This window comes from Gorilla gorilla, chromosome 3, assembly GCF_029281585.2.
Source record: "Gorilla gorilla gorilla isolate KB3781 chromosome 3, NHGRI_mGorGor1-v2.1_pri, whole genome shotgun sequence".
Taxonomy (NCBI): Eukaryota; Metazoa; Chordata; class Mammalia; order Primates; family Hominidae; genus Gorilla; species Gorilla gorilla.
Genome location: NC_073227.2, coordinates 186,270,770 through 186,559,127, shown reverse-complemented (window position 1 = coordinate 186,559,127; position 288,358 = coordinate 186,270,770). Strand labels below are relative to the sequence as shown.

The following is a 288,358-nucleotide window of genomic DNA, read 5'->3' as shown; positions in this document are numbered from 1 at the left end:
ATGTGCCACATTTTCTTAATCCAGTCTATCATTGTTGGACATTTGGGTTGGTTCCAAGTCTTTGCTATTGTCAATAGTGCCACAATAAACATACGTGTGCATGTGTCTTTATAGCAGCATGATTTATAATCCTTTGGGTGTATATCCAGTAATGGGATGGCTGGGTCAAATGGTATTTCTAGTTCTAGATCCCTGAGGAATTGCCACACTGACTTCTACAATGGTTGAACTAGTTTACAGTCCCACTAACAGTGTAAATAAAAGTGTTCCTATTTCTCCACATCCTCTCCAGCACCTGTTGTTTCCTGACTTTTTAATGATCGCCATTCTAACTGGTGTGAGATGATATCTCATTGTGGTTTTGATTTGCATTTCTCTGATGGCCAGTGATGATGAGCATTTTTTCATGCGTCTTTTGGCTGCACACATGTCTTCTTTTGAGAAGTGTCTGTTCATATCCTTCACCCACTTGTTGATGGGGCTGTTTGTTTTTTTCTTATAAATTTGTTTGAGTTCATTGTAGATTCTGGATATTAGCCCTTTGTCAGATTTTAGTAGAGATGGGGTTTCACGGCGTTAATCCAGGATGGTCTCGATCTCCTGACCTTGTGATCCGCCCGCCTCAGCCTCCCAAAGTGTTAGGATTACAGGCGTGAGCCACCGCGCCTGGCCTGTTAGTTTTAATAAAAGAAAACAAATATTTTTAATAGATCAAAATAATAGGAAAGTTTTTATAAAGGAGGTGGTATGAAGATCAGTCTTCAGGGACTAATGAGTGTGAAAATGGAAAATGCAGAGAATTCCAGGTACACCTGGTTTCTCAGAGAAGCCCGGCATTTATCAGGGTGTTAGTAGAGGAAAAGTGGCCTTGAGTTTCTTAATCAAGTTTATGCACAAGTATTTAAGTTAGCAAATGTTTTCAAAGAGAATAATAACTTGATCTGATGTTAAGCTGACATAAGTCAGAGAAAGATGACTTTAATTTTGCCTATATAGAGTGTATATGAGAATTAGAAGTAGAGAGAGAATCACTTTTGAGAAAAACTAAGTTATTGTGAAAATATAGTGAGTGCAACCTCTGTGAGTGAGAAAAAAATTCAGTCTTGAGGAAAAAATCAACATTTAAGGAGAAGTTAAAAAATGATTTGGAGAAGGAAACACAAAAGCATCTCTTGTAAGTGCAAGGAATATATTGCATTCCAGAAAATAGAGGAAAATTTAATATGTTGCTGAGAGGTCAAGGCAGATGAATAGTGAGAAAAAGTATATTGGATTTGGTGTTTAGGATTTATCCATGATTTTAGTAAGTTGGTAGCAAAAGCCAGTTGTAAACTGTTAATACTGTGTAGATGTGAATCAAGGTAAAGAGAGGACTACCTTTTAAGACATTTCATCATCAAGAAGTGTCATTTTTAAGGTAAAGGGACAACAGCATTAGGTATAAGGAAATAAATCAGTATCAAGGAACATATTGAAGTTGTAAAGAAGAGAAAGGGAAAAAGCTGGGGAAAAAAATCCCAAAGGGGTGTTAGTAGAGAATGCCATTAAAAATGAGTGGAGTGGATTAATTTTGGCAAAGAAAAAAGTCTTTTCCCCCTCAGCATAGAAAAGTATCCAGTAAAACTTTATAGACATAGTAAGGGATAGCAAAGTTGAGGGAGTTTACTACATATGATCCAAATTTGCTTGGTCAGATGGGAAATGGGACATCTGCTTAGAATAAAGATCTTGAGTGGGATTGGGTATGTAAGGAAAGTGAAAAGGATTTGTAACAACCATTGTGGAAAAATGATGTAGAGCATTCACAAAGATGGATGAAATTCTTTCCAAGTAGCAGTGTTGCCCATCTGATCTTGCAGAACATGGTTTTGCAGTTCAGGATTGGCACTTTCCCCAGTGGCACTTGGGATTCTGGGACCATGATCAAGAAATAAAACGAATAGGTAGCATGTATGTGGTAATCTATAGTTTATAATATACAGTTACATATTGGAATAAACTGGCAGTTGGAATTAACTAGAATTAGAAATGAACAGGGTGGTAATTATGCTGTACCTTTAGTGAACACCATCTTAAAATTATTGCCTCCAAATGCACAGAGAGGCCAATGAAACCACGCCAAGGGTGTGGGATGAGGAGCTTCAGGGTCATAATGAAGTTCAAGGGCACATTCTGTAGCAAGAGTGTGAAGCGTGTGGGAAGTTAGGATTTTGTGGTCAAAGAGAAAAATTGCATTTTGTTTTACAACATATGCTGTGGAAAACAAAAATCCCCAAAACTTTTATCGGGTTATCTCAGTTCTTGAAAAAAAATAAGCTTTGTTTTCACCATTTATTTCTGCAAATATTTTATCATATATTAAATTATTATATTTAGTTAGGTCTATTGTTAGTCTTTGAAGTGTTAAATATTTTACATTAATCATCTGATATTTTTGGCCTCTCTTTGATCAAATAATTATATCTATAGCTATATCTTTGTCCATGTCCATAGTTAACCTGGCAACTATATCTATCTACATATCTATTTTTGTTTGGTCTTGCACTAAATCTGTACCATTAGCTTATGATAATTGATATTTTATTACATATAAAATTTATATTGGAAATATAGTATGCATTCTTTGTTTCTCTAAATAAAAATGCAAAATCCCTTAACATTTTAGGCCATATTAATCATGCTTGATATGTGTATGTTTATTTTATCTTGGACTTTATTAAATTAAAAAATAATTCTAATGGTTTGTGTTAATTGATTTTTTTATTTTATAGATAGAAGTTATAATAAAAATGATTGTTTTTCTCTCATTTCCAATATTATTTATTTTACTTCTTTTACAACCAATACTTTTATCATTTTTTATTGCGTCTATTTGATTCTTCTCTTTTTTCTTCTTTATTAGTCTTGCTAGCCGTCTATCAATTGTGTTGATAATGTCAAAAAACCAGCTCCTGGGTTCATTGATTTTTTTGAAGAGTTTTTTATGTCTCTATCTCCTTCAGTTCTGCTCTGATCTTAGTTATTTCTTGCCTTCTGCTAGCTTGTGAATGTGTTTGCTCTTGCTTCTCTAGTTCTTTTAATTGTGATGTTAGGGTGTCAATTTTAGATCTTCCCTGCTTTACTCTTGTGAGCATTTAGTGCTATAAATTTCCCTCTACACGCTGCTTTAAATGTGTCCTAGAGATTCTGTTATACTGCCGATCCCACAGAAATACAAACTACCATTAGAGAATACTGTAAACACCTCTATGCAAATAAACTAGAAAATCTAGAAGAAATGGATAAATTCCTCGACACATACACTCTCCCAAGACTAAACCAGGAAGAAGTTGAATCTCTGAGTAGACCAATAACAGGCTCTGAAATTGAGGCAATAATTAATAGCTTACCAACCAAAAAAAGTCCAGGACCAGACAGATTCACAGTCGAATTCTACATGTGGCTTGCCAATTATCCCAGCACCATTTGCGGAATAAGGTGTCCTTTCCCTACTTTGTGTTTTTGTTTGCTTTGTCAAAAATCAGTTGGCCGTAAGTATTTGGCTTTATTTCTGGGATCTCTATTCTGTTTCATTGGGCTATGTGCCTATTTCTATACCAGTATCATGCTGTTTTGGTGACTACAGCCTTATAGTATATGTAGTTCGAAGTTGGGTAATGTGATGCCTCCAGAATTTTTTTTTTTTACTTAGTCTTGCTTTTGCTATGCAGGCTATTTTCTCATTCCATATGAATTTTAGGATTATTTTTTTCTAGCTCTGTGAAGAATGATGGTATTTTGATGGGAACTGCATTGAATTTATAGATTGCTTTTGGCAGTATGGTCATTTTCGCAATACTGATTCTACCCATCCATAGGATGTGTTTCCATTTGTTTGTGTCATCTATGATTTCTTTCAACAGTGTTTTGTGGAGGACTTTTATCTCCTTGGTTATATATATTCTTAATTTTTTTTTTCTGTTGCAGCTATTGTAAAAGGGGTTGTGTTTTGATTTGATTCTCAGCTTGGTCGCTGTTGGTGTATAGCAGTGTTACTGATTTGTGAACATTGATTTTGTATCCTGAAACTTCACTGAATTCATTTATCAATTCTAGGAGCTTTCTGAATGAGTCTTTATGAATTTCTAGGTATACAATCACATCATTGGTGAACAGCAACTATTTGGCTTCCTATTTACTGATTCGGATGCTCTTTCTTTCTCTTGTCTGATTGCTCTGGCTAGGACTTCCAGTACTTTGTTGAATAGAAGTGGTGAAAGTGAGCATCCTTGTCTTGTTCCATTCCTCAGCGGGAATGCTTTCAGCTTTTCTCTGTTCAGTATTATGTTGGCTGTGGCTTTGTCATAGATGGCTTTTATTATCTTAAGGTATGTCCCTTCTATGTCGATTTTGCTGAGGGTTTTAATCGTAAAGTGATGCTGGATTTTGTCAAATGCTTTTTCTGTGTCTATTAAGATGATAATGTGATTTTTTGTTTTTAGTTCTGTTTATGTGGTGTGTCACATTTATTGACTTGCATATGTTAAACCGTCCCTGCATCCCTGGTATGAAACCCACTTGATCATGGTACATTATCTTTTTGATATTCTGTTGGATCGGGTTATCTAGCATTTTCTGGAGGACTTTTGCATCTATGTTCATAAGAGATATTGGTCTGTAGTTTTCTTTTTTGACTATATCCTTTCTCGTTTTGGTATTTCCTGGGTTCATAGAATGACTTAGGGAGGATTCCCTCTTTCTATATCTTGTGGAATAGTGTCAGTAGGATTGGTGCCAATTCTTCTTTGAATGTCTGATAGAATTCAGCTGTGAATCTTTCTGGTCCTGGACTTTTTTTGGGGGGGCATTTTTTTTTTTAACACTTCAATCTCACTGCTTGTTATTGGTCTGTTGAGTGTCTATTTCTTCCTGGCTTAATCTAGGAGGGTAATATATTTCCAGGAATTTGTCCATCACCTCTAGGTTTTCTAGTTTGTGCATGTAAAGGTGTTCATAGTAGCCTTGGATAATCTTTTGCATTTCTGTGGTGTCAGTTGTAATATCTCCCATTTCATTTCTAATTGAACTTATTTGGATCCTCCCTCTTCTTTTCTTGGTTAATCTCACTAATAGTCTGACAATATTGTTTATCTTTTCAAACAACCAGCTTTTTGTTTCATTTATATTTTGTATTTTTTTGCCATTGTTTCAATTTCATTTAGTTCTGTTCTGATCTTGGTTATTTCTTTTCTTCTGCTGGGTTTCGGTTTGGTTTATTTTTGTTTCTCTAGTTCCTTGAGGTGTGACCTTAGATGTCTATTTGTGCTCTTTCAGATTGTTTGATGTAGGCATTTGATGCTATGAACCTTCTTCTTAGCACTGCTTTTGCTGTATCCCAGAGGTTTTGATAGGTTGTATCACTATTATCATTCAGTTCAAAGAATTTTTTAGTTTTTATCTTGATTTCATTGTTGATGCAACAATCATTCAGAAGCAGGTTATTTAGACCAGGCACAGTGGCTCTTGCCTGTAATCCCAGCACTTTGGGAGGCTGGGTGGGCAGATCACCTGAGGTCAGGAGTTTGGGACAAGCCTGGCCAACATGGCGAAACCCTGTCTCTACTAAAAGAAATACAAAAATTAGCCAGGCATTGTGCTGCACACCTGTAACCTCAGCTATTCAGAGTACTGAGAGAGAAGAATCACTTGAACCCAGGAGGCGGAAGTTCCAGTGAGCTGAGATCACACCACTGCACTCTAGCCTGGGAGAGAGGGCGAGACTCCATCTCAAAAAAAAAAAAAGCAGATTATTTAATTTTCATGTATTGCATGGTTTTGAGGATTCCTTTTGGAATTGATTCCCAATTTTATTCTACTGTGGTTTGAGAGAGTACTTGTTATAATTTCGATTTTCATAAATTTATTGAGACTTGTTTCATGGCCTATTACATGGTCTTCTTGGAGAATGTTCCATGTGCTAATGAATAGAATGTATATTCTGCAGTTGTTGGATAGGATGTTCCGTAAATATCTGTTAAGTCCATTTGTTCAAGGGTATTGTTTAAAGCTCATTTTTTCTTTGTTGACTTTCTGTCTTGATGACCTCTTTAGTGCTGCCAGTGGAATATTTAAGTCCCCCACTATTATTTTGTTGCTATCTATCTCATTTCTTAGGTCTGGTAGCAATTGTTTTATAAATTTGAAAGTTCCAGTGTTAGGTGCATATATATTTAAAATTGTGATATTTTCCTGTTGAACTAGTCCTTTTATCATTATGTAATGTCCCTGTTTGTCTTTTTTAACTTCGATGCTCTAAAGTCTGTTTTGTCTGTTATAAGAATAGCTATTCCTGCTTGCTTTTGGTGTCCCTTTGCATAGAATAATTTTTTCTACCCCTTTACCTTAAGTTTATATGAGTCCTCATGTGTCAGGTGAGTCTCTTGAAGACAGCAGATATGTGGTTGGTAAATTCGTATTCATTCTGCAATTCTGTATCTTTTAAGTGGATCATTTAGGCCATTTACATTCAAAGTTAGTATTGAGATGTGAGGTACTATTCTACTCATCATGCTGTTTGTTGCCTGAATACTTTGTGGGGTTTTTTTAAATTGTGTTATTGTTTTATAGGTCCTGTGAGATTTACGCTTTAAGGAGGTTCTATTTTGGTGTATTTTGAGGATTTGTTTCAAGATTTAGAGCTACCTTTCACAGTTCTTGCAGTGTTGGCTTGGTAGTGGCAAATTCTGTCAGCATTTGTTTGTCTGAAAAAAACTGTATCTTTCCTTCATTTATGAAGGTTAGTTTGGCTTGATACAAAACTATTGGCTGATAATTGTTTGGTTTAAGGAGGCTAAAGATAGGACCCCAATCCCTTCTAGCTTGTAGGGTTTCTGCTGAGAAATCTACTGTTAGTCTGATAAGCTTTCCTTTATAGGTTACCTGATGCCTTTCCCTCATAGCTCTTAACAGTCTTTCCTTCATCTGGACTTTAGATAACCTGATGACTATGGGCCTATGTGGTGGCTTTTTGTGATGAATTTCCCAGATGTTCTTTGAGCTTCTTGTATTTGGATGTCTAGATCTCTAGTGAAGCCAGGGAAGTTTTCTTCAAATATGATTTCCAAACTTTTAGATTTCTCTTCTTCCTTGGGAACACCAGTTATTCTTAGGTTTGGTCGTTTAACGTATTCCCAAACATCTTAGAGGCTTTGTTCATTTTTTAATTCTTTTTTCTTTGTCTTTGTTGGATTGAGTTATTTAGAAAGCCTTACCTTTGAGCTCTGAAGTTCTTTCTTCTATGTGTTTGATTCTTTTGCTGAGACTTTCCAGTGTATTTTGCACTTCTCTAATTGTGTCCTTCACTTCCAGAAGTTGTGATTATTTTTATTTATGCTATCTATTTTTCTGGAGATTTTCCCAATCATATTCTGTATCTTTTTTTATTTCTTTAAGTTGGTATTCACCTTTCTCTGGTGCATCCTTGAGTAGCTTAATAATTGACTTTCTGAATTCTTTTTCTGGTAGTTCAGAGATTTCATCTTGGTTTGGATCCATCAGTGGTGAGCTAGTGTGATCTTTCGGGGGACATTAAAGAACCTTGTTTTGTCATATTACCAGAATTGTTTTTCTGGTTCCTTCTCATTTGGGTAGACTATGTCAGAGGGAAGATCCTGGGCTCAAGGACTACTGCTCATTCTTTTGTTCCACATGATGCTCCTTTGATGTGGTGTTCTCCCCCTTCCCCTAGGGATGGGGCCTCCTGAGAGCCGAGCTGCAGTGATTGTTATCACTCTTCTGGATCTAGCCATACAGAAGAGCTATGGGGCTCCAGGCTGGTACTGGGGAATGTCTGCAAAGAGTCCTGTGATATCATCAGGTCTCTCAGCCACAGATACCAGCACCTGCTCCATTGGAGGTAGCAGGGGAGTGAAGTGGACTCTGTGAGAGTCCTTGGTTGTAGCTTTATTTAGTGTGCTTGTTTTTTGTTGGTTGGCCCCCAGCCAGGAGGTGGGGCTTTCAAGAGAGCACCAGCAGCCATAGTGTAGGATGGATGTAAGCTTGCCCTAGGGTTGCCTGGATAAGTGTTAGGGTTTCTCAGATGGTGGGCAGTGCCATGAAACTCTCAACAGATTATGTCCTTTGTCTTTGGCTGCCAGGGTGGGTAGAGAAAAACCATAAGGTGGGGGCAGGGTTAGGCATGTCTGAGCTCAGACTCTCCTTGTGCAGGGCTTGCTGCAGCTGCTGTGGGGGATGAGGGTGTGGCTCTCAGGCCAATGGAGTTATGTTCCCTGGGGGATTATGGCTGCCTTTGTTGTGTTGTACATGGCTCCAGGGAAGTTGGGGAAAGCCAGCAGTGACAGGCCTCACCCAGCTTCCACACAGCCAGAAAGGCCAGTCTCACTCCCGCCATGCCTCCACAACAGCACCAAGTTTATTTCCAGGCAGCCAGTGAACAGGGCTGAGAACATGCCCCAGGCTATGAACCTCCCCACTGAGAAAGCAAGCAGGGCTTTCAGGTTTCATACCTCCCCATCTGCCACAGCTTCTGTGCTTGTATCTGCACTCTCTGTTCGCTGCCTCTCCTGGATTGTGTCAAGGAAAGTTCATGTTTGGTAAAAACTGTTACAAAGTTCAGCTGGAAGTTTCCATCTACCAGTGGTATTTCCAACAAATTGACCCATTTTAAGATAGAACAAGATAATATTGAAAATGAAGCCTGCAACACCAGACCATCCACATTAAATTTGGGAGGAAAAAATTAGTCTTATTTGTCCCCTAATTGAAGAAGACCAACAATTAACAGCACAAACAATACCCAACACTATAGGCATCTCAATTGTTCAGCTTACCCAATTCTGACCAAAAAATTAAATTTGAGCAAACTTTCCAATCAGCAGTTGCCAAAACCATTGCACCCAGAATCAGCTGCCAACAATAGCTGCCATTTCAATAGAAATTTTAAATAAGTGGGATCAACATACTGAAGCATTTCCTCAAATAATTGTAACAGGAGATGACTAATTGCCACATGGCTTTACCAGTATGATCCTGAAGACAAAGCACAATCAAAGCAATGGCTACCAAGAGGTGAAAATGGTCCTGTCCAGCCAAAAACAGATCAATCAGGAGCAAAGATAATGGCAACAGCTTTTCAGATACTCAAGGTATTTTGCTTATTGACTTTCCAGAGAGCCAAAAGACAATAACATTTGCTTATTATGAAAGTGTTTTGAGAAAATTAGTCAAAGCTTCAGCAAAAAAATACCCAGGAAACTTCACCAGGAGTCTTTCTCCACCATGACACTGTTCCTGCTCACTCCCTCATCACACCAAGACAATGTGATGAGAGTTCTGATGACAAATCTTTAAGCATCCACCTTACAATCCTAATTTGGCTTGGCTCCTTCTACCTTTGTTTTCTTAAAACATCTGTAAAAGGTGCCCTTTTTTTTAGTTAATGATATGTGTGTGTGTGTGTGTGTATATATATACACACATATATAAAATATACGTATATGTATATATATGATATACATATGTGTGTGTGTGTGTGTGTGTATATATATGTATATATATATATATATATATATATATATATATATATATAATTTGGGTTATTTAGAAAGCCTTGTCTTTGAGCTCTGAGGTTCTTTCTTCTATCTGTTTATTCTTTTGCTAAGACTTCCCAGTGTATTTTGCATTTCTCTAAGTGTGTCCTTCATTTCCAGAAGTTATGATTATTTTTCATTTATGCTATCTATTTCTATGAGAGTTCTGACAAGAAATCATTAAGCATCCACCTTACAATCCTGATTTGGTTCTTTCTACCTTTGTTTTCTTTCTTAATTTTAAAATATCTGTAAAAGGTGCCCATTTTTTTCAGTTAATAATAGTAATATATTGGGTTATTTAGAAAGCCTGGTCTTTGAGTTCTGAGTCTAAATATTGGGTTATTTAGAAAACCTTGTCTTTGAGCTCTGAAATCAGAGCTGTAGTCTTTTATATATACATACAAACAAAGGTAGAAGTCATTCATATATATATATATATATATTATATATATATATATATTTATGACTACATTGACATGGTTAAATTCCCAGGACTCAGTTATTTAGGGATGGAGAAAATGGCTCTTTAACTTATGTTGAGAAACAAAGTTCATATTTTAATTTAATTTAATTTTATTTTATTTTTTAATTCAATTTTCCTTGAATATTTTGAAGCCTCCTCATATAAAATTCAATTTCCTATCATCTCAAGGTTATAGACAAAGGAATTCAAGGTAAAATAATCAAAAGTGTTATGAAAAACTTTCTTAGGTGGGCAGATAAAGGAAAACCTTACTGAGCAGAATATTACAATTTTACAGGAGTTGGCAGATCATATGCTATTTTATAGTTGTTCTTCCTACTTGTCAATATATTCTAATCAGTTTCTTTGGATTTGACCAATAAGTTTAGCCACTTTTTTTCTTTTAAGAGAGAAGAACTAAGAAGGAGTTATAAAGAGATATAACACTGACATAGGCAGAATTATTGCTTCTTCCTGATACATTTATTTTAATTCAAATTCTTTCAACTGTTATTGTGGTTAAATATGTTTCCATATATTTATTGGCCATTATTATTTATGTGTGTGTGTGTGAGTGTTTATATGTGTGTGTGTGTGTGTGAATTGTCTATCATGAAGTCTTTTTTGATCCCCCACCAAAAGTGATTTAATTTACTTGGAAGTTAAATAGAATTTTTTTTGTACCTCTTTTGACACTTACTACACTTGACTTACTATTTAAAATATTGTCGTGTTTGTCTTATCTTCAGTGTGTGAATTCTTTGTGGTGTGAAATTATTTCTTTAATCTGCATTCCCTTTTTACCTAAGATAACGTAATGTAGCATAAAGTGGAAGCTCATTAAGTATTTCTTGAATTATGCTGAATCATGAGTGGGTAGGGACCTGGTCTCAGATAGCCTCATCTAGTCTTTTCTAAGTCTTTAGGTATTTTTGATTTACTCTGTTTTATGAGTTTAGTAATAGTCCTTGTCTTAAGACAGTATATACATTAAAGAAAAAATTGTCATCATTTTTAATTTTTTGATGTTAAGCACAAGTTTATTTCAGTATAATACATTATTTTCATTTCTGTCTCTTCATAAATATCTGTCCCCTTGCTATCATCATTTCTCTCTCTCTCTAGATTTGTATTTGTCCTTTATCTACATGTTGATGCTGTCTCTTGTGGCAATGACGGTTGTGTTCACCAGCCTGCTTCAAGGGAGGGTCACTGCCAAGCCTTGTCTTCAGCAGTTCCACCTTCCTCCAACTGCATACAAAGCCCAAAGGAACCATTAACGAACACAACTAGTTAAATAAAATTATTATATTAGTTTTAATAACATAACAGATAACAGTATTAACCTCAAGCACACAAACTTAAAGTGGAATCAGGTCGCTGACCCTGCCATTATTCTAAGTATATATAAATAAATGTTGTAATCAAGGGAACATGTGACTAAATAAAGCTAAAAATACTATGCTATTAGAAATGGTGAGGTTAGAATCTGTTTGTTTCTCCATGGCTTAACATCATGATGTCTAGAGAATTCAGTTTTGTCATTGCTACTTATAATCCTTTAATATACTGATAATAAAACAGAATGAAATACTGTGCTCGAATGGATATAAACTAGTCCCATACATCCATGGGTCTGCAACAGCTGAACTTCAGCAGGTAGCAAGAGGACGATATTAACCGGGTTGTGTGAAGTCCTACAAGCCCACACAGAGCTGGTTGCCATGGTGGTGGCTAGAACAAAACTAGCAGCCAAAAGCTCCACAGACAGAGAAGGTCAAAGGATGCCAAGTGGTGCAAAAAAGGCAGCTGAAACAGATCCTTTTCAAGTGGTGAATTGTCTCTGATGATTAGGATCTGGAGTCTGCTATCAGAGATCAGGCAAGCAAATCTCTTGCCAAGAGAATGTAATTTGAACAAGGCCTGTTTCTATTTTTATTACACAAGAGAGCCTGTCATTAAGAAATAATTAGCATTTCTTGCCAGGTGGGCAAATCCATCTCTTTTGAGGCAACATAGGTGCTTTAATATTCTAAATGTAGATTCTCAGACATGCAGAACCCTTCTCTTAAGCCTAGAAGAAACCCAGGGCAGAAATACTTGACTTTCTGAGCAGAAACCTGAAACCCAAAATGTTTATGCATAACTTGTCAGAAATCACAGCTACTAAATAGAAGGATCAGGACAGTAGCTGCTATAGGTCTTCTAATTGCCTGCCCAGGGCTTTTAGGAGTGTACCTTACCTTGTAAATATACCTTCCTAGAGCCTCTCTGGTAGTGGCTATGGGACAAGTTGCCTGGCCCCTGGCTCCCATCATGCCACACCCACACTCACACCTCTACCTCCAAACAATACCCTGACAAGCAAGGCCCCAACCTTTAAAAGACAAAGATTATGCCATTTGCAAGAAACATAGCTAGCATCTAAGAGTCATCGTGACTCCCCAGTATGTGTAAAAAGTTCTGGCTGCACCCAGGGAACAACATGATCTGCTACCCTCTAGAAATACCAAGGACTGTGTGTCATGTTCAAGTTTTTGGTGACTACAAGAGGGCTGTCCTGACAAGCCTCAATAGCACGAGTGGGCTGCATGTCCCTCAAGTGATCTTTCCCCCAAGAGAGAATGTCAAGAGAAAGTTCATCTGTGGCCAGAAATCACCCAACCCAGATTTTTAGGTGCTTTTTTTGAAAGTCCAAAATACTGTCCTCAAGCTAGACCTAAATTCTAATAACCATACCCCTAAAACAGGGCTCTGAGCAGGCAATTGGCTTTTTCCTTGCTGCTTCAATTTAGGAAACTGACTGAGAGGCTTCCTTTCTCAGAGATTTGAAAATTGTCACTACCCTTTGATGCCTGAGATACATTAGAGGCAGCTGATACACATCCCCTTCAAGTGGTGGATGTTCCCTGATGATAGGAATCTGGATGCTGCTATCAGAGATCTGGAACTGTCTGTCTAAAACACTGTATCTAATCAGTAGTCCTGAAATTATTCATTCCTCAAATACTAAAAGAATGCACACTTGGCATAACTTTCTGCTGCTGCTAAGCACTGTGCAGACACCAGAATCCAGGCAGGACAGAGAGCTTACCATCTCCTTCTAGTCATAGATATAAGGATAGTTAGCAAAGCAGTTTGAAGGTTTTATACAAATTCGTTTTAGGTAGAGGCCTGAGGAAGTCAACATTTAGGAATAATTAATATACTGAATTCTGATCTAAGAGAAATATTCTGACAATCTAAGAAACACAATATAATGATCCATCCTTATGTACATTCTTGCCAAACACAAACAAAACTATCAATATTCATCAAAATAGAATTTTTAATTTTTTGTGCTTTTTTTTAAATTGAGCAATTATCGATTTTTTAAAGACCATTCATACGGGTCAGTACTAGTTCAATGGAAACAAGTGTGAGCAACAGGTAAGTGAAGAGATAAAAATTATAAATGAATGAAAAAGCAAACCCTCAGATCAGGCATCCTTTACCTAATAAAGGTTCAAATGGCAGGGACAGACTGGCACTGACAAATGACAATGCTGAAATTACCAACAGTCCCCTTTGAAAACCAAACCTATGGCTTTGAACACTGTGCATTACATTAACAATAAAGATTTCTAAATATTTTTTCAAATATCAACATAAGAAAATGTTGACATATCAAACTGTAGTAATGAATAAAACATAGTATACATGAACTGTACAAATAGTCTTGTCTACTTTGATAATTGTGTTGAAAACATTCAGGTAGTCCAACACAGATATAAGAAGCAGCTAAAATTCCCACTGGGTAACTCTTTTTATTGTATTTATTTTAATACAGGAAAAGGCTACAAATGCCTGCTTCTAATTCTCCCTAAAATTAAAAATTTATGTGAAGATTCAGCAAAAAATAGATAGAAAGGAAAATATGTGTATGTGATTTCTTTAGAAACAAATTCTGATCTAATTTTAGAGATCTGGGGCGTGTATTACTTTAGGAAATGTTTGTTTTTAATATTTACACTTTGTAATTTTTTTCCCCAATCACTAGGATCCTTTAAGTATGTTAGGATAAATGTTTATTTAGCAGATACCTAGAGTACTAAAAGTCTAGAGCACTCCAAAAGATTCTCAGGTATCTTTTGATTGATTTAATTTGTAATTACTGTAGTGGGTTGAATAATGTCTCCCCAAAACTTCTGTCTATTGAGAACTTCAGAAAGTAAGCTTATTTGGAAATAGGGTCTTTGCAGATGTAATTAGTTAAGGATTAACATGAGATAATACTAAATTAGAGTGGGCCCCAAGTCCGATGAAGTGTCTTTATAAGAAACAGAAAAAGGACACACAGACAGATCGAGAAGGCCATATGAGGAGGGAGGAAGAGATTGAAGTTATGCTGCCACAAGCCAAAGAACACTAGTAGCCACCAAGAGCTGCAAGAAACAAAGAAGGACTCTTCCCTACAGCTTTCAAAGGGAAAGTGGCTTTCTGGCTTCCAGAACTGTGAGAGAATAAGTTCCTATTGTTTTAAGCCATGGTTATTGCAATTTGTTATGGCAGCCATAGGAAATAAATGCAATGGGCATAATCCATTCCAGTGTCAAAGTCTTTCTTTGATTAAGTTTAGCCTGTAAGCCGACAAATCTGTTCCCTTTACTATTAGATCTCAATTTAACACATTACTGAATTGGTTGTAAATAATGTGTAACAGTGGTGCTCAAGAATTAATTCTTTTTCCAAAGGTCCTTAAGTTGAGGAAAAGTTAGTTCACTAATAAGATGTACCCTAGATCTTGTTACTTACTGCTATTCTTCATGTTTCCTCCTCTTTAAATACTTTTAAAGTTAATTTTAAAGTTATTTTAAAACTAAAGCTCAAAATTAATTTGCCCAAAATGGCAGACTTAATGAATTAATATTTTTCAAAATACTATGTTTGTTAATCTCAACTTAGCCTTTACATTTTACAAGATGCAATAATCAAATTTTTTTATGTAAATGATATTTCATCTCTTGAAAACAATCAAAGAATAAAGAGCAAGCTCTACACTTGCCATAGGCAAGGTGATCTCAACTGTCACTTTACAGGTTGTACTTGAGGGGGACTTTATTTAATCCCCCCTAATATTTCCTGTGGTGTATAAAATGACTCATTCAGGCTTTGCCATTTCAGCGTTCTTTTCTTGCCCAAGAACCGGTAAAGTCTTGCTTTCCAACTGGGCTTCCTCCAGGCCTCTTGCCCCGTCAGAGTGTCAAGGCCAGCAGGAGTTCAGTATCACTTACCCTTTATTGGATCTTGTTCCTACCAACTGTATTATTCTTTTATTATTATTTTAGGTTGTCACCTAAAGGGCATGTCACTCTTATAGGTAATTCAATGGTTCTAAGCCGCAGTTGCAGGAGCCTTTACGAGAATATCTCTTTAAAAATCACAGGGCTGGTCGGCCGGGCGCAGTGGCTCACGCCTGTAATCCCAGCACTTTAGGAGGCCAAGGCGGGCAGATCACGAGGTCAGGAGTTCGAGACCAGCCTGACCAGCATGGTGAAACCCCGTCTCTACTAAAAATACATAAATTAGCCGGGCGTGGTGGTGTGTGCCTGTAATCCCAGCTACTCAGGGGGCTGAGGCAGGAGAATCGCTTGAAGCTGGGAGACGGAGGTTGCAGTGAGCTGAGATCGTGCCACTGCACTCCAGCCTAGGTGACAGAGTGAGGCTCCATCTCAAAAAAAAAAAAAAAAACATAGGGCTGGTTATAATTTGCTGCCTACAAAAGTCACCAGGCCAGATTACAGGTCCTATGAAAATAAAATCAAAGCAATACTCCTTACCAATTATGTATTAGAATACTTGAAGTCAGACAAATGCTTTGTTCTTTAAAACGGAGACATGTCTAAGTTTTGAGAAGGCACTCATATCATTAGTCTCACATGATGATCTAAAACAGGGAGCTTCTCAGTCATGATTTCTTCAATCTTCTGAGGACAGAAAGTGTGATACTCCTTCCAGAGGGGTAGGGTTTCCTATCACTGAGCCTCTAAGTTCAGGTGGATGAGATCAAATGAATGTGCTGACATGGGCAAGGCCAAGGAAACCCTTAAAAAAAAAATAGCAGCCCCTGCCTTGGGCTCCTGGAACATGCAGTGCAGAACAAAAACGAAAGCACAGGACGCCATGCAGAACGAGTGCTCTCTTCCGCACTACAATCATATCTCCCAGAATCTAAGGATCCATTTTATAAGCAAGAACAACAGTTGGTTCCTGTCCCATAATATGTCAAAGTATGTGCCTGGAAAGATGAAATATCAGCAGAATTAAATGGCACCCCGTGGGTTCCTGATAACTAGCATAAAATATATTTTAATCGCTTGATTTTCCTTCTTCTGTGACTGGTTAGCAATGTAAATTATAACTACATTTTAGGATGTTTATGAGCTCTACTTTATACTGAGTAGAAGTTTGAACTATAACCAAACTCCTTAACGTGGTGTTTAAGATCTTTCATAATTTGATGACTTCTTACAGCTTTAATTCTTTCCCAACTCCTCCCCTTGACTCTTGGCTCCAGCAAATCTGAAGCTCTTTCATATTAGGAAGAGCTGTGCTAAGTGTAAGGTTGCAGCAGTTGGCCAAACACCATTCTTGCCTTCAAGAAATTAACAAGACTTGTAAGTACAGTAACAGTCCCTATACAGGAGCACAGGACACCTAATCTAGTCTTGGAGTAGTAGAAGCCTTTCTAGGGAAAATATCTATAGCAACATCTGAACAATAACCAAGGGTTAGGCAATTGAGGTTGTGTGGACAAATATTCTTTACAGAGAAAACAGCCTGTACAAATTCTTGGCCGTCAGAAGTTCCTTATAAACATCACAAACATGCTTTAGTTTATCCACAGTTTAATTTGTCCATGGTTTCTAAGTGCCAGTTATCGTGGGTGAATTTAAAGTGAGCTCTCAATATGAGTGTTCTCACCTGTATGTTCTCTTAAGTTTGATCAGTTTCCTATGCTTAAACCAGTTCTACGAAAACGAGAAACACGCCTACAGATGTAAGACTGGAATGCTGTAGGTATTATTTTGTGAATTGCTATGCCCCAAGTACAGTATTCTTCCCTAAACAATAATGCCCGGCCCCACATGGCTCTGTTAATTGTTTTATTTCACTCACTTTTCAAATTGTTCTCACTCTTCATTAGATTGAAAGCCTGCGACCTCCATAAATGACCAGTCCTGAAAGCAAACTTAGCTTTGAGCAGCTGTTTCTCTTCTGTAACTTTTTATATTTCACACAGTTCAGCTTCATTGGTCTCCCTGACAATATCCTCATTCAAAATACAGAAGTAAAGCAGAAACAATGTTATCAACCATGCGTGCTAAAACCATGATGTTTCCCCACCTCCATATTGGCCTGACCCTTCTCATTTGTCATACCTTGGCCTCGTCTCAACTTCCTTTAGACATCCCCTATGCAACTGGAAAAATATGTTGGAGGAGAACTTGGCAAAATATGGCCTTTCTTTGGCTAAATATACATGCATAATACACATATATGTTCAGAAAATAAGTAGGCAGAACTAATTTCACATATACCACAGTGGCACCATATCTGGTCTCCATAAATGTCAGTTACGCAGAAGAATGAGCTTGGAGTTGGTCCAGAGTTACTAGAAACTCTTGTATGTTCAATTCTTGGCACTTTCTTTTGACTTGCAACATTATGTTTCACAACTATTTTATCCTTTGTGGCACTCAATTGTCCTCCTCTCTTAACTGGCAATAATGGCTTCCTGGTGTCCATTCTCACATTGTGTCTACTTCCCAATTTCTGTGTATAGTTTACACTGATTTTGATACGTGTTCAATTTAGAGAGAGGAAGGAAATATACGTACATAAGGAAAAAGCACAGCTCTTTCTGGTTTGTAAAACTACTTGATTAAAATCAGGATATGAGGTACATATTATATTGTCCATGTAAGCCAATTTTGATTGCCAAAATCTGATTCGGAAATATGCCCACATTTTTACCCATCACTCGTGGCATTTACTATACACTCCAAAAGATAAAATACCATGTTATAATGCTAGAAGTTTTGCTAGGAAATATCTACATTCTTCAATTTAAATTTTAAAATAAATTTCCTCTGCTAAGAATAAAGACACAAAAACATAAATCAGTAGACTTTTTTTTAGTTCCAACAGTAAATAAATTCTGATTTTAATTACCTTCATTTGCTGCCTGGTTTTTTTAAAAGTAAAAAAATAAATAAATAAATAAAACAATAAAATTAAAACAAAAATCTGTGGCAATGCTTTTCTTCAGAAGAGCTCAAAGAAATCTATAAATACTCCTTCAACCATTTCTGGTATTCTAATTTAAAATGTTCCATCATGCAAGACTTACAAACAATTGTTTCTTACAAAATTACTTCCCGTACAAAGTTTAGTATCAGCTCTTATAAGTCATTTCCTATGATTTCTGAATCATTTGGTGAATAGTTATGCATCTGTGCATAACTGAATGACCTAAATTACTTTAACTTCTGATTCAACATGCCCCTATTTCATTTTTATATTTAGTTCTATTTTCTTCCCAAGTTTCAATGTCAACATAGAGCAAGGATATTCATAAAAAGTCTTTAAACTACAGCTTTATTGTTTACTTCCTCAAATAAATTTTGCATCTTTTCTTCTGCTACATTTCTGGTTTTTTGTCTTCTAAGCCATCTTAAACCTGCAGAGGAATCTCAAGATAGGTTGACTAGTTTGACCTTCTAACAAATGTAGGGATACCTTTTAAAATTCCTTGGCAGGTAATCCAGACTATGAACAGTTCCAGAACAGAGAACTCACTAAATCACAATCAAGCCAATTTCCTATATTCCAAAATCAAGACTTACGTGCAATTCCCTATGCCTGGTGAGAATAACCTACTCCAGGTCTCTGCATGGCTGGGTCTCTAGATATATCCAGTTATTGGCTTACATGTCACATTGTCAGAGAGACTTGCCAATTATTCTCTATTCTCTTACCCATCTTTATTTTTCTTTATAATACTATTACCTGACATTACACTCTAGGTCCACTAATTATGATCATATTAATTATATCATGTCATAGTGTATCATATTATTGGCCAATTACTAAAGGCCACAGAGAATATAAGCTGAAGCTCTAAGAGAGCAGGAACTGAGTTCTGTCATCATTGTATCCCCAGCCCCCAGAAATGCCTGGTATATAGGGAATACCAGGAATATTTGCTGACTGATGGAATGTTGAGCTGAAAGGGGCAACCCTATAACTTTCATCCACTGATCCAAGTTCTGCTTTTTTGGAATCACATAAGAGTGAACGTTCTTCCACATAACAGCCAACACCCAAATATTTGTAAACAGTTTTCAAACCCTTTTCTTTCAGAACTATCAATCATACATACATCAGGCAGTAGAGAGCATTTTCATGAGTATGATATTAAAATACGTTTTTTTTTCACATCAAAGCAAACAACCAGAGAAGTGAACTTAGGGATTATGAGTAGGGGCTTACAGATATTAGAGAAAGTACTGTGATTTGGGGTTAGAAGATGGAACTGGGCAACAGGGAAGGAATCCAGACTGTTGCTGTTTCTCTTATTTAAAGAATGTTATAAAGTGAAAATGAATTGCTAACCCGATACTACAATTCTTTGACAGAGTAATATAAATTTCAACATGTTGAAAGAAGAGCCTCAATGTTAATTTTTTCTTGACAAAAGTTTTCCATTTTACATAGGCAATTAACATCTAACCCTAGTTTCTTTATCTGTAAATTGAGGAGATAGACAAGATTATCTTCAAATTTTCTGACAGCTTTGAAATTATCTTTATAACTAAATTCCACCTAGTGAATAAATAATCCCTTAGGGGACACAGTATTCTGCTGAGATTGGAGATGAGGAGCTAGCTGATGATCTGAGGGACATAAAAGCTCTGGAACTGAATGAGGGACTTGAAAGATAATAATAATAATAAAGAAGATATTAAGCATCCGTGGAGAACCTATTTAGAAGAACAGAATTAGAGTAGACCAACATTTCACAGGTTGGGGTGTTTGCTGATGCTATCTGGACCAGGAGGAGAGGGCACAGAGCGTGTCATGCAAGTGACTTGAGCCTGAGGCCGGGCAAAGCAGAGGCCATGAGATTCTAAGGTAACCATGAGAGTGGTATTCTGGTCATGGGTACATCTTGAGAGAGAAAGTACAGCCAGAAAGAGATTAATGAATTGGTCAGATTGAGAGAAATGAGACAGGGAGAGTAAATGAACATTTTCTTTCAACAAGAACATACATGGCAGGAAGCTAGAATATGCCCTCTAACTGTTTACACTGACAGATGACTATGATGTATGTCTGTTCTTTACTCCTTAACTCTTTCTAATCAGTGCTGACTCTCAAAGTATCTTAAATACTTGTGTATTATAATTATTTCTAAGATCTCGTTCTTCTTTGAGGCATCTTAACTCTTATTCTGCTTTAAAATAATTCTGTATTTGGAAAATTTTCTCTATTTGTATTCAGGTTTCAATGAATGTCATGAAAATGACTAAAATTGGGTTGTTGCATATTATCCTGTATGCTTGGCATGTATAACTCAGCTTTTTAAACATTTTCATATAGCTTTTTTACTGAAGGAAGTATAGTATATTCTCAATAGTCAATGATAATGGAAGAGGAGACTAGTATGGATAAATTAGATACACAAACCTCATTATAGTCAATAGTGTGAAGGTTCTCTTTGACAGATATTTACCAGACTTCCTAGCAGGAGCAAAATTATTTGGTTTTCAGTCTCATTTGATTCCCAGAAAAGCAGGCAATCAGGGCTAGGTAAGGGCTAAGTGTGGATATTCTGCCACAGAGTCTATCCTGTGTTCAGTGACGACATCCACCGGGCTCACCTGTGTGCTGCTCTCTTCCCTCCTGAAAAAGCTCCATCCACTTTCTTTTCCTTCAGAATGTTAGCTGGCACTATTAATCAAGCAGCCTTCAGCACACTCATCAAGTTATTTTTATTTACATTCTTAATTTTCTCTTTAAATTATCTCCGTCTTCTCTGGTTTTTCTTTAGTTTAGTTTGTTTGTTTTTTGAGATGAGGTTTCGCTCTTTTTGCCCAGGCTGGAGTGTAGTGGCGTGATCTTGGCTCACAGCAACCTCCACCTCCCCTGTTCAAGCGACTCTCCTGCCTCAGCCTCCCGAGTAGCTGGAATTACAGGCATGCGCCACCACGCCAGGCTAATTTTGCATTTTTAGTAGAGACGGGGTTTCACCATGTTGGCCAGGCTGGTCTTGAAATCTTGACCGCAGGTAATCCACCTGCCTCAGCCCCCATAAGTGTTAGGATTACAGGCATGAGCCACCTCGCCCAGCCTCCATCTTCTCTTTGGAAAACTGGTCCAGCACTGAGGTCTCAAATTTAACATAGCACCTTTTTTTTCCCTCTCGCCTGTTTCTAAACCTCAAATCCTCTCTGCAGATCTCTACTTTTCATTATCATTTTTCTTTTTCTAAAACAGTGAGCGCTTCTCTAATGACGAGACTGTGGCCCAGGCTTTTTTACCGTTCCTTACTCACAAACACCCACATGAGAGCCCTGTCATCCAAATATTTACTGATGGCAGCCGCAATTCCTTCCTCTTCAAGTTCCCAGTGAGACTTCTTTTCCCCTGCCAACACTATCTTCCACCAGATAAAGTCATTGTTACCTGGAGGAAACTGGTTTCCTGTCTGCAGTTTGCTGAGTCACATCTAGCCATTACTCTGCTATGATCATCCAACTCTTTTTTTTCCTTTTTGCACCACGTACTACATATAGTGCGTCTCCTCATGCAGTTCTGTAAGGCTTCCTTAGCAAAAACTGAATCTCACCTTTTACATCATGGGTCCTTCTTTCAAATTCCCACTGGCCATTTATCTCATCCACATTCTTTCTCCACCTACTCACTCACTCCTTTCCTATTTTCTCCAATTATCTGGGAGCCACATAAGGAAGCATGACTGTCCCAAACTTGCCAGTTTAAAAAATAGATGCCCTGGGCCTGGCGCGGTGGCTCACTCCTGTAATCCCAGCACTTTGGGAGGCCGAGGTAGGAGGATTACCTGAGGTCAGGAGTTCAAGGCCAGCCTGTCCAACCTGGTGAAACCCTATCTCTACTAAAAATACAAAAATTAGCTGGGCATGGTGGTGGGTGCCTATAATCCCAGCTTCTTGGGAGGCTGAGGCAGGAGAGTTGCTCGAACCTGGGAGGCAGAGGTTGCGGAGAACCAAGATCATGCCACTGCACTCCAACACTCCATCTTCTACAACAGAGGGAGACTCCACCAAAAAAAAAAAAAAAAAGCCCTGACAAGGTAGTTAAATTATCTAAAATTATAGACCAGTCAAGTGTTCATATACTCTAGGTAGTGGTGACTCCCTGCAGTCATGAAAGTAACATTGATGTTTTGGAAACAATAACTGTTGGACAACCTCTTGTGAACATGTTTTATTAAGACTTTAGGTGAACAGTGAACACTTGGCTGATTATTTACTATGCCTGCCCCACCAGAGTCTGAAAGTGTAGACAGCATTAGCCCCATTCCAAAGGGTGCAGACCAGAACATAATAAAACTCAATGGCACATTTGCTTGGCTCCTTCAGGCCTTCTCCCCTAGAGCTCAAATATCCAGCCTGCCCCAAGGTCTAGGTGAGTGAGAAGAATCATATTTCTTAGAGCTGCGTGACAGATGCATCTTCCTCATTATTTCATCCTCAACAGGTTTCCTCAGCTTAATGTCCAATTCTCTCTTTTCCAATAAAACATTTTGCAGCAAAGTCAGGAATGAAGCCTAGTATTTCATTTAGAGATATCTCAAATTCTGGCATACCTCAGAGACACTGTGTGTTTGGTTCCAGACCTCTGCAATAAAGTATCACAATAAAAAGAGTCATACAAATATTTTTGTTTCCCAGTGCATATAAAAGCTATAATTACACTATATTGTATGTATTAAGTGTGCAACAGCATTAGGTCTAAAAAAAGCAATGTATATGCCTTAATTAAAAATTACATCATTGCTAAAAAAAATGCTAAGGATCATCTGAGCCTTCAGAGAGTCATAATCTTTTAGTTAGTGGAGGGTCTTGCCTGCCACTGCTGACTGATCAGGGTGGTGGTTGCTGAGGGTTGAGGTGGCTGTGGCAATTTCTTAAAATAAGGCAATAATAAAGTTTGCCACATTGACGGGCTTTCCCTTTCTTGAAAGACTTATCTTGTAGCATGTAATGCTGTTTGATAGCATTTTACCCACAGTAGAACTTTTTTCATTTTTTAATTTAAAGTTCCAGGATACATGTGTAGGATTTTCAGGTTTGTTACATAGGTAAACATGTGCCATGATGGTTTGCTGCATCTATTAAGCCATCACCTAGGTTTTAAGCCCCACATGCACTAGTTATTTATCCTCATCCTCTCCTCCTTCCCTTTCCCCCCAACAGGCCCTAGTGTGCGTTGTTTCCCTCCCTGTGTCCATGTGTTCTCATTGTTCAGCTCCCACTTATAAGTGAGAACATATGGTGTTTAGTTTCCTGTTCCTGCATTAGATTGCTGAGGATAATGACTTCTAGCTCCATCACATTCATGCAAAGGGCATGATCTTGTTCTTTTTTATGGCTGCATAGTATTCCATGGTATATACATACCACATTTTCTTTATCCAGTCTATCATTGATGGACATTTGGGTTGATTCCATGTCTTTGCTTTTGTAAATAGTGCTGTAATAACAATACGTGTGCACGTATCTCTATTAATAGAATGGTTTATATTCCTTTGGGTATATACTCTGTAATGGGAATGCTGGGTCAAATAGTATTTCTGTCACTAGGTCTTTGAAGAATCACCACCTTGTCTTCCACAGTGGTTGAACTAATTTACACTCCCACAAAAGTGTAAAAGTGTTCCTTTTTCTCCACAGCCTCGCCAGTATCTGCTGTTTCTTGACTTCTTAATAATCATCATTTTGACTGGTGTGAGATGGCATCTCATTGTTTTGATTCACATTTCTCTAATGATCAGTGATGTTGAGCCTTTTTTCATATGTTTCTTGGCCGCATGAATGTCTTCTTTTGAGAAGTGTTGTTCATGTCCTTTGCCCACTTTTTAATGTTTCTTTTTCTTGTAAATTTGTTTAAGTTCCTTGTAGATTCTGGATATTAGACCTTCATCAAATGGATAGATTGCAAAAATTTTTTCCCATTCTGTAGGTTGTCTGTTCACTCTGATGATAGTTCCTTTTGTTGTACAGAAGCTCTTTAGTTTAATTAGATCCCATTTGTCAATTTTTGCTTTTTTTGCAGTTGTTTTTTTTTTTTCAAGAAATCTTTGCTTGTACCTATGTCCTGAATGGTATTGCCTAGATTTTCTTCTAGGGTATTTATAGTTTTGGGTTTTACATTTAAGTCTTTAATCCATCTTAATTCTTGTATAAGGTATAAGGAAGGGGTCTGGTTTCAATTTTCTGCATATGGCTAGCCAGTTTTCCCAGTACTATTTATTAAATAGAGAATCCTTTCCTCATTGCTTGTTTTTGTCAGGTTTGTTGAAGATCAGATGGCTGTAGATGTGTAGTCTTATTTCTGAGATCTCTATTCTGTTCTGCTGGTCTATGTGTCTGTTTTTGTACCAGTACTATATTGTTTTGTTATTGTGCCCTGTGGTATAGTTTGAAGTCAGGTAGCATGATGCTTCCAGCTTTGTTCTTTTTGCTTAGGATTGTCTTGGATATATGGTCTCTTTTTTGGTTCAATTTGAATTTTAAAGTAGTTTTTTCTAATTCTGTGAAGAATGTCCATGGTAGTTTAATGGGAATAGCATTGAATCGTGATATTGATTCTTCCTATCCACAAGCATGGAATGTTTTTCCATTTGTTTGTGTCCTCCCTTATTTCCTTAAGAAGTGGTTTGTAGTTCTCCTTGAAGAGGTCCTTCACTGCCCTTGTTAGCTGTATTCCTAGGTATTTTATTCTCTTGGTAGCAATTGTGAATGAGAGCACAACAGAACTTCTTTCAAACTTGAAGTCAATCTTCTCATATCCTGTCATTGCTTTATCAACTAGTTTATGTAATATTCTAACCTCTTTGTTGTCATTTCAACAATGTTGGCGGCATCTTCACAGAGAGTAGTTTCCATCTCAAAAAAAAACACTTTCTTTGCTCACCCATAAGAAGCAACTCTTCTTTCATTCACTCCACTTCTAATTCTAGCTCTTTTGCTATTAAAACCACATCCACAGTTACTTCATCCACTAGTCTTGAACCCCTTAAAGTCATCGATGGATGATGGGATCAATTTCTCCCAAATTCTAACAGGAATGTTCATATTTTGATCTCCTCCCATGAATATCAATTGTTCTTAAGGACATCTGGAATGGTGAATTTTTTCCAGAAGGTCGTCAATTTACTTTGCCCAGATTCAACAAAGGAATCACTATCTGTGACAGCTATAGACTTACAAAATGTATTTCTTAACTAATAAGACATGAAATTTGAAATTACTCCTTGATCTGTGGGCTGCAGAATGGATGTTGTGTTAACAAATGTGAAAACAACATTAATCTTTCTGTATATATCCATAAGAGCTCTTGGATGACCAGGTGCATTGTCAATGAGCAGTAATATTTTGAAAAGAATCTTTGTTTCTAAGCAGTAGGTCTCAAGAGTGGGCTTAAAATATTCAGTGACTATGCTATAAACAGACTTGCTTTCATCCAGGCTTCATTATTTCATTTATAGAGCACAAAGTACTTCAGCATAATTCATTCAACTTGAAGTCACCAGCTGCATTAGCACCTAACAATAGAGTCAACCAGTCCTTTGAAGCTCTGAAGCCAGGTGTTGATTTCTTCTCTCTAGCTATGAAAATCCTAGATGATGTCTTCTTCCAATAGAAGGCCATTTTATCTACATTGAAAATCTGTTGTTTAGTGTAGCGACCTTAATCAATGAGCTTCACTAGATCTTCTAGATAGCTTGCTGCAGCTTCTCCATTAGCACTTGCTGCTTCACTTTGTACTTTTATGTTATGGAGACAGCTTGTTTCCTTAAATCACATGAAGCAACTTCTGCTAGCTTCCAACTTTACTTCTGCAACTTCCTCACTTCTCTCAGCCTTCATAGACTTGAAGAGTTAGGGACTTGCTCTGGGTTAGGCTTTGGCTTAAGAGAATGTTGTGCTGGCTTGATCTTTCATGCAGAGCCCTGAACTTTTTCCATATCAACAAGAAGCCTTTCTTATTATTTGTGTGTTCTCTAGAGGTGCACTCTTAATTTCCTTCAAGAACGTTTTCTATGCAATCACAGCTTGGCTAACTGTTGGCACAAGAGGCCCAGCTTTCAGCCTATTTCAGCTTTTGACCTTCCTTCCCCATTTAATCATTTCTAGCTTTTGATTTAAAGTGGGAGACATGCAACTCTTCCTTTCACTTGAACACATAGAGGCCATTGCAGGATTATTATTTGGTGTAATTTCAATAATGCTGTGTCTCAGGCAATAGGGAGGCCTGAGTACATGGAAAAAGTTGGCAGAAGGGCTACTTGGTGGAGCAGTTGGAACACACACATTCATCAGTTAGGTCTGCCATCTTATATGGGTGTGGTTCATGGCATCCCAGAACAATTAAATAGTAACATCAAAGATCACAGATAGCAGATCACTGTAACATAAAAAATAATAATGAAAAAGTTTGAAATATTGTGATAATTACCAAGACATGATACAGAGACATGAAGTGAGCACTGCCGTTGGAAAAATTGTGCAGATAGACTTGCTCGACACAGGGTTGCCACAAACCTTCAATTTGTAAAAAACACAGTATCTGTGAAGCACAATAAAGTGAGATGTCCCTGTAGGTGGAGAGAGTTTCAGTGTCCTGCCTTGCAAAGCACTGAGCCATGCCTTTTATGGCTCTGCTTTAGATATTCAACTTCACACTCCCTCAGATAAAATGATGAGTGGCAGTCAATGGCATGTTTCTTAAACAAGTCTCAGATATTCTATCTGACAACGCCCCACAATGTCCAGACATAACTTGGGCAAGTTTTAGGACCTGTGATAGAACACAAATTCCTAGGTGAGAACACTTTGATTAGTTTTCTATTGCTGCCCAACAAAGTATCACAAACCTAGTAGCTTAAAACAAGACAGATGTATTATATTATCACAGATTCTGTGGGTCAGGATTCCTGCACATTTCTGTTGCGTCCTGTACTCACAGTCTCATAAAGCTGCAATCAAAATGTCAGCCAGGACTGCACTTTAAGTTTGGCTTAAAGTTCTAAGGCTTAAGTTCTTCTTCCAGGCTCTTTGGTTATTGGCAGAATTTGGTTCCTTTGGCTAAAGGATCGAGGTACTCTCTTTCTTGCTGGCGTCACCTGGAACCTGCTTTTGGTTTCCTGGAGGCCACTCATGGTTTCCTGCATGGCCTCTACAGCATGGCTCGTTGCTTCTTCAAGGCCAGAAGGGCAGCAACTCTCTTGCTGTCTCTCCGTCCATCCTGCTATGATGAGGTCTTCTATACCATAATGTAATCATAGAACTGACAAGTTCATCAGGGGCACAGGTGCCACCAATAATCAAGCAGAGGGGCCTGTACGGGACAGGTACACTTGGTGGGAAGAGGTAATGCCTCAGAGATCATCTCAGAATTCTACCTACCTCAATGGAACCATTAAGCGAAGTTTCTTCCAGAAGAGACACAAGTCATTCATTTTTCTAAGGTTATCACAGTGGACAATTAATTAGATTAAGCAAATCACAAATGCAGCAATCGCTTTTGTCAGTGCACAATTTTTCAACACTGTGAGCCTCGTGGGATGTTCAAATTGGGTGTGAGAGGCCTATAGGAACTGTTGTTCATAAATTGAATGCTATTTTGAAAGTCTTCAAGAGAAAGAAAATTCAATAATTTATGCATGGGCACTAAGTATTTTCATTTTTGGCCTAAACCTGATAAGAATTGAAAAAGCAATTGCCTTAAAGTTTTTGGGCAAGGGGGATTCGTTGTGCTGGTAGCTCTAGCTAAGCTTTGAGGAGAAAATTCAAAAGATAATCCTCCAAATAGTCTAGCACTTTTAAGGCTCTTTGAGTCATGAATTATCAACAGCCTATCATAAAATTTACTAAAATTTTAGGCTAAGCCTGAAAAATTGTGGTGTTTGAAAGAGAGCAAAATCCTAATAGTCCTCCTCACTGGTATTTAAAAGTTCAGGCTAGCAAAGCTTACAACTACTCTATGTATGTGTTGCATACATGGAGAAAAAATGATTAAAATATTCCAGAGAGGCTAGGTGCAGCGGCTCACACCTGTAATCCCAGCACTTTGGGAGGCCAAGATGGGTGGATCACCTGAGGTCAGGAGTTCAAGACCAGCCTGGGCAACATGGTGAAACCCTATCTCTACTAAAACTACAAAAATTAGCCAGGCGTGGTGGTATGTGCCTGTAATCCCAGCTACTCAGGAAGCTGAGGGATCAGAATCACTTGAACCTGGGAGGCGGAGGTTGCAGTGAGCTGAGATCGCACCACTGTACTCCAGCCTGGGCTACAAAGCGAGACTCTGTCTAAAAAATAAATAAATAAATAAAAGCCAGGGAAACATATCCAATTTGCAGTGCTAGGGTCACATTAAGTAAAATGTAGCATTTTTTTGTCTAATTTTTTTTATGTTATTGGATAAAACTTTCCACAAACTGTACTAGATTAAAAGACATTTTCTTCCCACAATATGTGTGTTTTGAGGTTTCAATATGTGTGATTTAAACAGTGCCAGCTAAATCAATTAAAGCAGCAAGCTAATACCTCCCTAGGTTGTGAGATTGTGTACTGTTAAATGGTCATCAGCCTTCCCCAGAGTACTGATGCAAATTCTCTTTCTACCACTGCCAATCCATTCTTACCATTATTTGCTCAGGGAACTCAGTAGGAGCATGATGATTCAACAAAAACCCACCAAGTACTACCAAGAAATGACTCAATGCATCTAATCGATAGATACTGGAGCAGTAGCTTTATCTTTGAAAGTAAAGGCATCACCTTCATATTTCAACCTTAAGTAAAATGCTGCAGGTTTTTATTAGTATTTTCTAGTTTGTGCAGTTTGTACCAATTCAGTTACAGCTGAGAATTCTGGCAGTTTTTCTCCTTGTCTGCTTAGGTTTGGGAGGCTTTTTTGTACCATGGAATCTTTCACCATCAAGCATCTCATTCCATGCAAAGTCTGTAGGGACTCGGGAGCCAGAGATGTTGCTGGCCACAGCTCCATGAAGGACTTGGCTTGCTGGCATTGTTCTTGGCTCTTCAGGAACTTCTCAACAGTGTCCAGGCTTCTCCAGCAGTATCCAGCCCTATCCAGGCCTCCTGAGGGTGTATGCAGCCAGTTTGACTGCTCTTGCTCTGTTCTCAGCATTATTTTATATCTGTAGCTCTTTGGATGGTGGCAGATCCCAAAGTTGAGTTTAGATTGCTCCTGTTGTTTGGTTCTGTGCTAATCCTAAGTACATGTCTTTTATTCTATACCTATACAAATCACAGATTCTGAATCTCTGTCTTGGGATGTGTAATCCATATCCAATGTCAGAGGACATAAAAAATAACATAAGCATATTTTTCTATGCATAAAACTATTCTGGGAAAGCATATTAAAAAACTGCAAATAATTGTTGCCTTTCGCGAGGAACGCCAGAGAATTAAAGATGGAAAAATTATTCTTTTTTATATACTCATTCTATTTGAATGTGTTCTATTCATTTATTTAATGAATATTTGTACATTTAATTTTTTCCATTAAAAAGAAAATGAAATTTAAAAATATTGAATAATCAAAAGGAGTCCAGTGTTGTTTGATTTAAGAGGAAACGAGACAGGTTCACTGATGTACATTTATGACAATTAGGGCCAAAGTGACAAACAACCTCTTCTTCAGCAAGGAGCATTTCTTCATTCAAATAAACTCTTGCCAAATACTCTTCTGAGTGCTATGAAGATTCTAATGAAACACTATGTTTCCATTTTGGGCCTCCAGGAAGCAGAGATGTGACAGGCACATGAACAAATGAGTAGAACATAAAGCAGTTAATGGTTAAATACCAGAGTCTCACTTTGGCACTCAGCGCAGAATTGTTAGCATCACATTCTTATGGGTTGAATTGGTCTACTCCCTCAAAAAAAAAGTTACGTTGGAGTCATAACCCCCGTGACCTCAGAATGTGACCTTAATTGGAGACTGTGGCTCTTTACAGAGTAATCAAGCTAAAATGAGGTGATTGGAGGGGGTCCTTATCCAAAATAATTCATGGCTTTATAAAAGGGGGAATGTGGACATAAGACAGACACACATAGAGGGAAGATAATATGAAGACACAGGGAGAACATAATTTACAAGCCAAGGATGCCTGAAGCCACCAGAAGCTGGGGGAGAAACCTGGAGCAGATTCTTTCTCGCAGCTTTCAAAGGAACTAATGCTACAAACACCTTGATTTTGGACTTCTTTCCCCTAGAACTGTGAGTCAATAAATTTCTGTTCTTTAAGTCACCCAAATTGTGGTATTAATACTTCATTCCAGCAGCCTTTGGAAACTAATACACATACATTTATTTACTATAGTTAAAATGAAAGTGAACCCATCCTTCTCATTCATCCCTAAACTAGACTAGAAAACAGAAAGCTATGTAGGCAAAACTCAGTTATGCTAATTGTAGTTTCCTTTCTCATCAGTGGTTCTCAGCCAGAGGAGATAGGCCACCCAGGGGATATTTGGCAACGTCTGGAGACATTATTGGTTGTCACAGCAGGGGGAGTTGCTACTAGCAACTGGTGGGTCTACAGGCCAGGGTTGCTGTTACACAGCCTACAAGGCACAACTCAGCCCCTCACAGCAAAGTACTCATTGATAAACTCAGTTTCTGATGATATCAGACCAATTTTTTCTTTATACATAATGAACTGCTATTTTCATTCAACAAATAGTTGAGTGCCTACTGTATTTCATGTGTGTGCACATAAAAGGACATTTGTTAAAATATATATTCACTTAAATGTCATGAACAACAAGTGCAATGTGAGACGCCACATGACACAAAAAGTGATTCCTCTGCCAGTGTCATGCTCGTTTGCTTACCGCACCATGCTTATTTAACTAACGTGACGTTCATTATTCTGTTACAGTTTTGCAATTTAAAGTAACATATCACTCCTTCCATGAAATACCTTCTAAATCCTCTGTAATAAATTAGCATGTGTCTGAAGAAAGTAACTGTTCAGAAGCTGGTTTGGGATTTCCTGTTATTGTAAACCTTGTGGGAGGTGACCCAGGCTCAGAGAAAAGAAATTAACAGACAAGCTGCCTGCTACATTCTAACGGACTGGATTGAGACCACATATTTGGTGGTCTCTCTCCTGGTCTCCTGTGCAGTCTTCCTCGTATAGTGTATCTGTCTTCCTAGTTCATAAAGGGATTAAAGCTTTTGTTCATCCTTTTGAAATACTCCACATCCATCTGACATATATTTAAATGGTTTTGCTCTACTGTCAGAAAAAGTTAAATACTGAATCTTTCTTTAGATAACGTGCAAAGTGTTAATAGGGTTTTTTTTCTTTGATGAGTTTAAATTCAAATTTCAAATTGAGATGACTGGTGAAAAGATGTCATGTGGTTTCATATAAATGCCTGATGGTCTTTTATCCACATTAGCCATTGTGTATTTGAATCTGATGGACAGTTTTTCTTAAAAAGAAAAAAGATTGGGTCCTAAATAACCCACAGATCAGAATAAAATGCATTGGCAAATTTGCTCCATGCTGTTAGCGTTTACTCATTTATTTACCATCCAAGTTTATAATATATTTGACTAAGAGGAATCTGTCAACAGCTCCTGCTACCTATGAAAGGGGACCATTTTCTTCCACATAAATGTTTTAGAGCCATTGACCTAATTAATAATAACTCTAAGTTGAAGAGTTTAAATATTAAACTCTTCAAGTTTACAGGGTAATGATTTATTGCAGACAAAAGAAGTTGGGTACTTTTTAAAATTGAAGAACAAACACCTATATTGTATACTACAAAAGTGTTGCATTAACTCAAGATATTATGACCTCATGTCACATTTTTAGTTGAATATTATGCCTTTGGAAGAATGTTATAAGCCATGTGACAAGCGTAAATGGAATGAAGAAATCTTTCAACTCCCAGAGGTAGCAGGTCCAAGTCTTTTTGTTTTATATGTTTTTTATAGTGCTTTCGCTGCAGCTTTGAAATGCTGTAAATAAAAGAAAAGAATAAATTTTAAATGCCACCTAGAAAAACGTTTGTATGTGCCTGCTGTTTACTTATTTGTTTGCTTGTCTCTTGGGAGCATGAGCTCCTCAGGACTCCTGTCAAATACCAGTCTTATTCCCAAAAAAAACAGTGTTTCCTCAGGGAAAATAAGTAAATCCTTTCACCATCACAGAATGAGAAATAAACTAAAGGATGACAGAGATGCATGGAGTGTGTAAGCTTTCATATAAATGCTGTCAGCATAAATTAGGTGTGGTGAGGAATAGAGAAATAGCAGTAGCACCAGAAAGAGTTATGTGCAGGCTTAAACTGAAAAGAGAATGAGAGAATAAAAAGACAACAGTACATAGTGTAAAGCTTGGAAAGGGCAGCCTGCAGGGAAAAGAAATGTGAAAGATTTTATTGTCGTGCAGGACACAGAGCATGAACAGGCTGCAAGAAAAGGAGAGCGCCAAAGAAGAAAGTCAACCAGAAATAAAAAGTACAGGACAAAGGGCTTGTGAATGTCTAAGCATTCACAGCAAAAGCAGCAAAGCCTCGTTAGAGGAACTGGAATTGAATAGAGATTGAATGAACCTGAAAAGGGGTCTGAGCGCACTCTCTAACACAGAAAAGACAACAACAATAGGTGGAGATATACAGGTCACAAAAGCAGCTTTGAAATGCTGGCATCACCAACAGGGTTATTCCCCTAATAATAGTAGGCACAGAACTACTATAAACTCCCTGATGTGAAGAGCTCAATGATGTAAAATGAAACTGAAACCTCTATAATATACTTCTAATGTATTCTTCTATTTAAGTGATGTTCTTATCAGTTTCATTATTGCAGTCAATTTGATTATTGTCAAATTATCCGTTTTCATTAAAGTTGCCATGTAAATCTCTAATTCGTTTAGCATCTAAGGTAGAAGCACTTGAGTGGACTTCTTTGAATAAGTGATAGCAGTGATGACAGATAACGGTGCTACTTTGATTGCTTTACACTGTTAACTACTATTAACAAGGACAGATTAAATATATAGCACCCCAAAACGGTTACATGAAATTGTTTTTAACTTGATAACCTCCCTTCTATGGAAGGTGATAGATCCTCAAGCAGTCAGAGAAATTGAACTGATTTACTTATCCTCACATTACCCTGCTCCAGATTTTCCTTATCTTGTTGATTAGAGTCAGAAATTGCTTAGCGGTGGCTGACAATGCGTATATTATTTCTGGCACAACACAGAACAACATGGAAAAGTTCCACTGAGTTCTTTATGGCCAATGAAAGTATTCTTGGGCAAATATTTTATATTCATGCAGGGCTTGTTTTACAACAGGTATTTATTCAGTCACTCATCTCATATTTATTGAGTTAAAACCTATGATCTGGCAGATACTGAGCAATATTTTCTGCCCACCCAGATCTGGGCTCATATTCTAAATGCAGCTCCTCTAAGGTTCCTAAAACTACAGATTAGCATAATCTATATGCTATTGACATTTAGAGGGAGATGTAATCACTTCTAAATGTGAAGTCCAGTAAGGCATCATGGATGAAACAGAGGTGGAATTGGTTGGAAGTGCCTCAAAAGGCATGTGAAAGAAACTAATGTTTGTGTATTACATGCTGAAATAATGTAATAATCGGAAGTGCAGTATTTAGAAAGAAAATGTTTAGGTAGGAGCCATTCAAGGTTGGCTAGAACGCAGGATACTGTGGGGAAAGCAGAAGAGATAATGCATGGGGATGGGGGGTGGGGAGTGGTTAACAAAAGAGGCCAAGCCCTCCTCAACAGTTTGAATTGTATTTAGCAGGCGATGAAGAGCCAGTGAAAGCTCCTGAGCAAAGGAATGACTTTAGTAGGATACTTTTTAAACAGTATTTTGAATGGACTGGCAAGGACATCTGTAGGTACAAAATCCTACAGACTATTCTAGCAATTCAGATATCAAATTTTATTGGAAATGAGAAGCACACAACTAGTTTAAAAGTTGCTGATGGCAAGAGCATTACTTTTTGTATCCATGGTGCCTAGCATGTTCTGTGAAGACACAATGTTTTGCTAAGTGGTAATCAGAGGGTTAGGAGATGGATCAGGAGCATCCACGGAAAAAATGAAAGCCAAAGGATAATCAGCACCAGGTGCTGTGGCATGGCTAAGAAGAACCAAGCTGGTAGATGGCCAGTGGATTTTATAAGAAGATCACTAGAGACAATGAAGAAAAAAGCAAGGAGTTAGCCAGTGGGTTGAAGGAAGAGGAGAGGCAGGGAGTCTTGACTGCTATTTTAAGAAACTTTAAGGAGAAAGGCAAAGAAAAAAGACACTCTTTGGTATAAGGTAAATAATACATTTTTATAAAGAGCTTTGTATTTCAAAAGAGACACGTACCTGAGAAAGATTTAGGTGATGGGAGAAAACCTAGGGTTCAGAGACAATGAAGGCTCCAGCAAGAGAGCAATTAACTAGATAAAATTAGATAGAAAAAATCCAGTAATGAATGTTTGTTAAGCAATATTATAAACTGGGAAGTATGCTAAGCAATGGAAATATGAAGATGAAAATAAATAGTTTCTGCCCTCACAGAATTTATAATCACAGGGAGAATCAGATAAGATGAACACACAAATATAACACAATACTGGCTTTATTTAAGGCATGTACCAACTGTAGTAAGAGCAAAGGAAAAACCAAAGAGAGTCTGGGGAAGTTATAGAGGTACCAAGAATTATTTTTTTCCTGCTAATTGAATTATTATATTGTTTTTGCAGAATCATCCCCACTCTACCAAATCTGCATGGTTTGGTACAATTGACCATGATCTCCAGCATCATGATAGGCACATGGCCCTGGGCCAGCCAATCAGAGTAACACATCCTTCAGGGACATCCAAGGATGGACATGAGACCCAGGCTAGGCCAAATGAAATCCTCCCCGAAACTTTTAACTCTCAACTATCAGGAAAGAGCCACTCTCTCTTTTAAAGATGATATACCAGAGCCAAGCAAGCCTTGGCTGCTGGAGTCCCTTTGCCAACATAAGGACAGAGCCTGCCTGATAACGCAGTTAACCAAGAGGAATAAAGAGTAGACCAAAGAAGAGGAAGAAATATAATAAAAAGGACAGACTTCCAACAACATTTTTAATATTTCTAAGACCTCCTAAGACTTTGTTCAGCATAATCAGAAGCAACAAGCCCATGCCATTATACTCATTAGTTTGATAAAAATGTGCCAAACACGTGGTCCCTCAGAACCTTGCCTCTTATAAGTATTTGATTAGCAGTACCCAATGGTATTATTTATGTGGTACTATTGCCACATTATGCCATGGAAATCAGTGCTCTCTTTCCTACTGGAAATAGAGTCATTGGCACCTTTAGATCTAGTAAAATTAAAGAACCAATTCCAGAAACCCCACAACCAGTCAGGAAAACTTATCCTTAAGATTCTGTTCTGAATAGAGAACCCAAAAATAACACTACACACCTGCAGCCATCTGATCTTAGACAATCTGACAAAAACAAGAAATGGAGAAAGGATTCCCTGTTTAACAAATGGTGCAAGAGAACTGGCTAGCCATATGCAGAAAAACTGAAACTGGACCCCCTTCCTTATACCATATACAAAAATTAACTCAAGATAGATTAAAGACTTAAATGTAAAAAACAAAACTATAAAACCCTAGAAGAAAATTCAGGCAATACCATTCAGGACACAGGTGTAGGCAACGGTTTCATTACAAAAAACACCAAAAGCAATTGCAACAAAAACAAAAATTGACCAATGGAATCTAATTAAACTAAAGAGCTTCTACACAGCAAAAAAAAAAAAAAAAAAAAAAACTATCATCAGAGTGAACAGACAACCTACCAAATGGGAGAAAATTTTTGCAATCTATCCATCTGACAAAGGTTTAATATACAGAGTCTACAAAGAACTTGAACAACTTTACAAGAGAAAAACAAACAACCCCATTAAAAAGTGGGCAAAGGACTTGAACAGACACTTCTCAAAAGAAGATATTCATGCAGCCAACAAACGTATGAGAAAAAGCTCAACATCACTGATCATTAGAGAAATGCAAATCAAAACCACAATGAGATACCATCTCACGCCAGTCAGAATGGCTATTATTATAAAGTCAAAAAACAGCAGATGCTAGCAAGGTTGTGGAGAAAAAGGAACACTTTTACTCTGTTGATGGGAGTGTAAATTAGTCTAATCATTGTGGAAAACAGTGTGGAAATTCCTCAAAAATCTAGAACCACAAATACCATTTGACCCAGCAATCCCATCCCTGGGTATATACCCAAAGGACTATAAATCATTCTATTACAAAGATACATGAACATGTATGTTCATTGCAGCACTGTTCACAATAGCAAAGACATGGAATTAACCCAAATGCCCATCAATGATAGACCAGATAAAGAAACTATGGAATACTATGCAGCCATAAAAAGGAATGAGATCATGTTCTTTGCAAGGACATGGATGGAGTTGGAGCCATTATTCTCAGGAAACTAACACAGGAACAGAAAAACAAACACTGCATGTTCTCACTTACAAGTGGGAGCTGATTGATGAGCATACATGGGCACATGGCAGGAAAACAACACACCCTGGGCACCTGTTGTCAGGGGAGGGTGAAGGGAGGGAGAGCATCAGGAAGAATAGCTCATGGATGCTGGGCTTAACAGCTGGATGATGGGATGATCTGTGCAGTAAACCACCATGGCACATGTTTACCTATTTAACAAACCTGCATGTCCTGCATATGTACCCCTGAACTTAAAAGTTAAAAGAAAAAAAAAGATTCCATTCCTCTAGAACCACTCTCAGTGCCAAAATCTGTATCAGTCAAGGCTCTCCAGAGAAACAGAACAAACAGAAAAGGAGAGAGAGATGTATTTTAAGAAATTGTCTACACAACTGTAGAAGCTGGCAGATCTGCAATCTGCATGGCAGTCTGGCAGGCTGGAAATGCAGGCAAGAGTTGACATTGCAGTCTTTAGTCTGAATTGGGGCAATCTGCTTACTCAAAGTCTACTGATTTAAATGGTAATTACATCTAAAAAACACCTTCACAGCAACATCTAGGCTGCTGTTCAAACATAAACTAGCCAAGTTGGCACAGAAAACTAACCATCACCTCCACACAAAGACTTGAACACAAATGTTTATATCAGCCTTATTCATAACCTTACACTGGAAATATCTCAAATGTCCATCTGCAGGTAAATGGATAAACAAATTATGATAGATCCATACAGTGAAATATGTCTCAGTAATAACAAGGGCAAGCTATTGATACAAGCAACATAGATGGATCTCCAAATTGTTATGCTCAGTGAAAAGCCAAACAAAAAATACGTATTTTTCCATTTAAATGAAATTTGAAAATATTAAAACACATCTATGGTGACAGAAGTAAGCAGAGCAGTGCTTACCAGAAAGAGGAGGTGGAAGGAGGAATGAATTCTAAAGGAACATGAGAAAATTTGGGAAGATGATGGTAATGTCAGTTACTTTGATTGTGGTGATGGTGTCATGTACACACCTGTCATAATTCATTGTGGTAGGCAGCCTGTAAAATGACCCCCAGTGATCCCCACTTCCTAGTATTCATGCCCTTGTAGAGTCCCTTTTTTTAAGTACTGGCAGCATTTAGTGACTTCCTTATAGTGAAAAGAATGTAGTAGAAGTAATGATGTCACTTCCAGGATTAGGTAGCAGAAATGATGTATGCTTTGACCTTGAATTCATTCTTCTTCTCTCTCTCTTTCTGCCTTCTTCTCTCCTTGACTCCCTTCCTCCTTCTCCGTATTCTATCTCTTTTTCATGACAATCTTGGTCTAGGGGAAGCAAGCTGTCCTGGAGAGGTTCATATGACAAGGAGGGCCCTCATGAGTGAGCTTGGAAGTGGATCTCTGAGGCCTGCCAATAGCCATGTGAGTGAGTTTTAACATGGATCCACCCTCAGTTGCACACGGAAGTACTGTGACTCTGGCCAGCACTTTGGCTTCAGCCTTGTGAGAGACCATGAGCCAGAGTACTCAGCTAAGCCCAGATTCCCAATTCACAGACATGGTGAGAGAGAAAAATGTTTGTTGCTTTAAGCCACCAAGTTTCAGACTATTTTTTAAATGAAGCAATAGATAATATACTTACAAAATTTTATCTTTCACATCACTTAAGCATCAATAAAGCTGTAAAGAAACAAAGAAAATAAAGAAAAGAAGGGAGAGGAGAAGGAGGAAAAGAAAGAGGGAAGGAGATCTGAGGAAAAGATAGAGAAAGAGATGAACAGAGGGAAGGAGGGAGACAGACAGAAAAGGAGGATGGACGAAAGAAGAAACTTTAAGGCTAGTTGTAAGAACAATTATTTATGATGATGAAGTCCCCAAGACCATGGAAAGAATAAGGATGGAAAGGAAGAATATGATACGCTTGCTAATGTTCTTGATAAATATGTCATTGTCCAGTTTTTGGAAGGGAAGCTAGAAGGTTATCTAGTTGGAATACTTAAGTCTTAAAGAGGAATAGTTTAGAACAAGAGTCAAGTATAATGGCTTAGAAACAACACTAAGAAAATACCAACTCCCACTCCTGACCCATGAGGTACTTGAAATAGAGCAGGAGCATCTTCTATGAAAGATGGCTTCATACAGAAGCCAGGGGTAGGCATCAGTTAAGGCACAGACCTAGACAGAGTGTTTGAAAAGCATATGAACAGGTCAAGGAGCATGAATTCCCACAGGCACAGAGGAAATTGTTAGGTGGAAGAATACCAGCGGAAGATGTATTTAGGGAGAGAATTGCATGGCAATGTTTGAGTTCCATTACAGGAAGAACTGTTAACTAGAAAGGCGTACATTTGGAATACATACAAGGAATGACAGGATAAAATATCCAAGTCAAACACAGGCAAAATCTATTATGATTAAGGGTAGCATAGAGGATTTAGTGCTAGGAACATGGGAGAGCCATCTTTTCCTTTAAGACAGGAATGGATTGTATATACAACATGGTTTATACAAAAAGACATTTTGAATCACTGAGAAGAAACTGAAGACAAGCGGGAATTCAAAAGCTGGAACCTGAGTAACTTAATCTGTTACATGATTTTACCCCTTGTATTCCATGGTCTGGTAGACTCTCTTAATTACCCTCTCAACACCTGTTCTCCCCTTCTTCCTTACAAGCAGAACACCAATTTTATTCAGGTTTCTAGCCTTCAGGGAAAGAAATCCTATCCACAGACCACAGGTTAATCCTGGTTAGTCTCCACCAATTGTGGTTATCCTATTATCTTGACAATGGGTGGCTTAGTAACAGGCATGTAACCCAGTTTGGGACAATGAGACAGACATAAGCAAAATCTCAGGAGTAGAAGAAAGCCTGAGAGACATTTTCTCATTCTTAAACTAGCACACAAGAATATAGCATTTCCTCTTTCTGTTCAGTCTTGCTGTGTCAGGGTGCAATGCCTGGAACGAGGACATCTTATGACTTTGAGAGAGGCTAGTCTAAGGACCCAGTTAACTGGGGATGGCAGAATGGAAAAGTAGAAATAGCACAGAATTAACCAAACTTGTAAACGCTTACCTCATAATATTTTGTTATTTTGTTTGTCTTTTAATTTGCAGTTAATGACATACTCATTGACTTATTAAAAATACCAACTACATAGTAGGTTAAAAAGTGTGACATGAAAAATAGCTCATGGTCAAAAAGTGTGGAATATCATGTGTAATATACATTTAGACCATTTGGAAATTTGTTATTGGCAAGTAACAGAAATTTAAAAAGGACATTTATTTCCTTCATATTAAATCAAAGAGATAGTTCTGGCTTCAGACATAGCTTAATCCAAGGCTAAAATGATACATAGCCTTTATGTCTCAGCTCTTCTCCATGTTAGCCTCCTCCTCAGGCTCCACATGGTGTCAAGACAGCTGCCAGCAGTTCCAAGGCTACATTTTAGGGGTTGTTTTTCTTAGTAGCTCTGACATAAATCCCTGAATTCACTTTAAGGGCACATACTTGTGCGTGCTCATTCCTGAACTGTGGCCAGAGGGATGGAATTATAGTACAGCTTGCTTATATTAGGGGTCCTCAACCCCCAGGCCAGGGAACTGTACCAGTCCATGGCCTGTTAGGAACCTGGACATACAGCAGGAGGTGAGTGGCAGGTGAGTGAGCAACACCACCTGAGTTCCGCCTCCTGTCAGATCAGCTGCCGCATTAGGTTCTCATAGGAGCGTGAACCCTATTGTCAACTGTGCCTGTGAGGGATGTAGGTTGCATGCTCCGTATGAGATTCTAATGTCTGATGATCTGAGGTGGAACAGTTTCATGCCAAAACCATCCTCCCACACCCCCACCCCCTGTGCATGGAAAAATTGTCTTCCACAAAACCAGTCCCTAGTGCCAAAAGGTTGGGGACCACTGTTTTATGTGACCACCCCTGGAGTCAGGAGTGGAACCACAACCGAATGTAAGGACCAAGATGGAACAGATGGAGGGGCTGCAGGAGTAATTACCTAGAAGAAATGCATGGAACTGTTTACTGAAGAAGGAGGATGGGTGTCGGGCAGGCAAAAACATGAAATTTTCATTTTGGCTACCCAAAAGCCCACATGTGCTTTCCAGAAGAAGACAACCCAAACGTCATCAAGTAATTACATTACATTACATTCATGCTCACTCCAGGATCTCTGGGTGACAAGCATCTTTCCCAGTTTAGTCCGGACATGGATCCTTGCGGTCTAGCCACCTATACAACAAACACAGCCACACCCTTTGTTGGATAGTAAGTTCAGAACAGGAAGTGCTGAGGAGGACCAGCGAGATAAAGCTATGTTGTCTTTTATTGTATTTCCTATGTTCTCACCAATACTTGCACTAATCTTTCATTGAGAAGAGAATTCAACTTTTCCAACCCTATGACTCCATGTTGTTGGGCTTTCAGCTTATTGGATTAGGAAAAGTAGAAACAAATTTGTGTTTTAGCAAAAATACATTATTTTGCTATTTTTATTTTGGCCATAGATTCAGACTATCTTGTCTTTTATAGGGGCTTACTGAGGTATATGTGAAATATTTATATAGTTACATAATGTATGTTTTACTTTGCATGAGGTATAACAAAGATATGTAATGTCAACCTTGAGTAGAGCAGTCCTCAGGGAGATTTCACTCAACCCTGGAACTCTATCAATCTCACTATTACTCACTTGTCATCCCTACTCTCGTATCAATTTCTAGATCAATTGGGAATCTTTCTGTTGTGTCAGAAAACCCTGCCTAAACTGACCTAGCAAAAACAGAACAGATTGACTCGATAACAGAAAAGTCAAAGGATGTATGGATTTAGAGGAGTTGACCCAGGAGTTCAAGCAATGTTACCAGTATTCAGGCCCTCCTCTGCTCTGATTCCCTCCATAATAGCTTCCTTGCTCAGGTTCCACAAGGCTTCAGGATAGCAACTAGATACCTAAGCCTAGATTAAATGTGGAGGAAAAGAGTGGATTCACTCTCCAACCTGGAATTATATGACCATGCTTGAACAAAATATTGTCCAAGAAAATGAAATTACAGTACCTGGTCACACTTAAATCATGCAACTACCTTGAATCCACCCCTGTGGCTAGGAATTCACTAAAATTATGTCAAACAGACAAGACGGGGAGAGGTTTACTCAAAGGAAATTTGAGTACCAGTACCAGAGTGAAAAGTCATGAATATGGACAGAAAAATTAAAGATGTCCACTATGATCTCCTTCCTGGATATTCTGAATGTGCATCAGTACATTGATGTCAAAGACATTTGTTTACCTTTGTTTAGCTCAGCATTTCCCAGTCATATTTGACACCATATTCTGTTTACTCTGGGCAACTCATGGGACTAGTATTTAGTAAACACTCTATCAAATTAAGTAGGAGGCAAAGTTATCTCTTGGAAAAAATATAGGAGAAGGAATATGACAGAGACTTTAGGAGTATGTATAAAGTGTTAATTCATTGTTATAGAAAGTACAACATGGAGTTCATGAGACTAAAGAGGGTAGTTCAGGAAGAGTGACAGGCCCATTGAAATTAGGTCATCTGACTCCATTATGAGGTTTGTATGACTCAGCTTAAATGTTTCACAGCTAGAAGTGACAGAATTGAAGATTGGCATAAAAAGCTGACAGAAAATTCAAGGGGTTAAATGATTCAGAAGGCTAGAAAGAGAAACATCAAGATAACTTGTCAGGAAGCCTGGATGAATAAAAAGGCAAGTGAAGAAAACAGGATAAAGTGATCTGGTTGAATGGAGATGGTAAAAGCTCTGGACTGTCAACTTGAGAAAATATGGGAGAATCAAAGCCATAGACACATAAGGCAAACCACAAGCAGAGTAACTGGAGCTGTGATGGTGTAGATGTTCAAAGAGATAATGGACTAAATTGTGGCTATTCCATGCAGTAGATTAAATTTAGAGAAGAAACTCCAAGATTGAGGTATGATATTATTCATCAATGTAGACATGAAACTCATCGGCTCGGTGAACGAAAAAAATCAATGTGTTAAGAGAATCTCTTGAAGGTCAGAAGAAAAGAGGGGAATGACTCACATGGTACAGACTGTGCAAAAGAGACTTAGTCAAGAAAATATTTGTTGAGTTCTTACTTAGTGTATCCTTTGCTAGGACTGCCATAATGAAATACCACAGACTGGATGGCTTAAAAAGCAAATTTATTTTCTCGCAGTTCTGGAAGCTGGAAGTTCAACATCAAGGTGTTGGCAAGGTTGGTTTATATTGAGGACTCTCCTTAACTTGCAGATGGCCATCTTCTTCTGGTGTCTGCACAGGGCCTTCCCTCTTTGTGCACACATGTTGTCCTTCTTACAAGGACAATCGCTATGTTGGATTGTGCCCATCTGTATGACGGCATTCTACTCAATTACCTTTTTAAAGCCACTTGTCCAGATAGTCACATTCTGAGGTACTAGAGTTTAGGATTGCAATGCATGGATTTCAGGGGGACACAATTCAGTCCGAAACGCTTAGTACCTAGCGCTGTGTGAGGCACCAGGGATGGAACAGTACATGAGACAGTCATGGTCCCCACTTCCATGGCACTTACATTCTAGCAGGCAAACAGCAATCACGCCTGAATACTTACAAGCACAACTTGAAGAATAAAAGATATGAAGAGCATTTAAGAGGGGCACTTAACTCAGTCCAGCGGTTCTCAAGACTGGAGGTAATATTGCTACAGGAGTCATATGGCAATGTCTGAAGACATTTTTTATTGTCACAAATTAGAAGTACTGCCAGCATCCGCTAAACATCCTGCAATGCACAGGACAGCTCTCCACAACAGACAACTCTCTGGTCCAAAATGCCGTAGTGCCGCTCTTGAGAAACCCTGACCTGTAAAAACGCTGATCTGTAGACTCATGGAAAGATCCCTTGACCCAACTTCTGAGGCATTTGTACTAATTTACTGGGCGAGGCAGAGTAGAAATGGAATTCTACGCAGAGATAACAGCCAGTGTGGAAACCTTGAGTTAGTAAGGAACGTGGCTCACGTGAATGGAAAGAAGGCAGAATGTGAAGCACCAAAAGTGAGGGGGAAGCTGAAATACAAGGAAGTACATGAGCCCAGCTCATGCACACCCTAGAGGCCATATCTAGGATGCCAGTCTTTATTTAGATGGTAAAACAAGGGGTATGAAGGAATAAAGAGAAGACGAAACCTCCTTTTGTGATTTAGTGATATGTTTATAGTAATTCCCCAGGAACTGGTGAGAAAAGAGATGTTATTTGTGATGTGCCAAGTTAGTTACAGAAAGGAGAAAAAGAACAATCAGGGAAAGTTTTGAAGTATAGAAGATCAAGAAAGTATGAAACACTGTTTTGCATTTGGAGAATCCAACAATTCTATGGGCATAGAGCAGATATTGCAAAGAAGGAGCGGTGAGGGATGAAGTCTCATGAAAGGATACGTGTTTAGAATTCATACTATAGGCCAACACTGCTCAGACTCTAGTTTAGGTAAAATCAACTAAAGTATAAATTCCTGGGCCTAGTGTGAATGTGAATTCTCTTGTGAGAATTCTAGTTCTCAAATCTGAGTTATCTCCAGAAATTTTCACTTAAAAAAAATTCCACGTGAGTTTAGTGAAAATATCAATGCTATACTTATAGAAACTCTGCAGAAAAGAAACATGATCTAATTTTCACTATAGAAAGTGTCTGGTGGCAATGTAAAGGTTGATCTTAAGGAAGGGATGCTGAAATTGGAAGCAGATAGACCAGATAAGAGACTGTTAGTATAGGTCAGGTGACTGAGAAGAAAACCTGAATTCAATAGCAGCAGTGAAAGTAGAGAAGGGGTGGGAGGAGTCAAGAGAAATGTAAGAGGTGTAACTGACAGAGCTGATTACCTGGTGGACTGTGGTCATAGGTGACTTCCAGGTTTCCAGCGCAGATTATGGTATAACAGTGATACCTTTAATTACAATGGAAATTCAAGGCAGGAATCAGGTTGGAGTGTAGGCAAACAGTGATAAGAAATACTCTAAACATGTTGCTTTTAGAGTTCCTTAGTCCACCAGATATTTTTCTTAGTCCCATAGATAGAAATGGGGACTAGTTCTTAGAGCAGACATCTATACATTAGATGTAGAATTGCAGTCATTTGTGTGCAGATGATTACATAAGCACCAGGAGTGGCAAGATTGCTCAGAAAGAGTATGTAGACTGAGAAAAAGGGAAAGCCAAAATGGAGTACACCAACAGTTAGACACTGAGCACAGGAGACATTGGTTGAGGAGACACAGACCAATGGGAAGGGACAATCAGGCAGAGAACAAATGAAGGAAGATGGGGAAACTGAGGAAGGAAGGATTTTCATGACTGTTGCCATTTCCAATATGCTGATAAATGAGAAGAGGGTAGAAAGAAATCTAGGAAACACTACAATTATAATTGTGTACATTTTCATATTTACACAATTATAAACAATAGTTGTACCTATATAATACCTACTATACGCCAGGTACAGTTCTAATATATACCTTATTTAAACTTTACTAAACTCCTATGAAATAAATACTACTTATTACTTTTTACCAATAAGTAAACTGAGACACACAGAGGTTAAGTAACTTGTTCAACATCATACACTAGTGCCATACAGCCTGACTCCAAAGCCCATGCTCTTAACCTTTATGCTATAATCCCTTTCTTTCTCTGTTACAGAACTTATCATACTAAGAAGGATTTGCATTTCTGTGTGTTCCCTTCTGTAACAGCACATACACAATACTTAACATATACAGTAAGTGCAAAGCAGTTATTTGTTGAATTGAATTCTCTGTATAGCTAAAACCATGAAATAAAAGGGAACCTCTTGTAAAAGAACAGAGGGGATAACTTCTATTGAATCCGTAAGTAGATGATGTTTCTGGGCAAGTAAGGTTTGGCGCAAAAAAAAGAGGGGAGAAGGAAGGGAGGGAGAGAGAAAGGGAGGGGGAGGCAGGAAGAAAAAAGGGAAGGAAAGAAGGGAGGAAGAGAGGGAGGGAGGGAAGGAGAGAGGGAGGGAGGGAAGAAGGAAGGAAGGAAGGAAGGAAGGAAGGAAAGAAGGAAGAATATCTCAAAGCAAATAGCTACAGTAAATGTACTTTTTTTCTATTCCCACTTTTTTAGAAACTATCATTTCTCACTATCTTTAGCTATAATTTGGTGTCCTGCACTGCTTAGTCTCTGTGATTCAGGAGCCCTGAGATTTTTTTTCTTTGTTCTGCATTTAATTTATTTTGGAATATTGCAAAATCCATCTGTCTTCTCAGTATCTCTCTGTTTTGCACCAAATAGGGCATTAAATACTGATTGATTGCTAAAATACTTAAGAGATCCTTGGGGTAAAACTATTATCTAACCACAAAAGGATATTTGATTGCTATACTTACAGGCTATTGCTAAAGGAAGATTTAAAAAAATATTTTAAGCTATAAACTTGCTGTGTGGAAAATAAGCAACACATTTAAATAAAAAATTTTTAGGTCAAGAGAAAATTCTAGACAAGCTAAAGTCTTCCTTAATGAAGATATTCTTCAATCATAAATAAAAATTCAAAATTGCTTTATTATCCTACAGCACTACTTATACATTATTTATATATTATTTACCTCTTTTGATAATCTAACACTTTGACATTTGTCTTCATGGTTTGACATAGTTGCCCTAAATATTAAACACACCAATATGAGAACAAATGTCAACAGACTAATCAAATATTAGAATATGTTGGGAGCATTCACTGACCATTCTATTTGTAAAACTGTGGGGAAAAAAACAGGTTCTTGAGTGACTTCGATCATGGCTTGAGCTGGCTAAGGAGGGTATTGCATAGAGGGCTCAAGAAGTGTGCAGAAGTAGAAAGGTAGTTTTTTTGTTCCAGCAGCTCCACATCCAGGAAGGCAGATTTGTTTTCTCTTCCTGCGGGAATTAAAGGAGAAATCAGCTGTCTTCTTTGAGAGTCCACTTCAGTGCTCGTTAACTTTGCTTTTTATGTGTTCAAAGGTATTCATTCTTCTTCCTTACTTTCATCCCTGTACTCACTAATGAACATGTAGCACGTTTTCCCTCTTTCTAATCTCACTCCTCAAGTGAGCCCATGCAGACCCACTAACTTAAACACCATCCTTTCACTCAGCCTCGGATGACAGCTCTTCCCTTTCTCTTATGCTCTATCCTTGAATACACAGTATTTGGTATTTCCTTCTGGGCATCTAATATGCATCTCAAACTTAGTGTCCTCAAAAGAGCTCTCTTGTTTTTCTCCTAAAGGAAATCACAGTTCCAGTTGTCACCCAGTGGTTTGACCAGAAAAAAAAATAGCAATAATAGATTCTCCGTTTTTGCCTTCCCCCATACCCAATTCTTTAGCCAGTTCCGTCAGCTTTATTCTAAAATGTACCCCCAAATCTCTCCAGTTTTCAGTACCTCCCACTGTTCCTCTTGTTACCCAACTCCACTGTAACTCATTCTCCACAGGGCAGGTAGAATACATTTTAAAAAAATCAGATCTTGCCATTTCCCTCTTTAAACTTTCCAAAAGCCTTCCATCCAATTAAGTATAAAATCTAAACTCCTTATTCTGACCTTCATGGCAGGCATTAAAATCACTTTCACCACTCTATTTCTAACCAAGTTTCTCTACTTTCCAGCTGGCAATTTTTTGACCCACTATGGTCTACAATCCATAGATCCTACCATCTCTCACTGTCCTTCACCTCCATCACCTCCTCATTCACATCCTTGGAGAGTTTGAAATCCATGTCAATAAGTATAATCAGTCCTATGCATGTATCTTTAAATCCCTTGCTCCTCCCTTACTACTTCATACTTACTTGGCAAACTTCGAATCTTGGTTAAACCCAATTCAGCTGTGTACCATGCCTGCATCCACATACATGAAAATGGCCAGAGAAAAGCACACACTGATACTGAGGGTTCCTCTAGTATGAAGGGTGCCTTAGTGCTATCTGGGAACCCTTCTGTGTTTCTCTGGCCCATTGCCTTTCCCACTATTCTAATCTCTACAAAGAACCAGGCTTCATATTTCTCTGACAGCATAGAAGCAATTAGAAGAGAATCTTCATAAACGTCCATTATATCTACCAAGCAACCTACCTCTGTGCCCATATATCCTGCCTACTCTTGAAACTGTGAATAAGCTGTCCATTATCCTAGCAAAACCCAAACCATTGTATGCATTAGTTCCTACTTTCCCTCTTCTACTTGAAAGCATTTCTTCCTCATTCTTCTATTTCATCCCTGTATCATTAAATTTTTCTTCTGCACTAGCCCTTTTCCTATTGCACATAAATATATTATCACTTTCTCATTTTAAACGAAAAATTTTACTTGATCTCACATACTACTCTACTACTGCTCCATTTCTCTCCTTTTTACAACATGTCTAAAAAGCATTTATTGTCTTCAATATTACTTTTTATTTTCTGGAGCCCACTTTATCAACCTTTTTAACTATCCTTAATGCAAAACTACCCTTACCTATGTCACAAATTACCTCCAAATTATTAAAACCAATGCTCCATTCTCAGTTGTCTTTTACTTGACATCAAGTAGTAGTTGAGACAATTTCTTACTCTTTCCTTATTAACATTTTATTTACTTTATGTCCAGCAAACTACTCTCTCCTGCTTTTCCTCTTATCTCAGTAGCCACTCACTTTCAGTCTCCATTACTTGTTCTCCTAATCAACTTACTAACATTAATGTACTCTGGGGCTGAGTCTTCAATTTCTCTTCTCTTTCTACACTTGCTCCCTCGATGACCTCATTCAGCATCACAGTTTTATGCATCATCGATATGCTGATAACTCCCAAATTAATTATCCTAGCCTGGACATCTCCCCTGAACCACAAGTTCATACACCCAAACACCTACTCTATAACTTCACTTGGATATTTAGTAGGCATTTAAAACTTAACGTGTCCAAACCTGAGCTCTTGATTTTCCCTCTCAATCCTTCTTCTCCTAGTCTTCCCTATTTCAGTACATACCAACTGCATCTTTCCAGAGACCTGGACTGAAATCTCTCTTATCATATCACACATCCAGTCTGTCAGCACACCACACTGCTACTACCCTAGTAAAAACTAGGCTTCCTGTTTCTCTACAAATCACCATCACCTCCCATATTGATTATTGTAATAGCCTCCTAACAGGTCTCCTTGTCTTTATATTTGTCTCTTTATAGTCTTTTCTCAATGCAGCAGTCAAAGTAACCCTGTTAAAACGTAAATTATCCTGTTAAAACCATCTAATAACATCACCTTTTAGTAATAGAAATAAAAAGCAAACTCCTTAGAATGATCTGCAAGGTCTTAAATGATCTGGCCTCCTCTACTGACCTCATATTCTACTACATCCAATATCCACCTTGTCCACTCCATTCCAATACATGGATCTTACTGCTCCTGGAACACGTCAAGCATATGCCCATCGTAGGACTTCTATACTTGCAATTCCCCTTCCTACATCACACTTTCCCTAACTATTCATATGACTCAATCCTTTGTCTCTTTTAGGAATGTTCTTAAGTGCCACTATTTAAAATTATAAACTCCTTCCCCCCACCAATACTTCCTATACCTTTTTCTGCACTGTTTTTCTCCATAGCACTTATCAACTTCAGTCATTTCAAAATTTACTTCTCTTGAGATTCTCCAGCCCGTGTGTGTGTGTGTGCATGTGTGTGTTTTAAGGGAGCGGACCATATGAGACCTGGGTATCTAAATCCAGACAGACTAGAGTAGATCTTCTATGGTTTCCTAGTCAATTACATAAATTACAATCTTGGATTATAAGCAATGCCTTAGTAATAATAATTGCTATCACAATTTTTGCAGATGAAAATGTCTCACAGATACTTGCCTAAGGTTATGCAACCAGTAAAAGAGCCTGAGCCAGAATTTAAATCCAGGACCTAATGGTCCCAAAGCTCCTACACGTAGTCACTTTTCTAGACTACTCTGCCCTAGCCATGTTAAGTATGTGATATGGCAGTCCACAGAAAGGCACTTTCTTTTGTAATATACTAATTGCTCAAAAGTGACTTTACCTAACACTTCTTAAATACATGTTATAATCTCTTTGTCCTTTTCTCATAATGTGTAATTCTTTGTGATCATAACCTGGAAATTTCATCCATTCTAGAGAGAAAATATGTTTATATATTCAGTACTACAAATATGTATTTATCTTAACATCCCACATTACTGTTTTTACTCTGTTTATTATACTGAGGACTAAGCTCTGATTTTTTTTTATCTTGCCCAAATTCCTATCTAAGGGGTCTGGGGAGTCATGCCCTACAAAGCATAAATTCTCATCAGATGGGTTTTATTTAACCCTGTATATCATCACTTCCTTTCCAACCTGTCTCTCGCATAACATTACGAGACAAGGAAGAAAATCAAAATATTGTACCCCCAAACGTGTTCATTTGCCATATCTTGAAATGGCCCTGCAAAGCTGTCCTTTGTGGGGGAAAATTTGTGTCTGTAAAGAATCTCTGTTAACATAACTGGATCTTTTTCTTCCAGGCTCTCCCAATCCTAAAGAAATTAACTAAAAGTCTAGCACATTTTAAAGATCTGAATATGAAACATTTGTCATCTATTGTCTCTAAGGGCGCCACTATAAGACTTCAAAAGAATCTTGGTCTCCACAATCTTTTACCTTAACCTGAACATTTTCTTTCTTTCTATCTATCCCAGGTCTTTAGACAAACTCAACCAATTTTCAACCAGAAAAAGTTTAAATTTACCAACAGTCTGGAAGCCCCATCCCTCACTCCGCTTTGAGTTGTCTTGCCTTTCTGGACCAAGCCAATGTATTTCTCAAATGTATTTGATTGGTGTCTCATGTCTCCATAAAATATATAAGACCAAGCTGCACCCCAACCACCTTGGACACATGTTCTCAGGACCTCCTGAGGGCTGTGTCATGGGCCATGGCCACTCATATTTGGCTCACAATAAATCTCTTCGAATATTTTACAGAGTTTGACTCTTTTCATTGAAAATACTCATAATTTCATTATATTAATTTAGGCTCAAATTTATCTTAGACACAGATTTACACACTATGAGAATGAACTGTGATTCATACCCTCATAAATTTCTCCAGACTTTATTTGGGCAATAGCTAAAGACATCTAAAGATGTGTCCCCAAAATATTTCAATCCCCTCACCTCCCTTTACTCACTGCCAGATTGATGACATTGATGTTTGCTTCTCAGCAGGGGGGCAGCAATAGACAATCTTGCTGACATTCCATCTGGGATGCACTGCAAACCACCATGGTGAAGATCAGGGCCAGTTCTGTCCCTTCTGATCAGATCCTTTCCTTCCCTGCTTCACATTTGGCACCTGTTCCTACAGTTGGCTAACACTGATATACTCCCGAATGCAATTGCCTAGAAAAATACTTTCCATTTTCTGGAAAGAGAAAACTTTTCAAATAATGGGGATTCCTGTGGTCTGGCATAGATAACAGTAATTTTGTATTCCCCATTCCATCATATGCGTTATGTGCTGAACTTTGAGAGAAAAACCACTTCCTAAAATCTTTGTTCTATTGACTGGAAAAGGCTGAAAGTCCACTATTGCCTCCCTTTCTTTGATTTTAGCATTGAGAACTTCCTGGGCTTACGCTAAATGTAAATATTTCTGAGGAAAGTAAAATGTTGTGAATAACACATTATTGCTAGTTTATCAGACATTTTCATGGGCAGAAGGTATAGAGGCTGCATTACGGTGCCTTATGGGAGAGTACTTTATGATTGAAAGGGACAGTAGAAGTGCTGGCCCAGAAACGGGAAAAAGGAACTGCAAAAAATAAACCCAGTCTTCCTCCAAAGCCCCCACCACTGCTTAATTCAAGGGAGAGTAGGGAGGAGAGAAGGAATGGAGGGATGGAGGGAATGAACAAAGAGAAAGAGGGAGGAAAGAAGGGGAAAAGATCCAATATAATTTCAACTAAATTCAACCTAATAATTATATTAGACCTTTTGGTAGTTTTCATTGTCTCTTGGGAACACACACACACACACACACACACACACACACACACACACACACTCTTTCTCTCTTTCTCTCTCAAGTAACCAGTGTCCTTCAGTGTCTTTGGACACTAGCATCCTCTGGCTTCGCTGGTCTCCACAGCAATATTCCCTGGCACCAGCTGGCCTTCAGTCACTGCCATCATGAGAGTCACTCTTTTTGATCATGAACTGCTCCGGAAGAGCTCCTGCACTAACATGCATCTTGGCTTTCACTCATTTAGGAGAGTCTTCCATTCAGACCAGGCAAGTACAGTCTGCTTTGCAGCCCTAATTTGGAACAACTTCACCCAAGTAGAACAACCTCCCCCCGAAAAGCTCTGCGTCCACACCTTCATCTACTTCTAAGGGCCATGTATGTCACTCAGGAATCACGATGTAGGTGGATGGATATCCCACAGGAAGCAGTCTCTTCTTCAGAGTCCTCATGAAAGATGACCACAGACACTTCTTTTCCTTTGAATTTCTCATAACATGTGTGATATGGTTTGGCTCAGCGTCCCCACCCAAATCTCATCTTGAATTGTACTCCCATAATTCCCATGTGGTGTGGGAGGGACCTGATGGGAGATAATTTGAATCATGGGGCAATTTCCCCCATACTGTTCTCATGGTAGTGAATAAGTCTCACAAGATCAGTGGTTTTACCAGGGCTTTCCATGTTTGCCTCTTCCTCATTCTCTCTTTGCCTGCTGCCATCCATGTAAGACAGGACTTGCTCCTCCTTGCCTTCCACCATGATTGTGAGACTTCCCAGCCACGTGGAACTGTAAGTCCAATTAAACCTCTTTCTTTGTAAGTTGCCCAGTCTCAAGTATGTCTTTGTCAGCAGCATGAAAACAGACTAACACAATGCTGTAAACCAAAAATAAAATCCTAAGCCCCACAACCAACTGAATGAACCCCTTCTTGGCCAAGAGGATTCCAAAGCAACCTGAAAAACTGAATTCCCAGCCATCATGGGAAGGGAGGTTAGATATACCTCATTATACCCCTGCCTTTTGGAGTTTAGATACAACTGGCCAGCATTGATGTTAAAATAGAGATCCTAAGACTGACAAAACAGGCTCTTTGTGGCAATAAAATACCAGATTATAAACAAGACTTAAAGCTATGCAAGGCAAGGGTTAAGTCATACCCTGTGAACCATAAAATCTGATTAAACAAGTTGTTTTAACCCAGTATAATGTGGCTTACTTTCTAACCTAACTCTGGCTTAGCATCACATGATAGATAGCAGACCCTAAAAGAAATCAAAATATTTTCCCTAAAATGTATTTCCTTGACATATTTTGAAATAATTGCTGCAGGCCCATGGATTGAAATGGCTCTACAAAGTCATCTTTTGTGGGGGAAATTTGCATCTGTAGAAAATCTCTATGAATGTCACCAAAACTTCTCTTTCTAGGCCTTGGATATGGGAGAGGTTAATTGACAGCCTGACATCTTTAAGGTCTGAAAGAGACATTTACCATTTTACCATCGATTCTCTCAAAGGACTGCTACCTATAAGGCTTCATCTTATGTAACAAAAACTTTGGCTTCCACGACTTCCTTATCTTAACTGAAGCATTCTTTTCTACTGTTTTCAAGTCTTAAGACAGTAGATAGTAGCTTAACTCTCTCAACCAGTTATCCGCTAAATAATCCCTAAAACCTACCTATGACCTGTAAGCCCCCACTTAGATGTGTCTCACCTTTTTGGTCCAATCCAGTGTATACCTTCCATGTATTGGTTTATGTCTTTGCCTGTAATTCCTGTCTCCCTAAAATGTATAAAACCAAACTATAACCTCACCCCCTGCGGCACCCTTTCTCAGGACCTCTTGAGACTGTTCCCTGAGCCATTGTCACTCATACTGGCTCGGAATAAACCTTTTAAAAATATTTTCCAGAGTTTGAATTTTCTGTTAACATTGCTAAGCATGGGTAGGAAAATCAAGACACACAAACCTTAAAACTATATATTATTCCTTCCCTCCTACCCTCCTATTTTTATCATGCCCATGGCCTGGAAGAGATGAACTTTCTACTTGTTACATTCTCCTCTTCTTGAATCTAACCTCTTAGCCCAAAGAGGTATTTTCTCTACACAGCTGGAGAACTCTATAAAGTAATTCTTCAAGGACTGGATGTTGATTCTTGAAAAGGAGAAGACAAAGAAGTTCAGAAAATTTTCTCAAGAAAATGATCTAATTGGAAAGAAAATTACCTTACTATAGAATGCTATTTTGCATGTCAAAAGCTTAGTGATTTCACATTCTTTCTGTTTACATTCATTCCATAACAAATCCTAATTTCCACTTAGGAAAATAGCTATTTATGGCAAAAATCATGTCCTCAGACCAGAAAAAAGATAAGCACATTAATAATTTTCAAAGTTATTTCCAATATAAATAAACTTTCAGAGATAAGGCAAAAAACTAATAAATATACCTTATAAATATATCCTCTCAACTCATATAAAAGTTTTAGAAATTGGAAGAAAATTATATAACTTTTTTGTGGAAATACAATGAACCCAAAGACTTTTTTTCTTGAGTCTTCCAAGAGTTAAGTTTCAACAAGACTCGACATCACTTTTGTGTCCCATGTTCAACATTTCTTATTTTCTAATTATGGTTTGAATTCAAAATTTCATTTTAAATTTTTCCTGGCCCTTTCTTACCCATCATGCCAACTTAAAAATTCTTGTTCCATCTCTAAGAACTACCCCACCCACCCCATTTTGGATACCTATGATCTGTAAAGTATCAGTTGTCGGTCTCATCCCCATCTCAATGTTTCCAGGACTAAGCTCTACAGAACTACTGGCTCCTTGCCCGAAGACCTAGGGATAGTCTGCATGCTTTTTGTTTCTCCACTGTGCAAAGGGCACAGCAATGCCTTGAATTCTAGAAACTTAATCTGATTCCCTGACATGGAGGGAATTAACTCAAACAGCTTTGTGGAGGTCACACAAGCCTGATCACTCCCCATGGAATACTGGAAAAGACTTCAACCCATTTTAACCTCTGTTTGCCCAGCTCCTATCAACTCTTTTACTCTCCTTGAAATGGTCTAAGAATTCACAAGCAGTTGGCTGTAAAAAGAAAAGATCCTATATAAATACTCACGTTGTTTTTTCTATTTCCTTCTTCCAAGTACGTTGAAAAGGACAGGATTTTACACAGGAAACACTTAGTGATAATATTTGGAGGAAACCTGCTGACTTGGTAAGACACAGTTGGCCAAAATTCAGGTCAGAAATACCCAGGGAAGTCGAAGGCTCCTAGAATTACCGAGATGAGGTTTCTGCAAGCAATGAAGCCCTCTGTAAAGGACAAGGGATACTATTGCTTACAAAGGGAAAAATGGAAACATTAGCAAGGCTGCAAGCAGCCCAAGGGTGCTGTGCACAGGTGTGCCAAGAGTAACCGAAGTGTGACTCTGCAATGAATGGAGGGAATACGGGCTCTCATATTTAATGATAATAAGAGACAGGAGGGAAAAATAGAGAGGAAAAAGGGAAAGGAGAAAAAGGTGAAGATAATGCCAAGAAGGGATACCTATCTAGGAAGGAATTCAGCAAAATAAGGTCGACACTCCACCGTTATGTGGATAATTCTCTGAGACACCAATTGAGAGATTTCTAGATGAAAATCTTTTACTAAAGGACTTTTGAGAGCATTCTTGTAGTAGTCATTAGTATCCTTAATAATTGTAAGCTGCTAATCCCACAGAGTAAAACCATCACTTCTTTTGTTTCCTAAGGGCATAAGTACTAGAGAGAATGTTCATTTATGTCTTCCTAAAGGATTATGAAGAGCGGTGTATTTTTTGCCTATTAAACCAACTGGAGAACAGTTCCGTTTGGCTAATAGCACAGCATATGAAAGGATGTATTAGAAGCTTAGACTATTAGGCTTTTAAAGCCAGAAGGTATCTTAAATATTATTGTAGGTTAATAAACAAAGGATAGATGGCAATGCAAGGTCATATCTAGTTAGGGAGAGAGGTGACATTTTAATATCCAATTATTGTGAGTTGTGACAGTAGGCCATTTCCAAGTGTGTTAGGGAGGGTAAACAGAGGAAAGCCTGTTATCTTCTCAGCCTCATCTGCAAATGGCGCCAAACACTAGGCTAAGGACTGGGGAGCTTGAGCTGGGAGAGAAGACAAACATGAAACAAGTACTTAAAAGTAACCAAAATCTGTGAAGGCATATACATGTGCTCTGAGAGCACATAGCTGGGGTCTGTATTCTGGGGGTTTTGGAGAAAGATTATGAAGGAATGAGATTCTCAAAGGCAAAGAGGGACATGAGGAATAAAAATGCAATATTAAAAGATCAAAACTTTCCTTCAACTAAACAGAAATAGCTTTTGTCTCCTCAGCTCTTCAGGGAAGGCTGAATAGGAGAACAAGGGGGTGGCCTTTGGATCTGGAATGCCCCTGTCTGGGCCCCGCAGATCTGTGATCCAGCATTTTAAACTGGCACAGAGCCCAGGCTTACAGCTGACAGGTGTGTGTTCAGAAGAACAAGGGGAAGACCTGTTCTGCTTAAGATTCACACTTCACTCCTGAAATTCCTTTCCTAATGCAGCTTTCAGGTATCAGTCTCCATTAACTCCTCTTGATCACATAGCCAGCATATGATCTCAAAAGTTTCTGAAAATCAAAGAGAGTCTCTAAAGTCTTCCTTGAACCATTAAAGAGTTTAATTTGTAATAATTTTACTAGTGGGCTTTTGGGCTTTGCCAAGTGGTCAGGTCTTGGGCATATTCTATTTAGTCCCAAAAGGCACTGAAGGAGGTAAGCCTAAATGAAGAATATTCCTTTATCTTTCTGAAGATGTGTCAAGAGTCTTACATAATATGGTTGAGATAGAGGAACTAGAACAGAAATTATCAGTAGACATGAGGCTACTGGGCTTCCTTTAGTTTTGCACAGTAGTCCCGACTTATCTTTGGTTTTGCTTACCGTGGCGTCAGTTACCCACAGTTAACCACAGTCAACTGCAGTAGAAAGCTATTGTAGTATTTTGGGAGGTTGAGAGAGCAAGGGACCACATTCACATAACTTTTATTACAATATGTTGTTATAATTATTTTTATTTTATTATTAATTATTGTTGCTAATTTTTAACTCTTCTTAATTTATAAATTAAGCTTTATCATAGGTATGTATGTATAGGAAAAACATAGTATCAATATATAGTGGGGTTCAGTACTATCTGTGTTTTCAGGCATCCACTGGGGGTCTTGGGATGTATCATCTGCAGATGTAACCCCTTGTCCTACTGTGGACAAGGAAATCTATTCTTCCTGCAGCTCCATAGTTCTATATATATGTATTACCAAGCACTATGCACTGCATGCTTTGTGGGAACTAGAGTAGGGGTCAGAGCTTGGAGAAAGCAGTGATGCAGTGATGTGATCCAGGAAGTAAGAGTCAATGTTTTCTATATAGGGGATGGGAAGAAGGAGATATTGTTTTTCACATGGTTCTATCAGCCATACACTGTGAAATATCACCTGATGATTTCATACCTAGTAATTCTTGCTAATACCTAGTCTCTCAATAGGGCTGGGTCATCCATCCTTTAAGAGGAGGACAGAACTCAGAACCAAAAGAGAAATGTTCATCTTTAAAGTTACAAAACAAGCTCTAAAAGCCCAACTCAGAAACAGACTTTCACTTGGGAGAGTCCATCTTTGTTCTGTCTGAAATGAAAGAATTGATGTAGCCTAAGGAGCCAGGGTGAAGAACTAGAACATAGAGACTATAAAAGATAACGAGAGCACATGGTAGAGTGCCAGATAGGACAAAATAGAATTTCACCACCCAGCTGGGAGGAGAAAAAGCCCTTCTTCAATAGGGAAAGATGCTGGGGAGGAGCTAGAAAGGATTGAGACATTAGTACAGAGCCTGTTCCCTTCCTCCAATTCAGGATTAAAATTTCAAAGAATAGATAGAGACTCTTAAAATGGGTTTGTGAATCTCATATCAGAAGATTTGAGAGGAAATTGCCCTACATCAATTACCAAGATAGGGGTGGGCCCACAAAGGGGAGGATGGAGACACTAAGAAAAAGTCCTGGTTGCTCCTCCATTTGGACAGAGTTACCTACAGAACATATCATCATTATCATCACCATCATCATCATCATCATCATCTTGCTCTGTCTTGTCTTCCTCTGCCCTGCTCTGAAATGTTGGTTATTTCAGGGGAATCACTTGTTCTGGTCTCATTTTTCTATGAAAATGTACTTCACCTAGAGCAGTTGTTCCAGTTTCTCTCCAGCTCCTCCTTATTCTCCTCCATGGTAAGAAGTGTGGCTTATTTGACTGAAGAGCTTGAGAGACGGACAAAGCTCTGTACTTCTGGCTTTTCTCTCCAGAAACTCTGCCTATGGACCAACTTATGTGATCTGTGGAAGTGGTGGAGGAGAGAGATGTATGTGCATATGAATATTCTCCCAGGCTTAAGAGCCAGAATCAAGCTCATCATTATCATAATGATAATTAGCATTTTGCTTCCAGTGAATCATTTAAGATTTGACGTTGCTATCTCTTAGGGTGTCTTCATATTCAGAAACAATGTAGTTTTGTAAATGTACATATGGTCAAACACTATTGCTTGTTCATGAGGACTATTGCATTTTGGATTGTATTGGATTATATTGTCTAGTGAGTGAATGCTTAATGATGCCATACACTTAATGGCAAACCAAATGTATCTAATAAAAGCTGAGTGCTCTGTTGTGTTTACTTGGCAGCACACAGTGGCAGAAACCACATAAAACAAGTGAACAAGCAGTTTTTAACTTTGGTTTTGTTGCCAGATTTTACTACCATCAGCACTTTTTCAAATACATTTTTGAAAACCTAGATTGTATACTATTGCTAGTTTTCTATACAGTCAGAAGCACCTACTGTTTCTGAATTAAAATCTGGCAGGTAAGAAATTTCAAAATTTACAGATATTTGTACCAAAGATCTTCAGAGACATAGGACGCTGTAAATTACAAATGCTTACAAAACCATTTTTGCTTGTTCTGGGAGACAACAGCCTGCTGTGGTATTCTTAACTTGTTTGTCAAGACACAATTAAGGAGATATATACCATCTTGATATTTCCAACTGAGAATAGCCGAGGAAACTGCAGACAGATGGCCCAGGTGCAACACCCCAAAGAGCTGTATATGATGCTTTGCAGTTAAGGAAAATATTACCTCATGGAGTACTATTTGGAGCTGTGTTTTTCAATAAGTCAAAAGGTTTAAATATGTTTGCTCTAGCACACATTTCAATGTGAAGATTCTCTGTCTTGCACTGAAGTCATGTAATTTAAGCTGCAGGGTTCCTCGAAACAGATATTTCACAAAAGCAATAGGGATGTCTGACTGATTTCCCATTTTTCACAGCAGAAAGATCCAAGAAACCTAGTTTCTGTGATGGTGTTTTTCCTGGCATCTGTAGTTGACAATGATAGTAAAAATGAAACTCAGAGAGCCTCCAATCCAAGTTCAAAGATTCATGATTGATAGTGTTTTCTAACTATCACTGTAGGATACTATGTGTAGAATATATATGTTTTAGCCCCATTTTGGAAGGAGTGGAGTTAGAAAGTTTAATTTAATTATTTTTTTTCTATTATACTTTAAGTTCTAGGGTACATGTGCACAACATGCAGGTTTGTTACATATGCATACATGTGCCATGTTGGTGTGCTGCACCCATTAACTCGTCATTTACATTAGGTATATCTCCTAATGCTATCCCTCCCCCTTCCCCCACCCCCACGACAGGCCCCAGTATGTGATGTTCCCCTTCCCGTGTCCAAGTGTTCTCATTGTTCAATTCCCACCTATGAGTGAGAACATGCAGTGTTTGGTTTTTTGTCCTTGCAATAGTTTGCTGAGAATGATGGTTTCCAGCTTCTTTAAGGCAAAGGCAATACCCAAATCCCAAACTCTTGATATCTAAGGCTCAACTCACATTGGTTGTGCAAAGTACAATGGAAATATTAAGGTTATATAATTAATTTGATCTTTGTAGGCAACTAATAATTTTGTTTTTTGCTCACTCAGTCTATTTAACACACCTTATGTTAAATTAATTGAGTGTTAAAGGCTATATCTACACAATAAAAAGCCACTGTACTTAAACCTTAATAATAAAAAACTAAAACAAAGAGAAATTTGATTGATTCATGATCTTAAGATGTTTACCTTTATTTTCTATGAATTAATTCAATTAATTATTAATTAAAATAATTTCCATTAATTTGGTCTCCATGTTAAAATGTTGGGGTAAACAACTGCTTTTCTTTTTCCTTTATACTTTGTGACTCATAGTGTCAACAATATATTAAGTCACAGCACGGAGCTAGAGATCTGTAGTTATATCCTTATTTGTGCTTTGTGTTGACCGGGTGACTCCCTCCTTTCTCAGTCTCATGTCACCATGCTCTTCTTTGTTATTCTTCTCCTGCTTCTCTGAATATTATTTCTCAAGAGACAAGTTTCTGAACCACACCGCTTGTATTCAAATCCTGCTTCTGCCACTTCGTGTGCTTCCATTTCCCTACCTATAGTTCATGCTTGCTGTGAGGATTAAAGAGGCCCATGACTGTAAAGGACTGGCAAACATACCTGGCACATGGTAAGTGTTCAGTATGTTAGCAACTTTCATCACAGTCTATATCATCATCATCAAGTTGCTGCTCTGCGTTCTTTTCCTTTGCCCTCCTTTCAAATGTAGGCTATTGGAAGACTATTGATTCTGGCCTCATGTTTCCATGTGAAGGCACTTCACTTAGAGCAACGCTTCTAGTTTCTCTCCCCAGGGAGGGAAGAGTGGTTTTTTTCATTGGCGAGCTTGGAAGAGAGAACCTCTTTTTTTCTAAACGGCATGTATGCCAACAGCTTATGCTCTGATTCACTCTCCCTCTAAGCCAGGGGCAAATAAATATGTCTAATTACTGGGTAAAAGGCTAATATTATCTTTTAGCCTCAGAAATAGAGCCATTTTCAAGTCATTTTAGAAGTTCAAAAAGGAAAAAAAAATGAAATACAGCCATGTTTTCCATTTAGCTTTACCAGTAGAAAAAGTAATGTTTCCAACTTTGTCTGACTCTTGTGTCTAGTTCCACACTGGTTACAAACTTTGCAGGGAAAGAGGAGTGTTTTACACTGACTTTCTAGGGCCTCAGCATTCACGTGTACCGCAATACTATCCTTGCTTCTGCATACGCAATCTGCCTCCTCAAATTCCCTCTCTCATTCAATGACACACTTCTAGGGCAGACCTGTCCTGGTATCTCAAACACTGTCCAAAACTGAACGCATATCTTTGTTCCAACTATGATCCTCTTTATTTCCAGCCTCAGTGACTTTGCTGCTCATCTTGTCTCCGAAGCCAAAACCCAAGAGTTTTCCTTGATATATTTCTTTTGCTCAACTCACATGTTCAGTTCTAGCTCCCTTATATGCCCTATATTCTTCCTGTTCTTCTCCATTTACCTTTGTGTGTCCTTATTTTTGGTCTCTCCTCAGAGCTCAGGCCTAACAACCTCCTGTACTTTTGCCCTACCACCAGCTTTTCCCCGTCTTCTCATTCTCCAACTGCTATTGGGGTTATCTTTCTAAAACAACAACAACAAAAACCAGTGTCACGTCCCTTGTGGGTAAAGTCTGATCTCCTCAGAGTAGCAGCTTCCATTATTTGTGCCCTGTCTAACTCTCCATCCTGATCCTCATGACCAGTCTCCTCCACTACTAGCATGCCCTATGTCTTTGCCACACTACACCCTTACGAGAGTGCTGAGATTCATTCAAGGGGCTTATTTGGAGGTTGAAGCAGAAAAAATAATTTATGTGATCAAGAAAAAATTAATTTTACCGTGACTAAAAATTCCATCTTACCTAATGTGAATAAAAACCTTTGAGTACTTCAAATACACATTCAAATAATCTGAATAATTTAAAAGTAACCGTGGCTAAATCAAATGAGCCTGTTGAGCAATACTTTCCTTTGTAGCACATCAATATTAACTTCTCTATTGTCTGTGAAAAGAAGTCCAACGGATCACCTCTCCAGTCTCATGTCACACAATCTTCAGTGTGGGGCTCGCTTGGCTCAAAACAATGGCTTGGGCCTCGGATGTTGTATGGCTTTTCCTGTCCCATGAAAGCTTCACCCTCATTGTCCTCTTAACCTGCTGGTCTCAAGTCAGACATCACTTCCTTCAAAGAGCCTTTTCTGACTCTTCCATCCCCCAACACATCTCCCCACACACTCTACTGGGCTCTATGAGGACATTTCCTGAACCTTCTTTCCCTTGCCTCTTTACCTCACCTGGTTGCTCCTTCCAGGCTCATTTAGTCAGGCACTATGTTGTGTTGAGCAGTAAATATCTATTACTTATCATCAGGCTGACCTGTAGTAGGTGTTTAGTAACTGCTTATTAAATAATGGATAAAGTGCTTATGTTATACCACACTTCATTATACAAAAGATAGAAGAATAAGATTGGATAAAGTAAAATGGTACTTTTACAAAGTAAATGGTATTGACTTTTAGAAGCTTATGACATACACCGAGGAACAAAATTAAGTGGGAAAGATCAGTTATTTTAATGGTTTTTTTCTTAGAATAATAAATGTCCTTTGGGTATATACCCAGCAATGGGATGGCTGGGTCATGTACCCTATCACTTAAAGTATAATTAAAAAAAAAAGTCAACAATCATTTTTCAAAATACATTTTAATGCAGCAAAAAATTGAACAGTTACATGTATTAATTATAGAGAATTCGAAAGAAAGTCAATTCTTGTGTTTTTGACAGTTCTAAAATTGTTTATTGCCTTTAAGACTCCCAAGCAAGAAAAACTGACCATCCCCTTCCACACTTGTATTTCTCATTTCCTTAATTAAATGTGAGCTGCACAAGCTTGTTAAAGCTAGTTTATGTGCAGTGGGTTTGCATTACATTAACTTGGACAATGGCCGTTAATAATTTTTCCTGTGTTCTTAAAATTTCACTGTTACAAATACCCATAAATAATGTCACCCTGTTTTGGAACAAGAGTTTGTGAAACACGTCATCTTGAAGCTAATCATAGCTCAGGCTGCTGTCACTGATTCCAGGCTTCACTTCTTAACAGCTTGATAAAGCCCTGGCTGTGAGTCTACCTCTAGTTCAGCACATGATTAGGGCAATGTCATTGATTTTATCCACACCAAAATGTCAGCTTTGAGTCATTTCACTTTTTGAACAGAACATCGTGAACACTTTCCACCGAAACTTAATTAGTCATATTTTTAATCATTGCCTTGTTTCAACATGCACAGCAGACTGTTCTAGGAAAAACAGTAGGTTAGTCAGATGGCTAATAAAACTCCAGGGGTAAATTGCTGCATTTACTTCTTGCTGCTTGGGCATTACAGTCAGACGTTCCGGGGTCTTCAGACATGACTCAGAGGCTGCAAATGTCCAGGCACATTCATCGACAACTCACCAAGGACCATTGAGACACACACATACACACACACACACACAAACTTATGGGCTCTAAATGAGCTTTAAGAATTGGGGGAAATCAGTTGCAAAGCCACTATAACTGATGTCAGCATGATTGCCTTATGCTGGTTGTGAGTCAGGGAAAAGAAGATCTGCCATATCTACCAAATGTGTGGCCCCTTGAGGTTTGTGCCTGGACTCGCAACCATCACTTTACATTAATTCATCATGTCTATTTAAGAGTACTAAACATAACCAACTCAGAAAGTGGAAGTCCAAACAACACCTAAATGTTGCTGACCAATAATTTTTTCTTTATAAGCATGTCTCCAACTTGTCAGGGTTGACAGTTGATTTTCTGTCTTCTCACAGCTTCAGTAAAGGCAGCATATCTTTTACAAGATATGTGATGAGATAGTAAAGAAAGAAGAAAATGCGAAGATTCTGAATGTTTATTAAACTAACACAATCTGTAAGTTGAAAATGCATATATAGAGCTTATGACAATAATTTCCTTCAAGAAAACTATCATAGAGCCTAGTAGGCAAACTATTGTATGACAAACAGGTCCTTTGTTATTTAGTAATAACAGTGTTTCTCAAATGTCTCCAAATGTCTGATTTAAATGGTACTGACTTAAATGAGTCTGGAGAGAGCACACTAGCAAGGTAAAAAAGAAACTAAAAGAGAGTGTATCAAGTGTCCTAACAGAGGTAAGTAAAAGGTGCTATGGGAGTTATGCTTAAGAGATGGATAAGTTAGTAAAGGCTATTTAAAGGAAGTGATGTCTAACTCGACTACAAGATAAAGAGGACAGTAAGGGTGAAAATGTCAGGAAAAAGGCCCATGCCATGCCTAGAGCCTAAAAGACTGTGTTTTGAGCCTGATATGCTCAAGTTTCTCAAATAGGGTTGAAAAATGTCCACTAATTATAATGGTCAATTATGTAGCAGAGGGAACAGTATGTATAACTGTTATAATTTGGATTTAGTCTGAATATTCATGGCTAAAATTAACTGCCGGCCAGCCACGGTGGCTCACGCCTATAATCCCAGCACTTTGGGAGGCCGAGGCGGACGGATCACTTGAGGTCAGGAGTTTGAGAGCAGCCTAGCCAACATGGTGAAACCCCACTTCTACTAAAAAATACAAAAAATTAGCCAGACGTGGTGGTAGGCACTTGTAATCCCAGCCACTCAGCAGGCTGAGGCAGGAGAATCGCTTGAAACCCGGGAGGTGGAGGTTGCAGTGAGCCAAGATCGCATCATTCCAGCCTGGGTGACAGAGTGAAACTGTGTCTTAAAAAAATAAATAAAATAAAGTCAACTGCCATCTACACCCACTCTGGAGCCTTGTTTTGGCATTATCCTGATGCACATCCCCCCCGGGCTCCATTGGAGAAATGCGTCTTTTTAATTCTTTGGTGTGTTACATCCCACTGGACAGCAAATAAGGAAACCTTGGTTAAACTGAAATTCAGTTTCTAAAGCAATGCATTATTGGCAGGCTCCAGGATATTGCCTTCCTCTGCCCACCCCCAACCCCCACCCACATGCACAAGATTTTCCAATTTTCCAAAATCCAGTCATTCTAAAGTTTTGCAAAATACTAAACATTTTTTAAATCCTCCATCTTAAGATAAGATCTTGTATACCGAGTGCTTTTTTCTTTGACATAACTATAAATTGGCATTAGAGAACTAGACGTCTATCTCATTTCTGTCTAACTTTTCAACTAACATTGAAGCACAGTCCCTTCATGGCAGATCTATAATTGCTTATAATTTGATGTATTTGTCTCTCTTCTGTTAGACCATCAGCTCAGTCTTTATATTTCTCAGGCATAATAAAATTGCTTACAAACAACAAGCAATAAATGAATTATTGTTGATTGAAAAGACATACGAGATAACCATAATAGGTTTTATTCAGAGCCTAAAGTTGGAAACCGGCTTTCTAGCCAGAAAGGACAGAAAAGCACTGAGAATAACAGATATCTTTACACCTTCGTTTTGAATCTTGGCATAAAAAGAAAATGGTTCTTAAAGCAAAAGGATGCCAGAGTATTCCAAATATTTTAACACTTCACCCCAAAGCAAAACTAAGAAGATTTGTAATGGGGCATAAAGAATCCTGCCAGTGATGCAAACACTATTAAAATTAGATCATAAAAGCGAAAAGTTTGGACATCTGTATTACCTAAGCAAAGATTATTTATGCCAAGAAAATTACAGTGTGTTTCTAATAAATACATTTCAGAGTTGCGTGTATGTTTGCGTGAGTATGTGTGATTAGTATTGCTACTTTAAATATATACCTATGTTTCATGAAGACAGAAATCACTATTAAGCTTGAATTAAAAAGTAGCCTGCTAATAACAATCAAAACTTGCATTTATGAGAGAGCTTACAACATACCTGGTAGTATTCTAAAGCTTTACATTTATTAACTCAATGTGCTATAAAAACTGTGTGAATTAAGTATCTTTCAAATCTTTACCAATGAAGAAACAAAAGTATAGGAGATTAGGTAGCTTGCTCAAGTCGCACAGCGAATGTGTAACTCAGTGAGAATCTCACCTAGCCGGTCTGAGTCCAGTGTTCTCACCCAACCTCTATGTTATAACGCCCTAAAAGAAAAAGAAGTGATTTTTGAGAAAAAGAGTGATTTTTGAAATCAATAGTTTTTAAGTTATCTGTATTATTATGTAATAATTTTGCAGCATTTTAATAGATGGTTGGATGGATGGTGTAATGTTTGATTAATGAGATATATGGGAGAAAATATTGTAAATGTGTCCATTTATTTCATTTAAAATAGTTAAAATGGAAATTTAATTTTAAAATTAAACTTAGTAAGATATTTTTTAAAAGAAACCAATTTGGAAAGAAATTTATCTTTTTGTATATTTTGATATTTAGCAAAATAATAAATAACTATAATTTGAATAATGTTGTAAGAAAACAAGACAATTCTGAGCTGCCTTCTCCTTTCCTACCTCTGAGACCACTCAGGTCACCACTTGAAAATCATTTAATTGTTCTGTTTTTGCACTATTTCTATGTTTCTGATGCTATTTTATTATCTTTTCTATTCCTAACATCATCTACTGATTTTCTACCATGTAAAACACATCTCATGATTTGTGAGCTTTCAATATTGCTATTGAGAATTTCAATAACATTCTGACTTCTGAGGTTTCATATTTTTCTTTTCTGTATCTCTTTCTCTCTCTCTCTCTCAATCAATCTCTCTCTCTCTCTCCCTTGTTCTATGAAAGCTTTTTATGACATTCTTTTTCTCCCCAGGATTTTAAAACTTTACGAAGATGTCACCCTGTGTGGGTCTTTTTGAAATAGCACTCCACAGACCATTTCAAAATGAAAAACATGTTCTCCAGTTCTAGGAAGTTTTCTTATAGTATTTCTTTGATAATTTCCTCCTTTCCATTGTGTTCATTCTTTCATTTGAAAGTGCTCCCATTTAAACATTCAGCCTTATAGGCTCATTCTCTAATACTCTTATCTTCCTCCTCCTGTTTTTCAACTCCTTGCCTTTATAGTCTACACTATAGAAAATTTTCTCAATTTTTGCTTTCAGACTTTCTATTCATTGCATTGATGAAGGCAATACCTTCTTTTATCGCTTTAAAAATCACTTTTTTTTGCTTTCACTTTTAGTTTCATTCTGCTACTTGCATTATCTTTCTTTTTCTTAAGGCTCATCTTTCTGATTGTTCTGATTCCCAGCTTTCCAATAAGAGCCTCTCGTCAGATTCCTGGTATCATTGACTATTCACAATTTACATTTCATAGTGAGATGCTAAAACTCAATTGGAAGCTCTTTGGCTTGTCAATAAGTAGGTTTCACTAAAGTGTTATCAGATTAAAATCTCACTCTTGGTAGGGACTCCGAAATATCAGTATCATCAAGTCTTTTTCCTTAGGTTAATCTAACTCTCCAGAGAAATATTACCCCATCTCCTGCCTAAGGGGTGGGATTGGAGTGGGTAAAGGGTTGGTAGGTGGCTCTGCCTATTGTTTCTCTAATTCTTTTCTTTTTTTTTCCTGCTGGTCCGGTCCACACTCAGAATTGTCATCAGCTGTGTCTAGCGTCTCCTCATTCTAGACCCTGTCTTACTCATTATTTTTCTGGAAAATAAATCTCCATTCTCCCGCCAGAAAAATATATGTGTACGTGGAAAGGTCAGGGGGCAAGTGGAGGTTAGTTGGGAGTGATCATTGCTGGTTGTGCCAGATATTGGGGAAATTTTTCAGGTTTAGATCTCGTGTACCCCATAGATGTATGCACCTACTATGTACCCACAAAAATTAAAAAGTATTTTTAAAAACCCAGATTTACATGTTCTTTATACAGACTCTTAATCTTCTCATTTTCCTTCTTACCTGTCAAACCCATGCTTTCAGAGGAATCTGGTCCCTGAAATTCCAGAGCTTTTTCTGGGGTCCTGATAGGTAAATCATTCTGTTTCTTGTTGTCTTCCCCAAGCCATTTACCACACAACTTTCTTGGAGGAGGCAGGGTGAATACAGCACACACACTGAAAATTATGGATACAGGAACTATTATTTTTTTAAAAAATAAACATGTACCTGCCTCTCAGCCTAATAAACAGCATTACTGATGCTTTTTGAAGCTTTCCTTGGAGAGTCCCTTCCCAGTCACTTCCCCTTCTTCTGTTCTGAGTATAACTATCATGTCAATGGCTTGTGCTCATCATGACCTTGCTTCTTCATATAGTGTCTCTGCATACACTATACATGTTACTGCTAAATAACATACTTTTAAATTCTACTTAATTTTTAACAGTATATATTATTTATAAATATATATTACATATAAACATTATATAGTGTTTATATATAATATTATATATATTGTGTATTATATGTATAGTGTTGGCTGGGCACAGTGGCTCATGCCTGTAATCTCTTGGCACATTGGGAGGCCAAGGCAGTCACCTGAGGTCAAGAGTTCGAGACCAGCCTGGCCAACATGGTGAAACTCCGTCTCTACTAAAATTACAAATATTAGCCAGGCATGGTGGCACATGCCTGTAATCCCAGGTACTAGGTGGGGCTGAGGCAGGAGAATCTCTTGAGCCTAGGAGGCAAAGGTTGCAGTGAGCTGAGATGACACCATTGCACTCCAGCCTGGGTGACAAGAGTGAAACTTTGTCTCAAAAAAAAGAGAAGTATGTTATTCATATATATATATATAAATGGAATTATGCCATTTATATATATGTAGATAAATGGAATTAATGTTATTTGTATATAAATGGAATTTAATATTTTTAATATTTTCGTTTTGTTGCTTTTAGATCTAGGCTATTCATTTTTCATATTGCTATATAATTTTCCTTATATAAATGTCCCAGAATTTTATTTGTTCTTTTGACTGTTGATGCAAAATTGAGTTGATCCAGTAATTGCTGGCATGTCTTCTGGCGCACACTTACAAGAATTTTTCAGAAGAATTAGACATAATATTATAGGACTGTGTGAATTTGTACCTTCAGCTTGATTAGGCAATTCCAAATTGTTGTCCAGGGGTTGTACCAATTTACATTCCCCCAAAATACATTCACTTCCCAGTGTTCTTCATCCTCTCCAATGTTAATGTTGCCACACTTGCTTTGCAACTTCCTAAATTTGGTTGACATCTCTCATATGTTGTGTGGTTCTTTTTTGTCTTTGGTGAATTTCTTTTTTTTTTTTTTTTTTTTTTTGAGACGGAGTCTCGCTGTGTCGCCCAGGCTGGAGTGCAGTGGCGCGATCTCAGCTAACTGCAAGCTCTGCCTCCTGGGTTCATGCCATTCTCCTGCCTCAGCCTCCAGAGTAGCTGGGACTACAGGTGCCCGCTACCACACCCGGCTATTTTTTTGTGTGTGTGTGTGTTTTTAGTAGAGACGGGGTTTCACCGTGTTAACCAGGACGGTCTCAATCTCCTAACCTCGTGATCCGCCTGCCTCGGCCTCCCAAAGTGATGAGATTACAAGTGTGAGCCACCGTGCCCAGCCTGGCGAATTTCTACTTTACTTATTTTGCTCTGCTGTCATTTTAATGGGCTTTCAGAAGGAAACAGAGGTAAATGAATGCAAACAACCTATCATATTTAACTGGAAGATCCACATGGGAGTCTTTATTCCTTATTTCAGAAAAGTAAAATAACTTACAAGAAAGGGAAAATAACTTTTTATTTACCTTGTTGCTCTCGGGCAAAGATAATTTATAACATTAAGCCTTCGTGGGAGCTATTCAAATCAATAGTTTTAAAGTTATGAACTGCTAAAGCCTATTAGGAGTGTTGGTTAGGGGTGGTAATTCAAAGAAGGTAAGAATTACAAAGACTTCTCAGCAGCCCCTTTGAATTGCTGCTGTGCCCAAAATATTGGAAGGAAAACATGTGGGGTTTTTTTTTAAGTGAATAGATAAATAACAGTTTGCTTTCCTCATGTTTGTGCCGTATTGCCTTCTCCTGTTCCGAGGAAAATGTCTCTACAGCTTTTTGCATATTCCTTCCAAATGTTTGAATAGCAGTTTTGTGTCTTCTCTTTTATTACTAACCAAGCTTTTCCTCATTAATATCTATCTCTCTTTTACATCTAGGCTACTCATTTTTACTGCTATATAATTTTCTTTGTATAAATATCTCACAATTTTATTTGCTCTTTCTACTGTTGATAAATAATTGAGATGATCCATTTTTTGCTGGCAAACAACAACTGAAATACTAAAATAGACCCTAGATTTAGGGCCATGATATTCAAATACTAAGAAAAACGTACTAGCTCAAGTAACTAAATACTCCAGATGTAGCTTTGTGTTCTAAGGCTGTTCATTTTTATATAGCTTTGAGTCCTAATTCAGTAGTTCAAATCATGTCAGTGGGAACCCAAATTTTCTCCTCTCCATTCTTTTTCTGCCATGTTGGTGTCAACCTCAGGTTTTATCAAATGCTTTTTCTTGCACTCACACCTGGACTGGATCTTGGGGTAGCACAATAGCTTCCAGTTCCAGAGCTCACATCCTGAAATCAGACCATCCAGGAGAATATTGGTCTTTTCAGCAAACATCTCCTAGTATCTCTTTAGATCTGAATGCACTACAGGTTTATCCCTGAACCAATAAAATTCTATGGTCAGGGGCTGCGGGAAATGCTGATTGACTAAAGCTGGTAAGAATCCATTTGAGCTGGGAATGAGTGTCACCCAAACCACAGGAATGAGAATGAGAAAGGTAATTTTCCTCAAGGATATTCAAAATTCTATTAGGAAGAGGAATTCGGGACACGCAAAAAGCAACAAATGTCTATTGACTTTAAATCTTCTCATGTGGATACTTGATATATCAAAATGATGAGCCTTTACTGGATCTTTCCTAAATATTATCTTCCATAAATCTGAATATCAGTGGAACCCTAGAAAGCAAGGACAATGGAAAATTTGAACACACATAGCTAATTTTGAATGCCATCTGACCACTTGTTCTTTAAGTATCTAGAGCCAACTTTATAGCCTTATACTCTCTCTCATCTTTCCAAATAGCATTCATAAACTTCCTTCACACATTTCTAAGATATATGCCAGTGGTGACATCTTTATTAAATAGTTACCTCAATTTGGGGTATCTTTTCATATCATTTAAGTCAATTTTCTCTTCTAGGTTAGTTCACTCCATAAAGAGTTTCATTTAAAAAGAGATTATTTATTATTTGTTCTTAAAAAGGGCATTATGCTCAGTGAAATAAGCCAGTCATAAAAGACAAAAACTGTATGATTCCCTTTATATGAAGTATCTAGAGCAGTCAACTCATAGAAACAGAAAGTTGAATGGTGGTTGCCAGGAATTTGGGGAAGGAAAACTGCTGAGGAATTGTTTAATGGATGGAGTTTTACTTTTACAAAATGGAAAAGTTCTGGTGATTTATTTCACAACAATATGAATATACTTAACACTACTCAACTGTACACTCAAGAATGCGTATGTTGGTAAACTTTGTTATGTTTATTTTGCTATAATTTTTTTAAAAAAGAGATTGTTTCACTAAAAAGAATTAAGCATTGAGAAATTGTGTCCAAAATTGGACAATAAATATATTCTTAAGAAAGTAAAACAATGATTATTCCTGTCTTTGAGCTACTAGAGCAGTGCAACAGACCAAAAAAAAATGGACAAGACAGAAGAATCTTTTTCTTTTTTTGCATATGCAGAACATGCAGATTTGTTACATAGGTATACATGTGCCATGGTGGTTTGCTGCACCTATTGACACATCCTCTAAGTTCCCTCCCCTCACCCCCACCCACCACCACCCAACAGGCCCTGGTGTGTGTTGTTCCACTCTCCGGGTCCATGTATTCTCAATGTTCAACTCCCACTTATGAGTGAGATCCTGTGGTGTTTGGTTTTCTGTTCTGGTGTTAGTTTGCTGAGGATGATGACTTCCAGATTCATTCATGTCCCTGCAAAGGACGTGAACTCAGTTCTTTTTACAGCTGCATAGTATTCCATGCTGTATATGTACCACATTTTCTTTATCCAGTCTGTCACTGATGGTCATTTGGGTTGGTTCCAGGTCTTTGCTATTGTAAATAGTGCTGCAATTAACATACACATGCATGTGTCTTTATGGTAGAATGATTTATATTCCTTTGGGTATATACCCAGTAATGGGATTGCTGGGTCAAATGGTATTTCTGGTTCTAGATCCTTGAGGAATCACCATTCTGTCTTCCACAATGGTTGAACTAATTTGCATTCCCACCAACACTGTAAAAGCATTCTTATTTCTTCACAGCCTCGCCAGCATTTATCATTTCCTGACTTTTTCATAATCGCCATTCTGACTGGTGTGAGATGGTATCTCATTGTGGTTTTGATTTGAATTTCTCTGATGATCAGTGATGTTGAGCTTTTTTTCATAAGTTTGTTGGCCACATAAATGTCTTCTTTTGAGAAGTGTCTGTTCATATCCTTCGCTCACTTTTTGATGGGGTTTTTTTTTTCTTGTAAATATGTTTAAGTTCCTTGTAAATTCTGGATATTAGACCTTTGTCAGATGGTACATTGCAAACCTTTTCTCCCATTCTTTAGGCTGCCTGTTCACTCTGATGATAGTTTCTTTTGCTGTGAAGAAGCTCTTTAGTTTAATTAGATCCCATTTGTCAATTTTGGCTTTTGTTGCATTGTTTTGGAGTTTTTTGTCATGAAGTCTTTGCCCATGCCTATATCCTGAATGGTATTGCCTAAGTTTTCTTCCAGAGTTTTTATGGTTTGGGGTTTTACATTTAAGTCTTTAATCCATCTTGAGTTAATTTTTGTAAAAGGTGTAAGGAAGGGATCCAGTTTCAGTTTTCTGAATATGGCTAGCCGGTTTTCCCAACACCATTTACTGAATAAGAGATCCTTTCTCCACTGTTTGTTTTTGTCAGATTTGCTGAAGACAAGATGGTTATAGATGTGTGGTGGTATTTCTGAGGACTCTGTTCTGCTCCATTGGTCTGTATATCTGTTTTGGTACCAGTACCATGCTGTTTTGGTTACTGTACACTTGTAGAATAGTTTGAAGTCAGGTAGCATGATGCCTCCAGCTTTGTTCTTTTTGCTTAGGATTGTCTTGGCTATATGGGGTCTTCTTTGATACGAAATTTAAAATAGTTTTTTCTAATTCTTGAAGAATGTCAAAGGTAGTTTGGTGGGAATAGAATTGAATATATAAATTATTTTGGGCAATATGGCCATTTTCATGATATTGATTCTTCCTATCCATGAGCATGGAAGGCTTTTCTATTTATTTGTGCCCTCTGTTATTTCCTTGAGCAGTGGTTTGTAGCTCTCCTTGAAGAGATCCTTCACATCCCTTGTTAGCTGTATTCCTAGGTATTTTATTCTCTTTGTAGCAATTGTGAATGGGAGTTCATTGATGATTTGGCTCTCTGCTTGACTATTGTTGGTGTAAAGGAATGTTTGTAATTTTAAGCAACTTCAGCAAAGTCTCAGGATACAAAATCAATATGAGAAGAATCTTGATTTAAAAGATCTTTTAAAATTGCAAATATTGATTTTCAGGCTCTAAATCTTAGGCAACGTTGGATTCAGACCAGAATCATATACAATTTCATTTGTCATTTGTTCATAGCGTAGACATGTTCAGAGAGAATCATGAAGGCCTGTGTGGAGATTTAGCAGCTGATCGCACCCAGCCGAGTGCTGTGCTCCTATTAAGAACAAAGTAACACCATTTGAAGAGGTGGGGGAAAAGGTGAAGCCGGAATCCAACCACTTCTCACTACCTTCACTGCTACCATCATGATCCAAGCCCCCGTCGCATCTCATCTGGATTATTGTAACAATGTGATTGGTCTCCCTGCTTCAGCCTTTGACGCCCTAAAGTATATTCTGTACAAGGAACCCATGAAAATCCTGGTAAATGTGAAACAATGTTCTTCTGTTACTCCATTTGGATTATCTCAGTGTTTCTTTTTTACTTTTACAGTAAAATGTACAAGTACTCCAATACTTGTTTAATCAATTGCTTATATTAGTTTCCTTCTGAAAAATAACTGATGTAGTTTCCATATTCATGACTTGACTCTGGTCACTGCAATATATTTTAAATAGTCTGCCCTACTGCCATTTTTTTCCTAAGGTCTCTTATTTTAGTGAAAGATACTGTTGAACACAGATTCTTCAGAAATGCATATATTGCGTTATAACAAAAATGTTCGTAATCATCTAAATTTTTAATGACTAAAGCTTCTTCTATCATATGTATGCACCATAATTTATTTATTCAGTCTGCCATTTTGGTTATTTTGAACATTTTGCTATTATATATAATCCCATGATAAACACCCATAGATGCAAATGTTTGCCCACACCACAGCTTCTTCCTTAGAATGAATTCTTAGAAGTGAAATTATGAGGCTAAAAGATAAAAGATTTTTTTTAAGTTTTGGATATCAAATTTTCTTTCTGAGAAGTTATAACAATTTAAACTCCACCAGCCATGAATGAGGATGTCTATTCCTCTATCCTCTATGCTCTCATCAACACATTACTATCTTTATCTGTTAAAATAGTTGACATTTTGATAGATGAAAAGTGGCATCTCATTTTAGCTCATTTTTAATGTTCAGAAATCTTTGTATATGTGTGTTTGACATGTTCATTTCTTCTTTTGTGAATTGACTGTCATTGTGTTTTGTCTAATCACTCCTACCAGAAGTGATATTATGTTCCTTTCAGCGTCAATAATACTTTATTTGCACTTGGCATTTACTATACTCTGCTACTACTCCACCACAGGTATGGGGACATTTTAGTGTTTCTTTTTTTTCTTTCTTTCTTTTTTTCTTTTTTCTTTTTTTCTTTTTTCTTTTTTATTTTTTTGAGACAGAGTCTCGCTCTGTTACCCAGGCTGGAGTGCTGGAGTACGGTAGTGTGATCTTGGCTCACTGCAACCTTTGCCTTCAGGGTTAAAGCAATTCTCACGAGTAGCTGGGACTACAAGCCCATGCCACCACGCCTGGCTAAATTTTTGTATTTTTAGTAGAGACGGGGTTTCAACATGTTGGCCACACTGGTCTCGAACTCCTGACCTCAAGTGATCCACCTGCCTCCATTTTTCTGTTTCTTTTAATCATTATCACAATCTATTACTTTTCTCAAAAGCTTACTCTTCATATTGTTTACTCCATTTTACATCCTGCATAGAAATTCAATATCCTAGCAGAACATGTGCTATACCAGTAAACCCTCCCTATGTCAGGACAAACTTAAAAAGTTGCAATGGGAATTAGACTGGAAGATCCCTTAGACTTTCTCCAGCTCTTATATTTTGTGTTTCTCTGGTCACATTTCAGGTCCTTCTCTGGCAAGCTGTATTCTTCAACCCATTTGATAGTTTCTGAATATAAACTATGCATAACTTTTAGAGATCTTCCCATTCCAATGAACTTGAGTGAGTACCTATACAACGGAAACACTCAGCCTTATAAATTAACCATTATAGAAGTTTATTTCCATGAGATGACAATATGTCAAATATTTAGTAATAACTCTCTGATGTTAAGATATATTCAAATATAGTATTCTACTAGTTTATTGACTTTAGATAAATTATTTAATATCTCCAATCCTCACATTTTCTGTATGAGACAGGGGTATAACAATAAATAATTAATTTTAATTGAATAAACAAATAAAGCACTTTTAAGAAAATTAAGTGATAAAATATATGTCAAGTCTTTAGTACAGTGTCTGACAGAATTCAACAAATATTTAGGGAGTTCCTATTATGTTTCAGGTACTCTTCTAGGTTATGGGAACATAAAAATCAATAAAGCATAGACTTTCTGCTTGATTACTGCCCTCACTGAGCTTAAATTCTAATCAAAGAGATGAGCAATTAACAAATAAATAATAAAATATGGAATGTATTTAATGGGGTAAATAAAATGGAGAAAAAGAGGAGGAGTGGGAAGTGCAGCCCAACGCAGCAGGGGAGGAGGAGCGATAATTTTACAAAGGGCCATCTGGAAAGACCTAATCTAAAGGGCACATATGAATAGAAATCTGCAGATATTAGCTAGAAAAGCAGAGAGAAATTGGCAAGTACAGTGTTCGGGTAGGGGAGGGCAGAGAAGGGCATACTAATCTTCTGATACAAATGACAGAGACCACAACAAATAAGCAAATAAACAAGCAAACAGAAAAAGACAATTAAGACAAATAGAGACTATGCAAGGAGAATAAAATTTCAAACACAGAAACCTACCATTAATATTCTCTGAATGCTAACAAAAGAGATATGATAAAAGGGGTCATTCAGAGATTAAAAAGAGAGCTCTTAGATAATGTAACATGATAGACATTTTTAAAAATCAGTAGAAGGTTTGGAAGCTAAAACTGAAGCAATCTTCCAGAAACTGGATAAGAATGAGAGGTAGAGGAGATTGCCAGGGTAAAAACTATGCACCACTCCAGAGGTGATCTGTCCTCATTGACTTCAAAAGACAGAAATGTTGAGGGCTGCCATCCACAAGACGGCCTCTTGTTGAACCTTCTTTAAGTGGACAATAATTAGGTGAGCCTGCCCATTTTTTATCTGCCTATGACTTGCCTGGACCATGTCCTGATGGAAGTTTATGCTCCTCTTTATAGTGAGATGTTGATACAGCTGACCACACTTATTTTATCCCATAGAAATATTCTACTTTGAGCTACTTCTGAGAGCTAAAGGTTGACCAATGTGAACTTAAAAGAGAAACTTCAGAGCAGCCCAGTTCCTTAACTATATTCTTGCTGGATGAACAACACCTGACTCATACCACATCCCTACCAAATGCCCCAATTTTGGTAAGCCCTATTCCCAAAGCCTTGTTCACTAACTTCCCCAGGAGATATTTTTGCAAGCTCTCCAGGAAACTAAAGTCAATAAATAGTGCAGGAATTTTGTTCCATTAAATCTCTTTGGGGAGTTTTCAGTTCACACTAACAATATTGCCTTTTTCCACAACTTGGTTTATGCTTGCTACATAATTTTTTATTAATCATTCTTCATATGTGATTATATTTAGAGAGTTGTTGATAAATTATAAAATATTTTAAACAACTTTTTTGAAAAAATAAAATTGAAACAAAAAATACTATCAAGGAAAAAGCAGATTCAAAAAATGAACCAACTAGAATTTCTAGAAATGAAGAAAAGAAGAGAGTAATTAAAATTAAAATTGGCAACTACATTGATTAACCAGCAGAAAAAAAAAAAGGACTTTTGAGAGTTCTACTTCTAGTATAACTGAATAAACTGTTAATAAATGACCTCCTGCAGATAGCACTTATATATCCCGGACAAAATATAATACCCAATGACCTGGCTGGGGGTGGTGGCTCACTTCTGTAATCCCAGCACTTTGGGAGACTGAGGTGGGCAGATCATGTGAGGCCAGCAATTGAGACCAGCCTGGTCAACATGGTGAAACCCCGTCTCTACTAAAAATACAAAAATTAGCCGGGTGTAGTGGCACATACCTGTAGTCCCAGCTACTCGGGAGCCTGAGACACTAGAATTGCTTGAACCTGACAGGCGGAGGCTTCAGTAAGCTGAGATTGCGCCACTGCACTCCAGCTTGGGCCACAGAGCAAGACTCTGCCAAAAAAAAAAAAAAATCAAAACCAATAACCTGAAGTATTTGGAGAACAAACAGAAGCAAGAATATTCTGGAGGAGAGAAGGGATCAGAATAGAATGAGATTACTGATGTATTTTTCTTTCAGCCTGTGGAAAGCTGCCGTCACTGAGCAGCTAAAATGATGAAATCCTACATAATATACAACAGGAAGTTCCAGAAAAAAGAGTGGAGGGAAACAAAGTCACTGAAAAATAAATAGAAAGACAGAAAAGATGAAAGCCAAGGGTTAGGAATTCCAAATTCTGTGTATAAACTGTTTTGTTCAAGTATCTGGCTAACCCTTGTACTATGTATGTGTAAGGAAGACTGTGAACATTCCAGATAAGAGGGGAAAAAATTAAAATGATATTTTAGCTGCTTCCAAAGAACACAGTATGCAATTTTAGTCTGAACAAATTAATTGCCTACCAAAAAAGTATATATCAACTCTCTTCTTTAAAGGAACATGACAAAAAAAAATTAACAATCTTCTCAAATTTTCCAGGATATAATCCAAAATTATTCAAAATATTATTTTAAAAACAGTTAAATGTGACTCAGTATCAAGGGAAAAGGCAATCAATGGAGACCAACTCTGAGACATAAGATCCAAATATAGGATTTAATAAACAAGTGTTTTAAGCAACTACCATAACTATCTCAATGAGGCAAAAGAAAATGTCCTCATAATGACCCAATTAAACTAAAAAGCTTCTGCACAGCAAAAAATAATAATAATAATAATCAGCAAACAGACAACCCAAGGATGGGACAAAATATTCACAAACTATGCAACCGGCAAAGAACTAATATCCAGAATCTATAAGAAACTCAAACAAATCAGCAAGAAAAAAGCAAACAATCCCATCAAAAAGTGGGCTAAGGACATGAACAGACAATTCTCAAAAGAAGATATACAAACAACCAACAAACATACGAAAAAATGCTCAGCATCACTAATGATCAGGGAAATGCAAATCAAAACCACAATGAGATACCACCTTACTCCTGCAAGGATAGCCATAATTAAATTAAAAAACAATTGATGTTGGCATGGGTATGGTGTAAAGGGAACACTTTTACACTGCTGGTGGGAATGTAAACTGGTACAACCACTATGGAAAGCAGTGCGGAGATTCCTCAAAGAACTAAAAGAAGATCTACCATTCAATCCAGCAATCCTACTACTGGGTATCCACCCAGAAGAAGAGAAGTCATTATACGAAAAAAACACATGCACACACATGTTTATAGCAGCGCAATTCACAATTGCAAAAGTATGGAACCAACCTAAGTGCCCATCAACCAACAAGTGAATAAAGAAAATGTGGTATATATACACTATGGAATACTACTCAGCCATAAAAAGGAATGAAATAAAGTTTTTTGAAGCAGCTTGAATGGAGCTACAGGCCATTATTCTAAGTGAAGTAATTCAGGAGTGGAAAACAAAATCCCATATGTTCTCATTTATAAGTGCAAACTAAGCTATGAGGATGCAAAGGCATAAGAGTGATATAAGGGACTTCGGGGACTTGAGGGGAAAGAGAGGTGAGGGATAAAAGACTACATATTTGGGTATAGTGTACACCGCTCAGGTGTTGAGTGCACCAAAATCCCAGAAATCACCACTAAAACACTTTTCCATGTAACCAAAACCAATTTTATCCCAAAAACTATGGAAATAAAAACTAAAAAAAAGAAAATATACTCACAATGAAATAAAATAAAGGAAATCTCAGTAAAAAACTAGAAAATATAAAAAGGAAACAAATGGAAATAATAGACCTAAATTAAATTTAAAATATCTATATTAAAGCATTCACAAGGTGATCCGAACAGAATAATGAAGAGGATAAACAGCCAAAGAGAAACAGAGGCAAAAAACAAAGCAAACAAATAGGAATAAATAACAAAATGATAGAGCTAAATCAATAGATGAGGCTTCTTCAGTACATTTTTTCAATATAGTTCCTCTGGACCTAAAGACCTGCAAAGTAAAGGGACCAGTTATTCACCACTCCCATCAACCCTTCTCCTTCAGAATGTTTCCCTTGGCTCAGTCCTCTGAGCTAAGTGCTGGGTTCTGCTCTCTGAGTCATCCTTTCTTTTCCATAAGAAATGGCCTGAGGTTGCAACTTAGTAGCCTCTCAGTCTGCTTTGTGCACATAGAAAGTTGGGGAACCAAAGGCCTGTTTTTACTTTGCACTAGTTGTGTCTCTTCTAGTCTTCTTTGTCGATTCCATCAATATAATCTCCATTAAAAACTTTGTGGATTTTCTATGAATTTCATTGGGATTCACCTATTAGATAAAAGAGCACTCACGATCTTTTTGAGACATGCTACTCTCTATCTTGGGTCAATGCTGTCAAGACAATTAAAAATCCTATTGTTTATCAGAGAGGGTCTATGAGACACACCCAAAAAACTTTAGAATATGAACAGTTCATTCTTTGGTTTACCTCCCTCTTCTCCTACTTCATCAGTGGCAAATAAAAACCCAAGTTGGCACTTTTTATATTTTTCATGCAAATCTCCCCAGAAAGATCTAGGAGTTCATTGGGAACTCCTTCTACTTCCATCCTGTGGCAGGTAACAATGTTACCCAACTTTCCACCATTACAAAATAAGACCCCTAGCTTCTCACATTTTTCTCACTGTCCTTCAAGTCCTCACAATAATCTCTTTGAGGGCTTTCTGGTTTTACAGTTTCATGGAGGCTTTTTCCTGCTTTTACTTACCACCTAGATGCAAAGGCCATGCTTTAACTTCTTTTTATGGGGATACCCTCTTCCCATTACCAAATTGTCTGCCAGCTTTTTATTGCTGTATAAACTCCCCCAAAAATTGATGGCTTAATAAACAACCACTTTATTGCATCTCACATTTTTATATGTCAGGAATTCAGACAAAACTCAGCTGTATGGCTCTTCTACTCCATGTAGTGTTGACTGGAGTCACTCGGTGGTTTTCAGCTGGTGATGCCAGTGAGCAGAGCCAGAGGATACAAGACAGCTTCACTCACTTGGCAGAAATGACCTGGAGGATGGACTCAGCTGGAGCTCTCTTCTCTCCCATGTGGTCTTTCAAGCAGGATATTTGGATTTCTACATAGAAGGCCAAAACTCCAAGGGACCTGGGGGGGGATGTTTCCAGCCTTCTTAAAGGCAAAGCCCGGAACCAGTTTTGGGTCACCTTTGTTGTGCTCTGTTGATCAGTCACAGACCAATTCAGATTCTAGGGTAGGAGAAACCGACCCCATCTCTTTGCGGGAGGACTATCAAAGAACTTTCAGCCCTTTTGAATCTGCTATACCAGGATAGAAGAATATTTTCCTAATAAAAAACAACTACAAAAATCCTAAAATCCATGTTGTAAGCTGAAAACATTTCCTTTAAGGTCAGGTAAAGATAAGGATGCCAGCTCTCACCATTCCTATTCATCATTTTACTGGAGTGTTAACCAGTACAGTAAGGCAAGAAAAAGTTCTTAAAAATCTGAACAGAATACTGCCTTTATTTGGAGTCGGTATGGAAGAAGACAAAGTAATATTTAATAGATTATTAGAATTTTTTTTAAGTTTACCAACATTTTAGGATAGAAAATTGTATTGAAAATATAACTGGTTTTAATATACTAGCAAAAATTGGTTAGAAAATATAATTTTAATGATATAATTTACAACCATAAGAAAAAATATTAAGTACCGGAGAACAAACCTAACAAAGCACAGATATGCCCATTATAAAGAAAATTAGAAAATGTTGTTGAAAGATATTAAAGAAAACCTAAATAGATAGGGAGCAATACAACATTTTTTAATAAGAAGATTCAATATTCAAACAAAGTAAATTTTACCTAAATTCATCTGTAGATTTCATGTGATACTGATTAAAACCTCGAGAGAGTTTTCCAGGAAGTTAAGCAAGCTGATTCTAAAATTTATCTCAAATAGTAAAGGAACAAGAAAAGCCAAAACACTTGTTAAATAACAAGAAGGTAGGTGGACTTGCCCTGCTAGATATCAAGTTCTGTTATAAAACTGTAATAATTAAGATAGTTCAAGGAAAGGCAAACAGACCAGGTTAAAGGAATATGGAAAGCAGAAACAGTCTCATAAAGAGAAATATACTTAATTTATGGAAGATCATACACTTCAGATCAGTGTAGAGAGGATGGAACATTCAATAAAGGTTCTAGATTAATTGGTTATTACATAGAAAACAATAAAATTTAATCTATACTTCCCAACATGTACAGAAGTTAATTTATGGTAGATTAAAATCTTTTATTTGAAAGGTAAAACTATAAAACTTTTAGAAGGTAATATAGAAAACTATCAGTAGGACCCTAGAGGGGTAAATGATTTCCTAAAGAAGACCAAACAAAGGTTAACTGTATTAGGATTCTCCAGAGAAACAGAAGCAATAGAATGTATGTATATATGGAAGATGATATAATATAAGGAATTGCCTCACACAATTATGGAAACTGAAATATCCCAATATCTGCAATCTACATGCTGAAGTCTCAGAAGAGCTAATGGTGTAGTTTCAGTCCAAATTCCAGCAGGCTTAGAATTCAGAAAGAGCTCATGTTTCAGTTCAAGTCCAGGGAAGGAAAGAGCCAATGTCCCAGCTCAAAGCAGGCAGGCTGGAGGAGTTCTGTCTTATTCAAGGGAGGATCAGCCTTTTAGTTCAATTCAGGCTCTCAACTGACTGGATGAGGCCCATCCACATTAGGGAGGACAATTGTTTTGCTGAGCCTACCAATTCCAATGCTAACCTCATCCAGAAACACCCTCACAGACACACCCGGAATAATACTTGACCAAATGTCTGGGCACTTCATGACCCTCACATTGACACATAAAATTAGCCATGACACTTACCATAAAGGAAACATTTGATAAGTTCAACCACATTGAAATTAAGAACTTCTGTTCATCCAAAGTTACCACTGACAATTTAAAAACAAGCCACAAAGGAGGAATGAACAACTGCAACATAAGTAACTGGCTTAGTCAGTGTGGGATGCTACAGTAGAATACCATACAATGAGTGGCCTCACCCACAAACATTGATTTCCCACAGTTCCAGATGCTGAGATGCCCAAGAGCAAGGTGCCAGCAGATCCAGTCTCCAATGAGGGCCCCCATCTTGGTTTTCAGACAGGCACCTTATTCTTACTCTTGTATCTGCACATGATGAAGAGAATGTGTTCTAGCCTCTTTCTCTTCCTATAAAGACACTAATCCATGATGGGGGCTTGACTCTCATGGTCTTACCTACACCTAATCACCTCCCAACGGCCCTACTTGCTAATACCATCCTAGTGGCAGCTAGGGCTTCAACACATAAATTTAAGGGAGACAAAAACATGCAGTTTGTAACAGTAAATCAGAAAGGATTAATATCTAGACTATGTAAACAGCTCCTATAAATCAACCTGACTTGTAATCAAAGAAAAAAGATTAAAATAAAAAAGAGATCACATTTCACACCCAAAATGATATAGGAGTTAAGAAGAAATCACTTTGGCATATAGTAAGGGCATGGGAGTCCTTGGTAAGGCTTTTCTCTTTAATGAAAAGCAGCCTTCAATCATTTTCTAACAAAGAGCAGCCTGTAAAGTCGAGCTGCAGACATTGATAAGCAAGCTGGGAGCTTGCACAGGTAAATGCTGACAGGAACTAGGGACTAGACATATTCAAGATGGCGGCTCCATCTTCCCTTCTCTTTGTAAGCCACCTGTACAGTAAAGAGCAGACAAAATGGCCTGATCAACTGGAAAGCCCATTTGCATAACAAGATTAGGATGAGGCAACCAGCCTTCCCCACGCTTCATGTAAATGTCATACCTGATGGAACCAATCTACATAAATCAGACACTGCCTTCAGCTTGCATATAAAATCTGCTGTGGTCTGCCACCTCCCCCATTTTTCCGACGTCTGTCTCTCTCTCTCTCTGTCTCCCTCTCTCTCTCTTTCTATTGCAAGGAGTTGCTCTCCTCTCTCCTTTCTTCTGCCTATTAAACTTTCCATTCCTTAACCCACCCACATGTGTCCATGTCCTAAATTATTTCTCGGCACGAGATAGCAAACCCCAGGGTATATACACCACACAAGGTAGCAGTTTCAAAAAGATTAGTAAGACAACATCAAGTGTTGGTAAGACTGGGAAGCAACGTTTGTACATACCAGTGGGGAGATAAATTGGTATAATTGCTTTAGAAAATTATTTGGCACTACCTAGTAAAGAAGAATGTGCATATGTGCCCTAGTAAAGAGGAATGTGCTCAGCAGGTCTACTCTTGGGCATATAACCGAAAATCTTAGAGAAACTCTTATCCTTGTGCAACAAGACCTGTACAAAAATATTATTATCAGTAATATTTATAATAGCCAAATTCTGGAAACAGTCCAAATGCCCATCAGCATTAAAATGAATACATCAGTTATGGCATATACATATAGTGAAATACTATATGGCAGTGACAAACTATGGCCACATACATCACCATAATATGAGGCATGAGTCACTGAAGAATGTAATCATAATAGTAATAATAATGATAATAGTGAATATGTAAATTGCTTACTATTACCAAGCTCTTGGCTAAGTGCCATATATATAATTTAATCCCACAAGAATGCTATGAGGTGTGTACAGTTACTGTTAGCATTTTATGGATGAGGAAATTATGACTGAACAGAAGAAATTAATTTCCCAAGTTGATACAGCTTCCCACCAAGGTGATGAACTGGGATCTCAAGCCCAGAAAATTTGAATGCAGAGTCCATTGGGTGAAGTGAGGCATATTCAAAAATTGGCATAACCAAGCGCTGTATTTGGGAATACACAAATACATGTTCATTGTGATATGAAGAAAACTATGGGAATTATTTACAGAAAATTACTCCTCTGAGTGCAATTGAGGAGGAGGACAATTTGATAATTTTCAAATTACCAGAAGTATTTTATTTCTCAGACTGAGTGATGGGCATATGGTTGTTCATTTTATTATAATTATTTAATCTTTACCTATGCACCGCATATATATATATGTGTGTGTATAGTATGTGAACATACTTCATGCTGTTGTCGTATATGCTTTTCTCTTTATCACCTACTTTGCTCTCAGATTTAAGCAAGATTTGTCCTTAACACAAACGCGCAGTCTATAATAGTAACTAAGAAAGGATTAATAAAATATCTAGACTATGTAAACAACTCCTAAGAATCAACTTCACTTATAATCAAATAAATAAAATTACAATTAAAAATATCACATTTCACACCAACAAGATTGGTAAAACAACACCAAATGTTGGTAAGGGTATGCAGCAACTCTTCTACTCTTTGAAACTCAAAGCCAGGAGACTTCTTTCTTATCACACTCCTTCCCTGTAGAAGTGATTTGGTGTGATCTTGTCCATAAATTAAGATAGGAAAAAACAAAACAAAATATGGAGGGAAGATTAATGAATACTTCTTTTTATTTTCTTTTATTTTTAATTGACAAATAATAATTGTATATACTTATAGGGTACAATGTGATGTTTTGGTACATGTGTACATTGTTAAATGATTACACTCCATATGACCTCACATATTTATCATTTCTTTGTGATGAGAACATTTAAAATCCACTCTTTTCGAAACACATTATACAATGGCAGAGGAAGGAAATATGAGTGAGGAGAAAAAAATTGATAAGGTAAGGGGAAAAGAGTAGAAGTGAAAGATAGAGCTGCAGATACAGTGACACAGGAGAGAGATAAAGGAAAAAAAGATTAGCCCGTGTTTTTCTGAGTACGCTGCATGGTTTATCTATGAAATGCTGAAAGGAATTCACTTTATGGCTCTGGACTCTTGGGTACGGTCCACCGTCATTGCCTGCTGGGAGAGGTCTAATATACATCCAACTATCCAGTGAGCCCAATAAACATTAAATGATTGATTTCTACCTTAACTTTAGCCATCTCAGTCACTATTCATCAATAATTAAAGAATATATTCATTTGACATCAAATGCAAAAAGAAAATTCAAAGACATTAAGGGATGGGTTTAAACAGATGCATTTACATTGATATTAACTTAAGCAGTATCAATCAATCTCACCCTGGAAGGGAGACAGGAATTAGTGTGTGACTAGAAAGCATTTATTTGAACATTTTACATCCTTAAAACTCTGTGCACTGAAAAAAGCTATTCCTTGGACATCAGCAAGTAAGCTTATAAATTATGATACTTCAAGCCCTGATTTATCACTGTATTGGTTATTTTTCAAGATAAAACAATAGAAACCAAAAATCTGTTAAAAATTCCAAACTTACAATAATCAAAGAAATACGGATATAATCAATGAGAGTTCAATATATCATATTCAAGCAGATTATTATAATATCTAATTTTGCAGAGGGTGAGAGGAAATGTGATTCTCACATCATAATGCTTCATAACTTGTATCAGAAGACTTAATGATGTGCCTATTTCTGACATAATAATTTCATATCCAAGAATTTGACCCAAGGAAATTATCATGAATATCTTGAAAGTTTTCACTACAGGAATGTTCATTTCAATGCTATTACAGAAGTGAATAGTGAAAAGTGATGTCCAACCACATGGGATTAAATGAGGGCACATTTATTGAATGAAATAAAACTATTTAAATGATAGTAAAAAAAAACAGAAAGTAACATCAAAAAAATTAAAATATGTTAAATGGAAAAGTAATCTTTAAAATTCATACATAAAACTCTACTGTTGGCTTGAAATAAAGGTTTCAAAGGAGCGACTGGGAAGGAAAAATGGACGTGAAACCTGCTGGCAAAGAAGAGTGAAAGCCTCCACAATTGCCTAAGTCCATCCTTGTCTAAATATCTCAAAATAAAACCTAACTTCTTGTTCTGAATAGTTTCTTCTGAAAGATAAGCCATGTGGCTCTAAAAGGCATACTCTTCAGAGAGAAATGATTAAGAATATTAAAATGACCTTGGGTTATTGATAACAGAAATAGAACAAATGTAATGAGAATGCATTTTGCATACTGTCCCATTAAGACTTTCTGTGCATGGCTGATGCAGGAAACTAAAGTGATCAATGGTGTCAAATCCCACAGGAGAGCAAAATCTTGGGCCAGCCAGAGCTCTGTAATCACAGGTGATCGTTCATGAGAATGCCACTAGCCCATCTCCTCAAGTGATGTATTAGCCCTGGGTGATTGATTTAGAGCTTTGCAAGGGCAATTCTAAACACTTACACATTTTTATTTAAAGGAAAGTTTCTTTCACATACTTCCTAATGGAAGTTTACATATTCTTTTCCATGGAAAACAGGGTTAGGGTAAATCCTAATGGTATTCAGGATTGTCTACCCCCTCACATAAGTTTAAAGAGAAAATGATGATGAAGTAAGAAGGCAAAGATTTTTACATCTGAAAGACAGAATAGTTGAAGAGGTATGTTTTAAAGAAGACATAAAAGTGATGAAGATCATGCTTTTGTTGACCATAAACACAGCCACCAAATCCCAAAATACTAAACATGAGCCAGAAAGGAGGTAGTTCTGGAACAACTTTACTAAACATATGGAACTCATTTTCCCCAATAAATTATGTGAGACAAAATTGGAATAGTCCAAGAAGGGGTTGGTCAGGGCTTTCTTGTCTATGGATTTAAAACAGAAAGAGAATAGTAATGTCCATCCATGAAGACCAACCCAGCAAAAATAGCCAAGCACCTCCAAATACATGTTCTTGTGTCATTGACAGTCAACAAATAGATTCTGTGAAATGGCCTTTCTTACATTTTTATCTGCATTGGCACCATGCCTGGTGTGGATACTCAAAGCACATTTCTTCAATGACATTGAATACAATGTGCATATCCCAGCTCCCTTAAGACCATCATTAATCTTCAATCTGCTATGTCATTGCTCTTAGGAGAAGGAAAACTGGAAGTCAAAGACGCTTATGAGAATTATAATCCCCCAAATACTTCTCAAACTCAGTAAAAACATAAAAGTCAGATATTCTCCCTTTATAGAAACATTAAAATGATTAAGATAGAGTCACTAATGTATTCTTGAGTTTCTTAAGGACAGAATTTTCTTAATGTCAAGTTATTATATTAAAAGGAAGCACATAGCAGGGATTCAATTAATAAAATCACCTAATATTTGTATCCATAATTTTAATATAAAAACTCCATTTAGCAAAGAATCTTATAGCACCACACCTTCTCCTCTTTCATTCAACAATTGTTTAATAAAATAGTTCCTTACTGATCAGTTTTTTCAAAAGGTATATAACTACAAAGTTATGATTTGAGTTTTATCTTATCTTTGGAGAAATAAAATTTAAGAGAAGATGATCCTCCCCACCACTACCCCACCCCCCAATTTTTTTCTCTCTACCATCTTGAGATGGCAGAGATGCCCCATACAGGTAGTTGAAAATGCATGACTACCATGCCGAGACTGCCAAAATCTGTCATTGAAAGGAGGCAGACAAAATGCTATAAAATGCACTGACATGATGGCTGTAACAGACGTGCATGTAAAAAGTCTCCAGGTATTTCTTTCCTACTTGTTCCAGGGATCTTTCAGTCCTTCTGCTGAGCCATAAGGAATGTACCATGTATTTACCGCATTTCTTCCCTGGCCTTCTGGAACCCGCTCTTGCAGCTGCAGGGAATAACAAGAACCAAGACCTTCACAAGGTCCCTTGCAGTCACTTCACATATTAATCAAAGAAGAGTCCCAAAAGAAAATGTGTCCTAGAAATCTAAACTCACTGTCTCTACGACATCCTGATCACTTGCAAAGTAATAGGGTGAGTCTAAGTCTTCAGAACTAAACTCCATACATAGGACAAAGCTAACAAATCAAAGCAGGGCTTTCACGTCATGAAATAATTACTAAGTGTAGAGGACAACAGGCATAAAAAGTGGAGGGAAAAATATTTTCCCTTGATTCCCATAGATACTATTTTTCTTATTTTGAAAAATTTCAAATCCACACAAAAATTAAAGAAATGTATAGTGAACATTGGTATACCCTTGCCTATACACACCAACTATTAATAATCTTCTTGCTCCTGCTTCATCTCTCTATATAGGTATTGCCATGGTCAGAATGTTAGTGTCCGCCCAGAATTCATATGTTGTAATCCTAACCCCAAGGATGATGATATTAGTAGTTAGGACTTTGGGGAGGTAGAATTCACATGAATGGAATTATTGCCCTTATAAAAGAAGTCTGAAAAAGACCCCTCACCTCTTTTACCACATGGGGACACACTAAAAAGGCAGCATCTGTGAACCAGAAAGTAGGTTCTCACCAGACACCAGATCTGCTGATGCCTTGACCTTGGACTGCCCAGACTCTTGAACTGTGAGAAATAGATTTCTGTTGTTTATAAGCACTCCAGTCTATGGTATTTTCTTGTAACATCCCAAAAGAACTAAAACTGGAACCTACACACACTTCTTTCTGTCAAGCCATCCTAAAGTACGTTGGCAACAACATGACAGTTTATCGCTAAATATTTTAGCATATAGCTCTCACAAACAAGGACATTCTCTCACACAACCTAACACCATTACCAGGCCTTTTGTTTTTTTGTTGTAGTTGTTGTTGTTGTTGTTTTGTTGTTGTTTTGAGACGGAGTTTCACTCTTATTGCTCATGCTGGAGTGCAGTGGCACGATATTGGCTCACTGCAACCTCCGCCTCCTAGGTTCAAGCAATTCTCCTGCCTCGGCCTCCTGAGTAGCTGGGATTACAGGTGCCCACCACCACGCCTGGCTAATTTTTGTATTTTTAGTAGAAACAGGGCTTCGCCATGTTGGCCAGGCTGCTCTCGAGCTCCTGACCTCAGGTGATCCACCCGCCTCAGCCTCCAAAAGTGCTGGGATTACAGGCGTGAGCCACCACGCCCGGCCTACCAGGCCTTTTAAAAAGTGAATTCAGGGGCTGCAGCAGTGCTGGCTTTAGGTGATGACACGGTGAGGAGTGGGTTTGGGGCATGAGAATCACAAGGCCGTTTCCAAGCCTCTCTCTTTACTTCTCTGGGTCTTCTCAGAGAAAGAAGGCTGAGAAAATTACTTTTCCCACTAAAACACACCACCAGCTTTCATGAAAGTGAAAGAGAAATGAAGCCCCTTTATGTGGATGGTCTTAGCCAGGAAATTTCTGAAACAGTCCTCCAAAATCAGTTCAGCAGATTTGCAGAAGTTTCAGATGTGGAGATCATCACACGGAAAGATGACCATGGAAACCCACAGAAAGTCTTTGCATATATCAGCATCAGTGTAGCAGAAGCAGACCTGAAAAAATGTATATCTGTTTTAAATAAAACAAAATGGAAAGGTAGAACATTACAAATTCAACTAGCAAAAGAAAGCTTTTTGCACAGATTGGCCCAAGAGAAAGAAGAAGCAAAAGCTAAGAAAGGAAAATCAACAACAGGTAACATCAACTTGTTAGAAAAGATAGGAGGAGTGGAATTCCATATGAAAGCTGCGCCAGGGACAGAAGCGCCAGGGTATAAGAATTGGGTTGTGAGCAAATTTGGAAGAGTGTTACTTGTTCTTCACCTTAAAATTTATCATAAATGTAAAATTATAAAATATGATCCCTCAAAATACTGCCACAACCTAAAGAAGATAGGGGAGGATTTCACAAACACCATTCCTATATCCAGCCTGACTTGGGAACTGGAAGGAGGGAATGACCCTATGAGTAAGAAATGGTGAGGAGACTTCTCTGACTTTCATGGCCCTCCCAAGAAGATGATAAAAGTGCAGAGGGATGAGAGTTCCACTGGGTCTCTGGCCATGAGTCCAAGGCCCAGGTGGGTAATAGAGAGACCACCCTTAACACAGCAACAAGCTGCACAGAAAAAGAACTTCTAATTCCACTACTCCTAAATCATCTCCTGTACCTGTTTCTGATACTCAGAAACTTTAAAATCTACCTTTTAGGACTTCTGGATTGGAAACTGCCAAGAAGAGAAGTGGCATTTCTGATGATTAGATTGATTCTAAAGATGAATTAAGAATGATGGTTGCAAAAGAGGAAAACTTACAGAGAACTACACAATCCTCAATAAATGAATCTGAAACTGATCCCTTTGAAGTTGTAAAGGATAACTTCAAATCAGGAGTTCACAAATTGCATTCTTCAACAGGCTTAGGTATCAAAAATAATGCCTCTTGCCATGACAGTGATGATGATATTACAAGAAATGATTGTGAGTATGACTCAGGAGATACAGATGAAATCATTGCGATGAAAAAAAATGTTGCTAAGGTCAAAAACAGTACAGAATTTTCACAAATGGAAAAATCTACAGACAAGAAACCCTCCTTCAAAAATAGAGAAAACTGTGAGCTTCTGATCACTGTATTAAAGTACAAAAAAGAAAAAGCAATGTAGAGTCAGCCCTCGGTCATGGATTAAAGGCTCTTAATCGCAAATCTCCCTCTCACTCCAATAGCAATGAAGATGCTGATTCTGCATCAGAATCAGCTGACTCTGAAGGAGACAAGGAGTATAATGCCATGATGAAAAACCACCTTCATGTGAATCTCACTTTAGCTGATTTGGAACAATTGGCTGGCAGTGAACAGAAGGTTTCCAATGAAGATACTGAGAGTGACGGACCAGAAACTACCACACAATGCAAGTTTGACAGAGGCTCCAACAGCCCCAAGACTCCCACTGGCCTCCACAGACGCAGACACTGTATTTGTCCTGAGGACACTGACTTCCCTGTTAGAAGGAGAGGAGAGCACCTGTGGCAAACAGAAACCAAAGGAAAACAACTGAAAGCCAGAATTCCAGGTTTTCAAGGGAGTAGGCTGTTTATATGAAAAAGGAGTCAATAAAAAAATCCTTGAAAGACAATGTTGCCTCTAACAATATTAATAAAGATCAGAATTCCATGAAACATGTGGATCCCAGGATCATATCCATGGAAGATGGGTCCCCATATGTTAATGGCTCATCGGGTGAACTGACTCTGTGCCAACATGCAAAGAAGGCGAATGGCCCAACTATATTCAGCCTCAAAAAAGATAGAACACTTCTGAGAGCCAGGATTGCAAGGCAGTGTCCACTAGCAGTTCTGAAAAGAGAAGTAAGAATTCTATTTCTAGTTTATTGCCATTAAAAGGTAAGAAGTCCTTAAGTCTTAGTGCAAAGACTCACAACATAGGCTTTGACAAAGACAGCTGCCATAGTACCACGAGACAGAAGCTTCAGAGGAAGAGAGGTCTGACTCAAGCAGCCTCACATCTCTTGAGAAATCACCAAAGGTCTCATCCAAGGACACTCAGGAAATCAAAACTGATTTCTCACTTTCTATTAGTAATTCGTCAGATCCGAGTGCTAAGGATAAGCATGTTGAAGACGATGAGAAGCATTTGGCAGCCTTGGAAGTGAGGCAAAAAGCAAAACAAGTGCAGAAGAAGCTGGTGGATAATGCTCTGGCAAATTTGGATGGTCATCCAGAGGATAAACTAACGTACGTCGTCTTCGGTTCTGACAGTGAATGTGAAACAGAGGAGATATCGACTCAGGAGCAGAGACATCCAGGAGAGGAATGGGTGAAAGAGTCTATGGGTAAAACATCGGGGAAGCTGCCTGATAGCAGTGATGATGAGGAATCTGATTCTGAAGATGACAGTACCAGGTTCAAAATTAAACCTCAGTTTGAGGGCAGAGCTGGACAGAAGCTCATGGATTTACAGTCGCACTTTGGCACTGATGACAGATTCTGCATGAATTCTCGATTTCTAGAAAGTGACAGTGAAGACGAACGGGAAGAGGTAAATGAAAAGAAACCCGCTAGGAAGAAGAGCTTGCTGAAGAAAAAAAGAAAGCCTGGATGTTGTACAAAGTGTTTTGAAAATCAGCTTAAGCAATTCTACAAAGGATGAGTAGCTGCTAAGAAATTTAAGGGCATCGTACATTATGATCCAACAAAGCAAGACCATACCACGTATGAAAGAAAAAGAGATGATAAACCAAAAGAAAGTAAAGAAAAACGAAAAAAGAAAAGGGAGGAAGCTGAAAAGCTACCTGAGGTGTCCAAAGAAACGTATTATAACATTGCTATGGATCTGAAAGAAATATTTCAAACTTCAAAATATGCCAGTGAAAAGGAAGAGGACACACCCTGGAATGAGGAGTGTGGTAGGGATAAACCTGAGGAAATCCAGGACCCTGCAGCTGACCAGTGGGGCTGAGCAGCCCAGCAGGTTCACATTCTCCTTTTTTGATTCAGACACTAAAGACATAAAGGAAGAGACCCACAGAGTTGAAACAGTGAAACCTGGAAAGATTGTCTTTCCAGGTTTCTGGAGACGAGGAAGACCCTTGTTTCCAAGACAGCAGTTCAGAAGAGGAAGATGTTACTGAAGGAACAGATCACAGAAAGTCCAGTCCTGGAGAAGCATCATTACCTGAGAAAGAGACCACTAGATTTTTCTTTTTCTCTAAGAATGATGAAAGACTTCAAGTAGAAGTAGGTTCTGATTTATTCTGGAGTGGAGTGGGGAGTAATATTAGCAGGAACTCTTGGGATGCCAGAACAAACAACCTGCGTGTGGATTGTCAGAAGAAACATAAAGATGCAAAAAGGAAAATGAAACCAAAATAACAAATATCAGCATTGGGTTTGATACTGAATGTGAACAAGGCTCACCTTAAGGAAACTGACCCAGAAAATAGTTTTAGCTGACAAAAAAGAAATTTCAGAGTGGAGGAATTTTAAAAATCTGGCTGGTGGAATATCGTTCTGGTTGTCATCTTTTTCTATGGAACTCTTCTGCATTTCTTCCTAATTACTTCATAAAATTAAATTCAACTTCTTAAAAAGGAAAAAAAAGTGAACTCAATAACATCATTAAACAACTTAGCCATACTGAAATTGCCCCACTTGTCCTCAAAATGTCTTTTATAGCTGTTTAAAATTCAGCATCCAGCCAAGCTCACACATTACATTTGGATGCTGTATTTCTTTAGTCTTCCATTGTGACCCTCTGCTCTTCCTGACACCGAATCCTTTGACAAGTCCAAGCCAATTGTTCTACAGAATGTTCCATCTCCTGAATTTGTTTGACAGTTTCCTCATGATTGGATTTAGACAAGACATTTCTGGCAAGAACTCCACTTAGGTTATGCTGTGTACCTCCCACTCCGTAACATCCGGAGGCACCTAATAGCCTAACCCATTGTTGCAATGGAGAGTTTGACGATTTGGGACAATGGTAACTGCCAGGTCTCTCGATTGCAAAGGCATACTTCATCACATCGTAATTAATAAATAATACATAGTGTGATTTTTTCAAAACTGTGTGAATACCCGATCCCTCAACAACCTTGCGCCCAGTGGTTTTTAGCATTCAGAGATGTTTCTCACCTAAATCAATTATTATACCGGGAAGTTTGCAAAACAGAGATTTTCTAATTCTATAATTCTTTCTGTACTTATTAGCTGGCATTCTGCTTTAAAGAAAAGATTTTCTTTTCTCCTTTTCTCTATCTTCCTGCCTCTCTTTCTTTATTCCTAATATCACTTTGGAATCAAGAAATGTTTATATTTGGCCGGGTGCGGTGGCTCACGCCTGTAATCCCAGCACTTTGGGAGGCCGAGATGGGCAGATCACGAGGTCAGGAGATCAAGACCATCCTGGCTAACACGGTGAAACCCCGTCTCTACTAAAAAAAAATACAAAAAAATTAGCCGGGCGTGGTGGCGGGCACCTGTAGTCCCAGCTACTCTGGAGGCTGAGGTAGGAGAATGGCCTGAACCCAGGAGGCGGAGCTTGCAGTGAGCCCGGATCGTGCCACTGCACTCCAGCCTGGGCAACAGAGCGAGACTCCATCTCAAAAAAAAAAAGAAAAAAGAAAAAAAAGAAATGTTTATATTTGTTACATTTCAGTATAATTACTATTGTTTTTGAAGTTCAAATTATCCCTAATTAGGTTAATAGGAGTCCTTTTCAGTCAGCTCTTTGGCTTTTTGATAACTCTATCATTATTTGAGCATTTTCATAGTTTCCTAGTCAATAAAATATTTCAGGTTAAACCGAGACTTTTCTTCCTCAACACCTGGAATCAGCCATTTCTCCAAACAAGACTAATTCATCTGGGTGGTAATGGGCACTTGATATGCTCACACTTAGGAGGTGTCTCATTTGAACTTAAAACACAAAAGATAATTCTCTCCACCAGCAGATCAAAAAATGTCGAAATTCAAGTAGGTTCTGATTTTTTCTGATTTTTTCTGATTCATTTAAAAGGTGATGAGTGGTCCAGATTTCTGAAGCAATAAAATTAAAATGAATTCTCCCTTTATTTCCACTACTGATGTGTATAATGTGTCTACAACAATACTCAAGACATTATATGTGTCCAATAACTGAAAACTGTACATTATTCTTGTTAATAAAAAGAAGCATCAATATCAGTGTAAGTTTTATCAGACAAGGACATAGAGTATGTGCTTATATTTTGACACTAAGTTTACACCCAGGTTATATTTTGCTTAAGCCCATTATAAATTAGGCTCCTTCTTGGGGTTCACAAGTGGCAACGTGTGCCAGGCCCTTATCACGATGTAAGAAAAACCACCTTAAGAGAATATCTTCTGAAAGTAGCTGACAAACGAGTAATCCACACTTCTCTTGCTTCACCCCCTTCTTTGAATTGCTGCAGCCCTAGCTGAGGCACTCATTACCTCTTACTTGATGTTAGCATAACGTTCTAAACTGTTCTTATGTTTAAGATACACATACTGAAGTATTTGGCAGTGACAAGTCATGAAGCCTGAAACTTACTCTCAACTGGCTCAGGAGGTAAAAAAGTATATAAAACAAATATGGCAAAATGTTAACAATTGAATCTAGGTACTGAATATACAGGTATTCATTGTATTGTTCTTTCAACTCTTCTGTGTGTTTGAAATTTTTCACAATAAAGCAAGGAAAAAGAATTGCCTAATGGAGTCAACTGATTCATCCTCTAAGTTTTTGCAAAGCCATCAACATTGTCTTTGTCAAGCCTAATGATGATCACGTTACTCTTCTGTTCAGAAGCAGCATTTAGGGAGCTGTGTGTTATATGGATTAAAAAACAGACCTTGCAGTCAGATGACTTGGGTTCAAACCCCAGAGTTCTCACTTATTAGCTTGTGACCCTGGACTCAGGGAGGTTTCTTAGTCCCCCTGCACCTCAGCTTCCACATGTGTGAATGAGGATAATAATGGTACCTACTTCACAAAGTGTGGTAAGGATTAAATGAGCAAATAGGCTGGGCGCCGTGGCTCACGCCTATAATCCCAGCACTTTGGGAGGCTGATGCCGGCAGATCACAAAGTCAGGAGATCGAGACCATCCTGGCTAACGTGGTGGAACCCTGTCTCTACTAAAAATACAAAAAATTAGCCGGGCGTGGTGGCATGTGCCTGTAGTCCCAGCTACTCGGGAGGCTGAGGCAGGAGAATCCCTTGAACACAGGAGGTGGAGGTTGCAGTGAACTGAGATCATGACACTGCACTCCAGCCTGGGCGACAGAGCAAGACTCCTTCTCAAAAAATAAATAAATAAATAAATAAATGAGCAAATACACGTAACACACATAAAACAGTGTCTAACACATAGTTATGCTACGTAAGTGTTAGCTCTGTGTAGACTCAAAGTACTTCCTTCCATAGTATTATATTTTAAAGAATTCTGTAGTCAGAAGCCTTTAGGAAATGTTGGGTTAAATAAAGAAAGGCAAGAACCATTTTGTTTGTTTGTTTGTTTGTTTGTTTTTGAGATGGAGTCTTGCTCTTTCGCCAGGCTGGAGTACAGTAGCGCCATCTCAGCTCACTGCAACCCCTGCTTCCTGGGTTCAAATGATTCCCCTCTTTCCTCAGCCTCCCAAGTAGCTGGGACTCCAGGCGCGTGCCACCACACCCAGCTAATTTTTGTATTTTTATTAGACAGGGTTTCACCATGTTGGCCAGGATGGTCTGGATCTCTTGACCTCGTGATCCCCCCTCCTCGGCCTCCCAAAGTGCTGGGATTACAGGTGTGAGCCAGCGCTCCTGGCCAGCAAAAATCTCTACTGCAGGACTGATCAGAGCTTTTAACATTCTAATGTCTATGATGAATCTTCAAGTATGTAGATCTCACATTCAGTGCCTCTCATGGGGCCAGTACTTTGAAGATCAGTCTTAGGGAAATGCTGAGCTAGGGAATGAAAAATCTAAATCTAGACTCCTTCACTTGGTTTTGAAGGGCTTCTACTGCCCACCCATCAGTCTCACAGTCTCCTGCTTTCATTCACTGAAATTTCTTCAGGCAAACTTCAAACTCCGCTACCTCCCAGTTTAACCCTAATATTTCCATGAGCTCTGTGCGATACCCCTGCAGGGATTTTCCTCCCCTCCCCACCCATCAAAACCAGCTCACATGGCACTGCCTCTAAAAGGCCACCCAGGTAGAATTAATTTTCCCATCCCTGCTCCCCTGAGTGTTTTGTTTAAAATCCTATGAAAACACATGACATTCTGTCTTGTGTTTTAAGCTTTTATTTCCAGGTTTCAAAAATAACTTACTTGGATTATTTGTAACTACCTAAGATGAAAAGCACATTCAAGTTACAGAGAGTCTCTTGTCCACCACTGATCTTCGTCTCTTCCCTAAAAGCACTGTTTAATTCCTTGTGACACAGAACATTTTTAACATATCTGTTTTTCTACAAGACCCTAAATTCCTAGAAGGCAGAATGAAATCTTGTCCATTTTTATATCTCTCATCATAGCTAACGAAGTTTGATAAACATAGTACATGCTAAATAAATGTGGGGGAAGTAATTAACTATACAAGATCTGTGCCCACAGTAACTTTGATTCAAAATAGAAGAAAAAAAGAAGGAGAAATTTAAAAATAATAGATGTTTTAAAGCTCCAACTGTTTTCTCTTTATTTAAAAATTCCTCCATTTTGAATGGTTTACATTAAAAGAACCTTTGCTGCTTCTCATTTTGAATTACATAAACTAAATGAAGACAGGAATTCAGTAAACAAACTGAACATTTTTATTTCATTTTCATAATTGGCAATAGGCAAGACGCAAGAATCAGAAGTAACTAAGGAGAAAGTAGATGTCATTTGGACAGAAGTTCAGCCCCTAGTTGGCAATAATCCCAATGGGAAATGGTAATTAGATATGTTCAGATTCTGACCATCTGGAACTATAGGAAGCTTCTAAATTTGATTTGTGTTGGAGGAACTGTGGTCAAGAAAGGAACATGCACACGGTGATTTGGATATATTCCAAAATATGGCCTTTTGGGACCCCCAAAACATGTAATTCTATATGAAAAATGTGAACAGAATAATGCCCTCCTTTGCCTAGAGCTGTATCTTGGAAACCTGTCTGGAGAATACACAAAGCTAACTAAATATCCACCGAGAATTTCTAATCTCACAGTCAATAAACAGTTTGATACTTTGCCTTTACAGTAGAACACCAACATATTCTACCAAAAACTCGGGCCTCTCTAAGCTTTGTAAGCTTTAAGCATTGGGTGCACATCTAAAGCAAACAGAAACAGCTAAATAGTATACAGACCACACTTCGCTTCCACGTGGTGGTGACATCAGCAGAGCCTAGCTTATGGCAGTTTCCAGCAATGCCTGGAAGATGTGGCTTTAGGTGACTTTCAGATGGGAGCTAATGACATTTGTGGAAAATGATAACATAAAAGTCCAATGGAGCTCTACAGATTGGATCCTAAGCCGATTTTTCTGGAAGATAAGGGCATTAAAGGGGTCTTATTGCCGTTATGCAGTGCCTTGTAGCCTAAGGATGACTGAACTGATTGGATACGTGAAGCAGAGTAGCAACAACTTGGCTTAGCTTCTCCAGCAATCAGTGGGATAATCAATGGCTACAGCCAAGTTGTGCGTTGTCAGGTAAGCTCACATGTCTTAGAGGTTTGGCCATGTTGAGAAGTCCAGGTGGATATTGCCCAAGCTTCAAAATTTTTATGGGATCCAATACCTGTATGAAAATACAATTACCTTGTTTTCTGCCATATATATATATTATATTATATATATATAATTATATATATTATATATATAATTATAATATAATATAAATATATATAAATATAAATTATATTACAATTATATTATAATATATTATAATTATATTATAATGTATTATAACATATTGTAATTATATTACGACATATTATAACATATTGTAATTATATTATGATATATCATAATTATATTATGATATATCATAATTATATTATGATATATCATAATTATATTATGATATATCATAATTATATTATGATATATCATAATTATATTATGATATATCATAATTATATTATGATATATCATAATTATATTATGATATATCATAATTATATTATGATATATCATAATTATATTATGATATATCATAATTATATTATGACATATTGTAATATAATTATATTATGACATGTTACAATATACTATAATATATTATAATTATACTATATAATAATATACATAATATATAATAATTACAATTATGTATTTAATTATATTATAATATAATATTATATATATCATATATCATATAATATATTATATATCATATATTATATAATATATATCATATAATATATTTATTATATAATATATATTATATATAGTATATATTATAATATATTATATATAGTATATATTATATTATATATTATATATAGTATATATTATATTATATATTATATATAGTATATATTATATTATATATTATATATAGTATATATTATATTATATATTATATATAGTATATATTATATTATATATTATATATAGTATATATTATATTATATATTATATATAGTATATATTATATTATATATTATATATAGTATATATTATATTATATATTATATATAGTATATATTATATTATATATTATATATAGTATATATTATATTATATATTATATATAGTATATATTATATTATATATTATATATAGTATATATTATATTATATATTATATCTATATTGTATATATAATATATAATATAATATATATTATATATAATATATTATATATTATATATTATATATAATATGTAATATATAGATTAGCATTTGAAGTAGCAGGGATATTCTCCTGGTTTTCTTCTCCATACTCCTCAAAAGTACATTGCCATATTAAAGCCTTCCACTACAAGCAGTACATTTCAGACGTGACCTGCTCAAATAAATAGGTTCTGTATTAGGAGAAAGTTGGAACATTGGTTTGCAGAACTTAAAAGAGGACAACTTCTTTCAAATCCTGGACCTGCCACTGACTAGCTTTGTACCCTCAGTGAAGACTCCAAGGCTCAGATTCCTGATCTGTGAAACAGGGGAAATTCTACTGGCCATACAGAGTGGTAAAGATGCAGTAAGAGAATACATGTACACTGCTTTGCTAGTACTAAGAGGTCCATAAATATCTGTTATTATTTTTCAGTTTGGCTGTTTGAGAGTCTAGATGAAGTGATGATAAATGGAAAATCGGTATTTTATTGTCCAATCTGGTCTTTTTTTCTCAACCAGAAATACATCTGACTTCTTTCGTATTCTCAATCTTAAAAACAAAGTCCATGGTGATTCACAGCAATAAAAAGAGTCATGCCTGCTCTTGACTGAAGCCTTCCTATGTTATAAGCAATTTTAGTAAAATCATATCCTTGTTTGTTCCTCGTGGCAAAACTAGTTTTATGCTTATTTTGCTAAGAAAGAAATGGACACACAGAAAGTTTAAACAACCTGCCCAAAGTTACATAGGTGATAAGTGGCAGCCACGGGGCTCAACGCCCTGCCTGACAGCCCTCAGACTCGATTGCGTCCCTGGTCAGCTACCGTGAGGAGCACACACCAAGTTCCCAAAATGCTTCTGCTTCTGCTGAGGGGCACAAGACAGGTATATGCTGTCACCACTTGGTGACAACTGCCCTAAGGCCTCTACTGCTTCAACATACAGGTATCACAAAGTCATTTTCAAAGATAAAAATGACACCTCATTTGTATATGAAATTCCTTAGGAACTATCGGGACATACTCCAGGCTGCCACCTACGTTGATACTGTATTTGAAAGTTTGTAGAACTTTCAAACTTTCTTATTCTAGGAAAGCTACTTTGTTACTCCAGGAAACTTTCCCAGTACCTAATAAAGAGTCTCTGTGGTTAGACTGCTCCTCCATGCTTCACTGCGTCAGTGGAAAATGGAGCATCTCTTCCTGGTGCCATTGAGAGGAGAGAGTTCTTCTTTCACTCTCCACCCAGTGAACTTACTCATCCTTCAGATCCCGCTGGGAGGTAACTTCTGAGAAGACTTCCTGCTCCCCCTTACATACCCCAAAGTCACTCACTTGTCCAGCTTTGTAGTTTTCAATACCATCTAAATGATGCCAATTCCCAAATGTATACTTTCAATCCAGACCTCTCTCCTGCACTTGAAATGAGATCGTTCTGTTTGGACAGATAACACATAATTTTTTTTTTTTTTTTTTGACAGAGTCTCACTCTATCACCCAGGCTGGAGTGCAGTGGCACGATCTCGGCTCACTGAAACCTCTGCCGCCCGGGTTCAAGCAATTCTCCTGCCTCAGCCTCCCTAGCAGCTGGGACTACAGGTGCCTGCCACCGCACTCGGCTAATTTTTTTTCTTTTTTTTTTTTTTTTTTTTTTTTTAGTAGAGATGGGGTTTCACCATCTTGGTCAGTTTGGTCTCAAACTCCTGACCTTGTGATCCACCCGCCTCAGCCTCCCAAAGTGCTGGGATTACAGGTATGAGCCAGTGCGCCCGGCCTGATAACACATAATTTAAACTTATCATGCCCAACACTGAACTCCTGATTTTTGTCCCAAAAACCTGCTCTACCCTCAGTCTTCTCCATTTCAATTAATGGTTGTTTCACCGTTCCGTTGGTCAGGACAAATGTCTGGCAGTCACTTATGCCCCCTCTCTCTGTCTCCTAAGCCCCATCCAACCCATCAGGAGATCCTTCAGGATGGCTTCAAAAGACGTGCCGAATTCTACCACTTCTCAATGCCTCGATAGCTGCCACAAGGTCCAAGCTACTAATCTCTTTCTCCGGGAATCTTGGTCTCCTGGTTTCCCTCTTTGACCCCTAAAATATTTTTTTTAAATCACAAGAGTCAGAGTGATTCTGCCATAAATAAAACTGTGTCACATCTCTGCTCTAAACCTTCCATAACTCTGGCTCAGTCCAAGCAGACGTTTCAATGGCCATAAGGTCCTACATGATCTGCCTCCCATTACCTTGGGGGACACAGACAACCCACAAAATAAGTGCTAAGGAAAAATATGAAGAAGGGACATGAGAGAAGTGGCATTGAGAGGAGCCTGTGACTTTGACTAAAATTCTAGGCTCTAGGGGACTTTGGCCAAGTCCCCTAGACCTGTATTCATTCCCTTCCAGTTATGTTAACCTCCTTGAGGTTCCTTGAACTCACCAGACATGCTCCTGCTCTGGGGTCTTTGCATTTGCTATTCTCTAACCAGAGTAGCTCTTCCTCCGATGTCCACATGGCTCTTTCCCTCATTTATTTAAAGCTTTAAGCCATATGACATCCTCTCAGTGAGACCCTCTGTGACTACACTAGTCAAAGTCACAGGTTCCTCCTCAGTGCCGCTTCTCTCACACCCCGTCTTCATATTTTTTCCATAGCACTTATTTTGCGGGTTTTCTGTGTCCCCCAGCTCAAATATATTTCCCCACGGACAGGGATCATTATCTGTTTAGCTCACTGATGAATCCCCAGCACCTAGAATAGTACCAAGCACAGAGTAGACAGTTAATAAGTATTTGTTGAGTGAATCAAATCAGACCACCCATTATAAAATCACTTAACATATCTCTCTGTAGCCTTTCTCGTCATTGTAATTGGTCAATTTTGTTAATTATGAGATTACTCAATGTCTCTCTTCTGCTAGATTATAAGTAACAAATAACTGAGACTGAGTCTTCATACCACTAATCCCCTAGCAACTTGCATAGTGCTTGTATTAGTCTGTTTTCACATCGCTATAAAGACATACCCAAAGCTGGGTAATTTATAAAGAAAATAGGTTTCATTGACTTAAAGTTCCACATGACTTGGGTGGCCTCAGGAAACTTACAATCATGGCAGAAGGGGAAGAGGTACGTCTTACATGGCAGCAGGCTGGAAAGACTGTGCGTAGCAAGAGAAGAGGGAAGAGCCCTTTATAAAACCATCAGATCTTGTGAGAACTCACTCACTCTCACAAGAACAGCGTGGGGGAAACTGCCCCCATAATTCAATCACCTCCCACCAGATCTCTCCCACAATACCTGGGGATCACAATTCAAGATGAGATTTGGGTGGAGACACAAAGCCTAACCATGGCAGTGCCATTACTTAGAAGATGCTTACCAATATTTTTTGAATGAATAAACTGCACCAAGAAGCAGTTAGCATTGGATTCTAGTGCAGGCTCCATATTTGTGACAGCATTACAAAGAGATCATCTTCTGGAAAAAGTGCCCTGCTGAAGCAATAAAGGGTTGCTAGATACATTAGAAAGAGACAGAAAACCTAAATAAGAACCACATAGGTGACAAAGTACTTAAAGCAAATATATAGATGGTTATGCCTGAGTACAATTGAGAAGGGTTGTTTATGCGTAGGCGTGATTTGTGTGGGTTTTGAGGTGTGTTTTTTCTTATCTTTTTTCTTTCGTGTGACTACAATAGTATCATCTTTCTTCACTCACTTGTTTGCATCTGGGAGGTATCAAAACTTCTTCAAGGAATAAGAAAGAAGAATGTTACAAGATTATTTCAGAATATTCCAAATACATAAAGTTACAAATCTGAATTGTCTGAAGGCTAAAAGGGAAGTGAGACAATTTTTCACTCTTAAGAATAATTTGGTTTGATACTTTTAAAAAAATAGGTTTATATATTTTTACTCCTAGCATACTCTGGAGAGTCTTTTTAAAACTGCCTTAGCATAAAAATACATTAAACTTGCTTTGAAGTTGGGAAAAATCGGTTTTCCTAGATTTTTCATTGGTGTTATACTGCCATCTAGTGACCACAAAATGTATGACTTACCTACACAGCTGAAAGACAAACACAGGCTGTCCAAGGCAAAATCCCCAAGTAGCTGATCTAGCCTGTCAAGGTCCCTTTCCATCAATTGAGAGGGGCACCCTAATAGACGAATGTTTGTTCTTGACATGTCCCAGCATGAAAAACTGAATTTTTATGTTTGTCTATCAAACATGCAACTTTTATAAGCAAGTTTTTGTTGATAAATCAGTTTAATCAGACTTTTGAAGGAAATGCTTTATTGGGAGTTATAAACCGTTAATCTCTCCACTACTTCTGACTTCATAGTAATCAGGGGATTTCTCTTGTCAGATGGACCTCAAAAACTTTCCCATTTACTTCAATGCAGAGGAGCTGTGAGAACACTGTAGTAAAAGGGAGGCATAGAGCAACTTCTTTCCATCTAGATGTATGTGAACAAAAATACTTCTGCTTATTTCCTGACATTGACTATAATCATAAAATGGCTGCATTTTATAAAATTGTTTATGTTCTAATAAATATATATGATTACACTCAACTGACCCTCAAGTCCCTGGAAAAGGCTATTTACCTTTTGTGGAAAATGAAAAAAAATGTCTTCAGGATTACAGTATACTCTAGCACACTCAACAGGCCAGTAAAATCTGAAATGAACTATACCCTTTCTGCCAAACAAAGCTAGACAAACGTCTAGCTTATTTGCCTTCATTTCTCATCACACTGAATTTGTGATTTTAAAAAAGTAACTTGTCTGGTTGGTTGGTTTTATCTTTTCCTCAATAATTTCCACATTTATTTCTAAGGATAACATAGAAAGAAAAACACCATATGATACAGAAATTGGAATACATTCCCTTACTTGCCTCTTATATAAACACGGAGGAATTGGTGGTGTGCACTTGTAAGATCACCTTGTCTGGCTAACATCTGAAATGGACAGATCTGAAATACAAGAAGTTCTCCAACTTCCACAGGAAACCTCTTCAGAAGAATGGATGCACATTTACAAGAGCAAAGAGAGAATGGCAGTGCGGGCCTTATCATCTAGAAATCTGTTCCCATCAAAGAAGCAATAACTTCTCTTCTTCTTTTATTCAAGGGCATAAAATGAGTGCTTCTCATGAGTAGGATAACTAGAATTGTGAGTAGCACATGTTCACAGTATAGATTTCTAAGAAGGAACAGCAGGCAAGGTAGGCATAGAAATTCCAAAATCAGAGACTGAACCTTCTCTACTTACGTAATTCTTTAGTAAGTAACAAGTAATTAACTAATTTTATTTTACTTTGTCTTTGTTGCAAAATTGTAAACTAAAGTTGATCTTAAATGTTTGCTAAGGAGATTATCATTACATGTGTCATTATATACTAATATGTCTTTTTTTTTTACAGTGCTTGAGGAAAAGATTGTTTTAAAATGGTTCCCTTTGTGTTTCACCCTGTTCTATGCATAAAGCAATAAGGAGATTTCTAAATACCTACAGCCTTTGTGTGCATTTCCGAGCATCTTTTCTCCATCCGTTGTGTGTCCTTTGACCACAGATTACCTCCTCCGAAAAGACATCCTAATCAGATGGAACTAACATGAGAGTTTTTTTTTCCATTTCTATGTATAACTTTAAATATTTTACAATAAAGGAGTAGAAGTTCAAAAAGCACAAAATACCAAAAATATATCCACAAAATAATGAAAAACCAGTGTACTAGAATGGAAGGCTTGTATTAAGAAGGAAGGACTGATGGAGATTTTGGTGGACTTTGCAAACCAGGCTAAACAGCAGGGACCTGATGCTCAAAGTGAGTGACATTCAATTTAACAGCTTAATTGGAGCAAAATATCGTTGTTTTTATTTCTTTTTCTCATGATATTTATTTTGAAATTTCAATTTATAATAAAGGAAAAGATGCAATTTTTATATTTGTCAAAGAGTACATGATTTTTTAAGTTGAAAACCAGTGCGTACTCAGAAAGAAGCAGCCACTTAAGGTTGAAAAGGGCAGGTCTTAGGAAAATTACTTTGGCAGCAATAAGAAAGACAAGGCTGAAGTCAGGGATTCTAATTAGGGGGCCACTGACAAAGTTCAGATACAAAAGGCAAAAGGACCAGGCCTGAGTGGTAGTGGTTAAATGGAAGAAATAGGAGATGTTTTTTAAGAATTGATTTTTTTTTTTTTTTTTTGAGACCGAGTCTTGCTCTGTCACCAGGTTGGAGTCCAGTGGCACCATCTTAGCTCACTGCAACCTCTGCCTCCCTGGTTCAAGCAATTCTTCTGCTTCAGACTCCCGAGTAGCTGGGATTACAGGCACGCGCCACCACACCTAGCTAATTTTTGTATTTGTAGTAGAGACGGGATTTCACCATGTTGGCCAGGATGGTCTTGATCTTCTGACCTCATGATCCATCCGCCTTGGCGTCCCAAAGTGGTGGGATTACAGGCATGAGCCACCACACCAGGCCAGAAATGATGTTTTTTAAAGGTGCATTTTCTTGATGAACACTATGTTATATGAGGCATTTACAGAAGCCAGCACATAGTATCTGTAGTATTAGGTAGATTCCAAAATGACCTCCAATGACTCCCACCTCCTGGTCATCATGCCTTATGTAATCCCGTGTGTGTGTGTGTGTGTGTGTGTGTGTGTGTGTTAGGATTGGACCTAGTAACTTGCTTCTCATGAACAGAATGCAGAAAGAGTGATGGGGTCTCACCAATAGCCTGTGAGGAACTGAGACTCTCAACCCACCTCCTGAGCTGAGAAACTAAATCCTGCTAAGAATTACCTGCTCAAGCTCAGAAGCAGATCCTTTCAACTGTGTATTCAGATAAGACCACAGCCCTGCTGACGCCTTGACTGCAGCCTTCTAAGAGTTCCTGAAGCAGAAGACTCAGGTAAGCTATGGCCAAATTCCTGACCCATAAAAACCATGAGATAGTAAACGTGTGTTGTTTTAAGCCACTAAGCTCAGGTATAATTTATTATCCCACAATAGATAACTACTATAGTATCCAATAATATCTGTTGCTGAATTAAATACATAATACGCAAAAATGAACCATACTCAGTGTGGAAAACAGCATAAATACCCCTTAAAAGAAATAACTTTAGGAACTGGTAAATCTTCAGAGATAAATGTTGTAACCCTAAAGTTACCAATAACTTATTGGCTATTTCCAAGAACCTTGAATTGAACTGTTTCTCGAAAAGAAGTTTTCCATTTCGTAGGAAAATGGAGTCTTCAAGCTCATTTATCAAAGTGCATATTTAGCTCCTATCACATGTTGGTTCTGGAATCTTTGGTAAACATGCTGTGGTAGTTGCAAAGATGGCCACATGTACACGCCACATGCACCTGTGCATACACACAATCACCAGTGTAAATGAGCACATCTGTCTTGACATGTTTGCACACCTAAGTATATGGCCTCTAGTGATAAAAGATTGATGCTTGGACCCACATGCACACATCCACTAAAGCAACGAAGCACACACCGAATCATCACTACTCAGTATGTGCACCTGGATACACACAGATAGAGACACACAAAAGGAAGTGTCCCGATCCCAAACGGAAAAGTCAGTTTATTACTCCAGATCAGCACTCCTCAAATGGTGCTGTGGATGTTAATCAGTTAGGCAAAAAAATAGGTACAAGATCAAGTAAGTTTGGGAAACATTGTCTTAAAGTGCTAAATGTCTGTTTTCAATATGCATCTCCCAAAACACTGCTCTACAACTGTTTCCGCAGAAACAAGAGAGGATTGTAAAAAGCAAAGATACATTCAAAGATTAAGCATTTCACTTTGTTTCTTCAGGTCCAAATACAAGCAAGGATTAATCCCATTATTGCACTGAGCACAATATAGTATAGAGCTTTTTTCTAACCATATCTTTACAGCAATGTTAAAGTTCCCATGGGTGTGAAAAGCTAGGATAGATGAGAAGCAAGCAGATGACTAGCTTCCCCACCCATAGAAACAGAATCACTTCACCTCTGACAGTGGAGAACATAATAGCTCTGTCTCCACTTTCAAGAAAGCAGTGATTGTCCTGCAGCCTGCGCATAATTTCTTCCTTTAAGGCTTCTGCTAGTCCCCAGCCTGGTTAACAACCCACTCCTCTGGGCTCCCATAGCACTTTGCACAAATCTCACTTACAGAAACTACTATCTTGTATTATTTGGGACTAGAATTTGGGGCCCGTGTGCCCCACGATCTCCTAGAGAGTCTGTTGCCTAGCACTGTACCTAGCACCAGGTGAATAGCTAATAATTGTTTCTTGTATAAACTACACAGAAGCAGAAAATCAAATATTCATGTCCTCACTTATAAGTGGGAGCTAAATAAATGGTACACATGGACAAAAAGATGGGGAAAATAGACTCTGGGAACTCCACACGGAGGAGGGTGGGAGGGGAGTGAGGGTTGAAAACTTACCTACTGGGTATGATGTCCAATATTTGGGAGATAGATACACAAGAATCCCAACCCCCACCATTACTCATGTAATACCCATGTAACAAACAAGCACATGTACCCCCGAATCTAAAATCTGAAACAATAAAGAGAGATTAGAATCAACTGAAGTGACTTAGTTTTTACCTAAAGAGGATCACTCCAAGAAAAAAGACTGTTAAAACAGAGATAATGCCAGCCTAGTGAGACAGTGAGATTGTGATACAGGAAGCCTGAATCGTATAACTGGAAAAGAAACTGATGAAAGACTCCACAGAATGAACCCAAGCCTTCAAATCAATGAGGTTTCGAAACAAAATGCATCCGGCCAGGCGCAATGGTTCACGCCTGTAATCCCAGCACTTTGGGAGGCCGAGGCGGGCAGATCACCTGAGGTCAGGGGTTCAAGACCAGCCTGGCCAAAATGGTGAAACCCCATCTCTACTAAAAATACAAAAATTAGCCAGGTGTGGTAGTGCACACTTGTAATCCTAGCTACTCAGGAGGCTGAGACGGGAGAATCGCTTGAACCCAGGAGGCAGAGGTTGCAGTGAGCAGACATCACACCACTCCACTCCAGCCTGGGTGACAGAGCAAGACTCCATCTCAAAAAAAGAAAGAAAAAGAAAGAAAAGAAAATAGAATGCATCAGAAAGTGAGTATGTAATGTTTCATTTCTTCAGAAGTTCCTTCTCTATGTGTATCAAAAATAATAACATAAAAACACCTGAGATGCTGTTATTGTAAGACCTTAGAAATAAGGCTTATAGAAGCATGATTTAACTTGTAGTTGAAGAATGGGTTACTGTTGGGTCCTTTACTGGCTGCTAAATGGTAAGATGTGGTAAGGATTCAGGATAGTAAGACAGACACTTGAAAATATATATTAAGGATGGAATATTAGATACAATCAGAGCCATCATTTCCACCCACAGCTTAGATCACACCCCTCCCTAGCTCCAAACTCTCCCCTCATCTCCTTCTATATCTTTACTCCGCATTATTTTCTTCATATCACCTACACTACCTGCAAAGGTATATTACATGTTCATTTTTAAATTTTCATTTTTCCCCCTCCAGTGTGTGGCCTCAAGAGCTTAGAACAGTGTCTGACAAACCACAAGCTTGTAATAAATAATGATTGAGCCACTAAATGAGGTTGAGGTATAGCTTTGAGCTGGTAAACATTGAGTTACAGCTAGCAGCTACTGTTGCTGATACAGAATAGACGTATATGTGTGTACAGTATAAAGAACCAGCAGTCATTTCAGCCCACGCTATCACCATTGCTACTACTGCCGCAACTACTACTACCTATACTATTACTACTACTCTTACTAATGAGTGCCCATAATAATAGCAAACCTTTAAGCACTTAATGTGTGCCAGGTATTGTACTAAGTACTTGATCTGCATTAAATCAGTCAATCCTCACAAGAATTCCACTAGGTAGTGAGCTGACACAAAAGGTCCTGCTATTGAATCAGAATCATGTGACTCAAAGAACTTACCCAATGTCAAACTTAATTAATAATTTCAAGGATACAAGCAATCAAGGGGCACAAGCAAAGCAATGACAGGTACGAGACATCCCACATGTTCTGGCTCTTTCTTTTTCATAGTCGTCTAGACTTTCAGGCCCAGAGTAATAAGTGAGTTCTCTAATGAAGTTTGCAGGTCACCTCACATAGTGGGGAGAATTTAAGCCATGAAACATCTTCATTTTAACCCAGAGTGTTTTTGCAACTTGTGCAACATTATTGAGATAGCTATGCCTCATAAATGTATAGATCATATATAAGATTGTTTACCCTAAGCAACCCTAAACCAGAGACATTCTGCTCAATGTGTATCATAGACAAAAGATCTCCCTCTTAGCAAGTATCACTAGTCTATTTGCCTGGTGGTCTGGAGATAGGGAATAAATGTTTGTGTGTTCCCCAGATGTATACATTGAAAATCTAAACTTCAATTTGATAGTATTAGGAAGTGGAGTCTTTGGGACAAGGTGTCTAGATGTTTCAGTCAGTCTGGGCTGCTATTAATTGAGAAGTAATTAAGTCCTTAAGGTGGAACCCATATGAATAGGATTAGTGCTCTTGTAAAAGACACCTCAGAGAGCTCTCTAGCCCTCTTTCTGCCATGTAAAGACACAGCAAAAAGATAGCCATCTATGAGACAGAAAGTGGGCCCTCACAGACACTGAATCTTCCTATGCCTAGATTTTGGACTTCCTAGCTTCCAAAACTGAAAGATAAAGTTTGTTGCTTAAGCCACCCAGTCTGTGGTAATCTATGACAGCAGCCCAAACTGACTAAAACATCCAAATACCTTGTTTCTTTTCTATTCTTTTTTTTTTTTTTTTTTTTTTTTTTGAGACAGAGTCTTGCTCGGTCACCCAGGCTGGAGTGCAGTGGCATGATCTTGGCTCACTGCAACCTCTGCCTCTTGGGTTCAACCAATTCTCCTGCCTCAGCCTCCCTAGTAGCTGGGATTACACGTGCCCACCACCATGCCTGGCTAATTTTTGTATTTTTAGTAGAGACAGGGTTTCACTGTGTTGGCCAGGCTGGTCTTGAACTCCTGATCTGAGGTGATCTGCCCGCTTCAGCCTCCCAAAGTGCAGGGATTACAGGCGTGAGCTACCGTGCCAGGCTTCAAATACCTTGTTTCTGAGGAGATGGGACTGGGTGGCCCGCCTTCTCTTGTTTCTCTGGGTGTGTTTCTCTCATAATCAGTAGAAGAAATGGGTTATATGCCAACTGCTCTAACTCTTTGCTCTGCAGGTAACAAATTAGTATTTATGTATCAGGTTTAGAAAAGTAAACACAGTGAATGAAAGATCTGGAACTGATAATAGAGTGCCCAAGAAATCTGTGATTTCTTCACCCCTACACTACTCCCTCCAATAGATAATGCCCTCTATAAGTGCTTAAGTAAATCAAACATTTCTTGAGAAACTGCTATGCTAGGCTTTGTCAGTAAAAAAGAATAGGGCATGGTCTCTGCCATCGAGCTTAGACTGGAAATATAAAAATATAAAGAAAAATGTAATGAAGTGTGGTATGTTCAATGAGACAGTTACAAGGTTGTGAGAATACAAAAATTTGGAGTAATTCAGGAAGTAAAGAGGAGGAGAGCAGGGATGGCTTGGAGGAATGGCCTGGCTGTTGGCTATTCATGTGTGTGTGCCTACCCTTGGAAAATACACATCCTTATAAAGACAAATGATGGAGAGCAAGAAAGAATAACAGAATGCAAGTACACCGTCGGACTCAGTTTGCCTTTCAGAAGGAAATCAAAACCTCTTGACACCAACTGAAAGGCCAAGTTGGACAGCAGTTCCTCTGAAAGCTAGGGGAATTCCACAGTGAAGCTCAAGGCAGTGGAAATCTAATGACCATCACTGCATTTATATTAACTTTGAAAGTTTTCAGAGCATATTCGTCTTACTTTTTTACTAAAAAAGCATGCTGCCTTTCATTTTTATCATTTCTAGGTCATGTTTTATTAAGTGAAGTATGAAAAAGGTAAATGAAAGCAGTTTTAAATATGATAATCATTTTAAAAATTTTTACCATGGATTTACACTGTGTGCAGGACAGTGCATTTCCAAAAACATAGACTTGTGTCTTAGTTTGCTCAGGAAGCAATACCATAGACTAGGTGGCTTATAACCAACAGAAATTTACTTCTCAGAGTTCTGAAGGAGGGGAAGTTCAAGGTCAAGGTGCCAAAAGATTCAGTGTCTGGAGAGGGCCCACTCCCTGGTTCATATATGGCCATCTTTTCGCTGTATTCTTACATGGCAGAAAAGGAAAATGAGTTCTCTGTAGTCTCTTTTCAAGACACTGATCACACGTATGGGAGCTCTGCCCCCGTGACCTAACCACCTACCCATAACTTCATCTCCAAGGGCCATCACATTGGCCGTTAGGAATTCAACATATGAATTTGGTGGGTAGGGAGGACACAAACATTCAGTTTATAGCAGCATGGAACTTATAGAAGCCAGATCATGAGTTATGAAGAGATCTCTATTTTAGAAACAGGTTTAACTGGTAAGGAACTCATCATATATTATCTCTTCAAATTGATAAATCCTTATTTCTCACAAAAAGAAGAGTGCTATGTTTTTTCTTAAAAAACTTATACACACAGGGATGTTATTGAAGAGACACATGACACCATTTCATTAAATCTGGGATTGTGCATCAGCCTTTCATGGCCACAAACCTGGGACCTAGAAGTATGATCCAAGTTGCAGAAGTAGGTACCTAAAAGGAAAGGTAAGAACTGTATCTGAAGATCATTAGCAGGAAAAAAAGTAATATCCCATAGGAGATAAAGCACAGACCAGAAGCCAATCTTCCAAGAAATCAGTTAAAAATAGTAGACTGGATAAAGAAAATTTGGTACATATACACCATGGAGTACTACGCAGCCATAAAAAAGAACAAGATTGTGTCCTTTGCAGCAACATGGATGGAGCTGGAGGTCATTATCCTAAGCAAACTCACACAGGAACAGAAAACCAAGTATCACATGTTCTCACTTATAAGTAGGAGCAAAACACTGAGTACATATGGACACAAAGAAGGGAACAACAGACACCAATGCCTACCTGAGAGTGGATAGTGGGAGGAGGGTGAGGATCAAAAAACTACCTATTGGGTACGATGCTTACTACCTGGGTGATGAAATAATCTGTACAACAAACCCCTGTGACATGCAATCTGCCTATATAACAAGCCTGTACATGTAGTCCTGAACCTAAAATAAAGGTTTAAAAAGTAAAAATAAAAAAAGAAATTAGTTAAAATCTTAATCTTAAAAATCTTAACCTTGGTTGCCCCAGAAATATGCAAATGTGAATTTGTCTGCATGACATGGAGTTGAGCCTGTGGTAAAGCAATTTTTCATTTGTCTTCCTTCATGACAGAACTGCCTTGCCCTTCTAAGAAGCACGGAAGAATTTTTTATCCTCATCTACCTAACTTCCCCAGAACAACCAAGCACTACACTTCGAAAAATCTCCCATGTTCCCTACTTCTTCCTAGTCCACAAATCTAATTTTAAAACTACAAAAACATTAAATCAATTATTTTTTGTATTAACTTAAATGTACCCAATATATAATCCAACTTTCAGATGTCCATAAATGAAGAATAATGCCATCCATTCATATGTCTTTGAGTAATTTTCACCCCTTTTAAGTGAAAAGTTGGTTAAGACTCTGCACCCAGCAGCATAGGGCAAGATTAAGATAAACAGAACCATGAGAACTAGAGATGAAATAAACTATAACTATTCTACAAAGACAGTCTAGTTGTTAAGAGCTGTGGGGAAGATCTGGATGAATGGTTTGCTTTTCCAAAAGTTTGAAGTCAGCCCACAAATCTTAGTATTTACTTTGAGAAATTCTTGGGAGAGTATGCACAAATTTATGAAAAAACAACAACAATTTGTCACTACAAATTACCCTTATTATCACAAATAAAATCCATCTGCCAATGAAGGAAGGGCACAAAACCCACCTGTCCTACGTACTTCACTGACAGCTGGCAGAAGCCATCTACTGCTGTTACGGGAGGAATATAGGCAAGAAATCCACTTATCCAAGACTCTGCACTGATACAAGACAGTGTTTCTTTGCCCCTAAGAAGACACAGGAAGCCCAGTTGTATTCCAGACCCTATACCAAGAAGGAAGCAGAGGATGTTTGCTATTGGAGAGAATCAAGAATTTTGAAAAAAGTCCTATCCCTAAGATTTAGGTACATAGGGCCTCCCTAAGACTGAAACTGGGACAGGAAAACCAAGAAACTTTTTTCCCTTCACTGTAAGTCTTACCCCAAATACCAAAGAACAGACATCTGCTATTAACAGAAGGGCAAGAAGAGAGATCCCCTCCATAGCAGAGTCATACGGGTGCCACTGAAATCTGAGGTAGGACAAAAATACTGAGAGAAATTCTGTTGCTCCATGTCTCATACTAAGCACAGGGCAGTAGCTGTACCCTACTAAAGGAATTTAAAGACTTCATTGCACTAAAGCAACAACAAAGCCCAAACCCAGCTCACCTGCAGTCTAGACAGAATCAACCTCTTCCTCTTCCCCCCAAACACACACACAAACACACACATACATGCACGCACACACAGCTTTATAGGAGAAAAGGCATACTCATTTCTGGACATAAAAATTATTTACCTCCATCTCTGCTGTTCTGTTACACACATGTCCAGCATTTAATCAGAAATTATACTACCTCCAAAAGAGCAAGAAAAAAAATGGACCCATTGTTAAGATATAAAATAATGATAGATAGTCAAAATGTAAAAGAGCCAACAGAATCACACCCAAAAATGGCCTAAGTTGTTGGCATTATCAGACTGAGACTTTAAAATAACTGTGATTAATATGTTAAATGATCTAGTATAAAAGTTGTACAATATGTGTAAGCAGATGAAGAATTTCAGTAAAGAGATAGAAACTCTTAAGAACCAAAGGAAAATGCAACAAGTGAAAAACACCATACCAAAAATGAACAATTCCTTTGATGGGCCAGACATAGCAAAGAAAAAAAGAAATGAACTTGAAGATAGGTCATAAAAACTGCATATACTAAAACACTAAGAGGAGGGAAAAATTAAAATGAAAAGAGTATCTAAGGTCTGCGAAACAATATTAAATATTTTGGAAAAAAAACAGGTAATTGGAGCCCCTGAATAGGAAGAGAGAAAATCAAGGCAGAAGAATTATTTGAAAAGATAATGCTTAATAATTTTTCAATATTAATAAAAACAAACGGGCCACAGAGGAAGCTCAGAGAACTCCATGCAGGATAATACAAAGAAAATATCCATTAAAAAATATAGAAAAGACTTTCTGTCTCTCTCTCTCTGTCTCTGTGTGTGTCTGTGTGTATGTGTGTGTGTGTGTGTGTGTGTGTGTGGTTTGTATTAAAACATAATAATATTTTTAAACATATTCAAAACCTTTTAAATGGCTGTGCATATCATTGGGATTACAACCAAAGCTGACTTTTCATGTGTGGTTACAGACCATTTCAGAATCACTCTGAACATTAGAGTAAGAAAACTAATAATTCAGGAGCCCTATTGTTTACCAGACATTCTGCCACATTCTTCATATACTCACCTCTTTCAACCACCACAAATCATTTATTCATCCTGTCAATATTTATCAAATGCCTACTTTTTGTGCCGGGCATGGCATCTCTGAGAAAGTAACACAAAACTGAAAGCTAGAGGACAAGGAAAAACCACCATGTGAAGACAAAAGTGGCTAATGGGGAAAAGGACAGCCTAGTTTCCGTCAAAGGAATGAATCCCAAATGTCTTCCAACCAACAGGAGAAAGAATGGCTTCAGTGCAGTGAGCCAGGAGAAGAATGACTGACTAGGAGGCCTGGCCCTGCAGAGGATCACCAGTGCCTTGTAGAACAAAGCATGTTATTAAGCAGCAACTTGAGGACAGATTCTCCTGACTCCCTAGCTTCTGCCCATGTCTCTGGGGTAACTACTGACACTTTTAGAGCTTTACATTCTTCACAGAACTTCCATATTCCTTACGCATATGAGAGCTCCTAAAAAGAACGGCTGCTTTGCAGAGCTCTAGGCTCTTTCCTCCACTGTGAAATATCATGCGATGCTGCTGAAATATAAGTTCTGACAACAGGAATATGCTGAGAAGCCTCCAAATCTGAGTGAATAAAATGCCCAACTTATTAAGTCATGGGTGGTGGAGACTTTACAGACGCACTCAGCTCCCTGAGCATGATGTCAAGACCTCTACCCCCAACACACCCCTGACCAAAAGTTATGTAACCAGAGGACTCTGCTTCCAATATTGAGCACAAATGATGTAATAAAGGTCATCTTTATCTCTCTTTTTCCTGTATTTATCAGTAAAGTGATAATGAAGCCTACAGGGCAAAGACAAGAAGGAGGCTAATGACTGGAGGTAGAAACACATCTACAGAGGGCGTTTGTTACCACAAACTCATACTCTTGAGGGAGGAATGCAAGCTGTGATTTAAACATCCTCTGAAGGGCCTTAACTTTAACTCCCTTAACCTATAACCTACTTAGGTAGAGAAAGGGGCAGAAAATACTGTTAAGTACTTTAAGCATTAATGAATACTCCCAAGTATTTGACGCCAAGTAAATGAGATGTCTTTGCAGCGCTGGGTGTTCTGATATATGCGCCTTCACTCTGATACTTTTCTTACCCTTCCTGCCTCCTTGGGCCTTCACTTTAGCCTCCCAGCTAAATTAACTCAACTGAATGTCTATTTGTACTTTTAGTGGGCTACCCATGCTACAGCCTACATTATGAAATCTCATGAATTGACTTCCCATGAGAACCTAGAAATTTGACTCTAGTTCTGACTTTACTGAATTTTGCACTCTATTCAGGAGATATTCCTGTGTGCAGACAGTAGTAGGCATGTGTTTGAGTGGGGACTGGACCTGACTCTCATTTATCCTGCTGTAGCAGCTTGGCAGGTGGGACCTAGGGCCCTGTCCTAATGTCCCCTGTCACAGAGATTCTTTCTTCACATTGGCTCTTTTTAATTTTTTTTTTTAAGACAGTGTCTTACTCTGTTGCCCAGGCTGTAGTGCAGTGGCACGATGATCTCGGTGCACTGCAACCTACACCTCCTGCGTTCAAGCGATCCTCCTGCCTCAGCCTCCCAAGTAGGTGGGATTATAGGTGCCTGTCACCATGCCCTTCTAATTTTTTCATTTTTTTGTTTTTTATTTTTTGTATTTTTAGTAGAGATGGGGTTTCCCCATGTTGGCCAGACTGGTCTGGGACTCCTGGCCTCAAGTGATCTGCCCACCTCGGCCTCCCAAAGTGCTGGGATTACAGACATGAGCCACCACGCTGGGTGCACAATGGCTCTTGATTTTTATTCTCACTGCTACTACCCCAGTACAAATGGTAATCACATTGTACATAACTTTCAGCAGACTCCTAACAAGTCTGCCTATTTGTGATATTTCCCTCTTCTTACTTCTTGCTTCCATAAAACCTTTTATTGACTGGGCACAGGGGCTCACACCTGTAATCCTAGCACTTTAGGAGGCCAAGGCAGGTGGATGGCTTAAGCCTGGGAGTTCAAAACCAGCCCGGGCAACATGGAGAAACTTTGTCTCTACAAAAAATACAAAAATTAGCCAGGCTTGATGGCACATACCTGTAGTTCCAGCTACTCGGGAGGCTGAGGCAGGGGAATCACCCAGCCTGGACAGCAGAGTGAGGCTCTGTCTCAAAAACGAAAGTCCTTTTATAAGTCTTTCTTAAACACTGCTTTTCTCATGCCACCTCTTGTGCAAGAATATTTGATAGCCCCCGAAGTCCTACATTCTGATATTGAAGACACAAATGAAGACAGGCTGATCTGTGAAATAGTACCGTAAGACCTAGCAAGATAACTAGCAAGATGGGAAGTCAATGCTCAAGGCCTCCTCAAGTTTCAAGAAACAGGAAAGAATTGCAAGATTGAGGCCCACGGAGTGACATTTGGAAAGTATTGTATGAGAAAACTCCATCAGCCAGGGGCCAGTCAGAAGGCAGGCAGAAACTACACTGCAAGTTGGAGCAGAGATAATTTAACATAAAAAATAGATAGCTAGATATAAAGTTGTTAAATAGATAACGAAAAGAGTAAAAAGGGACATCGTGGAAGAAGCAACCACAGGAAACTGTTACTCTCCCTAAGACGGAGGGAACAAAGGGAAAAGCTGAAATTATTCAAACTTAAAGGAGGGGGCTTATGGTTGATGGTCACAGTTTCCTTCTTCTATTTCTCATTCATGATTTTTTTTGTGTTAACCAGGACCTCAGTTGGTTTGTATCTTCATCCATTTGGGAAGCTATAACAAAATATCATAGTCAGAGTAGCTTATAAACAACAGAAATTTATTTCCCACAGTTCTGGAGGCTGGGGAGCCCAAGATCAAGGTCCTGGAAGATTCAGTGTCTGCAGAGGGTCTGTGTATTAGTATGTCCCCAACTACTATAAATACCTGAGACTGGCCAGGCATGGTGACTCACGCCTGTAATCCCAACACTTCGGGAGGCCAAGGCGGGCACACCACCTGAGGTCAGGAGTTCCAGACCAGCCTGACCAACATGGCAAAACCCCATCTCTACTAAAAATACAAAAAAATTAGCCAGACGTGGTGGTGCATGCCTGTAATTCCAGCTACTTAGGAGGCTGAGACAGGAGAATCGCTTGAACCTGGGAGGTGGATGTTGCAGTGAGCCAAGATCACACCATTGCACTCCAGCCTGGGCAGCAGGGTGAGACTATGTCTCAAAAAACAAAATAAAAAACAAATAAATAAATACCCAAGACTGCTGAGACTGGATAATTTATAAAGAAAAGAGGTTGAATTGGCTCACAGTTCCAGTAACTGTACAGGAAGCATAGCCACTTCTGCTTCTGGGAAGGTCTCAGGAAACTTCCAATCACGGTGGAAGGTGAATGGCGAACTGGAATATCACATGGCCAGAAAAGGAGGAAGACAGAGAAGGGGGAGGTGCTACACCCTTTCAAACAACCGGATCACTGGAGAACTCACTCACTGTCAGGAGAACAGCACCAAGGGGGAAATCTGCCCCCATGATCCAATCACCAGGCCCCACCTCCAACTTTGGGGATTACAATTTGTGATGGTTAATACTGAATGTCAACTAGACTGGATTGAAGGATACAAAATATTGATCCTGGGTGTGTCTGTGAGGGTGTTGCCAAAGGAGATTAACATGTGAGTCAGTGGGCTGGGAAAGGCAGACCCACTCTTAATCTGGGTGGGCACAATCTAATCAGCTGTCAGCACGGCTGGAATATAACCAGGCAGAAAAACGCGAAAAGAGAGACTGGCCTAGCTTCCCAGCCTACATCTTTCTCTGGTGCTGGATGCTCCCTGCCCTCGAACGTTGGACTCCAAATTCTTCAGTTTTGGAACTCGGACTGGCTCTCCTTGCTCCTCAGCCTGCAGACGGCCTATCGTGGAACCTTAATACTTAATAAACTCCCCTTTATATATATACATATATATATATGTATATATGTGTATATATATGTATATATGTGTGTTTATATGTATATATGTGTATATATGTATATGTGTGTGTGTATATGTATATATATGTGTGTATATATGTATATATGTGTGTGTATATATGTATATACATGTGTGTATATATATGTATATATATATTCCATTAGTTCTGTCCCTCTAGAGAGTCCTAATACACAATTCAACATGACTTTTGGACGGGGACACAAATCCAAACCATATCAACCTGTTTCCTCGTTCACAGATGGCACTGCTTTCTTATTATGTCCTTAGGTGGTGGAAGGAGCAAGGCAGCTCTGTGGGGCCTCTTTATAAAGTCACAAGTCCCATTTATAAGGGTTCCACCCCGGCCAGGCGCAGTGGCTCACACCTGTAATCCCAGCACTTTGGGAGGCCAAGGGAGGCAGATCACGAGTCAGGAGTTTGAGACCAGCCTGGCCAACATGGCAAAACCTGTCTCTACTAAAAATACAAAAATTAGCTGGGCATGGTGGCGGGCACCTGTAATCCTAGCTACTTGGGAGGCTAAGGCAGGAGAATCTCTTTAACCTGGGAGGCAGAGATTGCAGTGAGCCAAGATTGTGCCATTGCACTCCAGCCTGGGTGACAAGAGCAACACTCCATCTCAAAAAAATTTAAAAAAAGTGTTCTGCTCTCATGATCGAATCACCTCCTAAAGGTCCCACCTCCTAATACCCTTACCTTAGAAGTTCAGATATCAACATATGAATTTGGGGGTGACAAACATTCAACCTTAGAAGTTTGAGGTAACCGACAGAGTGACCAAACCATCATGCCTGGAGGATCGCAATCCTCAGTATTCTGCTCTAGGTGCTGTAGTGATCCATTCACTTTTACAAACGGATATGGAAATACTAAGAGGCACCACAGAGAGTCCTTACCGACCCCATCGCATAACATCAACCAATTTCTTCTGTCTTTCCATGTGTAAAATTCAGAATGTCTTTCTTCTCATATATATGTCAGCTATGTGTTTTGAAGGTGATGAAAATTATGATTAAGGATCATAATGATGCAAAATATTACCAAACAGACCAAATAGAAACTATGACAGTAATTGTAAATACAGTGAATCTTTAAAAATGAGTAAAAAGAGTGGAAATGGAGTTGGTCTCAGTAAGTAAATTATATCATTTCTAAAAATTGGTAACTAGTAATAATTATTACACAGCTTAATTATAAATCATAAACATAATATTTTAATCATAGGTTTCCTTTGATGTTCACATTAAACGATACAACTATGTTCAGACCTCATAGCAGTGGTTGTGTTTATTATTTTCCAATAAAACCATTAGTTTATGGTGCTAACAAAAAGTAGAGAAGCATGTTGTCAACCCACATGTTACTCAGTGGAAAAAGCAGTAATATAAGTTGCAAATCCTAGGCTGCAGTTGAAATTCTGGCTTGTTTCACCCACGGCCATTTGATAACTGCGCCAAATTCTCTTTATGTGAACGCCTGTATGAGTAATTCCTGCCTAAGAAATATAGGATATGTTGCCACGCTTCTTTTTTCAATTTATAATTGTTTAGGCAAGTTGAGACACAGTGATCCTCTAATTAAAACATTTAGAAATAGATCATATGATTAACTATGATCTGCTAAAAACATCTGAACTCAATAAAGGAACAATGAGAGAGTTTAATACCACTTCAACAAGAGGAAATATACCTATGCTCACTTAATATGTTCCATCAATTGTGCAAATTTGCCAACAGTAATTTTACAGAGTCTGTTTCACGTCTTAATAGATTAGAGATCAGATACTTACAGAGACAAATTGATAGAAATTTGTTGTTGTCCCAAAGGCTTTAAGTTTTCTTTGAAATCTTTTAGCTTTGCAAAGATGTGTATCTGGAATCATAAGATCTGCATGCCAAGCTATCTCTGATTATCCAATTCAGTAAAAAGTTAAAGTAGCAGACATGGTTTTTATGCCAAATGCTGACATAACCAGAAAAGAGTTGTTTTCAAAGGGAACCCTCCCTCTGTTCTAAGCAACAGCATCAGACCTGTCTGACTTGCTCTTTGATTTGAGAACTGTTGATACCTAACTGGCAATGAGTATAGAAGGTCTTAATGTAAACCACAGGGATATATTTTAAATGTATGTAAATCCCATCAGGTTGTCTCTATTTTAGGCTGACAGTGATATTGAAATCTGTCTTTTGTATTCTCCTCTTTTGCCATGTCAAGTTTCAGGAAAGATAGCCCTACATTTCAGCTTTGTATATCAATAGTAATTGCTGTGTTAAAACTATGCACAGTTGTGTGGAGAGGCAGCGAGAGTTTAGAGAACTGAACACTAGTTTAAGAATTAAATTAGGTTGGATTTGAGTTTCTATTCTCTCACTTGTTGGCTATGAGAACTCGAGCAATTATCTTTATCCCAGTGGTATCCACATGAAACATACAGAAATTTTAAAAAGGAAAGTGAATAACATTCTTGAAAATGATCTTTAATTTTAGAATGTACAATATGATCATTTAGCTTTCGATATTCCTTTAAAAGCTTTTCCCGGAATTCATTATTTGTAAGTTAAATGAATACATCTCACAAGAGGAGATCTGAGATGGATCCTCAGATCTCACACCTCAATCAGAAGGATATATAAATTAATGTTTGTTTAAAAAAAAACACAAAGACTCCTTATAAATCAATTACACCATGCCCTGGCATACTGTAACATGATAATCAAATTGCCTCATACCCGGCTAAGATGCTCAAGGGTTGGAATTTTGATAAGGAACGTTCTTGCTAGAACAGAAACTCTCCAAAGACAAGATTTGTGACTGCTTGCTCACTGTTGTATCTTCAGCACCTGGAGCCATTCCTGGGACATGCAGTAGTTGGGTGGCTGAAGTCTCAATCACTTGAGGGAAGGGCAAAGGATAGTATGAAGGTATTAGGCATTAGGTGCCAATTAGGCAAGAGAAAGGGTTGGGTGAGGTTCAGAAACAGAGATTAAAAGGTAAAATCTAACTTGAGGTCTAAGTAGTAGAATTAATTGGTGCCAAATCTAGCATGCCACTCTAGTTGACAATTAATAATACATAACCAAACATGATATAGCAGAGACCATTTCAAAGTAAAATATTGAGCATATTATAATGTGTATACATTTAAGAGATAGTATAACACAATTCTGGGTGTAACTGTATAAGAGATAAAGGAAATATGAGTAAACTAATTGATGACTTTCATTGCATTTTATAAATTGGAATCTTTCCTAGAAAAGGAAAAATATATTGATTACAAAAACATTGGTTACAAAATCAGTCTTTCCAGGCCAGGATCAGTGGCTAATACCTGTAATACCAGTGCTTTGAGAGGCCAAGGGGAGAGAATGGCTTGAAGCCAGGAGTTTGAGACCAGCCTGGGCACCAAAATGAGACTCCATCTCCACACACACACACACACAAAATAATAATAATTAGCTGGGCATGTTGCTGTGTGCCTGTAGTTGTAGCTACTCGAGAGGCTGAGGTGAAAGGAGCCCTTAAGCCCAAGGGTGCAGTGAGCTGTGATCAGACCATTGTACTCCATCCTGGGCAACAGAGTAAGACCTTGTCACACACACACACACACACACACACACACACACACACACACACACACACACATACAAATCAATCTTTTCCCATGAAAAGGAGAATGGTTAGACAAACTATGTTTCATGAACATTTGTTAAACTTATTTGAGTCCTAGCCATTTCAACAAGATCAGGGAAAAATTAACCAATCCATTAGAAAAAATATACACACGCTCCTCACCATAAATCAGAGCTAAAGTGTAGGTCATACCTCAGAATTTCATACTTAGATTCTTAAGTTAACATTCTCCTAGGATAATGCGGTGGTGTAATATATTTCTGAATTATATTTCTTTTTTTTTTTTTTTGAGACAGACTCTCTCTCTGCCACCCAGGCTGGAGTGCAGTGGCGCTATCTCAGCTCACTGCAATCTCTGTCTCCTGGGTTCAAGCAATTCTCCTACCTCAGCCTCCCAAGTAGCTAGGATTACAGGTGCCCGCCACCATGCCCAGCTAATTTTTGCATTTTTAGTAGAGATGGGGTTTCACCATGTTGGCCAAGCTGGTCTTGAACTCCTGACCTTAGGTGATCCACCCATCTCGGCTTCCCGAAGTGCTGGGATTATAGGCATAAGCCACCACATCTGGCCTCTGAATTATATTTCTAACAGGTAGATAATGTGGAATACTGGGGAGATCAAGGCTTGGTAGCAGACAAAGCAAAATAAGATGCCACGAGGCTGTCAGTCTGCCTCCTACTACTCATTCTGGCCTTTTGCTGCTAGGAGGCCAATGCAGTGCTCTGTCCAGCCCTTGCTACTAAAATCACAGGCTTCTTATTCACTCAGGATCCTCTGTTCAAGTTACAACTTGCCAATCTTAATGCACCTCTGGAAGCTATTGCTGCCAAGATGGCAGTGAAGAAATGCACAGACAAGATGTCCCTTGGGAACAGACTCTTAATTTAAAAAATATTGGGGAAAATATTGGTGAAATTTAATCTCTGAGGTGTAAAAACTCTTTTATCCTGGTTTCCACTGTCTTTCAGTGATACCCTGATCCTCACTGCAGAATGCAAAGGTTTCAACTTCTTGCTTTAATAAATTATTGCCCTGCAAAAATAGATACATAGAGAGAGAAACTTGGTAGCAGAAAGGTCTGGGTTTTACTGCTGTCTCTGCCATTTTTACAACCTTGAGAGAATTACTTAATCTCCCTGAGCCTCAGTTTTGTCATCTATAAAATGGGGATTATGCAGTATGTTGTGCAGATTAAATGAAGTAGAAAACATACCTGGTATATAGTGGGTGCCTAATTATCTACTTTCCTCCATGCTTTCCCCAAGCCCCCTAACTATATACACAGCCAACTTGACAGTTTCAAGATGCCCTTGACCTGATAATGTACGCAAATAACTAATTTCAATTGCTTTTCATAGAGCCGGTCTGCTGGACTAAATTGACTCTTCAAGTTAGTTGAAACAGTTAAACTGACAGTTATGAAAAAGCCTTAAAGTCAAACAGAACATTATAGCAGATTTTACGGAGGATTAAGATTGCTTCTGTTGTTCTCTTTGAAGAGAACGGATGGCGTGACTGAACACAAATCCTCACGGTGCTCCTGGGCACTTTGCAATATGAAACGTGTTGGATGATTGCTTCGCTGTGTTATAATACATCTGCCATCAGCTTCAAGGTGAGCACTCTATTATTTTTACAGCTGTACTCCTTTTCCTGGAATTTTGAAATTTCAAGAGGAAAACAACAATTTCAGATCTGTGGAGCAAAAGTAGGTGTGATCTTATAATCTCTTAGCTCATCCTACTGGGTTGGCATAGGCCAGAAACCTACGGAAATGGGACTGAATCCAAGCTGAAGTCTTGGACTGCCATACATCAGCCCAAGAGCTCTTGGATGAAATGCTAGAGAGAGCCTCATCACCTGTGCTTTTGATGGATGGAAGCACTACTTCAGTAGAGCTGAGGGCTTCCCTGCAGATGTATAAAGGTTACAGATCTCGCTCCCGCCATGTGCCAACTGATCCAATCCCAAGACCTCCCAATTACTCCCACCTGGTCCTGCTGCTTCATCCCACTGGTGGCTCCCTCCGTATTTCCTCCCACTGTGGTGCGGGCATCACACTTTCCAGATGCTCTGTTTGCCATTGTTTCCACTGAGAGATGCTCCAGCAGGTTGGAGCACTGGTTGGGATATGGCTAGTGAGAGCATTTTGTGTTACAAATGTACTTACATGTATTTGTGTTACAATCATATGAGTTCTATTCTTGGCTCAGGCTCTGGTGATTGTGAACAGGTGACTTACTTACAGTTAGCCAAACTGCAAAGTTGGAGGACATGGTCCTTCAGACTGCCAAGTCCACTCAAGACTTTCTGACACCAACTGCAAGGAGTTACAGCCCAACTACAAAGCTAAAAGGGAAAGTCAACACAAAATCTCCCACACTTCTGACACCAACCGCAGGGTCAAGAGGTTCCCCAAATCACTCTCACATTTGATAATTCACTAAAAGGATGCTTACTGAAGGCTTTTTGTTATACTCATGGGGTTATGGTTTATTATAAGGAAAGCATACAAAGGGCTACACCTGTGAAGCTTCTACTGTCCCCAGAACATGTTACCTTCTCAGCATTGGTGTATGACAACATACATGGAGTACTGCCAACCAGAGAAGATGACCCAAGTCTCCATGGGCAGAGTTTTTACTAGGGCTTCATTAGGTAGGCGTGACTGATTGCCTCATGGATTGAGCATAGTTGACACTCAGCCTCCAGGTTAACTGCTCCGAAGGCTCAACCCTAAAATCACATGGTTGGTCCTTCTGGTATGACCAGCCTCAGACTGTCAGGCATGGGCAGACCCCTCCACAAATACTCTCCTTCCTATTAGGTATGATGTAGATTACCTTCCAGAAGCTGAGGGCCAAGTCCAGGCCTCTCTTTGGACAATGCCAAATTTATCACTACACATTACTTAATTTGTCTGAGCCTCAGGTTTTTCATTGATAAAATAAGGATAATCATATGTGCCCTATGACTCTCAAGCTCATAAAGAGATGCAACAATTCTCTGGATTCAGAAAATTTCAGCTAACAAGAGAAACTTTGAGATTTCTGCTAAAATAGGGTAGTTTCTGTAGTTTCTGTGTCAGACTCAAATATTGTCCAATGGCTCCTGCCTCCAAACCCCACTTTTCAAAGACAATTCTGATTGCACAATGTCCTTAGAAACAGACACATTCTCCCATTTTCAGGGGAAATAGTACACAATGGGGGGAAGTGCACAGGACCAAACACTGGCAGAGGAGCCGGCTTCTAGCACTTATTAGCTGGATGATTCAGAGCAAGACATTAACTTTTTGAAGCACCAGTTTCCTCATGGAGATAACATACTTGCCATACACGTTATCATAAGGTTGTTGTAAATTCAAATGAATTTTACTGAATCTTAAAATCAAAATGAATGTATATATTTATATGTATATGAAAATGCTCATTAATCAAACATTATTGAAGATAATGAAATGGTTAAGCTACCAATGCTGTAACTTCTTTTTTTTTTTTTTTTTTTTGGAGACAGAGTCCCTCTCTGTCATGCAGGCTGGAGTACAGTGGCACCATCTTGGCTCACTGCAACCTCTGCCTCCTGGGTTCAAGCTATTCTCATGCCTCAGCCTCCTGAGTAGCTGGGATTATAGGTGTGTACTACCACACCCGGCTAATTTTTGCTGTTGTTGTTTGTTTTTTTGTTTTTTTTTTTTTGTGGAGAAGGGGTTTCACCATGTTGGCCAGGCTGGTCTTGAACTCCCGACCTCAAGTGATCCACCTGCCTCGGCCTCTCAAAGTGCTGGGATTACAGGCATGAGCCACGGCACCCTGCCAGGTGCTGGAACTTCCGTACCCCAGGAGAGTGGACTTCTGTAAAGTGCTAAAGAAAGTGGCTGATGTGCCAATAGAAAGTATCCTATAGGTCACATTTAAGTAAATGAAACAGTTTCTAAATGAATCCTATGGTCTGAATGTTTTTGTCCCCCTAAAATTCAGATTTTGAAATCCTAACCCCCAATGTGATCCCATTAAGACATGGGGCCTTTGGGGTGGTGATTAGATCATAAAGGCAGAGCCCTCATGATTGGGATTAGTGACCTCATAAAAGAGGCCCCAGAGAGGCCCTCACCTTTCCACTGAGTGAGGACATGGCAAAGAGGCACTGTGTTTGGGAACACAGGCACTCACCAGACACTGAGTCTACTGGTGCTTTGATCTTGGACTTCTCAGTGCCTAGAATTGTCAGAAATAAATTTCTGTTGTTTATAAGCCACCCAGTCCATGGCATTTTGTTTTAGCAGCCCAAAAGGACTAAGCCAATGGATTATTAAATTCTCTCCTTCATCTCCCCACATACTTTAAAGTGTTTTCCATTTTTTGGTTAAGTAGCACTTAAGATATTTTCGTCCTATATAGTCTTTCTTTAGCATTTATTCAGTCATCAATACACCCAGTTGGGAGGTGGGGATATCAAGGATTTTTTTAGAATATGCAATACCTTGCTAAGGTTGAGGTTCTAACCTCCCATGTGCCTTTCGTACTCTCAAGAACTCAGACGCATCTTGTTTATGAAGCCTGATGTGGGCCTCCTCTGTCTTTCCTCACTCCCTGAGAGGAACAGCCCAGCTCCAGCCAGTGGGCAGCGCCCTTGGGTGCAGCTTCCCTCCCCGCACTCATGATCTGTCTTAGCAGAAAGGAAGAAATGATTTCCCTTGAGCTTCACAGCAGCTTCTGCTTCTTTTCCACCAGGCACTAACCACCACCTCACTACCTCCACACAGCCAAACAGACATGAGAAGGGGGAGATAGGGGAAGGGTGCACTCAAAGGCACCCAGAACCCAAACACTGCCAAAAAGTCTGCAGCCAAAGTTCCAAAAGCCAGAGGAGCCACAGAGACTCCACAAACCCCACCACTTCACCTCCAGTCTCCCAGATCTATAATGTTTCTCTCTTCCTTTGAGAGTTCCTTTCCCCTAGCCCTGTTCTTTACCTTTCAAATTAGGGAAAATAGAGAGGGAAGGAAGGAAGACGAAAGTGAATATTTATTATGTGCTGCCTTTACCATCAATAGAGTTGGCCTTTTTTCATGCTCCCCAGTAGTTCTCCCTGAGATGCTCCAGTGAGTGAGGCCAGATGTAGCCTGGCCCTGGTACTCAAGGAGTCCTTTACATTCTCAGAGGGACAGAGGGAACCTCAGAGCCCTGGTACAAACCTCCAAGACAGCTGCTTAATGGCAACCTAATTTGCTTCAAACTGCTATGGGCCAATCAAGAAATGTAAATTATTTCCATTTTAATGAATGATTTATACGTTCTGAATGGTTTGGCTCCAAATTACAAAGAGGTCAATTTTCCTCACCTGTGCTCCACTGCAGAGGAAGGCAAATGAGATTTCATAAGCAAAAAAGAGCGGACAGATGCAAACGTGGATTTTTCCTGAACAGGAAGGCTGTTCTTCCCAAAGGCCAGTGCTGCTTTACCACGATCAATCCAGAAGACTAAACAGGAGGCTGCATGTCTTCATCTGATGTGGCCCAGAGCCAACCTGTCGGAAACTTCATCTGCTCATTTAAGAGGCTGGAAAAATATGGCTTTGGAAGAGAGCTTGGGTCTGTAATTTAAAGAGGCAGGCACAGACATTATTTCTAAACAAACTATTGCTGTGTTTAGTATTGTAATCAGTCAGGGCTTGGCAGAGAGCAGAGGGCACCTTCCATCCGGCTAAAGAGGAGAGGGCCGCAAAGGGATGGACAGGCCTGAGGGACACCAACAAGGAAAGTGTGGTGCTGAGGCTGGTAACAACAGAGCCTGAACCCAGGCAATACAATACAGCCCATACGACAAAAATTGATCAATTCCAAAATGTCAATTGGGTCAAGGTTGAAAAACCCTAATCTAAAAGAATATTCCAGCAATGTGGGTTGGGAAAATAATTTGCAATGGTAGAAATAATTAGCAAATTCATATTAATTCTAAAAAAGGTTATTCGTAGAAGGCTCACACAGGCGCATCTCAGAGACACTAGGTGCCTGCTTCTCACAAGGGACTGCAAACTTAGGCCTCATGGTCTGCCTCTCACTAGTTAATTAACAATGTTGTTAAGCATGCTTTGGTTTCCCCAACTTTGCAACAGGGATTAAAAATAGTACGTAGATTTGTTAGGGAGAGTAAATGAAAAAATATAGGAAATGGCCCAGGTGCAGTGGCTCACACCTGTAATTCTAGCACTTTGGGAGCCTGAGGCGGGCAGATCATTTGAGGTCAGGAGTTCAAGACCAGCCTGGCCAATATGGCAAGGTCCCTGCTCTACTAAAAATACAAAAATGAGCCAAATGTGGGTGGGTGCCTGTAGTCCCAGCTACTCAGGAGGCTAAGGCAGGAGAATCACTTGAACCCGGGTGGCAGAGGATGCAGTGAGCCGAGATCGCGCCACTGTGCTCCAGCCTGGGCAACAGAGCAAGACTCTTGTCTCAAGTATACCTATGTAACAAAACTGCAAGTTCTGCACATGTACCCCAGAACTTAAAGTATAATAAAATAAATAAATAAAAGTGTAGTTGTGGCAAAAAAGAAAGATAAAAGAAAATATAGGAAATGCACCTAACACATTCCTTCTTGCACAGTAGCTTCTCCAGTAATGTTAACTGTTGTTATCCTCACTATTATCATCATAATTATTACTATGATTACTACCAGCTGAGTCTTGGGAGTGGATCGGGGTGGGGGGCGGGATTCATCCCACCACTACTTTGCCTCGAAATAATCTTCTCATCTTATTTCTGAGTTTTCTCTGTTTTGACATTACCTGATTCCATGAAACCTCTGGAAAAACGAATTACTGGTCTTGGACAACAATTCTAAAACTCCCCAAAATCTACTGCTACAAAAATGTATCAAACTGGAACTAAATGCAAAATGGAAGTCTTATTTTCCTTGAATTACCAAACATTATTACCAGAATGGACAGGCTTCTGTTCTCCATTTCCTAATTTCATGATGAAAAAGAAAAAAAAAATAACCCTACCCTATATTTGGTTTCCTCTGGGTTTGGCCAGGACAGTTCTGAAGTTTTCAGTATCCAGCTATGTATCTGAGAAATGTTTCTATTTTATGTAAATTAAGCTGGTTACATGGCTCTGTAAACATAGTTAAGTCTGTTTAGCTTATTGTAGGTCTTTTTAAAAGGCAAAAGACTGCTTTCCCTAAATCATGAATTTGTCCAGGAAAACGGCACTGGTTGGTGCCTATCTGTAGAGGTTTTGTGTACCTTATCTCAAAGAATTCTCATAACAACCAGGCAAGGAAGGTGTTTTCATTTTTGGCTCGGGGCTATAAAACTGAGTTTCTGAGACATTAACTTGTCAAACATCACACAGTGTATAAGTGGATTTGAAGCCAGGTATGTCCCACTCCAAAGCCCATGACCTTCCCATGACTCCTTGTGCCACCAGCCAGCAATCTGCCCTCTGGCACCTCACTCTCAGTGTGGAGGGGGGCATCAAGAAACTACTTTAGCGCTCTCTGAAAGGTAATTGTAGTGAACATTACCCATTGCATTGTGCTGTTTTTGCGGGAGTGACTCTGCCTACCACTTCTGTAGCTAAAATCCAACGAAGAGCAGTTGCTTCTCTCACACAAAATCTCTATCTCTAAGAGCTTTACAAAGAAATTCTGAAATGCCCTAAGCCTTGCCCTGGTACCAAATCTAAAATTCTTTTGCCATTTTCTTTCATATGTCATGTGCTTTAATCCCATTACTCTGTCTTAGGACTCAGAGCGCTTAAATGCTTGTTGGGGCCAATGGAAATTGCAAAGGAAACCAAGCCAAACCAAACCCAAGCAGGATGGGAAGAGTTGGGGAATGTTCCTCTTCTTTCCCTTCTGCTCTCAGATGGCAGCAACCTGAGTTCCTTCTGTCCCGTCTTAATTCCTTCTAAGCCTTGGATATACAGCCAAAGTTTATTTTCCTACCATTCTGTAATGCTTTCACAGATACAGTACTTCACTGTTAAGAGGATGCCAATGCCTGTAATAAACAAGAGACAGACTTAACAGGTAGTTTTTGTTAAGCATTTACTATGACCCAGGCCCTGTGCTAAGTTCTTTCTGTCCATCAGTATATATACACAAGGAAAGAAAAAGAAGAGTGAAAGAAATTCCTTTTGGAGTCTGACTTTCAGTAAATGTGAAGAGCCAAAAGCTGCCTAACATCAGCAGAGGCCCGCTGTTGGTCGAGGTTTATGTTGGCATCCTGGAATATTTAGTCACTGGCTAACCAGCATCCCTAGGCTGAGTTCTTGTCCCCTAAATGACGGTCTTTTTAAAAAAGGGGGAGAAAAAATTTGCAAGGCCAGGACAAAATATGACATTCAAGAGCCCAGTTCCAGGCTCTTCCGATCCTACCATACTGCCTGATCTTCTGAGTTCGAATTAGTTGGTCGAAGTTTCACATATCTGTCAGTGGTGAGGGAAGCAACCTAACTCTTGACTGACTTTCTGTTTCATCCAGGACACCTGATTTCAGACAAGCCAGGGCAGAGCCCAGAGTTAGGACCTGGAATCTTGGGGTCAGGGCTGGGGTTGGGGAGTTATGAAGGCTAGGGCTGTGGAAAAGTTCAAGGGAATTGTCTGGAGAGCAAGCTGCCCAGCAAGAGGATGGAGCTAAAGAAGATCCTCTCCTCTGAAGCCCCCTTCCAGAGAAAGAACCTGTGAGGAGGAGGAAGAGAAACTCTATGCTGTTTGGCCTCAGATGCTTTCCTTGCTAAATGCCTTCCTGACCCAGAGAGGTCCAGAGAGGAAGAGAGAAAGCATGCAAAGAAGTACAGACAGGGGAGACAGAAGAGAAGGAAAGAAGACAGGCAAAGGGAAAGTAAGGATGCTTGGGACAGATAAAATGTACCCAAGAGACAGGTGATTAGGAAAACAGAAAGTAAAAATGCAAGTGAAAGGGGTGCCATGCTTACGTTGCAAAAACTCATGAATAATGATACTGAGTTTGAAAGTGATTCCTGGATGGAAAAAAAAAAAGACTTTCTCCTTTTCCATCTTTTTATTTAGGTACAACCCTAAAGAATCTGGGATGTCAATACCGGGCACGCGATCCATTCACTCAAGTAAGCCATATCCAGCTTATGCGGATGCCAGCTCCCTGCTGCCCCAGTTAAGAATTGAGAGCCTTGTGCTGAAATTACCAGGAGCTGCATCTTCACTCTGTGTCTGTGAATAAAAGGAAGGAGATGCATAACCAAGTTTGTGCGGGCATGAGCCTGCAGGGCTGTTCACTGCCAAAGGATTCAACTGGAACTCCAGCATCTAATGCTTCTTTTCACATCTGCCTGGCAGCTCAGTGTATTTGTTGGCCCTCCCAAGGCTTGACAAAGAGCACATGTGGCGGTCTGAAGCTTGAGGTGCACACAGAAAGCTGGCACTTTCTTACTTTAATTACACACATACTTGGCTTTGAAATACCTCTGTGTATTTAATGCAGAAGGAGGTGTATTTTAGGTTTTAAGCAAAGAATGCTGCACCACCCACCGCTTTAATCTTCCCTAACCAGACCCCAAATCCCACAGCAGTGGTTCATGTAGCGAGATAAGCCATGGCAACACATTTATGAAGCCCTGGTTAGACTCAATGCTATTTTTCTCATCATCTTACTCTTCAAATTTAAGGTTTAAAATAAACACAGGGGAAGCTGCAGCGAAGTTTCTGGAGCAAAGGGTAACTATAGGTGAATGACTATGGCCAGCTGCTTTTAGATAGCTCCACGACAAGGCAGAGAACAGAAGTCAGCCTGGTAGTGTCAGGACTGATTTTTCAGGAATTTCTAGAATAAATATTAGTGTAAATGTGGGTAAGAAGAAAGAGCAGTTTTAGCCAGAGGGTTCACTGGAAAATTGTAAGTCATGTAGTCAGGACTATGCAAACGCTGCATTGTGATGACAGTCAAACTCATGAAACTTGACAAACTCAACCACTGATTCAGCTATTCAAAAAAAAAAATAAAAGGCATTGGATCATTTTCCGGTTTACATACTTTGTACATGTATTGAGTTTTGGTTTACGATAATCAACTAGTGATTTCTCAATCATTCATTGCATATCCTATTCCTTAGTCAGTTAGTTCCTAAGTTCATGAAAAGGATTTCAGCCACATCAGTTTCAAGACAAAGTGCTAGGCATTGTTTAATTCTGAAAAATTATATAAAAAAGAAACATGAGGAAAAAAACACATTTCTCCTAGTTTTGTAGCAATTGCAACACAGATATTTTAAGTGTGTATAAAGGAAAACGTTATGGCTATTTCATCAGCAAGTGTTTTTTGCCCAGTAAGTGTCCGATTGCATGCCGCTGATTTTATTTACTGGTGAAAGTTGGGCCATCTTCAAGTATGTGCCACTCACCTTCCACTGTGCCTCCCCTTCTCTTGGCATGCATTTATTCTTTCAACAAATACCTGTGGATATTCACATTCCAGTTACCCAGAACATCTGGACAAAGTTTCTTCATCTTCTATCACTGTCATCTCCACGTGGACCCTCATGTGATAACATTTCAGAGACACCAACTGTTCCAAGCAGCTTCTAACAATGCGGGGTAGACATTAAGCTCACAATTCTTGAAATATAAATGCATTGTGGTTTTATCTCTCTTTTCTCATCTTATCATTCTGGCCTCAGTATTAAATAGTTGCCAATTAAATAGCAATGAGGAGATAAAATATAAATAATTATTTAAATGATTTTAACTTATTCAAATACTGCTATAGTTGATATTAAAACTATTACTAAACAATAGCTTTGGCTGGGCGCAGTGGCCCACGCCTGTAATCCCAGCACTTTGGGAGGCCGAGGTGGGCAGATCACTTGAGGTCAGGAGTTCAAAACCAGCCTGGCCAACATGGTGAAACCCTGTCTCTACTAAAAGTACAAAAAAATTAGCCGGGCGTGATGGCAGGTGCCTGTAATCTCAGCTACTTGGCAGGGTGAGGCAGGAGAATTGCTTGAACCCGGGAGGCGGAGGTTGCAGTGAGCTGAAATAGTGCCACTGTACTCCAGACTGGGCCACAGAGCGAGACTCTGTCTCAAAACAAAACAAAATAAAACAAAAAGCAAAAGAAAAAATAACATTTTGTATAACGGCAAGCCAGTTACCTTACCCGTTTGCTCCGCACTGAATCCCACCAGCGGGCTCCAGCCAACTTTAGGTCCCTGGACCCATCTTGATCTAGCATAGGGATATTTAACAGCTCTAAGATTCTTATCTATGGCCGGGCGCGGTGGCTCACGCCTGTAATCCCAGCACTTTGGGAGGACGAGGAGGGTGGATCACGAGGTCAGGAGATCAAGAACATCCTGGCTAACACGGTGAAACCCCGTCTCTACTAAAAATACAAAAAATTAGCCGGGCGTGGTGGCGGGCGCCTGTAGTCCCAGCTACTCGCCAGGCTGAGGCAGGAGAATGACTTGAACCCGGGAGGCGGAGCTTGCAGTGAGCTGAGATTGCGCCACGGCACTCCAGCCTGGGCGACAGAGCGAGACTCCATCTCAAAAAAAAAAAAAAAAGATTCTTATCTATAACCCAGTATTACACTATCGCTCTTCTGATAACTAGGTTTTCACCTCATGTGGTGAGATGGCCTTACCGGTGGATCTTTAACCTGGGTTTCTTCCATGATTCTAGTTTCCGAGTACCAAGTCTCACAACTTACCTTGTAATAAGAGCAGTAACAATAAAAATAAAACACATTTTGAGCAACAGTAGTAACCCATCTTTGAGTAATAATAACACATTATTAAGTAATAATAATAGTGATTGCATTTGTTGAGCACTTGCTACGTGCCAGGCAGCTTTCTAAGTGCCTTACATAAATTAATTCATTTAATATGTGCACCACGGGACCCTCCTTGCAGCCTTCCTTCCAGATGTATACTAACAGGGAACCTTTGCCCAGGAGAGGAAGCCTCACTATGCATGCTGAGGGTCTATGTTTGTTTATTTTCAAGTGTTGTCTACATTAATTTTTTTGCTGACTTCAGGACTCTTGATATTCCATTTTGTACACTCCAACGCCACCCCTGCTGCTGCCTGCCCTGACTATAACTTCAAAACAGACAGAACATCAGCAACCAAACCCTGCAGCTGCGTGAGCTTTCCAGGAAATCCTTTCCCTCTTAGGGGAGTGGGAGACTAGGAGGCAGTTGTGATGCCAGGAGTCCCTGTCCTCAGCTGCCCTGTTCTGCTGACCACCCTGGCAAATCCTGAAACATGTCTCTCTACTGCATAATGTCAGGATCAAACATAACATGTGTGCCAAACAACACCATGTCTACAGGGAACTTGATCAAAATAATTGGATTTACAGTAATTCCACATGGCAAGAAGCAATAAACAAGAGCTATTGCATTTACTTGAAAAATGTTTAAAATCATCTTTAAAGGGCCTTCTTTCAAAACAGGTAATAAATACTCCCCTGAAGCCCAAAGTATAGCAATCAGCATATGTGAATAGTCGAAAGAATATAAAACAAAGATACATTTAATGAAGCAGTACACAATTCTTTCCAGGCCATGCTAAAGAAGTGAGGTAAGGTGGAAACAGGATGGACTAGAAGTAAGGCAGACGTAGGCTGTAATCTTGCTCTGCCACATTTCAGCCGTATGAAGTGGGAAATTTAACTTAAATTCTGAATCTCTTTCTTCATCTGTTAAATAGGACAGCTGCATCACTTCTCACCTTAAAATATTGTAGTTGGGTTTCAAAACACTGCATTTCAAGTGTCTAGCGCTAAGTGCAGCATAAGACACACACTCAGTCATGGTGAGGATGGTAGTGATGGTGATGATGATTCCAGTGATGGTGGTGGTGACCATAGACCATAGCAAAGTGCTACTGGAATCCCTGGTAGAGAAGACAGGGTGAGCACTTAGTAATTGCTGAATGAATCTTCAAAAGGAAAGAATGGAGAAAGGAAAAGGAAGGAGGTAGAATACTAAAAGAGCTAAGACAGGATAATGTGTAAGAGGTCTAAGAAACTATGACACCCTCCAAAAGCTTACAGCCTTGTGGCCCCTGACATCATGGAAATTTTCAGTAAGCTTCACGAGGGGGATTTTTCTTTTCTGAGTCGTCATTACAGACCATAGTCAATATCAGCTTGGGTCACACTGATGACCCTTAACCCAGCTAAGCCAAATCTTTGAATTGTTTTTAAAAACACTGATCCTCAGGGAATTTTGCAATGATTTAAATTAAAACTAGAAGTATGTACTACCCTAGAAATTCAAGTCATGATTGAGTTGATTCACAGGCTGATAGTCTAGGAGAAAAAAATGAAAGAGTAAAGAATCAGACCATTTGTAAGTGCCTAGAAAGATGTTTACTTAAGAACAGCAAAACCAGGATGAGTGTATTTACAAGGTGAGACATAAAAGCTTAGGTATATTCTATCTTGACATTTTTGAGGCAGAAACTCCAAATGCCATCCAGCCCTAACCACAGAAGACAATCGTCATGGGAATTTTGAAAAGACAAGTTGAGCAACATGTTGGAACAAATGATGGTTCTCAGCCTCCCACAACACCAAATCATGGAAGGATTTCAGAAGTTGTCTGTATAAATAAAATATGAATATCAAAGTTCATATTTCCCTTTCTGCAAGTAATGTTTACCTTTGTTTATGTGAAAAATTGGAAATCAAAATGAGTTAAGATTAGCTATTTTTCCATAGTAATGTGTCTGATTTTCACTGTCAATGACAGAGAAAGAAAGCGAAGTTCAAAATATGTTCATTATTTCATTAAAATCAACTACTCAGTCCCCTTCTCTTCTTATTTTTCTTACCTAAAGCAATTTGACTCTCTTGTTCATAATCCAGATCTGTTTAACCTTCAGCTCATGTATCTCTCATATCCTTGACTGCTCTAACCTTCACTTCCAAACCAGATTGAAAAATCTTAGTTCAGATTTTTCATTTATTTTAAGTTTATATGAAACAACAATGTGACTTAACTTTAAATAAATGTCAGTATCATCTTAGACTGAATTAAGAGAAGTATAGGCCGAGTGTGGTGGCTCATGCCTGTAATCCCAGCACTTTGGCAGGCCAAGGCAGATGGAATGTTTGAGCCAAGGAATTTGAGACCAGCCTGTGCAACATGGCAAAACCCTGTCTTTACAAAATATACAAAAATTAGCTGGGCGCAGTGGTGTGTGCCTGTAGTCCTAGCTACAGGAGGCTGAGGTGAAAGGATCGCCTGTGCCTGGGAGGTTAGGGCTACAGTGAGCCATGATGGGGCCACTGAAATTTAGCCTGGACAACAGAGGTAATCCCAAGAAAGAAGAAAAAGAAGATGACGAAGACAAAAATGAAGAGGAGGAGGAGGAGGAGAGGAAGAAGGGAAAGAAGGAGAGGAAGAAGGGAAAGAAGGAGAGGAAGAAGGGAAAGAAGGAGAGGAAGAAGGGAAAGAAGGAGAGGAAGAAGGGAAAGAAGGAGAGGAAGAAGGGAAAGAAGGAGAGGAAGAAGGAGAGTAGTCAAAAGAGAAAGGTGCTGCCTACTTCACTTTTTTGTTTTTTTTTTTTTTTTGAGACAGAGTCTCATCTGTCACCCAGGCTGGAGTGCCGGGGCGCAATCTTGACTCACGGCAACCTCCGCCTCCCAAGTTCAAGCAATTCTCCTGCCTCAGTCTCTCAAGTAGCTGGGACTGCAGGCGCATTTTTTTAGTAGAGACGGAGTTTCACCATGTTGCCCAGGGTGATCTCAAACTCCTAAGCTCAGGCAATCCATCCTCCTTGGCCCCCCAAAGTGCTGGGATTACAGGCATGAGCCACCGCGCCTGGACCCACTTTACTTTTACAAAAAAAAAAAGCCACAAATCTAAAATACTACATATTTATGCCTCTTAAAAATTTTAGGCATTCAGTATAAGTTGCCTATTTCTTCTACTCCTGAGTTCAGAAGCAGTTGAAAAATAAAACACAGATCAATAGACAGACAAGAGTTTAAACTGTCAGCTTTATTACTGATAAACTAATTGGAGAAAATGACATTAGATTTGTGAACCAAAGAGCCTATTAATACTCTGTGACTGCCAACTCTCTCCTCTATCCAAATACACATCCAAAGCCTCCCTCTGCACCCAAAGGAAAGTTTGGAGCTGTGTCTAGGGAGGAAAATGGGAAGTTTACAGTCCTTTGATAGAGTTGTTCTACCCCGTTAGCACCCCATCACCACCTAGCAATTAGGTAATTGACTTCTCTGCTGGAAGGAGTGTGTGAGGAGTGAGACTACAGGCCAAGAGTTGTATTTCAATGGAGGTCCTTCAACACAAAAACATGAGACCAGGGAAAGGACTTTCCCTCCCAACAGTGCTCAATTCTTTTTTTTTTTTAAGACGGAGTCTTGCTCTGTCACCCAGGTTGGAGTGCAGTGGTGCAGTCTCTGCTCACTGCAACCTCCACCTCCTGGGTTCACGCCATTCTCCTGCCTCAGCCTCCCGAGTAGCTGGGACTACAAGCGCCCGCCACCACGCCCGGCTAATTTTTTGTATTTTTAGTAGAGACGGGTTTCACTGTATTAGTCAGGATGGTCTCAATCTCCTGACCTTGTGATCCGCCTGCCTCAGCCTCCCAAAGTGCTGGGATTACAGGCGTGAGCCACCGCACCCAGCCAACAGTGCTCAATTCTATCTCCCCTATGCCATCAGATAAAATTGGAGCATGTTAACAGCATGACCAGGACAGGGAGCTTTGAAGCCCTCTATCAAGAAAAATGGGTGCAAGGACAAGACTACGTGGACCTAACAACTTCCTTCCAAAAGTCGAATAGGTAGTCCATTTGGCCTATATGGCCCTGTAGTGGAGACATATAACCTGTGTCCTCCCCTACATTTCCTGCATTCTGTTCAGTTAGGCAAAGCCACCTGACTAGTCCTGGACAACAAAATGTGAGCAGAAGTGACGTGTCACCTCCAGGCTAAGCCAATGAAGGTCCACTCCTTAGTTCCAGTCTCTCCTCCCCTCCCTCTGCAGTAAGTGGGGAGGTCCCACATTCCAGATGGTACAGCTATGAAAGTCAGGACCTCCACCAACCTAGGTCCCGAGTGAACAGAGAGAAGTTTAAGAGAGCAAAGTCAAGGCCATGGAGAACAATAAGAAAAGAAAGCTCTTGGCTGGGCGCAGTGGCTCACACCTGTAATCCCAGCACTTTGGGAGGCCGAGGCAGGCAGATCACAAGGTCAGGAGATCGAGACCATCCTGGCTAACACGGTGAAAACCCATCTCTACTAAAAATACAAAAAAATTAGCCGGGCATGGTGGTGGGGACCTGTAATCCCAGCTACTCGGGAGGCTGAGGCAGGCGAATGGCATGAACCCGGGAGGCAGAGCTTGCAATGAGCCGAGATCATGCCACTGCACTCCAGCCTGGGCGACACAGTGAGACACCATCTCAAAAAAAAAGAGAAGAAAGAAAGCTCTTGCCAAAGTGTAGAATGAATTCTGAAACCAGAAACATTTTCCACCCCCAAAATAGGAGGCCCATAAAGTATTTGCTCGGCAAGATTTCTGAGTTGCTGCAGGCCTGAATGCTGGGCCCCTCTCATTCCTCACCACTGTGGAAGTGTTTCCTCACATTGTCTTGATCCTGTTCTACCACTGCACACTGCGGGTGAGGGATGCATTTTACCTGTCTTCTTAGTTTACTTGTCCCCGAAACAGGACTGGCCATGTACAGACCTGACATAGAGACTATTGTGAGATCACTCAGAGATCCTGAAATTGAAGCTCAAAGCCATGATTTGATGTGACTGTAAGCCGTCTCCCTTGCAAAGTGAGTCCTACATTTGGAAACAGGAGAGCAAAGTTGTGTTGGCACCAGAGAGAGGACTATGGCAGTGACAATGCTTACCAAACATTGTGGTTAGGCAAGGCCATGTAACTAGCTCTGACCTGTGAGCTGTGGGCAGAAGTGGCCCCAGTTATCTTCTTCTGCGACCAACACAGGAGACTGAGGAAACCTTGTGCTGAGATGGCAGAACCGCACGTGGAAACATTCTACATAATTGTGTCACAGCATGCAGCGCAAAGTTCCTGGAGAGTTACGTAGACCTACAGACTTCGCATGAAAAATAAATTACTATTAAGTTAGAACGCTAAGATTTGGAGTTCCTTCTTACGGCAGCATACTCCAGTCTATCCTATCTTATCTAAACCTCAAGAAGCAAAATTTTGAAGCTCTTCAGAGCTCAGTTTCAATCTCATTTTTCTTCTCACTGTGGGCTTCTCTTAGGCAATTGTACATCTGTCCTTCTTCAGTCTCCATCAAGCCATGTGTTTCCTACCCCAATGCCTTTGCATCTGCTATTCTGTCCCAAAGTCCACTTCTCCTCACCTACCGGGGTGCACTTCTAGACTACCTTTCCCAGACTCCCTTGCAGTTACTGTGGCCAAAGAATGTACAATTCCAGGCAGTGTGATGTGAACAGAAGTAATGTATACCACTCCCAGGCCTGCCCACAAGAACACCCTCTACATTCTCCCCCTTGCTCTTTCCCCTTTCCTGTTGGCTGCAATGGAGACGACCACCAATGCAGCACTGTTGGACGTGTGCAGAAGATGGCAGATCTTCTGTCAGAATGGATCCCAGAACGTGGTCCCAGACTGTGTGAAGAAAAGTCACCCCATCTTTCTGTCTTTTTCCAGTATAGGTACCTGAGCAAAAAATACACTTCCATTGTGTTTAACCCAGGATATATGTGGGGGCCTACTATTATAACAGCACAATTTTAACCAAAACTTACACTTGCAGCATTGATCAACCATACCACCACCACCATGCACACACACACACACACACCCCTGCACTCTGCACTGCTCACACCCACTCAATATTCTAGGTCTGTGCATTAAGATGCATCCCTGACTCCTCTCATCCAGTCTAATTTAAGTTGCTCTGTCATTCTTTCTCTCTCCCTACTCTTTCTTGTCATTTTACGTATCACAATGCACAATTAAATATTAACCAGTGTGTTACTGATTTAGAGTTTGTGTCCAAACATTAATTTTTGTGTTATTTATATAAAGCTTGTGCCCAAAATCAGAACCTTTTGCCTGCCACAATAACATACATAGAGGCTATGCAGTGCTTAGCACACAGTAGTCGCTTAACAAATTTTAAAATGTACAGGATGAATACATGAGAAGCCGCCATTAAGAGAATACATGTTTTCATCACAAGACCACAATGCCAGACCAAAAATCTTAGGGAATTGAAATACACGCACTGGGGATTTTTTTTTAACCTTTATTCATTCAGAATGCAATTCTGGGCCACTCTACAACCAAGAGAAAACCCTAAACTTTTAAGTAGTGTTAACAGACTACATAATATAATAGTATTGCTCCTATATGTACAAGCAAGAAGTCAATTTTTATTCTTTTCATAAAACCTCTTTGTAAACATGTACCTTTTCTTCCCATCAAAAATGCATTAACAAGATCATGCTTATAGTTAGTCAGCACAAGAAAAAAACGACAATTTATACTGAACTATTTAAGTCTTGCAGTAGAGTGCTCACAACTCCGAGCTGTATCTGTTAACCTTTTCAATAGCATTCATTATGTGACATTGTCACCAATTACAGTAAAAGAACTTCACTAATTTTTGAAAGCTAGAATTACTCAAAAAGTTCTGCATTGTAAATAATACCAGGAATATTGCATTTAAGCCTAGGATGGCAAAATTACTTAAATCTTTTCTATACTTTTTTGTGTAATATAGTAGGAAAATGAATACTATATAAGAGAATGAAATATATCAAGTTCTTATATTTTTACCTAAGAGGCTATTTATTTTAAGGAATGTTGATTAATATTTAAATGATTAAAAAATAAATCAATGTTAAGTATTAACTGCACAAAATCTAAAAAAAAGACCACATTACATCATACTACATTATATAGATAGATTTAAGCAGCTAACTAGAAGCCTTTTTAAAAATTTAAAGTTTCTGACATCATTTTCCACCATTCCATCAATTCTTCCTTCTCCTCTTCTTTCCTTTCAGAAAATGACTCCAGTTCAAAATCAACCTAAAAGAGAAAATCAAGAACATATTATTATCAAACTGCATGTGTTTTTTTAAATTGAAATTAAAAAATAAGAGCAGTTTCAGTATACACTCAATCCAGCCACCTGAATTAAAGTAAATCCTGAAATAAAATCTCTTGCGATAAACAAAAGATATTTTCAGGGGAAAAAAATTCAAAAGCAAAATTCAAAAGCCTTATGTTTGAAATGTCCTTTGATTTCATAGCTTTGAAGACAGATATAATTCAACAAAATTCCTGCCCCAGTCTCTTCTCCTCATAAAAAGATGTAACTGGCCAGGCGCGGTGGCTCACGTCTGTAATCCCAGCACTTTGGGAGGTCGAGGTGGGCAGATCACAAGGTCAAGAATTCGAGGCCCACCTGACCAACATGGTGAAACCACATCTCTGGTAAAAATACAAAAATTAGCCGGGCACGGTGGCGCACGCTGTAATCCCAGCTACTCAGGAGGCTGAGGCAGGAGAATCTCTTGAACCCGGGAGGCAGAGCTTGCAGTGAGCCAAGATCGTGCCACTGCACTCCAGCCTGGGTGACAGAGCAAGACTCTGTCTCAAAAAAGAAAAGAAAAAAAGAGGATGTAACTTATAGTTAATTTTCTGCCTTTGGTTATTTAGTGAGCACCGCCTGTCAGCCTTGAATCTTCTCCTAATGTGGGAGGGAATGTGGAAGAATACAGTTAGCATGCTGGTATCCCAAACCACAAGGTTCTGCTATCCAGAATCTTGAATTTGTTAAAGAAACTGACAAAAGCATGTATGTGTCCAAGCCATTCTCTTTGTGAATGGGAGTCTTCATCAGGTCTAGGGAGAAGCCACACACTCCGCATAAAAGGCTATTCAAAGTAGGCAGCCCCCAACCCCAATCCCCTCAGGCCCCATCCCAGATGGAACTAAGAGTTTCTTGATTTGGCCACTTAAACGCCTGATTATTTTGGATCGTGATTACACTGACTACATCCTTGCACTAACACATGCCAGAAAGACAAAGGATCAAAACAGTTGAACCTTTACAACTTGTTCCCAGGGCCATTTTTTTCCAGGTTTCAGTTACCCAAATATACCTATTGATTTTAATACATATACAGCCCAATGTAGACATACATGCACACAATCAAAACCATATACCAGTTAAAAACTCAAGATATTTTGTTTGCATAAATCAAGCATTTATACTCCAAGTTTTGGGCATATAAACAAAAATAATAATAAATTCTTTTCAAGTAAGCTTTTTAGACTTTCAAGAAATCCTACAGGTATTCCCACGGTCCCAGGCATATAATACAAAGGTAGTAGTAAAATTCTGCTCTAAGAGAAGTTTTGGTCTTATCACCATCACCTTCCTAACAAACAAATGAGATCTACTTAAATAAGATATGGTTTTTGATAGTACTTAGCACAGACAGCCTTGCACATAAAATATGCTAAATAAGTGTTTGGTTACCACTTAAATTTTCTTTTATGCATCATTTTTTTTCAAATACTTACTGAGAAAGGCACTGCACTAGGTGCTAAAGATAAAAAGGCAAATGAAACATAATCCCATTGAGATGGAAATCAAGGTTAGCAATTAAAAATTTAATTTTTTAAAGTTTCATTTCATTTTCTTGTAAATCTCTTCAAAAACTGAGAAATGGTAATAGAGCTTCATATTAACTTTGCTAAGCCTCAGTTTTCTCATCTGTTAAGTTGAGATAACAATGTTGCCTACCTCATAGGGCTAGTATGAAGATTAAATATAAATCACTTCAGTATGCCTGACAATGATAAATGCTTAATTATTATTATAGCGTTTGGCTATTATGATTACTTACCCCAGCAGCAGGGCTGTAAGGAACTGCCACTTTCTTTGTTACTGCCAGATAGCCTGGAGCCGAGGCTGTAAGTTTATAGTTTCCAGGTATAAGCAATCTCCAGTAATCACCATCCTTTGCTGTAGGAAAGCAGAATATCAAATCACAAAGCACATGAAATATGCAGAATTATACAATGCATAATTACGCCATCTAAGGAATACCCAGTCTAGCTCAGTTCAACTTTTTTGATTCTCGATTTTTAAAGTAAATATATAGGGAATTTAATGAAATTTTATTGAATAGGGTGTGAAACTCTCTTTACAGGCTTCATTTCTTATAGCTACTTTATAGATATCAATGTTAAATTGTCTAATAAACCTCGTACGATCATAGACCTTCTAATCACATCAGGAGCAACACAGGTAAAAAGACAGATGAATTCCCCAAGCAGCAGGGTCAGAACATACAGCCATCATGTTTTGATTCTTGCCAGGTGAAGACCTGATGGTCAGAGAATCTTCACAGAGTGTGGGCCAAAGGTAGCCCCTGTAGGATCTCTGAGGCCTTATTAGAAATTTAGATTTCTAAAGACTTAGAATACACTGGGCACCCTAGTCCATTCAATCTCCCATTTACCTAAGTCAGTGATTTTCAAACTTGGGTGCAAACCTGGGAACTTGGTAAAATGAAAAATCTGATTCCAGCTCCCAGGTTCTGCATTCCTGACCAGCCCCAGGGCAATGCTAAGGTTGCGAGCAGAGGCCACACTTTGAAGAGCAAGGTTTTCGTAGACACTTCACACCTTCTCCTTTTTCCTAACACCCCTACACATCCTGTTCTTCCTCCCAGTTGTTACTTTACATCTTATTTCATTGCAAAAATAGGTACAGTCAAAAAAATTAAGCCCCCATCACCATATCATCAAATCTACCTCTAAATCCACATCTGCTTGCAGCTAGTGCCTCAATTGTCTTTTTGCTTTATAGCAAAATTTCTGGAAAGGTTTGTTCATGTTCTCAATCTCAGAATGGTTCTTCTCTTATTCTCTCTTGGACCCAGTCCAATCAGGATCCCACCGTTCACTCCATTGAACAGATTTTGTCAAGATCCTCTGAACTGCTAAATCCAAGGATTCATTCACAAGGTTCATCTTAATTAACGCTTTTTCACTCCCTCCTTCTTGAAGCACTTCAAGGCCTCCAGGACAACACACTTCATTTTCTACCGTCAGTTCTATTGCTGGTTCCTTCTTATTATCACCTTGCCCTTGAAAAGCTGGAGTATTCTAGAGCCCCTCCTCTGATTTAATTTCTTCCCACCTATTTATTCCCTAGGTTAGATTTTCCTAAGCATTTCACATCATGGAATGTAGAGAAAATAAAATATTTGTATGACACATTAGGGCTAACAGGTTTCTTGTGGCATGGATACTAACGCTGGGTTTCACCCTCTCAGCTAAGGGCTAAGGGGCTACATGGGGTAACATCTTGGCACAGATTCTGGCATACTGGCTGGCACCTGGTGGGCTGTTGATACATGAAGAATGAATGGAGTTTTAGAGGACAAATGTTAAAGATTTTTTTTTTAATCCAAGCTATAAATGTGAAAGTTAAGAAAGAGTTGATGGTACAGAGTGGTTTGGGACATAAGTTAAAGGTTAATTGTCACAAAGTCTAAAAAAAAATTGTAAAGAGTTTATAGCTAAAAAGAAAAAGTTGTCATTATTGAAAAGATCCCAACAAATGACAAACTAAAATGACCTGGATCAATGTTTATTAATGGGAGTAGGTAGACTTGCCAGAAAAATGCATCATTTTCCTCAAACTGGGGAAATGGAAATGGAGCTCAAAACCTGGAAGTCACTAACATCGCACCTCAATCCTATAAATTCTTGTTTAACCTTGAATCCCTGCGGATTTATTATACGGATTAAATGAAAAACTGTGTGAGAATTTCTAGACACACAACCCGCAGCAGTTTTCTTCCTTCCTCCTCTTTCCGCTCCCTCCTTCGGTCTCCCCATTCGCAGCTCGTTAGCACTTCTTAACAGAGACTAGAAAGTCACTGGTATTTTAACTCCAGCAGCTCCTTTTCCTTTGCCTGAAGAACCGCGAAGAATCGGCAGCCTGTGGCACCACCTCCCAGCTCTGGGGCGATAGCTGAGGAAAGTGCGCCATCTGCTGCACCCGGGTTTCTAACGCAGCAGCCGCCCTGGGCTCCACTCACTCCGCCTGACCTGAGCCCACAAAGGAAACTTCACCAGATCAAAGCTGAGAAACGCTGTAGAGATACGAGCTATTTGTTTTGCTTAGAAGAACATAAGACTTATAATTATGATAATTAGTAATTATGCTCTTGTACATAACGTAGAGCCTCCAATTGTGGCAAAGACCCACCGGATGTAACATCGTGGTCTATTCCTTCCACTGAGATGGTGGCATTCGCAATTGGGTTACCTTGAAGGTCTCGGACAAATCCTTTAACTCCTCGGTGTATCTGTGAAGGTCAAAAATAACCAAAAAATTAATATGACCTATAAATTTATAGAAATGGCCTTAAATATGTTTCATATCAAGCATCTCCTTATTTTCCAGCAAATACCGTAGATCTCCATTGTTTAAGAATCAAGACATGCACAAAAGGCCACTGAATTTTTTGTGCATTTTATTCTGCTTTTCCCTAAATAGATAAATGAAAATTAATGTCTTGTTTGCTTCCCAAAAAAAAGACTTTAGTACCTTCCAAATCATCTTAAAAAGTGTCATATTAAGGGAGGAGACCACTCCTCATATTGTCTTATGCCCAATTTCTGCCTCCAAAGAAAGAAGAAGGAAAAACTAAAAGGCAGAAATGAAATCCACAAGCAGGCAGCCCGGCGCCACACCCTGGGCCTGGTAGTTAAAGATGGACTCCTGACCTAATCGGTTATGTTATCTATAGATTACAGACAGTGTATGGAAAAGCACTGTGAAAATCCCCGTCCTGTTCTGTTCCGTTCTAATTACTGGTGCATGCAGCCCCCAGTCACGTACCCCCTGCTTGCTCAATTGATCACAGCCCTCTCATGCGGACCCCCTTAGAGTTGTAAGCCCTTAAGAAGAACAGGAATTGCTCACTCAGGGAGCTGGGTTTTTGAGACATGAGTCTTGACGATGCTCCCGGCCGAATAATAAAGCCCTTCCTTCTTTAACTCGGTGTCTGAGGGGTTTTGTCTGCAGCTCGTCCTGCTCCAGTATGTGTAAAGTTCTAGTCTTAGTGCATTTCATAACTTACTCTCTTTCAATTTTGGTCACCTGTGTATTCATTATATGGCTACTGTCAATTAACAAGGATATCATAATACAAGCCCGTTAATATTAACTCATTCTGGATAAAAAGATATATACTGTGACTGCTTTTGCATCAAATCTATTAACATTATTTTGGCTGAAAATAGAGTAGTGAGCCTCATAACAGAAAATAGAATGTTGATTTAGAAAGAAGATGGGAGAGCTGCCATTGAAAATAATCCCCCTAAATTAAGTTGTAGTCATCAACTGGCTATTGTTTAATACACTGCAAACTACAAAAACTGCTTTTCTCTTTATTTTGGAAAGACAGTTCATCTAAGTCAATATGTGTTTGAAGTGACAGAGTCGCTTCAGGTCTTTAAGAAAGTACTGCATCTAGAATATCAAATCGTAATTCATTAAACTTGATTACTTAACAAAATACGCACCAACATCCCAAATGCTCAGGTTGTGCCTCACCCAATCGGGCTATAGAAAATAAATTGCTTTCACTACTTATGATACTTGACTATTTCCCTACAGAAGACAGATAAGTCTCCTGTAATCCTTTGTCATCAAAGAATAAATTCGGCAGTGGTACACTGTTTTATCAAAAAGATGTGCCTTGTTACCAGCAATATTTTTTGTGTGTGCCATTTTTCTTAAAAAAAAGAAAACTCTCACACCCTATAAAAATAACATGTAATTTTTTATGTTAAAAAATGTAATTTTTTAATGTTGCAAATAGGAAACAGTAATAATTATTACTGTTGTCAGTAATAATGATCATTTTATTGGCAACCAGTATAGTAAAGAGAGTAAATATATTTCTAAAAATTTAAGATTTATTCAATTCTAACTTCTCTCCATAACTAATAAGCCAACCAAAATTGAAAAGAGTTTGAAATTTAGCCATTGGAAAACATGAAAACTTAACTTTCTGAATTAAAAGATGAAAAATCAGAAAAAGTGTAGAGAAGAAGAAAAGGGCTATAGAGACCCAAACTCTAAATTTCTTAAAATGAGGCCCCGTTCAATAAAACTTAGAAAGATGCTAGCTGATAAAAGAGGCTTTACCCAAGTACTTTATTCCTCTTGAGGCACTATAATCCTGAAACTATCAATATTATAAGCCTTAAAGAAAGTTTCTAATTCCCACATCATTGTAAAGTAAGTAAATCAATCACTACAAGAACATATTATTTGCCTGTATTAGGCACAAATATATTAGGTTAATATTCATGGCTTTACTTTTTTCTGCCTCTGCAATCCAAGACTTATATTGCAATATGTGCAATATGCAGTTTAACAAATAGTTAAAGAAGTAAATGTCTGTCTGTGATATGTCAACTTTTCTGTTTGAAAAATTCCAGTGTAGTAATAAATCTCAGTAGAAGTGTATGGGCTGTGTCAACTTCCCATGAATTCAGACTGGAAAATTCAGACTGTATGGCTTTTGCAAAAGAAATCACGAAAGTCCAAATTTCACTCATGCCTGGAGAAGCTGTTTTACTACACTTGCGGTGCCTGCAATGATTGCTCCCCAGATTCCAGGACATCTCAGTTTCAGCGAAGGCTGAAAAAGCATCCAGAAGATTCTCCATTTTTGCTAGGACTGTTTACAACCCCTAAACCCTCATGTACTTAGTGTCACTCAGATAGCTTGCTGCAAATGAAGATTCTTCGGTCCTGCCCTGCAGAGAGTGTGATTTAATGGTAGGAGAGGAAACTCATTTTTAATAAGAACTCTAGGTGATTCTAATGCAGGTGCCCATGAACCATTCTTTTTTTTTTTTTTTTTTTTTTGAGACGGAGTCTCGCTCTATTGCCCAGGCTGGAGTGTAGTGTGATCTCGGCTCACTGCAAGCTCCGCCTCCCGGGTTCATGCCATTCTCCTGCCTCAGCCTCCTGAGTAGCTGGGACTACAGGCGCGTGCCACCACGCCCAGCTAATTTTTTGTATTTTTAGTAGAGACGGGGTTTCACCGTGTTAGCCAGGATGGTCTTGATCTCCTGACCTCATGATCTGCCCGCCTCGGCCTCCCAAAGTGCTGGGATTACAGGCGTGAGCCACCACGCCTGGCCCATGAACCATTCTTTAAGAAATTTTTTGAGAATTTTGAGAACTAGACTCTTTCAAAGCTACTGAGTGGAAGGGAGGCTCTTCTCCTTAGCAGACTCTCTACTCTAATTAGCTTTACAATTCTAGTCCCTGCAAACATCTCTTTAAAACTCTGTAAGGGATTTCCTCTCAAACAATTACAGAAATAGATCTCCTAATCACCTATTTTCCATGAGTTGTAAACTAGTCCAAGCTTAGATTTTAGGCCCAGGTGTTCAATTACTAATCACCACCATTGTCAAGACAACAATTACAACACAGAACTTCTGGCAGCCCTCACTGATTTTTCATCAGCCTTTGTTTTCCTAAACTGGAGTGTTCTATGATGCAAGCTAGATGAGCTGTTTATAAATACCACTCACTGCTTAGACACAGTTTGCATCCTAATGACAATGCCATATCAAGGTAGATCACATGGATCTGTGGACAGAGCAAATTCTTATTCTGCGTGGCATAAAATAGGATTGTATAACTTTAACCTTCTTCTTTTTAGCTTATTTATATATAAATTGATATTACTGTCAGATGAATTGGATGCATGCCCACCTGCTACCATAAGTATGACAAATCTCCTTTTTCCTGATGGTAAGAAGATGTGTTTTATTTGTTTTGTATTATTTTTTTCCTCAAGAACTAACAGATGATTTAAACAGCAGCTAAGTATGTTTTTAAATTGTTGATCAGAGTGATGATCTTATTGGCATCGACTTTAGTAAATCTTATGGGCTCCAAGAAGCCTTTTCCAAATTCCCGTGACTCGGTTAGGTCCCCTTCTGTGTACTGTTATTGCTCCTTGTAGCTAAGCTTGTATTGTTTTTCAGCCAGCTCTCCTCCTCTCTTGTGATTAGGTATTCTTGTTTCTGACAGCACTCGTGTGAAGCCTTCCTGAGGACGGTCACTATCCCCAGTGCCTCACAGAATGCCAGGGATGTGAAACTAGTCAATATATTTTAGTTGAAAAAATATATACATAAAATTAAAAGCACTGTATTAAGGAGAATTAAGACAAATATTATTAAACATTTAAATATTATTAAATATTTATTAAAATAAAAAGCACTGTATTTGATATGTAAGTGGAGAACACCCCAATCAGTCCCATCTTACTTCCTCTATCCAAAAACATACTTTTCAGTTAACTTTGCTCTTAGAAGATCCATCCAGATACGGCTCTCCTCAAAGGAGACATTCTGTAGGGGTTCCCACCAAAGTTGTTCTAGAGTCATCGTGGACTACTTATCCTTAGTTTTTGTTGTTGGAAAATACCTTTTTAAGCTAACATGCAGCAGGAATCCATTGATTTAAAAAGAATCCAGTGGAATGAGTGCTCTCTAATCACCATCTGACATCAGTGGATCTATTCCACGACAGTCCCTGGTAAGGTATTACAGTATATGGATATTTGACATGTGTAAAAGAATTCCTATGCTGATTTTGCTTCTTCTTTTTTTTTTTTTTTTTTTTTTTTTTTGTAGAGCAGCCTTTATTCAAAGGAGGCCATAGCAAGCTATAGGGACCACTGCAACAGAGCCTTGCAATGGTGGAGAAAGAAACTGGATTCAACTCCTGGTTTTACTTTAAAAAAAGTGTTGATTTTATATGTATATGTTTATATGTACATATACACATATAAATACTTAAATGTTTATTTAACAGCTTTTTTTTATGTCAAATTAGTTTAACAGATTGGTCTGGACTATTTGTTGGCACATGAAACTAACATCACTCTACTTGACTTTAGGTGTAAATGGCCACATTCAGAATAAAATTTGAAGACTGGCAAAGAACTGCAGGAATGAACAGAGTCTTAGGTCTTTCCACTGCCACTGCCTCTGGGGCCAGTGTCTACATACTATGCAGGGGGTGGGGTTGGCAGAGGACTGGCCTGAGTAGGTGAAGGATTTTATTCTGGCAGATGGTGAGATCCCCCAAAATTCTATATGGATCACATTGGAATGGCTACATAAATGGCTCTCTGGTAAAGATCCAGGCTTCTGTTCTGAAAGTCAGTACAGCATGGTGATTCTGGAAATAGACAGCCTGGATTCAGATTCTAGCTAAGCAACTTCAGGTGAGCTGTCTAGCCTCTCTGTGTCTCTGATTCCTCATCTTTAATTTAGTGATGATTATAATGATGATGAAGATAATTTCCCCCATAAGGTTGTTGTGTGGATTAAATGAACTAATTATTACATAAAAGGCATTTAGTATAATGCCTGGGAAATAGTAAATGACAAATAAACATAACTCATTATTATTATTATTACCTGTGATGCAGCTGAGTCTAGGGTGAGAAAGATGAGGCCTGTACAGCTCAAAACTTAAAGAGACACTCACTCTCAAGTGCTAATCCTGTACTTGCATGCCCCTAAGATTAAAATCCTCCTTAAATTTTCCATTCTAGGTGCCTCACTTGCCTTACTTTTGTTCTGGCTCTGCCTGGGATGCCTCACGGTGATCAGGGTGGGAGAGAGTCCTAGGATTGCCCTTGCTTAGAATAATACAAACAGAAACGAGAGTCTACGTCTTTTCTGTATACTCTCCAGTTTAGTCAGTTCTTGGTGAATAGTCATGAGCCACAAAACCTATGACAAATAAAAGCCTAACTGAAACACTGCTGACACCTGCCTTCCAAATATGGCATCCTCATTCTGCACCAGATGGATTCTCCTGGACTCCTCTTACAAGACCATTGTGTGCCAGGTTTGAATGCTTGTAAACCCTGCATTTTTATGCTGCGGACTGTGTTTACCTGCTCAAGGTAGCTAATGAGGGAGTTTTTGTTATCCTCCCAGTAGGTCTTCAGAGTCTCTTCAGGTGGGAACTTCTCACAGCTAAGCTCCACGGTGATCTCAAAACAGTTGCTGCTAAGGTAATTGAAGTCTTGCATCCCTGCCAAAACACCAAATGGAAAGTCAAAATATGCACAAGGAGCCTAAAACTCTACACAGGCTAGTCTTCTGAATCAAGAACCAAGTAAAAGGTACACAAACCAGGGCATTTGGGAAGCCTGTGGGAAAACTTAAGGGAAATCATCTGCCGTAAGGGATTGAACAACATAGGTCGGGGGTTGTTATACCTTAAAAGCACAAACTCTCAGGTTCTTAAGTAAAAGCATTTGCTGCTGCAGAGTGCTAATGCAGACATTACCCACCTTCCACATTGCTGGAGTGGGCTTCAGAGAAGACAACAGGGTAAAAGACTTCATCCCCACTGATCTATTAAAGAAATGCACATCCCTCTAAGTCTACCTTTCTACTGGAGAAGAAATTGGAGCTTCATGTGACATGATCTGACATACTATATTGTTCCTTAAGCCCAATCAATATCATAGTGTATTCCTGAGGGATTGGGAGTCTTGACAATATACTATTGTCAATCAAGGAAAATGATGAGACAAGTCTCAATTGTTTTAGGAGATTTCTTTGCCAAAGTTAAGGATGCGCCCCAGAGACAGGTCTATGCCTCTCTCCGAAGATGATTTTGAGGGCTCCAAATTGAAAGGGGAGAGGGTGGGATATTGATAAGCACAGAGTTTTCACATAAACCAAAGGGGACAGAGGAAAAATGTGGAGAATGTGCATTTTACATAAGATAATGCAGACAAAATGGGGTAGGGGGGCAATCGGATACGCATTTGTGTCTGGTGGGCTGGGGTGCCTGCACCTGTAAAGATAAGCTATCAATTTACATGGCCATGGTGAAGTTTTAACAGCTCACCCGGAATTTCCCTGTGGGCAAAATATGGGGGAGGCGTGTAGCCTTTCATCTTGTAGTCATCTTATTTAGGAACCAAAATGGGGAGGCAGGTTTGTGTGACCCAGTTCCCAGCTTGACTTTTCCCTTTAGCTAAATGAATTTGGGGTCCTAGAATTTAATTTCCTTTCACACTATATACTAATTCAACAATCCCTGAGTATCTACTACATACAAGATATAATGATAACAATACTTCAAATAGCACCAAAGAGAATATTCTGCATTCAGAACAATTTTAATTTAAATCTGACTCAAATTAGCAGAGGATGCTGTTAGTGCCCACCAGATTGCTTTTATGGAGGCAGGGCATCCAGACCCAAACTGCTGCAGGTGTTGGCTGTTAGAGCTCACAGCTACCCCCTACCCCTTTTCCAGAGAATTGCTGATGGGAGCCAGAATCTCCCACCTGGCTTGGGAGTTACATCCTGCTATCTCTCACCCCCAATTCCTGCTGGCACCCCACAACCAATGGCTGACAAATATGGAGCCACCAAAGGCTGGTCCCTTTCTCTCAAGGGGAGACAAACCTGCCCCTAATTTATGCTCCAGGCTTCTTCCAATGGCTCAGGCCAAGGCTGGACTTTGCCTGAGACCACACCCCTGTTTAGCTCTATCCCCTTCCTTGCCCTGCTTCCCTCACTTCCCTACAGGGTTTGTCCTAAAAAGTAATCCCTTAATAAATTACAAGCATCCAAATCCCTATCTCAGGTTCTGCTTCTAGAAAACCTGACCTAAGACATGAATGTTATTCACTATATACAGAACTGAAGACTAACGGAGCTTCCTTTGACTGTTTAGTTAAGTGAGACATAATCGTTAACTAATATTATTATTATTGTTGATAATGTTATTATCAGTATTTAACTGATATAGATTACTTTATATTTTGTTGACAATACACTATTTGTTCAAAAAGGAATTCCAAGAAGTCATTAAAGTTTTTATAAAAACTAAAGTATAAAATTACTTCCCATCTGATGTACTAGACATGCTCTAAATCCTAAATTTGACATAGATCATATTTCTGAAGCTATTGGGGAAAGAGTACTAAGTCTCATCTGGTTAAAATGCAAAATATAAATAAAAACAGAATTAACATGTATCAGAAAGAAAAAAATCAGAAAGAATATTTTTCTCAGCACATAATTCAACAAAATTAAGCATATTAAACATACCAATACCCTTCAATTAGCTAATGTTGCTTATTACCCTAACAAATTTTCTTTTTCCAGGTGCGCCATAGAAAATTTTTCTCAGGCAAAGAGAAAAGTAAAAATATATATAAATATCTTCGCATTTCACTCTTCATCCTTGAGTGTTAGTGAAAATACGAGCTCTGTAAAGTCCGCCTTGGGACAAGGAAGGCAAGAGAGCTTCCTTGGCTACCTAGGAAGGGGCTTCCCCCAGCTGCTGTCCCACATGGCAACTGCTTCCTTTTCAGACTAAAAGGCAAAAAGCTATCTGATCTCATAGGGATTATTAGAATAGTGAACATAAACTAAATATTCCATGTCAAATACTCCCCATTATCCCATCCTTTAATACAAAAGTACTGTGCACCAGGTTATGCTAAAAGCCAAAACAAGCCCTCTAAAATGTATATTTACCTACAGTGAAAGAGCATGACTGGCATAAACAAAGGATGCCATCTTATTCCCTAAGGCTTGAATTTGGAAAGTAGGGTACTTAACAATATTCAATTTATTATTTTCCAAATGAATGTCTTCAGTTCATTTCCTGTATCTCTTCAATTAGCATCACAATTTTTAAAATCCACAAAAACAAAATTATACATAGTAATCATTCATGCAAAAAGTTGACTTTAATGGAAGAACTATAGATTCAGTCTACTTTTTAATGATGGAGGACGATTGAAGATTCTCTAAATCTAAATCACTCTCTAAACCTAAATGGTCATTGTAAATAAGCTACAATCACATAATCAGAGAGCACAATGGAAACTCACCTCCAGGTACACTGTACCAAGCACCACCATTGGTGGTTCCATCTACAAAGCTGCTGTCATCATCATTCTTGCGACATGGTGGCCGATTGGGGTCAGACATGGCCGGGTTGAAAGAAGAGTATGCCCGGGCCAAGCTTTGGAAAATGGCGTCATCTGGGGAGGAGCTGTATTCGTGAGCACTACCTAGAAAACAAATCCACAAGATTAAAGAAACAGACACAGACCAAGCAGCACTGCATGTTTTCTAAAGAGTGATTCAGTATTGAGTAATTGTATTGCTGATGTATTTTTTTTAGCTACATAACTATGGGAAAGAGGTAAAAGTTTAAATACTAAATAATTACACTTAGTTTAAAGTTACAAAATTTCCATTCCTAATACTACAAAGTAGAAATTGGGTAGAATGTACATTCTACTTATGAGTTGAAAGCTTTGCAGGGAAAGGTAATAAAGTCATAGTAAACTAGGCCTGGGAGAATAGGAGGAACATTTTTATCATTAAAATCTTTAATTTAAAAAATGTACCTATACTAACCTCATACCCACTATGAATCATTCTCATAGGTTTTATATTTTTTAAATCTCCTGTATGTATTATAGAAATAAATAACATATTTTGATACACTGTGTTCTTATTCATGCATTATAAATTATGCAGGCCTACAAGTTTCCCAATTATCAACAAACCACAAAGTCTTCAAATTTATTTAACAATGTTATTTCCCCAAAGATGTTCTTCAACACTCAGTTTCCAGTATCTAAAATTATCATCCCAACAACCCCATTAAAAAGTGAGCAAAGGACAAGAACAGACTTTTCTCAAAAGAAGACATACAAGCAGTCAAAATAATTGGAAAAAATCCTCAACATCACTAATCATCTGAGAAAGGCAAATTAAAACCACAATATCATATTACATGACTTAGAATGGCTATGATTAAAAAGTCAAAAAACAACAGATGTTGGCGTGGATTTCCACCAGTGTTGGTGGAAATGTAAATTAATATAACTTCCATGAGGAACAGTACAGAGATTTCTCAAAGAACTAAAAATAGAACTACCATTCAACCTAATAATCCCACTACTAAGTATGCATCCAAAGGAAAAGAAATTATTATATAAAGAAGACTTGTGCACTCATATGTTTATGGCAGCACTATTCACAAAAGCAGAGTCGTGGAATCAACCTAATTGTCCATCAATGGTTGATTAGATAAAGAAAATGTGGTACATATACACTATGCAATACTAAGCAGCCATTAAAAAGAATGAAATCATGTATTTTGCAACGACATGGATGGAGCTAGGAGCCATTATCCGGAGCGAAATAATTCAGAAATCAAATACCACATACTCTCATTTATAAGTGGAAGCTAAACAATGGGTGTACCTGGACATTAAGGTGGAAATAATAGACCCTGGGGACTCCAAAAGCGGGGAGGATGGGAGGAGTGAGGGGTGAAAAATTACCTATTGAGTTCACTCTTTTGGTGATGGGTACCCTAGAAACCCAAACCTCACCATTATGTAATGTATCCGTGTAACAAACCTACACAGGTACCCCGAATCTAAAATTTAAAAAAATAAAATAGACTAATCATCCTGTTTTTTACAAAAAGCTAACTCTTCAAAGGCCCCAGAAAATAGATCCAAAGCAGGAAATTCCCTGGAGCAACAAAAAACTATTTGAAAATATCTATCTGGCTAAAGCTTGCTTTGTCCGAAGCTTAACTAAAACTAGTTAGAGAAAGCCAAAGCACCACTTCCCCTCCCCGACACCACCAGAAACAGTTCCAAATGCAAAACTGTGTCAACACAATAAGACACATGTAGAGATCCACAGGGACCCTGATCAAGCACCAAGAGGCTGCCCCCATGTTTAAGCCATCTTCTACATGAACCTACACAACTTCTGTAATCTCTCCACTTTATCAGTGTCCAAGAGTGACCCAAGTTTATGACGTGTATTTTCTCCCTTTCTGTTGGCTAGGTACTCTGTCAAGATCACGTTTCTCTTCACCTAACCTATTGAAAAAGTGAGTCCTTTTCTGCCAAATAGATATGCCAACACCATATGAAATGATTAGGAGAGCTTCCTGTTAAACATAGTTCTTTCTTCAGGCAAAAATCACTTAATGTCCAGTTCCTTAAAAAAAATTACAGAAATCTTCCTATAAACCCTTGTACAGTATTATAAACTTTGAACCAATAAGAGAAGCAGAAAGAATACCTACCACTCCGCGTCTCATCATATGGATAATTGGCCACAAGGTCTCCTCCATGGAGATTGGCAGAGAGCACAAAAGGAATATCCATAATCCAATGAATGACAGCCTTGGTCTCAGGAGCAAGCTGTTCAGATGAGAGATTAAAAGGATTATAAATTTAATAATCATTGGTATGCTCACTTGACAGAAAAGACACAGGAAAGGTAAAGGAAAAAACTGAAAGCTGGTCATATTTCAACTACTTTGCGGTTGTCCTCACAGAAAAAATAAAGGTTCCTACAAAAGCAGTATTCCTCATGTCTAACTTTCTCAGATTTTTAATAAAAAATGTTTCAAAAGTGTTTAAATTTCTTTCAAAGTTTTATTTTTGTGGGCTGCCAGTTTTCCTCTCTTTGTAACTTGAAAACCAGCATGCAACTCACAAATTTTGGGACATCGCTGTCTGATCTGTAGTGGTTCACACATTGTTATTATGAATAGTTAAGGATAATATGACGAGAAAAGAAAATAATTGAACTGCAGAACAAGATTTGTCCTCTGTGGTGGTTCAAACATGTGGTAAAGTTTATTTCCAAATTTTGCTTACTATTTTCCCAACTTCCCTCAACTACTTCAAACATTGTTCCTATCAAAGAATATTAGGTTGAGTCTCTTTCAGAGTGGACTGTAAAATATGTTTACTTTGGAATGGTCATCTTAAATTTTAAAATAAAGGCAAGTTTCAAGAATTCATGTTAAGTCTTTAGAATGATTCACTGCCCCTCATATCTTGGAAGCAAAACAAAGGAAAAAAGAAATGTATACCAAAGAAATAAAGTGGAGCCAAAAGCTTGATACTTTTATGCAATGAGTTTTTAATAGCAACTAGGAAGACTCTCAAACCCCAAGTGCTTCTCTGATGAAAAGAAAAGATTTTACTGGCAACGTGATCCATGCTGTTCTTTGGGACAGAAAATCTAATGGCATCAGTAGGGTTTGATGGTTATAAGATCTCATATTTGTATAGCTCTGCTCTGTTTATGAATAGTTCTGACATGAACTATTTTACTGCACTTCAACATTCGTATTGGATATGCAAAGATATTCATACCCATTTCACAAGGAGGAATCTGAAAGTTAGGTGTGTTAAATAGCATATCTAAGTTCACACAGCTAAGAGTTCACATCCAGTCAGTGAAACCCTAAGGCTCACGCTGTTTTTAGTGTATCAGCTTTAGTCTATTAAAATTATCCTATTTTCACATAAGCTACTGTTAACTGTGGAAAAGTGTGATTTAGAGTAGGAGGTTGTTTTTATTATTTTTCATTTGGTTGGTAGATCTTATTTTTGCTAAAATATATATATATAAATATACAAAATATATATATATAAATATATAAAATATATATATATATCCATTGTAGAAAATGTAGAGGAGACAGACAAGAACAAGAAGAAAATTTAAATTACCCATAATTTTACCACCTAAAGATATCCACTACTAACATTTTTATATATCTCTTTTTCAGTCTTTTCCCAATATATTTATATAATTTTTAAATGTGATCATTTATATGCCATTTTATATACTGCTTTTTTTGCTTGAAAACAGATAATGAACACCTTTTCATGTTATTAAATACCCTTCTAAAATGATATTTTAATGGCTGAGTGGTAGCCAATGTCTGGATATACCATTCTTAAATACTAATAAAATGATAGCTAATACTTATTAAACACTTTCTGTGTCAGACATTCAATTCTCCCATTTACTCTATGAAATAGGGACTACATTTTCCCCCATCCTACAGATGAGTAAACTGAGATGTAGAGAAGTTAGGGAACAGCATGAGGCCACTCAGCTGGTACTGGCAGAGGCTGGTCTCAAGCCCAGCCAGGCCGGCTACGCAGCCACTACACTAGTACTAGTAATCTCCAAGAGGTGATACTGGGATGTTTATATTTTAAAAATTAAAAATACTATGAACACCTTTGTAGCTACCATTTGTCCAAATCTGTACTTTCCTTAGAGAAATCCCTAGAAATTGAACGACTTGACCAAAAGCTAAGCACGTTTTTAGCTAAAAATGTTTTAAGTTAAAATCTATATTAGCTAAAACAGTTTACATTTAAAAATGTATTCCAAACTGCATTCCTGTAAGGTACAGAAATATAACCAGCAACAGTATAATAAACCTTCCATCTCTAATCTTTTTAAGAACAATGGAATTATTATGTGTTTTAAAGTGTGTCACTTTGATTAATGACAATAGAATTTTTAAAGTTTGCATTATTTTAATTAATTAATAAAACCAGAAGTTTTTTATATTTAGTGATTATTTCTATTTATTCTTCTGTGACATATTTATATGGTTTAACTAATTTTTCTATTGAAATGTGTAGTTTTTTTTTTTTTTTTTTTTGAGACGGAGTCTCACTCTGTCACCCAGGCTGGAGTGCAGTGGCGCGATCTTGGTTCACTGCAAGCTCCGCCTCCCGGGTTCACGCCATTCTCCTGCCTCAGCCTCCTGCGTAGCTGGGACTACAGGTGCCTGCCACCACACCCGGCTAATTTTTTTGTATTTTTAGTAGAGACGAGTTTTCACTGTGTTAGCCAGGATGGTCTCGATCTCCTGACCTCGTGATCCGCCTGCCTCGGCCTCCCAAAGTGCTGGGAGAAATGCATAGCTTTTCTTTTTGACTTGCAAAAGTTGTTTAGTAAAAAAAATTAGCTCTCTACTACACACTATAAATATTTTCTAAGTGTGTCACGTGCCTTTCAAATTTTGTAATTAAAATACAGAGCATTAAGATATTTATGTTAAGTACATAACATCAAACCTATTGATCTTTTCTTTATGGTCTCTTTGCTTTTCCATTTCATTCATTCGTTCAATAAATATTAAGTGACCACTATGTGCTAGTGTCTATACAAGAAATTTAGAAAGTTCTATCCCCCTCTAAGTATTACATCCTTACAAAAGTTTTCTAGTTTCATACTTTTTAAACTTAAATTGTAGTGTCTAGAATTTATTTTGATCTATGCTGTTATTTATGAGATGGATTTGTCTCAATTCCATGTATTCAATAATGCATTCTTTCCACAGGGATCTGAAATACACTCTTATTATATTTTGATTTAAATCAACCTAAAAATAACTAATATGGGAGATGAAATCAAAACACTCTATAATGTATATGCTTTTTTAAGTGAATTTATGTTTTTTATATCCAATTGCTAACATGACATGAATATTAAATGAGATGAGTTTAACGCACTCTTCTATAATATTCTGTTCAAAAGTTTTTCTTTTACTACTGAATTTATTTTCAGTCCTCCTCTTCTTTGTACATCTCTCATTCCCTCTATTTTCTTTAACCCAATGACAGATATTGACAAATATTCACATTTCAATAAGTTCAGAAGAGGCAAAATCACCATGGTTTGGAGAATCATTGAGGACTTCAGGAAGGAGGTGGAACTTCACCAAGTCCAGGGACGAATTGGGGTAGGAGAAGAAGAGAGAAAAGAGTAGTAAAAATAAAGAAGTTGGAAGTACCCATGGCCCATCTGTTGGGGGTAAGGAAAATACTCTCTGAGAGGGAGGGTTGGTTTTAGTGGGAGTTAGGAGGCAAAGCCATGCCAAGGCAGACTGTATTCCTGTGTTTATTATCCACCTAAAAGTGTTCAGAATGGCTTGCACAGTATGCACCGTATATTTACAGGTTGATACAGCCATAAAAAATAATTTTGAAAGGTACGTATCAAAATGTTAATGGTGTTCACTGAAGATTGTAGGGTAATGGATTCTTCTTTCTCCTTATTTGTATGTTTTAATTTTTGTAATAAAATATGAATTTTGCAATAAAAAACTTTTAAAAGAAACTGTTCTTGAAACAAATTGAAAGATACAGCCCTAAATACACAAAGTTGTGTGAAGCTATCAGGTTTAGCCTGTTACTAGTTCTTACATCATACACTATTGCTTATATGCATGTTACCAGTATGTTCAAAAGCAAGCAAATTCTACAATTTGATAAATTAAACTAAGTTTCCCTTTGACTGTTAACAGAATCTTTTAGCCTGACTAAATCCTGAGACCCCTGTGTACTATAATTATATATTTAACTGATCCACAGAGAAGACTTTGGAGTACCTTTAAAATTGAGCCTTTAATAGAAACTAGAAACAATTGTGGCCTTTCTTTAAACTTTCCATTTAAAGATTATAAATACAGCTCAAATATGATGTTCTATAATTAGATGTCTTTGGTTCTTAAATTATGTTGAAGCTCTATTTATTCAGTTTTCTTCACAACTCTAGCTATTAAAGTCAGGGTAAACTTAATAAATGGCTGGGTATATTTTAATTGACTCTGCTTTCAGGCCAAGGCTCATGTACTGAGCCCAGATAACAGTGGAGGTGACCAGGCTGAAGAGCTCAAGAGCTGATGACAAACGACTTAGAGAAGGAAGTCTGGGAGAGCAAGAGAGAGCTTTTTATTCAGAGAAGTTCAGAAGAACAAGGAGAGCATGGATCTCGAGTGAGTGGATGTGTCTCAGCTACCTCCAGCATCTGGAGGGCTTTGCAAGAATGAAGTTCCTTCCCACCACCCCTCCTGAAGCACACACACCCCAGGCCTGGATCAGCTTATGTGGGAATATGAATTTCTTTTTTTTTTCTCTCACAGCTATACAAAGGAGGAGGAATCTGCATTTCTATTTTCTATTAATCTGATTCCCTGTTCCACCAAACAGAAGAATAAATCTTGACATTTAAGAACCTCTATAAGGGATACAAATACAGATATTAGGCTGAGAAGGGGAAGAGGGAAGAGGAATGTATAATAACATTAATGAACTGCCTACTATATATTTTGTACCAAGCTGGGTCAAAACACTGTCTCACACTTACAGACAAAAATGGAAAAAGGCGATGAACCAGACATAGGCAATATCACCCCATGATTATGAAGTAAGTTTACTAAAGATTTAGTGTAAAGTAAACAAATCTTGCTTATGTTCCAAAAAGGGACTAATCTTTCATTTTCATGTATTTTTCTTTAATTTACCTTTATGAAAAGAAGTCACACTGAGTTTGTTTTAAATAAAAGCTCTTATTAAAAAATAGTACCATGAACACGCCTCTTTTAAATAAGTATTGCCTAAGCTAGAAATACAAAAACATCTAATCTAGAGATTATGCAAATACTCAGGTTCAGCTGGAGAAGGAGAAGGTAGTGCTGGCTAGAAATAATGGTGCTTGCACAAAGTTGACAATCAAATATCCTGTCAACATGAGTTGATTTCACCATTCTTCTGTGATAGGTGGAAGGAATTATTTTCTTCATTTCTCAGATTTAACAAAGACAGCACAAGCAAGTCAATGCAAGCAATGGGGAAAGCTTGTAGGCTAATATGGGGACTCCGCTTCCAGAAGTTTTCCATTTCTGTCTCAGCCCTCGTGGTTTACCACACAGGACTGCCCTCTTTCACCTGGGGTTACCCCAGCCTGCCGCCTTTCTGGCTCCCCGCTCCCATGAAAGATAATTTTCAGGCTGAGACAGTGACGTGTATCCATGACTCAGAACCAGGAAAGCTTAAGTCACTCACTTATCAGGTTCTGCCAGTGTCCTCAGCCTTTGGTAGCCTTTGTCTCGGACTGTTGCAGTAGGTAGCTAGTCAGACATGAGCAGGGCAGGAGAGGGCCTTCTCCCAACACCAGGAATGTCAGGCAAACATTAGGTGATGGGCGGGAGGCTGTTAAGCTGCCTCTCTAAAATAATAATTGGTTGCAGCAGGCGCCAGCGAAAGGCAGTCTCCCAATAGATTAAAAAACCTGAAACTGGTGATCAGCAGCATCCCAATAAGATCTCAGGAGCTGAGCAAATGGGTTCATACATGCGCACCGAGAGACAAAACGGCAGTTTAACTGGTATATGACCTTCCTCTAGGAACCCTGGACTGGTAAGGGACGAACGCCTCAAGTGAGCATGTGCGCAGCTTCAGTAAACACACTGTGCAAGCGCCCCTCCCAAGTGTTGCCAGGCCACTGCACATGCAGACAGCCCACCCCAAGGGAAGAATCAGGGGAAAAGGGACACAACCCCCCAGAAGCATAAGCATACCAACCTATAAAGCCCCAAGTCAAAAGGTCAAACAGGGCACTTGATCTCTCAAGTTGCCCGCTTGGCCTACTTCCAAGTGTACTTTACTTCCTTTTATTCCTGCTGTAAAGCTTTTTAATACACTTTCACTGCTACTCTAAAACCTGCCTCAGTCTCTCGCTCTGCCTTATGTTTCTCAGTTTAATTCTTTCTTCTGAGGAAGCAAGAATTGAGGTTGCCGCAAACCCATATGGATTCATCACTGGTAACATACCTTTGTGCCACATGACTTGGATATGTTTCCCAGTGGTAAAGGACCTCTATGCCTCACCTTCTTTGGCTGGAGGTATTCAACCCCTGTATGCAGTTTCCTTCTCTCTTTTTGCTCTCCTGCTTACTGACCAAACACTAGAACAGTTATTCTCAGCCACAGTGGCTCTGCTCCCCCTAGCTGATCTTTCAGTTCACTCTAATGGGTGGCTCGGAGGGGTGGAAGGAACTTGGAGTTCACACCGAGTAGAACTCAGACACTAATGGCCCTCCTGGACAGGAGGCTTACAAGAGTGGTAGAACTAAAGCCTAACACTGCAATGTCTGGGGTTTCCTCTGCTTTTTCAACTAAAGTTGGCGATTTCCCCAAAACCACTGCCTATTCTCCTTTTTACTCCACCTATTCACCTCCTATTCTCCTTCGTATTCTCAAATGGCCTTGTACCCCAGCTAGACCATCTGCCTCAGGGGCAAGCCTGCCTCTTGTTTGCTTTCACGTCACATGCCATGTAACTTCTTAAACACACACTCCTTGTTATTTGTGTGCCCATGGCTCTTGCTGCATTTGTGCAGCAGCAAAGACATAGGCTCCCTTGCAGCTATCCCCTGAGGTTTATACTTGTTTTTACCCTACCAGCTCAGATGACCTCCAACACCTCCCCTGTCTGGTGGCACATTGCCAGGATAGATACAAATTGGAATCCCAGCCCTTATGATTTATCGTATACTTTTTGTCCCTGTTACCCTCCAGGGCTGTTTTCCAGTGACTTTTTAAGTACTTTGTCTGCCTGCATAGGGCCTCACTGTGGCCCTTTAAGGATCTCACTTATTTGCTTTTTTGGAGTTAACACTCCTTTGAAAGGAGGGAAAATTCTTCCTTTGCCACTTGTGAGTTCTTACCTCAAGCCTCAAGTCCTCCAGAGGTTACTACTTTATGTTAAGAGAGCAAATAAATGCCGTTTCACTCGCATATGAAAGCTTTCCATTAGTCTTTATCTCACTTCCTCCCATAGCCTCCATTTCTCTAATCACTTCCATGCCCTTCTTAACATGCACCAAGACCTTCAAGGTCATATTCGAAGGGAGGGAAATCTAGCCATCTTGTGGCAGTTAGCTGAAAAACAGGCTTGTCATCTACTTAAAGAACACGGGAAGGAAATCTGAAAAAAGAGACAATCATTTTGTTGCTACAATGCTCTGAGTGAGAGTCATCATAAGGTCATGGAGACAAGGACATAGGCCAGCCCAAGGTTGCAGTCACAAAAGACCCATAGGACAGACATGAAGGTTGGTTCTAGGTTAACAGATTACCATTAAAACAGATGAAGGAAAGGTAAGGGGTATACAGTAAGAACGGTTATTCCAGAGTCCCAAGGATGAACAAGGGTCCCATTGTTTACTCCAGTATCTCTTCTGTTTCAAGTGGGTAATTGTGATGAGATGGAACCAAGGTAATGGGTACACGGTAAGACTGGTTCATTCCAGAACTCTAAGGATGAATGGGAGATGCTTATCTAGGATAACAGGAAAGTAAGAGGGGATGCCTTTGTTTTCCTTTTTCCTTTTTTTTCTCCTCTGTTCCCTCTTTACAGATGGGTAACCATGTCTCTATACCATAGGATATGCTCCTTAGATGCATCCCCAAAAACAGAAGCATTTGACTCCCCCAAACCTTAAAACAAAACAAAACTAGCTTTCCTTTGTAATATCATTTGGCCTAAAAATGAACTGGGAGAAAATACAAAAGTCAGCCTTGGAACCCAGTGCCTTTATGCAGGAAACCCTCAAATCAGCCTCCTCAGTCTTTTATAACTGAGGGCATAATAAGGAGGATAGAGATAAGGAGAAGGAAAAATGCAGAAACAAGAGGAATGCTCAACTATTGGCTGCTTTATAAGCTCTCCAGCCCCCATCCAGGTTTCCCTAAAAACACTCCTTCAGGTAACTGCCACTGGTGTGGGGAGCCAGGCCACTGGAAGGCAAACTGCTCCAATGGGACAAATGAGAGGAAGCCTAGCACAGCTTACCCCCTCTGCCACAAGCTTAGTTACTGGAAATTGGATGCCCTGAGGGCCAAAGGGCTCTGGGACAGAGTCCCAATGCCTAATGGCCTTGAGCTGAAGGGGCTCTCTGCTCTGGCTGGCTTCCAAGTCATTGACAAGACAAAGCTAAGAGAAACTCGTGGAGGAGTAAAATTATAAATTTCCCTTTGGGATTTAAGAGCTGCCTACTCTGTGCTAATCTCCTTCTCTGAACAACTCTCCTCCAAATTCTGCCACATAATGGGGCAAATGGCACCTCCTCCTTCCAAAAGAAAAGATTCACACTCTTTTGGGCAAAAATATGCTTTCCAAGATGGGTGCCTGATTAATATTTACCCAATCTCTAAATTCATCTTTCCCTCTAATAGCTCTATTTCTTCTGGAAAGTTACCTAAATCTTTAACTAATAACTTCAACCTAGTCAGTCCTACCTCAAGGATATAGAAATAGCCCACATTTATTCAGACAAGCCCCAGCAAAAATCTAACTGAGCAATCTCTTGAGGGGGGATAACTTCTGCAGTATGCAGATAACCTCATTCTTCTCTGCTCCCCCTTCACAATCCTCACACAGCAACATGCAGTACAAACCTTAACTTCCTAACAGAAAGAAAATGACTTTAATATAATTCAAAGGCTATAAAGAGAAAGAGGTATTTTTGGTAAGGCAGATTATAAAGAACAGAAGTTTTATATGAGAAAGGATCTTGTATGGTAAATTCTTGTCCTAAATTAAATGACCGGTTGTTTAAAAAGAGGAATGTTTGGGACAAATCAGAAAGTCCAAGCATGTCATAGATGGTCTGTGTAAGTTGTGAAAAGATTTGTGAAAGAGAATTTATTTTTAAAAAGTTATACAGTTTTAAAAGTTATTAGGCTTACTAAATGCTTCATAAACTGCTACTTTGACTCCTAACTGTACAACTTGCTACCTTTAAAGCTACGTAAGGCCTGGGGACATACAGAGTTACCCATGCCCCCTAGATGCTAGAAAAGGTCAAACCTTTTCTGCATTTCTGTCTAGTGTCCTAAGCTGCAAACCTAGTACATAGTCAGAATCACTTACTTAGCAGGTTTTTCACCAAAAGTAAAAGTTGCTAAGAGTTAACAGTGTAACATGTTCTTGAGACTACTGGAAAACTTTTACATGCAAAGCATGTAAGGAAAGTAGAATGTGGTTTTAGTAAAAGATTATATAAAAAGGCATAAAAATGTGGATTTTTTTAACCTAGTTTAGAGAGTTAAAGGATTTTTTAAAGTTAGATAGGATAAAGCTGAAGTTTTGAGCAAGTTGTAGAAGGTTTGTGAAAGATTAATCTGATAAAAAAAATTCTGTGCCTAATCATATTGGCTAAAGTTAAAGAACTATTGTTCAGTTTTTCCACGAATTGAAAAGCACAACAGACTTTCAGTAAAGCATTGATCTACTCTTCATAAATGTGTTATTTGTATGTGTTCCAAAATTATACAAAGCTCCTATAATTCTGATATAACTTAGTATACATTGTCAGTAATAATTATAACTGTTATGCTACATAATTGTGTGCCACAGAAATAACAAATTTTCTTGGCAACTGTGTCTTTGACTGTGGCTGCCCTAAGACTTTTTCTCATTCACAATTGTTGTCTTGTTTTAATCCTCTTTAAAAGGTGGCCTTTATAATCAGCTATAGGACTCTGACAGGCACTCCTGAATGCAGGTTGCTGATAACTTTAAAGATTGTAACATTAGAATAGAGAAAGAACTTTCAGGACTCTCATGGAGAGCTGAAATGTTCATGAATATCAGGCAGAACAGGAGTTAACTGCATGGACTGAACTAAAAGAAGACTAAAATAATCCTTTTATGACTTTTTGCTTAAAACATTGCTGATCCTTTGTTTTTCAAAGTCAAGAAAACTTTCTTTTGAGCTATTTACAGCTTTTAAAAATAAGTACTCCTGTAAACAAAATTTGGAGCATATTTCTCTCTACCTGATTTCTCCAGAATTTGGAAACTATTTGTGGGTATTCTTAACTAATGGCAATACAGTTATTTGCATAAGTGCAACAGTAATCTGTTTTCTTTTGCAACAGGGCACAATTGGAGAAACTGGTTATTTTACCAAGGGTTTGACTGGAATGGCATGCTCTCCTTTAAGGAATCAAATTTGACTTATAGAGCCAATAAAAACCCCTTGGGAAAACTGGTCTCATACCTTGTCTACACAGTCCCTGTACAGGGTTCCTGATCCATGGGGAGTAAAGAATGTCACTTTCTGACAGGCCTAGGAGCCCCAGGTTATCTTAGGACCTCAAGAGGAGAGGAATTTACCCAATTCATACAGGTATTTGATGGCAGAAACCCATGGCTGGGCTCAAGGCATTTAAAACGTCTTATCTGAAATACCTTATGGAATGAAGTTTCATCAAAGCCAATTTAAAAAGGAGCCTATATGGCAAATAATTATTCTTGCTGTGCTTTATGCAAATAACCAGACCAAGTATGATAGGACTAATGCTTATTTTGCAAACAAATCAGTCCTATCATGATTTGTTTTTAATAAAAATGAGGACTGGAGAGATAAAAGTTATGTTTCAAGAACATAACAGATTATAATCTAATAACTTGGTATTAGATTCTATTCTCATCAGTTGTTTTTGAGTTTTTGTCTGCAATTTAGACTAACCCTATTTATTCCTGTGAACCAACCAGTGATCTCTGGCCACAGCTCAGAAGAAACAAGAGGAATGGGTAATGTAAAAATCTGGATCAATATTCGAATTCTGGGAACACATTGGAATTGGCTTGTAACCCCATCCACACAAGTCTTAGCAGGCATGAAAATAGCCACCAGTTACCTGAGCGTGTTGGCAGCGTCAGGATTTTTTGGAGTTGTCCTCACTCCCTTATTTCATTTTGACATTCTTCTAAATCTAATAAACTAATTCGTCTCCTCTTGCCTTCAGGCCATCAAGCTCCAGATGATCCTCAGTGAGAGATACCATCATGTCAGTATTCAAGAGTCACCCTTCTACAGAGGACCCCTAGACTTCCCATCAACAAGACATGACAGAGGCAAAATTCCACCCCTTTCTCCCTCCGGCCTGGCTGGATACTGTTTTCACCAACCCATGGAGCCATTCTACCCTGACAGCTAGCAAGAGGTGAAGACCCACAAAACAACCACCACCACCCCTCTATCAGCAGGAAGCAGTTACAGAAGACTGACCTTTATCCATTTTCCCCAAAGAATTGAGGTCTTGGACTCTTGAGGGGGAAATGTTATGGTAGGTAGGTAGTCAGACATAAGCAGGACAAAAGAGGGCCCTCCAACCACCAGGAATGTCAGGCAACCATCAGGTGATGGTCAGGCGGTTGTTAAACTGCCTCTGTAACATAATAATTGGTTGCAGCAAGTGCCAGGGAAAGGCAGTCCCTCAACAGACAGAAAAGACTAAAACTGGTGATCAGCTTCCTGATAAGATGGCAGGAGTTGGGCAAGTGGGCTTAAGCATACTAAGAAGCAAAACGGCAGGGATTAACTGGTATGTGACTTAGTAGGAACACTCAACTGGTAAGGGAAGAACAACTCAAGAGAGCATGCATACAACTTCGATAAACACACTGTGAATACAGTGCCTACCAAGTGCTAGGAGGCTACTGTGCATGTGGACAGCCCACCCCAAGGGAAGAATCAGGGGAAAAGACACACAACCTCCTGCTCCCTTGTAAGCATGCCAACATAGAAAACCCCAAGTCAAAGGTCAAACAGTGCACTTGATCTCTCAAGTTGCCTGCTTGGCCCTCTTCCAAGTGTACTTTACCTCCTTTCATTCATGCTCTAAACTTTTTAATAAACTCTCACTCCTGCTCTAAAACTTGCTTTAGTCTCTCACTCTGCCTTATGCCTCTTGGTCGAATTCTTCTGAGGAGGCAAGAACTGAGGTTGCTGAAGACCTGTATGGATTTGCCACCACTAAGAAGACCAGCCCCCACCTGTAGGCTCAGCCCATGTTTCTGCAATGAATCCCATATATAGGCAGGAGAGTTTTTAAAAGTTTAAACCAACAATCTAAGGCTCCCTGTCTCCTGGATCCTTCATCCAGCATCCCAACCCCATGATGAACACTTGTCTGGATTCCTGGCTGCTTACTTGCAGTGGCCCTCTTTTTCAGATATCGTGATTTGTTTGCTGAGCTGGATTGTGTTTATTCATAACAGGCCCTCAGCCTACTGCCTGTCATAATCAAATATTAATCATAATTCTTACAATCAAGTGATCAAATTCTAGAATCAAAGGGGAAAACAGGTGTATAAACAAATAACATACATAAAGCTGGATGTAACAATAAGCCCATACTGGAAGTATAGATGAAGAACATGTAAAAAAAGAATCTGTCTTGAAGAGTAGAGGATGACTTCACAGAGGGAGTGGCATGGAAGGAAAGAGAAGAGAATTCTAGACAGTTGGAGCAGCAACTCATCTGAAGACATAAAATTGTTAGAAAATGGTATGTTTAGGAGCACAAAGGAGTTGGTATGAGTCGAGTCTATAGGGTATCGAAGCCAGCTTAAGGAATAAACCAGCCAGCAGCTTCCAGGGGCCAAGAGCTGCTGGAATGACCCAGCAACTAGAATAAAATGGAGAAATTGTACTTTGCGAGCTCTCACTTAGGAAAGACACTACATGTAGGGGACATATGAAAGCAGAAATACCCAGAACAATAGAGAAGGAATAGAGGGCTGCTGACAGCAGTTCTTCACCTTTCCTCCAAGATGGGCTCAATTTGTCCTCCAAGTAACTGATGCCAATATTGGTTCAAAGATGCACCAAAGTTTAGTGGATATGTAAATGTGTCCACCTAGCCCTGAGCTACATAACAGAGAGTACCAAAAAATTACACTGAAATGGTAATAAAAGTTCCAGGTCCTGGCTTCAAGTACTTTATATGTATTAACTCATTCAATCCTTATCCTATGAGGTAGATATTATCACTTCCATATTACAGATGAAGAACCTGAAGCACAGAGAGGTCAAATAACTTTACAAAGTTCACACAGCAAGTATGAAGCCATGATTTACACCAAGGTGGCTACCTCTAGAGTCTCCATACTTAACCATCACACTGAGTTTTCACTTTATCTTCTGGGCAGTGGAGAGCTGCTAAGGTTTTTTAAGCAAAAGAGCAATAATTTGTGTGTGAAGGTCACTCTGGAGGATTGAGGATTTGAGAAGATAGAATAGAGTTGGGAGAGGCTGGACATGAAACACAAGTAGGAGGCCGCTGCGCCAGTTACAGCAGGAGACCGTGGGGGTCTCAGCTGAAGCAGGGGAATGAGTTTGCAGAGGAAGGGAAATGGAAGAGGTGTCAGAGAGATCAAATCACTGAGAGGTGGTAACTGGTGAGCGGTGACAGAGATGGAAAAATCAAAAGCTTTGATGATTGGGATAAATGAAAGAATAGTGGTTCTAAGGGAAAATATTTGTTTCTGGACAACCTGAGCTTGAGATATCAAGTTCCACCCGTTAAAGGAACCCAAGTTAGCTAGTAAAACAGAGACATAAATCTCTGTGGAAGGTCTGGAGTTAGAGGCACGGATCTGGGAGACCTTGTGTAACAGACAACACTGAAAGTACAGGTAAGGAGGGAAGCCCAGGGAAGCAAATAACGGTATCAGATGAGACCCTGAAAATGGCCAGCATTTATGCCCAGGTAGAAGAAACAGGGAAAAAAACTGAGTAGTGATTTGAAAGACAGTAGAAGAGGTAGGACAAAGTAGAGTTTTGTAAAGCAAGGGAGGAGAAAGTTCTGGAAAAGAGAAAAAGAGCAACAGGGTAATATGGCAGGAGGAGCTGATCAAATGAGCTAATAAAGGGTCTCTGAGAAGGCCATGGTGATTTTCTAAGAAACCTACAACTGGGTTCCTCCCTATATCTGCACCTCCAACTCCTCCACCTACGGCCCAATTCTAGGGGCCAGGACAAATTTCATGGCACCAGCCCTTCCAGCCTTGACTTTCAAAGCCACAGTTAACCACCCCATACAAGCTGTGATGTTACTCCTCTGTCCTTCATCATGATGAAGATATTGGAACATATTTCCTTAGGCTAGAGACGAACCCAAGAAGACTATCCCGTGGTCACTACCTTTGTGTTTTGATCCACAATTTTCTTCATATTTTTCAACAGATGATTATTTGGACCACCTTCTTTCTCATTCACGTACACTATCCTATCCAGGTCTGGAAAGTTCCGGTTCAGATCTATTCCCTGGGCATTGCTTCGACCCACAAACCAGTCCTTGAGTTCACCAGGCTAAAAAAAAAAAAAAAAAAAAGTCAAAGAGAAAAATCATCAGTTGCTTATTATTATGTCACTTTCTATTTAAGATCTCTATCAATGCTCTTTAAAATAACTATTAAGATTATTTACTTCAACAATGCCCTCCCATGTCAGCATTTTCACTACTTTACTTATGTAAACATGAAGGTATCAGATTGAAAGTACAGTGATGGGCCGCATAATGACATTTCTTACCACGACTGACAGACTATACAGCAGTGATCCCATAAGACTATAATGGAGGTGAAAAATTCCTATTGCCTAGTGACATTTTGATGATCCTGACCCTGTGTAGGCCTAGGCTGATATGTGTGTTTGTGTCTTAGTTTCTTTTTCTTTTTTCTAAGAGACAGGGTCTCACTCTGTTGCCCAGGCTTGGGTGCAGTGGCATAATCACAGCTAACTGTAACCTCAAACTCCTGGGTTCAAGTGATCCTCCCTCCTTGGCCTCCCAAAGCACTGGGACTACACATGTGCACAATCATGCTAGGCTAAGTTTTTTATTTTTGGTAAAGACAGGGTCTCGCTATGTTGCTCAGGCTGGTCTCAAACTCCTGGCCTTAAGCAATCCTCTCCTCTGGGCCTCCCAAAGCACTGGGATTATAGATATAAGCTGCTGCACACAGCCTGTGTCTTATATTTAACAAAACATTTGAAAAACTAAGAAACCATTAAAATGCTTTTAAAAAACTTTAAAAATAGAAAAAAGCTTGTAGAATAAGGATATAAAGACAGAAAAGATTTTTGGACAGCTGTACAATGTGTTGTGTGTTTCAATCTAAGTGTTATTACAAAGAGTCCAAAAGGTTTTTAAAGTTTAAAAGTTTATAAAGTAAAAAAGTTACAGTAAGGTGGCCAGGTGCAGTGGCTCACGCCTGTAATCCCAGCACTTTGAGAGGCCAAGGTGGGTGGATCATGAGGTCAGGAGATCAAGACCATCCTGGCCAACATGATGAAACCCCGTCTCTAATAAAAATATAAAAAATTAGCTGGGCATGATGGCACGTGCCTGTAATCCCAGCTACTTGGGAGGCTGAGGCAGGAGAATAGCTTGAACCAGGGAGTCGGAGGGTGCAGTGAGCAGAGATCATGCCATTGCACTCCAGCCTGGTGACAGAGTGAGACTCCATCTCAAAAAAAAAAAGAAAGTTACAGTAAGGTAAGTTTAATTTATTACTGCAGGAAGAAAAATAGTTTTTATAAATTTAGTATAACCTGAGTGTACAGTGTTTATAAATTCTATAGTAGTGTACAGTAATGTCCTAGGCCTTCACACTCACTCACCACCCACTCATTGACTCACCCAGAGCAACTTCTGGCTCCATTCATGGTAAGAGCCCTGTCCAAAGGTACTGTTTTTATCTTTTATGCCGTATTTTCACTGTACCTTTTCTATGTTTAGATACACAAATAGTTACTAGTGTGTTGCGGTTGCCTACAGTATTCAGTACAGTAACATGCTGTACAGACTTGTAGCCTAGGAACCATGGGCTATATCACATAGCCTAGGTGTGTAGTAGGCTACACCATGCAGGTTTATGTAGGTGCACTCTAGAATGTTCACAAAACGACAAAATCACCCAACATTGCATTTCTCAGGATGCTTCCCCATTATTAAGAGATGCATCACTGTACTTGTTATAAGTATTTTGAAAATATGTTCGATGAATAATATTTTAAATGTTAATAATATAAAGAGATATTTATCAAATTTCACAATATATATTCACTAGTTATAAATGACCTATTTCAAACCATATCATTCTATAATTAAAGTAAAATATTCATTGCCTCTGTAAATCACAGCAACCTATTTTTTAAATATTTAGAAGAATAACTAAAGATTAGAAGCTTAAAATGAATTTAACATGCGTTATAGACTAATAACATGTCTCCCTCTTATAGTCTTCATGAAAAAATATGAACCTAGAACAAAAGTTCTAGGGCTTTATGATTTGAGGAATTTCTCTCCCGTTTAAACTCTTCATTTAACTAATGGTACAATCTGGAAAACTAATAAATTTTCGATATATTTGTTTCATTTTATAATGTGATTTTTCTTGTTTTACTGTTAAATTATATCACATGATATAGATATATTTCCCACATATTTTAAGTCATGGAAGTTTAGATACCTTAGACTGTGAGGGATAAAAATCTATAAGACAGAAAACAGCAATGATAATCTGTTGCCCATGTGTCTAAAAATTCTGAATATTGCCTTAAAATATTAAATAATTTAATTTTATATATTACTAGAATTTTTCTCTCATAACTTTAGAAATCGTATCAATTTTGTATTTATTTACAGAAATTGGCTGGGTTTCTTACAATGTCAAACTATGTCATTGGATTTTTTAGCTGTAGATAAACATGTTAAATATTAACTTGAATGTGTTCCCATGTTTCCATAGACTAAGAAAATTATTTTAAACTGTAGAAAACAGCAAATATAATGTCCCCCGCCCCTGTCAAATAAAATAGGAACACACACCATATATCTTCTCTTAAAAAGGCATTACTTTCCAGTTCATCTAACAGCGAAGATATATTAAATTATTTTTAGTTAACAGGTAGTTACTCAGCGTATGTAAAAACCAAGTAAACATCGGTAAAACATTATTCCGGCCAAAAGTATTTCTTCCTTAAATTCAGTAGAGGGCGCTGTGACACTGGCTCATCCACATACACCCATGGCGTTACTCTTCAACAAATCGCAGTAGATATTTTTTATATTTGTAGATTTTTAAAAGAAAACTTACCTAGTCACAAAAATGGATGAATAATTTATTGAAAAACATAGAACACTATTAGAACATTAACTTCTTAACACAATTTCTGATTTGCAGTCTTCACTGGAAAAACTCACCCATAATCCGTTTCATTCTGAACTATTTTCTTACCGGTGAGTTGAAAAATGAATGCATCACTTATGCCCTCCACTGCACCATCTGTAAGCTTTGTGCGAGGGCATAATTTTTAGATAAACATGTATGTACAAACATACAGAAAATGAAGAAAGCACGCCTGATCTGAGCTGCCTGGCACTCACCTGAGACGCTGCCTTCTCAAAGCCATCTGGGTTCAGGGAAGGCATGATGTGAATGCGGGTACTGTGGATCAGGTTGACAATTGTCTCGTTCCCCTTCTGGTATTCGTTGCATAGGTACTGGGCCAAGAAAATGAGAAGTTCTCGTCCAACAGCCTCATTCCCATGCATATTCCCAATGTATTTAAATTCAGGCTCACCTAAAAGATTAATAGATAGCATGGAGATGTTTTCTATGACATACAGTGCCAAATATATTGTATACCTACAAATGTATTATGAATATCTGATGGTTTTTTTTTTCCTCCAGCAGCGATGCCTTAAAAAAATCTACCTTAGACATTAAAATACCCCTTCTATCCTTCTATTCCTCGCCTCCCAGCTACCCACCTGTTACGGACTGAACTGTATTCACCCAAAATTAGTATGTTGAAGGTCTAACATCCAATGTGACTGTATTAAGGAGGTAATTAGGGTTAAATTAAGTTATAAGTGTGGAGCTCTGATCCAATAGGACTGTCATCTTTATAAAAAAGAGGAAGAGACACCAGAGCCCTCTTTCTCTCCTCTGCACAGAGGAAAGACCATGTGAGAGCACAGTGAGAAGGCGGCAGCCAGGAAGAGAGGCCTCACCAGAAACCACCCCTGCTGCCACCTTGATCTTGAACTTCCAGCCTCCAGGCCTGTGAGAAAATAAATTTCTGTTGTTTAAGCCAGCCAGTCTGTGGATATTTTGCTATGGCAGTCTGACAAGACTAATATACCATCTCACCCACAATAACTAATAATAATAACACACTACGTGCCGCCTATTAAACACTGTGCTTTGCATGTTTTCTTATTTAATCCTGACCAAACACCTAAAAATAAATATTATTATCCAACTTCGTTTTGCAGATAAACGAACTGAAGTTCAGACTGCTTAAGAAGACTGTCTCCATAGTTACATGGCCTGTGAAGCCAGGATTCAAATGCTAGTCTTCTGGTTTACTTAAAAGTCTATGTTTTTGTTTTTTTGTTTTTATTCCTAAATCATAGTGATTGAGAGGGGCCAGACTGCATGGATTCAAATCCTAGCAACAATTCTTACTGTCTAGGCTTGGGCAAGTTACTTCAGTTCTCTGTGGCTCTGTTTTTCCATCTAAAAATTAGAGATAACAATAGATTCTAGCCCATACGGAAGGTTATTATAAGAACTAAATAAAATAATGAATGTAAATGCTTAGAACAGTGCCTGACAAATAGCAAGTGCTATGTGTTTCCTATAATTTTCTTTAATATTATTATTACATCACATCATCTTGTCATTGTGAAGTTCCTTGCCATACATAATCTAATTTTCTCTTCACAACAGCCCACTAAAATGTGTAAGGCGTATATTTTTATTATCCTTATGGTATAAATCAGCCCAAAGAGGATATACTTTGCTGAAGGGCTCAGAATACTAACAAAAGTCACTGTTGCCTGTTTGTGAGACTCTCCATTGCGTTTTAGGAGTAATAATGAAATTGCAGAATGTAGCAGAAAAGTGATCTCAATTAATCCTGTTGTTCTGCTCGTTTCTGCTTCATCCATCCCACAGGCCCAATTTCTGCATTTACAAAATCACTAAGACTGCTGGTTCTTGGTATAAGAAAGCAAATTAGAATTATTTTTCTCCCGGAAATATGTTAACTAAGCATTCTTTGCATGAGATTCCTGAGTTTCTGAATTAAGTGACTATTCACCCCAGAAAACTATGACCTTGTGGTGACCTCTCAGCCTGAGCTTATGCTAATCTTAATCTAAGGATCAGGTGGGAGCAGGATCAGGGCTATTTATACCCCCCTCAGTTTTTACTTTGAGGGAGAGTCTCTAATAAAATTACCCCTAGGGACTTGCCCAGAAAGTAAGAGAAGAGATGAGGAGGTGTGAGAAGAGATGTTTTCTTGGCTTCTGATTTCAAAGGTAATAATAACCTTCTTCCTTTCTGTAAACTCATGCAGTTTATACCCTCATTTATGTGATGTATTCATTTGATTGAGGCACAGGAGAAACTGCAGCAGCCCATTAGAGAGAGAGAGCAGGTAGCCAGGGGAATATTAGAAGCTGGCTTCACAAGTTTTTTTGAAAAAGTTGCACTAAGAAGGCATTTTGGTCCTGCTCCCTTCCCCAAAACAACTTTGAAGCTTCATGTCACTCAATAAAGCTTGGCCCACAACCCCTAATTACACTGAAAATTTTTATAACTTCTCTGTGTTTAAATCTTTTTTTAATCAATTAAAGAAGAAACAACAAACCCATAGTCACTAAGCCACATTTGCCCCCAGATGTCTGGTTTAGCTAGCACAGTATATTTTGTGTTCGAATGTGAATGTTTTGGGATAGAGCATGCTCCCCCTAGTTCTGCCACAGGCTGCGCCATTCCCTACTGCTGCTTTACTCATTTATGTTTGCAACTCCTGATTTTCAGACTCAGAAAATGTATGACATGGTTTCTCTTCAAATCTGAGATTTCTCTCAGGAAAAATCTCCCCCAATATATCTATGTATTTGTGAGGCGGTAGTAACACTAATGACAATAACAATGCTTTAGGTTGACATGAAGACAGGACAACAAAGGTCATTATATTGAAGATACTAATGTATGGAAATAAAATGCAAGGCACATATGATAGCAAAAGAAAAGGCAAGTGTATCTCTAACCCCTTCTGTCCTCAGGAATAACTTAGATCACTATATAATGTTATCACTAGAATACAGAAGAGCTATGTTCCTTTAAGCCAACTAACATGACTTGTGAGATGGGGAAGAGCCACATTGCTTAAATACAGCATTTGTTGGACATACATGCAAATCCCAGGGTCAGACACTACATGGGATCCAAAAGCAAATATGTCAGCATTCCTAAACTGAAGGAATGTAGAGTCTGGAAGAAGACTCAGACATGAAATGGACAATGTTCAGGAGTGAGGCAACGGTGAAGGAATGTTGGATATGTAACTAAACTGCTTCAAGGTTCCAAACTGGGATATTCCTCCCACCCCTCTGGCCTCTCTCCAGCTCTTTTCCCTCCCAAGGCCAAAGCTTTCTTTTTAAAACGCAACCCTCCTCAGTTCACCTCCACCAAAGAACCCATCAGTAACTTCCCCTTTGCTTTCATGATAAAGACCAAAATTCTCTACGAGATCTTGAACCTCCATGTGGTTTGGCGTGGTGCTTCTCAAGGCACCAGCCTTTCCCTCCTGTGTTTCAGCCATCCTTCTTTCAGCCACGAGGCTCGTCCCTATAATGCTCTCTGCTTCACATATTCACATATTTTATCTGCACAGCCTTCTAAGTATGGCTAAATACAGCTTCCTTGGAGTAGCTTTAGTCTAAGTCCACAGTTCCTTTGTTATTTTTCTTTTCTTTTTCTTTCTTTTTTTTTTTTTTTTTTTTTTTTTGAGGCAGAGGCTCACTCTGTCACCCAGGCTAGAGTGCAGTGGCACAATCGTGGCTCACTGCAGCCTCGACCTCCCGGGCTCAGGTGATCCTCCCACATCAGCCTTCTGAGTAGCTAGGACTATGGGTGTGCACCACCATGCCCAACTAATTTTTCTGTAGAGATGAGGTTTTGTCATGTTGCCCAGGCTGGGTTTGTTATTTTTAATACCTCAGTTTGAAAATATACACTCATCAATGTAGTTATTTGATTAACTCCTCTGTCACCCAGACTGTAAGGTCTATTAGTCCTGGAATGGGATCTATTTTAGCTCACCAGTGTGTCACCTGTGCCCCCACATAGAGTCTGGAACATAGTAGGGATTTGCATTCTTGTGAGAATACGATAAGAATAAATTCTAAGGTTAAATATCAGTTTAATAAATTTGTCAATGAAAGAGTAAATGAATGGTCTTGCTTTTCAATCCCATCCTTGGAGCAGCGTGGCTGACAGTAGAGCTTGCCCTTGAGACAGAGGTGTAGCTGCAGATGCTTGAAAACCCTTCTGGAGCAGTGAAGGGAATAAAGGAGTAACTGAAGGGGGCTGGAGGCAGCTTCAAGGAGGCTGCACCCCGGGTGGAATATCAGGAGTCCTCAATGGCTCATTGCTCTAGCCAACATTCCCGGGTAGGAATGGAAACTCTTCTTTGGGAATGAAGGCAGCAGTATGGTGAACAGCTGATTTCCCATCAAGAAGATTAATTTCCATAGTCACCACAAAACCTCTCCAGGCAAGCAGCTCCCCAAAGCTACTTTTGTTGTAAAGTCTAACCAACAGATTCTGAAGAAATTTTGCCTTTAGAATCCTTAATACAGAAATAGCAATAAAATTGAAGACTTTAGATTTTGAATGGCCCTCTCTGAGTCAATACGTTCTTTACCTTAGACTTTTTTAAGCCAAGCAGTGACAGTTTTTCATCATCAATTTTCTCTTCTGCGTAAATGGATGACGTTTGCCTTCCTGTTTATAGTGTTTACATAGAAGAAAAAACCACAGGTTTAACAGGTTGCAGCTGCCAGGTATGTGGATCTGGCTGGTATAATGTACACGTCCCTGTGTGTTAACTCATCTCTCTCCTAGCAACGGGGTGGGGGAGCGGGGAAGGCGGCTAGAAGCACTACCCTCAGGACACTGGGGATGGTTGTTTTTACATCATCTTACTTTCTTCACTAATTCATTTTCCTTTTTTTTTTTTTTTTTTTGAGACAGAGTTTCACTCTGTTGCCCAGGCTGGAATGCAGTGGCACAATCTTGGCTCACTGCAGTCCCGCCTCCTAGGTTCAAGCAATTCTTCTGCCTCAGACTCCTGAGTAGCTGGGAGTACGGGCACACGCCACCACACCCAGCTAATTTTTGTATTTTTAGTACAGACGGGGTTTCACCATATTGGCCAAGCTGGTCTCGAACTCCTGACCTCATGATCTGCCCCCCTCGCCCTCCCAAAGTGCTGGGATTACAGACGTGAGCCACCACGCCCGGCCTTCATTTTCTTTTTTACACAGTAATCCTGAGTTCCTGATCTTGCAGTTGAGGAATCATCATATTTGCACAGGTTGCACTTCATAGGCTCAGCAAGCATCTTTTCCCCATTGTGTCAATTTTCCCACAATTTCATGTAACCATCCAGCATTCCAGTTACTTCACATGGCACACAATCATCCATCAAACCATTATTAAAAGACAATCTCCTCACAAACCAAATCCAGCCTGGCTGGGCCGAGTTTCTATCTTTTCCCATCCGTATCACAGAACATTTAATGTGCCTGGTTGGATTTGCATTCTCGTCAGAATAAAATAAGAATAAATTCTAAGCTTTAAAAATATCCACAGTTTTAATTAAGGCAGAAATAGCTGCATAAATTCCAAACCAGAGCAGGCAAATGATTTTAAGTCCAGACTTGTAACTCTTAATTTGCCCCAATTTGTATTAATATGATTTGAAATAACTAAATCAGTAAAAAAGCAGCTTTAAAGAAAGAAGTCTCTTGCCTCAAAAATAAAATGTTACTCTTTTACACCCCAGAAACTCACATCCATGTGGGTGAAATTTGAAGCTGGAGGCAAGTTAGCAATGTTCCCAAATGGTAAAAGGAATTTATGCCTTAAAGTGGCCAGAGAGCCACTGAAACAGAAGTCCACAGGTCAGTAGGGTGAGCATGACATAAATGATCAAATAAAAAGACAAAAGTAAAAAATAATATTGTCTTCCACTCCTATGAAAAGAAAATTTACTTTCACTCTGTTATTTGGCCCCATGATCAGTCTGTCTACCTATCTAATATTTTCTTCTCCTTTTGGAAATAAGAGACAGGCTGATCACTAGGCACAGTAATTGAACAGATAATCTGAAGACTCCTTTCAAATCTTAGAGCCAATTATTCAATGGCCTTTCTATGGGAAGAAAACAGCAGAGGGAAAATATCCAACAGGAAATGAAATAACAAATGTGAATGTGGGTTGTAAATTGTGAAATTCTATGTAAGAAGTGGAGCATCATTATTTAGAGGGAAAAAAAGTAGGTTAAGGGTATTTTAAGAAAGAACTTGATTATAGTAACAGAATTATCCCATCTTTTATCCTGAAAATAGACAAGAAACTTACTCTGGGATGAATCTATTCTTCCTCCAACAACAAATTTTTGCCAAAATACAGGTGCACTAATTCACTTGGAAGTTATATATTTAACTCACTGATTACATAATTCTTGGAGCTGGTGACAATTTCAAAGTACGTGTTCCTGGTACATGTAATAAACTGAACATAATGCTGAATAACAATAGTGTAATTTCCACAGGTAAAACCCCATTTTTCAAAGATATCATGATGAAATGTGCACAAAAGCAGTGATTTTAAAAAATTGACAAACAAATGGCTATATAAGCCTCACAATCACTGCACTGATTTGATTTACAAACTGCTATACAAGCAAGTTGGAAACATCTTTGGAACAGATGGGCCTCTTCATCAATGATCCTCCCTCAGGGATAAACCTGGGGTTAAAACATTAGTGCTACTAATTGTTTCCCCTTGTTTGACATTCTAACCTATTATAGACTGTAAATCATTCTTGCAGAAACTGAACACTACAAGTTTCCTAGACCTCGTCAATAAGAACATCATTAATTGGCTCATATTTTAGCAGCCTAAAAATGCTGGGCATATTCCTAAAGGAAATGCAAGTCACCAGGGGTCCAATAAACAACATGAGGGGGTAGTATGGTTACAAAAACAGATTACTCACTTACAGAAGAAATGAGGAAAAAGTAAAGAAAAAAGTGGGGAAAGGAAACCAAGAAAAGGCAAAGGAACAAAAAATGATTGCAAAAGAAATGACAGCATTATATTCTCTCTTCTTGCTTCTTCCTTCAGAGTGAAATTTAGAAAACAACCAAATCAACATGATATCTTAAAAGTGAAATCTCACTTCATCTGATTTTTAATGGGCAGTCAAGATGGAATATATTACAGAATTATTCTGCAGAGACATATTACAGAATCATTTTGTAATCTTAATTATGCATTTGCTTTTAACATAATTTCAAAGTTGTCTTACATATGACATCTAAAATATCTCTACTAAGATTCTAATTGAAGGAGAGGTGAGCAAAAGAACAGAAGGTATTTCCAGCTTCACAAGTTTATAAAATAATGTCAGAGTTCCAATATTAGCAGCAATGCCTTAACTTTCTGAAATGAAAGTATTTGATGCCTTCAGAAAAGAAAGCTACAAACTTTTTACAAATACCCCATACACAGTGGTGTGCTGGTAAATGTTTCACACTCAGCTCTAATTTGTAGCATTGACTATTTCCATGGTGTAAATACTCCCACCCTGGCCAATTTGAAGCTACTAATGTGTGGTCACTTGGCTCACAAATTTCCTGAAAATTAAAATAGGCTCTCATATGCCAGTAAAAGCCTACTCCAACCCACCACTGCATGTGGAAAGCAATTATTTGGGATAGATGGCTTCTGGTTTCTCCAAAGATTCTCCAAAAGGGGAAACTGAGGTCTAAGAAATCTGAAGAATTTTGAAATACAATAAGACATATAATGAGGCTACAGCCTGGAACAGTGGCTCATACCTGTAAGCCCAGCACTTTGGGAGGCAGTGGCGGGTGGATCACGAGGTCAGGAGTTCAAGAGCAGCCTGGTCAAGCTGGTGAAACCCCGTCTCTACTAAAAATACAAAGATTAGCCGGGCATGGTGGTGGGTGCCTGTAATCCCAGCTACTCAGGAGGCTGAGGCAGAGAACTGCTTACACTTGGGAGGTGGAGGTTGCAGTGAGCCAAGATCGTGCCACTATACTCCAGCCTGGGCGACAGAGTAAGACTCCATCTCAAAAAAAAAAAATAGCTGGGCATAGTGGTGCACGCCTGTAGTCCCAGCTACTCGGGAGGCTGAGGCAGGAGAATCGCTTGAACCCAGGAGGCAGAGGTTGCAGTGAGCCAAGATCATGCCACTGCACTCTATCCTGGGCAACAGTGCAAGACTCTGTCTCAAAAAAAAAAAAAAAATACCTTTGACTTGTTTAAGAACATTGTTAAGTGAGCACAGAGAAGTTTTAATATACAAATCAGATAAGGCAGAGATTGTTTTAATGATTTAGTTTCATGATTTAAAATCTTTCTGTAGATATTAATCACCGAAAAGACCATAATTATTTTTTAAAGTGCTATAATAGTTATTGGCTACATCAAATGCGTATCAAAATGCCTTTGTGCATTTATTTACTGAAGAGGGTTTTTGGACCTCGAAGCATCTTTTAGAATTATTAGCTTCTAGTTATCTTAGATAACTCTCTTAGAAGATTCTGCTGTCTTTCACTAATATTCTTATCAAATAAGATAAATTGGAAAGATAAATTTGTCTAAGAAGTTAAGCACAAAACAGAGGTAAACGAAGTGACACTAGAGGCAATGGAAAGAAAACAGGAATGCACCTGGCTTGTGGCAGCAACTATGATTCGAGTGAATCAATTTAGCTGATTCTCTCATTAACATATTTTATTGTGCTTTGTATATCTATTTTGGAAAATAATTTCCATGAGAAGCTCATTTCATAGGTTGAGAAGAAAAGTTTAGGAGGCAGCATCAAGTTTCCAAAGGTCGAAAGTTCTCCAAGTTTTCCAAGATTGTTATGTGGGGAAGGATTTGGTTTGTTCTGCAAAACTCCAGACAAATCTACAGTCAGTAGAAGTCATTAATTCCCACAGAAGCAGAAAGATATCTAAGAGACAAGCTGTGGAGGCTGGACTAGATAACGTCTTATACATCCCCTGATTCTAGAGAAGCAGGCGCTGTATCTTGCTTGACAAACTACTGGTATTCAAGTTTCTAAAACTGTCCTATACAAATCATGGTTGTCAATAAATGTCAGTGACAATTTTGATAGTTCTCTGGAACAAAGAGAAAACTGTACGTCATCATAGTGAACTAAGACATGATTATAAAAATTAATGGAAAAACACTAGTCCATTTCCTCAGTCATTGCTCTTTATGCCCATGAATGAACAGCTCATCCTTTCACAGGTAAATAGACAATGAGTAAAAGTAATGTCATCAGAACCTGTGTGGGTGGAGAATGTCAAACAGTTCTAGCAGACACAGACAAATGAAGGAGAAAAACGTCAATTTACTAATCCACAGATAAAGAGGTAGTAGCATTAACTACCTAAAACAAAATCAACAATATAAAAACTTATTTGAACAATCTCTTCCCAGGAGACCTTTGGAACATTTTATTCTCTCAAAAGGAAAATAATTCAAAAGTCAAATTAATTTGTCAAAATATCTTCAGGATGTTATTTTTTTCAACATCATGATGAAAGACTTGCGGTGTCGAACATGCACTGGTTTCGGAAGGAGTAGGCCACGCAATAGAATCTTCTGAAGGAGAATAAAGAAGCAAATGGAGCTCTCTGAATCATTCTGCATGCCTGCGCCTATGGAGAAATCCAGAAGCCATCTCTCCCGGATAATCACTCTCCATATGCAGTGGTGGGATGGAGTAGGCTTGTACTGGCATATGAGAGGCTTTTTTAATTTTCAGGAAATTTGTGAGCCAAGTTGGTAGCTTCAAATTGGCCAGGGTGGGAGTATTTACACCATGGAAATAGGCAATGCTACAAATCAGAGCTGATTGTAAAACATTTACCAGCACACCACTGTGTATGGGGTATTTGTAAAAAAAATTCTAGCTTTTGTGAAGGCATCAAATACTTGCATTTCAAAAAGTGAGGGCATTTCTGTAAATATTGAAACTCTGACATTATTTTTTATAAACTAGTGAAGGTGGAAATACCTTCTTTTCCTTTGCTCACCTCTCTTTCTTTAGTTAGGATCTTACCAGGAAAGCCAGATCTAGATGATGATGAGTCTCTTGTGGGAGGACTGGGCTGCTTTGGGTCTCCCTCCAGGAGATCATTCCACAAGAAGACATTCATGAAGTATCTCCTTTTGTTCAAAGTTTGTAAAGAAAATTGAAGCTGGGTGTGGTGGCTCATGCCTGTAATCTCAGCACTTTGGGAAACCAAGGTGGGAGGATCACTTGAGCCTAGGAGTTTGAGACCAACCTGGGCAACATGGCAAAACCCTGTCTCTACAAAAAATTTAAAAGTTAGCTGGGCATGGTGGTGCATGCCTGTGGTTCCAGCTACTCAGGAGTCTGAGGTGGGAGGATCACCTGAGCCTGGGAGGTTGAGACTGCAGTGAGCCATGATCATGCCACTGCACTCAGCCTGGGTGACAGAGTGAGACCCTGAAAAAGAAAGAAAGAAAGAGAGAGAGAAAGAAAGAGAGAGAGAGAGAGAGAGAGAGAGAGAGAGAGAGAGAGAAAGGAAGGAAGGAAGAAAAAAGAAAGAAAAAGAAGGAAAGAAAATGAGAAAGAAAGAAAATAAGAAAATTGGCCAGGCATGGTGGCTCATGCCTTAATCCTAGCACTCTGGGAGGCCGAGGTGGGCGGATGACGAGGTCAGGAGTTCGAGACCAGCCTGACCAACATGGTGAAACCCCGTCTCTACTAAAATACAAAAAATTAGGTGGCACATGCCTATAGTCCCAGCTACTCAGGAGGCTGAGGCGGGAGAATCACTTGAACCTGGGAGGCGGAGGTTGTGGTGAGCTGAGATTGCCCCACTGCACTCCAGCCTGGGCGACAGAGTGAGACTCCATCTCAAAAAAAAAAAAAGAAAGAAAGAAAATTGTGCTGACTTATAGCGTTCTGGGTCAGAATCATTTGTGGAGCTTCTTAAACATACAGGTTTCTGAGCCCCATTCCCAAGGTCATCCTTCAGAAGGTTTGAGAAGGGGCCTGAGCAGCTGTATTCTGTACAGGGTCTAGAGGTGATTCTGATGCCAGGGCAGGATTGAGAAGGAATGATTTGGGAAGAAGGCACTGGGAAAATCTAGTAATTGGGAGGGATGCAATGATGCCAGCAGACTGGTGGGAATTTCAACAGCTGAGGGCCATGAAGGTACAGGCTGAGTTAGGGGATGGCTCTTAACAATTTGTGGGTCATGGCCTTTTTTGAAAATTCAATTTAAACAAAACTATGAATGATCTTCCCCCACATTTGCAAAAAAAAACCCAAAAAACCAATCACAAAAATGTACAAAGATTTTACAAATTTAAAGAACCTTATTCTAGACATTTATAAGTCAGAATCAGAAAACAGAAATAAGAGTCACAATAAATATCAGCATATGCCTATACACAGGTTTATTTTCTTTTTTTAATGGTATATCATAGTTGTACATAAATATATAATTATACATACATGTGATATTTTGATACATGTATACAATATGCAATGATCGAATTTGGGTAACTAGGATATCCATCACCTCAAACATTTATCTTTTCTTTGTGCTGGAAACATTGCGATTCTTCTCTTCTAGCTATTTTGAAATGCACAATAAATTATTAAATATAATTCACCGATGGTAGTGTTGAATATTGGAACTTATTTCTTCTAGCTAACTGTGTCCATTAACTAACTTCTCCTCATTCTCACCTTCCCTTCCCAACCTCTAGTATCTATCATTCTGCCCTCTCCTTCTGTGAGATCCACTTTAGCTCTTGCACACATGTGACAACAAGCCATATTTGTCTTTCTGGGCCTACACAGGCTTGTTTTCTGATCCCAGACAAACAGGGCACTTTTATATGCCCTTCCTTACTGCAAGAGGACCGAAGTGGCATGTAGCAATATAGTATTGTTTTCAAAAACGAAAACAAAAATGGAGGTTGGTGGGGCGGTACGTGGCTTAGGGGAGACAAACGTGGGTTTGATTTCAGAACTAACATTGTATATTTAACCTTGAACAATAACCCCTAGCCTCAGTTTTCTTTTCTGTAAATTGTCTTCTTAAAACCTCTTCTGGGCCGAGCACAGTGGCTCACGCCTGTAATCCCAACACTTTGGGAGGCCGAGGCGGGTGGATCACAAGGTCAGGAGTTTGAGACCAGCCTGACCAACACGGTGAAACCCCGTCTGTACTAAAAATTCAAAAATTAGCCAGCCGTGGTGGCATGTGCCTGTAATCCCAGCTACTCAGGAGGCTGAGGAAGGAGAATCACTTGAACCTGGGAGGTGGAGGTTGCAGTGAACAGAGATCGTACCACTGCACTCCAGCCTGGGCAACGGAGCGAGACTCTGTCTCAAGTAAATAAATAAATAAATAAATAATAAAACCTCTTCTGTTGAGTTGTTGAGAGGATTACAGGTGAAATACACAGATGAGACATTTTGCATCATGCCGCACTAGTGGGTAGCTAATAAATGGAAATCATATCACCCATTGTTGTTACTCATAATGGTAATAATAATATAGATGATCTTCCCTGTTGGAGACTTAGAAACTTCCAACAGGAATATCAGGAGTCCCTGGGATCATTCAAAAAGCTACAGAACCCAAACAAGTCTGGAAAATTAAGCAATCTTTCCAGGAATATAGACAATAACATCGGCCTGATTCAGACCTATCCCATATGGCAGGGCTCCTCAAATTTGGATGTCATGTGAAGCAACTGAAGATCCTATTAAAATGCAGATTCCAATTCGGCAGATCTGGAGTGGGGCCTGAGAGCACGTAGCTCTAATAAGCTCCCCTGGGATGCCATGCGGCTGGTCAGTGGACCATGCTATCCTGCAGGCCCAAGAACCACTCTTTGAGTGGAGAAAGGCCATTTGGAACCTCCAAAATCAAGAGTGGGGGAAAGAAAGAGAGATCAAATGAGACTGACTTTTAAAATAATTAAAGACAACAACAACAACAACAACAAAAACTTGAGTGCTTTTTCTTACTCCAACCTATTTGAGTGCCCACGCATTCAAAGGCATACAGCATAATTTTCAAGGCTGCTATATGGCTTCAGCTCCAAGATTCATTATAAATGCTAAACTGTATGATCAAAAAGTATCTGCTATGTGTATTAAATCTGATGTTAGATACAGGAAGACGATGGAATATTATCAGACATGAAATAATCCTATGATACTCCAGAACTGTTCAGATGACAGGAAAGCATATTGCTTGTCCCAGTTTCAAATTCAATATTTAAATTTTAATTATACATTAAATAATTATGCATGGTTTTACATTTTTAATGTACTTGTGAATAAATTATGAGTAATCATGGATCTTATAGGATATGCACTATCATATTTTGTTTATGGTTCTCTCACTAAAGTACTTTCAAGATTTTTACTGATTGCAACCATCCTAATTTTACCTCCCACTCAACCTCACCCATCTTCTGCTACTCTTTTTTATTTATTTCTTCAGGGACTGAGACAGGACCTTGAGAGGATTTTTTCTTCCCAATGAAGAAGGGTAATAAAATGAAAGACAAAATCGCATATAAGATCAAGTAGATAAACAGATACACAGTAGCCCCCCAAAATCTTGACATTTCTGATTTTATAACAGCTTTTGTTTGTATTAGTATTTCACCTGTCCCTTCCCTTAGGAATTTTTAATGTTAATTTAAATATTCTACAAACACTCCAAACTAAAAATAATATTAAGATGTTTTGCTAAATAAAATATAAAATAAAAAAATGAAGAAATAAAGACAGTTACTAAACACTAACGAATCACCTTTAATTTCATGTGTGTCCCAAGTAAACTTTATCTACTATCTCAAAATGTCAACTTAAATGTTATACTAAACTTCATTATTTTTGCTAATAAGTTCATGATTCTTTTAAAGCTATGTAAGATTCTCTATTCAGATGGTTTATCTTGTCAAAAGCATTATTAAAATATTTCTTTGTGACCAAAATAAACAGCCGTTTTCAAGTTTACTGATAAAAATCATCAAGTGTATCAAAAAAAATCTATTTAAAATAATTTTCTAACTGCTTAACAACTCAGAAAAAGATAAATCCATGTGCCCCAAACCCAGAAAAAAAAAAAGAATTTCTCTTCTGGGAAGATAATTAAATAACAAAAAATTACCAGAAAAATTTTACATGAAATTGCACGAAACAAATAAACAAAAACCTAAACAGCTCTATCACCAGATAGATATATTCATCGCATATCTCAGCGTCGAGGGTAGGAAATACTGTGGTTTTCTTTACGGGTCTGTTACTCTCTCTTCAACACTCACCAACCACACTTCTGCCCTCACACTCACCTCTCCTATCTACGTATCGCTCATCTCCCCAACATCCAAGAGAGGAAAAGACACAGACAACAGAGCAACAAGGGCAGTCATGAAAATTAACAGGAGTCACACAAAAAATTAGGCCTCTCCTAAAATAAACCGGGATTCAAGAAAGCAAATGATAATTCAACATTTTTGGTGTCACCCGTGAACATTATTGTGTCACAAACATGTCAGAATTCAAATGGTTATTAACCTCGACCTGATATTATCCTTCTTTAAACTCATGGTATAAATGCAGGCATTAGCATTATGACATTGGTAATCATAGGCTAATCACGCCAAAAGTAAACTATCTTATTAGACTTAAAATCTGAGGATTGGTCTTGATAATCATAATAATGGCCTTCATGTACTTTGGGCTTACCCTGTGGTGGGGACTTTTCCAAGGGCTCTCTGTGTATTAATTCATTTAATATACACTCAAATACACACAGGTGCATGTGCATGTGTGCACACAAACACACACTAAGAAGTAGGAACTATTTTCATCTGCGTTTTACAGATGAGAAAACCTAGGGCACCAGGAGTTTAAATATCTTCCCCTATACCACAGAGCTTATTCACGGCAGTACTGGAACTCAGCAACCCACGATGTAGCACCACAACCAAAGAACATCACTACCCTCTGACTCTGTCTCCATAATCAAGTTTCAGGTGCTTACCTCTTCCATGCTGGCCTTCCCTGACTGTCCACATTCTAGCTTATGAATATGCAATAATTCACTGGATAGTGGACTGACGATCAAAAATGACACAGTAAGGCAGCCCATTGCTATGGGTGTGGTAGAGTGGAGTGGTCAGTTAGGACTGGTGACAATGCTCCCAATGATAAAAGAATGGGTCTTTTTGCTTTATTCTTTATTAGTTCTCCCCAGGACCAAAACCAGCAGTGGTTGTACATGTTAGGGACCTCCTTCTTATGGCTCCCATGCCCAGAGAGAAGTGGGGCATTTCCCGCTCCCCGTTAGGGCCCACACAGAAGATGATGCAGCCATGGTAGGAACCAGAAGAAAGAGCAAAGACTTTCTCAGCAGATGGGCTAGGGGCTGAATCCTGGCTCCACCACTTGACTGCCAATCTGAGCCTCAATTCCCCATAGGTAACTGAAGACATTGTTCTTGCATGTTCCTGTGAGAATTATAAATGATATATGTAAATTCCCGCTACACTTGGTCCATCATAAGGGTCAATAAGTGGTAACCATTATTATAATTAATATGAAAAGTAATGCATTCTCCTGGGACAAATAAAATTATCTGAAGTTTTATTTTTGAAAAGTTCATAATCTCCTTTCCTCTCTCTACCCCTCTATAGGTCAACACATTTAGATCTTATTCTTTATAATAGTGGGTAACAATTCCTTTTATAAATACATAATAATTTTTACCTCTCTCCTATTGATGAACCTTCTGAAAAGGCAATAAACATCCTTGTGGATATGTACATATGTATATATACATGCATATATTTAATAAAATCAATGTACAGTCATAGGCCATATAATGACATTTTAGTCAATGATTAACCCCATATATGACTGCAATCCCTTAAGATTATAATGGATCTGAAGATTTCCCATTGCCTAGGGCCTATGTTTTGATGTTCCTGACCCTGTGTAGGCCTAGGTTAATCTGTGTGTTTGTGTCCTTGTTTTTTTAAAAAAAGAATTTAAAAAGTAGAAAAATACAAAAATTTTTAAAATACAAAAAGGCTTATAGAATAGGATATAAGAGAAAGAAAAGATTTTTGTACAGCTATAGAATGCTTCTGTGTTTTAAGCTGTGTGATTACAAAAGAGTCAAAAAAATTTTAAATTTATAATGTAAAAAAAGTTACTGTAAGCTAAGGTTAATTTGTTACTGAAAAAATAAAAATATTTCTTTTCTTTTCTTAATTTGTTACTGAAAAAATGAAAATATTTCTTCTTTTCTTTTCTTTTCTTTTTTTTTTTTAAAGACAGAGTCTCCCTCTGTCGCCCAGGCTGGAGTGCAGTGGTGTGATCTCAGCTCACCTCAACCTCTGCCTCCTGGATTCAAGTGATTCTCCTGCCTCAGCCTCCCAAGTAGCTGGGATTACAGGCATGCGCCACCACGCCCAGCTAATTTTTGTATTTTTAGTAGAGATGGGGTTTCACCATGTTGGCCAGGCTGGTCTTGAAATCCTGACCTCAGGTAATCTGCCCGCCTCAGTCTCCCAAAGTGCTGGGATTACAGGCGTGAGCCACCACTCCTGGCCATAAAAATATTTCTTAACAAATTTTGTGTAACCAAAGTATCCAGTGTTAATAAGGTTTACAGTTTTAAATGGTCGTGTCCTAGGCCGTCACATGCATTCAGCACTCACTGACTCACCCAGAGCAACTTTCAGTCCTACAGTTCCACTCATGGTAAGCGCCCTATACAGGTGTACCATTTTTAATCTTTCATACTGTATTTTTATTGTACCTTTTCTATATTTAGATATACAAATGCTTACCAATGTATGACAGTGTTCAGTACAGTAATATGCCAGACAGGTTTGTAGCCTAGAAGCAATAGGCTATACCACATAACCTACATGTGTAGTAGGCTCTACCATATAGTCTGATGTTCATTCAATGACAAAATCATCTAACAACTAATTTCTCAAAACATATCTCCATTGTTAAGTTTTGCATAATTTGTTTATCAATACATACTTGTGCTTTCATTTCAGTAGGTAAGATTTCTAACAGCAGCGTTGTTGATTTGAGGAGAATATGAATTTTATATTTCAACAGCTTTTCCCAAAACAATTGTAGCAATTCACACCCCCCTTCGTAATGTGTGAAAGGGTTTGTTTACTCATTCTAAGGCCAGCAATAAAAATTATTATTTTTTCCAAACTATTAGAAAATAACTCTAGGCCAGGCGCAGTGGCTCATGCCTGTAATCCCAGCACTTTGGGAGGCTGAGGCAGGTGGATCACTTGAGCTCAGGAGTCGTGATCACGCCACTGCACTCCAACCTGGGTGACAGAGCAAGGCCCTGTCTCAAAACAAACAAAACAAAGCAAAACAAAAACTCTAATTTGTATTTCTTTTATTTAAAAAGTTAAACATTTTTCATACATTTATTGGCCATCTGCATTCCATCCAATGTATCTTGCTAAATCTTATGCTTTGCCTGTTGTTTCTATGTTTCTTAATGCTTTATTAAGTCTCATTGTATAAGTACATTACACTTTTGTTTATAATGCAGTATTGGAAATATTTTCTCAGTCTAAACTTGTATTTCTTACTTTATGTTGTGCATTTTTCAACACAGAAATTTATAATTTTGTTAGTGAAAACTATCCAACTCTTTTCTTAAATGGCTTATGGATTTTTCCTGTTTTTAAAGAAAAACTAAATATAATCAAAATTTTTCTTCTATTATTTTATATTCTGATTTTGACATTTCAGTATTTATTCCACCTCACATGTATATTTTATATATACATAGTGTGAATTCGTGGTTTCATTTTATCTTATTCTACCCAGAAGCCAATTACACCAACATCGTTTTCCCTCTGAATTTAAATTCTACCTTTATCATAAATTAGGTTTCCATCTATACTTTAATCTATTTCTGGATTTTATTCTATTATAATAGCTGCTTTTTTCCAGACTTCATATCAAGCTGTTTTGCTAAAAGAATCTTAGAACCATGTATTAATAGCCAGTAGGACTAGTGCTCCAATATAAGTCTCTTTTCTAAAATATTTTCTGGAATTCTAATACGTTTATTATTTCAAATGAACCTGAAAATAATATTTTTGCTTAAAAAAATAAAATTCTCGTTGGAATTTTATTAAGTCAAATAATAATTTTGGAAGAACTGTTATTTTCATGATTTTACATCTTCTTGTGAATTTAATTTGTATTTATTCAAGTCCTGTCAATAAGTACATCTTTCTTCATGTGGGAGTTGCACCTTTTTTGTTAAATCTATTCCTGGCTATACAATTGTGAAAAGAACATTTTTCTACTTCTGTATCTAACTTGTTATTGCCATTATTTTTAAAAGCTGTTAACTTTCTTTGTCATTTCTTTCATTTTTTCAAATTCAAAGAAAATACCAAAACCAGCCAAAAGAAGGTAGGAGTAGAAATTTTAAAAGCTAAAAGCAAAATCAGTATTTTAAAAAACAATTAAAGATGCGGTATAAAGGATAAATAACACCAATAAAAAAAAATACCAATAAAGTAGAATAACCTCTGTTGTGCCTAAAAGAAAAAAAAAACAAAAAAAGGGAAAATAATTTACATATTTTTAGAAGAAAGAGAATAGCTCACACATGTACACCCAGCACTTTGGGAGTTCGAGGCGGGCAGATCACATGAGGTCATGAGTTCGAGACCAGCCCAGCCAACAGGGCAAAACCTCGTCTCTATAAAAATACAAAAATTAGCCAACTGTGGTGGTGCATGCCTGTAATCCTAGCTACCTGGGAGGCTGAGGCAGGAGAATGGCTTGAACCCAGGAGGCAGAGGTTGCAGTAAGCCAAGATTGTGCCACTGCACTCCAGCTTAGGTGACAGAGCAAGACTCCATCTCAAAAAAAATTAAAAAAAAATAAAATAAAAGAAGAAGAAAGAGAATGGAATAATACATATGGAAGAAGTTAAAATAATTTTTATTCTTATTAGTATTACAAAACAAAGTAACTAGAGAGAAAGCTATCCGACTTGCAATGACTAGGGATCTGGCCCTTCAGTTGCTCCAGCCATCCTGTAATTCACACGGTTTGTGCAACTGAAGATTGCCACAGCCCAAGATGAATCTCTCTAACCACCACAAGTTTCCCTCCCAGATAAAACTGGGGAAGACGCAATGAGGGCAGGGAGGAAGAATATGGCTGAGCTGGTAGGAACTCTGGAGACACTGCAGTTGACAAGCATATGAAGAATGGCAGAAGCTGGGGCAGCAATAGCTGTACACAGTCTCCCCACCTGGGGAGGCAGATCACCTCCAATGCTGCAATGATCTACCTCTCATGGTGATATCCTTTTCTTTTCTTTTTTAATATTTTTTTTTTTTTCAGTAGAGACGTGATTTCATCATGTTGCCCAGGCTGGTCTCGAATGCCTGAGCTCAGGCAATTCGCCTGCCTTGGCCTCCCAAAGTGTTAGGATTACAGGCCTGAGCCACTGCGCCTGGTCAATGATATCTTTTTCTAGTTAGCTTCAAACCCAAATGTGTTCCCAATTTAAGAAAATGCAGTACCCCTTCTAATGGTTAAAAACGCAAGCTTTGAAGTCAGACTGGTGAGATGTCTATCTGTGTTACATCATTTACCAGCTGTTAAACTTTGGGCAAGGTTACTCCGTGCCTCAGTTTCCTCTACTAAAATGTGGGACTAATAATAATACCGACTTTATAGGTGTTACGGGCTAAATCGTGCACCCTCAAAATTCATATGTTGACGCCTGTCTTGGTCCGTTCAGGCTGTTACAACAAACACCATAAACCGCGTAACTTATAAATAAGAGAAATGAATTTCTCACAGTTCAGAATGCTAGGATGGCCAAGGTCAAGGCACTGGCAGAGCAGGCGTTTGCTAAAGGCCCCCTTTCTGGTTCGCAGATGGTACCTTCTGGCTGTGTCCTCATGTGATGGAAAAGGCAACTCTCTGGGGTCTCATTGTAAGGGCACTAATCCCATTCATAAGGATTCAGCCATCATGAACAAATCACCTCCCAAAGGCCCTTCCCCTCATGCCATCACATTGGCAATTAGGTTTTCAAAAATTACTTTTGGGAGAACACAAACATTCAGACCATAGCAAAGCCTTACCCCCCAGTACCTCAGCATGTGACTGTATTTGAAGATAAGGCCTTTACATAGGCAGTTAAGTTAAAATGAGGCTATTGGGATGCACCTAATCCAACCTGACTGGTGTCCTTATAAGAAGAGAAAATTGGACACAGAAAGAGACACTAGTGATGCAGATACACAGAAAGGGCCATGTGAGGACACAGTGAGGAGGCGGCCATCTGCAAGCCAAGGAGAGAGGCCTCAGGAGAAAACAAACCTGCCTGCCTTTGATCTCAGACTTCCAGTCTCCAGAACTGTGAAAAAATAAATGTTTGTGGTTAAAGCTACCCAGTCGGTGGTATTTTGTTATGGTAGCCTTAGCAAAGCAATACAATAGAATCACTGGGAAGATGAAATAATCTATTAAAAGACCTTAGAATAGTGGCTGGCATTTAATAAATGCTCCACAGAATTAGCAATTTGATATAATGTTGGAACAGGGAGATGAGAAGGAGAGGAGACAGAGAAGAAAGAGAAGAAAAAGGAGAAGCTACTCAGCAAATGCCATTTGCCCTATGCTGTGCTGTGGCTTCTGCAAAGGAGAAATCTCCAATGGCTACTGCCTGCCCCTTCGCATGATTCCCAGGGAACCCTCAAAAATGATCCAAACCCCAAGAGATGCCCATGTTTTTGTAGTTAGGCCCTTTTAATGGGTCCTCGCTGGGTTCCCTCAACTATTCATTACACAAGTGTTTATTGAATGTCTACTATGTGCCAGACCCAGGGATTGCAGTGAAAAACAGGGTAAGCTTAGGCCTTACTTTCATGAAATCTAAAGTCTCCTAGATCTTGGGTTCTGAATTCTAGGACAGCTGCAGCACTGTAAATTTTCACTGTTCTTCCTCAAGGTAATATAGGGATTCTCATAGTGCTCTGACTTAATGGCACAGAATCAGAACTAGGAACGCATGAAAGGTTGGCTCAATTCCATTTTCACCAGAAAATAAAGGGATTGTTTTATATAAGGTCTGCCTGTTCCTACACCATTACTCTCCAGTAGAACTTGCTGCAGTGGTGGCAATTTTCTCTCTCTCTACTGTCCTGGGAAATAACATTTGAGCACTTGAAATGTGGCTAGTGCAACTGAGGAACTGGATTTTTATTTATTCTTAATTTTAATTAATTTAAATTTAAATAGCTATATGTGGGTAGCATATTGAACAGCACAGATCAATCTCTGATGTTTTGATGTTTATGGGGCCTTGTTATTATCTGGAAACTGAATTTAGCACTTTTGTATGAACTTCCTGTATGTTGAGTTTATTCCCATCTCAAGAAGATAAGTTTGAGGAATATCAGAAGGAAATATGGAAGTAGTACTGTGGATACACTAGCACGAGCTGCTGTATATTTTTGGTATAAAAACTCAATGTTTTGCTAGGCTGGGTACAGTGGTTCATGCCTGTAATCCCAACACTTTGAGAGGCTGAGGCAGGAGGATCACTTGAACCGAGGAGTTCAAGACTAGCCTGGGCAACATCGCAAGACTCTGTCTGTACAAAAGAATTACAAAATTAGCTGGGCATGGTAGCATCCACCTGTAGTCCCAGCTACTCAGGAGGCCAAGGTGGGAGGATTGCTTGAGCCCAGAAGTTCAAGGCTGCAGTCAGCTATGATCACACTCCTGCACTCCAGCCTGGGTGACAGAGCTAGACCCTGTCTCAAAAAAAAAAAAAAAAAAAAAAAAACACACACCAAACTCACCGTCTTGCTGTAGGAAGAAACTTTAACTGGAAAAATTTGAAAAGGTTTTGACAAACCAGAAAAGTTATTTAAATAGCAAGAATTTACAAAAAGAATGCTACCTTTCATACAAAATATGAATGCATTCCTACTTCCTCTACCAGCCAAAAAGATAATCAGTCATGATTAGAAGCATTTACAAGTCATTTTGACTATATCTGCATTCACAATCTAGAGTAGCAGCAATTGGGCTGGAGCAACAGTGGTCATTTTCATTTGGTCAAAATATGCATAAGTCCTCAACCATAATTCATGCCCTCTATCTTGCTTAGGATGAAAGTTGAACTCAACATTTTGACTCAACTCAGAGCCAAAGGAAAATTTCTTAAAGATCTGTAAAAAGAAAACCCAAATAGGACATAACAAATAATTAGGAGTAATTGGAACCAGGATCTCATGGAAAATGCCCACCCTGAAAGTTATAATGACTGGTTCTAGAATGCTACTTGGAAAATAAGGTTAGCGAGTCTATGAAGCTGGCTTGAGAGAGCCCCCAAAACCCCAGTACCACAGTGGTCTGCTCCAGAGACAGGCTGTGATGGAAATTCAAATGATGGCTCCACTCTGTAGCAAATGGAGTCACTGGGACGTACTATGTCACAGGAAAGCCAAGGTCCACCAAGTGCTACTAATCTGGCCTGTTAAGGAGTTCAGGATCTATAGGAGCCACTTCCTCAAATTGCTTCAATTCTCCAGATACTCTGGGTTTCTTTATGCTATTTGAGCCATTGAAAACACTTTCACTATTCATCAGATTAACAATCAAATCAAGATTCTTGAGAGTGAACGGGGTCTCGATGATTAATTCTGCCAGGGAAACAGTCATAAATGGGGCCATCCTGAGCAAACCCAAACATGTGGTCACCCCCTGGGAATACTGCTGTAAAGGTCCAGGTGTGCAGTCAGGATCTAACTCAGCGCCTGCACGTCTCCGACTTTGCCTCCCTTTGGATGTGCCTTTGTACTGATGCATTTGCCACCCAGTGACATCTGCATTTCCATTGATGCAATAGCGTTTTTATACTTTCATTATTGAGATTAGATTGTCAGAGCTGAATTTTTAAGATTCATACCACACCGGCATTTGCTAATGCTGCACATGAAAGAAGGAGCACACCAGCCTCTCTGGCAACCAACAAGTTCCAGGTCTCGGAGGCAATTTTCAAGTGCTAATTAGTTAGTGTCTATCAAGGACTCAGAAGTCACTGAGGACAACCCCTCAAGGCAAATATTTCCAAATCGGTGACATAGGGGCAGAGGTGGTATTTTCTGACTCACTCCTTGGAATTCTCCCAGCAATGATGCTAATGTTTATATAGGGCTACAGGAACTCAGTTGGGAAGGTACGAGGAAAAAATCCCACAAAGTGGGTAAGACTTAAAGTACATAAATTATTATAGAAGTTTGCTCTTGTTTATTTCCATGGTGTGCATATGAATCATGAAATCAGTGGCATTTTTCCAAATCCTGCACACCAGACCACTGTTCCAGAAACCATAGCTTGTGGGGGGGGGGGGGGCGGGTTGTGACAGCAGCAGCAGCAGCTAAGGGGATTCTGAAACTTATCTTTGATTAATTTCTCTGCAAATGAATACTTTGGTACACTTCCATATTGCCAACATCTATATTACAAGGGGCTCAGTTCAAACTGATCTAACTTCTAGATAAGTAAAGAGCCAAAGTTATTTTCTATAATAATGAAGATGAACTTTAAAACTACCATTCTTCCTGCCTCCCACTGATTTATCCCTGGCAGAAGAACACTAGGAGTTTTTCTGGTTAAAGCCTTCACAGCAGGAGCGGCATGTTGGGAACCTAGAAAGGATACACAGAGAGTAAAAACAGAAAAACACACACACATGCACAATGTTTATAGCAGGAAAAACTGAAGAAGGCAAGAAAGGCTGATACGGATATCTAATGCAAAGCTATGTAACAATATAATTGCACTATGCAAATGATGACCTTTGAGCTAAGGTATTAAAAGCTAAACAAAAAATTATAGAACACAGAGAAATAAACTTCATAAACAAGGGAATTGCATTTTGTTCATTTAATGGGCTCACGAGCTGATCTGGGGAGTGCTTTAGCCCTCTCATCATGCTATCGGTTCCTTGATTGCCTCAACATAATTTTATCCAGAACGTTGACATTTGCTCTATTTGTTGTAAACTGCTCCCCTCTTCCAATCAGACTGCTGCCCCTATCTTTTATATATAGAAATGTCTAGCAGCAACTGTAAATATATATTTTCTCATTAGTATCAATATCCTTCTTTGATTAGAAGTCTTTCTGGATTTTTTGTAAGAGGAAGAAATGTAACATGAACCTCCTGTCACACTGAGAACTGAGATATAAGTTTCAAAGTAAAGTAAATCTTCAAAGTGACATGAGTCACATTAAAAAAAAAAAAAAAGCTTCAGCCGACTTCTGCCACAACACATTGTTCCTTTTATGTGGAGAAACTGGCAATAGAGAACACAGATGGCTCTTCCATGAATAATTTATTTCTAACAATTTAACTAGGAAATGAATTTCTGTTGACTTATAAATCAGAATGACCAACAATAAAGACACAGTCTACTCTCCTTTCACAGTTAATTCTATTCCCCCTCCCCACCATCTTCTTCTACCTTATCCATTTCTCTTTCACCTGATCTTTTTGCTGCCTTACTAAATTTTAAAGTTGGCTCAACCCAAGGCTACCTTTTAGGAATTATTAGACAACTGCTTTTTACGTTGTTATTCTTGTTTTGCTATTGTTCTTGTTAACATTGGTTTGGTTGGTTGGTTGGTCGGTTTTTCAAACATGATGCTAGATTATTTATCCAAAAGCATCTTCAATGAACAAGGCAAATGAAGTGCTTCTCATTATTCCCTTTTTTCTAAGTCAGAATTATAAGAGGCAGATTCTCTGAAGGTTTAAGCTTCTTCCTGACTGAAAATCAGACACCTTTGGAAACACTTACTCTTTTAAAACACCAGGACAGATATGAAGCTTTGCACCAAATCTGCATTTCTACTGGCCTGCCCAATATTAAAGTGGCCAGCCTTAGAACTAGAGGTGAACTATGCATCTCTACCTCTGATTTTTGCCATCCGTGCACATCCTTTGTGCAAGCACTCTTGAAACTCTCCTACAAACTCTACAGTCCATGAGTGCCAAGAAATCCAAAATCAGTCCATATAAAGTATTGCCCCAGTCAAAGAAGCTGGTATTAGCCTTTACAATCCTTGCTACCCACTAGCCTGGAAGTCACGATGAACTCTTCCACTGCATTAGATCTGTTTCATCTTTTTAAAACCATGTTAATTTTAGTGACTTTGTAACACTCATCGTGTTTGAAATGACCCATTCAAATTATCCATTTGTCTTTCCCACTAAACTGTAGGACCCAGGAGCAGGGGTTATGATCGCTTTGTTCATAGTTAGAATCTCAGCACAGTGACAATCATATAGAAGATTCTCAATGAACACATGTTGATAAAATACACCAATGGAGGGGGAAATTGTGCCTCAAATAAAGAAGGATAGATGACCAATTGTTTCCCCTACTCTTTCCTCAAAGGCTTTTTTGTACTACCAAATATACCTGTCACTTTCTCTAGACCGAAATGGCCTTCCTAACCTGAGGACTCATATCTAGGAAAGCCCCGTGCTGCAAAACAACTCCCTCACATAATTCCATTTATCAAACTTCGCCAATATTGCTCATACTCATTCCCTTCTGAACATTCTCCCATCCACTACCCTCATCATCTCCCACTGGGTCTGTTAAAATAGTCTCCTAAACTGTCTGTCCTCCCACCTCCAGAACTGATCTTGCCTCCTCCACACAATCGCCAGAGTGATTTTTCTAAAATATTCATCCACAGATATCCTTCCCCTAAGTAAACGCCTTCAAGATCTCCTTAATTCTCACAGGATAAAGTCTAAATTCATTCATATCTGAACTTAATCTACACACTAGGCAACTTATGTTGAGTGCCAATATCTAGTCTCTTCCACCCCTCCAGACACTTTCTGATTCACACCTCATCCTGAAGCAATGTTAAATTATCAGCAGCTCGTCACACACCATGCTGTCTCCTCTCCATATGTGCGTTCATTCTGTTCCTTCTGCCTAGATGCCTCCCCTTCTACATCCAGAAACTCTTACCCATACTTCAAGATTCAGCTCAGATGTTAGCTCCTCTAGAACACCTTCCCTGAATTCTCTCCACACCCCACGCTCTGCTCCCAGATTGCTCCCAGATTGGCTGACTGTCTTTCCTCCCATCATACCCAATGCATGAGGATATCATAGCAAATATTATATTGTCCTGAATTTGCATATTTATATGTCCTCATTTCATTATATCTAATTGAGGTCATTAGATATAATGATCTCAAGAGCCACAACTGTGCCTTCCCTCTTCATCTTTATATCTTCAGGATCTGGCAGACTGCCTGAGCTGCTGTTTAATAAGTGTTTGACCCAAAGGGTTTCACTTTAATCCCCTTTCAACTCCCATTCCCTTTGACAACAAGAAACTCAGTTGCAGATACAGGATCTGGGACAATGACAGAACAGAGCTGATTTAATACAGGATGCAGGCTCTGAAAAAATATGCTGAAAATATTACTTAAATGGTGTCCAGAGGGGACATGTGAAGCTTTTGCTGGACCAGAATTAATTTCTCCTGCGTTGAGGCACGGCATCATGATTTTCTTCTTCACTCTCAGTCCATCTGACCCAGGGCTTAGAATCACTATTCTTCATCTCTGACCTCAGCAACTGTTTCAGATATGAGCATGTGACCCCAGCCAGACCAATAACACTCAATTAAGGACTTTTGTGGGAATTTATTCTTCTGAGAGAAGGACCTGTCTGAGAAAGGAGACAACATAGAGAACAGCAGTCCTCATGACCAGTTCCCCAGGATCTCACTTTCACACTTTCCTATGAAGAAGGATATATAAGCACCTAGACTTCACTGGGTAATCCTCCAAGTCTCCTGTGCTTATGCACATTAAATAAATTTTGCATGCCCTTTTTTTCTTAGTAATCTGCCTTTTGTTCAGTGATTTTCGGTAAACCTTCAGAGGGCAAAGTAGAAGCTTTTCCTCTTCGACTCTACAAAAGCTTTTTCCTTAAAGAAAAGATTTATTTTAAAACTCTTTTTCCTCAGTTAGGCACACTGGCACATGCCTGCAGTCTCAGCTACACAGGAGGCTGGAGCAGGAGGATCACTTGAGCCCAGGAGTTTAAGACAAACCTGGGCAATATAGCAAGAGCCCATCTCTAAATAAATAAATAAGATTTTTCTGTCTAAGATGATCCAGAAATGATTCTTCCAAAAAGTTTTTGGAATAGTCTAGATCATGGTTCAGCAAACTGCAGTGTATGGGCTGGCCACCTGTTTTTTGTAAATAAAGTTTTATTGGAACACAGCCATACAATAGTATGAGTTTTTAATATTTTTTCTAGTTGTAAAGATCAGGAAACAATCATAACTTTCCCCATTGATTACATAGATCATTCTGTAAGGTTTCTATACACATTCTGTATGGTTTCAATGCACATTTTTACTATCCCACACTGTCATGCCTATATATTTAGGTACCATCAGAATAAATGCAGCATCTAAAGCCATGAGATTATATGAGATCACCTAGAAAAATGTTTTTCCAACTGCAAGTCATGACTTACTAAGTGGGTAGTAAAATCAATTTAGTGGGTATAAAGAGGATTTTTTAATGATATAGAAAAGAGAACTTGGATTCTGTGCACACATGCGTGTGTGTGTGTGTGTGTGTGTGTGTGTGTATGTGTGCTGGGAAATGCTGCAAAATATATTTTTTATATGTAGGGATCAAAATAAGTTTGAAAGTCATAAACCTAATAAATGTATGCAAAGAAGAGAGGAAGGTCAAGAACAGAGTGCTAGGGCTTCTAAATATTTGAGTTTGGGAAGTTGAGGAGAAACTATCAAAGATGGAAAAGAAGAATCAGCCCAGGGGTAGGAAGAGAACCAAGAAACCAAGCCCTGGCAACCAGGTTAAAAAGTGTTCTGTGAAGGAAAGCATGGTCCGTAGGGTCAACTGTGTGTCCAATTACTACTGTATTTAGCCAGAAGGTGGCCACTGGTGATCTAAACAGTGATGAAGATTATAGTCTTTAATGGAGTGATAGGGTAAAGCCTTCTTGGAACTGATTCACAACAGGAAGTGAAGAATCAAAGATTTTGCTATAAAATGGCATGGATTGATATTTAAAATGTACAAGAAACATAAAGTAAATAAATGTCAGCACACGTATTATTATATATGATAAACAAAACATGTTCAAATTTATGTGTAATGTTATTTTTTACTTCCCTTCTACATCTTTTATGGAATCACAGAACTACAAAAGCACATAAGAGGTCATAGTCCTCATATCCTGGCTAAGAATTATACTAACTTATTACACACAAAAAATTCTATTTTGCTTCCCAAAACTTTCAGGAATTAATATTTTACATCATATTTATAATTATTTTCCTATGATATAATAACCCATAACATGTTCCACTAATAAATTAGTTACATATCTGCTCTTATAAACACAAACTCAAGCTTTCATCTCTTCTTCTTTTGCTTCTCTGAATTCTTTTCCAAAGTCAGTTTTTCTTTTTCTGTAGCCTGAAAGGCATTAGCATTTCAACTTCCTGAGAAAGCCATTATATGCAAAGTCATGGTCCTTTTTCATTTCATTGAGGCTGTATAACTTATTTGAGACTCTTGCTTTTCCATCTTTTTTCCTATAACTTTGGCAAACTAGCTTCAAAGATGTTATCTTAGTCCATTTGTGTTGCTATAAAGGAATACTCGAGGCTGGGTAATTCATAAAGACAAGAGGTTTATTCAGCTCATGGTTTTGCAGGCTGTACAAGAAGCATGCCACCAGCATCTGCTTCTGGTGAGGGCTTCAGGCTGCTTCCACTCATGGCAGAAGGTGAGGGGAGCCAGCATGTGCAGAGATCATATGGTGAGAGAGAAAGCCAGAGCAAAAGAAGGGAGGTGCCAGGCTTTTTTTTAACAACACGTTTTGAGGGGACTAACAGAGCAAAACTCACTCATTACAGTAAGGATGGCACTAAGACATTCACCAGGGATCTGCCCCCATGACATAAATACCTCCCATTAGGCCCCATCTCCAACACTGAGGGTCAAATTTCAACATGAGATTTGGAGGGGTCAAACAAACCAAGCTATGGCAGATGTTGTGTTATCACACACTCAACTACCAGGTATTGTGGTAGCTCCTCTTCCTGCATATACCCTTCACACTGGCAGCTTCCCTCTTTCTTACTTCCAGAACCTCATATCCATCAACAGCTTATTAAATACAGTGCTCAATGTGCCAGGTGCCATATTAGTGCTCATCGTTCCACTGAGTTCTTTAGGTGCTGAAAGTAAGATGCCAAAAGAAAAAGAGTATATAATATTTAGTATTACATTAAGGCACATGAAATGACCTTTTTTGTAGGTCAAGAGTAGTCAGATATAGGTAGTTTCATGTGGTTCAACCTAAAAGCTTTTCTTGCAAAATCTGTGTGCTCTCTACAGCTGATAGGTGAACACTACAACATCTCTATTTCACCTTGGCTTGCCAACTTGCACCCATTTCTCCAATATCAATGTTCACATTATAGATGAAAATTATAGATTTAAATGTATTTCTTTTTAGCAAATATTTGCTAAGTGCCCACTATACAAAGCACTAGACAAAATGTTGAGAATTCGGAGTTGAAAACTCCCACATGTTCCCTGACCCTGAGAGTTGACAGTTTAGCAAGGAGCTAAATGCTAGACAGTCACACAAAGATTTTTATTTCATTTTAAAAATTTGAGATAAATGAAAAAAAAAGTATGGATCTAGTAGAAAAAAACTAAATCAGTCTGGAAAGACAAGGAAGGTTTCCCTGAGAAGGTAACATTTAAGCTAAAGACAGAAGGTTGAGCAGGGGTTAGGAAAGTCAAGATTTCCAGGGAACCGTAAAACAGCTCGTGCAAAGGTCCTAGCTCAGAAAGGAGCTTTCAAGGATCTGAACGAAAGAAAGCCAAAGAACAGGTACAAAATGAACAAGAAGGAAGGGGATCAAAATAAGCAAGGTTAAGAAGCAAGACATTGTGAATGCGTGTCCTTGAGCAGCAGCAAGTCAATTAAATAACATTAGGCAGGGGCCTGACAGGATATCCTTAGCATTTAAGAAGGATCCCTAGCTTCAGTGTAGAACAAGGACTCTCAGCAAACAGTGATGCGAACACCAAATCCTGCTGTGGTCTGTTGTGTAAATAAGGTTTTACTTGCATGCCACCACGCCTGTTTCTTTATGCACTGGCTATGGCTGCTTTCTCCTATAAATGGCAGCATTGAGTAGTTGACACAGACAGAGACTGTATGGCCAGCAGGGCTGAAAATATTTATTTTCTGGCCCTTTGTAGAAAAACTTTGCCCACACCTGGTGTGGAGAATGAATTGGAGGGGCTGAGAGGATAATAAGGAAAAGAAGTCCAAGAATATTGTGGTAGTCTGTTAAGTAATCACTATAGGAGGCCATTGTTTTGGACTAAGTTCCTGCCTTGAGCTCCGAGAGACCAGGCTAAAAATCAAAATGGAGTCACTTGTTCTGAGTTCCATGTCACCAAACTAAAACTAAGTCATCTGACCTTCTGAGAAATCAGGAGAGAGATAAAAGCCAATTTTCCAAACAGGCCAGTAAGTGTGAAAATAAAGTTCCTCACTTTTAATCCTTAACCAATCCATTACCTTTCTATTCCTCTGTCTCCCTGTCTCTGCCTAACAAGGAAAGTAACTTTGAAATAACCAATCCACTTTTGTTCTTTCTTCAGCCCTTTTTCTGTCTCTAGAGCCAACCTCCTCTGCTAGCGTCATTGAAACACTTATTCTATTTTATGGGATGAAGTGTCACTGATTCTAGAATATAAAGCCAATGGAGAGCTTTAAACTAAATTTGTTGTAATTTTGTCTTTGGACAAATCCAGCCAAAAGAGGCTGTTGGCTTGGACTAGGTTGGCGGTGGAGGTCGTGGAAAGCAGTGAACAGATTCGAGAACAACGAAGACGTGGAATTGACAGTGCTTGGTGAGGGCTGGAGGAAGGGATAAGGAGGCACCTGGAATAACTCCCAGGTTTCTGGTAGGAGCAACTGGGGGCGGGTTGTGCTGTTCAGGCCACATGGAAACAAAGATGAACAGAGAGAGTGGGGGCAGATCAGGAATGGGCCCTGAACTTTGAGATGAATATGAATAATCCATCTGAAACATATAAATTACTGGGGGAAAAGGAGGATACTCACATTCTTATGCTACTCTCTGAAATTGTTGTGACTATTGAAAAGTTTTATTAAAAATTATTTAATTCACCAGGCATGGTGGCTCATGTCTATAATCCCAGCACTTTGGGAGGCCAAGGCAGGAGAACTGCTTGAGCCCAGAAGTTCGAAACCAGCCTGGGCAATAGTGAAACGCCATCTCTACAAAAAAATTTAAAAACTTAGCCAGGCATGGTGGCACACACCTGTAGTCCCAGCTAATGAGGAGGCTGAGGTGGGAGGATTATTTGAGCCTGGGAGGTGGAGGCTACGGTGAGCTGAGATTGTGCCACTGCACTCCAGCCTGGGCAACAGAGCAAGACCCTGTCTCACACACACACACACAAATGATTTAAAAATCCTGCAATTCTTTTCAGCTCTTTGTGCAGTGTCTTCTTGCCTAGCACATCCGTCATCAGTGCCCAGCACAATGACAAGAATGTAGCTATGCTCACAAAACATGGTATGAAGAGAGACAAGGGCAAATAGGTCTTGCTTCACCAATCAGCTTTTCATTTTCTGAGTACTTGAAATATGTTTTGGGAGTGTCTTTGTCTTCCCCGACCTTCTTTTTCTCTGGCATCATACTGATAGTCTTAATATTGCTTGTCTTACATGGATTGTTTCATTTGGTGTTGGGCTTTTTTTTTTAATTGGGGTGTTGGGTGGGGTAAGAGGAAAAGAAAGAGATGTTTTTGTTTTCCCATCTACTACACTCATCTCTCTTGTCTTGTTACCTATGTTCTCTATTAACACACATAGGAATGTCTGCTTTATTCTGTAAAGCCTTTAATATTTTTCCTTCCCTTCAGATCTTTTCTCATACATTTAGCTATTTTTATTACTCTGTGGCTCCTTATCACACTTTACCATATTTTACTGTCTTCATACTTCAACAAAAATCAAATCAGCTTTCAGATATCTCTGCCAAAAAGTTCCAAAAGTTCTTCAGTACTTAATTTCAATTACCATGATTATATAATATATACAGAAAAAAACAGAATCTGTCCACTGCGGATGTTCCAAACTCATCAGGAAGCAGCAAGTTGTGGTGGAAAATGCCTGGTCTTTTTCAAAAAATCTCCCCCTATTATTAACTATGTGTCCTTACTTAAGGGAGCTATTCACACCTGCTTCCTAGAGAGCTATATAAAGTGAGAGTCTATATGGAAACTACCTGGCCTAGTGCCCTAAACATAGTTTGTGCCCTAAACATAATTTCTGCCCTCTCTCCCTTTCTCCTTTCCTCTCATGTACAAAAGGACGTCAGTTCTGCCAGTCCTTTCGCCTTTTTTGCAAGATCAATTTTGTAGTACTAACACACCTAACCTATAGCTGGAGTGGGAGAAAGCAGATGTAAAAACAAATGCCAGGCTAACCCAGGTGGCATCACGTATGTGTGGACAGTGGAAAACGGAGGTATCACATTAAGACAGGAAGCCTTACCAGCACAGGCAGTGACAGGTGTGAAGGTAACTCAAACCACACAGCTCCTGAACCTTAGTAAAATGCAGCTTATAGGTCAGTATCAGGAGAGCTATGATAAGAAAGGCAAAAGGCAAAGGACACATTGGAAAGTCCCTAGGAATGGGGCTCAGGCTGCTGAAGAACTGTCTTAGGTATGATCACAAAGTCTCCATCCAGGTGAGACGAGTTTATTGGAAAAGACAAGAGCAGAAATCTGGTCATGAGCAACCACCGAGGTCAGAGCTTCTCCTGGAGAGGTAAGGTCAGTAATACTGAGGTGGTGGCAGAGGCCTTGTCCAGAGTCCCATTCCATCATTCATTTCCTCTGGACTGTGCCAGCATTCTTCAACCTTGGTGTCTAAATCCAAACATTTAACTTAAATCATTTTCTCATTTTTTTTCTTTTCCTGAAATACAGCTTTGTCACCCTAAATTTCACTCTCTTTTAGTAGGTCTGAAATGTATATCCTTAAATAATTTTCTTTTTGCATTTCTTTTATGAGGCATATATTAAGTATAATAAAAATTACTTTCATATTGATTTATATATTTTCAAATTCCAACATGAAGTGCAAACTATATGTTACCACCACACAGTTTTAACAATCAATTATATTATAAATTTTTGAAAGTCCTTATTATCTTCTTTTTGGGATTCATGTCAGATATGGTAAAACTCAAATTTTAATTAATAAAACTTTTCATCTATTACCTTCAAAATGTCAGTGAAATGGGATCTTGCAGAATATATGTATAAACATCATTCTGAAATCCCACACAAGCACTTACATTTGGAAACTCAACTCAAAAAATTTTATGTTATTTTGTCACATGTTGTTTTGCACTACTTTGAAAATTTTTTGTGCAAATTTCCCAAAGTGACATTTTTCTCAGAGAACAAGAAGGTCCTGTAGTACGTATGACTAAGATTACTTCTTCCAAAAATTGAGTCAACATATGCAATCAATTTGGCTACATATGGTTACTTACAAGCAATATTTTTTTAAAAATGAAAACTGCCTCTAGGCTATATGATTTCTGCAGCTACTAAAAACTGATTTTCAAAAAGACTACAATCAATTCGTTTTAAAGAGCACAATAATAATAAGGGCATTATTTTTATTTTTATTTTTTGATATTTCCATTCAGCTTTCAATAATCAGAAATTCTCTAGGTACATGAAAACTACCTGCAGAATTTCTCCCAACGTGATTAGGGCTGGCCTCATGCCAAATGAGGTTATGATTTCCTTAGGGATTAGGTATTAAGAATAAGATGTTTCTTACCTGTTAGTCATCTATACAGCATTTTTAAAAACCCAAAAAGCACAAGCACAGCATAAACAATGACACAATTTCTTATAATCAGTCTTGGTTGCTTATTATTGTTTTTACATTATGTATATGTGTATTTCATCTTTCCTATAAACTTGAAGTGTTTGTAACATGACAGAAGCTTAGTAACTTTTTTTTTTTTTTAACAGGGTCTCACTCTGTCACCCAAGCTGGAGTGCAGAGACACGATCTCGATTCATTGCATCCTCCACTTCCTGGGCTCAAGCAATTCTCCCACTTCAGCCTCTGGAGTCGCTGGGACTACAGGTGCCCACCACCATGCCTGCCCAATTCTTGTATTTTTGTAGAGACAGGGTTTCGCCATGTTGCCCAGGCTGGTCTCAAACTCCTGGGCTCAAGCAATCTACTTGTGTTGGCCTCCCAAAGTGCTGGGATTACAGGTGTGAGCCACCGCACCCAGCAATAATTTTTAAAGTATGTTTTAAAAAGCAAAGAATTTTTCCAATAAGTGGGAATGTTTTTGTATAAACTTGGATTTCCAAAATTATTAAAAATAGGAGACACAGAAAATTGTTAACCTAATTACTCCCAAAGAATCATAACTCCGAGTCCACATGGCCTGGCTGACAACTAGTACCAACAGTCAGACGTAAGTGAAGCTCCTGCTTGAACCAGGCAGCTTCTAAGTGAATTCAGAAAAGACTTGCCAAAGAACTTTCCAGCTGAGCCCAACCCAAATTGCTGAGCAACAGAGTTATGAAAAAAATCAAATGATGATTGTTATTAAGCCACTGAGTTGCAGGGGTGGTTAAATATGTGGCAATAGATAAGTAACACAGGACAGGAGAGTGACAGAATTGATTAACAGAAAGAGTAAAGATTAGTGTGGTAGGCTGAAAAAATGGCCTCTCAACAGATATCCATGCCCTAATCCCTGAAACCTGTGAATGTTACCTTATATGGCAGAAACAATAGAATCTTTGCAGATGTGATTAAATGAATGATCTTGCAATAGGGAAGTTATTCTGGATTACCTGGGCAGGCTCTAAATGCAATCACACCTATCCTTGTAAGAGGGAGATTACAAGCACAGAAAAAGAGAATACAATGTGTCCACAAAGGCAGAAATTGGAGTGATGTCGCCACAAGTCAGGGAATGCTGGCACCCACCAGGAGCTGGAAAAGGAAAGGAAGGAATTCTCCCTTAGAGACTGATGGAACAGCAGCCCTGACAACTCCTTTATTTCAGTCCAGTGATACTAATTTCAAACTTCTGGTCTCTAGAATTGCAAAGGATAAATTTCCGTTGTTTTAAACAACCAAATTTGTGGTAATTTCTTACAGAATCCACAGGAAACTAATACCATGGGTAATACATGTGTATGGGAGACCAAGTTCTCTTTATGCTGTGATGTCAAAGGGAAAATTATCTCCCATTACAGATAAGTCTTTTTTCTTTGAGCAACAATTCAGTTCTTTGGTTGCTTCTATATTGGAGTACTTAAACCTTGACAAGGAGTTTAAGAAAATACAGGACAGCCAGGCACAATGGCTCATGCCTATAATCCCAACACTTTGGGATGCTGAGGATTGCTTGAGCCCAGGAGTTTGAGATGGGTCAACAAAGTGAGACCCCTACAAAAAATGAAAAAAGTTTAAAAATTAACATTTAAAAAATTAAAATTAGTCAGGCATAGCAGCATGTGCCTATATAGTCCCAGCTACTCAGGAGGCTAAGGCAGGAGGATGTCTTGAGCCTAGGAGTTTGAGGCTGCAGTGAGCTATGCTCTCACAACTCCACTGCAGACTGGGTGACAGAGCAAAAGCTTGTCTATAAAAAAGAAATAAAAGAAGAAAGAAAGAGAGAGAGATGAAAATACAGCATAAAAATGCATAATCTGAAATAGAACTTAAAGATAGTGTACATTTCACTCATAAGTAATAAACAACATTACTTATACATTACAGAATGCAATACAAATTCACATTTTTTTCAAGAAGAAATTACATCTAAATTAAATATCAAATGTGCAACGTATGGGTGCTTTGGACTACAGCCTGAGATTCACAGAGATTCTAAATCACCCTTCCCTATTGCTAGAGGAGATCCAATGGAAAATATTGAGAAGTATTATATCCACTTTTGTTTTGTGTGAGTGATACAATGGAATACTTCCTTCAGAGCCTTGGGGGATAAACCATCATAGACAGGGAGTTCTGTACTTGCTATGGAAGACAATCTCCTTTAGAGGATCTAATATTCAGGAAAAAAATGCAAAATATGTGTAGGTTCTTACCCAATGCCCATATTAATTTTCTTTTTAATTCAGAAATTATACCCTATAAAGTGATTTAATAAATTATGCCATGTCCATAAAATGGAATATTATACAACCATTGATACTACCTACAAATACGTATAGAAAATGGTTGAGAAAATGTTTATAGAAAATGGTTCAGGAAATGTTTACGACAAAATGTTTAAAAAAGGTTGGACAAAACTATAATTTATACAAAGACATATGCACAGGAAAAAAAACAAAAAGGTAATTGCCAAAGTGAGAGAAGAGAAAGGAAGAAACTGATCAGGCAGCCAGTTAGGATGGGTTCTCAGTTGAATTCTTTCAATCAAAACAACAGCCTGAGAAATCAAGCTGCAGGCACAGATAATTTTGCACAGGGGGGCTTGCCTAAGACATGCCTGCAGCCACACATATAAGAAAGGCTACACAGCTGACTTCCCAGATATGCCCACAATGGAAAATTCTGTCCTCTAACACATGCACAGTAAAGGGAACAAAGCAATATAGAGTAACTCAAGCTAAGGGCCTGCATGTGCACTAGGATGATGGGGTGGAGCTACCAGAAATTTGCACCTTATGCAAAGGAGACTCCCAGGCCTCACTGGTTTCCTGTAAAAGCCTTTGCATTCAACTGTAAAAACAGCAACTCTCTTTCAGGCGCGCTCTCTGCCTCGAAGAGCTTTCTTCTTTCACTTACTAAACTTTTGCTCCAACCTCACCCTTTGTGGCCATGCTCCTTAATTTTCTTGGTTGTGAGACAAAAAACTCTGGCTGATACCTCACGAGAGACTGTGACATTGTAGTGTATTGGTGAGACTGTAACAAAGGGTTAACTGTGTCAAATTATTTGTACTTTTCTGAATTTTCTCAAACCGGTGAGTGTGCATGTGTATTTCTTTAATAAATCCAGAAATAGCCTACTTCAAACAGACACAAAAGACATTTGCCTTTTCCTACTTCTAAAAGAATTGGAGGCAGCCTACACAATTTTACATTACATAAAATAGGCCACTGAAGCTGAAAGTAAAGTCAATGCCAAAAGAGGTGCAAAATGAACTTTAATGTGCATATGAATCACCTGGGGACCTTGTTAACAGCAGAGTCTGATGTGATACTGCTCCTGGCAAACAAGTGGGGCACCACACTTTAAGTATTAAATAGCAAGGAAAGAAACAAGAAGTAGATGTCACACAGCAACTGAGATGACTTAATCACCATAGCTGGAGGCTGGACTTAACATTTTTCCTGTTTAAACAGAATAAATCATTATATATAACAAAGGCTAACCTTAAACTATAATTCAGTAAAAATAATTGTTCCAATAATCTAACGTTCAATTTTACTTTTTAGAAATACAGAAATAAAGCTTGCTTCATATCCTTCTTGAAGGAACAGTATTTATAGATATGAAACCACTAAGAATAGAGCTTAAAATTCTAGAGTTGAAGGACATTCCCCTAGAGAATATTTTTCAGTGTGGGAAAATGATCCATTATTTTAATTTGGCTGAAGATTCTTGATCATAGCATGTGAGAGCCCTGAAATCCAAAACAGAGAGAGCAATACAGAAAACTGTATTGCTGAAGTCTTTAAGTAAGCAATTCATTCAGGCACAATAGGTAGCATGTAAGCTGCACAGGTATAACCATGGCATAATTGATATTTGGGACCAGATCATTCTTTGTTGTGAGAGGCTGCCTAGTGCACTGTAGGATATTTAGCAGCATCTATGGCCTCCATCAGATGTCAGGAGCACCCACCTCCTCCCTGCCTTTCCATCCCTACTCTCCCCAGAGTTGTGACAACCAAAAATGTCTCCAGACAAGCCAAATGTCCCCTAGGTAGCAAGATCTCACCCGTTTGAGAACTACTTCTAAAACTTCTTCTAGGACTCTATTGGAATTAAGTGTTTTTTTGAGGAAATATTTGCTTTTAAACATTTGATTTTCATCAATCTTTGGATGATTTCACTTTATTGTCAATATCTAGTAAATCTGGCAAACTATTTTTTTTATTCCTTGCTCCTTTTATCCAACTAAAAACTGGGCAGGTAGAATTTTCTGTTTTCCTAAACAGGAAGGAGGCAAAGCTGGTTTCACCTTGTCGTCTAACTGTAAGCACATAAAGGAAATATTGGTCCAAAATATTGCTTGAGCAAAGTTCTATAAATTCATTAGACTCAAGAAATTAATTCAAGAAACTAGAAGATGTAGTGAAGAAGAAATGGTAATGTTTTTTTAACAAGATAAAAATATTCTAGCTTAAAAGTCAGAGTAAAAACTTCTAATTAGATACAAAAAACCAACAAATATTAAAATAATATCTACATTTTCATAATAATAAAGAGGTTTTAAGTCTATATTATCTTTATAGTAAGCAACAGTGGAATTAAAAAGAAGTTTCCACCTGGCACAGTAGCTCACGCTGGTAATCTCAGCACTTTGGGAGGTCAAGGCAGGCAGATCACTTGAGGTCAGGAGTTCCAGACTACCCTGACCAACATGATGACACTCCATCTCTACTAAAAATACAAAAATTAGCTGGGCATGGTGGCACACATCTGTAATCCCTCTGGGATTACTCTCTCCTGAGGCAGAAGAATCATTTGATCCAGGGAGGTGTAGGTTGCAGTGAGCCAAGATCCCATCACTGCACGCTAGCCTGGGCGACAAAGCTAGACTCTGTCTCAAAAAAAAAAAAAGTTTCTACTTTTTAAATCATTACAGAAACTCAAAGTAAAAAATATGGGCCGGGCGCGGTGACTCACGCCTGTAATCCCAGAACTTTGGGAGGCCGAGGCAGCTGGATCACGAGGTCAGGAGATCGAGACCATCCTGGCTAACACGGTGAAACCCCATCTCTACTAAAAATACAAAAAACTAGCCGGGCATGGTGGCGGGCGCCTGTAGTCCCAGGTACTCGGGAGGCTGAGGCAGGAGAATGGCGTGAACCTGGGAGTCGGAGCTTGCAGTGAGCCGAGATGGTGCCACTGCACTCCAGCCTGGGCTACAGAGCGGGACTCGGTCTCAAAAAAATAAATAAATACAAATACAAATAAATAAAAATTTAAAAACTGGACTTTATTGCAAAATACAGAATAGAAAGCAAACAGTAATAAAAAATAAAGATAAAAATAATAAAATCAAACATGATAATTATGGTAATCAATATGTCATTTATATTTTCCTATCAAAAGAAAAAAGCCTAAGACATTATGAGAAAATAACTAATTCTACAACGTCTGATAGATATACATAAAATGACACGGAAAGACTTAAAAAAAAAAAGAGTATGTACATGCATATCAAACAAACCCCAAAATAAAAAACAAGTAAGGTAAGCTAATTATGCAAAATTGACTATAATATTTTTTTAAGCAGTATTTAGGTGAAAGGACCACTTCATAATTTGAAAAGGCAAAATATCTAGTGAGTAAATAACTAAAAAAAAAATGCAGCAAGAAAATATATACGGCAAAAACCTTTAGAAGTCTAAGTAGGAAATAAACAGACACAATTACAGAAGAAAGCAACCCACCTCCACCTGCTTACAACAGGTCAAGTGGACATAATAAGGACAGTAGAGATTTTTTTAAAAAACGATGAGTTCATGTCCTTTGTAGGGACATGGATGAAATTGGAAATCGTCATTCTCAGTAAACTATCGCAAGACGCCGCATATTCTCACTCATAGGTGGGAATTGAACAATGAGAACATATGGACACAGGAAGTGGAACATCACACTCTGAGGACTGTTGTGGGGTGGGGGGAGGGGGGAGGGATAGCATTGGGAGATATACCTAATGCTAGATGACGAGTTAGTGGGTGCAGCGCACCAGCATGGCACATGTATACATATGTAACTAACCTGCACATTGTGCACATGTACCGTAAAACTTAAAGTATAATAATAAAAAATAAAATAAAATAAAATAAAATGAATCAACATATATTTATCATGGTAATCTAGCAACAGGGAATTCACCTTCTGGCATATACATGAAATACAATGGCTAATTACATAATTTGTCATAGGGAAATTTTGATAAATTTTAGAAACAAAATTTGTAAATTTTATAAATTTATCAATAAGAAAGACTATAGATCACATTCTCTAATAACCATATGATGAAACTGGGAATTAATAAAACTTTGAAAAGAGGCATAAAGCTTTTTTAAAAAATAAATGAGATCAAAGAAGAAAATTAAAAATAGTTTATTTATAAAATAGTGTGAAAGGACCCCAAAATCACTAAGCTAAAAGGAAAAGTCAACCTGGAAACTGCTTAGGGCAAACCTGCCTCCCATTCTATTCCTAAAAACGATAGCTACTAAGATAAAAAAGCTACATACCTCCCTCACAATTTGTCCACAGGGACATTTCTTGAGGACGAAGGACAAACAGAACTCAAAGTCATCCCTCTGCTCACTGAGATAAATGCATATTTGATTGCTTCCTTTGGAAAGACTTACCAGAAACTCAAAAGAATGTTTGTTTGTCTCTTACCTGGAACACCCCTCCCTTCTTCGAGTTGTCCCTCCATTCTGGACCAACCCAGTGTATATCTTTTTTTTTTTTTTTTTTTTTGAGACGGAGTTTCGCTCTGTCGCCCAGGCTGGAGTGCAGTGGCACAATCTCGGCTCACTGCGAGCTCCACCTCCCGAGTTCACGCCATTCTCCTGCCTCAGCCTCCCTATTAGCTGGGACTACAGGTGCCCGCCACCACGCCCAGCTAATTTTTTGTGTTTTTAGTAGAGACGGGGTTTCACCATATTGGCCAGGATGGTCTCGATCTCCTTACCTTGTGATCTGCCCGCCTCGGCCTCCCAAAGTGTTGGGATTACAGGGGTGAGCCACCGCACCTGGCCCCAGTGTACATCTTATACATATTGATTGACGTCTCATTTCTTCCTAAAATGTATAAAACCAAGCTGTGCCCTGACCACCTTGTGCAAATGTCATCAGGACCTCCTAAGGCTGTGTCACAGGTACATCCTTAACCTTGGCAAAATAAACTTCCTAAATTGACTGAGACTTATCTCAGATACTCTGGTTTACAATAGCAATAATGAGATTGCTAAATATAAAAGCTTTAGGATTGTTCAAAGGGTTACTCAGAGATAATACCATAACTTTAATTCTTTTCCTGCTTTCCTGCTTAAATATAAAAATAAATGAACCAAACAATTTTTTATTGTAAAGAGAAGAAAAGATTCCTTAAATAGATAAAAAATAATTAAAATATATTTAAAAAATAATAAATGAGATGAAAGAACAACGATGAATTGAGTAAGTAATTTCCTAGCTCTTTATTTAAAGTGATAATGATAATGATGAAATAGACTAGCACTTCTTAAATTGGTGTTAAGAAAAAAATTAAAATCTATTCCAGAGAATTTTAATAACTGTGCCAAGAAAAAGCCTTCCTCTACACAAATAAGTTCTTTATTTTTAAGTTCTTTTAATCATTGAATAAACTTCAAAAGTTTTCCCTGTTATTTTAAAACTTCTCAGATCTTTTCTTATGTTAATATGTACTTTGAATCCTCAAGGAGAGTATTTAGTACAATTTCCCAAGCTTATTTGCCCTTTTTTCAGTATTCTGAGAACAGCTTGCAGAATGCTGACCTAGACTAACTTCTTACAAAACTATTTTAAAAAACAAAAATAATTAATTAGGTTAAAAAAATACAATGGAAACAATAGAGAAAAAGGCATTAAAATGGAATGCTATGCACCATTAACATTAGTTAAAAATGGAAGAACATCATATAAGAGCACAAGCTATCCAGATATGCCTTTCTGTTTATGTAATTTGTGTTCTAAATCAGGATATGATATTAAGTAGCATTATAAGATGGATGAAAATGTGAGCACAATGTTTAGCCTAAATCAAACTTTAAGTAAGAATTCTATAACTACAACTCCAATTGTCCTTTCCTGGGTGAAAAGGTATACTATGTGAAGGTGGCAAGGAAACTTCAAGGTCCTTACTGTAAGAGCAAGAAGGATGCGGGGCTGTGAGGTAAATATGAGGGATTTTTTGGACAACTTGGAGGAGAGCAAGCAATTCACCAATCTAGGAATGAGCCCTATCTCTGTCAGCAAGACACAGAAGACAAAAGTTACAAATGTCAAGTCCAGCAGGTGGAATAGAGGCAGAGGTTATTTGCTGACCAAACATAGAAGAGATACCAACTAAGATTTGGCCCCTTCTCTGCCCACAGGAGGACCAGGAGCTATGGCCAGGCTACGGCCAGGCACGTAGGTCCTAAAAGTATACCTTTCAATACCTGTGTTGTTTTTAACCTATAGAGCACAGCAACGAAGACTCCAAATCCTACTACAGAAAATGAGAAATTTACTACTGCACACTCAGTAGGTTTGTGTCTTGCTACTGGATCAGCCTTAGGCAGTTAAAAGGAAGTAACTAATAATCAGGCAGAGCTTTAAGAAGTATAATTTTCCACTATAATGCAGGCCCAAATTGAGCTATTTCTCACGACATTAACAAATATGTAGATCATAATGAAATTATTTCCTGAAAATAAATTACAACTCTAATTCTAAGTGTGATAAAAATTATATAAAATAGAGAAGTATGGGCCAATTTCCTTTATGAATATACATATGAAAACCTAAGTAAAATGTCAGAAAATAGAAATGTGTGTTTTAAAAATCTGCTCCAAAGTTTACTTTTAGTATCCTATAAATAAAAAATTATCTTAAATCAAAATGACATTTAATAAAAACTAATTATTCCAAATGCTTAAAGTACCTAATCTGCAACTTCAGAAGAATGATTATTTGAATGTTTGAATATGCATATGAGCACAGAAATGCCATTCCCATTAAAATTAGGGAAAAGACATACTATGTAACAGTATACTAGAAATTCTCTACTATTCAATTATGCATAGGAATAAATTACGATATATAAACTTAAAAATATAAAGTACCAACACTGTATACAATTTATATAGTACACTCAGAAAAAAACAGAAAAAATAAACTAGACACCACCTGTAAAATGGAGATGATAAAATAAAGAAATAAATAAACAAACTGGACAGCAATTAGAATTCAGAGTTCAGCAAAAAGGCCAAAAACAAAATACTTATATGAAAAATAAACAGTTGTTTTACTCCAACAATAACAAGTTAAAAATATAATGAAATAATTTATCCACAGTAGCAATAAAAATATTGTTTGCATAGGAATGACTACAATGAGAAGTATATCACCAATATTAACATAACTGCTATAATTTTCTGAGAAACAAAAGTTATAAAACATTCACTTTTTCTCAGATCTATACTTTGGTGCATTTTCACTCAGAATAAAAAAGAGAATGTTTATTAAGTGATAACATGATATGAAGACCTTCTAGAAGACAAACTGGTGGGAATAACAAAGCAAAGAAAATAATTAAAGAGATAAAATCTAAGAATAAGGGTGAGGATAGCACTAGCCCTTTGAGATATTAAGACAGTCACACATATAAGGCTACAAAAGTGAAAAAAAAATTAGGTGGGAAGCAATTATGTATGCATATATCACAGAAATAAGCTATTATATCTTTTATTTTCATATTTGAAAAAAAGGCATTCTAAATCTATGTTTAAAAATATTATCCAGTGAAGAAGTTTGGTTCAATTGGCTAGCAACTTGCAGAAAATAGAGTTTAGATTTTTAACTACCACCATACAATAAAGGCTGGGTTGATTGGTTGGTTGATTGATTTTTGAAATGTTTGATGTAGTAGTTCCCAACTGGAGATTTGAATCAGAATCTCCTCTGGAGCTTTCTTCACATGCATGTTTGTGCCTGGGGACCACTCTTGGACAAGTGCAGAGGACAAGGAGTCAATGGACAATGGCTTATGTAATCTAATGTGCAAAACCCCTTCTGCCATTGAAAGACACGGAATTGAGTTCAAATCCTGACTCTGCTATTAGGTGTGTGACTTTAGGAAACTGAAACTTGGTTTTGATGATCTTACATTTCCCCAATTATAAAATGAGAATGAAAATAATAACTATTTTAAAACGTTATTTTGAGGATTAAATAAAATGACTTACATAAAGTACCTAGATTTCATGCTTCTAATTCATTAAAAAATACACCGATACATGAGTTTGTTTCTCTGTCTGGAAAATCACATCTTTAAAAGTAAAACAAATTTTTATAATAAATTTAATTTTTTGCCTTCAGTTCTCAAGGGAAAAGGAGGAAGCATCACCATACACTCAGCTCCCAGCCTTTTACTTTACACATCTAAACTTAAAATACAAAACTTAGACTTGAGCAAGTGTGGTTAAAAATCTAAGAGAGAAACAATACAAATAGAGAAGAATCCAACATATTGTTAGTATTTCTTCTAAAGAAGGAGAATGAAGCATCTAATATTTCTTATGCATGAAATCGAAGACATATTCAGGCACATAGCAGAAATGCTTTAATGACCTAGAAAAGAGTTGTAAAAACCCTGGCTTATTTGATTCCTCAAGTTGCACACTACCAGAAGACCATGGAGTAAGTAGTACTGAATTAAAATTTAAGCACAGAAAACTAGGTCCCAAACTATCAAAAAATGATTCCCAATTCTAAATGTTCAACCACATCTATCTTAAAATATTTATAATATTTTTTTCAAATTATCTCATACTATTCCAAATGATTAGTTTTCCCTGCTATATTTTCTCAAATTTCAAATTAAAATTCTTTGCTTTAAAGTTAGCATTGTGATTTGTCATTTTCTATATCCCATTCCAAAAAAACTCTCTAATGGAAAAAAATGTTTAGTACATTCCTTCAGTTAGAAAATTATCATTGCTACCTTAGCAACCTATTAACATTCTTGGGAGAATTCTTTCTTACATCAAAAATGTGGAAAGAACAGATTTAATACAAGTTCAACTGCTTTTATGCAAAACAAAACACGTTTTATAATTTTGGTCACAATCTCTAAGTAAACAAAACTTCTATTCTAATGGAATAACGCATCTCTCATTTCTATTATCCTGACACAAATACACACTTACTTAATATTCTGTTTCTGTGCTATCACCCTTCCCTGTAATGCTAGCAAAGAGTTTTAATTTTCCCCAAAAACCTCAAACTACAGATGGATAATTTTATAGACTTTGTGATTTTTAGCACAATCACTCCTCACTGAACACTTCCTGTCACCATCTGCCTCTTTTAAGGCCAAATAGGACTTTTCTTGGCTTGTTTATTTTTCTCCACAATCTGTTGTCTGACATTTTTCTCACCACCTTCTGGCCTTCTGTATTTTTGGATAGCTGCTCCAATCTGCAGTCTTCCCACTCTTGTGTCTCCTGATTTTTCCAATGGGTCTTGAATGTCAATCAGTGGGCTGTACTCATTCACCCAGAATGTGTTTGCTTTACCACTGGTTGGTGATATTTGCGTTTTAAACAACACCCTTATTAAATTCCTGAGTCCATTATTCTGAATAACTACCTACATTGGTGTCATATGTCTTATAATAAAGGCTTAGAGGACAAAAAACTCTCAGTCCCCCTGTCAGAATTCAATTCCAAGAGTACGACATGAATTTGATCTTGAGGTCCTTCATAAGTTGCACTCAGTGAAATGTGCCCACACAGAACAAAAACAAAAAAGTAAGTCAGACTTTGTTAATACTGAATAGAAAATGACTAATGGTTCTCAATTTTCTCATTCACTACAAATTATTTATTAAGTACCCACTATGTTCCAAGCACGATTCCAGGGGCTGGAGATTTAATGTTTTTTTTTTTTTTAAGACAGACAAAATATTAAAGTTGTAATAAAAGGAACTGAACTTAAGGCCCTAGACACTTTTGGATGAGTAAAATGGTGAGGCTTCACATTTATACTGATATGATCTAGTTAACTTAGTGCTTTTTTCTACATCACTTTCTCTGGGCTAAAATCATAGTTCTAAACGAAATGCATTTTCTACCATCAAAAAAAGACAAAGCTAGCGATAAAAAAAAAAAATACTGCCAATAAATATTTGTGGAATGAATGAATGGCTGCCAGTTCTACTGTTCGTAGTTTTATAATCCTAAAGTCAATTAAACTCTCTGAGTCTATTTCTTCATCTGTAAAATAGAAGTATAATTCCTACTTCATTACATTGTTGAATGAAAAGAGATAATCTCTGTGAAGCCCAGGCACTTAGAAACTGCTCTATAATGAATAGCTCTGTCTCCAAGTCAAAGGCAATTCAATAATACCAAGGGAATTATATTTAACTTAGTCCAAATATTTTCATATGGCTACACTTGACTTCTAGGAAATTTACTCATTTTTTTTAAAGTCTAAACTAAGGAGAATTGGACAGTTTCCCAATTTTTATAACCATCAACATCCTATCTGCTGGCATCCACCCCACTCACCCATTCCTTCTTCCGCCCCCTAATCCATTCCATATTATTTTCTAGTCTAAGAAAATGGCTCTTTCTTTCTGTCCCCTAAGCCCAGTGGTTTATTTGCATCTTTTGTAAATAAACCTGACAGCTTTCTAAATAAAACCTAACTCCAGTCCTGTAAGATTACAGTGAAGAAAGCATCTCATAGGATAAAGAGAAGCTGGAGGTCAGAATTCTCTTTTTTACCAAATTCCATTCATTCATGGACTCATTCACACATTCGAAAATATTTTCTGAGTCCCCACTGTGTGCCAGGCACTGTCCAAGCTGATGAGAATACAGTGCTGAGAAAGACAGAGAAGGTCCCTCGTGCCACTGAGCTTATGGCCTAACAGGATAAACAACTGTAAAACAGGTTGATGAGGAGGCATATGTGGGGCCACCACACTATCTAGGACAAACCTATATAATCCAGGCCGGGGGAATCAAGAAGGCGGAACCCCTACTGTGAAATCTAGTAGTTGAGAAGAAGATAGCCAGGCAATGATGGGGAAGACCAGTCCAAGCAGAGGAAATGGCATGTGCAAAGCCTGGCATGAGCAGAGTTTGGGGCCTCTGGAGAGCAAGCAAGTTATGTTGAAGAGCCGAAATTGTCTACTGCATATTCTCCCTTTGATGATTTCTACTGTGTTACCCTAAAGCCTCCAGCACCCTTTTGTGTAAGTGCCTCAGCCTGCCATGAGCTACTCTACTGGAAATTTAAAACAATATTTTGTGTCTCCCCTAGGGGCCAGAGCATTAAGGGGAGCAGTGCCCCCACCACTAGCTAGCCCAATAGTGGCAGTGGTCACCGCCCAGAGCCCCCAGAGGGGCAGGTGAATGAATGAAGGGTAGGCAGAGTCAGGGCCAGAGGATCGGTGAAGACCCTCCCATGTGCCTTCTCCCTCCATCGCCAAGCTTAGAAGATCGTGTGTAACTTTATTAAGGAAGCCAGAAAGCTTCCCTACACCTTACTTCAGAGCAATGCCTTCGTCTCAGTTACTGTTACGGTTGAGTTGGCGCAGGAGTAGGGAAGTAGCTGAGCTGGCAGGGAAGTGCAGGCGAGAAGATTCCTTGTGTAGTCTGGGCCTTAAGTTTTAAGAAAAATGTTAACGCCATGCCTAGAACTGCAGAACCCAAGGCCAGCTTCTAATTCCCGGTTTTATATTTAGTGTTTACCTCTGGGGGATCCAGATCCTAAAGAAAACTAACTAAACAAACAAAAAAATCTGTGTCATTCTTGGACCGAACACAAAAACTTTCATTCATTCTCCCGTGTTACCTAAAAGGAAGACACAGGACTTCTATATATGTGACAAATATATATATATATGCACTATACCTGTGTACTACACAAATATGTACTATATGTATGTATGTAATATATATGTACTGTATATACTATATAGGTACTAGACAAACAAATATATGCTATATATGTGACAAATATAACATGTAACACATCACTATATAAATGTATTTGTATTAATTTTGATCTCTATATTTCTACATCATTTAAATTATACACTTGAGCTACAAAATAATTAGGTGAATAGGTGAAATAATTAGAGAATAAAAGGGAGACATGGAATATATAATAAATGTTTACCAAAAAGCTTTTACTCATAGTGAAAATTTAAGTATTAGTCATTATTAATTGTCCCAAAGCATACTTTAAAGGAAATAATGCTAAGAAAATATTAAAGATTGTGGTGACAGCTCCTCTGAGCAGGAGGAGCTGGTTTCATTTTGCTGTATTTAATCCAAATGATAAAGGAGTTTAATAAAATTACCCTCTAGGTAGCAGTAGTTTTAAAAAATAATCCAAATCTGTTCTGACACAATAGCTCTCCAGAGAATAACAGTAGATCCTACAAATGACAGAGGAAGAAACTCACCTTGTCTGCTGCCCCCATGTAGAGAAAAATAGATTAACTCACTGCCATGGAATCCCATAAAGATCATTCTCCAAAGGTTTTTCCACCAATCAGAAGGTCAGTGATCTAGAGATATTCTGGAGACCGGCACTATTAACATTTTCATTAATTATATCTATTTATGATTTGTCAGCAGCAAGGCTAAGGAGGAGATAAACTAAAGATTCAAAACCAATGCCTTGTTCAAACATATTCATTTGGAATTAATTTGTAATAATGAGGTGATTATGAGAAAACTCATTCATCTAGTGCTAATTATATTTTGTTTTTTTTTTTAAAATGGTTGTTCTTCCCATCTGGCATTTTGTAATGTCACTAAAGTTCACTTCAAAATGCAAATATATCCTAAGACAATAACCAGCTGCCCCTGCAGTCATGTGAGGTGGTACTTTTCAAGCTCAATTTGGTTTCTGGATGCATTCCTCTAAATTATTTTATATATACACTGTAAATAAGTACATATGTGTATATATGTAAATATATATGTGTGTGTGTGTGTGTGTGTATATACATATATATTACTTTATTTATATATCTATGTTATCCAGGATACTTTGGCTCAACATTTCTTAAGTCAAATTTTGCAGACCAGTCAATATTCATCAAACTACCTTAAAGATGGAGCCAAGTGGCCTACAAGAGAATACTGCTAAGGCTGTTAACACATATAATTTATGCAGGAGAATATTCCAAGCTTCCTGACTGCATCACACTTTTAGCTTTTTCTTACATTCGAAACTACACTTAGAATCACGACAAACTTCATTTTTCAAACGTTTGACTTTGAGGTGTGTACAAGTATACTCCGACTCTATAAACTTACTCTTCTTTAAAGCAGATCATCCTATTCATCATAAGATTATTAAAAATGTATACCTTTGCTTTTATTTGCCATAAAAAAAGCTTTCTTTGGAATAAAATAGATTTTTATCCAAAGATGCAGAACTGTTTTCAAGATAAATCCAATCTGATCAATTTGACAGATTAAGACTCTCTTCAGTAGTAATTCCTCAAATTATTTAAATAATTTATGAAACAGTAAAGGCTTAAAATATGAATTACATAGCCTTAAAAGTTCTAGATCCTTCATGGATTTTATTTTTGGTTTATTATTGCAGGAAAATACATATAAATCTTTTGAGAAAAATAACAAAACCAAGACTTGTTTTCCCAGTATGCTATAAGCGAGCTCAGTAAATGTTTCAAAGTGAACGATTTTTCTTGTCCATATCAAAATAGAATACTCGTCAAATGCTATTAATAATTTAACTTAGAATAGAATCATAAATATGCATGAATGGAAGATCACTTCCTGTATCCCCATGCTCAGAAGACCTTTGACTAAGCATTTCCAGAAAGATAAACAGCTGCCCAATTTTCAGGTATCTCCAAGCACGTCGATGCCAGAGGCTCTGAGAAAAAGAAAAGGCTTACATGACATCTTCTGTGACCTCTTGAGCTGTGTTGGTTGTCCCCTCCTCTGTGTTCCTGTTCATGCCTGTAACACAACTCCTAGCATGTCCCTTAATTATCTATTTATACATCAATTTCTCACAGGAAAGTTTCAAAAGCATTTTAGTGATCCTTGCTTTTTATTTGAGAAAGTAAGCTCAGAAAAGTTAAGTAACTTGCTTAAAGCCTCAAAGGTAGTACCTGATAAAGCCAGAATTCAAGTAAGAGCTATGAGTCCAAAGCCTCTCAAATTCTCCATCATACTATGTTTCTGCCTCAAATATGGCATCACTCCTAATGAAGCTGGTGTTCAAAACATGCCTGCTAATTGATTACATGTACAAATGCCTTACATGTACATGTTCTGGATCACCATGCTGGGTACTGGAGAGAACTGTGTGAACAAGATTCCCGTTCTCTATTCCCCAGTTCTTCGCTTTGGACCCAGCATCACATGGTTTCCAGGCCCGTGGACTCAGGAAAAGTGGCGTTGGACATGCAATTACAACACACTGTAGAGACATGGCATCAAGGTAGAGATTAAAAGAAGGGACAAGAATAGCCACTTAAGAAGGGTAGAGTAAGAGGGAAGAGGGGAAGAAAAGAATGTTGAGGCCAGGGAACTGGCATATACAACATGTGAGAGACAAGAAAGAGCATGTTTTGTTAAAATGAGAAAAGCCCTGTAGAGCTAGGGCTCAGAGAGTGCAAGTGTGACACTGCAGAGGTGTGCAGGGACCCAGCCAGAAGAATCTCAAGCGCATGCAAAGAAGTCTGGGTTTGATTCTAGGTGTAACAGTGAGCACCTGCAGGGAATTAAGCAGAGGAACGTTACAGATTTTGGGTTCGAGAAAATCACTGGTTATAACGGTGCAAAAAGAAATGGAGTACATGGCTGATTAGAGGCTGGGAAGCCAATGACTGAAGCATTGAAGAGGTGAAGATGATGACTCTAGAACTTCTTCCCAGCACACAAATGTAAATAGATCACTGTTTACTTTTTAAACATGTTCATATTTTTTAAATGTGAAGAAACATACCTTTCTCACCTCCCTCAGAGGGTTGTTTTTAGGATAAAGTGCACAGTGGCAATGCTGCCTGCCTGAGACAGGACTGTGTGGTGCTAAGAGCACAGGATCTGGAATTAGAGTCTGGATTTCAAACCTTACTCCCCAGTTCCTGACTACGAAAACTCTAAGCAAGTAACACAACTCCTCTGTGCCTCAGTCTCCTAATCTGTAAAATAGAGATAATAATAGTAACTGATTCATAGGCTTTATTGAGAGGACTTAATAAAATAATCCCTGTTTTATTTATTGTCTTATTTCCAGCAACTAGAATTTTTCCTGGTATGTAGTACTTGCTTACTAATGTATTTATTTGAAAATTATAAAGGATTATGTAATTGTAAGGTGTCAACATAACTTAAAAAAGATATTTAATGTCTACAATTTTCCCACCACCAAAAAAATCATATTTTTAAAAATCCACAATCTCTCAAGAACATATCTGTTCTTATAAACATAAAGGTAAGTTTGCAACTTTCTGTTTCTTCCTCAACTTTTCCATGATGTGCTTTATCCTTTCAAACAAAATCTCTTCTGTTTAACACAGTTGTAAACCCCAACTTTCAGGCTGGCTGGGGCCCAAATGCCTTCTAAAAATCACTGAATCCTGCTCTGCCTGTAGACAGAGGCTGTTCCAGTGTACAAGTTGTTGACACATTTGAAAGACCAAAATAGTTACCAATGATTAGAAAAATTATGGTTCTTTCGTGGAAGGAAAGCACTGTCATTTTAAAGAGATGGTTTCCTCCTCCTGGAGGAATGTAGAGACTCTCTGGCCCCCACTACCCTTCTTCCCATTCCTTCCAGTAAAAGGTTTTTGCCTCCATCACCAGCTGCAGGTATAGCGCTTCAATGGGTAGAACCAGAATCCACTAAACTACTTACCACACACAGTAACAAGAGCACACTTTTCACTTTGAATTTTTATAATTTTTTATTGCATTAATCATTTGATCAGATAAACCAGATCTGTTTGCCATGTGCCCTACATTCCACAGGTATTGAGGTCTCCATGAGAAAACCCCCTCAAGTGCATCACAAGGTTTCCATGTGAGCTATGACAAATTAGAAATCAACAGGCCATACTCAAAAAGGAGGCAAAGCTGGTTTCCATCTTTATTCAATGGAGAGTGAAAAGGAGAAGAAGCATTCATTGATAAAGGCTATTCCTGGCCAATTATTTAGCAACTGGTATGACACTGATTTACCAACTGTGTAGAATGTCAAGTGTACCTACCAGGTGGTAACTGTGAGCTCTGTGGAATGACATAAACTAAATAAAACAAGGGATCAGGGAAGGAGGAAGGGCAAAAAGTAGGAGGAAGAAAGAAAGGAAGAGGGATGGAGGGAAGAAGGATTGAAAAAGAAAAAGTTGTATAGTTTAGTTTGACCAAAAGTCAATTTTTAAATAAGTACTAATAGCACCTCTCTTAGGCGACTAAAAAACCTCCCTTTCCAACAATGTCTTTTTGTTTTAATTAATAATTTCTTTCCACAGAGGAGAAAAAAAGGAAAAAATATTTCATCTGGAGAGGAGAAAGAGGCCAACTCTCAGAAACAATGAGCTAGATTTTTATCTTAAGTCATACTATGCTCAAGATCCTCTAGGTAATTTTGAAATAATCACTTCCCTATTTCCTTTAGCATTGGAAAGACTATGTAAATGTCCTCCACTCAGCATGCTCTCTGGTCTTGGATTTATCTACTAATATAGTCATGAAATTACCTTTGACATCCCCTGAAACCCAGCTTTCTGCTAGACTGTGACCCTTTATCCTCAGATCCTGAAACACCCATAGAAAGGGAACCCCAAAGTGCAAGTTCACCCACACAAACACACACACCCACACACACACACACAGTCTTTCTGCCTTCCTAAATCTAAAAGGTATAGTAACACCATAAATTAAAAGAAAATAAAATTAATTTTCAGCAAAATTTTCTCATTCTCTAATATCAGGTTTCAGTTAGGTATTAATATTTAAAATATCTTCTAATACATTATTCTATCTTCCATTTGAGGAAAGGAACAAATGTAAACACAGATATGGTCCCCTCCCCTTTGTAACCTTTCTTTTCTTTCCATTTTTTAATAGCTGCAAACTTATAGGACTTCTGCCTCTTAAATCAAGTATTACTAAATTTCTATTTCAGCACCTTCTGGGATGACAAGATTCCAAATATGTAATAAAAATAAATTGCCATTAATAGCTAGGTCTTTGGCAGAGTTACTGGCCTGTTTTGTTTACTTACCCAGTGCCGGTGTGATGTTCTACTTTGGGCACAGCTGTGAACAAGACTATTAATAATCAGGCTGCATCAAAAAGGAGTCAGTTCATAGTTCTGTAATTCAACGATTTTTTAAATCTTTTATAAATTGAAGTTGTTCACATAGTTCAAGACTGACCTATTAAAATCTCTGATTTTTTTTTTTTTTTTTTTTTTTTTACAGAGTATCGCTCTGTCAGGTTACAGGGCAGTGGCCTAATCTTGGCTCACTGCAAACTCTGCCTCCCAGGTTCAATCGATTCTCCTGCCTTAGCCTCCCAAGTAGCTGGGACTACAGGCGCCCACCATCACACCCAGCTAATTTTTGTATTTTTAGTAAAGAAAGGGGTCTCACCATGTTGGCCAGGCTGGTCTCGAACTCCTGACCTCAGGTGATCCACCCACCTCGGCCTCCCAAAGTGCTGGGATTACAGGCGTGAGCCACTGCACCTGGCCTCTGTTTTTTTTGTTTGTTTGTCTGTGTTTTTTGTTTTTTTGAAAAAAACCTGTGTGGTTTATGAATAAAACTACCTTAGAAAGAGGGCAACTGGCACACAATCCTGAGAGCCTGTAAACCCCATTAACCTAGGCCTGCAAGGAAATTTTACCGAATTCAACAATATGAAGGGTCCTCCTGAATGATCACAAAGTAAGTATAAATATAGTATAAAATAATCTAATAAAGACTGGCTCATCCTAGTTTGTTCCAGGATAAGATCACCACAGTATTTCACAGTTTCTTATGAAAGCATTGATATACTGCTATTATTGATATTTTCTTTATCAAGATTTCATTTGTACACTGAAAGATTCAGGGTCAAAAAAAAAGTCATCAAATTAAATCCATTATTTATTTTAGTCTCTCACACAAGTGGCATCGATTCACTGAACCTGACTGTGGGATATAAGCATGAGTGGAGAATGGGTGCAGTGGCTCAGCCTATAATCCCAGCACTTTGGGAGTCTGAGGCGGGTGGATCACTTGAGGCCAGGAGTTCGAGACCAGCTAGGCCAACATGGCGAAACCCTGTCTCTACTAAAAATACAAAGATTAGCCAGGCATGGTAGCACACACCTGTAATCCTAGCTATTGGGGAGGCTGAGACACAAGAATCACTTGAACCCTGGAGGCAGAGGTTGCAGTGAGCCGAGATCACACCATTGCACTCCAGCCTGGGCAACACAGGGAGACTGCGTGGGTGAAAAATTTTAACCAGCCTCACTCCCATTACTTTCCTGTATTCAGTGTCATAATCTGACACTTAAGTGCTATCTCTGCATTTCCCACGTCAACCATTCCGGAACTACCACCCACTCCGCCATATACTTGCTTATGTGCTCAAGAGCTTAGCTGCTCTAAGCATACTTGTGACCAAACAAATGTAAGAAGAGACAGTTGCTGTCTGATTTCACCAGGTGGAGGTAAATGCTTGAGATTATCCGTAAACCAATCCATTCCATAATGTCTCCTGCAGAAACTTTTTTCAATATTCTAATCAGAATTACTGTTTTCTTCCTCTATGCACACTTAACCCTTTGTCACTACTATTGTCTTTATATTATTCTCTCTGTGTCTCCCTCCACCCCAACTGAAGGCTCTTCGAGCATCAGGATACACAGGGGAACCATCGCAGTGCATTACAATGGCTCTCAAAGTGTGGCCTCTGAACCAGTGGCATCAGAATCCCTGGGAACTTGTCAGAAAAGCAAAATTTCAGGCCCTACCTCAGACCTACTGAATCAAACTCTGGGGGTGGGACCCCAGCAACCAGTGTTTTAACAAGCCCTCCAGGTGATCCCGACGCAGGCTCAAAATTGAGAACCACTGGTGTATTGGAATAAGTATGGGTTTTGGAAGCAGATAATCTAAGGCTTTTAAATTCCTACTGTGCCCTTTATTAGCCAGTGATATTAATCAAGTTGTTTGCTATCTTTGAGTTGCCTCTACTCACTTATGAAATTCATGACTTGTGAAAATATGCTGAGGGATGGATTTTTTTTTAATAACAGTCTTTTCAATAAGTTATGCTGGGACAATGGGATATCCATCTGCAAAAGAAGGAAAGTGGACCCTCTACCTATCCAATAAAAAAGTTAACTCAAAATGGATCAAGATTTAAATGCGAGAGTTAAAGCTATAACACTCTTAGAAGAAAACGTATGTGTAAATCTTTGTGACCTTAGATTAGGCAATGGTTTTTTAGATATGACGCAAAGAGCACAAGAAACACAAGAAAAAATACATAAATTGGACCACATCAAAATGTAAAACTTCTCTACTTGAAAGGACACTATCAAGAAAGTAAATTGACAACACACAGAATGGGAGAACATTTTTGCAAATTGTATATCTGATAAGGGACTTGGTTCCAGGATACATAGGGAGCTCTTACAACTCAACAATAATAAGATAAATTGCCCATTTTAAAATGAATAGACAGCTCCAGGTGCAGTGCCACATGCCTGTTGTCTCAGCTAATTGGGAGGCTGAGGTGAGAGGATCCCTGGAGCCCAGGAGTTTGAGACACAGCGGAACTCCGTCTCTTTAAAAAAAAAAAAAAATTGGGTCGGGCGCGGTGGCTCATGCCTATAATCCCAACATTTTGGGAGGCCGAGGCAGGCAGATCACCTGAGGTCAGGAGTTCAAGACCAGCCTGGCCAACATGGCAAAACCCCGTCTCTACTAAAAAATAAAAAAATAAAAAATTAGCCAGGCGTTGTGGTGGGCGCCTGTAATCCCAGCTACTCAGGAGGCTGAGGCAGGAGAATTGCTTGAACCTCGGAGGTGGAGGTTGTAGTGAGCCAAGATCACACCACTGCACTCCAGCCTGGGCAACAGAGTGAGACTCCATCTCAAAAAAAAAAAAGAAAAAATTGAAGCCCGGCATGATGCTTGTAATCCCAGCAATCCACTTGAGTTACTTGGGAGGCTGAAGTGGGAGAATCCCTTGAGCCTAGGAATTTGAGACCAGCCTGGGCAACATAGCCGGACCCCATCTCAAAAAAAAAAAAAGAATGGAAGTTTCTCCAAATAAGATATACATATGGTCAATAAGCACATGAAAAGATGCTTAATGTCATTAGCCATCAGGGAAATGCAAATCAAAACAACATCAAAATATCACTTCACACCCAGTAGAATGGCTCTAATCAAAACGACAGCAAAAAACAAGTTGGCGAGGATATAGAGAAATTGGAACCTTTGTACACTGCCGATGGGAATGTAAATGGTGCAGTCATTTTGGAAAACAGTCTGGCAGTTCCTGAAAATGTTAAACAAAAACTGCAATATGACCCAGCAATTCCACTGCTAGGCTCATACCTAAAAGAAATAAACACACATATCCACAAAAAAACTTGCACATAAGTGCCATAGCAGCAGCCTTGTTCATGATAGACAAAAAATTGAAACAACCCAGATGTCTATCAACTGATGAATGGAAAAACAAAATATGGTAAATCCACATAATGGAGTACTAATACATGCTACAACATGGGTGAACCTTGAAAACATTATGCTAAGTTAAAGGAGTCAGCCACAAAAGACCACATATCACACAATTTGATTTATATGAAATGTCTAGAATAAGCAAATCTACAGAGACAAAAAGTCAATTAGTCTGGTTTCTAGAGTTGTTGGAGCAGGATTGGGAGGAATTGGGAAAATGAGGAATAACTGCTAATGGGTATGGGGTTCTTTTTGAGGTGATGATATAAATGTTCTAAAATTGTGGTGATGGCTGCACAACACTGTGGATCTACTATAAACCATTGAATTTTACTTTTAATTGTGTGAACTATTTGGTATGTGAATTCTATCTCAATAAAGCTGCAACAAAGTAATAATGACCACAAAGATTTTCAGCCATTAAATATTAAAATATTTAATAAAAGAGACAAGTTTTAGGAGGGAGCTTAAGAACAGTACAATTCTGAAATCTGAGGGAAAAACTGTGAAGTCAGTTCATTGGTATTCTCCTTGGTTATAATACATTTAAAAAGCTAATACAAAAGATAAGAATGAAATTAAAGAGAAGCGCTCTCCACTGCTGTTCTCTTCAGCTCAACATGGTGGCCTACCGGGCGATTGGCAGCCTCAGCCGCTTCTCTGCCTTCAGGATCCTCCGCTCCCAAGGTTATACACGCCGCAATTTTACCGGGTCCTTTGCTTTGCTGACCAGAACCCATATTAACTACGGAGTCAAAGGGGATGTGGTGGTTATTTAAATTAACTCTCCCCATTCAAAGATAAATACGCTGAATAAACAAACAGCTGCATTCAGAGTTCACGGAAGTTATGAATGAAATCTGGGCTAGTGATCAAATCAGAAGTGCCATCCTTATCTCACCAAAGCCAGGCTGCTTTATTGTAGGTGCTGACATCGACATTTTAGCCACTTGCAAGACCCCTCAAGAAGTAACACAGATACCACAAGAAGCACAGAGAACATTTGAGAAACTTGAAAAGTCCATAAAGCCTGTTGTGACTGCCATCAGTGGATCCTGCCATTTTATGCCAATACAGAATAGCAACAAAAGACAGAAAAACAGTATTCGGTGCTCCTGAAGTCTTGCTGGGGATCTTACCAGGAGCAGGAGGCACACAAAGGCTGCCCAAAATGGTGGATGTGCCTGCTGCTTTTGACATGATGCTGACTGGTAGAAACATCCGTGCAGAAAGGGCAAAGAAAATGGGACTGGTTGACCAATTGGTGGAATCTCTGGGACCAGGACTAAAACTTCCAGAGGAATGGACAATCAAATACCTAGAAGAAGTCGCAATTACTTTCCCAAAGGACTAGCTGATAAAAAGATCTCTCCAAAGAGAGACAAGGGATTAGTGGAAAAATTAACACCGTATGCCATGACTATTCCATTTGTCAGGCAACAGATTTACAAAAAAGTGGAAGAAAAAGTGTGACAGCGGACTAAAGGGCTTTATCCCACACCTCTGAAAATAACTGATGTGGTAAAGACTGGAATTGAGCAAGGGAGTGATGCTGGTTATCTCTCTGAATCTCAGAAATTCGGAGAGCTTGCAATGACCAAAGAATCAAAGGCCTTGATGGGACTCTACCATGGTCAGGTCCTGTGCAAGAAGAATACATCTGGAGCTCCACAGAAGGATGTTAAGCATCTGGCTATTCCTGGTGCAGGGATGATGGGAGCAGGCATTGCCCAAGTCTCCGTGGATAAGGGGCGAAAGACTATACTTAAAGATGCCACACTCACTGGGTTAGGCTGAGGACAGCAACAAGTGTTCAAAGGATTGAATGACAAAGAAGAAAGCTCTAACGTCATTTGAAAGGGATTCCATCTGCAGCAACTTGACTGGGAAGCTTGATTACCAAGGTTTTGAAAGACAGACATGGTGATGGATGCTGTGTTCGAGGACCTTAGTTTTAAGCACAGAGTGCTAAAGGGAGTAGAAGCAGTGATTCCAGATCACTATGTCTTTGCCAGTAACACATCTCCTCTCCCAATCAGTGAAATTGCTGCTGTCAGCAAAAGACCTGAGAAGGTGATTGGCAGGCACTACTTCTCTCCCGCAGACAAGATGCAGCTGCTGGAGATGATCACAACCGAGAAGACTTCCAAAGACACCAGTGCTTCAACTGTAGCAATCGGTCTCAAGCAGGGGAAGGTCATCATTGTGGTTAAGGATGGACCTGGCTTCTATACCACCAGGTGTCTTGCACCCATGATGTCTGAAGTCATCCGAATCCTCCAGGAAGGAGTTGACCCGAAGAAGCTGGATTCCCTGACCACAAGCCTTGGCTTTCCTGTGGGTGCCGCCACACTGGTGGATGAAGTTGGCGTGGATGTAGCGAAACATGTGGCCAAAGATCTGGGCAAGGCCTTTGGGGAGCGGTTTGGAGGTGGAAACCCAGAACTACTGACATAGATGGTGTCCAAGGGCTTCCTAGGTCGCAAGTCTGGGAAGGGCTTTTCCATCTATCAGGAGAGTGTGAAGAATAAAAATTTGAATTCTGACATGAACAGTATTTTAGCAAGTCTGAAGATGCCTCCTAAGTCTGAAGTCTCCTCAGATGAAGACATCCAGTTCCGCCTGCTGACAAGATTTGTGAATGAGGCAGTCACGTGCCTGCAAGAGGGGATCTTGGCCACACCTTCAGAGGGAGACATTGGAGCCGTCTTCGGGCTCAGCTTCCCACCTTGTCTTGGAGGGCCTTTCTGCTTTGTGGATCTGTATGAAGCCCAGAAGATAGTGGACCGGCTCAAGAAGTATGAGGCTGCCTATGGAAAAGAGTTCACCCCAAGCCAGCTGCTAGCTGACCACACTAACAGCCCTAACAAGAAGTTTCATCAGTGAGCAGGCCTCATGCCTCACTCAGTCAGTGCACTAACCCCAGCTGCCGGCAGTGCTGGTTCTCCAACAGAGTGGCAGCTAGATTTATCAGAGTAACGAGAAGGAAGACAAACTCCAGCATTGGGTTTGCTCCCTGATTAAAGTGCCTTCAGCCAAGATCATCTCTCCCTCCTGGTGAAATCTGACTGTGAATTAGAGTTTGCGCTATTGGAAGGTGGAACCCACTGTGCTCATTGTATAAGCCCTGAGGCCTAGAGTGGCAGCCAAGAGCCATCTGGAGCCATCTCTTTCCCTGTTCCTCTCAGGAGGCCAGGGTGGCCAGGGGTGGTGAGGGCAATTCTGCACCCAGACAAACACATAACAGTAAAAACCAAACTCTGTAAAAAAAAAAAAAAAAAAGAATGAAATTAAAAACATGAATTACAAGAGGCTTTCAACATCCTCTTTTCATGTTGTTAGCAAGCCAGAAAACGCATTCCCCATGGCATATGTTACAATTTAAATTTCATTCAACAATTAAATCATTGTCACACTAATAGTGGTAGTAAGATTTTAGAGCTGGGGCCCCAATGATTATTTATTCCAACTTCCAGATTTTACAAAAATAGACTGCTCTAACATTTTCCGTACCACTCCACACTGCTTCCCCATCAGTGTGCAGACATTAATTTTTACTTAATGCAATTCTAATAAACTGTTTTCTGGAACATGTGTTTCATGGCCTCAAGAATATGATTTTTTTTTTAATTTCTTACACTGTTTTCTTTTCACATTTAGTTGACATGAGCCTTTCTTTGTTTCAATGACAGGTGGTGATGGTTTCCTTTGTGATACACACATCATAAAACAGTCGCCTTCAGCTTTTGTTTTTTAATAGCTTGCTTACATAAGTTTTACAGAGCTATGAAAGAATCAAATAGCAATCAAAATATTCTTCATAATCACCGTTAATTTCTAGTTGATTCCCAGTGTTAACTTTTTCAATCTGAGTTCAAATTTGGTGTGCCTGCATTTTAGTTCAGGATCAGATATTTCCCAGTGTTCGATTGTTTCAAATCCAGAAAAACAGAAGAAGAGTCTGGCATTTTACATTCCAGATTTCAAAACAACAATCTATTTCCAAAGAAAAAATATCTTAAAAATATTTTTTAAAAACAAAGGTAGTTTTCTCATTTCTGTTTTTCCACTTGCCACATTCTTCAGGTTTTCGTATTGACTCCTCTTCGGGGGAGAGTAAATCTTTTTGTGACATATTTGCAAGTGTATATTTTAATTTACATGGTGCATTAGGCCATTCTTGAATTACTATAAAGAAATACCGGAGACTGAGTAATTTATAAAGAAAAGAAGTTTAATTGGCTCACGGTTCTGCAGGCTGTACAAGCATGGTGCTGGCATCTACGCGGCTTCTGGGGAGGGATCACGGAGCTCTCACTCATGGTAGAAGCAGGAGCATGCACGTCACATGGAGAGAAAGGGAGTAAGGTGGGGGAGGTACCATACACTTAATCAGATCTCGCGAGAACTCACACCAGGAGATGGTGTCAAGTCATTCAAGAGGAATCTGCCCCTATGATCCAAACACCTCCCAACAGGCTCCGTCTCCAACACTGGGCATTACATTTCAACATGAGATTTGGTCAGGGACAGATACCCAGACTGTATCACATGGTGTCATGTAACCGGCCAGAATCACTAGAAACACCAACATCCTTTAATACTGAAGCATGCATCTCAATAATTCTGTGTAACTATGAGAATAATAAAGGTTATAATACTAATAAATAATAAATAATAAAGGTTATAATAATAATATAATAATAATAATAATGGAACCAGTCATTTATGAAATTCTTTCAAAGATCTGAAGAGGTAAATGATCATCTAGGCAAACTCTGAGAGAATCAGGCTGAAAATGTTGGCCACTATTATTATTAGCACATTTTCCCTCTCTTTCACAAATAAATAGGTACAAAACAGTAGTGGCTTCTTGATCCATAAAGAAGCTTTATTACATTTTTATTAAATATATATTTTTGATGGAAATATCTCACAACCTTCTGAAGAAAGAACTGATATAAAAAATAAAATAATCTGTCCATTTATCACCTTTCCCTAATTATCCTTTCCTCTTCATTCCATTGTCACCACACCCTTCCAGGCCCTCATCAAATTATGCCAGTATTATTACTCTATCAGCCTTTTGCCCAGCCTCCCGACCCCTACTTTAAACACATCTGGCTTAATATTAAAATAACTAATTTTATTACAACACCACTTTCCACAGAATCATTCTATGCTTACAAGACTGCAGAAGCCCCTGTAACCCACCATTGTGTCTAAATTCCTCTGTCCAGCTTCCAGGGCCTCATATATTGTGGCATCACTCAATCTTTCCAGAAGTATTTCATGTTCCCCCACACATAAACCCTCCTCCACTCAGGAAGGCAGATGTTCCACAAGACAAGAAATAATGAGAGGAGAATACAGTTTGGGAAATAATAATAATTTCTATTATTCATTAAGTGTATGTTGTGTGCCATTAATTGTGCTCAGCACATTACATGTGCTATTTCATTTTACCCGCACATAAACCTTACGTGACAGGTTTCATGATTTTACAGAGTGGAAGCTGAGCCACATAGAGACTTTCTTCTTTAAGGCCATTAAGCTATTAAACGGCAGACCTGGCAGCCTTATGTCTCACTCCAATGCTCAAGTTCTTGTCCACATGTTGACTATCACTTATAGTAAAAGTGTACTAGGCAGGTGGATGTGCAAATCCAAAGCTCAGCGGGGAGAAACAAGGGTTATATTTTTCCATCACTGGCTTCTAGTTAACTGCACCTGTTGTTATGAGTGAGCCTGTCTATGGAAAAGGTGTGTAATGAAGAGAAGAAACCAAGAACAGAACTCTAAGCAATGGCACCACTTACAGGGTGTACAGAAGAGAAGGCCGCAGAAAAGACTGAGAAGGTGTCAGGAGAACCAGAAGAGTTATCCAGTACAAATCAAAGAAGTGGGGTTTCAAGTCACACTAAAGGGGAGTAGTCAGCTGTGTAAAGAAAAAAAAATCAAATAAGGTCAAGTAAGATAAAGATTGAAAACTGCTCATTAGAACTGGTGATGAAGAGCTGGGATAACTCATAATTTATCATCCAAACTAGGACAGTTTTGAGGGTGAAAGAGGGCTCTATTAACAAATACCCCAGGAACACTGAATATGTTGGAAACAAAGACATAAGGTCACCCTATTAAGAAGTCAGTAGTGGCCCTTTGTGAGAACCATATGAAGAGAGTAATGCAGTGACTGCCACAATGATATGAGTTCAGGAATGAATGTGTGTTGAAAATAGTATGTAATCTTTCAAAAAACTTAGTTTATTCCTTCTTTACTCCCACTGCTTCACTTGACTAGCCTTTAAAAAAGAAAGGCCTGGTTTGATGAATGGGTGAGAGAAAAGGTGAGTGTTAGAGGTGAAACTGCCCTTCACTTACTCCTTATCCATTTGTTTGACTTCTTCCTCTTGACTCTACTGAAACTACTTCCCCAAATATCCCCAGCGACTTCCAACCAGTGCTGGGAGTGAGTGACCTTTACTGTATCCTCTGCTTCATTAACTTCCACAGCACTGGGCATCATCATATGCCCCCAGTCCTATCTTGAGACTACAGCTCTGAATCATACCTACTGCCTCTTTCTTTGACTACATCTCTCTGCTCTCTTCTTGCTCATTTAATCTTAAAAATGTTGGTGTGTTCTGAGTTTCTGCCTGATACACTTTCTCTCCTTTGCCTATTCTCCCTCCCTCAGTCATCTCATCCATAATCACCATTTTCACCCTCACCAGTCATGCAAGTGATTCCTAAATCTTTTCCTCTGTCCTCAAATTCTGCCATGAAATGAATTGCATTTCAAACTGCTGGCCATATATCTCTCTCCAGGTGGTGGGTCCACAACACCTCCCTAAATATGTCAAAAGCATACAATATCTTTTTCTTAAATTAGCAACGCACAAATGATCTATTTCTGTTAACTCCCAAACAAATGAAGTCTAAATCCTCAGTCTAGCATTTAAGGATATTCATGATATGGCCAAAGACCTACTTGTAAAGATTTTGCTTCCTCTACATGTACAGTAAGGTCTAAGCACAAAGTGCTCTGTTATTATCCTCTGAACATTATCTTGGAACCCACTCTTTGAGAGGCTGGGATTATAACACTGATGATTACTACTGTTTCTCCTAGAATTCTCTTCTCTCCTCTACACTGGTCAAGATTAAGCCAATCAGAAGTCTCGGTGAGTATCCTTATTAAATGTGTCCTCCATTCTTCAATCTCAAACTTCGCTTTGTATTACTCTTAAGGTACTTGCCATTTTCTATCTTATCATAACATATGCATGTGTCTTATCCTCCCTAGTATATTGGGAACTCCTTTAAAAGAGGATATGTGGCCAGGCACGGTGGCTCACACCTGTAATCCCAGCACTTTGGGAGGCCAAGGCATGTGGATCACCTGAGGTCAAGAGTTCAAAACCAGCCTGGCCAGTATGGTGAAACCCCACCTCTACTAAAAATACAAAAATTAGCTGGGTGTGTTAGCGTGTGCCTGTAGTCCCAGCTACTCAGGAGGCAGGAGGCCAAGGCAGGAGAATCACTTGAACTTCGGAGGTGGAAGTTGCAGTGAGCCGAGATCGTGCCACTGCACTCCAGCCTGGGTGACAGAGACTCTTTCTCAAAAAATAAAAAAGAGGGTATGTCTTTTCACAGATGTACAACAGGTATTTATTGTTTAGAATCAACAGTTATAATTAGTAGAATAGATGCATTTGACATCTTAATACATCTTACTTGAAAATCCATTATTTTTATCACCCTCAAAAGTAAAAGAAAAACTGACAGCTGTTTATGCTCTGATATATTAAACATCCTCAGTAATCATTATTTTAAAACTATATCTCTCGTTTACGAACATATAATGTGAGAGAACAGTTTATCAAGTAGATTAATTTTTAGGCACATCAAGATTAATATGATCATTTAGTATAGTACATTTAGGCAATTAAATTTTTATAATATAAGTAAGTACAACAATAAAACCCTTTAATGCCTACTGTCAAAGCCTAGAATCGTGAATTAATTGGTTATAATAGGTTGTGATTTGAGTGGAACTTCTTAGTCATTGATTGATTAAACCAACTAATGCCTGCAAAACATGTTTTTAACACCTCAGTGTATATCACCTGGTATTCTTTGTTTAACAGAACTGTACCTTTAAATACAGCTAATGCCAGATGGTCTCCTCAGAAAAAAAACAGCAGGAGGCAACATATTAATGCCACTCAACAAGCAAGTCTGCAGACAGCCAGTCAATGAAATCTGTCTTCAGTTGCTAAGCCGTTCTGTCACCATGGCAACACCTACTTCAGAAAAAATATTGGATTTTCAAGTCAAGTGAGCCACCCACCTTAAAATTCCAGATCTTCCAAACTATGATCACCAGATACTTTAGTTAAAGTAACTGCTTAGATTTTTTCCATTGACCTAAAATCAGGGCTATCTTGAAAAGCCATTTACCTTTCCATTTTTAAATGTTTATTTACTCTCAGTTTCTAACTTTCCTGATTTCTAGATAAACATACTCCATTTAAATGTGTGTGTATGCATATGTATACACATATATATTTGTATATATGTACCTATATGTACATTTGCATATATGTACCTATATGTATTCATACACCTACATACATATATGTGTATATGTGTATGCATGTGTATATGTGTGTGTATATATGTGTATATATTAGCACTTGTAGGCTAATAGTCCTAAATATAAAGAAAAATCTTAATGTCTCAGAAAATTGTCACTGGTACATGCTCTTATCAATCTTTTACTAATATTATATCTGATGTAAATAAGCAATTAATAAAATAAGTTTATGTATTAATTAGAATAATTAATTAATTGAGACCAGAACAATATTCTTTTTGTTACCAGCCTCTAAATTATTTAGTATGAGTGTACAAGATAACATTAAAACCTTAGTGGGGTTTTTTGTTTTGTTTTTTTTTTTTTTTTTTTAGAAATGAGGACTTGCTCTGTCACTCAAGCTGTGTACAGTGATGCAATCATAGCCCACTGCAGCCTCCAACTCCTGGGCTCAAGCAATCCACCCACCTCAGCCTCCGGAGTAGCCAGGACTATAGGCATGTACCACAATGCCTGGCTAATTTTTCTTTCTTTTTTTTTTTCTGGTAGAGACAAGGTCTTGCTATGTCACCCAGACTGGTCTCAAACTTCTGGCCTCAAGCAATCCTCCCACGTTGGCCTCCCAAAGTGCTGAAATTTCAAGCATGAGCCACTATGCCTGGCCAAAACCTTGTTTTTAATACAGCTCCATTTTTAAGTGGAAATGATTATTTGTCCTATAAAAGGGAGATAATCCTGTTTTATCTGATGAAAATGCAGAGAATCTAAAATAATATTTGGAAATACGTTGTATAATCAAGATAACATGGTAGAAAGGATGCTTACTTTGAAAGCATGGAAAGAGAGTGTCTAAGAACATGGCAACAGCTTCCACTCAAGTCACATGGTAAGAAGGAACATTTCCCCAAAAAGGGAAGAGAGGAGCTAATATCAGAAGGCAGGAAGACAAAATAAATAGGTGTCTAACATACCGAATTGCATATTTAAGAATGTAGCTATATATACATGTATATTCTAATCTTGGTTTTGCCACTTACAAACCTGTGATGTTAAATAAATCATTTAATCTCTTTGGGCCTCAGTTTCCTAATTTATAGAATGGGGATAATTATAGTACCAAACCCATAAGGGATATGTGGGTAAGTCGTGCCTTTAAACATCACTTGGCATATACCAAGCATTGTTTAAGGGTGAGCAATAATATATAGTACATTCATATTCTCTCCACAACATTTAAACATTTTTCCTTGGCCTTTCTATTTCATCTTTAAACTTTATTTTCTAACTTTCTCTGTGTTTTAATACTTTTTGTTTTCAGTTGGCTTCACTTTCTTATTTTTATTTTATTTTAATTTTTATTATTTGTTGAGACAAGGTCTCATTCTATCACCCAGGCTGGAGTTCAGTGCTGTGATCATGGCTCACTGCAGCCTCAACCTCCTGGGCTCAAGCCATCCTCCCACCTCAGCCTCCTGAGTAGCTGGGACTACAGGAGCATACCACCACACCTGGCTAACATTTTGTAATTTTTTTTTTTTTTTTTTTTTTGTGGCAACAGGGTTTCGCCATGTTGCTCAGGCTGGTCTCAAGTGAGTCTGAGTGGTCTCAAACTCCCCAGCTCAAGTGATTGTCCTGCCTCAGCCTCCCAAAGTGCTGGGATTACAGGCGTGAGCCACCACACTCAGCCTTCTTCTCTAACCTTAAATATTATATTTCCGTCTATCTTATTCTTTTTAATAATCTCCATTATCTTTTTTTTTTTTTTTTTTTGAGACAGAATCTGGCTCTGTTGCCCAGGCTGGAGTGCAGTGGCACAATCTCATCTCACTGCAACCTCCACCTCCCAGGTTCAAGCAATTCTCCTGCCTCAGCCTCCAGAGTAGCTGGGATTACAGGCGTATGCCACCACACCCTGCTAATTTTTGTATTTTAGTAGAGATGTGGTTTCACCATGTTGGCCAGGCTGGTCTCAAACTCCTGGTCTTGAACTCCTGGTCTCAAGTGATCTGCCTGCCTTGGCCTCCTAAAGTGCTGGGATTACACGTGTGAGCCACCATGACCAGCCTATCTTAACTTCTTACCTGATATTTCCAACATTTGATAGCTCACTTCTTTAGATCTATCTCAAAGTCAAGTTGTAGGAGTTACAGAGAGAGACAGAGAGAGCATGGTGGGTCATACCAACAGTTCTTACAGCACCCAATAAGTTCCCTAGCCCCGTTAAAGATGACTCCAGGAACAAATTCAGGAATATGATATAAAATATCTCCCAGGGACCAAAGACCTCATTGTGCGAAGAGCAAATCTGGTTATCTAAAAAGTATTTTTAAATGGAAACTTTGCCATATTTTAGATTTCAACACACACATACCTTTTTTCCTTTAGAGGAGGGAGAAAAAAAAGAGAGCAAAGCAAATGAAACTCCTTTAGGGCAACTCTTTTTTGTGAGAGAAAAAAGTTGCAGTGGTCTTAGAATAACCGATTGGATGAAAGCCAACAGTTTTTGTTTACTTAAGAGAAAGGAGAACTCCTCTTACTATCAGAATTAGCCCAGTCTATATAGGCGAGATTAGGTTCACAAACCTTTCATGACAAGTGTTTTGGGGTTTTTTTGTAATTCTATTTCTGAAATGCTTTGGGCATCTACATGTTATGCGTGTGCCTAGTGAGCATTCTCTGAGGGTTGAGAAACATTTCCCAACTATCCTGTACAATTCTCTACACGTGAATTATCATGTAATCCCTTTGAACTACATATCATGCACAGAATTTATGATTTCAAGTTCTATCCTGTGCTATTTAATTTCTAAGCTGAACACATATTTAACAGAAGGCAAGAAAGAAGATGAAATGTGGTTCACACATTTTTCATCATAATTCATTTATATAAGATAACTTGGAAAAGAATCTGTAAGTCATTTTTATTAGTCTGTCAAAGAAATGGCTGCTAATAAAACTGCCGAATCAAATCATTACCAGTACTGTGCATTGACCCTTGGCATAGGTAGAACTTTCTTTCCATCTTTGCTTCCTAATCTCTTACTTGACTAGGCTCTGGACTCCCACTCTCATTAATACCCAAAGGTTAGCTCTATGCACAGGTCAAATGTCAAATGGAGAATTAAAGCAATTGTCTGAATAATTCAGACTTAATACTTTCACCACAAATAATATTATAATAAAAATAAATTTTACCCCAAATTAACTGTGAAATTATCTCCAGTCTTTTCATTGCCTTATTAGCCCATTTCCTGCTCATATGAGAACACACCCTTTCACACAAACATCAGCCAGAAGACTTTGGAATACTTCGCTTGCTAATATCCTGACTATAAATTACCAACAGAATTCATCAACTAATCATTTCGGTAGAGTTTGTCACAGGACAAAAATCAAAACAAAAAAACGTCATTCACACGTATATCATATATTCTTAAATTCCTACAGTAATTCATACCACTATTTTCTGTCCAATCATTTAAGGAGGCTCTTCATTCCAGATATAGTTCCTTTATATATTTCTTCTTTTTAATAAAGGCTGTTCATTAAACATGCAATATATTATCAATGATTCTTATAACATTTTAATATGTTTCATAAAACTTTCACAAACCTGGAAATAAAGTCCTTTGAGAAATTGTGTGATGATTGTTGGTTTGGAAAACATTCTCAACAAATATGTGATCCCCTTCAGCACAAGTAACATTTTTCACATAAAAAAAAAATTTAATAGGGGCAGAATCTTGCTATTTTGCCCAAGCTGGTCTTGAACTACTGGGCCCAAGCAATCCTCCCCACTGAATCACATTGAAATGTAATGCAGACACATGAACAGATCAACACAAGTATGTTTTTTTTAAACAGGAAACCTCACCCATTTTTAGTTATTTATATTATTCACCCTTAACTTCCAGCGACACAACACATGATTCATTCTGCGTGGTGCACACAACTGAGGGTTGCCCTTGCACACCACAACACCCTTCCCAGAGGCCCACTCCCAATGGTCATGTTCTCTTAGGACCAGGATTCCTAAATGGTCAGTCATGTGGGAGATGCCGGGCTTACATTCAAAAAATTACTTGAATCTATTCGCAGAAGCACTGTGGTATAGTAGGTATCTGATCTTTGCTAATAAGTTTTCATAATTGTATTGTAACTTATATGGAACAGTCCTTCCTTGGGCAATCTTGGATTTTACCAGTCCCTAACTCAAAGCAAAATTAAAGCACTTCATCCCATCTCCCAAAGTAATTTACTCCACAAATCATTATGGAGCACTGTAGATCTGCTGATGTCCCCATCCATTATTTCTGTTTCCCCAAAGTTTCTCTTGAGCCACCAGCCCTTAAGTCTTTCTCTTCTCTCTCTCTGACTCGCTACATACCCTCTGACTCTCTACATACCCTCTCCTTTTTATCCACTTTAGGTCCTCAGCCTTCCTGAAGGCCCAGCCCTCCAAAAAGTTTATCAGAGCAGTCTTCCAACAAAAGCTTGTTTCTTCCTAGAGAGTGGATTCTACTGCCAAGAAAAATAACATTTTCTGTAGGTACTTACAGTTTGCTGGAGTGATTTATTTCAATGCTTTCCTGGTTTTTTGCCACCCTAGGCCCTGTCTATCCACCTCCGGCACACCCATAGCCATTTACAGCACACAGGTCAAGAAGTTCTGCTCTAAGGATTTGAAAACATAACTGATAAGTTACATTCCAGTAACGCCCTCACAGACTTCAGTTCACATAAACAGCTCATGACCCTCCATGACCAATAAGAAATAGTTATGCTCATTTCTCCAACTGTGTACATTGTTATGGGAAATACTTTAAGAAGAGTGTCCAACTGTATATCAGAAAATGAGTTCCAAGCCTCCTGGGCTTCAAAACCTTGGGCAGGTTGTTTAATGTCTCTCTGAAGCTCAACTTAATCATCTATAAAATGAGAGTGCTCCTTCTAGCTAGGAAAAAAACTATAATTCTAATGTTTCACAATTCTATGGAACACTAATGAAGATTGGGTTTAACATCAGGAGTAATTCAAAATAAATTTACCCTAATCAAAAACCTATAATTGGAAAAATTAGTTAAATACTAAATATTTCTGCATAGTGAATTTCTCTCCCAAAAGCATCTGACAAACTGCATGATCATTATTCAAGTGTTAGACAAATGCAGCTGGATGAATGCTCTAAAACAGCTGCCAAAGCATGGAGAAAATCTATGGGCTGAATTCTCCTTCAATAACTCAAATGACATTGCTTTTTCTGTTCTTGTTCTTATTTTTGTGGGTTTTTACAAAACATAGTTTTTGAATTACATAGTCAAAACAGAACACTAATTGAACTATACTTAACTGCTGGAAATTAGCCTAACAAAATCAAAATTACATAACATCTTTATATTCCATGGCTTACTAGAGAGTGCTCAATAATAGCTACCTAGGGAGGAAAAGTATTAGTAATCAATTGTTGCTAATTACAATATAATCTAGTATATGCTTAATATAATTCTACTTATAATTATATACTATATAACTGTATTATATGTTTGATTTATATATATATTATTTATATATGTGATATATTATAACAGACTATATATGTGCCAGATAATTATGTTCCATTAACATGTAAAATTTTCATCTAGAGAAAATTTTCATTTTAGAGAATGCAGTTTTGGGGTGTTGTCCTTTGAGGCTGATTTCCCTCACCAAGACAATAAAACAATTTGGGATGGAGCTTATACTACGATAAGCTCCATTATGATATGATATATAAATATAATAAAATATGTATAACATTTCATTATATTTATAATATCATTATAATAGTATATTTATACTATAGTAATGGAATAATGTAATATAAATATAATATATAAGTATAAGCTCCATTATAATATATAAATATATAATATATTTAATATAATATATACATATATTATATATTTAATATAATATATCATATATTGTAAATATATGATATATGTATATTACATATTACATATATGCTAGGCTCTGGACTCCCACTCTCATTAATACCCAAAGATTAGCTCCGAATATGTATGCATAATATATACATATATTGTAAATATATGATATATGTATATGTAATATGTAATATACATATATCATATATTTACAATACATGTATATATTATATATATTATAGATACATACTATTATATGTAAATATATAAATATATATTATATACCTATATATACACTATATATTAGTATATATACTAGTATACATATACTATATATATATAAGTATATTTTATTTCTATTAGTATATGCTCCATCCCAAATAGTTTTACCATCTTGATGAGGGAAATCAGCCCCAAACCACAGCACCCCCAAAACTGCATTCTCTAAACAAAAATTTTCTGTAGATGAAAATTTCACATGTTAATGGAACATAATTATCTGGCACAATGTATCTTGAATGCTTATATGTCACCACATTCAGAACAATGAAGAAAAAGACACAAGAAATGTGAATGATTTTTTACTAGCTTAGAATAAAGTCCTCTCTTTGACTTTCCATACCTTATGCATCTTTTAAGTCCTGCTCAAAGCTCCACCTCCTTCTGAAAGCCCTCCATTGTAGACCATTCTCTTATAACTCCCTGAAGAATTAGAGTCAATACCTTCATACAAAGTACTTGGTAAAATACTGTTGTTTCTTTTGAAATACCTCTTCAATCTGCAGAATGTCACTCATATAGGAAGCACTTAGTTATCATTGTTAAATAAGTACATTCACGCTACAAATATAATAACACATACAGAAATGAAAGATGCAGTATTTCGTTTACAGCCCTCTACTACTCAGAGTTTGATTTCCAAATGTGGCCTGGTTTGAAAGCATTTCTACCTGGAATTTCCAAATGCCTGGTGAATGAATGTCTTTGTTTTTTCTCGGTGATCTGTCCAATTAGGATGATTTACACTGTGAGTTGTTAGTAGGGCCTTTTTGATAATAAAGTATTCTTACTACCTTGGTCTGAGGGCTGAGAATATTATGGAAAATGAAATATATTCCATGAATGAGAGCCTTCTTGGCCTTTTGGAAATGTTGGCAGAGGTATGAATGTTTTCCTTATACTACTGTCTTTATGGAGCCCATGAATGCATTAGCTTTGTCCAATGAATTTTTGAAAAAATATTAACAAGTCTCACTCTTCTGTACATTCATTTAAGAAATGCATTCTCATTGATTCACTTTCCCTGTACGCAGAGGTCACAAAATTATAGTATCCAATGAGTTCAGCTTCAATGTTAAAATAATAACAGCAACAAGAATAACAGTTTTAAAACTATTCAGGAAAAATACCTCACACTGAATTGATGTCCCTGAAAATTAGGTGTAATTTTTTAAGATACAGTTTGTGCAAACTGAAATAGACTCAAAGGAGAAAGGAAAATGTTTGTTAAAATAGCATAAGGTGCCCTCACTCCCATCTATCCAGTAATCTGAATCTATATTAAAAAGCATACTCAGAAGTCTAGAAACAATAGAAAAGGATCTCAAAAATATTAAAAATATCACATAGTTCATGTTTCCCACTGCTAGAGAGAAACCTAGAGTATGTCCTCAACATACAACCTAACAATTTAGACACATGAGTAAAATGAATATACTCTTTTAATGAGGTTTCTCATGTTCACTCCATAGTTAACTAGTGGAGAGGAAATTAGAAATTGAAATTGGTTTGACAAGTACAGTAAACATGTGTGTTACTCATACATATGAAAATATAAAAATGCTACTAATCCCAATGCTACACTGACCAGTGGAATACTGAAACTAACCCATTATGGACAATGGGGAGACCATTCTAAGTATTTAATAACATTCAACCCAAAGGTTATTCTAATTTGAAGGAGGCTAATTTGAGGAAAGTTTATAGAATTCTTCCTATGCATTAACACATAGAAGCATTTTTATCAGGTATTTTGCACATGTTCAACACCTCTAAAGTTTTCTGCAGCTCATACATTTGGAATCAAGAAATGGCGGCAAAAATTCTTCCAGAGGAGGAAGTCTCTGTATTTTAAGTACTGAGTCTGACCCATTGTATGGAGAAATTAATGTTAAATGCAAGAACAGAATGAGGACCTACATCTCACTGAGTAGATTGAAGGCAACACAGAACCAGGGCTCAATATAGAAAACACCAGAACAAGAAACATGACCAGCCTAGGGTGGAACATTAACATAAGACCCAGTTGGTGACGAAATATACATGCCAAGCACTGTGGATACAGTAATTAATCTGCCAAAGATAGCCACCTCTCCTCAAGGTCACCATTCTAGAAAGAAGGCAGAATTATGGATTGATATAACTATTTGCCTTGCAGCTGGAGAAGCAGGTGTGCTTGCATGCATGTCAATGGTTTGGCAAAGTGTGTATAACTAGATCTAATATGTGTGTCATTCATTCTGAAGTGTTCACTCACTCACCACTTTCAACAACACATCGAGAACCTACTATAGACCTGCACCAGATGGTTCATGCTGAAATGTGCAGTCACTATCTTGATTCCAGGAGAAGACAGACAAGTTTGAAAAAGTCTCCTTAAGAAATGAGAAGACATTTCACTTTATAATTTGGCAACTGTGAAAATAAAGCACTGACAATATAAAATATGTCCTAAATCTAATTGAAATTCTAATTTTCACTAGATGTTTGGACTTGTTCATTTATTATGCTAGTGGCATTTAATAATATTTATTTGCCTAATAATTTTACAGAGTTTAATTTATAAATGGCCATTAAGTCACCTCAACCTTCTAACAGTTTTAGCATGTTTGGCTATGAAATTAGTTCTCAAGGACTGTTCTCCAGGGAGGAAGACAACTCCAGCACAACCAATACTTTAAGCCATGAAGTTGTAACCTATCTCAGAAGGTATCCGGTTAGCATTCTGTTGAAAGCAAAGGCAAAGTTAGCCCAACTGTTTTAAAAACCCAGAGGACAATAATAGCCCAAGAAAACTTCCTGAAAAAAACATTCTTGAGAAATGATATTTTTTACAAGAACCAACCTCTCAGATTAAAGAAAAAACTCTCAATTCCTGACAATAGCTATAAGTAGAAGTAAAAACAAGAAAAACAAGGGCTATTTTATAGATAGGAGTGAAATCTATAAATATAAATAGTTAAACTAATTTGAAATTTAAAACAAAGATGACTTCTGCATTCACAATTATCTTGCCATCATCGAACCCTAAATAAAACCTATATGTCTAGATAGTATTTCAGTCTATTTAGCTACATAGTATCATTCATTATATATCTATGTAATAGTATTCACATGAGATTTATCTATCTCTATATTTTTATGGCTTTAGCGTTTTCTCAAAACTGAATTTGACTCTTGAGAAAACACATGTAGCAGCTGATTTCTCTTTGTGTGAGCTCTATAAAGGTCTTGTTGATTTTGTGGAGTTAATGCAGTTTCCAAAAGTGCATTAACTTAATTCCCCTGATGCTGGTTATGTTGAAAATCTGGCTTAACATTTACTGAGTTCCCACAATGAATAAGACTGGTTTCCTCTAGTAAACTTAGAGAAAAAAAATCTGTGCTGAACAATGTCAAGATCTGAGACAAATGAAAATGTTTGAATAGGACTGTTGTACTTTAAAATCAGATGTCCAGCACTGCAACTAAAACACAAAAAGGACAAAAAGTATTTCATTTTGCAAATGTCTTTAACATTTTTAGTAGTTTCCCCTACAGATATTGTCTTTGTGTTTGCTACATTAAGAATAAGATAGAGAAGCCTTCAACCCCTGCATCATATGCAGCAGGCATTATGCAGAATCAAGTAATGTATCCACTGGTTATACAGTATGCAATATAAGCTCAATATGTGTGAAAGAGTGAATCCAAAGCAAAAAAATGAAATAACACATTTCAAGGAACGCAATGGCATTGCCTCAAAGGGTGACCAACAGGTAAAGTAAAATGGCATGGACATAGTAGGTGTTCATTAAATATTCCCTAAATTACATTGAAATTATTAGTTCTATTTTAAAAAGGCCTATATTTTCATCTTGGAAAGTTAATTTCAGTGTGGAATGCCACACAGTAATATTTTATAATAGCTATGAAGAAAGGTTGTTTTAGAAATTACCACTTGGCTAAAAAAAGAAAAGGAAAAAGGGTATTCAAGACCTGGGTCAGGAAGGTGACAATCTGATCTTTATATTGAAGTTTCACTACCCTAAACTCATGGCTAAAGGTTATGATTTGTGCAAATTTTGAGCAGAGTTCTAGAAATAAGCTATTTCTTGGAGAAAACATTACACAATGGCAGTGACTAGCAGCTGCATAGTGAAGGAAAGATTTTATGATTTTAAATACTTTCGCCTGTATAGGAAGAGAAATTGGATAGGTCCAATCAGTCAGCATCACTTTGGGATCTGAACATATGAGTTGCCTACATTGAGCAAATAAATGCGATAATTATTGTTCCTTCTAATTACCTTGACATGCATAACCACAGCAAGAAATTCTGGGGGGCTGGGCGCAGTGGCTCATGCCTGTAATCCCAGCACTTTGGGAGGCCGAGGCGGGCAGATCCCCTGAGGTCAGAAGTTCAAGACAAGCCTGACCAACATGGAGGTTTTTTTGTTTTGACAGAGTCTCACTCTGCGCCCAGGCTGGAGTGCAGTGGTGCGATCTCGCTCACCACAACCTCCGCCTCCCAGGTTCACGCGATTCTCCTGCCTCAGCCTCCTGAGTAGCTGGGATTACAGGCATGTGCCACCACGGCTGGCTAATTTTTGTATTTTTAGTAGAGACGGGGTTTCACCATGTTGGTCAGGCTGGTCTTGAACTCCCGACCTCGTGATCCGCCCGCCTTGGCCTCCCAAAGTGCTAGGATTACAGGTGTGAGACACCACGCCCGGCCAGCAAGAGGTTTTTTAGCAACCTGAACTTAAGTTATATTTAGGCTTATTTAGAAAATAAACAATTTGCATCCATTTTAAAATAATGAGACTTTGTTTGAAATGAAATGTCTTCAAATGAGGGGATTATTATAGAACTATGATGTTTAGCAATGATTTGATAGTAAAGAGATTTCTGTAGAAAACAAAATATTTACCAGTAGTGGAAAGTTGTTCCACAGTGTATTATCATAAGTAATTCATTTATCTTTGCTTAACAGCCATCTCTTTAATACTCCACATGTGCCACCCTATCCTTCAAAGATTACTCATCTAGGGACAGTTAAAGAAGTGGGTAAATCATTTGAAAATCATAAAAGACACTAGTAACACAAACAGGCTCTTCTCTTAGGCCATGTTTTATTAGAAAAAGCTGGCTGTTAGATCACTTACAAAACACCATATCCTGAATGTTCAAAGAAAGAGAAACGTTCACAGAGCAACGGACTCATGGCAATTCCAGTAATTAATGAGAAGGAAACAAAAGGGCAAATTTAAACATGTTTCAAATTTAAGTTCATTTGACCCATCACGTAGCTCGGATAAACCTCCTCCTCTGTGGCATTTCAAAGTGCACGATTTGAATACCATTTCATGAGAAAAAGGAAAATGAAAACCTGGAGATACATATCTTCTGTGTTAAAAACAAGCACACAGTTCTTAGTTTTCAACACTCAGGTCTCATGCAGAGTTTTTAAAGGTCAAAATTTTACTAAATAAATGCTTACCAATTATCTTTAAAATGTTCATTTAACACTTAAAAAGCAGCTTAACTTTCTAAGATGTCTGAAGACTCTTCTCTTCCAAAAGGAAGACAGCTCCTTACTAGTCCAGTTATATGAGACAACAAACACAGCAAGTTCAGCACTGAAACTTGAAAAGACATGTAATTCACATTGGTATATTTCTCCATTATGCAAAACTGGATTCAGTGCACACAAAAAATAAGCATATGCAAAAGAAAAGTACCATCTCTATCTTTTGTTATCACACTTCTGGCATGCTAATATGCATGATGTCAACATCGACCAACATGGCTTTGTTTTATGATATACATTTTTGCCTATTTGAGAAATTTCATTTATTCAAAAATATTCACTGAGTGGCCACTATGTCCCAAGCATAATACTAGACATTCGGGATTAAAAAATATATATAAGCAAAATACAATCCTAGAGCACAAGAAGCTACAGGAGCTATAGGAGCTTCTTGTTGTCCGGGATTGTATTTTGTCTATAGATTTATCCCATGTAGACCAACAGTGGAAAATACCATAATGAGGTAATAATAATTGTTGCCACATATTGAATTAAGAACTTTATATTTACCACCTCATTTAATCATCACATTATTGTCATTTCATAGGTGATGAATTTGGGAGGTAGAGAGAAGTTAATTGACTTGCCCAGGGACACTCAGCTAAAAATAAGAAGCCTCAGGATTTGAGCTCAAGTCCTCTGACATCAAAGTCCACACTGTAATTCTTTACAGCTCTCCAAAGAAATATGGAAGCATAAAGAAAGAGCCCCAGTAGGGGTAAGAAAGTTAGGGAGCGGGAAGAAAGGAGGTTTCAAAGAGCTTTTGCTTCTGCTGAGACTGTAAAAGACTAAGTTAGTCAGGACCGGAGCAGTTTCATCATAAATTCTTTAGGAAAATAAGTCAGATTGCCAATGAAAATGTTGATATTGCCCTAGATTTATTTGGCTACCTAAAGAAACAACCATAAAGACATTCTCAAATACTGATGCACATTTTGTTCCTATTGAGTGTCCTATTGAGTGACGCTTGCTTGATTCAAGCTTGCTTGATGATCATTGTTCATCATCATGTCAAACTGAAGAAAAGCAAGAATGTCCCACATTTTAAAACTGATAAAAGGCAAACAGGCAGGGTGTGGTGGCTCACATCTGTAGTGCAGCTATTCAGGAGGCTGAGGAGGGAGACACCTTGAGCCCTAGAGTTTAAGGCTGCAATGAGCCATGATCGTGCCACTTCACTCCAGCCTGGGTAACACAGCAAGACCCCATCTCAAAAAAAAAAAAAAAAAAGCAAACATTTGTGAACAAAAAAAAAAAAACAGTAAGAAGAGGGAAAAAGTCCTTCAGGGCTATCAACTAAGCCTGTGCAACAGCATCCTAAGAGGAAAGCATTCGGCAGGATTGGTGGAGGCAGATCTCACGTGACGACGCAGCCAAGAGTGCCTACTCTAAATGACTGTAAAGGCCATGGAGCACAGTTTCCAGACCAACTGAAAGTAAAAAAAGAATATTTACAAATTAGCATTTCTTCTTAATAACCAGATGTAAGCAACTTCATTAAATGTGTTTCTATATACTACACTACTTTGGCCTCACCGCGATCCTGTGAGTCCTGTGTTCTTAACGTATTCCCTTGTCATACACAAGGAAAAGAGGTGAACAAAAGTAAAAAGCATGAAGCTATTTAACAATAAAAGAAGAATTGTGATGCATATGTGTAACTTTAATCATTTTCATCAAAATTATGTGTCCTTTTCAGCTCCATAAGACAGAGAGAGAAAAAAGCAAACAAACAAAATTATTTCTCCTCTGCCTCATTGCCTCAGAATCATGCTCTGATTCTAAGCATAACTTAAAAGCCTACTCTACATAAACCACTACACTAGCTGTTTATGGAGGGAAAAAATGGAAAACATATGTTCCCTACCCCTGAAGAGCTCCCTGTATGAGGCCCTCTGCTGGAGAATTGCCAACTGAATCATTTTTTTCTTTGTTCTACATCCAGTCTCATGTGACAAATGAATCTTTAATACTATGATAAAGAATGATAATGGGCTAATGGAAGTGTAACACTACTTCCAAGATAAGCTCCCTTTTTTATTGTTGTTGTTGTTATTTTGTTTCTGAGATAGGGTCTCGCTCTGTCGCCCAGGCTGGAGTGCAGTGGTACAATCATGGCTCACTGTAGCCTCAAATTCCTGGGCTCAAGCGCCCTCCTAAGCCCCCCAAGTAGCTGGGACTACAGGCAAATGCTACCATGCCCAGCTAATTTTATTTTTTTGTAGAAACAGGATCTCATGATGTTGCCTAGGCAGATCTCAAACTCCTAGCCTTAAGCACTCCTCCTGCCTCAACCAGGTGTGAGCCACCAGCCAGCGGGAGAGGAGGAAATCCCGTGGTAAAAGACTGGGAAATCTTATATAGTACGAATCTAACTTGGAGATTTGAAACATACATTAGCCTATTAAGAGCTCTGTTAGGTCTTTCAATATACAAACCTGTTTATCTTTGTTTACATAATGCCTATCAAACCATGCTGAATATATGTTCTATGGAATATATTTTGAGAAAAGCTGGGTTAATGTGTCACCCGTTACAAGAGCTATTCTGTATTTCTTAATAATATTTAGAAATAGGATTTCACCCCTATGGTAAGCCGGCAAGGGAGTTACTAGCAAATGAGTCGTCTGCCACCTCTGAAATCAGTTGTCACAGAAAGCTGCCTCTTTTGTCTGAGCAAAGGCTATCATGTAGGGGCAAGCCCAACTTGCCTTCTCTTCCATTAACCAATTACAAGTCAATCAAGAACATCACTTCTGGCAAAAGCTGTGTTGACTCATTCAGGTCTAAAAATAACTCTTGACCATGTGTGGTAGGTCTAGATTCTTCTCTAGGATCTAACATCTATCTTCAAGAATTTTAAGGTGCTACTTAGTTGTAACCATTTGCCACTAATACATACTAATCTGCTATAAAAAGAGGCCATACAAATAATAAAAATCCCCACTTCTTTTTTTTCAAGTTGTGTGGAAACTTTGCCAGCATTAAATGTTCCATCACAATATTTGGCAAATTCATACTGGCATTTATACACTTTATATTTTAACAGATTCAGAGAGGAATACGTCCAAAATACTCATTCCAGCCTTTGAGAAAGAAAAATCCTGCTCTAAAGAATGTTTTTGAGATAGCGTTTTAGCTATAAATCAGATTTACTTCCCAAAAGCTATCTTGAACTACATGTAAAAGAAATAGTGTTTTAAGCAAATTAATCTTAACTCATATTTAACTCTGGGTCGAGTGGTCTGGGAACACAGAATCCATTACTTAGACATAAGTTAATAAAGGTTTCTTTTATGAGTACTGTATTTCGATGATGGATATACATGCCTAGGAAGGCATATGTTTGGGTTTGAACACGTGAGTCCTTAAGCATGGAAATAAGAAAAAAATATAAAATCTAAGTAAAAGGAAAGAAAAACGGGAAAAATGATCATGCCTAGCAGGTATGATATCTAATGGGGACATATCTGAGCACTTAGAATCAGCCCCTAGCCTAGTCTAAGCCCATTCTTCATCCCAGTTCCAAATGGGCCACAAACACTAACTCCCAGTGTAGAGGAAACCCATCTGGGGTCCAGACTTAGCAATGTCTGAGAAGATGAGACCAATGACAGGACAATTTGTGGTTCTGCTTATTGAAATTGGCTGCTGCTACTCGCAACCCTCTTTCAACAGATTTTTGCAGACCTCAGAAGTGATACAAAATGATGACTGAGATCCAACATTCAGCTGGTCAACAATCAAGCTGATTCCTAAGATGTCATCACAGAATAGGTTTGGCTATTCCTCGATGACCAATTCAAAATGGAATTTGCTTTGCCTTTTGATGAATTCAAAAGTTGAACATCTTGCAAAGAAAGTCATTTTCAGGAGATAACCTCAACTACACCCCATGTCCTATACCAAGCATGTATAAAGATCACTTCTTTCTGCTCAGGAAGAGAGCTAATTGTATCAACAAACATCTCTGTCCAAAAACTGCTAGTCTAACGAAGTAAACCTCTAGCTTGCTTATTCTACCACAAGAAAGGGCTTTTTGTGGGTATGTTGTTGTATTTTCTTGGAGTTCTTCTGTTACAACAACAAAATCCTTAGAAATCCACTGTTTTTTTAATGTTCAGGAAAAGAATCTAGATTAAGAAAACTAATCAACAAATCTGACACCTCTCTTGCTGGAAAATAAAACAAAAGTGAGCAATTTCACCTCAAAATTTCAGTCAAGTAAACACATTTCTTAAGTTCAATATTATTTCCTAAAGCTGAATCAGAAATGTTATTTCAAACCAAAAAGTAAGGTACTTAAAAGGTGAAAATAGTAAAGACAGTTGGCCCTTTTTCAAAAGCAGGGGTCCTAGTGAAGACAGATATCTATACCAGCTATTTTGGAATTTGTAAATGTCAACAAACTGTACATTTCCTGTCTTTCGTCATCAATTCTTCAATAATCCAGTCTCCCTGACCTGCTGACCCTACTGTCTTTTTCTCCAGTCCTCCCAAAGCCGATCTTGCAGCCTCACATCCCTTTATGCTGTTCTTCAAGCTCCCAATTCTCTATTCCCCTCAGGGCAAGCGACTATCTTCTGTGTTATCTTCTATGGGTTGTGCAGAGGCACAACTCACAGACGCCTGGTCCACCTTGAGTATACACGTGCTCAAAAAAAAAAAAAAAACACTGAATGATCCCATTTGTACCTCAGAATAAGTATTCCTTTTTACTTCTTAAAATAGTTTAACCTAAAAGAAACTGAAAGGCCATTTAAGAATGGTGAACATTTTCCTTTATCCAAACTTCCTTAAAGTTAATTCACACAAGCACCATCAAACTTGTATACTGATCAGATCTCCATATTTACTAGTTTCCTGAAGATTTCTAACCTCCTTGACGCTCATAAAAAGTGATGGAGGGGGATATCACCTTGTAGTTTTGTTAGTGTTGGTTTATAATAGTTTATTTCTACTTTTAAAAATATAAGGGACACAGACATTTTGTATTCTATTAGTAATACCATAGACTTAGAGTCTCCTTCATTTAAAAAGGAACTGTAAAGTACATATTGTACAACACTTCCGAGTTTGTCTCTGTAAGAGGAATTCTATCAACGTATTTTGAATGTATGAAGAATAAAACATTTTATTTTAATACACTGTTATGCAGCTATTGATGGATTCATTTTTTCCATACTGCATATTCAGTATTTTTCCATAATGTAGATTATTTCATAATGTATATTCAAGCCCGCTGTGTGCCAAACATGAGCTGGGTGCTGGAGTCAGGGTCCCCACTTCATACAGCTTGCAATCTAAAAGAAGGATTTGCAAACCTTGATGAACTATATATTCCAGATACTTAAGCAAAGAAATCATTGTTTTCATTTTCTAAAGCATATCACATTCTAACTGTAATATCACTTTAAAATTTTATTTCCAAATTTGAAACAACAAAAAGTTAAACATTAGCTTTCATATAATCTCTTGAAGTAACAATGCAAAAAACTCTGGGATCAATCTACAAAATAGAGTAACAAAGGGTTCTCATTAAGTAAGCAGCAGGAGAGTCACAAATACTTACATTAGCTTTAACTGTGCCTAGGATATCTTGGCTTTGGTTATTGGATTTAGCTGAAAATCAGTTATCACATTTTAAATTTTTCCCTGTCTTCAGATAACAGTATGAAACTAAGTTTCAAAATGTCCAATCCTACATGCTGAATCCTGGTAGATAGAGTAGTTAATATTAAATGTTTTCTAGGATCTGATCTTAGAATTTTGACAGCAAACTTACACGAACCTTTTTTTCTTATATTATTTGAAGGTAAGAAATATTTCCTGAAGATTTATTCTTGATCAACCCACCTACTATATATTTGAAGATCAAAATGTCTATTGATCACCTATTTTAATCCCTTCTCAGTTTGGTTCTTATGTATCATTATAAAACTATACTGGCCCTGCATTGAGAATTTTTAGCCTACTTTTCTTGCTTGCTTTGTCATTAAACAAAAATTAAGCATCCATCCCATGCTGATATTATTAGCACAGATTACTTTAGCTGTACCTTGATTATCAGAAGACCAGGCCTAAATTATTTCCTAAGCAGAAACATAATGAAAAAAGTCCCTAGAACATTTTTAAATACCTCTTTATTAATACTAAATGCATCACAATTAACATAAACCAAAACGTGCTTTAACATACTCCTAGGAAAGATGAATACAGATGGTTATTTGGGAACATCAGTTGGAATAAAGACCCCATCACAAACTATTCATCTCAAATGGTTATAGCAGAGAAAATGGAATACTCCTTTTTCCTTGGAAAGGCCTTGTGCAGTTTCAAAATCTGGTTTCAAAAGTCAGAAACCACTTTTCACCCTGGTAGGAGGAGGGGCACCAACGTATCTGTATACACCACCACCCCAGATTGGCAATATCCCTAAGATTCCCCAAGCATCCACAGCAGCGAGTGTACCTAATACGTATGCACACACAGGTAGAGATGGGTACACAGAGCCAATAAACTGGTCCTCTGGAAATTAGAGAAAACATGATAAATGACTCTTTCTCCCTCGTTCTCCTTTCCTCTCAATCACTGCCTTCTGCACCTTATCTTTCTACTCTTGTCAGCAAGGAAGACCAACCCCCCTTGCTGGGGACTCGCAATCATTCCTTTGGGTTTTTCACACAGCAAAGTGAGAGCGACCGCTGGGGTTGCGTGCGTCAGGATTTGTTTTTTCTGTATTGCTATCCCCCCCATCCCCCGCCACCCCAGCCTCCCAAGCCTATACTTACTAGAGGGTGGCTTAAGGTCTGGGGAGATGGGATTGGTGCTGGGGGGATGGGACGGGAAAGCAGAAATTGGGCCACTGGCGCTCTAAGTCGGGTTCTTCCCCATTTCCATCCCTCCCTCCACTTCCCACCTTCCACCTTAGATACCTTTTACCAAGAGGCACCCCTGGGCCCATCCCTCCCTCCTTCCCCCACCGCCACCAGTCCCACCCTCTGCCGCCCGCCCTCCGGGATGCCCCCAGGGCTGTCAGGGGGCAGCGCCCTTACCAGGCTCATGGATGCCAGGGTTGTCGGACAGCTCGATGACCAGGAGCTCCCGGCCTTCGAAGCTGCGCCCCACCGTGTAAATCCTGCTGATGGCGGTGCACTGCAGCCACACGGACACGAGCGCCTCGCGCAGCTCGGGGTAGCGGTGGTACTCGAAGGAGATGCCGTCCTCTTGCTGCAGCCGCCGGCGCCGCCTCATGCCCGCCGCGGGCGCCCCGGGCTCCTGGGCTTCGGCGCCCAGGAGCCACCCGCAGGCAGCCAGTGCCCCGCACAGAGCCAGCAGCGCGCTGCCCCCTCGCCCGGCCATCGCTGCGCTCCGCCGCCGCCGGCCGTGCCTTCCTACGCGGGCGGCCTCTTTTGTCTGCCCGGCCCTGGGTTTAGCCCGCCGGCGCTGCTGGGGGCGGCAAGTTCCGCACCAGCCTCTACTCGCCTCACCTTCCCCGGCTGAATGAGTGTCAGCCCGCGCACTGGGGCCACCCAGAGGAGACGGGCAAAGCCGCGGCTCCACGGGCTGCACTACTGGCCGCGGAGCCCAGGGGAGCTGCAGGAGAAACCACTGCGAGGAGGGGGCCGGCGGAGAGACGGGCGGGCGTGGATCTGGGAGGGCTGCTGGCGTTATTTGCTGGCTCGGAACCACGTCAACAACCAAATGGCGTCCGGGACGACGCAGGTGAAATGACAGCTAAGGTCCGGGGTTCGGGAACGTTACTGTCATTGAGACACCCATGACCCGCCCACGTCACTGCGTATGGAAAAAATATTCTTGTATTGTTAGTGGAGCCTTTTAAAGGGACATCTATTCCAAGCCTACCAGTTTCCATCTTGATACACCAAGAATTAGAGAATATTCCAGAAAAAAAGGAAGTACTGGCAGCCACTTGCCATCTCCTGATGCGTCTTTCATAATTGTATCAAGAGTCAAAACACAAACCCAAGGGTTGGGTTTTCATTTATTGGAAGGTCTTGCTGGAAATCAGAACATTAAGTGCTTTGATTTAGAGGTTTAAGAGAATAGAAATGCTTTCTTCCAATTTGTAGATACTGTCCTTAATTGTATTTATGCACATTCCTAGATTCTTCCAGAAAACAAACAGACAAAATAGATAAGGCAATGTCATATGGCTGTGCCTGCACCAGCCCTCCTCTTTAATACTATGGGGAAAATAAGTACTACTCTGCTGATGCTTTAGACAAAGGATTTAGTTTGGCATTAAGATTAAATCCTGTTAAGAAAACTCTGATGATGACATGACACCTCCGTTCCTTTTGCAAAGCTATTGTAAAAATAAAAAATCATTTACAGCTTTAAATATCCACCCCTTAGTCGGGATTTATATTCCTGGAGCAATGTCTGGAGCAGATGTTACTCTAAAGAGGCTGCTATTTGGATTCAGGGACAGCACAAATCTAAATAAATAAATAATCCATTGGGTATTGCAACCGAGCAGGAAAAGTGGACACCATGAGGGTAATTTTCCATGTTAAGCTTCTCTGTTTTTCTAAACTTGTTCATTCTTCACCTGTTTAACAGTGCATTGCACATAATAAAAACTTTTACCTGGAAAAGGAGTTAGATATTTAAGTCATGTTATTGGATCAATAAATAAAAGTACAGACATGGTTGGTAAGGTGCTGCTGGAGGGGCTGGCTTTAAACACCCCATGTACATACACTACAGCAGCATGGATCTTTTTTTTTTTTTTTTTTTTTTGCGTTTTCGGGGAGAAACTGTCACTGTAAACACATGGCACTCAAGTTGAATTGATGTGGATCCAGCCATTTTTTTTTTTTTGTCAGTGTAGGCAGAGCTAACAATTGTATATTTTCCACTATGACCAGTCTATGCTTGATTACATGGTCCAGAAGTTTGAAACCAAACTTATAATTATATTTCTAAAACCATGCCCAAAACAGCAACCTTGGAAGCCTAGAAAAAAAGAATTGAGTAGCTAAAACCAAATAACTTCAGAAGTAGGAGGTTAAGATTTTCATGTTAGCAATTTAGAGTAACCACACTAATTTGTGGCTAGGTGGGGCATACTGACTAGTAACTACACACATAAACAACGTATTTTTCATTGAAGTCCTGTGTTGTTCCTTAGCTGTCTCTTTGAACAAAGGATATGCGTTCTATTTTCTCCAAAATAAAAAATTTTGGAATGAAAACTTGGTCTTTGAATTTCTGGGCTATTTTTAGGTGTAGGTCAGCTGTACCAACTTTACTGGCATATGTATTACTTGTTTGTGGCTTCATAGGCAGTTATACAAAAGATTATATATCCACCCTGATTGCTGGATTTAAAAAATTTTATTTTGGAGAAAAAAAATTGTAATGTGTAAAATCATGCCTACTATGTGGTCTCACTTGTTGGGCAGGGGGTTCTCTTTTACAGCTTAGTTGTTTGTTTCCCTAATCTATAAAATAAAAGGTTTGGATTTTTCACTCTCTAACGTTTGCTTGCAACAGAATCATGTAGAGAGTTTATAGAATGTGCAGATTCTTAAGCCCCTATGAATTCATCAGGTCTGGGGTGGGTTTCAGGTATTAACAAGCTTTTAGGTTTTAAAAAGACCAGTCATTTCCGATGTTGATGTTTGATTGACAAAGACATTTTGAGAAATAATGTACTGTAGGTTTCCCACCGTCTCTTTCAGACCTAAAATGCTATGATTCTGGAAATTTTCTTTTTGAAGTGAATTCCTGCTCATTTGATAAATGGTGGCACTCCTCAGATATTATTGGTCGTACTACATACACCAAGGCATCAGTTCAAATGAACTAAAATTTGGTCTTTGAATTTCTGAGCTATTTTAGGTATAGGTCAGCTGTACCAACTTTACTGGCATATGGATGTGGCTTCCTAGGCAATTATGTAAAAGATTATATACCCATCCTGATTGCTGGATTAAAGAAAAATCTTGTATGCCAAGTCTTTAATGTGTGTACACAGTTAAATTTAGTATGCAATCTCCATTTCAAATCGTGTGCACACATGCACACACAAGAAACAAAAAGAGAAAGAAAGAGCTGCTTTTTCTTCATGTCATTATAGGCATCCATAAGAGCATATTTAAACTCCCTAGGTCTCCCTCCACTTCTTGCTTCACCTCTATTATCTTTAAATTAAAAAACTATCTTTTTCTGTATCAATAATATTTTATTTCCTTCTTTCAAAGCCCTTCCTAAAATTCATCTACTTCATAAAAATTTTGTGAACACATAGCTCTATATTCATCCTGTTGTGTGCTGGTAAATGTCAGCTGTCTGGGGGGAAAAGTCTGATTTAGAATGTTTGCTAATTTCCATGGTTTAAATATTCCCACCATGGCTGATTTCAAACTACCAATGTTGTATCACTGAATACAGTGTTAGGAAGAGATATGCAGTAGCATGACATCATATAGTGTTGTGATGGGACAATTCTTTATACTCCTCCTTTGCAAGTGATGAAACTTAATTTCTTCCATCTGAGTGTAGGCAGGACTTAGTGGTTTTCTCATGAACATAACACAGCAAAAGTAATGAGATGATCTTCCAAAATTAGGTTATTAAAAAGACTGCAGCTCCCATCTTAATTGCTCTCTCATGCTTGTGTGTGTGCTCTCTCCTCACCCTCTCCCTCTCTCTCTCCCTCCTTTCCTCCCCCCAGTCCCCCATCACTCCATCGCTTGTCTTAGGGAAGTTGTCTGCCATATTGTGGAGAGGCTTATATAGCAAGGAACTGAGGCATCTGGCAAGCAGCCTGAGAGAAACTGACATCCTTGGTCTAGCATTCAGCTAAGAACTGAGGTCTGTCAACAACCATGTGGGTGGGCAGGGGCAGATCTCAGCCCCACCTGAGCCTCAAGAGGGCTCCATCTCTGACATCTGAGGTTTACCACAGCCACATTAGGGACTCTGAGCCAGAACCACCACTAATACATACATCTCCCCCATACAGATACAATAGACATAAATAACCTCAAGAACATCAAGGATAGGATGATGTCAGCAAGATAGCAGAATAGGAAGTTCCAGCCCTCATTTCCCAACAGAAACACAGATTTAACAGTGATATAAGTAACAAATTAGCTTCATAAGAAGTTCAGGATTAAGTTAAGAAATTTCAGTACCCCAGACAAACAAAAAATCACAATCAGCCACACTGAAACAGATAAGAAAAGCTATTTCACTTTACCTGCGAGTACAACTCAGCACCAGAGAGGTTACAATCCTTTCCTGGTGTAGGGAGGGCAGGGGATAGAGAGTAGGGTGAGCATCCAACATTTCTGGCCTTTCAGTACACCTCTCAAGGGGCTGGCTTCTGTTGTGCCTCTTACAGAGTGCTTAAAGACATAGCATAGTCCAGATGCCTGGGAAAGCTAGGAGAATGGGCACCTTCCCATGGCTGGCAAGGCTCTGAGAGATCTGTAGAAGGCATAAAACTAAGGCCTTTCCTTCAGGAAAGAAGGAGGAGTGGATCATGACTCTAATGTCCTGAGCCTTTCAGTGAGCTCCCTGAAGAGCTAGTTTCTATCTCATCTCATATGGAGCACAGATGAGACTGACATGGGAACCAGAGGGAACAAGAGATTGCTAGTGCTGAAAAGAAAAGAAAGGAAAAGGAAAAAGAAAAGAAAAGAAAAAGACTGAACACCTGGATCAGGACCTAGGAACAAGACCCAGAAACTCTATCTGGGCTGTCTTTCCCTATCAAAGCCAGTTCGTTAAGAGTGGAGAACATGTCATTAAGACATGGATGTCACATGTAAAGACATCAATGCAAAGCTACAAGTAACATGAAGAATCAGGAAAATAAAACGCAATCAAAAGAACAAAATAAATATCCAACAACTGGCCCTAAAAAAATGGAGATCTATGAATTGTCTGACAAAGAATTCAAAATGATCATCTTAAAGTAGCTCAACAAGTTACAAGAGAACCCAGACAGACAACTAAACAAAATGAGGGAAATAATACATTAAATAAATGAGAATATTATGAAGAAATAGAAAAGATAAAGAAGAACCAAATGGAAATTCTGAGGTCAAAGAATGCAATAACTGAAATAAGAAATTCATCATAAGGGTTTAACAGCAGATTTGATCAAACAGAAGAATCAGTCAACTCCAAGACAGGTCATTTGAGATTATCCAGTCAGAGAAGCAAAAAGAAAAGAAAATCAAAAAGAGTGAAGAGAGTCTAAGGGAATTATCAGACACCACCAAGTGAACAAATATATTGATTATGGGTGTCCAGAAGGAGAAGAGAGAGAGAAAGAAACATGGAAACCATAAAGAAAATACATACAATAGATAAAGAAAAAGAAATAAATACATACATACAAAAGAAAAAATAAGGGAATCAAAGCATATCACTACAAAAAATCAGCAAAACACAAAGGAAGACAGCAACAGAGGAAAAGAGAGACAAAAGAACTACAAAACAGAAAATGACAAAATATCAATAGTAAATCCTTACCTATCGATAATGTAAATGTAAACAGATTAAATGCTCCAATAAAAGTACGTAGAATAGCTGAATGGATTAAAAAAAATAACTATATGTTGTGAGCAGGAGACATTCTTTAGAATCAAAGATACACATAGGCTAAAAGTAAAGAGATGAAAAAAGACATTCCATGCAAATGATAACCAAAAGAGATCAAGGATAACTATAATCATATCAAATAAAATAGAATTTAAGTCAGAAACTGGCATAGGAGGTCCCCATTATTTAATGATGAAAGGGATAAATCATCAAGAAGACGTAACAGTTAAAAAATGTGGCACATATACACCATGGAATACTATGCGGCCATAAAAAATGATGAGTTCTTGTCCTTTGTAGGGACATGGATGAAGCTGGAAACCATCATTCTCAGCAAACTATCGCAAGGACAAAAAAACCAAACACCGCATGTTCTCACTCATAGGTGGGAATTGAACAATGAGAACACATGGACACAGGAAGGGGAACATCACACACTGGGGCCTGTTGTGGGGTGGGGAGAGGGTGGAGGGATAGCATTTGGAGATATACCTAATGTTAAATGACGAGTTACTGGGTGCAGCACACCAACATGGCAGATGTATACATGTGTAAGTAACCTGCACGTTGTGCACATGTACCCTAAAACTTAAAGTATAACAAAAAAAAAATACATATGCTCCCAACATTAGAGCACCAAAATATGTAAAGCAAACATTGACAGGCTTGAAGGAAAAGTAGAGAGCAGCACAATAAAATAGGGGATTTCATACCCTACTTTCGATAATTGATAGAACATTAAGACAGAAAATCAAAAAGGAAACAGCAGACTTGAACAACAGTATAGACCAAATGGACCTAAAAGACATATACATAACATTCCACTCAATAGCAGCAAAATACATTCTTCTCAAGTGCATGCAGAACAGTGTCAAATTCACATGTGATCACGTTAGGCTATAAAATAAGTCTCAACAAATTTAAGATTGAAATCATACCAAATATCTTTTCTGACCACAATGAAATGAAACTAGAAATCAAAAACAAAAGGAAAACTGGAAAATTCACAAATATGTGGAAATTAAACATCACACTTTTAAATAACCATTGGGTCGAAGAAAAAAATCAAAGGATAAATTAGAAGATATTTCAAGGGGAGGGCACGGTGGCTCATGCCTATAATCCCAGCACTTGGCAAGGCCAAGGTGGGTGGACCACCTGAGGTAAGGAGTTCAAGACCAGCCTGACCAACATGGTAAAAACCCATCTCTACTAAAAATACAAAATTAGCCAGGCGTGGTGGTGCACGCCTGTAATCCCAATTATTTGGGAGTCTGAGGCAGGAGAATCACTGGAACCTGGGAGGCGGAGGTTGCAGTGAACCGAGATCACGCCATTGCACTCCAGCCTAGGCAACAAGAGCAAAACTCTGTCTCAAAAAAAAAAAAAAAAATATTTCAACACAAGTGAATACACAATATACAAAAATTTATGGGATGCAGCAGAAGCAGTACTAAGAGAGAAGTTTATAGTAATGAACATGTATGGTAAAAAAAAGAAAAAAAGGGCTCAGATAAACAACCTAACGTTACATTTCAATAAACTAGAGAAAGAATAACAAACTAAGTTCAAAGCTAGCATAAGGAAAGAAGTAATAAAGATTACAGCAAATATAAATAAAATAGAATATAGAAAAAATCAACAAAACTGAGTTTCTAAGAAAAACAAAATCAGCAAATCTTTACCTAAAATAACCAAGAAAAATGAGGAGAAAATACTCAAATAAATAAAATCATAAATGGAAGCAGAGATATTAAAACAAATGCCACAGAAATAGAGAATCATGAGACTATTATGAACAACAATATGTCAACAAATTGGATAACCTAGAAGAAATGGATAAATTCTTAAAAACATACAACCTACCAAGACTTAATCAAGAAGAGACAAAATGTCTAAACAGACAAATAAAAATAAAGTTCAATAATGTAAAATCTCTCTACATTGAAACAGACAAAATGAGGATCGATAATTTAAAACCTTTCAACAACGAAAAGTAAAGAGCTGCACCAGTGAATTCTACCAAACATTTAAAGAATTAACATCAATCTTTCTTAAACTATTCAAAATAATTAACAGAAGAGATATTTCAAAATTTATTCTATAAGGCCAGCAATACCTTGATACTAAAGCCACACAAAAAACACTGCAAGAAAAGAAAACTACAGGTCAATATTCGTGATGAATGTATAGGAAAAATTCTCAATAAAGACAATAAAAAGCTTTGACAAAATTCAACACCATTTCATAATAAAAAAAAAACTTCTAACAAACTAGATATAGAAAGAATTTACCTCAACATTAGTAAAGGCCATATATGAAAAGTCCACAGCTAACATAATATTCAATGGTGAAAAACTGAAAGGTTTTCTTCAAAAATCAGGAAGAAAGCAAGGATACCTACTCTCACCACTTGTATTCAACATAGTTCTGGAAGTCTTAGCCACAGCAATTAGGCAAGCGAGAGAAATAAAAGCCATCTAAATTGGAAAGGAAGAAATAAAATTGTCTCTGTGTGCAGATGACATTATCTTATGTGTAGAAAATTCTAAAGACTCACAAGAAAAGTGTTAGAACTATAAACAAACATAGTAAAGTTGCAGAATACAAAAATCAACATACAAAAAAATCAGTTGCATTTCTATATACTAACAATGGACTACCCAAAAAGGAAATTAAGAAAACAGTCCCATTTTGGGAATAAAAATAAGAATAAAATCCTTAGGAATAAAGTCAACCAAGAAGACGAAAAACTTCACAGTGAAACTAAAGAACAAACAAATGCAGAGATATCCTGTTTTCACAGATTGCAAGACAATATATTTTAAATGTCTACACTACCAAAAACAATGTACAAATTCAATGTAATCTCTATCAAAATCTCAACGGCATTTTTGTAGAAATAGAAAAAATTTCTAAAGTTCATATGGAACTGCAAAATACCTCAAATAACCAAAGTAATCTTGAGCAAGAAGAACAAAGCTGGAATATTCATACTTCCTAATTTTAAAATATATTATAAAGCTGTAGTAATTAATGCAGTATAGTACTGTCATTAAAACACACACATACATCAATAGATAGAGATCCCAGAAATAAACCCAGGTATATACAGTCAACTAATCAACAAGAATGCCAAGAATACACTGTGGAGAAGAGATAGTCTCTTCAACAAATAATGCTGGGAAAACTAGATATCTGCATGCAAAAGAATGAAATTGGACCCTTGTCTTACACTATACACAAAAGTCAACACAGAGTGAATTGTGTTGTGAACTATAACATTCCTAGAAAGAAACACAGGGGAAAATCTTCATGCTATTGGTCCAGGCAATGATTTCTCGGATATGACAACAAAAGCACCAGCAAAAAAGCAAAATTAGAGAAGTGGGACCACATCAAACTAAAAAGCTTCTGCACAGCAAAAGATATAATCAACAGAGTGAAATGGCAACCTACAGAATGGAAGAAAATATTTGCAAACCATATGTCTGATAAAATATTCATATCTAAAATATATAAGGAACCCATACAAATCAATAGTGAAAAAACAAATAATCTGATTTAAAATGGGTAAAGGAATTGAATGGACATTCCTTCCAAGATGACATGCAAATAGCCATTGGGCATATTAAAAAATGCTTAGCATCATTAATCATCAGAGAAATGCAAATCAAAACCATGATGAGTTATCATCTCACACCTGTTATGATGGCTACTGTAAAAAAAGATTACAATGTTGACCAAGATGTGGAGAATTGGAATCCTTGTACACTGTTGTGGGAATGTGAGATGATGCAGCTGCTAAGGAAAACAGTATGGTAGTTCCTCAAAAAACATAAACATGGAATTAACATATGATACAGTAATCTCACTTCTGGGTATATATCCAAAAGAATTGAAAGCAGAATCTTAAAGAGATGCATGCAGTCTTCTATTCATTGCAGCATTATTCACAATAACCAAGATATGGAAACAACCTCATATGTCCATGGACAGATGAACAGATAAAGCAAATGTGGTACATGCATATAATAGCATATTATTCAGCCTTTAAAAAAGAAAATTTTGCAGTACCTGACATGAATGATCCTACAGGATCATAGAAAAACATACACTGCATGATTACACTTCTATGAGATATCTAAAATAGACAAACTCATAGGAACAGAGAGCAGGATGTTTGCCAGTGGCTGGGACAAGGAGGAAACCTGGAGTTACTATTCAATGGCATAAAGTTTCAATTACGCAAGATGAGTAAGCTCTAGAGATCTGCTGTCCAACATTGCCCAACATTGTGCTTATGGTTAACAAAACTGTACTATGCACTTAAAATTTTAAAAGAGTAGGTACCAGCCGGGTGCAGTGGCTCACGTTTATAATCCCAACACTTTGGGAGGCCAAGGCGGGTGGATCATTTGAGGTCAGGAGATCAAGGCCAGCCTGACCAACGTGGTGAAACCCCATCTCTACTAAAAAATACAAAAAAAATTAGCCGGGCGTGGTGGTGGGCACCTGTATACCAGCTACTCAGGAGGCTGAGGCAGGAGAATTGCTTGAACCCGGGAGGCAGAGGTTGCAGTGAGCTGAGATCGTGCCACTGCACTCCAGCCTGGACGACACAGCGAGACTCCATCTCAAAAAAAAAAGAAAAGAAAAAAAGAAAAACAGTAGATCTCATGTTAAGTGCTTATACATTAGTTAATTGATTTAAATGATTTTAATGATAATAGTAGGTTGTCACTAGCCTCTTTGACTGTAAAGCTGCTTGTCCTGTAGCACAAATCAAAGCAGGGCATTAACTTGCATCAGTAGTTACTGTTTTCTCCATGGCTCTATCACCCTAAAAAAAAAAATTTTTAAAAAGATAAAAGAGTTTCACTTAAAATTGTTCTTGATAAAATATTACAAATTATTAATTTTATTGAGTCTCTACCCTTGGAGGAAAAAAGAATATAGAAGATAAATATGGCAACATAGAATTGATAAGTATGTGTGTTTATTACATTTGTTTTTAACATAATCAATTCAATTGCAAGTTTATATCATTTATATTATTTTTTAAATAATGGCTGTGTTCAACAAATGATGCAAAAAATTCCTTTAATTTTAACATTTGGCTCTTGCAAGTGGTATGAGCTGGCTTCAGCAGACCACTGCATATCCGTCTCTAGTCTTCATTACTCACTCACCGGCACTCTCTCCTCTCTGGCTGGCCCTACTCTGTAAAGGTAGTATTGTGTCATCACTCAGTTTTCATGAACTGTCTGCATTAGGATCACTTGGAGAGCATGATCATATTCCAGATCAATTCGATCCATTTTGCAGGGAATGGGGACTTGGAAATCTGCATTGGAGTAAGTGGTTGGGTTGCCCCAAACATACACACTTCCAGTGGTGATTCTCATGCACACAAGGTTGCAGGAACAATGGTTCAAGAGAAGTTTGATGGAACAGCATTTTTTATTTTTGTTTTTATTTTTGGCCAGAGTTTTTTAATACCAGGCCTACTTGTTTTGGAAGATTACTCAATGACTTCATCTGAACAGGAGGCTACACTGTGAGCATTCCATTAAATGTTTATTCATAAAATAATGCCTGTCAATGGGTAGGCACAGCACCTAACACAGGAGAAGTGCTCACTAAATGGAAACCTGCTGTGCCCCTTCACCCCTTGCTGGGGCAGACTCTCCAATTACACAGCCTCTTACCAGCCACTGCAGTGTCCTGTCCAGGCCTTGCTGTTCCAGAATTTTTTCTTCTACTTTCTGAACTCCAAACACAAATGCCTGCCCCTCCCTGTTAAGCACCAAAGAAATTCTCTTAGCCAGCCTACACTGAAGCAGCTCCTCACTCACATTCTGAAGCATATTGGTGGTTATCTAGGTCCCCTGACCATTTCTGGCCAGTGCTCCAGCAGGGATCATGATTCTGTCACCGCTGGATTCTGTGCATAAGGAGAGTCAGGCAGGTATGTCACCAAATATTTATGCCACTTTTACTCGAGCTTGTGTAATTAATTAAAAATTAGGTAAATTGGTAAATATGAGAGTAGAAGAAGGTTGAATGCTTTGGAAACACTTCAAGTTTGAAAATGGAATCAGCTATGGATGAGAAAACTGTAGTAGACTAAGGAAAACAAAAATCTCTAAACATTCTGCCCTTAGATTTGTTCAAAAACTTATCACTCCACTTTTAAGAAACTAAAACTAGAAATGACAGAAAATGAATTATGAATGTGATATTTTCAAGAAAAATGAAAGAAACTTCAAGTCAATGGTCCCATATGCATAGAAAAGGCCTTGATCCTATATCCAACAATCAACAGATGAATCAGTATTGCTTATGTTTTAAGTTAAAATAAATTATCAAAATTGTTCTTGTATGCTTCATTTTTTTAAAACAATTATCTTCTTTAACTGATTTTTTTTCCATTAATCAACCCACTATATGTTCCAATTACATCAGTCAAGAAGGTAGATACGTACCAGACCAAACAAGTAATGTAAGTGACATTCTGAACATGCCACTTGAATTGGTGGAACAGTACTCCATCTACAAGTTGTGACCACCTGAATATTTAATTACCAATTCAAATGTGGTCCAAAGGGCTTATTGTTGCTTTTTAGAATTATTTTTTATTTTTACTGTTGAGCGAGGGGATGCCTCTATTTTGCACAGGCTGGCCTTAAATTGCTAGCCTTGAACTGCTGGTCTCATGCAATCCTCTTGCATCAGCTACTGCTGTGACCGCAGGCATGTGCCACCACACCCGGCATTGTTTTTCTACAACTCTACCCTGTGCCAATTTCTCTGTATTCCAGTCACCACCCCAGTATCAGCAACCTCCCAGCAGCACTGCCCAACAAAAATACAATATGAACCACATATGTAATTTTAAATTTTATGTTAAATAGTAGCCATGTTAAAAAAAGTAAAAAGGAACAGATAAAATTAATTTTGATAATAAATGTTCATTCAACATATTCCAATTATTATCATTTCTACTTGTAATCAATATAAAATATATTAATGATATACTGTCTTGAAAATCCATTGTGTAATTTACATCATAGCACATCACAGAGAGACTAGCCATATTTCAAGTGCTTAGTAGCAACAATCGGCTAGTGACAACTGTATTGAACACCTGACAAATCTTGCTCTTGTTATAGTCCCATCTTTAATAATTATTGCTTTTGCTTTATCTTCACAGGTAATATCTTGGTGCAGCCTCTGGTTATTTCTTGCCTGGACCATGGTAACATCTTCCCCTTGAGATTACTCCTCTCCATCACTGGTTAATCTCATTTCTAATCTTGCTGCCAAAATTACATTCTCCACTATTCACCTTGACTGCACTATCTAGGATTCTGTCATGTCATCTTTCAGTGGATCAAAACAAAGCCATGATCTTCTTCCTCGAAGAATTTGATTAGAGAGCCCTAGGCAATCTTACTTTTTACATTTACTCCTGCTTCTTTCATAACCTCATTTTATCTCTCAAGCTATTATTTCAAATTTCTGCAACCACCACGCCCCCTGCAAAGGAAATCACTGGGTAACACGACATAATGTATCAGAGCACTCAGTCTTGGAGATCAAGCTGTCTACCTTCAAAACTTGCATCTGTTGCTTGCTACTTCCGTGACTACAGCAGTTATTTACATCTTCATGAGGAACCAGGTGGGCTCCAGGGAAACAGATTCTGAAATGGAGGTTTCCATGCAGGAGGTTTACTAGGGAGTGCCCATGAGGTCAAGCCCAGTGGAAAGGAAGGGAAGGAAGCAGGATTGTGCAGAGGGAGAAGTTCAGCTGCCATGCAGTCTCAGGAAAGGCCTCAGTTGAACCCATACTTGTATCTACACCATCCTTACCTCCTAAGCTGGCTTTCTTCACCCCCAGGCCAGCTCTATCCCCAAGACTCTGTTTCTATGATCTTCTTCTCCACCAGGAAGTCTTCCTCTCTCCTATACTTTCAGGTCCTCTTTCTCTCCTTGAACTTTCTCATTACATGAATCTCTCCTATCCTTTATAAAAAAGTGAAATCCTCACTTGAGTCCACTTTCCTCGGGAGCCAAACATCTCAGCTTTCTCAGGTCTCATTCACTCTTTATTCAACGTCTACTCTGTGGGTTCCAGCCATTTAATAAAACTTCATATTCACTGATTATTTACTGTGTGTGAGGTATTACACTAAGCACTCTATGTATAGTATCTTACTAAATCCACATGTGCACATCAGAAAGTGATTGTCCAGGTCTTCCTTCAGAAATTAAGAGCTGTTACTTCAGCAAATGGATGTGCTGTCATCAGAGGACCTCAGCTGTCCACCTCTTTGGAGGATGGCCTTAGCTGAGGAGAGTCCAAGACCACACTACACTGCCTTCCCAGTTAGCACACATCCAGCAATTGTTCATTTTACAGTATATGTACATTACATGCAGCAGTATAAAGGCCGAATGTCCTCACCCATGATCAGAGCAACTCTCAAGTTTCAACCCAGCTTCAGAGCACCCAATGGGTTCAACTGAGGCCTTTCTTGAGACTGCCTTGCAGCTCAACTTCTCCCTCTGCCCAATCTTGCTTCCTTCCCTTCCTTTCCACTGGTGTTGATCTCATGAGCACTCCCTAGTAAACATCCTGCATGGTAAACTCCATCTCAGAATCCGTTTCACTGGAACCCAGATGGTTCGTTATGACGACATAAATAACTGCTATAGTCACAGAGGTAGGAAGCAACAGATGCCTGTTTCGAACCTGGGCAGTCTGACCCCACAAGCCTGAGTGCTCTGATCCACTATGCCATGTTACCAAGCGATTTCCTAAAGGGCCACCTATTGAATGCTTTTAAATTCTAATTTTCCTGGAGCACTCTGCTGCATTTAATACTAAAGGCAGTATTAAATGCTTCTTCCTTCCTTGAAACCTTCTCTTCCCTTGACTTTGGTGTCTGCATAACTTGCTAGCAGGAACTTTATGACCCTCCTGGATTTCCTCAGGGCTCCACACTTGGCCCATTGTATTGCTCCCTCTTCACATATGGAGGGTGACCTCATCCACCCTCATAGTTTCACTTATCACCTCTCTCCTCCCATGTTTATAGCTCCCAGGATTCAGAGTCCTGTGTCTTCTACTTAGACAGAAACCAGCCTTTCTTAACTAGTGTTTACGCCCAAAGCCCAGCACAGTGAGAATCACAGTCATAGGAGCTCAGTATATGTTTGCAAATGAATGACTGAATTAGAAAATTCACTACCAACTTTCCTCTAGCTACAGCACTCAGACTTCTCCCATTGTTGTGAATGGTCTCCTTACTCAGCAAGCTCTTACACTCCCACACTATCCTACAGGATCCCTTCCTAAGTGTGATGCAATAACTACAGTTTCCTTTTCACTCATCAACCACATTTACCAAGTTGCTTGCATGTAATATACGTCATTTACCAATTTTCTCATTCTACCTGTGTAATTATTCAGTGTAATTCCTATTTCTGTCTACATTATTACTTTGTTCATAATATAATTTTAAGTCCACCACACTACAAATGTAATATTCAGAAGAGAAAAGTAGAATTTCTACTATGTTCTTACCTTTGGAAATCAAATTACTGAAATGAAAATCAAGTAGCCAACTTCCATCAGTAAATACCTCAAAGAGTGACTGGTTTTCCCTTCAGCTGCTGGAAGCTGACCAACACAACGCACAACAACTTTATAATGTAGATAAACTTGCTCAGGAATATTAAACACCATCCAGGTGTACAAAAAAGTACCAGAATATTTCATTATCAACCATAACCATGCCTTATCTCTTATGTTACTTTTCAATTCATAACATTTCTTAATACCTTTTTTAATCTGAAGAGTCCAAAATAGGAAGCCTTTTTGTTTTATATAACATATGATGTCAGGGTGAAATGGTATCTTATTTAATAAAAGCCGTTCACTCCCCTGCTAGGCTACAACATAATAAGTGTATGTAAACACATGTAGTAGTTATGCATATGTATTATATTGTCTCTTCCCTTGACCAAAATTTTGGTAGCTTCTTTGATTCTGGATGGACTGACCGTGGTGCTAACGAGATCATTGAGGTTAATCAGTGATTTATGTACACAGAGAGAAAAACAAACCTCTTACTCATTCCCAGAACTGCACCCTTAATTTCAAAATTCTGTGGATACAACAAATTCACCTCACGGATGAAATGACAGCTTAAAGCAGATGCCTGTGGGTGAGCGAGTGGTCAGTCACATCAACATCATTTGCCACAAAATCATTTAAAAGTAACTGAAACAGCACATTTATTAAGTGTATGATCAAAGAATATTCACCAATAACAATGGCTTAGTTTTACATGATTATTGCTATTGTGCACCTCAGTGTAGATTCATCAAAGTCCTTGAAGTTAAATAAGGATTCTCCTACACCCCAACCACAATATTTGTATTGCCTGTTTTGTTGAAAAGTAACTCATATCTGGAGTCTTATTCCAAGTCAAGGAAAAAGGCAGCATGGTTTGCTCTCCTCTTGGTTGCATGGTTTAGTACAGCAACACGCATCCTGAATCCGTAACCTGGGAGAGGGCAGAATCCAACACACTAGGTAGACGAGGGCCCAAGAGGTATGGAGGGGTAGCTGCTCAGCCAAGTTCTATCGGTGGCTCAGCCTATGTCTTGAGGCTAGATCTGCTCTGTCATGAGTGACTTAATAGATTACCTCTTTCAGAGGGAAACCTGTGGTCAAATGAATAATAGAGTTTAGCTGAGAATCTATAGGGGAAGAATGAGGGCTGGGAGAACAGGAGAGGGCAGGGAAGAGGGAGACACAGGGAGTGAAGGAGAGGGACAGAGAGAGGGAGAGGCAATGGGAGAAGAAAAGGAGGAAGAAGTAAAAAAGTAAAATGGATACAGAAAGCAAAAGTAAAGCTGTTGAAAAATGAAATCACTAATATCTATCTAGTCAGGGGTCTTAGGAACTTTATGCACTTCACGTATTTCAATGTAGTAAGTGTGGGAAATTTACCTTTCTTATGATTAGTCCTAAATCAAACTGAGACATCTCTGCATCTTACTAAAGATACACAATAGTATAATAATAATTTTAAAATTATGTTACAAAGTACTTCAGTGTTTACGAAGTGTTTCATCTGTGTTTTCTGACTTGATCCTCACAATGACCTCGTTTTATTATCTACATTGACTGATAAGCCACTTAAATTTGTGAAGAATACATTTCAAAGCAAGCAAATGCTGGGTCAAAATATATATTATTATTGGCTTAAAAATATACTTTAGAATTAACTTCTATTTAAGTTTTTGGAGCTGAGCTGGTTCTATTTTAGAACAACATACTATAAACCTAAACGAGCCAAGAACGAATTAAATTTCTATGTTCTCCTCCTGTCTATCTAAAAAGAAATTATTTTTCTTTCCTTTCCTTTTTTTATTTTTCTGGAGACAGATCTCACTCTGTTGGCCAGGCTGGAGTGCAGTGGCACCATCACGGCTCACTGCAGCCTTGACCTCCCGGGCTCAAGTGATCCTCCCACCTCAGCCTCCCTAGTAGCTGGGGCTACAGGTACATGCCACCACACCTGGCTAATTTTTGTGTTTTTTGTAGAGATGGGGTTTTGCCATATTTCCCAGGCTCCTCTGTAACTCCTGGGCTCAAGCAATCTGCCTGCCTTGGCCTCCCAAAGTGCTGGGATTACAGATATGAGCCACTGTGCCTGGCTAGAAATTAATATTCTTGTATCCTTACCAAAGACATATAAAGTGTGATATGCCTTTATTAGCTCTAAAATGTGGTGGTGGTGTTCTTCAGATTTAACTTTAATGGTATACTCTGCTATTTAAAAACAAGATACCAAAAAACTGAATTTAAAAGATGTTACTTACAATGGTCTACTTACAAAATGTTGTGTGAGTCCCTCCACTAATATAATGTTCAGAGAATGCTAAACGCGCATTTTCTCTTAAATACCCTTTGGGAGTGAAGTTGACAAAATGAAAATCGCATGGTACACTCTTTTCAGACAAATGTCACAAAGGATGATTGATTTGTTCTTTAGCCACAAGATGTGGGTCAGCCTCTTTATTTAGAGCATGCGTTAAGTTGCTCAGGAATCCACAGTGGTAGCTCTGAAAATGACACAGATGTTCACAGCAGTACACTAATCTTTTATTATAATCTATAATCATATCTTCTTGGATGATATGATTTCCAAACTTGTGACCCTCTCTCCTCCCCCTGCCAAAAAAAAAAAAAAACCCACCCTGTTTTCCTCCCAGTCTTTCTTATCTCAGAAATAGCCTCAATATTTGTTAAATGAAATTCATTTGCAATCTTGATCTTTCCCTTTCCCACACCCCACATCAGCAATCTCTATCAATTCTATCTTCATGTTATACATGGAATCCACCCACTCCTCACCACTGCCTTGGCCACTACCCTAAACTAAGCCACCAACTAACTTCTCTCACATGGACCATTTCAGTCCCTTCCTAACTGGTCTCCCTGCCTCTGCATCTGCCCACTTAGAATTTGTTACTCAAACAGCAAGCCACTTTCAAAATGTAAATCAGATTGTATCACTTCCCTGCTTAAAAGTTTCCAGCAGCTTTCCAACGTACTTGGAATACGTTCCCAACTTCTTACCATGGCTTTCACAGTCCTACCGGATCTGTCTCCTGGCTACTTCTCCCTCTCCTTGAGTACAACTGGACTCTCTCAGGCTTTCCTGTGAAGTAGGCACTCCAGGTACTATTTATCATATCTTCTTGTTTATTTCCTTCATTGCATCATCACAAAATGATGTTGTTTCTTTACTTGTGTTGCTTTCTTTTCCCAATGGAAGGTGACCTATCACCAGAGCCTAGTCTATAAAAGAGATTCAATAAATATTTGTTGAAAGAATGAATAATTCGTATGTCCTAACATTTTCATTTAAATCCTCAAGAACTATATGCCAAAGGTTCTAATTTAAACTTTAAACATTTCAAGGAAAGAAGCAATCTACCTCTAAAAGAATGTAATTCCTCATAACCTTACTAATAGCTAATGTCTTTAAACCAGACTCTGTGCTAGTCATGGGCTTTAATCTTCCACCTACTTACCATATGCTACAAATATGAAAAATAGAGTTTAGAAACATTAAATAACCTGTGCAAATTCATATAAACAGGAAATAGTGAAGACAGGGTGGCAGGAAAACAGCATTATTTCCATGGTGTACTGGAGGGCTTTCCATTCGTTCATTCAACAAACATTTATTTAGGACCTAGTAAATGCCACGGGCTCAGCTTTTACTGAGTGAGATGTGGTCAGAAAGGAATACAAAATTGATTAAGTTGTAGTTCCTACCAGGGAAGTATTCAGACCTCCCTCTCCAGGCTGAAGAAACAAGATTGCCTCCTCCAGTGATAAGCACATTCCCTGTCTAGAACCAATCATCATGCAGAGGAGAGTTTATTTCAATTGGGATTTAGCAGAAGTGAGGGCTGGGAAAAACATATGCTTTTAAGAAGCGATTTTTGGAGTATTTTGAACACTCTGAAAACAATACACAGCAGGTCCTTGAATTATGTCATTTTGTTCCAACATTGATGAGAAAGAAAAATGATTTCCAGCTGGAGCCAGCCAACATCTGTGGAGAGTTTGCACGTTCTCCCTGTGTCTACGTGGGTTTTCTCTTGGTAGTCCGGTTTCCTCCCACATCCCAGAGATGTGCATGTTGATTTGATTGATGTGTCTACATTGTCCCGGTCTGAGCCAGTGTGGGTGTGTGTATGAGTGTGCCCTGCCATGGAATGGCATCCTGGCCAGTGGGTTCCCACATTATGTCCTGAGCTGCTGGGACAGCCTCCAGCCACCTATGACCCTGAAGTGAAATAAGCAAGTAAATAATCTTACTTTTTAAAATTAATCTTACCTAAATGTACATATAGCTCACAATTTTTTCCATGTTTAATATTAGAAGTGTTTGGGGTCTTTATTTAGAAGCTCGTGGTGGTTTCATGACCAGAAGTATGCCGTAGGAACTTAACTCTTGTTTATATCAATTAGCTTATGGTAAAATTAGTTTCTTTATATGTCATTTTGTTTAAAGTTGCAGTTTCCAAGAACCTACTGATGACATTAAGTGAGGACTAATTGTATAATGAATGTTCAATAACTAGATTCGTTAAATAATTAATGAATTGACAGATTCAGAACACACCACACCCCCAGCTCCTTGGGACACTTATGGCAGGAAGTGTTACCAAACACAATGAGTCATTAATACTGTGTGGTTGGATAAAAAAATTAGGTTCGGCTGCCACGTTGCTTAACATTGTTTAATAAAGGATTCTTCCAAGCTTCAATTTTTTTAACTTGTTCTTTCTGTTTCCTTGCCTCGGCAAACCAATATTTTGGCTCCTTGAGTTTTCTTATATTTTATTTACTACTTGCAGAAACCCTAACAACCCCACCACCATCCCTACTTGAACTTGGTTTTAGCTCTTCCTGGGAATTAGCTTCTTATCTCCTTAGCTTGTTCAGGCTGACTCCCAATACCTATGCTAGTTCATTAGCGATTTAATAAATCCACTCCTAGGTATCTACCACTAACCCATGCTTGGCCAGACAGCCAACAAGTGCTGTGCCAAAAGCACCATCAAAATAAATGGCACAGGCGAGGCACAGTGGCTCACGCCTGTAATCCCAACACTTCGGGAGGCCGAGGTGGGCGGATCACTTGAGGCCAGGAGTTCGAGACTAGCCTGGTCAACATGGTGAAGCCCCATCTATACCAAAAAATAGAAAAATTAGCCAGGCGTGGTGGTGTGCACCTCTAGCTACTCGGGAGGCTGAGGCACAAGAATCGCTTGAACCCAGGAGGTGGAGGTTGCAGTGACCCGAGATTGCACCACTGCACTCCAGCCTGGGCGACAGAGAGAGACCCTGTCTCAATAAATAAGTAAATAAACAAATAAATGGCACAAATGGTGCCTTGAACTGATAGGATTATGCAGGAGAGGAAATAGAGGGCAGGTGAGGGTTAGTCACACAGGTTTGCTGATGGAAACAAGCCACAAAGCTCTATGGTCTTCCTTCCACTTCTCTTGCTTCTTGTGCACAGCATTGCAGCAGGGCAGCCTCCCTTGTCTAAAGAGCTTCAGAAACAAACTCCAGAGCACAATAATGACCTAGCTTTGCTCATTTCTCCAACTTGTCCCGCCATCTCTGAGTCCTCTCCAATCATACAATCTTCTTTCAGTATCTGGTTTATTCTATTCTCTGTCTTGCCAGCAGATCTTTGCATATTTTGTTGCCTTTACTTGAATCACTCTTCCCCTCTGTCCCCCTTCATTTCTGGTTAGCTTTTAGTTGTCCTTCTGGTCTCACGGTACACATTATTTCCTCTGGGAGCTTTGTCTAACAGCTTCCATCAAGCAAAAAAGATACTGTTGCTATGTGATCTCAGAGTTCCTTAGGCCTCTCTCACCTTTCAGAGGTTTTTAATAATTACTTATTTCATTGTCCATAATCTCCCCTGTACTATAAATTGTGTGAGGGCAGGAATCTTGTCTCTCATGGCCCCTAGTGTACTCTAGCACCTAGCAGCATTTGATACATAATGGAAAACTAAGTAAATATTATTGATTGAATGAATGAATACATAAATTCTTAGAGATCAAGCTATGCTCCTCAGTTGACATCTGATATGCTGCTATTTAAGTCGAACCTCAACAATTCAAAAATAACTTGCTCAAAATCTACACTCATTAAGCTGCAACTCCTTCCATAATTGCGGGAAACAGTTGATGGTTGTGGATTTATGCAGGTATGAGAGCAATGTTGCTGGGCTTGATGAAGAACCCATCACCACTACCTACTCCTGCCAGTTTATATGGAGATACGGGTTGTAACCAAAGAAACCTGGAATGCAACAGTACTGACTTCGAAGTCCTGAGTAGATGAATTAGACTTGGTTTATTGCAACTAAACTAAATTTAAATGGCTTAAATAGGAAGGGAAGGGAAGGAAAAGGAAAAGGAAGGGAAGGGAAGGGAAGGGAAGGGAAGGGAAGGGAAGGGAAGGGAAGGGAAGGGAAGGGAAGGGAAGGGAAGGGAAGGGAAGGGAAGGGAAGGGAAGGGAAGGGAAGGGAAGGGAAGGGAAGGGAAGGCAATGCCTGTAATCCCAGCTACTCGGGAGGCTAAGGCAGAAGAATCACTTGAAACCAAGAGGCGGAGGTTGCAGTGAGCCAAGACCACGCCACTGCACTCCAGCCTGGGTGACAGAGCAAGACTCTCTTTCAAAAAAGGGAAGGGAAGAAGGAGAGAGGCGGGGAGGGAGGGAGGGAGGGAAGGAGATTCACTATTTCAGTAAGACCAAGAAAATGCTTCATGACTTATTTCTAATTGGCTCCTTGTTTCTGAAGGACAACCACTTTCCCCTAACACCCCGTGGCCAGGATTAGATGTTAATCACTGCTGATTTCTTAGTCTGGGACTCTTCAGTAAAGAATGAAAGCTGTAAAGCAGGCATGCTGCCCTATTAAAAAGGAATTTTCTCAATAGCCAGTTCTCAGAATACTGTTGCCATCCTGTTGCTCATCCCCACTGCCCTGAACTAGCACATTCGAGAATAATTCTTAGTCTTCATAGTCTTGTCTGAGAAACGCTTTCTAATGTGTGAGTTTTGTGCAGTAACCCAGGGATGGATAGAGAAAACCCTTGATTAAATGGTAAAAATAGACCGGAGATGGTGGCTCAAGCCTGTAATCCCAGAGCTTTGGGAGGCAGAGGCAGGCAGATCACTTGATGTCAGGAATTCGAGATCAGCCTGGCCAATGTGGTGAAACCCTGTCTCTACTAAAAATACAGAAATTATCTGGGTATGGTGACACATGCTCTAATCCCAGCTACTCAGGAGGCTGAGGCAGAAGAATCACTTGAACCCAAGAGGCAGAGGTTGCAGTGAGCCAAGACCACACCACTGCACTCCAGCCTGGGTGACAGTGAGACTCTCTCAAAAAAAAAAAAAAGGTAAAAATAAACTGGAATAGAATGAAAAAACAAAACCATGAAAAGATCATTCATTTGGGTAACCTAAATTGTCTGGGGGGAAAAGTCAGCTGAACCACTTAGTTCCGGGTTATTTATGCTTTCCATCCAGCACAGCACTCCTCACAGCAGGAAAATCACTCTTGTTTTTGAGGTGTTATAACAGATGTTACATGATAAGAGATTATTCATTTGAATGAAAATCAGAAAAACTGATAAAATAGCTGATAAAAATCACTTTAATGTAAAATTCCCAAATTGAAAAAATGTAAAAGTTTTTGTTCTTAACACAACCATTAAAAGTTGTATACTGTGAACTAATGGATATTTTAAGTTTAAACATATATTTGGTAGTTATATCAAATTATTTTTATATATTGCACATATCTACCCATCACATTTTACAGGAAAAAAATTGGCAAACCTGTAATAATCAGTGTGTGCATGGGAAAATAATAGTTTCCAGTGAAAAAGATCTGCACTGGTTCTCAGATTTTCCATATTCTTGGGTCCAACTGGCTGGCAGTCTATTTTTAAAATACTAATTAAATAATTCAGAAAATTAAGCATCATTTGCTTTTTTAAAAATTTGTTGGTTTTTTGTTGCTGTTTTTTCTGATATGAGTTGGGCACTCTGCTGTTTGGTGTGTTTTTCTTTATGGCTGTGTTTAATCCTTAAAAGTTTGCAAGAGGAGCATCATTATTCCCATTTTATGTACAAGGAAACAGAGATTCACTTGAGTGACGTGTCTAAGGGCACACAAGTAAGTCACACAGTAAATGGCAGAGTTTGACTCCACGCTGAGGTCTAAGTAGTTCCTGTGCCCAGTCTTCGGGCCTCACAGCTTCAAGCAAAATACTGCCACCAGCTGGTGAGTAAACTATTGCCAAATGCTGAATTTGCTCTCCAGTGGTCTCAGCTCACAGCCCCCTCAAAAAAAAAAATAGTCTGTCACAGGAAGGAGATTCAAACTCTGAGTAGATAACTAAACTAAATGACTTTTAAGGTCATTGAGGACACGGAATTATTATGCAAAGTCTTTGCCTGTCTCAGAAAATCACATTGCCTTCCAGATAAGTGTTCAAGCTAAGAAGAGATAGAAAAAAAAAATCTTCCTTCTGTATTACAGTCTTAGAGAATGGGATGAGCTATTTGTAAGCATTATTCTAGCATCTCTGATCTTACAATTAAGGAAATCATGTCCATATTGTTTGTTATAGGCTGAATCGTGTCTCCCAAAACGATGTTGAAGTCCTAACTCCAACCCCCACTCCCTGTGAATGTGATCTTATTTGGAAAAGGGACCTTTGCAAATGATCAAGTTAAGATGAGGTAATACGGGTGGGTCAATATGACTGTTGTTTTTATGAAAATGGGAAATCAGGACACAAAGAAAGATAGACATAGAGAGAACACGGTGTGAACATGAAGGCAGAGACCAGGGTAATGCATCTACAAGCCAAGAAATGCAAAAGGCATGCCAGCAAACTATTAGAAGCTAGGAGGGGCCGGGCGCAGTGGCTCATGCCTGTAATCCCAACCCTTTGGGAGGCCGAAGTGGATGGATCACCTGAAGTCAGGAGTTTGAGACCAGCCTGGCCATCATGATGTAACCCCATCTCTCCTAAAACTATAAAAATTTGCTGGGCATGGTGGCAGGCGCCTGTAATCCCAGCTACTCAGGAGGCTGAGGCAGGAGAATCACTTAAACCCGGGAGGCAGAGATTGCAGTGAACGGACATCATGCCATTGCACTCCAGCCTGGGCAACAAGAGCAAAACTCTTTCTCAAAAAAAAAAAAAAAAAAAAAGGAATAGAAAAAGAAATATAGAAGCTAGGAGGCAGGCATGAAAAAGATTTTCCCTCAGAGACTTGAGAAGGAGCTAACCCTGCTGACACCTTGATCTCACTTTTGGCTTCCAGAACTGTGAGACGATACTTTCTCTTGTTTAAGCCATCCAGGTTGTTGCTTATTGTTATGGCAGCCCTAACAAACTAATACACTGCTAACTGTTTGCCTTTTTGTTTTTTAAACAGCTTTATTGAGGAATAATTCATGTATCATACAATTTGCCCTTTTAAAGTATACAATTCAATGTCTTTTAGTATATTCATAGGGCCATGCCACCATCACCGCAATCTAATTTTAGAACATGTTTATCTCCCCTAAAAGAAACCTGCCAGTGGATAAGCAGTCAGTCCCTATTCTTCCCTCCTAAGCCCCAACCCCCAGCCCTAAGCAACCGCAAATCCACTTTCTGTCCCTATAAATTTATCTCTTTTGAATAATTTATATAAATGGTATCATATATATAATACATGGTCTTTTGTGACTGACTTCTTTCTCATAGTATATTCAAGGGTCATTCGTGCTGTAGCATGAATCAGTACTGTATTCATTTTATGGCTGAATGACATGCCATTGTACGAGTATTCCATATTTTTTAATTCATTCATTAGTTCAAGGGTTCCCAATCCCCAGGCTGTGGACCAGTACCCATCATGGCCTGTTAGGAACCAGGTCACACAGCAGGAGGTGAGTGGTGGGCGAGTGAGCATTACCACCTGAGCTGCACCTCCTGTCAGATCAGTGGTGGCATTAGAGTCTCACAGGAGCGCAAACCTTACTGTGAACTGCACATGCAAGGGATCTAGGTTGCGTGCTCCTTATGAAAATCTAATGTCTGATGATCTGAGGTGGAACAGTTTCATCCCAAAACCACCAACCCCCACCCCGTCTGTGAAAAAATTGTCTGCCGTGAAACCGGTCCCTGGGGCCAAAAAGATTGGGGACCACTGGATTAGATGATAGACATTTGGAGTGTTTCCTCTTGTTGCTATTATGAATAATGCTACTATGAACATTCACGTACAATTTTTGTGTTCACATACATTTTCATTTCTCTTGGGTATATACCTAGGAGTGGAATTGCTGGGTCCTATGGTAACTCTATGTTTAATATTTTGATGAACTGCCAAACTCATTTCAAAGCAGCTGCACTATCTAACATTCCCGCCAGCAACATAGAAAGGTTCCAACTTCTCCACATCCTAACACTTGCTATTGCTTATCTTTTATATTGCAGCCATTATCATGGGTGTGAAGTAACATCTCATTGTGGTTTGGGCTTTTGTTTCCCTAAAGAGTAATGATGTTGAGCATCTTTTAATGTACATATTGGCTGTTGGCTGTTTGTATATTTTCTTTTTTTTTTGAGATGGAGTCTCGCTCTGTTGCCCAGGCTGGAGTGCAGTGGCACAATCTTGGCTTACTGCAATCTCCACCTCCTGGATTCAAGCAATTCTCCTGCCTCAGCCTCCTGAGTAGCTGGGACTACAGGTGCCTGCCACCACACCCAGCTAACTTTTTGTATTTTTAGTAGAGATGGGGTTTCACCATATTGGCCAGGCTGGTCTCGATCTCCTGACCTTGTGATCCACCTGCCTCAGCCTCCCAAAGTTCTGGGATTATAGGCGTGAGCCACTGTGCCTGGCTGGCTGTTTGTATATTTTCTTTGGAGAAATGTCTATTCAAATCTTTTTTTTTTTTTTTAGTTTACTTTAAGCTCTGAGATACATGTGCAGAATGTGCAGGTTTGTTACATAAGTATACATGCGCCATGGTGGTTTGCTGCACCTATCAACCCGTCATCTAGGTTTTAAACACCGCATGCATTAGGTCTTTGTACTAATGCTCTCCCTCCCCTTGCTCCCCAACCCCCCAACAGGCCCCAGTGTGTGATGTTCCCCTCTCTGTGTCCATGTTTTCTCATTCTTCAGCTCCCACTTATGAGCGAGAGCATGTGGTGTTTGGTTTTCTGTTCCTGTGTTAGTTTGCTGAGAATTGGGTTATCTCTTGTTGTTATTATTGAGTTCGAGTTCTTTATATATTATGGACACAAATTCTTTATCAGATATAGGATGTGCAAATATTTTCTCCCATTCTGTGTATTGTCTTCAGTTTCTTGATGGTATCATTTGCAGCACAAAATTCTTCACATAGTCCATTGTATTCATCATTTTATTTTGTTGCTTGTATTTTTGGGGTCATAAATAAGGGATCATTGCTAATCCAAGGCAACTCCTTCACTTCCTTCTAAGAGTGTTATCAATTTTGCTTTTACATTTAGTGCTGTCATCTGAGTTACTTTTTTGTGTATGGAGTGAGGTAGATCTATAATGTCATCCTTTTGCATGTAGATGTCCAGTTGTTCCTTCACTATTTGTTGAAAATACTGTTCTTTACTCCTTAAATTATCTTGGAACACTGTTAAAATCTATTGCCATCACTATCAGGGTTTACATCTGAAGTTCAAACCTACGCCATTTTTATATGTCTACCCTTATGCCAAAACCACGCTGTCTTGCTTACTGTAACTTTGTAGTAAGTTTTGAAATTGGGAAATATGAGTCTTCTAAATTGTTCTTCTTTTTCAAGATTGTTTTGACTATTTTGAGTCTACTGAATTTCCATACATATTTTAAGGTTGGCTTGTAATTTTCTACAAAAAGGCAGCTTGGATTTTGATAGAGATTGCATTGAATTTGCAGATAAATTTGGGAAGTATTGTCATCTTCACAATATTAAGTTTTCTCATCCATAAAAATGTCTTTGCATTTATTTAGATCTGCTTTAATTTCTTTCAACAATATTTGTAGTTTTCATTGTGTAAGACTTTCACTTTCTCTGTTAAATGTATATCAAAAGTATTTTATTGAGTAATAAGAATGTATTAAGATGGTGAATAGGAAGAAGGACTAGCTTGCAGCTCCCGCTTGGATGGACAGAGCAGCCTGTGGAGACTCACATCATGAACTTCTGCTCTGAGAAATACCGCAGGAACATACCCGGAAAGCTGAGAATCCACAGACCCTTTGGAAGAACTGGATCACTGCTGCAGGCTCCCTGAGATGCCGAAAAACTGTAAGTCTGCTTGCTTTATCAACAGAGAGGCTCGTGGTCTGGGGCAAGTTCTCAGCCCTGGTCATCAGCTGCCTGAAAATAGATTTGGTGCTGTTGGGGGGACACAGTGGGAGTGAGATCAGCCTTTAGGACTGTGGGCTGAGTGGGAGTGGGGTGATGCCTGTGACTGCCAGCTGTCCCCCACTTCCCTGCTGAGTCCTGTATGACTCAGCAGAGGCAGCCATAATCCCCCTGGGAATATAACTCCACTGGACTGGGAACCACATCCCCATCCCCCACAGCAGCCACAGCAAGACCTGCCCAAAGAGAGGATGAGCTCAGACACACCTATCCCTACCCCCACTTAGTGGTCTTTCTCTACCCACCCTGGTAGCCAAAGACAAAGGTCATTATCTCTTGGGAGCTCTAAGGCCCTGTCCACCACCTGAGAAACCTGAATACTTAAACAGGTGTCCCTAGGGCGAGTTCGTATCCTCCCTATAGGACCACAGCTGATGAGTTCTTGAAAGCGCCACCTCCTGGCTGGAGGCCAACCAACACAAAACCAGCACGCTAAACAAAAACACAACCAAGGACCTTCACAGAGTCCACTTCACTCCCCTGCTACCTCAACCAGAGCAGGTGCTGGTATCCACGGCTGAAAGACCTGCAGACCAGTCACATCATAGGACTCTGCAGATGCTCCCCAGTACCAGCCCAGAGCCCGGTAGCTCCACTGGGTGGAGGTCAAAAACAGTCACCACAGTTCAGCTCTCAGGAAGCTCCATTCCAAGGGGAAGGGGGAGAACTCCGCATCAAGGGAGCATACTGTGGGACAAAAGAATCTGAACAGCAGCCCTTGAATCTCGGATCCTCCCTCTGACATAGTTTACCCAAATAAGGAATCAGAAAAACAATTCTGGTAATATGACAAAACAAGGGTCTTCCACACCCCCAAAAGATCATACCAGCTCACCAGCAATGGATCCAATCCAAGATTAAATGTCTGAATTGCCAGAAAAGGAATTCAGACGGTCGATTATTAAGCCAATCAAGGAGGCACGAGAGAAAGGTGAAGTCCAACTTAATGGAATCAAAAACGTGATAAAGGATATGAAAGGAATTTTCTCTAATGAAATAGATAGCATAAATAAAAAACAGTCACAACTTCTGGAAATCAAGAACACATTTAGAGAAATGCAAAATGTACCGGAAAGTCTCAGCAATAGAATCAAACAAGCAGAAGAAAGAACTTCAGAGCTCAAAGACAAGGTTTTTGAATTAACCCAATCTGTCAAAGAAAAAAGAATTTTTAAAAATGAACAAAGCTTCTGGCTGGGCATGGTGGCTTACTCCTGTAATCTCAACACTTTGGGAGGCTGACCCAGGCAGATCATCTGAGGTCAGGAGCTTGAGACCAGCCTGACCAACGTGATGAAACCTCGTCTCTACTAAAAATAAAAAAAAAAATACAAAAACTAGCCAGTTATGGTGGTGCATGTCTGTAGCCCCAGCTACTCAAGAGGCTGAGGCAGGAGGATTGCTTGAACCCAGGAGGCAGAGGTTGCAGTGAGCTGAGATCGTGCCAGTGTACTCCAGCCTGGGCA

The 288,358-nt window shown here is 38.6% G+C and overlaps 1 protein-coding gene and 2 pseudogenes across 1 annotated transcript; 2 read left to right on the top strand and 1 right to left on the bottom strand.

Annotated features, from left to right (window-relative positions):
- The first annotated feature begins 89,906 nt into the window (after positions 1-89,906).
- LOC101137201 (nucleolar protein 8-like) lies at positions 89,907-93,418 on the top strand (annotated as a pseudogene).
- Positions 93,419-141,507: 48,089 nt separating this feature from the next.
- Positions 141,508-260,087, bottom strand: CPE (carboxypeptidase E). The gene is made up of 9 exons (XM_004040594.5): positions 259,264-260,087; positions 175,119-175,315; positions 171,872-172,039; positions 157,349-157,466; positions 155,115-155,297; positions 152,142-152,281; positions 146,396-146,495; positions 144,018-144,136; positions 141,508-142,188 (listed from the first exon to the last, which is right to left on the bottom strand). Exons 1-9 carry the CDS (start codon positions 259,568-259,570, stop codon positions 142,090-142,092), a joined length of 1,431 nt encoding a protein of 476 aa, XP_004040642.1. The 5' UTR covers positions 259,571-260,087; the 3' UTR covers positions 141,508-142,089.
- On the top strand, positions 232,455-234,720 carry LOC101136479 (trifunctional enzyme subunit alpha, mitochondrial-like; annotated as a pseudogene).
- Positions 260,088-288,358: the final 28,271 nt, after the last annotated feature.

What these genes read in the sequence shown, in the direction of transcription:
- CPE (XM_004040594.5), bottom strand. Translation starts at nt 259,570, where the DNA reads ATGGCCGGGCGAGGGGGCAGCGCGCTGCTGGCTCTGTGCGGGGCACTG. An exon ending in CCCTGGCATCCATGAGCCTG is followed by an intron (nt 175,316 to 259,263) that starts GTAAGGGCGCTG and finishes TTAATCTTTTAG; the next exon opens with GTGAGCCTGAATTTAAATAC. An exon ending in TTGGTACAGTGTACCTGGAG is followed by an intron (nt 152,282 to 155,114) that starts GTGAGTTTCCAT and finishes GTGTTTTGGCAG; the next exon opens with GGATGCAAGACTTCAATTAC.